The sequence below is a fragment of the Hydra viridissima genome, unplaced genomic scaffold (genome assembly GCF_058129835.1).
Source record: "Hydra viridissima isolate aposymbiotic clone 2 unplaced genomic scaffold, HvirCarnegie_v1 scaffold_10, whole genome shotgun sequence".
NCBI classification, from domain to species: Eukaryota; Metazoa; Cnidaria; class Hydrozoa; order Anthoathecata; family Hydridae; genus Hydra; species Hydra viridissima.
In genome coordinates this window covers 8,183,764-8,395,000 of record NW_028324309.1, presented here as the reverse complement: position 1 = coordinate 8,395,000, position 211,237 = coordinate 8,183,764, and the positions used below count along the sequence as shown (strand labels likewise).

The 211,237-nt window shown below is 28.4% G+C and overlaps 19 protein-coding genes and 3 pseudogenes across 34 annotated transcripts; 10 read left to right on the top strand and 12 right to left on the bottom strand.

Annotated features, from left to right (window-relative positions):
- Nucleotides 1-652: 652 nt before the first annotated feature.
- On the top strand, nt 653-3,767 carry LOC149882991 (uncharacterized). The gene is made up of 3 exons (XM_090099527.1): nt 653-2,171; nt 2,243-2,380; nt 3,525-3,767. Exons 1-3 carry the CDS (start codon nt 1,131-1,133, stop codon nt 3,687-3,689), a joined length of 1,344 nt encoding a protein of 447 aa, XP_089955653.1. The 5' UTR covers nt 653-1,130; the 3' UTR covers nt 3,690-3,767.
- A 241-nt stretch (nt 3,768-4,008) lies between these two features.
- LOC149882990 (uncharacterized) lies at nt 4,009-5,747 on the bottom strand (annotated as a pseudogene).
- Nucleotides 5,748-9,288: 3,541 nt separating this feature from the next.
- On the top strand, nt 9,289-10,127 carry LOC149882989 (GTP-binding protein drn-1-like). The gene has a single exon (XM_090099540.1). The coding sequence runs from the start codon at nt 9,374-9,376 to the stop codon at nt 10,013-10,015; it is 642 nt and encodes a 213-aa protein (XP_089955666.1). The 5' UTR covers nt 9,289-9,373; the 3' UTR covers nt 10,016-10,127.
- Nucleotides 10,128-20,682: 10,555 nt separating this feature from the next.
- Nucleotides 20,683-21,675, bottom strand: LOC149882988 (GTP-binding protein Rheb-like). Its single transcript, XM_090099539.1, has one exon. It carries the CDS (start codon nt 21,543-21,545, stop codon nt 20,895-20,897), a length of 651 nt encoding a protein of 216 aa, XP_089955665.1. The 5' UTR covers nt 21,546-21,675; the 3' UTR covers nt 20,683-20,894.
- A 1,684-nt stretch (nt 21,676-23,359) lies between these two features.
- On the bottom strand, nt 23,360-40,892 carry LOC149882985 (uncharacterized). Of its 5 annotated transcripts, XM_090099512.1 has the most exons (23): nt 40,434-40,892; nt 40,066-40,133; nt 37,557-37,634; nt 37,403-37,462; nt 36,745-36,812; nt 36,582-36,655; nt 36,248-36,356; nt 35,629-35,653; nt 35,509-35,557; nt 34,486-34,544; nt 34,159-34,243; nt 33,974-34,033; nt 33,812-33,868; nt 33,212-33,254; nt 33,019-33,131; nt 32,875-32,920; nt 32,269-32,545; nt 31,912-32,005; nt 31,769-31,822; nt 31,578-31,665; nt 27,744-27,853; nt 24,705-27,590; nt 23,360-24,612 (listed from the first exon to the last, which is right to left on the bottom strand). In XM_090099512.1, exons 1-23 carry the CDS (start codon nt 40,659-40,661, stop codon nt 23,881-23,883), a joined length of 5,463 nt encoding a protein of 1,820 aa, XP_089955638.1. In that variant the 5' UTR covers nt 40,662-40,892; the 3' UTR covers nt 23,360-23,880. The 5 variants fall into 5 exon arrangements, 4 of the variants coding, with proteins under 4 accessions (XP_089955638.1, XP_089955639.1, XP_089955640.1 ...); XM_090099513.1 differs by lacking the exons at nt 40,066-40,133; nt 40,434-40,892 and adding an exon at nt 38,019-38,141; XR_016456147.1 differs by lacking the exons at nt 23,360-24,612; nt 24,705-27,590; nt 27,744-27,853; nt 31,578-31,665 and having other exon boundaries at nt 31,774-31,822; nt 31,912-32,000.
- Nucleotides 28,335-30,658, top strand: LOC149882987 (uncharacterized). Its single transcript, XM_090099541.1, has one exon. The coding sequence runs from the start codon at nt 28,795-28,797 to the stop codon at nt 29,104-29,106; it is 312 nt and encodes a 103-aa protein (XP_089955667.1). The 5' UTR covers nt 28,335-28,794; the 3' UTR covers nt 29,107-30,658.
- LOC149882986 (uncharacterized) lies at nt 29,512-30,658 on the top strand (annotated as a pseudogene).
- Nucleotides 40,893-44,338: 3,446 nt separating the features above from the next.
- LOC145182090 (uncharacterized) lies at nt 44,339-135,938 on the top strand. 2 transcript variants are annotated; one of them, XM_090099516.1, is made up of 9 exons: nt 44,339-44,357; nt 125,883-126,028; nt 126,257-126,467; nt 128,821-128,943; nt 129,069-129,317; nt 129,413-129,496; nt 129,572-129,755; nt 132,790-134,678; nt 135,155-135,938. In XM_090099516.1, the coding sequence occupies exons 2-9, from the start codon at nt 125,921-125,923 to the stop codon at nt 135,886-135,888; spliced, it is 3,582 nt and encodes a 1,193-aa protein (XP_089955642.1). In that variant the 5' UTR covers nt 44,339-44,357; nt 125,883-125,920; the 3' UTR covers nt 135,889-135,938. The 2 variants fall into 2 exon arrangements, with proteins under 2 accessions (XP_089955642.1, XP_089955643.1); XM_090099517.1 differs by lacking the exons at nt 44,339-44,357; nt 125,883-126,028; nt 126,257-126,467 and adding an exon at nt 127,967-128,078.
- On the top strand, nt 45,248-55,534 carry LOC145182092 (uncharacterized). The gene is made up of 22 exons (XM_090099518.1): nt 45,248-45,684; nt 46,588-46,753; nt 47,802-47,962; nt 48,679-48,799; nt 48,885-48,907; nt 49,334-49,485; nt 49,828-49,936; nt 50,014-50,277; nt 50,485-50,562; nt 50,771-50,881; nt 51,376-51,534; nt 51,694-51,864; nt 51,972-52,141; nt 52,416-52,656; nt 52,782-52,871; nt 52,959-53,069; nt 53,222-53,333; nt 53,658-53,742; nt 53,984-54,090; nt 54,331-54,560; nt 54,772-54,916; nt 55,017-55,534. Exons 1-22 carry the CDS (start codon nt 45,586-45,588, stop codon nt 55,127-55,129), a joined length of 3,018 nt encoding a protein of 1,005 aa, XP_089955644.1. The 5' UTR covers nt 45,248-45,585; the 3' UTR covers nt 55,130-55,534.
- Nucleotides 64,402-75,454, bottom strand: LOC145182095 (conserved oligomeric Golgi complex subunit 7-like). Of its 4 annotated transcripts, none has more exons than XM_090099524.1 (23): nt 75,318-75,454; nt 75,099-75,182; nt 74,750-74,794; nt 74,466-74,521; nt 74,243-74,327; nt 73,853-73,942; nt 73,436-73,504; nt 72,694-72,729; nt 72,320-72,440; nt 71,206-71,288; nt 70,862-70,966; nt 70,510-70,720; nt 70,215-70,342; nt 69,720-69,794; nt 67,051-67,116; nt 66,637-66,766; nt 66,357-66,524; nt 65,490-65,620; nt 65,322-65,402; nt 65,123-65,237; nt 64,898-65,023; nt 64,715-64,805; nt 64,402-64,490 (listed from the first exon to the last, which is right to left on the bottom strand). In XM_090099524.1, the coding sequence occupies exons 1-23, from the start codon at nt 75,318-75,320 to the stop codon at nt 64,412-64,414; spliced, it is 2,178 nt and encodes a 725-aa protein (XP_089955650.1). In that variant the 5' UTR covers nt 75,321-75,454; the 3' UTR covers nt 64,402-64,411. The 4 variants fall into 4 exon arrangements, with proteins under 4 accessions (XP_089955650.1, XP_089955649.1, XP_089955652.1 ...); XM_090099523.1 differs by having other exon boundaries at nt 75,296-75,376; XM_090099526.1 differs by having other exon boundaries at nt 75,113-75,182; nt 75,296-75,376.
- LOC145182091 (uncharacterized) lies at nt 75,561-88,425 on the bottom strand. Its single transcript, XM_090099519.1, has 11 exons — nt 87,776-88,425; nt 82,528-82,682; nt 82,350-82,433; nt 81,533-81,595; nt 81,308-81,366; nt 80,870-81,033; nt 78,320-78,427; nt 77,947-78,166; nt 76,231-77,830; nt 76,006-76,125; nt 75,561-75,918 (listed from the first exon to the last, which is right to left on the bottom strand). Exons 1-11 carry the CDS (start codon nt 87,876-87,878, stop codon nt 75,820-75,822), a joined length of 2,775 nt encoding a protein of 924 aa, XP_089955645.1. The 5' UTR covers nt 87,879-88,425; the 3' UTR covers nt 75,561-75,819.
- Nucleotides 93,003-96,532, bottom strand: LOC145182099 (P2X receptor E-like). 2 transcript variants are annotated; one of them, XR_016456152.1, is made up of 6 exons: nt 96,322-96,532; nt 95,916-96,166; nt 95,668-95,808; nt 93,771-93,879; nt 93,473-93,630; nt 93,003-93,284 (listed from the first exon to the last, which is right to left on the bottom strand). XR_016456152.1 is itself a non-coding variant. In XM_090099538.1 (6 exons), the coding sequence occupies exons 1-6, from the start codon at nt 96,457-96,459 to the stop codon at nt 93,079-93,081; spliced, it is 1,080 nt and encodes a 359-aa protein (XP_089955664.1). In that variant the 5' UTR covers nt 96,460-96,532; the 3' UTR covers nt 93,003-93,078. The 2 variants fall into 2 exon arrangements, 1 of the variants encoding a protein (XP_089955664.1); XM_090099538.1 differs by having other exon boundaries at nt 93,771-93,956.
- On the bottom strand, nt 100,873-104,516 carry LOC149882984 (putative MFS-type transporter C09D4.1). The gene is made up of 3 exons (XM_090099536.1): nt 104,434-104,516; nt 102,057-103,493; nt 100,873-101,677 (listed from the first exon to the last, which is right to left on the bottom strand). The coding sequence occupies exons 1-2, from the start codon at nt 104,462-104,464 to the stop codon at nt 102,085-102,087; spliced, it is 1,440 nt and encodes a 479-aa protein (XP_089955662.1). The 5' UTR covers nt 104,465-104,516; the 3' UTR covers nt 100,873-101,677; nt 102,057-102,084.
- On the top strand, nt 105,784-125,148 carry LOC145182096 (hexosaminidase D-like). 4 transcript variants are annotated; one of them, XM_090099529.1, is made up of 18 exons: nt 105,784-106,091; nt 109,839-109,936; nt 112,408-112,443; nt 115,132-115,216; nt 115,342-115,356; nt 115,742-115,796; nt 119,288-119,397; nt 119,757-119,844; nt 120,156-120,234; nt 120,332-120,417; nt 120,491-120,665; nt 121,878-121,946; nt 122,226-122,285; nt 122,537-122,663; nt 122,851-123,021; nt 123,202-123,300; nt 124,535-124,621; nt 124,773-125,147. In XM_090099529.1, the coding sequence occupies exons 1-18, from the start codon at nt 106,045-106,047 to the stop codon at nt 124,966-124,968; spliced, it is 1,683 nt and encodes a 560-aa protein (XP_089955655.1). In that variant the 5' UTR covers nt 105,784-106,044; the 3' UTR covers nt 124,969-125,147. The 4 variants fall into 4 exon arrangements, with proteins under 4 accessions (XP_089955655.1, XP_089955654.1, XP_089955658.1 ...); XM_090099528.1 differs by lacking the exon at nt 115,342-115,356 and having other exon boundaries at nt 115,724-115,796; nt 124,773-125,148; XM_090099532.1 differs by lacking the exons at nt 105,784-106,091; nt 109,839-109,936; nt 112,408-112,443 and adding an exon at nt 112,792-112,908 and having other exon boundaries at nt 124,773-125,146.
- Nucleotides 135,939-140,304: 4,366 nt separating the features above from the next.
- Nucleotides 140,305-144,145, bottom strand: LOC145181939 (protein ILRUN-like). 2 transcript variants are annotated; one of them, XM_090100755.1, is made up of 6 exons: nt 143,316-144,145; nt 142,972-143,021; nt 141,847-141,990; nt 141,461-141,658; nt 140,670-140,839; nt 140,305-140,550 (listed from the first exon to the last, which is right to left on the bottom strand). In XM_090100755.1, exons 1-6 carry the CDS (start codon nt 143,462-143,464, stop codon nt 140,431-140,433), a joined length of 831 nt encoding a protein of 276 aa, XP_089956881.1. In that variant the 5' UTR covers nt 143,465-144,145; the 3' UTR covers nt 140,305-140,430. The 2 variants fall into 2 exon arrangements, with proteins under 2 accessions (XP_089956881.1, XP_089956882.1); XM_090100756.1 differs by lacking the exon at nt 143,316-144,145 and adding an exon at nt 143,183-143,250.
- Nucleotides 144,146-145,307: 1,162 nt separating this feature from the next.
- Nucleotides 145,308-148,435, bottom strand: LOC145182850 (uncharacterized; annotated as a pseudogene). The gene is made up of 3 exons (XR_016456484.1): nt 147,388-148,435; nt 146,961-147,214; nt 145,308-146,872 (listed from the first exon to the last, which is right to left on the bottom strand). The product of XR_016456484.1 is annotated as an uncharacterized LOC145182850 (transcript).
- Nucleotides 148,436-150,861: 2,426 nt separating this feature from the next.
- LOC149882983 (uncharacterized) lies at nt 150,862-153,037 on the top strand. 2 transcript variants are annotated; one of them, XM_090065694.1, is made up of 3 exons: nt 150,862-150,970; nt 151,095-151,175; nt 151,777-153,037. In XM_090065694.1, exons 2-3 carry the CDS (start codon nt 151,153-151,155, stop codon nt 152,930-152,932), a joined length of 1,179 nt encoding a protein of 392 aa, XP_089921820.1. In that variant the 5' UTR covers nt 150,862-150,970; nt 151,095-151,152; the 3' UTR covers nt 152,933-153,037. The 2 variants fall into 2 exon arrangements, with proteins under 2 accessions (XP_089921820.1, XP_089921819.1); XM_090065693.1 differs by having other exon boundaries at nt 150,875-151,175; nt 151,777-153,036.
- Nucleotides 153,038-153,548: 511 nt separating this feature from the next.
- LOC149882982 (uncharacterized) lies at nt 153,549-154,159 on the top strand. The gene is made up of 2 exons (XM_090100986.1): nt 153,549-153,578; nt 153,683-154,159. The coding sequence occupies exons 1-2, from the start codon at nt 153,549-153,551 to the stop codon at nt 154,157-154,159; spliced, it is 507 nt and encodes a 168-aa protein (XP_089957112.1).
- A 9,285-nt stretch (nt 154,160-163,444) lies between these two features.
- On the bottom strand, nt 163,445-164,662 carry LOC145181936 (thioredoxin 1-like). Its single transcript, XM_090065364.1, has 2 exons — nt 164,398-164,662; nt 163,445-163,763 (listed from the first exon to the last, which is right to left on the bottom strand). Exons 1-2 carry the CDS (start codon nt 164,518-164,520, stop codon nt 163,566-163,568), a joined length of 321 nt encoding a protein of 106 aa, XP_089921490.1. The 5' UTR covers nt 164,521-164,662; the 3' UTR covers nt 163,445-163,565.
- Nucleotides 164,663-169,471: 4,809 nt separating this feature from the next.
- Nucleotides 169,472-171,232, bottom strand: LOC149882981 (uncharacterized). Its single transcript, XM_090065470.1, has one exon. It carries the CDS (start codon nt 171,005-171,007, stop codon nt 169,751-169,753), a length of 1,257 nt encoding a protein of 418 aa, XP_089921596.1. The 5' UTR covers nt 171,008-171,232; the 3' UTR covers nt 169,472-169,750.
- Nucleotides 171,233-179,174: 7,942 nt separating this feature from the next.
- Nucleotides 179,175-209,064, bottom strand: LOC145181777 (uncharacterized). The gene is made up of 26 exons (XM_090099390.1): nt 208,471-209,064; nt 208,064-208,257; nt 207,728-207,941; nt 204,408-204,665; nt 203,995-204,188; nt 200,857-202,377; nt 194,257-196,021; nt 193,928-194,082; nt 193,778-193,827; nt 193,508-193,652; nt 192,409-192,756; nt 192,020-192,131; nt 190,195-190,306; nt 190,028-190,088; nt 187,111-187,167; nt 186,947-187,000; nt 186,681-186,773; nt 186,462-186,563; nt 185,710-186,352; nt 182,714-182,775; nt 182,440-182,476; nt 180,814-180,872; nt 180,627-180,701; nt 179,597-180,041; nt 179,441-179,481; nt 179,175-179,354 (listed from the first exon to the last, which is right to left on the bottom strand). The coding sequence occupies exons 1-26, from the start codon at nt 208,532-208,534 to the stop codon at nt 179,322-179,324; spliced, it is 6,894 nt and encodes a 2,297-aa protein (XP_089955516.1). The 5' UTR covers nt 208,535-209,064; the 3' UTR covers nt 179,175-179,321.
- On the top strand, nt 197,153-199,601 carry LOC149882980 (uncharacterized). The gene is made up of 2 exons (XM_090099955.1): nt 197,153-197,749; nt 198,268-199,601. Exons 1-2 carry the CDS (start codon nt 197,272-197,274, stop codon nt 199,599-199,601), a joined length of 1,812 nt encoding a protein of 603 aa, XP_089956081.1. The 5' UTR covers nt 197,153-197,271.
- Nucleotides 209,065-211,237: the final 2,173 nt, after the last annotated feature.

Sequence of the window (211,237 nt, the reverse complement as noted above, 5' to 3'; positions counted from 1 at the left end):
TTTCTCTCGAAAAAATTTTCTTCCAATTTATCGTCTTTGACAAAGTATTCTTCTACTTTCTTTTACTTTCTTTTTCAATTGAGATAATTTGCATAGGTGGTACTCTATAGGTAGAATTTTTAGTCTTAAATCATGAAGTTATTAAAGTAAAAAAAAAAACAAAGAACATTTCTTCGGAAGCAAAAAATTCCCGTTTTGTCAGAATGTTTAGTTTGCCCATGTTTTCACACTCTTTGACTTAATGAGTAAACTACTTATTAATATAAAATAATTTCTATTTTGCCTCTCCCCTTCCCTAGCTTAAAACCTTTTCAAAAATCAAAAAATTTGTGCCAACTATGCCTGCCGGATTGTAGCAATATTCAAATTGAAAAATATATGCAATATTTTCTAAATATATATTCAATCTTTTTCAAATATATTCAATCTTTTTCAAATATATATTCAATCTTTTTCAAATATGTTCAATCTTTTTCAAATATATATTCAATCTTTTTCAAATATATTCAATCTTTTTCAAATATATTCAATCTTTTTCAAATATATTCAATCTTTTTCAAATATATTCAATCTTTTTCAAATATATATTCAATATTCCAGGGGAGAACGCGGCCAATCGGCTTTTGGTTGAACAAAACATTGTCAACATTTAAAAATACTTTAATAATATTATTAGAAAAAGCGTGTAGTTATAAAAAGCACTTATACTTATACCGATATGGATAGTTATAGCAAAGTTGCATCTTTGTTAGAGGAAGCTTCTACTCTTCTTCGCACAAATCAAAGCACAAATATCAGCAGGCCACAATCGGAACTCACAATAACCTCCACATTACAAAGAGCTAGAGGAATGCTCAATGAAAGTGGTTCATCGGGTATTTTTAGGCGCCTTAATAGAAACGATAGATTAAGGTCGTCAGCACCATACAGTAGCAATATAGGCAACCACATAGGCAGTCAAAATAAATCAAAGAAAATGACAAAAACATTAGAATTTGCACTAATTTCATCTACAGAAAATGATGAAGAACAATTCCTAAAATGGGATTCTGTAATTGCAAATGGAATTTTGATTATCAATGAATTCGATAGTGAACAAATAATAAGAGAGAAAATAAAGGAGTCGTTGCATGAAAAATTTCCTTTGCTGGGTTCAGATGAATTCGATTTTGTTAAAGTATCACGAAAAAAAAATATCAAAATTAAATAAATGCTCAAATATTGATTACTCATATGATGTTGTAAAAAAACTAGCTGGACAAGGGCTTTTATATTTACAGCTAAAAGAACGATGCAATGATCATCAAATGATCATTCCAACGGAAGTTATTGAAATTCCATCAGCTTCATTTGTATCAAAAAGTTCACAACTAACAGATCAAGAAGATGTTAATGAAGTTGATATACAGGAAATAAAAGAACTTACATCAGCTTCATTTGTAGCAAAAGGTTCAGTTGATAAAAATATATATATTGAAATTGATTTTGAAAACCAAAAAATTAAGGAAATTAAAGAAAATAATCTTCAGGATCCAATAGAAATTTTAAGGTTTCTTCAAAAAACAATGATCAAGGGCAGAGTTCAAGATATAGAAAACATTGATGAAAACACGGATAAAGATTCTGAGACAAACTTTATTTGTATCGATCGACAAAATATTTTAATGTCAACATTTGCTGAATTAGAATCCGTTGAAAATTTTTTAATTACATTTGAAGTTGACTTTATGGGAGAACTAGCTAAGGATTATGGTGGTCCAAGGAGAGAGTGGATACAAGAATGCAATAGAATGATTAAAGAGAGATTATTTGATAGTGGTTTGAGAGAGCTCTTTGCTGAGGAATATTACTTTGTAGGTTTGTTAATTGGTATTGCACTCTTTCAAGGAGGGCAGCTACCAACATATTTACCAGACAGCATCATTATTAAGATCACCGAAAATACAGCAGATATTTGTATATCTAATATACAAAAAGGTTTAAACAAGTTTAATTTGATAAGGTTTTTCAAAGAGTTTCCACAATTACTTGAATTATTAAGACCTTCAAAAGTACAATTCACAGCAAAAATGCTTTTAAAGTTATTGAAGCCAAAATTTTCATCAGAAGGGTCGACAGCTTTAGTTAAAGAAAAAGAGATTTATTCTATGTTTGTGAAATATGTCAGAGAGGTTAGTTTTTTTTAAATGTAAAACAGTGATCACTGTGATGTTTTAGATGTTACATATAATATATTATTTAGGTTGCCAGTGGTAGAAGAGAGTGTGTTTCATTGGCAAATATTCTTTCTTTCGTCACTGGAGCTTCAGAAGAGCCTCTACTTGGGTTTGCATTGCAACCGTCTGTTGAATTTATTCCTACTATTGAAGCTGATGAAAAAGTAAAAGATCTATTATATTTAATAAAATAGTAGTATTTAACTGAAAGATTTTGCTCATACTCAAAATAAATATCGGAATAATTTATTTCATTCAAATTTAGTTTGTTATCGGAAACTAAATTATAATTTGAAAGATGTATATTATTAAAATATTATTTTTATAGTCTGTCAAGTCATGTTATCCAGCTACTGGTAATATGTAATCTAGTACAACCTGATTTATGTTAACATCAGGAAGGGCATTTAATTGTAAAAATGTTGCTTTAACTTTTCTATAATGGTTTTTAAGTGTCACTATGAAGTGGTTTGGATGGTTCTTCATAGTTTATGGTTTTTAGATTTCTTCATAATACAAAACTTGCAAAATTAAAAAACGTAAAAAAGGGCAACTTTGGCCCTGCATGTTTCTGCATGACTTTGTTTCACAATATATATTTTGTTTTAAAATGTTTATATTCTCTACCATAACAGTGTTCCCACAGTCCTGCAATGTCCGGGACTAGTATCCTAGAAAGTCCTGGGATTTTTCTTTTTTTTTCTCAAAAATCCTGGAAAAGCCCTGGAATTTTTAAAGTGTAGGGGAAGTTCGTGTACCTAGGGCCACGTATTTTCAATGTCAAAGTTTAATGCTCCGCACTTGTCTAAAAATTGTAAAACTGATATGATCAAATGTATATACCAATTACTTTCTATTGATATAAGTATATTGACTTAAATAAAAAAGTTCCGCCATATAGAGGGGTTTGAAAAAAATTGGCCATAGGTACAGTGAGCTTTTTTTTAATTGTATCCAATTTAATTGTAGACCAATTGTGGCCAATTTTTAATTGGCCACCAGCTATTGTACCTAGGATAATTTAGGTGCAAAGTGGGACAAAACCACCCCAGTTTACTTTAATTAGTGTGATTTCTATAATAAGCTAAAAACATAAACAAGAATAATTTGCAAGATCTTGAAATTTTTTTAATAAATATGCAAAAATGTGTGTAAAAAAACTCCATGCTTGGATTTATGATGTAATTTTTCAAAAAATATTTGAAGGTTATTTTCATAAAAAATTGTTTTTTTAAATAAAAATAATAAAACTAGACATTCTTAAGTGTTGCAAGTTATAATAATATTTTTATTTTTGTTCATTTATAGGATCAGAAGACAGATGAAGCATATATGTATATACCAACTGCACATACTTGCTCTAATTGTTTAGTTTTGCCGCGTGGCTCGCTGTTATGCAAGCTTCCAGCTAATAACGACCTTTTTGATGTTTATGACATGGCATTTACTAATAACTTTTTTGGAACAATATGATTTTGCAATATGTTTGATGATATTTTTACATGTTCATATATGAAGTCTTACCAAGTAATATATAATATTTGAGAGAAACGCTAATCTTTTTTTTTCCAAGTCTCTGGTTTACCCTCTAAAAATATTAAGAGACCGTCTAGAACGAATGCAAAAATTTAAAAAGTAACCCTATTATGGATAATTTCCATTTAGTAGCAAATGAATATATTGCTTGATTTGAATATAGGCTCAAAACGAATTACATGGAAGTAAAAAAATATAGTACTCTCGAGTCCTTAATAAACAACCCCCCCCCCCCCCCCCATTTCCACTGTGCCGTTTATTCCCACCCCACTTGTATTCTGGACTCGAGAGTATAGATACAAAGGATTCTATTCAGTAGAAACTATTCTGTACACATTAACAAGCAGCTAATACAAAATAAAATAGAACAAGAAGTTAAATTCATCTGAAATTATAAATAAGATTCAAATTTTTCCACCACAAGTGCTAAGGCTTCTATGTAAATGTCGATTGCCATTTCAGTGGATTCTTTAGACATATCTATTGAATTTCTGACGAATGCTTCAATATCAATTCTATTCGGAATACTAACTGAGTTAACAACAAAATTGTTTAAATCGTGAGATAAAGGGCCGTCAACATCTACTCCATAGATATTAAAATCATTTATATCATTTTCAGTTTCATCTCTTGACATAGGATTGTCAATATTTATCATTCCCATAGTCCATATTTGATTGGGAGTCCAATTTTCTTCTGTAGATAAACGATGGTCGTTGTACATAAGTTTAAACTCTTTCAAGGAAAGATTTATTCTTTCTAAAAAAACTATATGCAGTGTGAACATGTGAATTGGATTTTCAATATCTAAAATGCCGCTCTGTTCCATAGCATAAAAAGTGTAATAAAAAGGTAACACGACGCATCGAAACACATCTCTCCATAACCTCTCTATTCTTTGATTTCTTGTGGAAGATCCAGCTAAAAAACTCCCTCTGCCATGACCTCTTCTTGCAATCATTTTATCACATATAAGAACATTTTCTACCCCAAAGTCTACTCTTATTCTTGAAGGCGTTGAAAACTCGCTTGTCGCATTTAAAAAAAGATTTAACACCGTTTCTGCTAAATTATTTGTATTGGCTTCCAAAAACATTACTTTCCTTGATTTACCATCAATGCACCCATGTATTACGAATTTCCAACGAATTAGAGAGTGATGTCCATCTATATGCCATAAAGAATTTGGTCATGGTACATAATAAGATCGCCTTCTAACCAATGCTCCCCATCGCAATGCAGTATTCCTATGATCCACTCTGTTTAAACTAGAGCGGATTCTTCTTCTTTGTATATGGTAACCTTTTGATCTAAAATAACCAGATAATAATGGTTCCCCTGTTGCTACACCGTGACGAGATATGTATTCAGCTATAATTCTGTCTATTTCGTGGTCATTGATGTTGCTAAAACGACCTGTTTTGTTTAAATTAAGTTCATTTACTCTGCGATGAACTGTCCAACGTGAAACACCTAAAACCTTCGATGCAACATTCCAAGAAAAACCTAAACACTTAAATTCTTTTAGAACATTTTTTGGAATTTCGTACTTTGGCCTTCCAGGGGTTTTACTATATAACACATTAATATTGATACTGCAGTATTTTGAAGATTTTTCATGATAATAAAGGGAAAGCATTTTCCGAATCTCCAAAAATATATATAATATACTTTCTATTCTTTCTTTGTTGTTTAAATCACCAATAAACTCTTCATTAAAACTGTTCAATACTGGAATAAGTTGATCGATTAAATCAATATGCTGTAATAATAACGGCAAATAATCACCACAAGTGGTTTTTCCAATAAAAGATTCAACTTCATCTAGAAAAAATATTAAATTTTTATATAGATCTGCACCCATGTCTTTTTCAATGATTTCGGTCGCCATTGTTTTTGTTTGTGTTTAATTTTTTTGTTTGCCATTAATTGTAGTTATTATCCTTCTATTTACGCGCGTAAATTGCTTTATCCCAGGAATATTGAATATATTTGAAAAAGATTGAATATATTTGAAAAAGATTGAATATATTTGAAAAAGATTGAATATATTTGAAAAAGATTGAATATATTTGAAAAAGATTGAATATATTTGAAAAAGATTGAATATATTTGAAAAAGATTGAATATATATTTGAAAAAGATTGAACATATTTGAAAAAGATTGAATATATATTTGAAAAAGATTGAATATATATTTAGAAAATATTGCATATATTTTTCAATTTGAATATTGCTACAATCCGGCAGGCATAGCCAACTTAGAGGTTTTTTCATAATTTAGTTTGTAAGTGGTCCGCACAAGTTTTTTCCTTGCCACAAGTAGAGAGAAAAATCCTTCTTAGAAATAAAACGAAACTCAGCAGGACCATTAAAAAACTGATCTTCTATATACTTTCCACAATTGCAAGGGTAATGCAAACCAGCATAGTCTGATAGAGTAATAGTTCCACTGATATTAAGACAATAATAAACACTTATAAGACAATTAAGACAATAATAAACACCGATATTAAGACAATAATAAACAATAAATACGTTAGATGGGGAGGGTCAACACAATGAGGTGGGTAAAAACACGTTCAATGCTAAAAAAAAGCGGAGTTGAGAATAAAGTAAAAATTAAAAGTTACAATCTTTTAAAGTCGCAATCTGTAAAAAGACTCAGCAAGACAACCGACGGATTCCACTTTTGATCAATCCCAAAATTGGCATCTCCAACGAAATTGCATCTTCTCTTTGATGAGAGTTTTATTCATCTTTAATAGGATTATCTTCCTCATAAAAAATTTATCAAGGCATTTAACTACATAAAACCCATTAAGATAATCTCTTTTTACAAAAAAAACATTAAAAATACTTTTTTATTACAATTAACTCGGAAAATTTAATGTTGCTAAGCAATGTAAACTTTGTTTTTAAAACTTCAAATTTTTTACAACGGTAGAAAATAAACGAAAATGTGCTATGAAAAGAAACTTTACAAAAGTTATGTACTCAAAAGAAACTGTTTTATCAAAGTTTTGACGATTTAAAGGAAATGAACATCATGCTATATTATGGAAAACGCGTCCTTCGTTGCTATCCACATTGCCAAATAAATTCATGTTATCAAGATCTAATGAATAATGATAATTATTAAGAAGATAAGATCACTCGACCATGAGGCATTTTATTTAAATTTATGGTGTAGTAAAGAAGGGGTGTAATCTAAGTGTAGAAATAAAAGTAAGTGTAGTAATCCTGAATCTTAATGAAGACATCTTTTTTGTTTATCTTCATATGGTTTCTCGTTGATTTAACTGCTTTTTCGTTGATTCGACCGCTCACCACATTTGCTCTGATTTACAACTTGAATTTATTTTCATTTTTAATTTAGATATACCGTATAGGCGCCGATTTCGTAATACTAATGTAATATTTATCTAAGGTGTATAGTGAAAAATATTGATTTATCAAAGAACAGGATGCGAACGCAAAAGGGGGCTTTTACAAATATCATTTTAACAAATTTTGGGACAACAAAGAATTTTTTTTTAAGATGTTCGTGATAAAGCTCATTGAAGAAAATCAGTTCAAATTTTGAACTGAAAAAATGTTAAAAAATTTTGTTTCTTTCTTGAAACTTTACGGGAAAAAATCCTAAGCTCTTTATAAAAATAATAATATCATTATCAAAAATAAGTTCTCTTGATTTAACATTAAGTATAAGAACAATTCAAGTTAAAGTTCCAGAGCAAATCATTAATCCTCAGCTTTATAAGATGTGCATTTATAAAGAGGCTACGTTTGTGCGTTTCAAAAAAGAACGGTATCATACCTAATAAACTGATAGCAAAAACAAATAAACAAATGACATAACTTTATTATTATTAAAATTTCAACTTTATAAATGTTGAAGATGCGTTGCGCTGTTCGCAACTTTACACAAAGACCAAGATGTCTAAAGTACACTATACCAAAACAATTTCTAAAAGGTGGTTTCTAAAGCTAATAGTTCTTGGTTTGTTTATTCGATTTAATCTTTCTGATTTGGTAATTATATTTATTTAGAAGCAAGTAAATCTCTTTTATTATGTTTACTAACTCTATAAAGTTGGATAAAAATAACAAGGTTGTTAACTGTTAACTTCGTCCTAATAAGTTCAGAAGCTTTTAAAATGAAAAGCTTTATTCAAAAACATTGTTGTGAAAGACAAAAATCAATGGAGTTTAATACAGTGACACCTTCTTCTTCTGTTACTTCTTTTTTTACTTTTTATGGAAAGTTTCGTTTCCGCATTCAACAGGGCAAATGAGCAAGAAAAAAAGCAAATGTTGCATTAATAAACATAATTTTGAGTGCACTGCCCAGAAAAAATCGTCATAGAACATTTTTTCTGGGCAGTGCACTCAAAATTATCTGTGCATTTCTAATTGTCAAATTTCCTAGTATAAACTTTAAAAAATAATTTAATTTATATTGTTTTAGAGTTGTAAGCTTTTTTTGAGTAATTTAAAGAAGAACACTTAAGGAGGTTTACAACTTGATAAATTTTTTTCAAATTATTAACTGTAACTGTAGTTTGCATATTAAAATCTGGTTAACATTACAATTTCTATTAAACTCCCGTATAAATGTGATTATAACCTAATTTCCATTTTAATCTTACTTTTGATTCTTGTTTTAATATACAATATCTTTTCCTCTTTTTATTAAATCCTTACCCCCTAACTTGCTGCCTAAGAACTTTCTTCACGCTACCACGTTTCTTTTAAATAAAATTTATAACCGCTTTTTACTAGATTAGCTTTTGTTTTTACTCCCACGACGGAAATCCCCACAAAATTCAATTTGGGATTTAAAAATTGTTATTGCAAAAAAAAAAAAAAAAAAAAAAACGTCAAATAAATTTACGTGGAATATTTTTTCCGAATTTTATTTACCCCAATAAAAAAGAGTTTTTCAAAATTAATCTCAGTTACTCATTGTTTAATCTCGGAAGCTTCATTGATCTCTAAGTTAATGTCTTTCATGTTAATCTTCAGGTGTAAGAGTGTGTTACGCTATCAATATCCATAAGCACTATCAGATAACACCAGATATCTGATAGTGCTTATGGATAGTACTCATGATTGACAAGCACCGTTTATGTAATGATACAAAAGCAAGAAAATTTCCGCAGTTGTTTCTTTACTTAACTCACAAACTTTTTATTTAAGACTTCAGAAAGATTTTGTACTTTATAGGATTCTACCACAACATTTTATAGGATTCTACCACAACGTTTTATAGGATTCTACCACAACGTTTTGCGTTTTTCATTGAATACTTACAGATATGAAGTTGTTCCGTACAACCTTAAGCTAACACCGGTAAAACACGTGTCATTTAAGCAACCGACATTTCTCGTAAGTATTTATCAACATCCCTATGCAGTTGATTTCTCAAAGGAATACGTCAAAACCACAATAATTTTAGTAAAGAAAACGCACCCAATATTTTAAACGGAAAACGGAAATATGTTCAATATAAAAATGATTACTATTCAAATATTAGGGAACAAAAAAAAGGTATTTAAGTCATTACCAGCTCAGAATTCAGTAGCTGTCTTTGTTTACTTTAGTCAGGTAATAATAATATGTCTACTTGTAAAAAAATGTTCAGTTTTGTGAGGAAAGTATTAAAACGAATTAAGAAACCGAAAGTTTACTCGTGTTGCACAAAGATCGCTATTCTTGGTACGAGTGGAGTAGGGAAGTCAACCATCACTCGCTCATTTTCGGTACCTAACGATTATAAAGAAAAAAGAAATTCTTATACTCCGACTCCGTCGGATATTTACCAACGCACGTTATCATTGAAGTCTAAAGATGGAACGTTGTGCAATCATCAACTTTTTTTATTAGACACTTCTGGTGCTCTGCGGGCAGACTTTCCAGATATTTACAGAAAAACCATAGAAACCTGTGAAGCTTTTGTGCTAGTTTTTTCAATGGACAATAAAGACAGTCTTAAAGAACTTAATGATATTTTAAGAGACATAGACATTATAAAAAAGACACAATACACCCCTATTTTAGTGGTAGCTAACAAAAAAGATAGAACTTCAAAGCAAGAAGCCACAATGAACGAACAGATAGCAAACATAAATCGTGGTTGCTGCTTTTTAAAAACGTCATCAGATGGCTACGTTGATTGCTTCGTAAAACTTCTTACTTTAATTGAAAAAAGAAAGGGAATAAATAGACCGGCATGCGGTGTGCACCTTGCTTCTTTTTGAAAAAGAAAAGTCCTTAGTCTAACATTACTACAGTGATTAATTTATCTGCGTTTTTGTTAAAAAAAAAAAGATATATGTATATATTTTAAATGGAAATATTTTAAAAAAATAAATAGATTTGGAAAAAAAAAATTAATCAAAATGAGTTTAAAAAGTAAACTTCGTGAGATGTTTAAGAGCTCTTTCTTCGAAAGAACTCTTAAACATCTCACGAAGTTTACTTTTTAAAAGCTCGTTTTTCATCACAAGTGAGAAAATATTGGTGCTGTTATTATTAAAAAAAAGTTATTTGACTTTAAAAATTTTTACTTTTTATTCAATAAAAACTTAAGTAAATTTAAACTTGGTTTAACAAGAAATTTCAGCTAATAAATTTAAACATCCTTCAATCCCCTTCCTGGACCACAGTAATGAATATATTAAACTTGATCTGATTTTACGCTCTTTTTTGATATCAGAACATCCTTGCTAATGTAAATACGGATGTTTGAAGTAACAGTTATGGATCTTTAAATGAGGCTATTATATCCAGAACTTATCTTTTAACGAAAAAGAAGAATTTCAGTTTTACTGAATAAAGAACTATGAATGGAAAAGCTTTTTTATCCAAGTATCATATACCCTTAAAAGTTCCATATTCATCAGTGTAGCCTGAGGATGTTTGTTGGCAATTATATTTCTAATTAAATAAACCTAATAACTAACACACTTCAATAAGGATAAAATAATTATTCATTTGGTAACGTATCATCTAAAAATGAAAAGATTCGAATTTTCTTTGGCAAAATGTTTGTAACAGGAGAATCATTTCGTTAAACTGTATATTAGAACTACTTGTTAAAACTATTTGTGAAAGCCATTTATTAGAGTCATCTATTCTTTGAAAGACTTGACTTCTTTTTAAAAGAAGATTAAAGCAGTATTCATCTTAATATTAATGTTTTTGTCAGCTCAAAATGTTATAATCAGGATGAATTGGACAGTGAATGATTCAAAATAATCGTAACAAATTTATTGTTACAAGTTAAAAACGAGAAAAGAGTGATTTTTATTGAATCAAATAATTGCTGAATACAAAAAATGTTACACAGCAGTTGAAAGGAAACATATAATGGTTAAAATACTAAAGTGTAAAATTACTTTTGAATTATTAAAATCAATTTAGAAAATAGGTTTTCCAAATTTTATCAATGAAATTCGATGTTCAAACAATAGCTTTGATTATTTATGGATTACTTATTCAATTAACTTGAACAAACATTTATTTGAAATCACTTTTGCACGTTCACTCCCTATCATTCACTTTACTTAAACGCTGCACACGATACTTTAAAGGCTATATGACTTTTAATCATCCTCGTTTCTTCCTCTTTTTCTTCCTTTTCACTGTTGTTAACGTCAACTTTGTATCGTTGTCGCTATGACATTTTTAACAAAAATGCGACCATTATTGCCCTTATTAACATGCCTTACTCAACTAATTATCTTTTTAGCCGTTTTTAAATAATCAAAAATTATCTGATGAATGTTTTGTAAAATTTATAATGAAATCGTTCATTAAAACAGTTATAAACTTTAATTAAAGAATTAATAAAAAATTTTTCATCTCTTTGCTAGCGTTGCGAGTAGGATCACTTAAAAAACACTTAAAATTCTGTTCTTGTTGGTTCGTCATAACAGCAATAAACTAATAAACAGAAAAACACAAGGATTCTAAAATAATCTGCACAATAAAGACAAAGTAAAGTTTACCCAAACTGGTATTTCACACCGCGACGATTGGTTTATGCTTACCTCACCATAGAATCTTGCAATTATTTACAAGTGTGGTATAAAAAAAAGTTTTTAAGGCTTTATAAGCTTTTGTTAGGGTTCTCATTACACAACTACCCAATTAGCAAAAATGTATTTTAAAGCTTTCTTAAGTATTTCATTTTTGACTAAATTTTATAAAAATATCTGAAAAGTATCTCAAAACCACTGCGAACATATTTTTTCATAACTTTTTTTATTCTGAAAATAGTTTCTTTCATTTTCAAAATGATAGGATTTTAGTATGCTGTTTCTTTTGAATGATTGAAGAAAAATCTTGCACAAATAATTTGTTTTTAGGCACATTAAATGCTATGGAACCACATCCTTTGTTACTTCAAAACCACATTACATCAGCTTGATACAGTTCAAAATTGAGTTAATTTTTTTTTGTTTTCTCTCTTTAAACCTCGTTTTGATTGAAAGTCTTTTAGTTTTACCTACCGATGGTAAACAAGACTACTATTCACTTCTAGAAGCATTTGCCAACAGAAGTTGTGTTAAATTTATGAAATTTGGCATTTTTCTGTCATTATGACATTTGTGGCAATTTGGAATTAGTAAAAAATAAAAGTAAATGACAAAAAACTTGATTTTTGAAGAGTAATAACATTTTCAAAAAATTTGCTCTTGAGTTATTTTTTCACATTTTTAGAGTAAACATGATTTTTTTGTCTTATTACCAAGTCCCCTCACGATAGGTTAAGCATCAAAGGAGAAAGTATGAAAGTTAGAAAGTATGAAAGGAGAAATTCTTTTATCAATTTATTACAACAAAACTCACTCTTCTTATTTTGTGTTACACTTTATTTGACGTGATTTATCATCATGAGAGGATTTGTTTAAATTTGTTTAAAATGTTTTTCAAAAAAAAGTTCTTTTTCAACCATTTTAATCTAAAAAATTAAAAAATGATCTGAGTATTAGTTTCAAGTGCCGAAGAAGTATAAGAAGTAAAAATACCGCCACATAAAAAAGAAAATGGTAAGTGAACCAAAAACTCAAATGTAACTACTTCAAACGGAAGAAGTCTCGACTTCTGATTCTGTTTAATTTCAACTTAATGTGACAATCTTATGTTGATATTGAGTAATTATATAAAGAAAAAGAAACAAAAAAGTTTTGAAAAATAATTTCACATTTCAATAATAAAAAAAAAAAGATTCAAAACATCGCACAGTGGGATGTATCTTAAAAAACCTCGCTGAAAGTCGAAAAAACAGTGGAATTACATAAAAATTTATGTGTAAATTTTTTTAAATCACTGCATCCGATATTAGAGATGCAATATTCAAAATAAAAATCCAAAATGGCGAAATTTTTTAAAACAAATCAGCGAAAATGCAGTTATACATAAATTTTTTGAGACGTTTAGTTTCAATGCGACATTTAAATTAACCAAGTTAATATGGGAAACCTCAAATTGTCTAGAAATTATTAATAGGCTCTCTGTTGAGAGATACAAGTTAAATCTCTAACAATATTTGCAGCATTGGGTGCTCCTGAAGTCCGATGACTCATCTGAATTGAAAGTGCTAACTCAGATGAGCTGAATATGGAACGCATTTGCTCAGTTTTCGGCGTTTTGTTTGTTCACTTCCTTGATCAAAATTTAAAATGGGTTGACTCATTGCACTCGAACTTTTTTCTTTCTTCTTTTTGTGCTTAAACAATCTGAAAAACTTTGATTAAAACAGATAATAAAAATTTGAAAACTTCAACAGAGAGAAACTTAAAGTATCTTTCTGCAATGTTGAAGCTTTCAACCACGAATCACAAGTTTTCAAAAATCTTATTTTTGTTGGGTTATTCTCTTCCCATTTTAATATTATTTTTGCCATGATTTTTTTCATTTATTTCTTAGCATTTTCTTACGCACAAGTATCATTGCAAAACTTAAAGCTGGTCATCTTAATCTGAAGATAATTCGTTTGTCAAACTTTTTAAACGTGTAAATAACCTTAGAATGTAAAGATATTGAACTGAAAAAGTCATTAGCACGTTAGACTTTCTCACAACAATAGCTCAACAATATATAGCAAGTAAACAATACTTAGTTATAAAAATGTAATCTTTTTTTAAAAAAAGTGTATTACCATAAAATTTTATGCAGCTCTACTGATTCTTTTGAAAAAAGGCTGCCATTTTGGATGTGCTATTAAATACTTGTTGTTTTATTGTATTGTATGAAACATGTTTTCTAAAAAGATCTTATAAAATTATATAAAACTTTGGTTTTGTCAAAAAATGTTCTTTTTTTTAAATGAAAAAATCTGCCATTTTGGGTCCAAAAAATCTTGTATTAGAATAAAGGCTTTATAATTATATGGTGTGTGTGTAGTTTTTTAATGGTTCAGTAGAATAGACTTTTTTGAAAAATATCCAAAAAGTGGAAAATATCCAAAAAGATCTTGTGGATTCACAACTTTCTCGTTGCTTGAGAATTACACTTAAAGAAAAAATTCATTCTATTATGTGCATTTTCCACACTTCCTTTCACATAAAATTCAAACGAGAAATAAACTATTATAAAAAAATTTTTTGAATTTCTTGAAGAGTACTGTGCTTATTTTTCTTTAATGATTAAAGGTTTGTAAACAATATAAAATTCTTGAGCGCATAGTTTCGTTGTTTATAACAAAAAACACGTTTTCATTAACAGATGTTCGACTGCGTGGATATACTTATACTTAGAAAATTTATGAACTTAAGAAATTAAATCTCTTAAGAAATAAAATGCACAAGGCCTTTGTTTACATTACAACAAAATAAAAAGTTCAGAATCACGATTTTTAATTTTTGTTGAAATTAACAAGTGCAAAGAAGAAGGCCAGGAGGTTCATTCCAGAAATCTTGCTCGATTTGAATTGGTGAGAGCACTTACTGCCACAAGCGTTGAATAAATTAAATATACAATACTAAGGGAGTGTTTGCAGATAAATGACGAATCTCGCTACTATCGTCATCTCAATTCCAAATCTTCTCGGCCTAATGGCTAAGATCAAGTGTAGTCACTTGGATTGGTTGCGAGCTGGCTAGGCCGGTGTACTTGTATTAAACTGATACTTTTCTTTTTTTTCCGCCCGTTCCTCAAAGGGGAGGCAAACTCAGGGTCGACGTGCCTCTGAGTCTTCCCTGGAGAGGTTCGGGCAAGTCCGCAAGGCATCGGCCGGAAGACTATAACTGTAACTGAACCAAATACCAACCAGTATATCATTAGAATATTTAACTTCCTCAACAGTCATGGCTTTAGCCATGTGATTTGGAAAAATCTCATTTATGACTGTGTTGAGATTTTAGTTACAGAAGTAGATCATTTCATAATAATCCATTAATAACAAAACCAAACTTAAAAAAAAAGTTTCTTTTCAGGCTTTCTAATAGTTGCTCGAACCAAATAACAGATTAATTTGTTAGTCACCTTTTCATGATAAGCATGCAACCAAATAGAATTTGCAGCCAATTTTAATCAACACCAAAATGTATATTTATACAGTTATAGAATTTTTTAAAAAAAATCAAATCTATCAGCTTGAGTACGTAATAGTTTTTAAAACAAATCAAAGTTATCAGCTTGAGTACCTGAATATAAGCGTTTGGATATAATTTAATTAATAAAAGAGTTTATGATAAAAGTTTATAAAGAATGTGAGAGATTTTCAATTTTTAAAACGCTTGATAAAAAAATTATGAGAGTAATTATAAGCATAATTATTGGCATAGTTATGGGCATAATTACGGGCATAAATATGAACATAGCTATGCAGAGTCATCATTATAGCTGTGAGCATACTTATGAGCTAACTTACGAGCATAATTACCAAAACAAACAATAAATCAAAGTGCAATCTAAAATTTGCTTTTTCCTATAAGCTGAGTTGTTAAAGCCTATTTTATTTTTATGAGTTACTTATTTTAAATAAATTAATTATATTTATACTTTTTTAAAAACATTTCTTTAGTATTAGCTAAACATCTTTTGTATTTATGAACGGTACTAAATTTATAAGTAGAAAGTTTGTAATTTAATGAAGCAAGTATCCGATTTCAAAACGCGACATTTTTAAAAAAATCTTTTAAAAAAAGGCTTTTTTAATGTTCACCTGATTAAATTTGAACGCTTTTTATTGAATGTATTCCATTGTTTGATGAATGTCTTCCATGATTTGAATGAATGTCTTCCATGATTTGAATGAATGTCTTCCATGATTTGATTAAAAGAAACTTAGTTGAATAGCAATGGTCCAGAATTCTTATAAAAATTCTAATAAAATTTGATTTTTGATTGTCTTTTTCTTTTCGTTCTTGTGGATCATTTTTAAATTGGCTTTTCTTGACGCTTTTTTCCTATTCTTTTCGAAATTCACTTCATGTGCGCATTTGTGAGTATTTCCTAAAACCATCTCAATTTCTGATTCTTTTATCTAAAAAACCTTTTCAAAAAACAATCGAATCAATTTTTTAAAATTAAAGATTAAATTTTATTTTTAAATAAGAAAGCAGCAGGAAGAATGATTATTAAACCGTAACTTGGTTGTGATTTATGCAAAATCCTGTGTCTATTAGGCGATTAAAACTAAAACTCAACGCGAGAAATAAATAATTTGCATCTTCTATTTGATGTTGATTCTTTGAGTTTTGAAATGACATTATAGTAGTTTAAGCTATTATTACAATAACAAGTTAGATTATTTGAATTTCAAATCAAAAGGTAAATAAAATACTTGTTGAACAAATAAAGACTTTATTTATCATTTTATATTTTACCTCATTATTATCTTACATTTTACCTCATTATTTTATGTTTTAACAGATGGTAAACCAACGATGAACTGTGATACAACTGTATTGAATGAACTGCGAATGAACTGTTAATGAACTGTAATAAAAATGATACAGCCGAGATTGACAGCAATTACTTCCCTGAACGTCTTCATAGTGAAAGGTTAGCATGGATTCACATTATAAAAAAACTTTTCTTAAATTAAGATAATTGCAAGACGTTTCCTACAGCATAAGAACCTGGCAGCAAAACAAGTTAAATTAACTTTAATTGATTGTAAAATAATTGACTTAAATTTTTTCAGAACATTTACAATTGTATAAAATGAATATAGGTCCTGTTGCAATTTTTGTAACAAAATTACTTGAGTATCAATAAAGCATTAAAATTCACCATCGGTTTCCGTTATTCTTAATAAGAAAAAAAAAAAACTAGACAGTTTTTATTTGTTTCAGTTATAAGAAGCGATACTTTTAGGTAGCATTTTGTTAACAGCCATTAGTTAATATCAGATTTTTTTTTATTGATAACTAATTGTAGATAGTGTTTTAGATCACAAACCTCGGAAGCATGTTTTTTAATAAAATTTACCAAAATGAATGTTCTGCTTTTTTGAATTAACATATTTAGTTATCTATTTTTTCTTGTTTTTTCATTTAATAATTATGTCACATTCAAAAAAAAAAATTATTTTGTCAGCACAAATAGCTGAAATGATTTTATTATCTGATATAAATCACTTTTCTTCAATATTGTCTCTAATTATCAGAACGCCCATTACTTGTCTAAACCGAATGGTGGTTAAGTATGACCGATTATTTTCAATCGCGTGGAAAACAATCTTTTTTTTTAAACTACCGTTGTAATAAGGACCATTAATGAGTAAATCAAGGGTTTGTATTCCCACATCCTGTTACATCAATCCACATCCTGTACATCAATCAACTTCAGAATTATCCTACATTATTGAACAATATTATTTAAAATTGTTCAATTACATTAATAAAAAATTTACAATCAAAATATGACTATTGCGAGTGCTTCGCATAGTACGCTTTTAATTCTATTGACTGTTCCGCCTGGCTTCAACGAATATTTCAAAGTTGTTATGATTTTTGTCATTATGGAGTACAATTAAACTCCCGATTATTTTTTAGAAAAATATTCTTTTTATAACCAATTTGACCTTGAAGAAAAGTAAAAATTTGATAGTTGAAATTAACAAATTTGGCGAGGAAAATATAATGTTTAATAGTGCTAATAATTGTTAAAGTCAAAATGCTAAACCTCTGTGCTATATTTGATGTTCAAATGGATCTAATCGTGATATAAGTAATTTTTTCAATTAGAGAAAGAAAGAATAATGGGAAAAATGGATTTATGCAATAAACAGAGATTTTTCTGAAACAATCCATAGATGCAGCTGTACATCACTCAACTGTACATTCTTTGTTAATGTTTAATCTAAAACATAAAGAGGTTTAAAAAATAAGAAATAATACAAAAAAGGCTTTCATTTTTAACCTGGAACACATATTCCTACAATATATATATATATATATATATATATATATATATATATATATATATATATATATATATATATATATATATATATATATATATATATTGACATTCAATTTGCGTCTTCTTGTTAAATAGCCTCAAGACAGGCACACACAGGTATGTTAAGGTTGTTATATTTAATATATATTAAGACTATTTAACAAAAAGACGCAAAACAAATGTCAATTTATTTAATAACAAAAAGAGGAATGAAACAAAAAAAGTTTGTGAGGAAAAATCAACAAAACGGTGAAAATTCTTAATAATCCCAGCAAACATTTAGTCTAAAAAAGACGTCTTAAATACGTCTAAAAGACGTATTAGACGTTTTTTATACATCTAAAAGACGTCTTTTTTAGACTCGATGTTTGCTGGGATGTGTTCTAAATTTATAAAAGTATTTTTTTTTATTAAAGAACCTTTTTATATTTAATGGATCGATAAATATATTTTATCTAAAAAATTTTCAAGTCTTTAAAAAGCAAGATACTATTTTTATATAAAACATTAAATTTTTGAATGGTTTCTTAAATTGAAACAATCAAACAAATAATAATTATTGAAGATTTTTTTTGAAGGTCACTAAAATGCATTATTTTGGTATCGTTGTAAGTATTTTTACATATTAGCTCATGGATATTCGAATTATCAAATGCTGCTAGAAGATATTTACTTAAAAATCAATTAAAATTTTCTCCTGCTGGCTGTATAGTTTACTGCAAGTATAGTTTACAGCTAGCAAGAGTGCTAGCTGTATGTTTTCAATGAGTTTGCTTTAAAATCAACAAGCACTCGTGAAAATTTCAATGGTTATAAATGTTACATGTTAGAAGCAAAAAGTATATTTTATCATAGTTATCCAAGAAGTTATCAATCATAGTTTTGCCTTATTTAAGGATCTTTATGAAAACTTATATTGCTTTTAGTAGTACAAACTGATATTCAATTTATGGAGTTGATGTTATCAACAGAAAATATGCTAGCCGTTAATTTAGCATTGAATTTATCCTAATGTTAGTTAGGAATTTAGCGTTAAGCAAACAAGATGTCATCGAATCAATCAATAAAAGAGTAGTTAACATTGCAGATAAAGTTGTTCGCTACCGGTTTCTTTTAGAAAATTCATCAAGTAACTTCAATTATATTACTGGCCATGTTCTTAAAGCTGTATAAGTGTACGAACGCTCTCCCACATATATACATTCACGCTCCTAAATGAAATTGCATATACAATTCTTTACATACGGTAAATTAATTTCTTTATTTTTAATACCTCAAAGTCACTAAAACAAGAAGTCAGAGCAAGTCCGAAAAAATCAGAATAAAAAATACTAGAGTAATTCTACTATAAGAAATGATGTTTATCTTGTGAAAAAAAAAAAATATCGGAGCATAAAATGGTATTAATTACCAAGATCAGTATTAAGTTCTCTAACAAAATCAATATAACATTAATATGATAGTCAATATATAACAAAATCAATATGATAAACGTTGCTTTTATTTTTTTACTAAAATACTGATATTAGTTGTATGTATATGTACTATTTTTTTGGAGTTTTTTTTTTTGTTTGAGGCTGAAATATTCATCATATAATACAAATCAAATCGCAAACTCTTCAACTTAAAAGGATAAACTTTAAAACCCGTGTTTCGTATTAGAGACTATTCTGCCTGGTCATATTCTTGTTTATTAGTTTTTTTGACTTATCTCAAAACGTTAGCAGTATGTAGTTCATTAGAAAATACCTTATGTCAAGCAAAATAGTACACATGGGATGGTTTACACAGGATGGTATACAGGTGATGGTATACACGAGGTGGTTTACATCAAATGATTACTGAAATATTAAAGCCTAACTTTATACAATAAAGTATAAAAACTTATGAAAAACTTTTTTACTTTTAAAATAATATTGCTTCTTGATAGTAAAAAATGATTGAACAATTTTTTGAAGATTATCAACCTATTTTCATAATTTTTGTAAATAACTGCAAATTAACAAATAATTCATCTTTTATCAGCCCCATACATATCAACCTAATCATTATATTCATGATTGTAGTCATATACACGTGTTTATGTGTGTTATCTTGCATCAAACTCAATCATATTTTGGCATCGCGGAGGAGATTTAGTGATTCCTATTGAATGAGACAAAATTAGTGGTCTTTAAATCAGTCTTAAAAACTAATAAGATTCTTGAAATCTTATTTAAACTTAATGAGAAAAGCTCCTCAACTTTTAAAAAATATTTAGAGTAGTGTAGTTGTAAAAATCAACACATCATCTTTTCTGGCCAACTGACCGTTTTTCATATGAAGTGGACTCAAAAAAATCTGCTTTTCTATTTGAGAAAAATGCATGTCATTGTTTCTATCTGCTCATAAATATTTATAAATTTATAATTTTAAAAGGTAGTACAATTTTATTTGCGGAACGATCGAATTGTAAACAAACGAGCAGTGCAAAACCAAATAGTGTTAAACCTAGTAACGTTCTACTGGGTGAACAACCCTAACCCAACAGTGTTAGAACAGAACAACCCTACTGCATCAAGAGTTAATAACTTAAATAACCATGAGATTTTCCATCGTTTTTGAAATGTGTCCAAGAAAGAAATTCTTGCTGATAATTCGTTATGCTGATGATTTGTCTCGCTGATAAATCATTCTGCTGATAAATTTAAATTTATCATTTTCTCAATCTTCGCAATTTTATTGAACAAAATAAACTCCATAGTGAGTTCTCTCGATTCCTTTTCTTTTTTCAATGATAGTGAGCAGATTTACGAAACAATCAAAATACTCTTCAGTGTACATTTTTTTGAAACAACACCCTCGGTTTACGGCCGCAATATGTCTGTTCATGTATCGAGGTGAACTTGGTGTTTCTAAGTCTTTTTTATTTGCTACTACTAAAATTGGAGTGACAAACGTTTTTTTTATTACATCTATATCTTTTAATATATCTTTCAATACAATCAGACTTTCAATATCGTCCAACGAAAACACTAAAACAAAAGCTTCACAGGATTCAACAGTCTTTCTGTAAGTGTCAGGAAAATCTGAACGTAGCTCTCCAGATGTGTCCAGTAAATAGATGCTATGATTGCACAAAGTGCCGTCCTTTGATTTAAGTGTCAGGCTCCTTTTATACAATTCGCATAATGTCGATCTGTAAGATACTCCATTATGGTTATGCATGGCAAACGAGCGAGCAATTGTGGTTTTTCCTACTCTACTTGCGCCTAATATAGCAATTTTTGTAGAACATGAGTACACTTTTTCCTGTTTTTTCTTCAAAAATATTGACAACTTTTTTGTTGAAGTAACCACAAGGTTAATCATTCTACTTTTTTTCCTCATTTATGAAATAATCTCTAAATGAAATGTGTTTAAATACACGATAATTTCGTCCTCGACCTTGAAGATTGCAACTAAAGAATTTTATGACCGGAAATGTTAGGCGATTTAAAACGCAAGCTCTTTATTGTTAAAGTACGCAGATAACCAAACCGAAATTCTGTGAAAATAAGACACTTATTATTGATTATCATCAACAGAAACATCAGCAATCACAATAACATCAACAACGATTACAGCGACAATAGCATCAAAAAAAACCCGTTAAAATAATGAAAACAACCAAAAGGCAGCAGGAAATCTTTTTAGTGCTTCAAACTCGAGAGAAACTCAAAGTCTTTTTTCAATTAAAATTAGATTTTTTTAAACAGTTACCAGGTAAAGTTTTTTATTTGAGAAAATTAAAGGGATTAAAATAATGATATCATCTAATCATTTTATCAAAATTTTATCATTTTATCATTACATTACATATTTTTTTGAAAAAGAAAACGGCAAGCAACTTTATATTTTAACAAAACGAACAATGTATTTTAAAACTTACAATTTTAGCAACAATTTATATTCAGAAACTTTAGCTTGAACTGAATACCAAATTGCATTAAAAAAAAAAGATTACTTTCGTACACATAGGATAAAAAAATGTTTTCTTTGTAATTAAATGTTTATCTAAAAATTTTTCTCCCTAAGTTTCTCGTAAGCGCTTTAAAGGTTTCTGATTAAAAAATGGTAACCAACCAAAATCTTCAAGTAAAAAGAAAACTGCTTTTGGTAAAAGCAGTTTGTTTTAATGTGCTTCACCTGATCTGATCCATTGCAATTTTTTTTACTGTGAAATATCCAAAAGAAAGACTCATTTCAAAAAATCCACTAAAAAAGCTTAACATTTTCTCTTGAACATTTCTATGGAAACGAGAAAGACGACTGAAATGGAGATCATAAATCGTATGGAGATGTTATATTTAGATTATTTTCTGCACAGATTACTATACACACTCGATTTACTTGCTAATCAACAATTATTTATGACAGATGTTAAATGGCATTTGACTAGTTTTCAGATTTATTGATGGATAGTTTTCAAATTTATTGATGAAACTCGGTACGTTTTATCATTGCATTCCGCATATATATCATTACATGTAATGTACAATTGGTTCGAAAACACAGCTCTCGACTGAGCGATCGACGTTTTAGACGATTCCAAACTCAATCTCTCCTCAAGATTTTACTTGAAGCACACAAAGTACAGTTGTATTAAATGTATACTAAATGCCTGAACTATTTTGTAATTTTGTATTCATTTGAAGGATAACAGCACGCAAAACCAACTTAATTTTTCTTACCCTTCTGTTCATTAATTTCCCAAAATGATCAACACGCTTATAAAATGTTATGCCGAGTTATGTATTTTTAGTTAATACCATTTATTAGGTTTACTTGAAAAACTAATTTTGTTTTATGTTTTGAATAAAATAGAACAAATTATATCGCGTGCAGTCAGTACTTTCCTCTGGGTATATCAACAAAGCTCTTTAGAAAAAAACCGTTAAAACTTTGCTGATGGTTGAAAAAAATCAGCGTTTCTCAACCGTTTTCTTGTTTTGTATTACTTTAGTTTTTGTATTACTTTTTTGTACTACTTTAGAATAATTAAATGTTCATTTTGATTCGTTTGTTCTTTCGTTTGTTCTTTTGGTGCTTTCTTCTACGTGAACAAATAAATTTAACCATTTTCTAATTGAAACGGCGAAATTCTAAGCCCTGGTTTTAAAACTGGCGAAATTCTGAACCCTGGTTTAAAAAACAAAGTTATAGGTAAATAACTTTATAAATTCAAAAAAAAAATTACAAAATTAAACTATCAAAGAACAAAAATTATAAGACAAAAAAAAAAAAAAAAAGATAAGATAAACAACTGTTCTACATTTTGTATTTCTAAATATAAATTTCTCATAAAAAGCAAAATACCTACCATATCTTACATTGAAAGATGCTTTGCACTTATATGCATGCATATGTTAAATTGGTTTAAAACAAGATTGGTTGCTTTGCACTTAAATGTATATAAATGTAAAATTGGTTTAAAACCAGAAAAATTAAAATTTAAACAATATCATAAAGTAAAACGGGGAACTTTTAAGTTTTTTTAAACTCAGATGCAAGTAAAAGAAGTAAAAAGTGTAAAAACATGAACTCATCGAACTCATCGCATCAAACTCATTGCAGCTAACTCGAAGTTAGGACGCTTTTCAACAAAGTACTTTCATTTTTTTTGAAATTTTTTTTCTTGAGACATTGATATTCTTTCTGGTTCGGATGTGCTTTAATACTTTTGTTAATGTTCTTTTGGTTGATCTGCGTTTACAGCAAGCTGATTCATTTCTTCGTCACTGCTTAACTCGCTAGTTGGAGGAGTTGTCAGCCCTATTGAAACAAATTCTGCAAACTTCACTTTTTTAGAGATACTTCTTTTGTTATACTTTTGTAAGATTGATTTGATTTCTTTGCGAGATGAAGATATTGATTGGCTTCTTTCTCGAGGTCGAGTGTCGTAAGAAAAATGAATTTTTGAATTTGTTTTTGAGTGCAATGGCAAAGAATTTGATCTAATTAACCTAAACACGTCGTCTTTAATAGAGTTTTCTTTTTTGTGGCTGTTGTGCTTTTCTGTTTCTTTATTTTGCAAGTAAGAAGTTGGATGTTTAGGTATTTTATTTTTTTCTCTATTAATTGCTGATAATTGAGCTTGGAGCGTTGCATTCAATTTCTCTATAAAAAGATTGTTTTTTGACACTTTTACGTCTTTACTTAAGGTAAATGCAATTTGGTTATTTGATTCAAAAATTGTGGAACTATTGTTTTTTATTAAACTTGAATCATCATTATTAGTAGATTGTGTGCTATTTTCAAGATTTTGCTTTGATCGTGTTATGGTGTCGAATTTTGGCGGATTTAACTGCTGAAAAGGTTTGTTGATGAATCCAGAGCGCTGGCTATCTGAAACTGCATTGGAGAAAAGTTGCGTTTTAATCTGTTCCATCGAATGCCCGTTATGTGTGTTAAAGTCCTTAAAAATAGATAATACCCATTTAACTTGTATACATATTTTGCAAATCATTTTTAGTATGCACTTATAAAATAGAACTTAATAAAAATTACCTTTTCGTTACTTTTCAACGATAAAATTTGCCCTAAAAACAATGAATCTTTTTTCGTGTAGGGTTTAAAATCGCTTTTTATGCCGAGATCTTTTTTGATAAAATTTTTTTTCTCATCATCAATAAACAGTGGTTCTTTGATGTCTAAAAGGTTTTCTTTACGAAAGTTTTTGTTAATTTCTACAACGGAGAAAGTTTTTGTGAACGTGTCATTTTTAGAATCAGTCTCGTTTATGAAAGAAAGAATATCGGCTTTATTACTTAAAAACGATTTACTGATTTTATCGTTAACAGCCGAAGAATTATTCTGGTATCCTTTAAATCCCTCTAGAGATAATGCAGACACACGTATCATATCCGCTGAAAAAACCTTTTTTTGAAGTGGTTTAAAATTTTCTTCCTTTTTATTGTTTGTTTTCTGGGACGAATACTTTGAGCTTGAAAATAAGTCTTTAGTTTTAGGAAGTGTAGGTGGAACCAACAACGGGTGGTTAGGTGGTAGAGTTTCTTTAGCCCTATTCACTTCATTATCGCGAATAACAGTTAACTGGTAACGATCTTCGTAAGGCTTTGACGACGTTTTCTTTTTTGATATTTCTTTTTCTTGTCGAAAACTTTCATTTATTTGGTCTATCGAAAATTTTGAACTTCCGTTTGTATAATCGTTATTCATTATCAACTTGAAAGATTCATCGTGTTTAGAAAATCTTGGTGAGTATTTGGTTAATGATGAGAAGTTTAACTCTTGTGATTTTTTGTAATTTGTTTTCTGCAAGGTGTCACGTATTTTAGCCGTAAATTGAGTCTCTAAACTAGCAAGACTACTCGGTGGTTCAACAAACGTGATGATTCGGCGTTTTTTCAAATATTCGTCGTTCAAAAAATCTTCCTTTCGTGCAAAGTTGTTTTCCTTTTGAAAAATAGTACTTTTTTTCAAGTGAGGTGAATAAGACTGGTTAGTTGGAGTAAAAACATTAACGTTGGACGAAGGCGAAACAAAATCTATTGATGATGTTGAATATGAACTAACTTTTGTACCTGGCGGAAGTAATAAAGGAGAAGTAAATATGTTATTAGAAGCTTGACTCTTTTTTTTTTCCGTTGTTTTGAATGTTGCATTATTTGAGTGAGAAGTTTGCAAAGACGATGCTGCTGTTGGAAATTCCTCCTTGATAATTTGTGGTGACGTATTTTTATCTCTTAGATCGAGTTCGAGCAAATTTTGACCTGAAGATCGAAACAAAATATTTTTTGTCTTCAAGCTTTTTGCTTGTATTATATTTTTTTCTGATTTGTCGACATTGTTTTCATTGCCTGTATCCTGTTTAAGTGTGGTAATATTTTGATGTAACTCTTTAATTCCCGAAGTTTCTGTTTCTTTTAAAATCTTTTGATGATTCTCTAAAAGTGCATTTTCAAACAAAACATTTGAATTGTTTTTTCGTACATTTTTTATTTCGTCCTCTTCATTTTTCTTGTATGAGAATATAGTATTTTTTAACAAAAAATGTTTATTTACTTCGCTACTTGGGTTTTCAGTTTGTATTCCGATTTCCACATACTCTTTGTGCATGATGCTTGAAAAGATCTTTTTGTCTTTGGGCTGTTTTATTTGTAGCATCGATTGTAAATCACCTTTGGTTATTTGTGGGGAAAACTTCTCCAATGAACTTTTCTGTTTAGCTAATTCAAAAAAAGGTGATTCAATTTTTTTAATGGTAGGGTATGTACTTTGGGGAGAATAAGGCGAGTTTCCCATAATGTTCGAAATTTTCGCGCCAGATGAGTCTTTTATTTCTTTAGAATTCTCTAAATCAGTTGAAGTTTTTTGAATCATCGGAGAAACAATACCAATAGAGTTTTCTGAGAAATCTACTCTTTTTAAAACTGGAGAGTTTTTGCTGCCATTTTTCAAAGGAGAAAATTTACTATCAGGGGAATATCTTTGGTTTGCAATGACGTCTTTCTTATTTGCAGCAGATTTTTTTTTCTCGTCAGACTTTAGTGTTTTAAAAGGAGAAGTTTCACTTACAGGAAGGTACGTGGGAGGTGAGAGGAGTTCCATTTTTTTGATTGGATAAAAATCGCCTTCTGATGAAAAACCATTTTTGGTTTGAGATACCTTTTGATCTGACGTATCAGCATTTTTAGTAGGAGAAATTTTGCTATCAGAAGAATGCATTTCCTGGATTGGAAAGATTTGGCTTTCTGGAGAAGTCCTTGTTTTGTTTTTAAAGATTTTACTTTCTTGAGAAATGCTTTTTTTAATTGGATCTTCGCTTTCAAAAGAATGATTTTTTTGGGTTGGAAAGATTTGTCTTTCTGGAGAAACTACTCTTTCATTTAAAGAAACTTTACCATCTGGAGAAACCACTCTTTTATTCAAAGAAGAGGTTTTACTTACTGAAGCATCAGCATTTATAAAAGGAAAAGCTTCGCTTTCAGAAGAATGATTTTTTTGGGTTGGAAAGATTTTTCTTTCTGGCGAAACTGCTCTTTTGTTTGAAAAAGAAATTTTACTTTCTGTACCATCAGCATTTGTAAAAGGAAAAACTTCGCTTTCAGAAGAACCACCGAAGCTGTTGGTTGCGGTCTCTTTTTTTTTTTGCATCTGTTTTAATTTGCTGTTTGATAGGACTTTATCATCCAGCTGACTAGCCATTTTTTCCTTTTTAATTTTATGAATTTTAGGAATGATATAATCCATAGACAACTCACTATATGATGAGATCTCTAAAGAGGAATCTTCAGAAGATAAAACTTGTTCCGTTGGATTCGAAGAGTATAAAAAACTGGCGTCTCGAAAAGGCTCAGAACTGTCCTTTTTACTTGGCAGTTTGGGAGGCTCACGGCCAGGAGGGCAAGCAACAATGAATTCAATGTATTTCTAAAACATATAGAAGTTTACATATATGAAATATACGTTATGTAACACATATATTATCTTAAAACAGAGCAAAATGTAAACAAATTTTAGTTACTAAAAAAAAAAGAAAGTACTAGCATGCTTAGGCAAATTAAAATGATCCACAAAACTTACCGACCACCTTTTCAAAATACCAGATAATATCCCATTTGCTTCTTTAACTGTTTTGCCAATTAAATCATCTCCTTCTGCATTCAACAACCAATCTCCCGGTTGAATAAAACCTTAAAAGAACACCTTTTTACTAACGGAATAGATTACGATTATACTAACGGAAGATATTACGCCATTTAACTGGCAGCAAGACACTGGTGAAAAATGAATAAAAGAAAACGTTGTCAGTAAAACATCATTTACTGTAGAAACATATAGCAACTTATGACTACTGTTTTTAATGCACGGCGATCTTTCGTATATAGATTTTCCTAATATCCGTGGATCTGGAAATTACCAAATAGTGAAACAACTCCATGTAACCTATTTAAAATGTTTTATACAATGCGAATTCACCTAACCTTGTAAACAAAAACTTGTGCGTTATACAGTAAGAACGTTGTTCTTTTGTTTTCAAAAAAAAAAATGTTGTTTTGACGAAACCATGCAAATAAAATGCACTTTTAAGATTATCGACGTTCGGGGGCAGATTACCGACGTTCGGGGGCATTTAAAAATACACACTAAGGAACGAAGGAATTTTGATTTTTTTTTACAATTAGGAAAAATAGGACCTGTTTTATTAAGAAAAGTAGAAAGAGAAAGGTTTGTTATTTTTGTTATGTAGAATTTACTATTTAAAAAATCAGTCTTTTTTTAGAACTTTTAACCGAATGCGTCACGAGATTCCAGGTCTGCAAAATTATTTAACTTTAAAGAAATAATTGCGTGTTTGTATTTTGTTCAAATAAATAACAAAATAATTTCTTTCTGTATTTTGTTTCGTTTTATAAAACTTGGTGTTTCTACTGTTTCTTTCTTTAATCTGAATTAAATTTCTGATATCGCCAGAAAATGATCAGACTAAAATCGCAAACAAAGTTTACAAAAATGAAATTATTTTCTATAATTTCAAAGTAAGTGAAGAGAAAATAAGGTTATGGTTCTTCAAGCTGTAATAGTATAACTGGAATTAATTAACTAATGGTAATTAATAGTTCTTCTTGTTTAGATGAAAAAGTTATTATGGGATAGTGTAGTGAATATTGGAGTATCTGTTGAAGAATTTTTTTCAGGGTCTTATAAATGCAATAAAGGCTACAGTGCACTCCGGAAAATTATAACTGAAAGTGATCAGTTTGATTGTTTTTGCAATGTTTTAGAGTCAGGAAATGGTCAGCCAATGTTTGAATGCATTTTAAAAAATGGTGAAGATAAAATTGGTATGCTTTGTGAATCCGAAGATTGCAAGTTATGGATTAAAAAACTTCCAAATGCAAACTTGGTGTTAACAGATTATAAGCGAATTTGTGCTCAGCACTAGCCTAAAGATGCAGAATTAAAAAAGTCAAAGGTAGTAGTTTTGTTCCAGTGCATCCTCCATCAGTCTTTAAAGGTATACCAGTGTCTTGTATTCCAATACCGTCTAGAAAACGAGATGTCACTAGGTTAATGTGCTCTGAAAGAAATAGTTTACCTGATGAGTTCGAAAACTTTTAAAAAATGGAAGCTATTTAATTTAATTCAATTGTAAAAAATTTGAAGTCAATGATAAATAACTGTGAAGAAAAATTTTATTTTGTTGAAAAAGAAAAAAATACATTTTTAATATCATATGAACATTGTGGACCAGTAAGTTTTCAATATATATATAACTTTAGAAGATTCTGGAGATATTTATTTTCTTTTTTAAACAAAGGAATTATTAAATATTATTCTCAACTGGAGAATGCTGTTAGTTATGTTATTAATAATGAAACAGATTCTAAGCGAGCAAGTTATATTACGCATCAAGTCACCAAAACCAATTGAACGACAAAATTATGGATTAGTTCTCAAAGTTTTTTGTGATGAAACAGTTGCAGCATTACGTGTAAAAATTCCTTAAGCTAAAGATACTGCACTTTTTATTGAAACAGTTGTCAAGTGATAGCTTATTGTCAACAGTAAAGCAAAAGGCCTATATATTAGATTAAATGATATTCAAAGAAAGCCTATTACTTCAGTCAATGATTAGCAAATAGATTTCTTAGAGAACTATATTTCTTATTTTGCTGAAAATTTGAAATGCATAAATTCAAAATTAAGAGAGAAAAAGTTAATAATGGATACTGTGAGTGCTTTGCAAAAAACTTCTAGAAGATTAGCAAGTTGTGCCAAGTATTTATTGAATATCTTATGTATTGCTAGGACAAATGCAATCAGATGCACTAGAAAAACAGTTTAGGAAATATCAACAAGTGTCAGGTGGCACATATCTGATAACTGTGCAAAATGTTATTCAAAAATTTAGAATCGACAAAACTTGTAATTTGATAGACGAGCAAGCAGATTTTACAATTTTCTTCCTGCTCACCACCACTGTGATAACTGTGAACTTGATGTGTAGTTTGATATGTCAATATATGAAAATTGTAGTTTGATATGTCAATATGTGAGGTTCAGTTGCCAAATGAATGCAAACAAGGGCTTTTATATATTGCAGGTTTTATTGCTTACAAACTTCTGGAATTACATTCAATTTTAGAAGAAATAGACACCTTTGTTATGTTTCAAGAATATGGAACTTTGATTAGTTCTTTGAACAGGGAAAGACTAAGAGAACCTTCTGACAAATTAGTCTACTTTGTTATTTATTGTTTTTTTATATTTGAAGTGACACTTGTGAATAAAGTTTCACCATTGCTGTGCAAGAGAGGATTAATTGACATTTTTATTAACTGCAATAGTAAATTTCAATTGCTTGTTCGAAGTGTTAAAAAAGTTTGCTGCATTTTAGCAAACATTTTTTTAAACAATTATTGTAAAAAACACACTGAAGATTTTGGGAAGGAATATTTAATAAAACAAGCAAATCTTTCAACTTCAAAATAAAATACTTTGAGATAAAAAAAGTCAAAATAATTTTAATAAAATAAAGTTAACATATTTGTTTGTTTTTATCAAAAAATTTATTATTTGTATTACAAGTGTTAAACAGCTAAAATATATATAACATATATATATATATATATATATATATATATATATATATATATATATATATATATATATAACATATAGTTATAAAAATTATTTAGTCATTTTTAGCTAAACTCTTTAAATTTTTATTGTAATTAACTTATTTATAAATGTAAAAAAAAATTCTACAATATTTGCTTCCGAAATTTAATCAAAATGTTTTGTCCTAATAAAGCTCTTTATTTGTTTCTAAAGTTTGTTTACAAAAGCAAGGATAAAAAGTAATTTTAACCGTAAAAAAGTCGGCCTTCGCTAATTTTACGGAAAATGAGCTGTTGTGGCCTGTTTGAGAAGGCCTTGAAAGTACGGAATGAAAAATCTTATAAAAATAAGACCGAATGATAAAACACGGACGATCTCGAAAAATTTACTTATAAGTCAAATAGAAGATCGCCGTGATGGTATCTTGTTGCTTTTCCAGACCCCAAGTATTTAAAAATGAAAAACAAACTTTAAATAACTATTTGTTTTAACAATTGAAAATGAAAAATGAAGATGTTGCAAATTAAGTTCCCTGTTTTATGTAAAAAAATTTTTAAAACATTTAGCTTTTTTAAAAAAAAACTAATTTATTAGTTGATTATCTAATAATCTGCTTTTTCGTTAACCACTTAAGTTTTGGTTTATCTGAATTTTTATCAGGAGAAAACAAAGCTATTTAAATGGAGATTATTAATATATCATTAATGTATAAACAATACATAATAGCTATAAGGTTTTGATAAAGATTATTTTGTAAATTAATAGAAAAACATTAACTAAAAAATTTATTACCGTGGGTTCCTACTGCGCCGTTAGGATCCACAGATTTTACAATAATCAAGTTTCCTCTCTGAATTAGTTCCATAGACATGGGACTTCCCTAGTAATAAGTTTGTTCTATTTGTTATTTTAACTTAAAATTTATCTAATCTTAATTTATTTGCTTTTGAGTTGTCAGATAGCAATGAGAATTAACTATTTACCTTAGGAATGGACACATAGTGCACCTCTCTACCTTTTAAGAACTTTTTTGAATACTAAAATGTAAGAGAGATTTAAAGAAAATAAATGCACTTTTTTCAGTTTACAGAAAAATTGTAAATGCATAAAATAATAAGAAACTTACATCAAAGTTACTTGAGTCAGGTAAAACAACTTCATCTTCCTCGTTCTCCTCCTCGCTTTCAAATTTCTCAACCTCAATTATTTCAACGTCTACACTGAATAGTTTATAAGTAATTATTATAAATGATAATTAGGCTACCAAAAGAATAAAAGAACACGTTGTCAGTGAAACATCATTTCCTGTAGAAACATATAGCAACTTATGGCTACTGTTTTTAATGGTATCTTGTTACTTTTCCAGACCCCAAATATTTAAAAATGAAAAACAAACTTTAAATAATTATTTGTTTTAACAATTACAAATTGAAAAATGAAGATGTTGAGAAATAAAAAATCATCTTTTTAATATAAAAATTACCTTTCAGAAAAAAGTGCTCGTTTGCCAGTCTTCTGGCTGATGTTAACACCATCATTAGAACGAAGAATTGATTTGGAATTAAGTTCGTCTTTTTCTATTGTCTTATTTTTTTTCATATAACTTTTTTTATTTTCTGTATCTTCAACGTCATCAATAATGGGTATTGCATCTTGATCAATTGTTTGGCTGACTTTAATAGGGGATGCATCTTGTTGAGGCTGGCTGATTGTGTATGCTTTATCGTGTTTTTCCTTTTCTTTGAATTCCTTCTGACTATCTGTGTAATTTTTTAACCATACACACATAAACTTATATATAGTAAATAAATTTATTACATATATGTCAGTCTGTGTGTCTGTCAGTCTGTGTGTCTGTCAGTCTGTGTGTCAGTCTGTGTGTCAGTCAGTCAGTCAGTCAGTCAGTCTGTCTCATCGGAATTTACGCATTTACGCAATTTCCGATGGCGGGATGCTCTATTATCAGATAGCTGATACAATTCTGCGGATTTAATTGCGCATTTTAGGAAAGACATTTCGCAAATTCTGTAATCTCAGAGATAGTGCGTGTGCGGGCGTGTACCTAATTTACATTATAATTGAATCATACCTTTCATTTTTTTTCGGCGTTGATTTACGTTTTCATCTTCGACAACCTTTCAGAAAAATACCAACATAATGTTACACATCAGTTTGCCATTTTTAAATAATTCTATATCTAATTCTATAATTGATCTCTTCGGCGAGCTCTTACTTTAAAAGAAGATGTTTCTGCTCGCGGACGGCTTATCGTATAAGCTGTTTCAGTTTCATTTGTTGTACCTTTGGATTCATTTATATTTTCCTCGTCTGCTTTTATTTCTGGTACTAAAATGAATCAAATACTATTATTATGTTATACAAAAAAGTTCGTGACCAAAATATTTGGGTGTAAAACCAAACGTTACCTTTTTTTCTTCTTCGGAGCTGAATAAGGTGTTCTTCCACCACCTAAAAGTTAACAATATAGGTTTCATAAACGTCCTAGTATATCTCGCTGACGTTTTTACCAACACTATTAACGTGTGTGCAAGGATTACACCGAACTGCTGATTGAATAAAAAAAAACTAATACAAAGCTTAAATTTTGTTTTTGTTCGTGTGGCACGAATGCCCTAAAAACTTTTACTTTATATCTTATATTTATACTCTATCGTGCCATCAATCGCACATCGTTCATTGAGCTGAAGCCTAAAGTACTTCATCCTTATTTTAATTATAAATATTATTTTAATCATAAATCAAAACCTTAAGACAGAATTATCGGTTTACTTCATGTGTTAACAGTGAAAAATTCATTACTATTAAATTTTTATAATAAATTTCATCTTTCATATTTCTCTTATTTCATCTTCCACTAAAATCAATCCATATTTTCGCTCCAGCTTCCTTTCCTCCTTTCCCTCCTTTCCCTCTTTCGCTCTTTTTTCTTAGAAAACTTCTCTGATGATTTTATCAAACTTTTTCCAAACCATTTTTTTTGTACAAAAACTTTTTCAAATAATTACCTTGTCATAGGTTAAGATCATAATTATGTCTCTAGTAGATTGAAATAACTTTAACGCCTGGAAAAAAGAAAACTGTGATATTAAATCAAAAATTATTCAAAAAATTAAATAACTATCACTCTAAGAAATGCTCCCAAAACATATTTAATAAACAACTGTTACCTCTTGGTGGCTTATATCAACAAAGTTCTTTCCATTCACATTAAGTACTCTGTCACCGATCTTAAAAAAAAAATAAAAACAAGAGTCTCTTTTATAACTAAAACAAAACACCATTTCTGAGATGATATACTTCATGATGTTAAATATTTATTATTTTATTTTAACAAAGTTCATAAAAAACTTACTTTGAGTCCAACTCTTTGTGCCAACGACTTTTGAATGACAGAGGTGACAAACACGCCCTCTTGACCAATAATACCCGTCCGTATGCTAGAATTATTTTTAAGGTTTTAGCTAATTTGATCAATTTTACTCGAACTGAGTTTAAAGAAGTATAAAAACAATGAAAGAACTTTGAAATTGCTAAAAATTTATGAACTGAAGTTAATGGAGTTTAGATTTAACGTTTGGGACTTTTGGTGTGAAAGACTTTTACGGAGAATAGGAAAAATGTTAAATGTGACAGAAATCATTAATTCTTTTTTTGTCTTTTTATAGAAATGAAAGCTTACTTGCAACCTAACCCTTGGGATCCAACAACAATTGAAACAATACGATCTCTACTGTAATCCTAAAAATAGTTATTTATAAAAAAGGTACTACTTACTATAACGTATATATACACATTATTATTATCATTATTATTATTATTATTATTGTTATTATTATTATTATTATTATTATTATTATTATTATTATTATTATTATTATTATTATTATTATTATTATTATTATTATTATTATTGTTATTATTATTATTATTATTTTTATTACTATTATTACTATTATTATTATTATTATTATTATTATTGTTATTATTATTATTATTATTATTATTATTATTATTATTATTATTATTATTATTATTATTATTATTATTATTATTATTTTTATTATTATTATTGTTATTATTATTATTATTATTATTATTATTATTATTATTATTATTATTGTTATTATTATTATTATTATTATTATTATTATTATTATTATTATTATTATTATTATTATTATTATTATTATTATTATTATTATTATCATTATTACCATTATTATTATTATTATCATTATTATCATTATTATTATTATTATTATTATTATTATTATTATTATTATTATTATTATTATTATTATTATTATTATTATTATTATTATTATTATTATTATTATTATTATCATTATCATTATTATTATTATTATTATTATTATTATTATTATTATTATTATTATTATTATTATTATTATTATTATTATTATTATTATTATTATTATTATTATTATTATTATTATTATTATTATTATTATTATTATTATTATTATTATTATTATTTTATATTATTATTACTATTATTGTTATTACTATTATTATTATTATTATTATCTTTTTCTAAACCCTAAATATCGTATTTTTTGAAATGCAAAATTTCTTTACCAAAGTTATTTTAATGATTTGTTTTCATTAAAAAAATCAACGAATAATGAGAACGCTTAGCTTTTTATTTCAATTATACAGTAATAATGAGTTGTTCACTTACTTCGTTCTCGTGATTTTCATTTACTGATTTCCATTCTATTCTTCCTTCACTATAATATAGAAAATCAATGAAATGAAATTTATTCAAATCCTTAAAATAAAAAACAAAAATAGTTCTTACGTTTTTACAGGAAATACACCAACGCCTAAAATAAAATAAAATTAGATTTTAAACTATTAAAAGTATATGTATGTATACATTTGTATAAATGTTATATTTTATCATGTTGTATTATTTCAACTGTATTATTTATTAACTGTAATATATTATATTACACTATACTATAATGTATATATCATATTATACTATGATATATGTTATATGTATCATAATATAATACCAAAATATAATATCATATAATATATAAAATGAATCATGATATAATAGTGCTTTGCGGTATTCTGCAGAAATAAAACTTAAATATTGTATAGCTACGGTGTAATGTTATTTATATGTAATTGAACCTAATATAATATATTATATTGTTTAATTATATATATAATATTTTGCTCAACTAGATAATATAACATTGCAGCATTAAGTTTTAATGCTGCACAATGCCAGTATTATATATTGCCAGTATTATATATTATATAATATATTATATAATATATTATTTATATATATTATATAATGCCAGTATTATATATTGCCAGTATTATTTATTATGATAAATTTTATTTGGTAATATTACAAGTATTAACAATATTAAAACGATTTACTTTTTAAACTCCCTTACTTTTTACGAGAAGAGTGACAGAATCCTTGCTCTTAAAAATTGAAAGCAGTTCGTCATGAATAGTTTCTTGAAGTGGAAGATTATTAACGCGACATATTTCATCACCAGGCTATTTAAAAATTATTTGTGCGTTAATTATAAATGCATGCAATGTATTCTGCTTATTCAAACTCTTTGTACGTAAACAAGCGTCATCAAGTAAAAAAGTATCGTCAAGTAAAGAAGCACCGTTCTAAACTCCTTTTGCTTCAGCCCAAGAAAAGTGTTTTTTAAGAAAAGCTCAACGAAAACAATGAATACAAAAAAATGGTTTAAAAAAAAATCATAGCTATACTTTTAAACCAGCAACGTCAGCAGGTGAATTGCGTTTAACTGAGGTTACATAGAACCCAACACCGTATTCTTTACCTGAAGTGAGACACAATTTTTTTTATTGCTTTAAGGAAAAAGTGAAAGTTAAATCTGATGTTCGTAAAAAAAAAAAAAAAATTCCTCACCTCCGCGAATTGCAAACCCCATTGATTGCTCGCCGCCTTTTTTAATTTGAATAACACGTTCGCCATTCCTCAAATGAATTAAAAAAAAGAGATATTTAAATACTATATTAATATATACATACATATATATATATATATATATATATATATATATATATATATATATATATATATATATATATATATATATATATATATATATATATATATATATATATATATATATATATATATGTATATATATATATAATGTATTTAAATATCTCTGGTAAAAATCTATGCAATATCTAAGATATTGCATGGACAAGGAAGTTCTATGTTAGGACCTCGTATTAAAGTTGTTACATCAATCCACTTTGATAGTCTTTGGTTTATTAGAGACCTTACCACCCGGTATATGTGCCTATGAATACACTTCATAGGTTCATCGATCTTATGATCTTGGATCTTCCTCATCCCCTCATCAACAAAAGAATTTGGAGTTGCATAATATTTTGCAAGATTACTTGGCCAAGATTACGAGTTAATATTTTTTTATAAAATAAAATTTCTTATAAAGTATATTCTTAAACGGTGCAAAATAAAATTGTTTTTAAAAAAACCTGTTTTTTAAAAGTTGTATAACTTTAAAAAAAAAAAAAAAAGATTAAGCACTTACGAGTTTTGATTGTTTGTTTGATCGTCATAAATCTCCCAGTGTTGCTCAAGGACTATGTTTCTAAATAGTTTTTTATATAGGAGACAAGTGATTCACTGATTAAGTTTATCAGATAAGTACATGAAATATATTTAAAAAATTAATGATGACCTACCTTATGACTTTATAAAAATCGGTATTTGGTTGTATTAAATTTTGCAGCTGCCGAAGAAAGATTTTGATGTTCGATGTTCTTTTCAAAAGAATAACAAAAAAAAAAAGAAATGAATTGAAGAAAAATCGTGTAGTAATATTAAATATAAATTCCTTATCTTAGTATATAAAAAAATACTAAATTTTACGTTAGATGCGTTCCAAATAGAAAGAGTTGCAAAATCTAAATCACCAATTTCAGAGTCTTTTAGGCTGAGGTAAATATTTGAAAAATTAATTCAAAAATTCAAGCGAACATTTTTATATATAATTTATAATTTATGTAGTCAAAATTTTTTTTTAAAGCTTTATATAAACTTTATATAGCTATAACATAAATATGATATAAAAAATAGTTATAGCATAAATATACGAAATCATTAACAACTTAAACAAATAGCTTTAATTAAAGGAGAAATTATACATCGGTTTTTATTCCGTTTTTTATTGGTTTTAGCCGATACCCATTCTCGATTAAGATATATATCTTGATGTACTAAGTGTAGACTAACCAACTGCAATTCTGATAAAGATGAAGATTTGAGCTGCTGAAGATTTGAGAGCTTTCAAAAAAGCTGAAGTAAGAAAAAGAATTTGAAATAAAAAGGGAAAAGATCAATATCATCAAACTAAATACGAGTATTTTTAAAAAAGAAAAAGAATCTGCAAAAAGATCATGAAGTTTGTTATGAAAGAGAAAAAGAAAAAAAGTTTTTTAAAATTGAGATCAGTAAAAAGCCATATTTTAAAAGAAAATGGAAAAAATTTATTTCATGAAAAAAACTTTAATGATGAGTAATTTTTTTGTTATGTTTGTGCTGGAACCTTTTCTAAAAGTAAATATGAGGAAATCTGGGTAAATGTTAAATTTGGGCTCTTGAGTCCTGCTTTAGAAACGCATTATTTTACATTTGATTCAACTGTAATGATAGTAACTGCTAGTGTTATTTTTACTATTCATATGCTATACAACAATTATATATTATTCAACAATTATATATCATACAACAACTATATATCATACAACAATTATATATCTTACAACACTGAAGTCAATAATTCTAAAAGTTTTGTTTTGTTTTTCCTTTTTTTTTTTTATCTACTCTTTTATTCTAAATATTATACTGACTTAAGAGCAAAATAATTGTTGAATAAAATTATCAACAGTTTTCGTAAAAAAAGATTGCAATTAAAAAAGATTTTTTTTTGTACAATGTGCCAAAAAACTCGAAGGGTAAAGGTTTTTTTTAAATATAATGTCTGATATTTGAACATGCTTGCTAAATTCATATTCTTTTGAACTACAGTTTGATTTTTTTTAAAAAGTTCATTTAGAAGCGCACGGAGCTCAAAAGCTAAAATTGCAGCCAACTACCATCGGGCTCCCAAGTCTTCTTTGACTTTATTACAAGCCTCGAAAACACCGATGTTTAAAGCATTCAGTAATTCGAACTTAACAGTATATTTCGAAGTAATAGGTTTAAACAATTGTTCAAAACAAAACCCTCCCAATGAAAACTAAACCTAGTTAAGCATTAAAAAATTTCGGAAAAAAAACAAAATTTTAAGAAATAGTTAAACATCAAACACCGATGCATAGTATTTAAAATAAGTATTTAAAATGTAATTTAATAATAAAGCTTCATTTGTCTTCATCTTTTTTAGGCTTTAGGTTGAAATATCATAGGAGTATAGCCAGAACTGCTTCTTCTTAAATACGCATTTTTGCTTCGGACTTATCTTATTCAATAAGAAATGCAACGCAAAAGATTTTTATTTTTAAACTCAATAGAAATGAAAGTTGAATTCTAAAGTTTCAATTTTTTGAACTTCTACTTTCAAACATTAAACATTAAACAATTTCAGAGCTTTTAAACTCACGTTATAACACATATTTACCACTTATTATAAAATAGGCAAAGGAAATCGAAAAGATTGCAAATAAAAAATCTTTCAGGTTTCAAATTCTATATTTAAATATCAAAAATGTTGTCTTCGCCGATCGAATAAAATGTGGTGAAGAATGACAACATTTTTTTTCAACAGCTGTTTTTTTTTTTTTGTTTGTTTTTTGCTAGAATTAATACACTAATAAGCACTGTTGATTGAAGAAGCTGATTTAAAAAAGTATTAAAACTTTAAATTCGGCAGTTTACTTTTCTTTAATTCATCTTTTTAAAAAAAAAAAAAACCCTAACTGCACTTAACAAGTTTCTATTAAACTAATTAAATATAGAGAATAATCATCATCAGAGTAATATATTTTATTAAACTTATTTTCCTTTGAATAGTTTTTTTTAATCTTTCCCTGCGATAGTTTACCTATTTACTAAAACCATATATAATTATGGACTGTTTAATTTCATTTAAAAAAGTATTTTGGTAATGTCACTCTTTATGTGAATTTATTTATATACTTCATAATATTTTGTAGATTCTTTGTAATTTTAATAAGTTAAAAAAAACTTTACTTTGCATAAGCTCTTATGGCTTCCAAGAGAAGTCTTCTTTGTTCTAAAGTGTCAAGATGTTCGCAAATCTATTAAGTAAAACGTAACACGTTTTAGAGAAAACAAACTCCTAGCAAAACGTAATAAAGTAAAATAAAATGTAGTAAAGTATGTAAATTTAAAAAAAGTATAATAAAATATAATTAAGTAAATTAGTATATAATGAATATCATAAAATGTAATGAAATACTCGTTAATTTCACTGAGCAAGCAATCTCTATTTCAGGTTAAGGCTGTTTTTATTATTTTTCAGTTGCTTATTTTTTTTTTTTTGTTTGTTTGTTTTTGTTTTTATTGTTCTTTCTGGATATAGTAATAAATTTGTTAACCTTGTGATGAAACTCTTTCGCAGATGAATGCAGTGGTAAACTAAATCCATCACCGATAAGTCTTGTTTCGCTTGTTACGCTATCAGCGTTAAAATCTTCGTTGTTGCTATTTATCGTTTCACTCAGAGATGCCCTGCGTTTGTCAAGGATTTTAAGCGGAAAGGCTTTAAGATCTTCTTTTTCTTTTCGAATACCAAATGCCAAAGAAAGTTTTTTCCAAATCTCCATCTACAAAATATTAGCAAATTGTTGAAGATTTAAATGATATTACTGCGCACTTTTCGATATTTATATATTTCGAATATTGTAGCCGATTGCCTTCAATGGATTTTGTTAATAATTTACGTTTATTCAAATCCGCGTTACACGATTTCAATCAAATTTAATAACTCACACAAATTCTTAAAGCGAGGTTGCATTTATATTTGGCAAAATATGCTTCGAAACATTTCACAAAATTATTCCGCAAAAAATGCTTGGAAATGTTGTTTCCCAGTGGGCATCGACGTCATTCTCACGTCGGTTCGATGTTAGTTTTAGGTTAGCGACGTCGCCAACGTAAATTCAACATCGCACCAATGTGAGAATGACGTCAAAAAATAAAATCGAGTTGCGATGTTAAATCAACGTCAAAACGACGTAAAACATCGCGATGACATCGCGATAACATCGAATATTAACGTCGATCCAACTTTCCATTTCCAACATTAATGCGATGTCACACTCGACGTCGCCAAAACATTAAACCAACATCGCCGTGACTATGGGTTAATAATTTCTTAAAATGCAAGTGTTTTTGAGTGTTTTTACAATCTGGTTCAGTTTTATTTGAAGCTAATTTTTATCATTTCAATAATTGAAGATAATCTTTTAGGACTTGCCAACAGATGTATGTATGTATGTATGTACCCAGTGGGCACGGCGATGTTGGTTTAACGTTTAGGCGACGTCGAGTGCGACATCGCATTAACGTTGGAAATCGAAAGTTGGATCGACGTTAATATTCGATGTTATCGCGATGTCATCGCGATGTAATCACGATGTCATCGCGATGTTTTACGTCGTTTTGACGTTGATTTAACATCGCAACTCGATGTTAATTTTCGACGTCATTCTCACGTTGGTGCGATGTTGAATTTACGTTGGCGACGTCGCTAACCTAAAACTAACATCGAACCGACGTAAGATTGACGTCGATGCCCACTGGGTATGTATGTATGTATGTATGTATGTATGTATGTATGTATGTATGTATGTATGTATGTATGTATGTATGTATGTATGTATGTATGTATGTATGTATGTATGTATGTATGTATGTATGTATGTATGTATGTATGTATGTATGTATGTATGTATGTATGTATGTATGTATGTATGTATGTATGTATGTATGTATGTATGTATGTATGTATGTATGTATGTATGTATGTATGTATGTATGTATGTATGTATGTATGTATGTATGTATGTATGTATGTATGTATGTATGTATGTATGTATGTATGTATGTATGTATGTATGTATGTATGTATGTATGTATGTATGTATGTATGTATGTATGTATGTATGTATGTATGTATGTAAGCCTTCTTCAAGACGTCTTAAATAAGACATTTTAAAGACGCTTTAAATAAGACAGTTTAAAGACATCTAAAGACAACTATAAGGCGTTTTAAATATTACGACTTACAGTGTTTCATTTTATACCATTTAAGACATCTTTGAGACCAATTTCAAGACGTCTTTAAGATGACTTGTTGTTGGGTGGGTTTATAGTAATATTTTTAAAGTTTACTGACAGTTACAGGTCAGCTACATAAAATGAGATTTGAAATATTTATTTATAATAATTGATTATATATAAATATATTACATCATAAATACAAATATTATATTAAGATTATTGTTTTATCATTGAGTTGTTTAAAGTGACCTTTTTGTGACTTGTGATAAAATTTGCAGCTTTGAACTTTGGTTTATCATGTAATGATAAATATATTCCTAGAAAAAACCTCTGAGTTGTATCAACTCACAATGGTTGGTTTATAGTTCATGCATCGTTTGTACATTTCTGTTATCTAGCTACAAAATCAAGAATATAAAATCGTTAATTATGTAGAGACCATTGCTGCTTACTGAATATGTTTGTAATAATTTTAAAACACAGCATTGGGTAATTAAGAAAAGGTACATAGAATATACAAAAAAAAAAAAAAAAAAAAAGCACTTTGTAAATTTCTGTTCAACTAACTACTTTAAAATCCAGCGCCTATGTGAACAATATTAGGTTTTTTTTCTTATGTGAACAATATTAGGTTTTTTTAATACAGTTATTCCAATATCATTTAAATCCCTGGATCTGCTTTTCTTTTTTTAAAAACAAATAAAATTATGGATTGCATAGTTTCTGACCGCTGCATACAAATCAATTTTTAGAGTTTAGGATCCCGAATATAATTTTTTTTCAATGAGTCAATAAAACATGATAATTTTACTTGAAGTTACGTGGTTTACTTAATTGCAAAATGTTAACATTGTGCAATCAGCCAATCGTAATACAATTGATATATCACTTAGATATATTACTATAAAGTTGTCTTTGGAAAAGGCTGAAGCAACAAAATTAATTTATTGCTAATTTTTGCACATGTTCAACATTTTGTTCAACATTTTAATTTTACAATATTATAATTGGTGTAAATTTTTTTTCATTATTTAACATTATAATTGGTGTAAAGATTTTAATTTAAATGCGTTCATTTAAAAAGAAGAGCAATTTTACATGATGATGCATTGATTTTAACTATCTTTTTAATCATTATTTACATGCACAAGTAAGTTCATTACAGATACTACGTTTAAAACTATTCAAAATGAAAAAACTTTCTGGCAGGATTTTGCGGCTAAAAAAAAAATGATTTTTTAAAATAATGGTGCTTTGATCCAAAATACAGATTTATTAAATATCTTATTGAATTATTTCATTTAAATTATTCAGATGTTTTTTTTATATATTCTTGAGCTCTTTAGTTCCCATTCGATTGCGAACAACAGATAATCGTAAGATATTGTAATGGCAAAATCTACACTAATTCTGTGCGATATTGTAGACCCATTACAATGCGATTTATTAAAGAAACTGTTGCCATAATCAAATATAAATCAAACATTTGCTTCGATAGAGAATCATTATATTGCAATTTTGTGTAAAAATCAATGATCAAAGTTCTTATACTCGGCAAGAATTGAAAACGTTTGTTATTACCAATGCATGGAGAAGATGCACAAGAAAGTTGCTAAAATTATGTGAGATATTACAGAGAGTACCATAAAATTATGTGAGATATTACAGAGAGTACCATAAAATTATGTGAGATATTACAGAGAGTACCATAAAATTATGTGAGATATTACAGAGAGTACCATAAAATTATGTGAGATATTACAGAGAGTACCATAAAAATTATGTGAGATATTACAGAGAGTACCATAAAAATGACCTGGAAACAAAAAAATGAAAATCTTATGAAAATGTTGCCCATACCTTCAAATCCTGTAGGTTAAGAATCAGCTCATTTCCTATAAGACAGAAGTATTCATTGCCAACTGAAGCCCTTATTCTCTTATAGGAGCCAGATATAATATCAGATGACAAAGAAGAATAGTGTATAAAAGTGTTTAAAAAGATAATTTTGGTACATAGAACATGATGTTTAATATTTAACATTAGACGAATATTTCAAATCTCCGATTCACGTAGTTAAGAATTTCGTCCCTCTAAGTATCCAAAACTGACCATAATAAGCCGCTAATTTGGTGGACCAAATTTATAAAAATTTCGGCTTTAATCTTTTTTTACATAAAACAATAGAAAGTTACCCAATCAGTTTGAGATAATTAATATTAAGTCACTGTGTATTACTCTTTTTTATTTAAAAATGTAATTTTTTAAAAGTGCCTTACTGAGATAACTAATCTAATTAATTCCGATAATCGTTTCGGCAGACACAAATCAGCTCAAGCATACATACTGCTTGTTTATTTATGCGTTTCTATGTATTCCATTTAAATCGAAAAAAAAATTATTTTAAAAAAGTTTTAAGTTAAATATTGCGTGTGGATCTTTACAAATATCTGTAACCAATATTCTTGCTGTGAAACATCCTTTATCTTAGGCTGAAAATAGTTTATGAGGAAATGTATAATTTTTGCATAAATTTCGAAGAATCTTTTTTATACGTTTGCATAATTTTTTGTAGCGAAAACCCACTCAATACGAGATGAATATTTTATCTAGTGATCTTCACTCTCCTAAAATAATTTTTTCTAAATCTATGAAATTTTTTTTTTAGTTAATTTATATTGCATTCTGAACAGCACATAGTTTTTTTATTTTTTTAACAAAGAAATAAACCCTAGTGCAAATATTTGTCTTTTATTAAAATAGCTTCAAAGTACTTTGTATTTTACTTTATTCGTTTTACTTTTTTTTGGAAAAACACGTTTACTCACATTCAAATTAATGTTAAAAAAAGTTGTTTTGTTTTTTTCTTTTAGAATTTTTTTTTTTAAACTAGAATTTTTTTAGACTAGAACTTTTTTTTTTTTTTGCCTCTGGTTTGTAATATTTTTTTCTTTACCTCTGGTTGCTAATTCTTTTTTCTTCACCTGTGTTGCTAATTTTAAATAAAATTAAACATAGATTTTTTTAATGAAAAAGCATCTTTTTAATCATTAATCAATATTTTAAATATTCATTCATGGAGTATAGAATTTAGTTGCTCATAGATATGATAGGCATAATAAACATTCAAATTTAAATATGTATAATTCTCTGTAAAACTATCTTTAGTTAAGAAACTAGAAATATTACTCTAGTTAAACAACTACAAATATTAAACATTGAATTTAACGTAAAGCATTATTAACCATATACTTTTATTGAAGTATATTTAATAAAAGATTGTTAAAAATTACTTATTTGATGTGTTAAGTCTTTCTCTATTACTTATATTAGTTTTTCTGTTATGTAACAACTTTTAAAAGAGTATTTTATTATAATAAAATAGACTACTATATAAACTAAACTTTTTTTTTTAGCTATAGACCAAAATTAAAAAAGTTTATTGAATGTATTATTTATGAAAAAATGAAATGCAATTTGCGAAATTTGGAAAATGGCAAACTTTTTTCCTTAAACCCTTTCCGAACAAAAATTGGAAAGGATGGTTGTGATTTGAACTTTAAGGTTAGTATAAGAGTGTGTATGTATGTATGTATGTATGTATGTATGTATGTATGTATGTATGTATGTATGTATGTATGTATGTATGTATGTATGTATGTATGTATGTATGTATGTATGCATGCATGCATGAACTGTAACTCATTTAAGTAAAGGAGATTTTTAAAAATAAAGCATAATAACTACTTAAGAAAATCTTCTTTTGTAAACTCTAGTGGATATTTTAGTGCCCTTGTGCACAATATCTGTTAGAGCAAAAGAAAGACAGGAAGGCTAAAAAGAGATTGAAGTTATTGGTGATGTGAAGAAAATTTGATGAAGGATGTGGTATTTTGATGATTCAATGTTAGCAGCCTGTTATCATGCAAAATCTATTTGATCTTGTTTTGGAAGTATGATTCATTCTGATTAATTGGTATGGCATTAACGAAAATAATATCAAGATAAAGTTTATGTGTCCTCATGGATAATTAAAGATATTTTAACCATGAGACTTGACAGAAAAATTTTTCCTGCAGCAAACTAGAGTATTTAATCACAATAAATTTGATTTTGTTGTTTGTTTTTTACTGTACCAAAGGTGTTATACAATATTGTTTAAGTTTTTTGAGAAAAAGATCATCTAATTCATTTTAAGTTCTCTAAATCATTAAAAATCATTAAATATTTTTTATCCTTTATCAAAAAAATCAAAAAAAATTTGAAACTAAAGGTTACATTTTTAAAAAGATAAGAAGCTTTCAGTTGGAAAAATTCATGTTCTTTTAAAAAATTTTTTTTTCAATTCTTATGCAATTTGATAATATTTTTGCATATGAGTAATATGTTGCTTTTATAATTACAATATTACATTTTAAAATGGAATATTGTTGTTCAGTGATGTAATTATATCTTGTAAAAATCTAGAGCTTTGCAGTTGAAAATGAGCATGCTGCAATTCAATATGATTGTCATCTCCAATGCTATTTTATTGAAGATCTTAATACATCTTTTGGAACATATGTAAATGACTGCCGTGTACAAAATGCTGCTGTTCGGTTAGCACATGGGGATATTATTAGATTAGGACATGGTAAAAACTTTTATTTTTTGATATAAGTTTCAAATGTTTAACTTGTGTTGTAGATAACTCAAGCATATTATCATTATAAGCTTTTATTGTTTCAAAAAACAACATTAGCAGTCATTATTCAGTTCAAATTTAAATTAATTGGTCTGATATGAGTTACAACTAACCAAGTTAGCATTATGGATTGGTTCTTCTTTATTCCTTATTGGCTAACTTTATTCCTTATTGGCTAACTTTATTCCTTATTGGCTAACTTTAAGAAAGTTGCAGAACATAGTATTTACTATGTTCAGCATTACTTCTAGTATTTGTAGAAAAAACTTGTAAATTTTAAATAAAAAAAATTTCTGTGCTGCAAAAAATAAATTAGACTTAAAAAAGTGTTTAAGCTTATAGTTACTGTATGTTAAGTAAACTCAAGTGTTTAGTTTTTCTTTCAATTTATTTATATCTATTTCATACATTAATATTCTGCTCAAATTGGTAAATTTTTTGCACAAAAGTCTGTTAAGAATTTTATATAAGTATTGCAATTTTATCCTACGATAACTGAAATGAAAAACTTGTTTATCCCAATCAAAATATCAGTAATTCTAGTTAAATTTCATAAATAAAATATTTCATGTTTTTCTCAGTTAATTCTCAGTGTATTTCTTTAATTGTGTCAAAAGAGCAAATAGTACTTCAAAGAAAAGTAAAATAGTATGGGAAGATTTTGAGAAAGAAAGAAAAAGGAATATATATAGTTTTTCAAAGTGCACAAACCTCCCAAAAGATCAACTTCCATCAACTTCTATCTAAAGGCAGATCATCTCGCTCTCTTGGCTGAGTTCAAGGAAAAGTAGCTTGATAAATATTCTGCTTATTTGTGTTTCCTTGGTTTTAAAGGAAAATATTGAAATTTATTTTTAAAAAATTACTAGCAAAAAATTATCAGCACTGGTAGATTATTTTTTTCACAGTCTAACAAATGCCAATTCTTAATTTTCACTGGTTTATTGAATTACTATAAAAAAAATTTTATATATTAAATATTTTTTTTGTAAATTAGGAGGTCCACGGTTTGAAGTTTGTTATGAATTATCACCTAATACATGGGATGACACTTTAAATTGTTCATCATCTCTCAATCAAACACCTCGCACAGTATCTTTTTCTCATAGTAATAGTTATTATGGATATTCAAATGGTGCTACAAATTCATCACATTATGTAAGCTGTTCCTTTTCTATTTGTTTAAATTTTCTATTTTAACTTTACTCTCCTTGTTAGAAAGATATATATATATATATATATATATATATATATATATATATATATATATAACAAGTTGGAACTGAATTTCAACAACTTTAAAAGGAACCAATGAGGTTATTTTAGACCTTTTAAAGTAAAAAAAAACTTCACTCCATTTGGTTTCCTCAAATGATTTATTATCTACAAAAAATAACAAAAAAGCGAAGTTTAGTACAATGTAATGTCGTCTCTCCATAAAGTTTTCTTCTTGCTTTTGAACAATCTGTCAAATAAACTTATTTAACTACCAAAGACATCAATCTGTTTTGTATCTCACAATAAGAGATAATAATAACAATATAAATTTAGTAATAATTACCAGTTTAATAATTTTATGTATTAAAAAAAAAACAAAAAATAGAGTTGTTAAAAAGCACAACATTACAAAAATGCAAAGAAAAAAATCGTAATTATTTAAAATTTTGCAAAACATAACCATAGCTTAAGTTATGCTATAATTGTTTATGGTGTAATTAAATACATGGTAACTAAATAAAGTTTTTGAAAAAAAGAAAGGGAATTTCATAAAAAATGTTCAAAACTAGTATAAACGTAAATTTTGTTAAAAATTCTTCTAAAAATTAGATTTATAATGCTGTTTGAAATTAAATTTACTCTTTTACTTTTATCAGAATCCTAAACCACCTTCACATACCAGACCAAAAACAGCTCATCCTTCAAGCCTAAATTTCAAGTCAAATCCAAGATCATATTCAACACACATTTTTAGCAAAGATGATTGTTTAAACGATGGTAAATTGGTAACATAATTTTAAAAAAAAAACTTTTTTTTTTCTTTTAAATTCAAATTTATTTATATTTTGTAAACTTTATTTAGATAAGATTGCAGTTGCTGAGATGGTAAGTTTTTTTATTAAAAGATGAAAATATTTTTATAATATCCTTAGAAATGTTTCTTTAAAGTACAATTTATTTCTGCTTGGCCTAAGTTTTATGAACTTACAATTATAATTGCTATGATATTTTTACAAAATCGAGAGATCAAAATCATAACTATTCTAATAACACATTTTTCTATAAAAATCCAATTATGATAACAATTATAGTACAGTGATATGATACGATTACAATTATAGTACAATGATGATCCCAATACAGCCTAAGGGAATGAAGTAAAACCTCAAAGGGATTTTTTAAGGCTCTCCAACTAATTTTCAATTTGTTAATTTGGTCCACTTATTAGCTGAATATGATGTATGTTAAAAGCAAACTATAAACCTACAGGTGGACTAAAGCTCATAATAAACTTTTTTTGGTATACTTTAGAATGACCAATTGGACTCATTAAATAATGATTTGCATGATCAATTATCTTATAAAATTGATAATATGCAAAATGAAAATATGATTGATGCACTTAGAAATGAAGTGACTGCAATTCGCAGAGAAAAACTTGGTATTAAGTATAAAGGTGATCGGTAGGTAGATATTATAATTCTTTTGCTTTAGATTTAAGTTCTTTTGCTGTAGTTTGCATCAGATTTCTTTAATACACTTTTTATACTATTATTGCTATTACACTATTTTATTATACTATGTATTTTTATATTTTATATTAGATATTTTGTATTATACTATTATTATGAATTACTACTCACATTTCTGATTATGTCAGCAGTAATATTTTATCTTCTTTGAATCTTAATTTTAATATTCCTAAAATCTAGTCATGCCTTATGTATAACGTTTAGTGGCAAGCTGTGTTTGAAAATCATAAAACCTTAAAACTTTAATATTTTATTGTTTTTGTTTTTTACCAGTTTTAATCTTCTTCACAATGATCATCTCCAAAGAATGGCATCATTGCAAGCTCAAATTGCTCAACGGGATCATCGTAATAAAATGCTTCATAAAGAAATTGAAAAACTGGTGAGTTTTTGAGATCATTTTGTTTGCTTATTGGTTATATTTTTGTATTCTAACTTCAAGGTTTTTACTTCTTTCAGAAATCTATTCATTGTGAAAAGTCAACCATTCAATTTGAAGAAATGAAAAACAGATTAAGTTGTCATGAAGATAGGATTGCAGAGCTTGAAAATGATTTAAATTGCAGCATCCAAGAAAAAAGACAGTTAAATGATGTTTTAAGTTCCCTAAAAAAAGAAATTGCTTCAAAAGATTTAATGTTGCAAAAGGTAAAAGCTAAAGCAGACAAACATCTCAATGAAGTGAAAAACAAAGATCAAGAAATAAAATCTCTTTCATTAAAGGTATAACTTCTTTAATACTGTGAGGCATTACTTTAAATTATTTCCTTTTCCTATATTTTTCTGTTACTAGTTTAGAATTAGTTATATTTTTATTTTTATATTTACTATAGATTGAACTTTTTTTTAATTGTTTACTATCAATTGTTCAATATTTTTTTTTTTTTTGCCTTGTTTTAATTTTTACATTTTTAAAAATTGTTTGTTTAGGTTCATCATCATGGGAAGTTAAAAGAAATAGACAATGAAATGAAGAAAAAAGATGAAGAGATATCTATGCTTAAACATGTAATTTTGTTTACCTAAAAGTATTTTATTTCATTTCCATTGTTTTTATCATCCTCTACTGCAGAATTTATAATGTTTAGGATTAGAACATCTACTAAAATTAAAAAGATAATAATTAAAAGATCTATTAATAACTATCATTCTCTAATGTTATTATTCAATTATTTTTTATAATGAATATATATATAAATTTTATTTTTTCCCTTAGAAAGTAAGCTTGCTTAACCAAACACTAAAAGATAAAGAATTTTCCATAAAGAGTTATCAGCAAAGTTTATTAGAAGCAAATGATAATGTGAGACAACTGGAAAATTTTAATGTAAGTTACTATTTTTAAATTTTTTATAAAAAATTCAGATTTAGTTTTTTATTAAAATATATTCAATTTGTAAGTGTTTTTTTTTTTTTTTTTTTTTATGTAAATATTGTTATTAAGAATAATATTTTGATTGCTGTTTCTCTGTTTATTGTATATCTTTGCTGTGCTTATTGGTAATTGCTTATTGGTACAGTGAAAAGAGTAAAGCAGTAATTGAAAATATTATTGCTCTTTTCAGATATTATTGCTTTTAAAGCCAAGTTTTATTCCTTGCTTTGATAGAAAAAGCTGTTAATGTTGGTTGCTTATAATAATGGCTCATTTGTGAAATTCAATCATTTTACCCACAGAACTTTTATCAAGCTTTAAATATAAATATTTTTTCTTTTAAATTATGATTTTTAGTTGTATATATTTATTTACTAAAATAAAATTACAGTTTTTTTTTTTTTTTTGAATTTTTAATTGACTTTTTTGCATTTGACTGATAACAGAGTGATGGTATCATTCAAAAAGTTGGTAAATTGGCAATTGCAGATGGTAAATCGTTCTATTCATTTTCCAATGTAGATGACATTTGTAATTTTATCAGTGATATCCAACATGATAGAGATAAATATAAAACTCAGTTAAAAAACATCTCTCAAGAAAAGGTTTTTATTTTCTTTAAAACTTTCGTTTTTAGAAATATTTTAAACTCATCTAAATTTTTAGCAAGCAATTGTTTGTTTTATGTTATTGTCTGTGAAATAGATTTATGTTTGTTTTTTAGAAATTCTTATGTTTTTCAGCAAGCAGTTTTTTAATTCTAGTTAAACATGGAAAAATACTTTGCAAATCCTGAACAAGTGGAAATTTTAAAAGGTTCATTATCTCATATTGAACGGAGGCTTGTTGAAAATGGTAGACTTTGCAAAAATTTGATAAAAGAGCACGATCGCCTAAAAGACATTGATGTGCCTGATCAGTTGAAATGGATTAAGGTTTGATTTGATTTTTTAATCAACATTACTTATACATTAAGTTGATACCATCTTTCATAATTTTAATTCTTTTAGATTTATGTTTTTTGTTTCTTTTTACTCCTCAGGATCTCTTTATGTCTTTACTCTCACAAGAGTATTTATGGGAGCAAGATATTGAAAACTCATTGCAAAATATTAGTAATGAAAGTTCAAATGTGGATCCATTATTACATATTAAAAACCTTAAACTTAAGATGGTGGATCAGAAGAATAAAATAATTGAGCTTGAAGAACGGTATTATAATATTTCCCAAAATTTATTTATCAGTTTGATAGCCCATTAGATCAAATTTTTAAATAAGTAATTTATTTACTTAATTATTTCTTAAAAATTTTTATGATGCTGCAAAGAAAACTTTTTTTAAAAATAACTTTTTTGCGTTTTTTTTTTCTTTCTTTTTTTTAATTATTTAATTAATTAAAAAATTTTTTTTTTTTAAATATCAGTATTTATAATTGCACAAATTACTAGTAGGATTGTTCCGAGTCTTTATTGCTTTTTCTTATAGCTTAAATGATACGGAGGCAAATACTTCAGATTTGTATATTGAAATTAAAAAGAAACTAAAAGAAAAATACAAGAAAAACATAGAAAAAGCATTGAAAGATTTAAAGGAAAGTGAAGAAAGAAAATTTGAAACTGAGCGTAGAAGATTAAAGCAACAAGAAGCTGAGCATGTCTCTGAAGCTTTGGCAGCACAAAGAGATTCTTATGACAGAAGAAATGGGGATATGGCATTGCTATCAAAAGTATGTTTAAATCTTTTAAATTGTTAAATTGTTTAAGTTATCTATAGACAAGTTTATGAGTTTTAGTTTTAAATTAGCTAAACTTGTTATTTCTTTGTTGAGTGACTATAATTTTCTTTTTCTAGAAGATAAATCAGCTTAAAGAGAAGCACCGTTTAGCTCGGGAAGAATTTGTTAATCTTCAAAATGAGCTTCTTAAGTCAAAGAAAAATGAAGTATGCAAAATGATTTTAGAAATTTTAAACTAATTTTTTCTAAATTTTTTAAAATTATTTATTTTAAATTTATGAAGTCTTTTTCAGGAAACTCTACTCCAATCATTAAAAGATTCAGAAGCATCAATGAGCCAAATAAAAGAAGCCACAAAAGAAAAGTATTTTCATAAATATGAAGCACAATTAGTAAAATTAAAAGTAACTTCCTTTTTTTTATTGTTCTTCTTTTTTTATTGTTCTCCTTTTTTTTATTGTTCTTCTTTTTTTATTATGTTTTTTATTATAGCAATATTTTATCCTTAATAACTAACCTTTTATGATTCACTGATTTATAAAAAATAATAATTTAGTCTGAGATAAAAGAATATACATTAACGATTCAGCAACTTGAAGATAAAATTGTTGTTTTAAATAAAGAAAAAAACAATTTAGAGTTTGAAGTCATGAAATATTCAAAAAAAGGTAACTTTTTTTTTAGGAATTTGAAAGTGTTGATTATAAAATTTAAAAAAATTTTGTTTATATATAAAATTAAGATACTTCAGTTTATTGATCAAATTTAAAAAGTGGTTTATTGAAGAATTAAACATATCTTTATTACAACATAAAAGATATGATTCTAAAATAAATATTTTGTTTTTATGAATTTTTGCTTAATACATATAATTACATATAATGTAATACATTCAACATAATATATACAATGTAATCCTTACAATGCAGTGTGTAAAAGTTATCTTGTAAAACATAATAATCATAATAATCTTGTGGATCATATTATTTCAGAGAAGAAATACAAACAAGATGGTCGGAATAGTGCAATTTTTCAACAAGAGATTCAAGAGTTGACCAATCAAAATAAAGAGCTCATGTAGATTAAAATTATATTTATTTTATATATTGTAAAGAAATTTTTTTTAAAGAAAACTGATTTCTATTCTAAGTAAGATCCAATTTCACTCCTTTGCAAGAAAATTTACCATTTTTACTAAATGTAGGGAATTATTTTTACCTGGCAAGTTGTTGTAAAATAACAATTTTCTTAACTAAAAAATAAAACAACTTGGTAATTTGTCTTCTATTAATCACTCACTTCTCTTTAATGACTTTAGGCAAAAGTTGTTGAACTCAGAAAAAGAATGCAAGGAACAAAAGGAGCTGGCAAAAACACTGACAAAAGATTTAAATGGTGTTTCTTCTCGACTTTTAGATATAAAAGGTGTGATAATAATGCAAAAATTAATCTTCTTTTCTCTTTTATCTGCCTACTATGACTACTAATCATTTTAATATATGCAGTGAGATTTTAATTTTTTTGTATGGCAGCACAAACGGTTAATGCAGAAGTTTTTGTACTTTTTTTTTTTTTTTCTTTCTACTTTTGAAGTTATCAAAAACTCAAAAATAATATCTTTAAAAAAATATTTCTATGCTTATATTTGTAAATATTTAAATGTAGGTGAATTCTCCAAAGAACAAAGAGATACAATTGAAAATCTTCAAAATGAAATTTTAAAGCAAAGTAGACAGCTTGATGAACAAAGCAAACAACTTTTAGAACTTTCAGCTGTGGCTGAGTTGCAGAAGAAGAAATTAATTGAACAAGATACACAAATTGTAAAGCAAAACAATATGCTTGCGCTTCAAGCTGGACACCTGCGGGAAAAGAATAAACCACCTGTTTCTTCAGTCAGCATAATACTAGCTGTTTTATCATTTTTATTGTTTATATTTTGATGTTAATTTTAAAAGTATTTGTAAAGGCTATGATTTAATATTTATGATAATGAATTAGATTTTTTTAAATAGATTATATATTGCTAACAAAATTTACATAAATAGCTTTGTATACAGAAATTTTTGATGCATTTTTGGTTCATTCCTCTTTTCGATTTCTTAGGTGATGGATGGATTAAGCTCGCAGAAAATGCATATTGCTGAACGATGTCTCGCTGATAACCATGACCAAGTCATTGAGCAACAAAAAAATGCGATTGCTGATTTACGAAAATCACTCAAATCTCACGAGTATTTACAATTAAGATGTAAATCAATTTTGTTTAAATTTCTTATCGTTAAAATATCATTTTAATATTCTTTAATAAACGTTGATTTTTTTTTATGTAATCTTTATGTTTTCTTTAGCGGAACCTGAGTCTTTAATATCAAAAATTCGTTCAACTAATTTGAAAAAGGCTCAACCTCAACAACACATTACTGCGCACATTAACACTCATATTGATGCAAACGTGTATTAATTTTTTAAAAAGTTTGCAATTTTCATCTTTTTAATTTTACTGCACAGTGAGCAATAGGCTTTGATGATAACAAAGATTATTATGAAGCATTTTTGATTTAATTTGAAACATTTTCAGGAAATTTGCTAAATTGAGAAATTAAAAATTGCCATTTTTTCCCTCTTTTTGATGGAAGCTATAAAAACCTCGTCGAAGTTTTAATGTCCCTGAGTAATTTCAATGTCCCTGTGTTGTTTTTTTATAAGAATAAAATGCATATAACATTTTTTAAAAAAAACAACATGTAAATGAAAAATTGTATGTATTTGTCACCAACTTAAATGTGTAACGCAAAATATTATTTATGTTTTACTTATATTTTTTTAATGTAAATTAATTGTGAAATGGAATAATTGCAAATTAAAACTTTGATATTATTTAATGTATAAATAAAGATTAGGTATAAAAAATAGATGTTAATGTGAACATAGTGCAAAGATGTAAAAACTGATAAGACAAATCTAAAGGGCGGGAATAATTGAAAAATAGAAAATAGATTAAAAAAGCTGTCAGATTTTAATGCTATCAGATTAATAAAACTTAAAGTTTAATACTAAAAAGCTATCAAATGATCTTTTGATCAAGCGATCATAAATAGGAAAATCGTTTCCAACTTCGTTCTTATCTAATACTTTTTATTTAGTACTTTACAAATTCACATATTGAATAAAGTCATGTGGCTGAAAAAAAAAAATTTGATTCTTATGTTATTCACGTGAGAAAAAATGACTTTCGTAAAAATGATAACTAGAAGCAGGATCACTTGTCAACATCTTTATTTTTTTCTTATGTAAAAATGATTTTAAAAAAAGCAACTTTTTAAAATTTGTTATAACAAATATTGGAAATGTATGAAATAAACATTTTAGCTCGATTTTTTAAATTGCGTAATAGTTTCCAAAAAAATTGGTTTTTTAAGTAATACTAGAAAACAAGTTTTCAACACACACACACTCACAAAAAAGTTATATTTGCTAATAGTATTCATTCAAAAGTCTGTCAGCATATTCTTTAGTTCTTCGTTTACTTTGCACTCTGGTCGAAATATAAACTGCAAGTGCAATCACAAATCCAACCAAAAGAACGCTTGTTGCTAAAGTAAATGCTACTCCTGGTAAAAAGGAGCGGACTTTTATATAAATCAGTTCTTGCAAAGTGGCAAATGACATCGAGGTAATAATGCTACTAATAACCCCAATATCTAGTATTAAATTAGTAGATGAAGCGCAAAAATTTGTCCTTATAAAAGATAATATAGTTGGCAAAGCTATCCCCCCGAATATGTTAGAAATTAAAGCGATAAATACGCCGACTTTAGACCTCATAACTGATAGGATGAAATAATAAACAATGTAATTAATTGCAGATAAAGTTATTAAAGTACCATGACTTAAACCTTTTATTTGGAGGAAATATCTCATAAACAAAAATCCCATGTCTTTAGTTGCAGCCTGGATAGCGATGCAGTAGCCATATTGCGTTATGCTGAACATGAATGGGCGTTGTAGTAATAAGTAAGACCCGCTCAACGCGATATCACCGACAAGGGCAACTGTAAATACCGCAGTCAAAATTAAAACTACAACATTTTTTTTGTAAGAAGTGCTTGAGAAAAGCAGAGGGGCTTCGTTGAGAATTGAACTTTTCCTCGAGAAGACACTGTTTTCTTGTAAACTTCGAGCTAAGAACTCATCTTCAGAGTAACACGAATCTTTTTCTTCATCTTCATTCGCCTCAAGTTCACCTGTAAAATTGCACTCAAATGGATATGGTTTCATAATGGTAGCATAGAGAAAAAAAACTATCGATGTTATAAATTGAATCATAAAAATCAATGAGTTTTTTAAATCCATCAGCGAGGCAATTAGTAAACCAGCAATCGCTATGGCAGCAAAAAAGACTGAAATATGAGGGTTGTACAAAACGTAGTTATTCTTTCTCAGGCCTTTGGTTTGTTCATCGTTTTCCGTGAGTTGATAATACAATAATAAAACTCCTTGGAAGTTGCAATGAATAGCTGGTACAAAAATAGCAGCTAGAATTGTATATTGAACTTTCGATGTATCTTTAATTTCAAGAGCAAATGTGAAAAGTATAGATTGGCTTAATATACAGAGAGGTGGGATAATTAGGGCGAATTTTAGGCAGCTGCGAAGTATTGGTTTCCATACCACGAAGTAGGATACTAAAGATATGCATCCAGAAATAGTTGTCGCAATTATCGTGAAACTTATTGACTTATTTAGAACTAATGTGACTTCAGAAATAGTTTCTTTTGACTGTAAATCATAAATGCAACTTGTACTTGTGTTTTGAGTAAATATTTCTGAACAGAATTTCTCTGTGATAAACAGCGGCCATACAACCAAACTAATCGTCGTTAACAAAAAGTACAACGTAAAATATGGAACAAGTAACCAATCACTTAAGGTTGAACTTTCATTATTTTTCTCAAGTTTTCTTTTGATAAAAAATTTCGATAATTTAAGCACGACCATATTCAAGTAAATTTTATGTAACTATCTACACGACATAATTTCAAAACATTTATTTTTTTAAGTTTATCCTCAGTTTAAATTTAAGTTTAATTTGGATTGATTTGCATTATTTCAAAATTATGTTGCGACTATTAAGTTGTCAGGAAATGAAATAAAATACTCAATGGCAGAGAACTTAAATCTTTTTATGACAATGATGTAATTAAATTGAACAATACTGTTTAAAATCTCCGCAATGTTATCCTAAAATCTATTATTTGATCAACTAAATTTAATATTTTTTTATCTTTGAAACTCACTGTGATTGTGATAGTAATCTTATCGGATTCAAGCCAAATTACATTCATAAATACATACATACATACATACATACATACATACATACATACATACATACATACATACATACATACATACATCCATACATACATACATACATACATACATACATACATACATACATACATACATACATACATACATACATACATACATACATACATACATACATACATACATACATACATACATACATACATACATACATACATACATACATACATACATACATACATACATACATACATACATACATACATACATACATACATACATACATACATACATACATACATACATACATACATACATACATACATACATACATACATACATACATACATACATACATACATACATACATACATACATACATACATACATACATACATACATACATACATACATACATACATACATACATACATACATACATACATACATACATACATACATACATACATACATACATACATACATACATACATACATACATACATACATACATACATACATACATACATACATACATACATACATACATACATACATACATACATACATACATACATATATATATATATATAAATATAAATGGTGCATTGGTAGATTCTTTATATTTTATATTTGTATTTGTTAGCAACTATCAATATTTATTAAAAAGTTAAAGCATTTTCAGGTTTTAGTAAATAATAAGGAATTCCTTCAATAAGGAATTTTTATGTTTTTATGTTTATTTACATTTATTTATGTTTGATTTTAATGTTGATATTTAATATTATGTAGTAAAACACCATTAATTTTTAGTAAACTTTTAACGTGGAGCTTTTAACTAAAACCTCTTCATTGAAAGCTTTAAAAATAATATAAGCTGTTCTATTTCCTTAGCTTCTTCTAATTTAATATAATAATATATAATATAATATAACAATATGATTATAAATTACAGTTAATTCATGAGCTTGTTTAAGCATATGCGAGTTCGTCAAATTTAGTGAATTCGAGTTTTAAAATTATGTTCAAGTTTTCCGATATAAGTTTGTCAAACAGTAAAAATTTCTAAATAATTCGAGTTCAAGTCTGTCAATTTTTACTTTTATTCAAATATTTGGATCGAGTTTCACAATTTGTTAAATTTGTAAACTTCAAAGTTTATTAATAATAGCTATTTGAGAATATAAATCAATCCAATACTGACAAATTAAAGATTGATAAAGTCAATATTTTCTCGGACATTTAAAAGTTTTTTTCTAGAACATCAATAAGTTTTTTCAATATTTGGCTTACATGAAGATTTGTTCATTTTCAATACTTGCTTACATGAAGATTTGTTCATTTTCATGTTGCTGTGCCGTCTGACCCGCAGAAAACTTTTTCTGATGCTAATGATGAGGCTAGAATGCAAAGAACTTTCCGTGCAAATTTTAAATGCCTTTCAAGTACTGTAAACTTAAGGCGTTTTAGAACAAGTTTTTCAAGCACTGTAGACTTAAAAGGACTTGGAACAGGCTTGTCAAGAATTTTTGCAGCTTTCAAATAAAGTATTGACTTCATAGAATAGAATTGTTTTTCCATTTGGTTTTACATGGCGAAACAATTTTTCTGTAGTTTAATTTTAGAAAATCTCATGTCTCATTGATTATGTTTTCCGAGCGAGTGTGAGCATGAGCAGCCAATAACTCATTATTTTTTCACTTTGCATCTTTCACAATTTTCGTTTCATAAGAACTTTTTGTAATAATTAGGCGAAGCGCGTGATCAGCACAAAGTGGCTATGACTTGGTTTAACTTCGCACTGATTTGAACTCTGAATTGTGAGTATCATTAAAAAGTTTAAGGTCCATTAAGAAATCTTTAAGTAGAAAATTATCAATGATAAAATGTGTTATGGGAGACCTTATGGGAGACCTCATTGTTCCTGCACGCCCACCTATCAATTGTGAATGTTATACTACCAAGTCTTTAGAATGACTTTTTTTATCTCTTGTTGAACGGCATCTTGAACCATGTCATACAACTAAAGTAGTTTCTGCCTGGAATATGATGCACTTGAAGGTTGTTCAAAATGTTCATTCATAATGTTCATTCATAGGGTAAATTCGTAAGGTACATTCATAGGGTACATTCATAGGGTACATTCATAGGGTACATTCATAGGGTACATTCATAGGGTACATTTATAAGGTACATTCATATGATGTACTTGAAGGTTTTTCATAAGCCTACGAGATACTCTCCCTTGTTTTAAGCTGTTATAAAGGAAGATGAAATCCTCGCAGATTCCTGACATTCCAAAATCAAAAAGGATTTGCTTTGGATCACTAAACTCATTAGGAGTCGACTTTAGAAATTGGTTCTTGATTCTTAAAAATATGACAATATGTTTAACTGACATTAGTTAAACAAATTCTTAAATTGTTTCTTTTTGAGTCGTTGTGGTGTTAACACGATGTTAACAAATTGTAAACATCGCGTTAATAACATAACGATTCAAGGAGTTAATTATGTAATGATTAATTTAAAAAATAAAAAGCAGCTTTGTTTAAAAACAAATTATATAATCATAGTTCAAATAATTAAAACTTATTTTTGTTTGTCAAAAAAAGTTAAAGCTTTAACAAAAGATAAAGCTAGAATAAAATAAAATTCTTAAGTGAGAAATGGAACAAGATATTGTAAATATTATTTGTAATATTCATTTAACACGGGAAGAAACAAAGATGGCTCTTTATAGAAATGAAAAAGAATTTTGAATATGTTATCGATTGCAGTTAGCGTTTCTCAAATTTCGTGTCAACTAGGGTGTTCTAGAAAATTGGTTCAAAACTGTCGTAAACATATTGAAAAATATAATACCACTGGTAATAAAATTCGAAAGCCACCACCAAGACTTCAACCAAGATTGATTGCCAAATTGTTAGGATGTCTAAAAGAAATCTTTTAACTTCTCATGAAAGAAAAGCCAATATTGAAGAACAATATTACATAGTTATGGCAGTCTCAACCATTCGCCGTTGTTTACAAGAAGTCGGCCTTTGAGGCTGTGTAGCAAAGAAAAAAACCCCCGTTTCAAAACCAAATCGATTAAAGTTTGCAAAAATGTTGCAAAATAAAAACCTTTCTTTTCGGAAAAATTTTTTATGGACTGATGAATCCAATTTTAATGGCTTCCAGTCTGATAAAAAAGTATATGTTAGGCGTCCTATGAAGCAAGAAAATAATTGTATACTCTAAAGACGGTGAAGCACGGTGGGGGTAATATTAAACTTTGAAGAGCTATGTCCTGTCATGATGACAGTCCGCTGGAAATTTGGATCAATACAAATAGAAAGATAAATTACAAAACGTAATGGAGCCGTATGCTGATGATAGCATAACTGTTACTTGGATTTTAATACACGACAACTATCCAAAGCATCTGTAAAATCTGTAAAGCTTGGCTTAAGGAAAATAATATTAACGTTCTAGAATGGTCCACCCAAAAGTCCCGATCTGAATCCGATCGAGAACTTATGGTACGAAATTAGGGTGGCTTTATGAGATAAATCTCTAACTTTATGAGTTTTTGGAGGAAATTCAAAAAGTCTGAGTGATGCCTCAACTGTCAAACGATGTCAATGGTTTGTTAACAGTATGCAAGATGTGCAAGTAGTGCAGTTACAAAGAATAAGGACTACTCAAAAAAATATAAATGATAGTTTTAATGATTTGATATAGACTTTTAAACAACACAATTTTTTTGTTTGATGTGCTATTTTTATGGTCACAACTTTTCGTTGTATATTGTAAATATTTCAATAACTACAGTTACACTTCACTTAAAAATGATTCTTTTTCTTATGATTTATAGCAAATAAATGGAAATTAATTTTTTTCCCCGTAATAAAGAAATTATATAAACTGTAAAGAAAACGTTAGGTGTGCTATTTCTGTGATTACCACTCTAATAATGAAACATTTGCTATTTCTGTGATCACCACTCTAATAATGAAACAGATCGATTCAAAACGAAGCTTTTTTTTTCAAACAACTCTGGGGTTTACAATAATTTGTTTCAAAAAAAACTGTTGTAAACTCCAAAACTGTTTACTGAAAAGCTTCTTAGTGATCACCATTACATTTCCGTTAAATTTCAGAATAAAAAAGAATAGAGCCCATTCAACATAATGAAAGATTGAAAATCGAAGCTAAAGCCAATGAATTTCTTTTGAAAATCATAATCCTGCAAAGTTAAACAACGGGTTTTATGGAAAGGTTATGTTTTTACAATAATCTTCTGATAAGTTAAGGTGGTACCAGGGTAAAGGTAACTTTTTCACAAAAAATTGAAGACTTTTAATAGAATTTAGCTCTTTTCTATTAGTGAACAAAAAAAAAAATAAAACAGTACCAAAAAAAAAAAAAATTTAGTGAGACGTCATTATGCGCATAACTAGTGTTATTTACCCCCCCCCCCCCCCAAAAAAAAAAAAAAGCCCATCCTTTCATCTAATATAACTAACTCAAAAAGTGTCAAAACTGTTTGAAAACTTGAACATGAATTCTTTAATGTATTTAGAATGTTGTCTATGAAACGGAATTTTTAAAGACATTTTTAATTTTACCAGGTTGACATTTGAACTTTAAGATATAAAAATTAAGGGAAGTTTGGGACCAAAACATGATAAAAATGAGTTTTAAAAATAAAAATAAAAAAATTTTGCTTCATAGACAACATTCCTAATATGTTCATCTTTAAACCTGCACAATTTCAGCCCATCATCTATTTTCTATGAAAAGTTATTTTTTCTGAAAAATTGTGATTTAGCGAGAAAAAAAAAGTTGCAGAAAAGCTATAACAAGTTTTAAAACTGGGCATCGACCAATGGTGTTTATTAAAGATACAAATAATTCGCTGTTAATAATAAAGTTACATTCGAATGCAGTGTGATGAGATAAAGAATCGTCTTTCGATTCCAAAGAAATTTCTAACTTTTCTGCAGAAGCCGATTTATTTACGTTTTTTGTAATATTCGATGCTGTATTACCATTATTTCTTGTAACTTTTCCTCTAAAAACCTTTCTTTTTTTTTACCTTTAGAGGACTTATACCTACTCGCAGAACCCATTTATAAATAAAAACACTAAAAAATTTTTATTGTAACTCAATTTAAACTGAAGGAAGACTAACAAAAAGTTGACTACCGTCCTTCAGGAGCATTATTTTGAGAACAATTTTAGTGGTTTCAACGTACAGCTTATAGCTTAAAATAATATTTAAGGAGAATTCAAACGTCTTGAGCATTGTTTAACAAAAATTTGAAGTTAATTGCTTTTTTGGTTCAGGAGATATTAGAGAAAAAGCGTTGCTAAGGTCGTTGCTATGAAGCAAGAACCAAACTGCTTTTTAAAAAAAAGGCAAATTTGATTAAAATTAAGATTTTTGACTTTTTGCAAAACGCATACTGAAATAGGTAGATTTAAGAATTCAAAACATTAATTTTGGTATTTTTCAAAATTTTATCAAAAATAACCGTTTTTTACCCTGGTACCACCCTAAATTGAAGCAATAAGGTGTTAGTAAAAATGCTCATCTAAGCCATTAAATCAGCTTGATGGTTAAATAGATTTAACTGCTTTTTCGCTGTTTTTGAGGGGTTGTACGGCGCCTTGTAACTTAAAGATGTTTTGGCATTCAACAAGAGAGCTAAAAAAGTTGCGAGCAGTAGTTTTTCTTTTAAAAAAAATTTAACGAGCTAAATTTGATTTTTAAAACGACATTTACTAAAATAGAATCAGCAATCTTTTTGATCTTAAATATTAATAAGGTACACCTAGTTTGTGCACCTAAGCGTAATACCCACAAGCACGAGAGTTTAACATAAAATGAACATTTGAAAAATATCAACCTTGAGTTCAAGTTTCAAGATCGATTGGAATCGCGATGGCAAGTGTAATCTACTAAGTTATAAGGATACAGAAAGTGCTTAATTGGTATTATCTTTTGTAGATTTACGAAATTTTATTCATTTTTTATTTTATTTTTAGATTATTTGTTCTAAACTTCGAACAGAATTTTTTCGTATAGCAACTTATTTCCCAATTAATAGCAAATTTTAAAATATACAAAAAATAAAAAAAATAAAGGCCGTTGCTACTTGAAGCGCAATGCGCTCTATGCAGCCATATGCTACTCGAAGCGCAACACTTTGTACGCATGCGCTAAATTTTTTTTTTTTTTTAAATCTTGTTGATGTTAACCCTATCCCTATCCCTATCCCTAACCCTAACCGCCTATATGACCAGTTTTATTGTGAAATATAAATCGCACTGTTATAATAAAATAATTGCGCATGCGTGTACAATACGAAGACACTTCGTAAAATAAAACCCTATAACAAGAAAAGATGGAAGTTATCACACAATTTTAACGTATTTTTCGCAGAGTTGATATATACTTCACTAATAACTCATCTACTCCCGTTTCCGTTGCAACTTCATCGAAGCTAAAATAAAACATGGACTACAAACAAACTTACAAGCAGATTTTTAAATAAGTAGTAAAAATGAAAATTTAATTATTTTTTCAAAGTCTTACCCAATCAAAAAATAAAATTTTCATAAAATTTATCCAAATCGATTTGATAGAATTAACGAACTTTTCAAAACAAAACATGTTTCTTGAACAAAACCATATATTTATGATAACCATATTAGATGAAGTACAAACCTTGCTGGTTCAACAGCTATAAGCTTGTGAATATTGAGAAGTTTTTCGTTCACGTCTACCTCCAAAGCACCAAGTATTTTTACAAAATAATCTTAAATATGAAAAATGTAATTTTATACACACAAACAAAATTAAAACAAACTTTTATGAGTACGGAAGTAATAAATTAACAGACATTGATACCTATGTCAGCAAGCAGCTGTCGTGTGGAAAAACTTGTTAGTTGAGGTATTTTGATAATGGCATCAACATAGCTTGCACTAGCACTTTGCGCTAAGCTCTCTAACCAATAGTGATCAAGATGAGCTCCTGTTAAATTTTTTTTACATATTTTGTATTTCACAGCTTAAACAGTTGTTTACTTATAATAGTTGTTCTTGTTATTTTCTTTTCATAAACTTCTCTTACCTTCGTTTTCTTGAAAAGGCAATTTTCCTATTTTTAAAGAGGTTATCAGAGAAGTGTTTTGTTCATTGAAATAACCTTCCAGCTGTTGGGGGAGTGTTAAAAGTGCATCACCAATCTAAATTGCTCAAAAAAAATTCAACTGCAAAACTTTATGATAATCACAATAATTTATTATAAAAAACGATGGAGATGAGCTTACATGAGTAATATAACTCTGAGGAGATAAACTGAATTTCGGTAAATCACCTCCCACTGCTTCTTTTTCCTCTGTTCTCCAAACCTTAAAAAGTTTAAATATAATTTTATTTGAGATAGAGACAGATAACAATAAGACAGGCAGGTAACAACGACAAGCTTAAAAACAAACCTCCATAGAAGAAACGTTATCAAGCAGAGATTTAAACTGGTAGAAAATAAGATCATATGCCAGTGTATGTGCTCGTTTGTTTAAACGCAAAACTTGTAAGCATGATGCTGATAAAATGGCTTCTTTTCCACCTTTAAGCAAAAGTTTTTTAATTAGTAAAGAAATAGGCTATCTCAGGAAATTTTTAAAAAATTACGCAATAAACGCGTTTTATGCGTATTGTAAAGGGTGTGGAAAAAGTTCGTTTTCTTTCAGTAAGATGTATTTTTAGTATTTTTCTAGTATTTTTTAATAAGATGTATTTTTAGTATTTTTCTAATATTTTTTAAACATTTTGCTTGAAATCAAAGTGTAATTTGTTTGTTTTAACAGAGTAAATTTGCTGTTTATACTTTTGTACGGGAATTTTTCCAGTACCCTGTATAAAAAATGAAATAAATACAAAAGTTATACTTAAAAAATGTAAAATATGAGAAAAAGTTCCTTAACTTTAGGTTTATAAAACTTGAAAATCATTGAAAAATCAATTTTAACAATAATTACCTAATCTTATTTTCTCCATACATTCTTTATTCATAATTTAATTAAGTTTTTCCCGTTTCCTATATAAGTAATTTGCCGAAATAACTTAGCATACAAACAACTACTCATAAACTAAAATTGTTCTAAGTAGAATGTACAAAACACATAATTTACATTGTTTTTTGTTTTTGTTTTTTTTTGCTTTAAGATATTCGTTCGTAAGTTAAATCAATATAAAGCTTCTTTACAAATAAATCAATGAATGTAATTTTTGTTAAACTCTGCTAAAAATAAAAAAATATATTGAAACAAAATGTTTTTAAGATTGCATTTGTCAACCCTTACGTGTCAGAGTTTGCTCATTCAATTCCATTATATAATCCCATTCAGCTGGTCTTGCTTTTATTAAATAGTTGCCACTCGATGAACCTCTTTGCGTTAAATCCGACAAGTATTTTTTAATCTCTTCACACAAACTACCTCTAAAATCCTCAATTCTTATCATTAGCATTCCTGAAAACAAAAACATCCAACAGACCTTACGAATTTATGATGGCAGAGCTTAAGATTTAATCTTTTCAATAAATTATAAATTTGCAAAGGAAAACTTAGAAAACGCGCTTACCACATATTTCAATAATTTTAAATGAACTTTGAAAACTCGACCAAATACGTTCCGCTGGCAGACCAAAAGCAAGCTGATTAAATTTAGTAAGAGTGCTATCGATTAGATCAAAATAAGCAGAGAAAAAGACCTGCGCAAAAAAAATTTTACTTGATTGCAATTTTATCTTAATTTCCACTATCTATGCAAATCTTTGTTGTAATTCACAAATAAAAATTAACAAAAAGAAAATTTAATGTAAAAAAGTATTGGAAGTAAAAAGAAAAGATTAATAAGATTGAAAATTATTGTGTCATCATGAAACATGAAACTTACTTTAATTAAAATAAAGAAAAAGTTTTCCAATACTTCAAACCATTATATAAACACTTTTAAACTTTTTTTGCATTTGACTAAATTTAAAAATAACCTTACTTGCAATGCTTCATGCAAACCACATACTCCATAACCATATGTAAATTGCCAACATGCTTCATTTGCCTAAAAAAAAGATTGCTGATAAGTAAAGTAAGTAAATGTTATATTATTATATGGAATTAGAGAGATAAGTATCAGAACAAAACATTTTATTGTCAAAAATAAACTTTGGTGAGTTACTTAAAAAGAAAATACGTCTGGATGAAAAGTTATATCATTATTCTGAAAGCAAACTTTGTTCAAAATTTAATGATTCCTAAAGGGGTGTTAAAATCTCATTGACAGATAATTATCCAAACATAAACAACATTTTCAGAGTGATAATTAAAAAAGATTTTTAAGCAATAATTCAAGATATTTTATTATCAAATAATAGTTAACCGCTAATAGTTAATACTTTTCAAGCTATTTCATTTATCATTGATCTCATCAAGAATGGGAGTAACTAAGAAATGGTTGCAAGCTCAGTGCAACTTAGTTATTTAAGACTTGTTCAATCGAGGTAAAACCTTCAAATTGATAAAGGAAGCAACTGCAATAGCATTAGGAACCAACAGTGGCTTGATTAAAAAGTACAAAAGGTTTGGATAAGTGAAGAACCACTCAAGATGAAGAGCTAAGCGCAAAACGACACCCAGAATTAACGACAAATTGTAAAGATGGAAAACAGGAAGGAAAGGAAAACCAATTTTATCAAAGAACTTGGAATTAAAATGAGCTAATTTACTGTTTGAAATTGATTGAGAGCGGATTTAAAGCAAGAGTTCCACACAAGAAACCATTCCTTTCATTGAGGGCAAAGACTTGCATTTGCTAAGAAATATGCAAATACGCTGTTATCATTCTCAAAGAAAGCTTCATGGACTGATAAGTCTTTAATCTTGTGAAGTCTGATGCAGCTAAAAAACCATAGAGAGAAGGCAAAGCATTCAAACTCAGTTGTATTTGAGGAGTGAAATTTGGGTGAGGCAATTTTTTGGAGTGGAGATCAATGACTTGGAATAGAACAGGAAAGCTGGAGTTTATTGAAGTAATAATGGGACTCTTAGGTTTATGCCAACATTCTTGATAAAAGATTGTTGCGAATACAAAAATGTTTTATCTTTCAACAAGACAATGACTCCAAGCATACACTACCATTCATAAATATTTAAATGACACTACTCTTTAATGTTTTCAATGTTTTACTAACAAATAAGGAGGAAAAATTAAAAAAAAATATATACTCTATTAGTACTAAATAAAATTACATTAAAAATAAATAAATTAGTTAATTTAATTTATAACTTGCTCTCATATATGTAGCCACCTTTAGCTGTAACCACTTTATATATTCATAGCAATCTGAAAAATAAATTTTCCAAATTTTGAAAGTCTATTTTATACCAATCAAATTTAAGTTTTTCCCACACACCTTTTTCACTCCTGGGCATTTTTTGACATTGCTGCCTAATTCATCCAATAAAAAATCAATAGGAGGAAGATCAGGTGATTGGGGAGGCCATATCATTTTTTAAATTATTTTATCATTTTCTAATTCACTTGAAAAATGATTGCTTCTCTAGTTATCTGACTTCCTGAAGGAATGGCATGATTTTTTAAAATGATTAAATACAGTTATTTTGTCATTATTCTGTCTATTCTAATAATATCACCAGTATGATTACCACCAAAACAACCCCATACCATGACTTTACCTCCATCATGTTTTACAGTTAGCATCACACACCTTTTCATCATCAATTCATTACTTTTGTTCAAACAAATACTCTTCTCTTCGAATCAAAACTTTGACTTGCCATCACCGATAAATTTTTAATATTGCTTTGCCCACTGTAATCTTTTTTTCTGAAAAAGTGGTTTCTTTGCAGCTTTCTTTCTACTACCAAGCCCTCCATCAATTGCCTTTTCACTGCTTCACAGATATTGGATCTTCTCAGGAACTATTCATATTATTTGTAATTTCTGGGACAGTTAATAGCCTATTTCTTTTACTAGTGGTAGCAATTCTACTGTTTTCAGTAGCAGAGGTAATTCACTGACATCTTGATTGTTTCTGATTGAACAAACTTCCAGTTTCTTCCTTCTTTTTTTATAATATTGTTTTTATAATATTGTTTTTATAATATTGTATTGTTGAAGTAAAAATGTTTAATTTTTTTGTAATTTGTCCTATTGATTATTTTTCTTGCCACAGTCTAAATATTGCTGATCATGTTTCTACAGATAATTTGCATTCTTGCCATTTTTTATTTAAAAATATCAACGAAATAATAAAATTACGATTTTTTTCATACTTCACTCTGGCAAAACTATATAAAAACTTAACGTTTTGAAATGTAATACAAAGAAATAGTTAAATGTTTATGCTTCTTAGCGCCTATAAACTTAAACATGAACATTGCTCTTAAAAACTATAGAAGTTACAGTTCATTTAGAGATTATATTTTAGGTAAAGAAACAACTTGCTTCAGAACAATCAAAGAAGTTTTCATTAAAAACTTAATTTTTTCTGAAATAACTAGGCAAACTTTTTGTTTTATAAATTTTTTGTGTAGATACTGACCTCTTTAACTGTATATGAAACTATATTTTATATACATTAGGCTACATTAGTATATTACAATATATAAACTATTTTTTTATCTTATAATATCATAGCTTACTTCCAGTGCACATTTGAAAACTAGATTAAAAGAGTCAGAAATCACTTCGGGAATGTCAGATAAATCTTTGACATTCTAAAAAATAACAGAAATAAAAACTTTAAAAAAAATTTAGAGATTAGTACAATTGCAGAAAATTATCTGAAGGTAAAATTTAACAAATAAAAATAATTTGTTTAATCATTTTCAAAACAGCTTACAAATGAAGTTTGTTTAACATATTAGGATGTATTAAATTGATTGTACTTTTTGTGATGACATGAACTTAATATGTTAAGTTCCTATCATTGTAAGAAGTGCAATCAATTTAATACTAACAATAACTTTATGAAACAACTTTGAGTTAAACTCAAATAATACACCTAAAACTTACTGATAGAACAACTTTTAAGTTTATTTTGCCAATTCATTTGTAACAAGTGTAAAATATACCAATGCAACATGTTAAAAATCAATAAGTTAAAAAAGAAAAATTAAATAAAATCATATATTTACCATTTTAAGTTGATCAATGAATTTCATAAGATAATCTTGTTGCAGACTAGAATACCGAAGCAAAAAGTGGGAGAATGGGGCATTCACTAACTCAATAACTGATAGTACACTGACATCTTCAACTGAAGCTAAGTATAAAAAAAGACTTTAATCTTGGAATATGTGAAGCTTAAAGTAAAATTGCATTTGTCTACTGTTATTTGCCACTAGACTAAGAAAAATTGTCACTTCATACAAAAATAGTGTAAACTCTAAGAGCATAGAGTGGTGATAACTGAAAGAAAATGTGACTTACTTTGAACAGATGAAACAGCTGCTTTCAGATTATTTTCAAATCTTGTTGTAATCATTTTGATTTCAAGAAGAAACTGCAATGGGTTGAGAGCTTCCTTAACACTTTCATGAACACAAAAATCAAGTGATGGTTGCAAATTATTTAAGGACTGAATTAACAGTGAACTTAATATGTGAATAGGATGTGGAAAGACTTTTGAACACCAGTTGATCTGCCAATCAAAAAGTTTATTAGGGTTTTAATTGCAAATATATAAAAGCTTTATTTCATAAAGGTTATCAATAGTTACTATTCAAGTCATATAACACTTATGATTAAACAAATATCTTTTTTTTAGAGTATTTAAATAGACCTCTTGATGCCACAAAGATAATAAATGTTCATAAAACTTAGACAACCAAGATGCCATGGATTTCTTCTCTTCTCTTAATGATGTCCATGTATTTAAAATTGATGTCTAAAGAAAATAGTTTTAACAACAATGTATTAATTCATGTTATTCACATTTATACATTACACAGTAAAACAATTTTTTTTTCAAATTTCAGTTCATACAAATGTTTTTGTATCAATAAAAAAGATTTTTGAAACAATGAGAATTTTTATTACAAATAATTTTCCGAATTAGCTTTTATACAACATTTTCAAAAACTTGCCTTATAAAAGCTGTTATAGTAGGTCTGTAAAAAAACTTACCTTATAACAGTTGTTATAGTAGGTCTGTAAATAAGAAAGTCGATTAAGTTGTTCAAAAATTCCAACATAATATTTTGCATCATCTATTAAAAAACAAAATTTTAATAACAATAATGCAATTAATATTTAATATATTTAACCCCCTGGATTATAAAGATTGCTAGATTATTTGGAAAAAATCTTTATTTTAGGCTATGTATGTTTTTGTACTACTTTTTCAAGAGGTAAAAATTTAAAAAATTTTTGCTTCTTAATAAAGCAGTGCAAAAAGATACTTAGTCTTAAGTAATTTGTGTAGATGCTATTTAAAAATAATACTAGTAAAAAAATCTTAAGTAATTTGTGTAGATACTATTCAAAAATGGTAAAAAAAATCTTTAGAAAAGAAGTTAAAAAAACTCTTTTTTAGTTTTTACCTCTCAACAAACCAATGCCAAAATTTCCTTAATTAACCAAAAATTCTTTTTAATTCAAAGGTTTTTAAACATTAAAAACAAATTCCCCATAAAAAAAAGATTCTAAATGCATAATTTCATTACTTTTGGATAAATATACCTACAGATTTTATCACTTTAATTTTTTTAGTTACCATGTAAACCAGCCTTAAACTGAGATATTTAAAATTTGATTATCTTGAGAAGCACTTTGAAATAGGAGTCTAAATTTCTCCAGGATAATTTTTTCATTTTCACTTCTTCAACCAAATTTAAACAAAATTATGGAATTACTATGTGTGCCCAAGCAAAAGCTACTTTAATATTTTCTGTAGTCAGATGATCATATGTTGAAATGAATTTGCACCTATTATTTATGGAAATCAAAGAAACCCATTTACTAAATAATTCACTGTTTTGACACAGAAGCTTCTGCCTATTAAAAAAAGATTAAACGAATTTCTATCTAAAAAACATAAAAAAGGAAATTATATTTGAATAAATATAAGGTCAACTTACAATAAGTCTTAAAGTAAGTCTTAAAGTAAGTCTTAAAGTAAGTCTTAAGTATGTTAGATTACTTTACTAATATTTCAATAAAAATGCTATTTCTGCATTTCATTTAAAATGAAAATTTTTTAAAACATGTTCTAAATTAAAAAACAAAAATTCTTTTTTACCTATATTGTGATTGTTAAAAGTGTGTACAAGTTTAGGACTGAGCATTGCCTCAAGTTTATTTTTATGAGATTCCAACACTTCAACATAATCAGAAAAATCAGGAGAATCTTGTAAATGTTGCTGAAGAATAACATAATTTTAAAATTAATAACTTTCCAAACTAAAAAAAACAACATAATTTTAAAATTAATAACTTTCCAAATTAAAAAAAATAACATAATTTTAAAATTAATTTCCAAACTAAAAAAAAAGAATGAAACTTGCACTCTGTAAAAATGTAAAAGTTTTTTGCAAATTGTTAAATAGACATTTTTTTAGCTCATTAATTGCTATCAACACTAAAAAAACTTTTGTGCTGAAAGTAGAAACATACCAAACTTTTTTGCATACTGATTAACCTTTGTGCAACCTATAAAACATTTTAAGGTATATACAGTGTTTTTTAAATATTTATGTTTTTCTGGTTTTAGTTTATCTTTACTATATTGTTAAATACCATAAAATTCATCCAAAAAACATCTTGTACAAAAACATACAAGATGTAGGTTGGTAGGACCTGTGCAAAACTACTCCATTAAAGTTAAAGAAGCCTCTCTCAGCACTTTGAATCTTTTTTGCTTATGTAGAAATAGACTTTTCAAAGCTTTTGTTTAAGCTTCTCATTAGTTCAAACAAGATTTCTGATTCAATTCTCAGAAATTTTTAATCTTCTTGCTATTTCTCTGTTGCTAACCTTTACACTTATCATTTGCCACTTAGATTGCTTACTGATTGCCACTTACTGCTTTTCAAATCAATTCCTTGTACTTTCTAAACTCCTCAAAATTGCTAAAACTTCCTTAAATGCAAATAAACCCCCTCTGCATTGACATTTTTAAAAATAAGAAACTAAGGTGAATTGATTAAAAAGATATCTTTTGATAAAACCATACATTTTTAAATGCACTTAATCAAATTATAAAAATCATTCAAATCACATATTATTTGTAGAGAAACATTTTTTTCTGTCAAGTTAAAAAAAAAAAAAATTTATCATATACATTTTTATAAGTAATTAAAACAAAAAAAATATAATTTAAAAAGAGAATCTCACACAATATAAATCAATAAAAAACCTGTTCTACATCTCCAACAAGTGCAGCCTCTGTGACTTTTAGAGATGACTTAGACCAATTATCTGCTTCCTAAAATATGTAATAGATATGTAAATGATAGTATAAAAAAATAAAACATTGTTGTTACTGCATCAATGTTGCACCATGAAAAGGATTTATATCTTAAGTTTAACAAGATCTGACTTTATCTTTTTTAAAATATTTCAACTTCTCAAAAATCTTCAAAAACAAGAGAGAAATAAATATTATTCTGTTAAAAAGCATTCTATTTTTTATTTTTAGGTGTATGCGTTTTAGGTACTGGTTAACGCAACACAACATAGAATAAATATACAACATATAAATTATCCTTTTAGTTTAAATGATAAAATAAAGTACAGAGAGGAAAAGAGAAGAGCTAAAGAACTGCAAAGATACCTGAAGAGCTAGTGAAGTAGATTGCATTCGACCTTTGATACCATCAATCAACATCAACTCTTTCATGGATTGAGATGTATTTTCTTCTATCTAATTTTATGTTAAAAATTAAAATCAAAACACGCACAAACATAAAGAAACAAATTGAGCAAACAAAAAATGGAAACAAATATTTAAAGCTTTTTACAATTTTAAAAAGCAAGAACCTTTTTCTGAAAATCTAAAAATCTTTAAGTTAAATTATTATGGTAGTGTAGCAAAAAAAATTTCCAGTGTAAAAATATTTCTAAAATCTTTTTTTTTTAAATTAAAAAAGACATTAAAATTGCTAAGCAAAACTAAATATTACTTATCAAAAACTATGTAACTTATAAATATTTATAAACATACAAGTCTAATATCATCCTTTAAAATATTCATTTGGTTTTTTAAAATCATTGCTTCTGTCTTTACACTTTCCACTTCCCGAAGTACTCTAACATAAAATAAAATTTTCTAGAATAAAGTAAACAATATTCTTAAACTCTGTTCCTGTTGAAGACATTTGATAATGCATACCTTCTTACTCAAAATATTTTGAGATTAAATTACACAGATAAAAAATACAGATTACCGTGGAATGTTATTTAAGGCCACTTGGCTTGTCTCTTCCAAAGATTTATTGACTTCCTATAAGGAATAAATCATATTTTATCTTTATTGGAGTTTCTAAAACATTTAGGGAATGAGAAAAAACCTATTCTATAAAATGAAAAAATATTTGCTATTAATGTCAGAACAACTAACATTAAATTTGGTATTGTGTAAATTAAAAAATAAAATTGTTATTCTGCAAACTAAAAATACAAATGAAAATTTCCAAACTATTAAAGCTGAATTATAGTTTTATATTTTTACCTGAATACATAACTGAAGTTTCATTACAAGACTTGAAACTTGGTTCTAATAAAAAAATGATAAAATTCAACCATAAAAAATTCAAATTCTTTGTGTCCTTGCTTAAAAAGAAAAATGGTTAAATAGCAATGTCCTCCAGTCAGCTTAACAACCTTCAGATCAGATAATACTAATGAATACAAATTGAGGTTAGATAGTTGCAAACAAAAAAAATAGTTGCAGATAAATATTTTAGAAAGCTTTGATACATTAGAAAACAAAATTGAGAATCTGTTAATGAGTGTAAAAATCACATTTTTGCTGGTTTGAATTGTACATAACATTATTTTTTTTTCCATTAAAAACATACATCTATCAGGGCACCTTTATTTTGCAGAGCACTATTTATCCAATCTTTCACATCGAAATTCTCATCAGAAAACTTTGAAAAATCCTAAAAATTTGTTAGATAAAAAATTTGAACAAATTGAAAACTTCAAAACAAAAATCAAAAAAGTATTTCCATGAAACAAAACCATAAAATTTGTAGCTAAATTAAAACAATACCATAAATTTATGTTTTACATACCATTCCATTGAATATAGGATTGAAGATTAATCAATAATTTGTTTTTTAACCTAAATTCAATCAAGTTCTTAAACCTCTACTCACCATCTTTTAAAACAATCATCATCTATTATTTTAAAAGTCATTTTATATATCAATTATTTCAAAATATCAAATATTTCACTTCTTTTTAAATATAAATATTTAAGTATTTATATAAAACTTTAACAAACCAAACGCTATATAAGACTTTAATAAACTAAATGTATTAAGTCGAGCACTATTTCAATTTTTAAAACAAAAATATTTAACAAAAAAGTAACCGAAACAAATAAATAAAAAGATCTGGTGAAGAAAATTGTTTCATAATAAAGTGCTGATCTTGCAATAAATGCTCTTAAACTTGATGAGTATTTTGGATAATTACACTTTTTCGGGGTGAATCTTGTAGCTACAAAGTTGACAAACCAAACTTCAAATATAATTCAAAATTAGAAAAATATCTTTGATAATAAGTTGAGTATCAGGTATTAACTACAGTATCCTTAATTGCTGTCAAATAACTTGCTACAAGCTTGTCAACCATGCCATCTTGTTTGTAATAGTCAATGTTAGATTGAATCTGGAAAAAAAATTAAATTGATAAGCACATTAAAACAGTAATACTATTTGAAAAAAACTAGTAAAAAACTTTGATTGAGAATGCAACCTTTTTCACACATTGTTTTACAATTCCTTTCCATTGATCTTTTGTTAATATTCCGCTTTTGTAGTCATACTTAAGCAGTGCTTTTATCTTATCTAAGTAAACCTTTTCAATAGGATGGACCTAAATAAAGTTTACAAGCTTTAACAAGTTTAATATTAAAGAAACAGAAACAATTTATAAAAACTCTTTTTTAATGAATTTCAGTTTTATGGTTTTTTTACTTACTTTTTGATCAATTAAATGAGTTGGAGCAATTTTTTGTTTCTTCACATCTATCACAGCATTAATGTTGAAAGCTCTTTCAACAGTTGAGTTTGTTTCGAGATTTGATCTTGGATAGACAACAGCAATTGGAATGCCACTATTACTTTGTAACCTGTCACCAGTTACAGGTGGTTTTATAACATATTTCAAGCTATATAACTCATTAAAGTCTCTAAAATATTTATGAGAATCTTCAGGTGCTGGAACTATTCTTTTTTCATCAGAATTGGCTGACAACTTAAGTTTAACTTCAGAACTCAAGAAATTCAATTGGTTCATTGAATTTTTAGAGCAATTAGTATCATAACTTGCAAAATTTTTCTTAAATTTTTGTACAGAAGGGATAATTTTGTTCATATTATGGTTAGTATCATGGTCAACAGATTGGCAGACGGTTTCTAACAAGTCAGATATTGGTGCTTTAGTCTCTTCTAAAAACGAGATGCTAGCATCTCCAAACAGTTCTTCAAACAGTGTTTCTTTCTTATTAATATAAAGATTTTCATTAATGTTGTTGCTACTCAGACTTTCCTTTAGTTTTTCTTGTTGCATTTTATTTTTATATTCAGTAAATGACACTTTTACTGGCAACTTATTGACTTGAATACCTTCTTTACTGCCATTTTTACTGTATACTTTCTCTTGAAGCTTTCTTTGCATATTTACATTTGACCACATGTTAATACCTTGGTGAAAATTTTTATTTCCTAAAAATGTCACATTACTATCTTTTGGATTTTTCTCCAAAAGCAAATTTTCAACTGCATTGAATGACTTAGTTTCAGAGTTTTGTTTGACATCATCTCCTTTCTGACTTTTCCTACTACCTCGCATTAGTGAGAGGCATCTTTCTTTGGAATCATTGACAATCTGTAAACGATTTCTAGTTAGTGTACTTTTGTACTTCCCTTGATTATACAACTCAATTTTTTTTTGAAGACTAAGCACTGACTTATTTTCAATTGGCTTTCTGGATTCATTTGGTATACTTGCATTTGAGGTAGGTTTTGATGGATTTGTAAAATTTGAGTTCTCTTTTAAGCTTAGTTGTATATTTTCTATACTATTTTTTTTCGGGATTTTAAATCCTGATATTGAACATAATGAAGCCATTGATTTAAACTCTTTTTTTTTACTTTTTTCTCTCATCTCAGCTAGTTGCTTTTTTATCTTTCTATTTAAATCAACATCTTCTTGTAACTTTAACCATTGCCCATTTAAAATTTCTCTCTGCGGTTGAACTTGTTTGATAATACAGTCTGAAAATTCTTTCTCTTTATAACTGCTACTGCATGCAATTGTTTTTTTAGGACTTGGTAAATTTTCTTCATCAAATTTATTGTTTTCATTTTTAATAAAATCCTCATCATCACTGTCATCAAGAAATCGTATTTTTTTTTTCTTTATTGGTACTGGCTTATAAGTAACTTTGGTTATCTTTTTTAGCTGCTTTTTTTCTTTTAAAGAACCATCTCGTTCAACAACAACTTTTTTGGGATCTAACGTAACAAATCCCCCCAAAATACTGCCAACAACATCTGTTGTATTACTAACAGTATGCCTAAGCAAAATTAACATTACTATATTTATTATTTTAAATAGACTTATGGTATGAAAGATAAACTTTGACGCATAATGTTGAATTCTTTTAAACCTAAATTATATTTAGCTTTTTACCTAACAGGGCTTGGTTTATGTTCTTCATCAGAAACTTCATACAACTCATTAAGATCATATGGATTTCCGTATATTGAAAGGATAGCATTATTCTCTTTATTTTCTTTTTTCAGCCTATCATCCTTATCCTTGTCCTTAACTTTTTTTTTGTTAAATTCTTTATTCATTTTTTTTGCAGACTTCCTCAATCTTTTTCTTTTATTTCTCCTATCTTTGATAACTAAAACAAATTAGGGAATGATAAAGAAATCACTAGTCATCAAAACTTAGATTAAAACCAATTTGCTTATATTAACAAATAATAGAGAATCAGAAATGCATTTAAAGCATTTAAAAGTATTAAACAATACACAAGCATTGGTCTGTGACCTGCCTATTCTAGTTGTTGAATGTTCTTGACTCCTACTTTGCCTTCTCTCATTTTTAACTCTTGCAACTGTTCGTACCCTACTTTCAGAAGAATCTTTAGAGAAATCACTCTCTAAAAATTATTTAATGAAATGATTTAACAAAGATATTTTAAAAATAATTTAACACTATAAAAGTATTTTATAAAGAAAGAAAAAGAAAAGCAAAGAAAGAAAAATAATAAAAGTTCGGTTGAGTTTAGTTTTTATTTGAATGCTTTATAAATAAAGTGTTCCATATTATTCACATAAACAATAATTTTAGTTTCCATAAAGTTAACAAGTAAACTAAACTTCATGAAGCTAAATGTTAAAACAAGCATTAACTAAACAAAACTTTAAAAACATTGTTTTCATTAAATGATATCTATATTACCAAAAACGAAATTTGGAAAGTGATGTTTAAGAAGCTTACAAAAATTCTTATGAGATAAAAATTTTTTTACCTTTCAAACATGAAATGAAGAAAAACCTCAACTTGAACTTCCGAAGAAACCCTTTGAAGGAATTTATATATACTTATTTCTTATTCAAAAAATGTAAAAGTTGAAATCAAACTATTTTGTCTGAGAAAGAGAATTTAGTTAGAAAATTTCCTTTACTTAGCACAAAATGTTGAAATGATAGCATACCAATTTTCACATTTTTATAGAATAAGTAAATTTTTTCTACATTAGTTTGTTCTAAATGAAATCTAAGATAACTCAATCAATTTAATTGTGTTTTATGAATTTTCATTATTTACTCTAATTCTGGGAAAGAGCTATATATTGCACAAGTTAGAGCACAAAATAAATGTCATTTTTCAGGAAAAGGTTTTTTGTTTTTTAAGTTGTTGTGAAAATTGTAAACCATCTTTTACTCTCTTTTTTTGAAAAAACTTCTACTAAAACTCATGATAATTTTTTTTCACTGCCTGTTTCCATTTTTCAACTTTGAAAAAGAAACAATAAATGAATTGTTTCCTTTTCAAAGTTGAAAAATTGTACCCTCTTTTCTCGACAATATTTGGAAAGGGCATACCACATATTTGCAACAAGCCTACCTTCCAATAAAACATGAGACAGCAAGTCTCTACTGACATAAAGGTCAGATAACATATTGCTTCCTCTTCCTCAAGGAACTTTTAGGATTGCATAGTCCAGTAGCAGATCATTCTCACTTAGTCCTGGTAAAAAAATTAAAATCTTTCTTTTCTCTCTTTATTTAAATGCATAATTATGTGAGTTGATAACTTTGGTCTTCAGACTTTTATCATAAATCTCAATGTAAAAGGTATTAGTTATTGAGACTGACCAATCCTCTCAAGAAAGCAAAAAAATTCTTGACAATGCAATTAGCAAAGAACAACAGTGTCAAATGTCAGCTAGTTGCTATGGTGAAATGTCCCTGAAAACTACGAAAACATCAAACACACTTCTCACACTTATCCACCCAGACAATAATGGATTAATTGTCTCTGTGAAAATGAAGTTTGTTAACATCCTGTGGGGCCTGCAGTTCCATGCTAGCACCTATTTTTACATATTATGCAACATCGATTCAAAAACCTATCTAAGAAACTTTTGCATATTTCCAAAAGTGCTTTACAGCATTTAAGAGTGCAGGTGAAGGTTTGAAAAAGACTAAGCTATTCATAAATTTATTCATAAGCCTCTGCTATCAGTTCCTGACTCAACACTTATTTTGGATGTGATCACCCTAATCGAGCATCATATTATGTTTCATTACATCCAAAATTTTGTTGCTTTTTGAAAAGAGCCATTAGTTCACTAAAGTAAGCAAGCTGCAGAGTATTTACATCATTGCTTTAGTTTGGTTTAAAAGACCTACTAACTACCTAAAATATGGAAAGAAATTGGAATCACGATTAATGGATTTCAACAGCAAGCATTTGTAGAATACTGAATAAAAATCTATTTTGACTTTTCTTTTTTAAAAGAAAATCACAGTTAGATTTATGCTACCCTTCCTTCAATCAGAACATTTTTTTCCTAATTTGTGATACTTATTTAAATTTATGATTTGTTTGTCCTTTTATGCCTTTTTTAGAAATAGATGCTTTATTATTTTGTGCTGTAACCAATGAAACATTTTCCTCTTTCTTAGAAAAAAATTAGAATTTCATGAAAAAACACTTAAATTCAATTAGTTTTTTAGATTTCATTTGGGTTAATGGATTAATATAGAAAATTTTACTAAAATGGAAATATTTGTATGTTGTCATTTCAATAATTTGTGCCCCAAGAGAGTTTTTTCAGAAAGTCAAGTTTAGGTTTTTCTTTATTTTCACCTGTGTTCAATTAACCAAGAACAGTTTTAAAAATTTTATACTCTGGAAAAGTATAAAATTTAACTGTTCAAAAAAATTGTTCTCTGTCCAGAAAATTAATTAATTATGATAACGTGACACACTAAATGGCTTTCAATGAAAGTTAATAATAAAACATCAATATTAAGCATATATTTAATATTAAATATAGGCTATTAATTTAAATGAAATATTAAAAATATACTTGTACTATGGTCTTCAAATATTTTCATTAACAGTTCTTCATCCCCAATAAACTCTGAAAATGAACTCACTTTAACCAACTGATTGTTTGGTTGGCATTCAGGGCAGTACCACTCATCATATGGAACTGATAACAATGGTGGTACTAAGCAATTCAAATGATAACTTTAAAAAAAAAAAAATAAAAATCAATTTAAAAAAAAAATTAACAAATTTAATTAGCTTCATAAAATAATTAATAGCAAAAAAGATGACAGCATAAGCAACAAGTTTACTTATGCTGTTATTGTATTTTTGTTTTTTTTGTTTTTTGTTTTTTTTTTAAAAAAAAAACATTTTTTGCTTAATTTTGAATTGTCTTTGTTATTAAACAAATTTTCTAATGAAAAATTATTTTCACAAATAGCATATAGAAAAATTTTAGCCAAACATGAGTTACCCATTATCACAATCATCACACAGTAACAAGCTATCTTCCCTATCACAAGAACCACAAACCTAATAAAAGATTTAAAGAAATATTTAAAGATTGTTGGAGCAGTGATGATAATGATGACCATTATCTGATGATAAATTGATGATAATCTGATAATAATGAAATATTCCACTGCTGGAAATAAAACTAGAAAAGCAAAACAAACACCAGAGAAAAAATTTGATTTACCTCACAATAAGTTGGTGGATCTTCAAACTCATCTTCTTTACTTTCTTTATCTTCAATATAAAGCTTGAAATAAATTTATCTATATGTATATATTGAATCTAAGAACTCTATCATATGTGTGTGTGTGTTTGTGTGTGTTGTGTGTGTGTGTGTGTGTGTGTGTGTGTGTGTGTGTGTGTGTGTGTGTGTGTGTGTGTGTGTGTGTGTGTGTGTGTGTGTCAAAAAACATCACATGCACATATATGAACTCAAAATATATATGGAACATATATGGTATATGGAGCACGGTATATGGTATATTTAGTATAAAAATTTAATTTATTTTTATAAAAATTTAATATATTAGTCTATAATTCATTAAAAAAACCAAAACACTTAGCATAAAATAGGGAATACACCATTATACCCCACATATCCTACCCCCATTATATCCCACATTTCCTACACCATTAAACCCCATTGGTGGATAAAACAGTTTCACATCTAGGAAAAGTTTACACATTTCAAAATTCAAACATTTTAACAATACCCTGCTCTATATTAGTAAAATTCAAGGTGGCAGCATCTTGTCTCATGATAATTCAAAATTTATCACTATCTCTTTGTTTCAATACTCATAACAAGGTTTATTTACTACAAAAAAAATATCCCCCAGTACCCAATTTGCACCAGTTTCCCTTATATACCTATGTACTTAAAGTTATATGATTATTACATGTTAAAAAGTTGCATGATTATTACATGAACCTTAAAAAATATGTAGTAATTAGATTGTGAAAATTAATCTTTTTAATTAAAATAAAAAAACAGATTGTACCTCTTCAATAAGTGGTCCATCTTTGATGTTATAAACAGACACAAAATTGAACTTAGTTCTGTCCACTGGGCAGTTGTTGATTTTCTAAGAAAGTTAATCAGTTTATAATTATTACTTTTATCATAGACATGTGACAAAAATAATAATTACAAACACGATCTTTGTTTATAAATAGTACCTTGGCCCACTCTTGTAAACACTCCAAACAAAAGATGTGATTACAAGTTTTTGGAATACCAACCATCTGGTTAGTAAACTCAGTCAAACAGATGGGACATAATCCCTCATCTTCCTCCAACTCTTCACTATTGTTATCATCAGTGTCACTTGCACCTAAAAGCAATATGTCAAATATAACATACCCTTGATCCTTTTCTCTGTAAGTAATAGATTAAGCCTAAACTATTATTTAAATAACTTTTTCTAAAATTAATTGGACTTTTCTTTAAAAAGAATTAAAATCTTTTTGAAAATTGCTCAAATCCTTGATTAATTATAATTAAGTGCAAAAATTTTTGTTTTGATAATAATTGTAATCAGGGACAATACCAAAAACCATTTAGTATCATTTCCAAGATATTTTTAAACAATTTAACTGATTTAAATTATACACAAGTTTCAAAAATTTTACTTTAAGGCTTATGAATTCTTTAGTGAAAAAAAAATGAAAAATTTAAACTAAGTTAGGTAAGAGATCATTTCTTTGCTTTCTGATATATAGGGTGGGCCAAAAGTAACTTTACCATTTAATAATGAAATAATTTAACACTTTTTTAATTTTTAAGATTTTATTATTTTGTTTTTAAGATTACAATATACACATCTTTAGGCTTTTTAGGCTTAAACATGAAAGATATAACCTTTCAACTTACCAATAGTTCAGTGCTAATTAAAAAACATTTACTGTTCAAAAATACCCATAAAAAGTCATCAGGGGCTGTCAAATCAGGGAAACATGACTGCCAATGAAATTCCAAGTTTTGGGAAATTACTCTTTCTTCAAAAAATTACTGATTTTATTCTGCACTAACCCATGACTTTGAGAGGTTGCAGCTCTCGCTGATGGATGACTCTGGGATTTTCAGCTCCACTAAATGTGAATTATATCTACTCATAAAACCATTTAAATGAAAATTGGTTTTGTCTCCCATCATCAGTTTGTTAACATTTTGTATTTGATGATTCATCAGTTTTTTTTTCCTGTAGTAAATGGATCTTGCATAGAAACATCTAAAGACCTCTTTGTATGCACCTTAAAGTATCACAGATAATTCCAAGCTCTTGAGAATACATTTGAATGAATGTCACTTGCTCTTCACCAATCCTCAGTCATACTCATCATTTTCCTGTGAAAAAGCTGAATGTGGTTTTCATGCCCATGGAGGATCCTGGATGTAACATTTCTGTTGAAAATGCTGAATGATGGCTAATACTGCTGGTTTTAATGGATTTTTTTTTTTTGTTAAAGAACCATATGTATGCTCTCTTAGTAAGATTTACATGTTGTTTTGTCCTTAATTTACTCATAAATTTTTACATATACATACATGCATGCATGCATACATACATACATACATACATACATACATGCATGCATGCATGCATGCATGCATTCATCCATCCATACATACATACATACATACATACATACATACATACATACATACATACATACATACATACATACATACATACATACATACATACATACATACATACATACATACATACATACATTCATACAATAAAGCAACTATTATACTTTTCTTTGTGTAGCACAATCGGACAATCACTTTGTTCTTACGATTTAAGGCAGAGCAGTTTGATTCATCACTAACAACAATTCTTAATTTATAATTAATCATTTTTAAAATTGTTTTACAAGATTTAATTCATTTTAAATGGTCTGTTGGTTTTAATAATGGGTTTCTGGCAGCAACATAGCATCACAGTTTACGCTCTATTAATCTTCTATTAACTGTTTGTCTTGATACTGATTTTTAAGTGCCAGGTTTACTTCTTGTGCAATCTGTTTCACTGAGTATTTAGGATTTTTTCTGGCAATTCTACAAATAGAATTATTACCAGTGATACTTGTCATTCTTGGTCGTCTAGAACGCTTTTTGTAAGTAGTACTACCACAGGGTTGCCACTATAATTTCAAAAGTTTTTCCTTGAGTTTTCCCTGAGTATTCCCTGAGTAAAAAATATTTTCCCTGAGTTTAGCTTTTTATATTACCTACATTTTCCCTGAGTTTTCTCTGAGTTTTCCATATTATTTCCGGAATCCCTGGCATTTAGACAAGGAAAACCTGGAAAACCCTATATATATATATATATATATATATATATATATATATATATATATATATATATATATATATATATATATATAAAAATAAATAATTTAAATAGATTCTAAATGTACTAAATACAATGAAACAATGCAAATATTTTTTATCAATTCTAAAATTGAACACAAAAAACAGTTTTAGTAAGAAACTATATCAATAAGTTTCTTCTTTGCATTTAATAGTTCTAAAACTGAATCTAACTCCATTGATTCTTTTTCTGTTTTGTCACATTTTCTTTTTAAAGCAGTTGCTTTTTTAAGCATTGTTAAATCATTATTTTTGTCAGCATCTTCAACAGATTGAATAAAATCTTTGTTTAATGTACAACGTGCTGTTACAAGTAAATTCTTTTTTTTTTTTCTACTTCTTCAATTTCTTCTAATAAGATTGCTCTTTGGTGGTTTGATTCACTCTTTCCTTGAATTAATTTTCTCTGCTAAACTCATTTGGTACTGTTGTCTGGCTGACTTAACTGATAACATTAATGTATTTGTGATATTTATAGTGTCAGCTTGAACTTTTTGAGAACTCATATGATCTCTTATAATGCCATGCGAAACTATTGAGTCTGACTGAATATTTTCGTTTAGAATTGATTTGTTTATGCTGAAACCCCTTTCTACAAAAGCTTGACCATGACTTACAGTTAAAATCATTTTGATAATATAAGAAAGTTCCTTATGTTTGGCTATATCCAGTTGATGAAAAAAAAAGGTATCTAAACGAGTGTTTTTTTTATCAAAATTAGGAAATTTCTCTATATTTATTTTAATGTCATTTCTTAAAAGTATAGAATACTGAAGCATGGCTTTATCACTTTGTGTTGCAGATATAATCTTTAAACTAACAAGATAATGTAACAACCTTTTTAGTTTATTTTGATTAAACTCGATTGATGATGCTTTGAGTTCGATTGGTTCAAAACAACTTGCATTTGCTATGATTGCAGAGTCTAGCGGGATGCGTTTCAACAGATTTTCCATAGTTTTTGTTTTCTTCATTAAGAGTGATTTTATCTTTTTTTAAAAGTTCTTTTATTGAAACTTCAACAGCAAAACCTATAATAACATCTTTCCTGTGTAGCAAATAATCTTTTTTATAGAGATCTAATTTTTTTAAATCACTACCGTTTTTGCAACTTTGAATTACTGATGGTTTGATGAATAAAGTTAAAATATATGTTATCAATTCCCTAAGATCATTATACATGTATGGAATCACTGGTTGATTGGTATGATAGAGTGTCAAGTAGGTTTTGAACAAGCCGGCAACATAACTGAAAAATTGTAATTTTGAAACAGTCAATAAGTCATTTGACGCTTTTTGAATATTAAAAAAACTTTTTGAGGAAGGCTGTTCGGATTTTGATAATTTTTCCCAAAATTTAATTAATTTTACAATGTTGTCCCATATTTCAATTAAACCATCTGAAACAACTTGGTCTTCAATCCATCTAGTTGAACAGAAACTTAATGGATAGCGATTTGACCCAGTGACACTGCTATAGTCATCTCTTCTAGCAGGAGTATCATGCAATATTTGATATGCTTCCTTAAGAATACTTTTTAAATTCCATGATGTAGACTCAGAACTGATCTTAAAAGCTCCGTGTATTGAATGCAAACTACAACTCCCAATGTCAATTAAAGAATTTAATTCACACTCATTTCGGTATATAGAAAGTTCTTTAAAAAACTTCCAATTTGTATTAGGCCCATCCATAGATACTTGGATCATTTTTGATGAGTCCAGACATTCTATTTCTTTATTAAAACCTTTTAGTATATGACCTGCAGAAGAGTGTCCAAGAAAAACTGAATTCAAATATCGCACATTAACCTGGTTTTCTAGAGTATTCCAAAATCTAACAATAATATCCATTTGACAGTTTTATGTAACTTTGTTTAAACTTTCATCAAACGAGACAACATAACATGGTGAACTTTTGATGGGTTCAAGAAGTAATGATTTAAAATATGGTGCTAACCCAAAATTAATCATATACCCTATTTTTGCTCTTCCTAATGTTAGTCCTTTTGCAACTTTACTATCTGGAAACATACTAGTAAATAATTGGCTCATATTAGCAGACGCATTGTTTGACAATCCATACATAACAGTTGCAAGTGCCCATTTAATTTCAGATCTTGTTTCTTCATTAGTAGCAACAACAAGTTCTAAAGTTCTTTGATCTACTGCCAGGGGTACTGTTGGTGTAATAGTAGAATTTTTTACAACAGGTTTGAAAAAGTGACTTCTGGATTTAGCTAAAACATTAACTTGGTGCTTTTTACCTTCATTATGACTTTTCACTGCCTGAACTCCCATATTTGACAAGTTAAAGGTTTTGCAGCAACTTGAAGCAGCTTTGCAACCACAATGCTGAAACTTGGGGGAAATGATCCTTCAACACTTCATAATGTGACATTAAAGGATTTTGTGACCTTGTGATTGCTGCTCTTCTTTAATGCTCCTCTGCTTTCCAAAAATTTTCTTATGACTGATGCCTCCATCTGGCAACAAACTCCATTCTTTCAGAAAGCAAAAGCAGTGGTCTCTTCCTTAAAATTTGTGAATGACTGTGCCAAGCAGGGAATTACACTGGCGTCATCATTCAACTCATCTCTCACCAAATCAGAGAAGGAAAAGCAGTACTTACTCCAAATTGTTGAACCGCATTACATAGAGTTTCCAGATGCAAAAAAATTAACTGTGCTGAAGAGATAGCAATTTCAAGACCTTCAGGACTCTAAAAGTTTAGACTAAAAAACTTTTAAAGTGCATTTTTGATAGGCATACTTAGAACTACTCTGCAATACAGTCAGGTTAATGTGCCATGTAACTAATACTATTTTACTGTTTAATTTCTACAGTGTAATATAATTGTTCTTTGTATCTAAAAAACAGCACTTTACAGTATTTATAAATTGCTAGGTTCGATTATACTATCATAACATACAATGTACCTATTATAATACATGTTTTATATTTATACATCAATTTTTAGTGTTTCGCAAGATAAAACTATTACAAGAAAAGCTTATGCTTATGTTTTAAGTTAAATATTCTTACCATAAGAATCCTCTTCATCAGAGAAAACAAGAAGTTTTCTTTTTTGTAAAGACCTTCTTGCTAATGAATCTTCATCAATAACTCTTCCACTATCATTATACATTTTTTGTCAAAACAAGTTTTATAAGATATATATGTACTTGTATAAGTGAAGCCAAAAGAAAACCATATTGATTGTATACATTTTCATATACAAATATATTTTTTACTATCAAAATAAAAAAGAAAATTTCGAATTTGTGATAGCAAACAATAATATCACATACACAGCATATTTGATAATTTAAAAAGCAAACTTAGAATTTAAAGTAGTCACTAGACGCATTTTTGAAATTTATTCATTTCTTTTTATATTGATTTCATTTTTCCAAATGGAAAAGGTCTTATTTTAGTTGTATTTTAATATCGATGTAGCTCGAAAATTTTTCAGATTTCAAAAGAGCAAAATTAAAAAAGGAACTTTTTTATTATACTGTGAAGAGAATTAACGATAAATTAGGAGACATTTAATTTAACTATGTAATAATAAATATTCAGTTTGCTATAGAGGCCCAAAATCTTACTGTTTTAGTGCTAAGAAATGAAAATTGAAAGTCGAGTTAGGTGCTATACGACCATGTATATTATTCACGTTTTCAAAACATGTAAATTACCGACAGACGAAAGAAATTTATTTGAACTCATAAAGACATGATCTTATCTCTAGATATGCTTCCTTCTCTCATCTCCTTTGGTGGAAAAATCAATAAAAGTAGATTTTAATTTTAATCTAAAATAATTCTGAGATAAATTGTAAAATACCTCAACGTATTTTTATAGTTGCAGAAAAACCATAATTTACTGTGTAATAACAAGTCCCCCCCCTCCTTCTACTTACATACGAAAAAATTGTTCTTTCAGTATATTTTAGTCATGCCTTAAACAGCTCTTCATAAATATTCGATTGTAGACATTACTTTGAAGGCAACTGTAATTGTGGGTTTTTTTTTTTTTTTTTTTTACGGTTTTGCTGTGCTCTCTATACGCAAAATTGATTTTTTTTAAAAAGTAGATAATGTAAATAACATCTTAGAAAAAAGGTATCATTAGGTTACGTAAAATCCTCATTTCAACGGTTTGGACGAAACTAATTATGTCGCTTCTAAGAAATATGTGTTATGATATCTTCTTTTTTAGCATCGTTGCATCTTTTTTCGCTTCAATTAAAGAAATGATCTAAAATCATTTATTTTAGTTTCTTAATAGATTTTTTCCTAACATCTCAAAAATAAAGGAACAGAGGTCTGTTTCTCACAAACCCCACAGTAAATATGATTTCATCTAAACTGAAGCTATGCCCAGTAATTTTTTACACTAAAACTATTTACAAAAAAAATTTTTAGTTTTAAGTAGCATTATTAAATAATCAAACATATTTTTAGAATTTGACTTTTATATAAATAAGAAATTTTTAAATATATAACTTAGCAAGTTATTTCAAAATGGAATAAACTCAAATTTAATCTGAGCTTCGTGTGCCACTTTTTGTTGCTGCTGAGTAGTAATCCTGGAAATCCTGGTGACAAATGGTTTGTGTTACCTCCATAACTACGTTGAATAGAACTTCCGTTAGGACTTATATCAAAGTAGTCTATTTGCGCTTCCATTAGCTAAAAGAGACGAGTTAATTTGAAAAGTTCTATGAAAGAATGTCAAGGATGATAAAGTCCTGTAAATCAACGGATTGCTTTTTGATTAAACCAGTTAATCACGATAACTGAGAGTTTTAAAAATTGTTTTTTAAAAGGTATTTAAAATAATAATTAAATTATTGAAAACATCGCTTTTTTAAAACTCTTGTTTTCAAACCTGCCCGGTTCGAAATTCCAAGCTTACAAATAATAGGATGTGATGGAATTTTACAATTTGATCGATTTCTTTTTAATGCCCGTTACCATTTATTGTACATTTATTGTACTGTTACGTTACCGTCACTCCACAACGATAAAATGTGAAAAAACATAAGTAAAATTATTTTCAGCCCCCCCCCACCCCCCAATTTGTTTTTAAAAGAGAATCCAAGACAACTTTGTAATTATTAACCTGGTAACCTGGTTCAGTTCCTGGGCTGCAAAACATTTTTGGTAAATACGGGAAATACATTTGTTATCAACTTAGAACTCATTTAATGAGAAATTAACCACGACATGATAGATTTAGGATCTATCATGTCGTGGTTAATTTATCATTAAATGACTCGACGAAATCATCAATATAACTATATGTATTGCTTTAAACAAATTTTGAACACTAAACCTAACTTCGAAAAAAACCGTCTGATACCTTGAAACTTGGTAGAAAAACAACTATTTAGCTTGTAAATGGCTTACAAAAAAAAAAGAGCCATATTTTTTTACAGAGGCTATTAAAGAGAATATTTTGAAATAAAAAACTAGGCAACCATTACGGGATGTCATAACAATTTTCTGCTTTTATTAAGTTATTAAAAAAACCGATGCATTCAAAACAGGTGAAAACATAAAAAAAAACGTATAAGAAATGGACGTAAAAGAGATGGATGTGCAACTCATTGTTTTAGATCAAAGATGCCGTAGAAATCAGCGAGCCATGTGAGTTTCCGACAAACTCTAAATATTTACCCGTCAACAAAAAAAAACTACTAAAATGGCTGCCCTCAGTTTTAAAACAGAAACTCTGATCACGTGTATTGGTTCAAACTTTTATACAATTTGTTTTATAAGACTGTTCAGGATAAAGTAACTACTTCACGCGTTGACAAATTATTAAACAAATTACACCAAGGAAATTAGTTGTCGGCACGAACAAATTTTATCATTTTTTCAAGACGAACAAATTTTATCATTGTTTATAAATTTTTTGAACTTTTTTCGTGTAAATAAAGCCTGTTAAATGATAAAATTGACCTGTAAGGATAATTTTAAAATGACTAAAAAAAGTATAGCGAAATATAAAAAAGCTTAAATAATTTTTTTTTGTCAAGATCTGGTTTCATTCAATTCCTTGGTCCTTCATTCACCAGCCTTAGTTTTGTGTATTTTTTCAGATACATCGCCATTTTTTGCCTCGACTACTCTATAAGCTCCATAATATATACTCCACTATGCATTATTTTTTTATTAGGTGTATTTTCTAATGGCCTTTTTTATAATTCATTTGATAATGCAAAACCTTTTAAAAAGTTATTTAAATTTATAATTATCTTGCAAAATGCAGCCAGATATTTCATGTTCTCGTTTTTCATATTTCACATATTAATAATCTGTCATAAAAGACATGCAATAACCCATTTGTTTTTGTCAAAGAAAAATAAGTTTATAGATAGCTGGTAAATCATGTTATGTTAAAATTAAATAGTTATTCTTGCGGTTTGCCATAAATTGGCTTTGCTAAATTTTTTAAAACTGTGACAAATTATTTTTTTTTTATTGTATTTACATTCATTTTATGTATTAGATATTTATCCTTAACTGTATATATTTCTGTTGTTTAACATAAAAATAGAAAATTCTATAATATTCATAAACTAGAAGTCTATAGCAATATATTAGATGGAGAAGTTCCCTGGACATAAAACCATTGTGCTTTAGGTAGCTACAAAACTAGTTGATATTTTGTATTATTTATTATATCTCTAGTTATACATGTACTAAAGTAGTTAAGTAAATGATCTCAATTTCTATATTATCATCAGCGTTATTTCTAAAAATATTAAGAATGTCTAGCTATATAAAATTAAGCTTAAAACCTGATTCTATTGCTGTTATCTTGAATAACTAAAAGAAAATTGATGTAACTGGTTAGACGAGACAAAAATTTTCGACGAATCCGACAGGCTTAAATATAATTTAATTTCTATTGTTTAAAACAAAAGATTTGTAACAATACGCAACGAGCATGGTTCGCAAAAACAATATCGTTGCACGTCCATCTCTTACACGTTCATGGTCCACCGAACACAAGAATGTTGAGAAGGCTGATGTAAACATTGCGCAAAAGAAAAGCGATTGTTGATATTAAGATCTTGTTGAAGAGCCCACCATTTACTATGCTTGCCACATATTTTCAAATATAGATTCACCTCTGCAGTCTGCTGACAAGCTTGAGAAGTGTTTGCCAAATGTTTTAGTAAGATTCTCAACTTTAATCTTTCCAAAAAAGACGCGTGGACAATAACGAGGTTTTGTACGAGTTCACCGAATTCACATAGAGAAAAAATATACCAAAGCTTAAACAATAAAAATATTAAGTAAGAGAAAAACAACAAAAAAGAAATATTAAAACACCAGCTATATATTGAAAGCAGAATTAAAACAACAACTCGATATTAAAAGAGGTTTATACAGAAGTTTTGAAGTCTAAAAAATTATGCCGAGATGATCACCAAATATCGCTTGTCAAGGAAAAAAGTAGGATACGCGAAGATCACAGATGATTAAGCAGAGACTGCCCATCAACAACCATATTATTCAAAACCGCCTATGTGATCAATTCCAAAGGTTACAGGACTTTGGAATTGATCACATGGGCGGTACATTATATGAAATATTATTTTACATATAAGTAAGCAGCTTATATACCTTTGGAATGAAAAATGAGTCTGTGATTCAGTTTTTTCTTCCTCATGTAAACTTTGGAATTGATCACATGGATGGTTTTGCCTGCGCAACAACGAGAAGCTGAAAAAATGTTTAACGACAAGCAAAATGGGTTTATAAGGTAAGTTTTCGTTATAAAAACAAGCGAGACAAAACTTTATTGCCATGGGAATGGAATTTAACTTAAGAGTAAAACGCATGAATAACCAGCGAATCATCAACCAACACGGTGTAAATCAAAATGTTTTTACATCTGAAAAAGATAAGAGAACGGTTGATGAAATTTGCAAAAGAGATACTCTGTTAAAAAAAAAAAAAAAGCTGACAAGATAATTCAATACTAAGACAAAAAAGTACAGTTAAGTGAAATAATATCTGAACTGATCTTGTTGTAAGTAAGCATCATAGACAAACCACGAACCAATCAGAGTAAAAATGGATACAGTTATATAGATGTACACATTAAAAACAAGTTCCTTGATAATTAGCAAGGAAGACGAGAGTTTTAAAAAAAAGGAAAACCTTTTTTCAAGGTCATAATATTTTTCAGTAATACAGTCTGAGTTAAAAAATATTACACGGGTTTCAAAAAAAAAAAAAAAAAACAGAAATACGATGGTAAATATTGTAATTGATTTCGACAGGGTTTATTCTAAATTTATTTTTAAAGTTTTATTATTAAGTATACTATTGATTTTTTTTCTCAGTTGAATTCTCCTTTTGTTCTTTGACCTTATTTTGAAGTTCAGGCGAAGAATCAAAAACATATTGCCGGTATACACTTTTATCAGGCACCACATAAAGAGCTGCAATATCAATGATGGTTGCAGCAAGCGTTAGAAGACCCATTAATGAAACTAATTGCAATATTAAATTTGACATTGAGTAGTCTCCTAAAATATTTTAAAATACAAAGAATTTTAAAAACAAAAATATTTTATTGTAATTATTAAATATTATAAATGTATATAATAGATAAGTATAATAGTTATTATAATCATAAATGTGTATATTAAGTTTTTTTTTTTTTTTCGTATTTATTATTTTTGTTTTAAAATAATTATTGATGCAAACTGAATACCTATTTTTCCAACTTGAAAAAATTCCAAACGAACACCATATCTTTTAATGACAACTCTTTTGCAGATAGTACCATTAGGTAAAGCAATAGGTAACTCTTGTTTCACTCGATAATCAGAGTAAGTATTATGTTCTACATTGTATGAGTACTCCATGGCACTAAAACCAAAATTCTTCTATAAAATGAAAACTTTAACAAAATTGCAAGTAAAGGTATTAAATAAGTTCTTTTTAGTTTCATTTTGCTTCAAATGTAAACAATCAATTATATATAATTTAAAAACAATTAATATCAATACCCCCTTCCAAACCATCCTTTAGCATTTCTGTAATCAATAGTGACACGCAGTACAACACCATTTTGACGAAATGTTCTGCCTTGTGAGCTTAATGCATCTGAAATGCGATCTAATGACAAACCAGCTGCCTTTAGGAAATCTTTTAAATAGAGCTTATCTACACTTGACGAATTTTTTGAGTTCAGACTAAATATTCAGGTAAAAATACAGAATACAATACTGACTCTAAAACCTTACCCAACAAATATTGTTAGGCACATAGGGAGTTGATTCAAATTCAAACTTGAAAAACAAACAAAACTTTAGTACTTTATAAAAAATAAGCCAGGAGAGCTTAACAAATCATCAAGCTTTAAGTGTCTGAAGTTAAGATAATTAACTTTGTTTAAAAAATCAAAGCATGATTTCTTTGCATAACCTCTAAGTTTTGTTCACATTTATAGAAAATACTAATATATTAACATGAGACATTTTAATATTAGGCTTTTAATCATGAATTTAATTTTTAAATACATTGTAACCTCAAAGTGTCTCAAATGCAGCAGACATTTGGGTAAAGGAATAAAGAAATGGCTTTGTACTTAAATTAAATTCTAAAATTTATTTTAATACATCACAAAGTAGCAATACAAATTTTCTAAATTTAATCTCATTATCTTACATTGTTAAAAACATGCTTAAATCTTTACTTACCAATACCAAGATGCAATATGCATTCAATATTAAACAATAAAAAAAAAAATAAAGATAAATCCTTTCTTTTAGGATGTTTTTGACAGGAGAAGTTTTAGTTAATTAGTTTTTGAAAATGTTGAATTAAATACAAATTTAAAAGTTTTTTTAAATTAAAAACGGACACAACCATTTCTATATTTTATATAGCAGGATTTGTGCCATTTTTACTTTAAACAACTTATAGAATAAATAAGATACAAGCATTTAACACAGTTTTGTCCCAATTGCATGAAATTTAAAGTGAAAGTTTTAAAATTTCATGCAATTAGTTAAATATTTCAAAATAAAGCAAGCAGCAGTTATGATAGCCAAAATTTTTACAATGCTACATAAAAATTACCTTCTGTTAATAGCAATAGCTGTTTTATATTAAGAATTTCATTTTTAACACTTTCATAGCTGACTATTTGTATTACAATTGTTTCTTTTACATATAAAAATGGGAGAAAATTAAACCCTGTTTAATATGACTTTTCCATGGACTGACCCTAACATTTTTTTGAATTGCTGAACGCTTAATGAAATGATGATGCTGATCAAGCATTAAAATGTATGTATGTATGTATGTATGTATGTATGTATGTATGTATGTATGTATGTATGTATGTATGTACGTATGTATGTATGTATGTATGTATGTATGTATGTATGTATGTATGTATGTATGTATGTATGTATGTATGTATGTATGTATGTATGTATGTATGTGTATGTATGTATGCATGTGTATATGTGTGTGTATGTGTGTGTGTGTGTAAATTTGTCAAACACTTTTATCAAACAAAATTATTTGGCTATTACTTTGAAATACTTTTAGTTTATTGACACAATTATACAGTGATAAGCAAGCATATGCAAGTTTATCCAGTATTGTAGTACTTAATTAAACCAAATTGGGTCAGAAATTTTGTAAGATCAGACTATATCTTTTCAACAGCAAAAGTAAGACATACTGAATTACATATGATATAGTTATATGTTATATAAATATATGTGTAAAAAGTAGGTTACAGATGAAAGTTATTCACATTGTAATATAGTTATCTACTTTTTTTACATGGAAAGTAATTTTTGAAACTAAACTATTTCTTTACTCATGTTGAGCCCAATTTTATACCATATATACAATAAATTTGTAATATCTTAAAAAAAACTGACATACTTTTTCATTGGATGCCCATCTGGTCCTAATAATACACCAGTCATCATTCTATGGGATGCAGAAATAGATGCTCCAGATGATATTGAGTGCTCAATTTTCACCAAAGCTTCCTCAGGATATAATGGATAATAACTACTGTAGCTGAAAATAGATTTATTTTTTCTTTATTAACAAAATGGTAATTTCCATTGATTTTCTATTTAGATATGTATTTATCTAAACAAGATAACATCTTAAGTTTCATTTACTTAACTGCAGAATATTCAGTGTGAGAATTGAAATCAATTTCCTCAATTGCACTGCTATAGCATTTTTTTTCTTGCACAATTTCTTTTATAAATGTAGCAAGAGTTACAGCTTTAGATTCAACTGGCCAATTAAGTGTTAGCCCATCAACTCGCTTACATAAACTACCATCACAATAAGTCGGGTGAACTGAATCTTTAATTGGAGGAGTGCTGACAAGAAGTCTGATACTACCTTTTGGTGAATCATCAAACTGGAATATATATATATATATATATATATATATATATATATATATATATATATATATATATATATATATATATATATATATATATATATATATATATATATATATATATATATATGCGTCAAAATCAACAAGTATGTACATGTTGTTTCACCTACTTTTAAATATGCTTTGTTTACAATTATCTGAACAAGTGTATAAAGTACTACAGTAAGAGCTAAGGTATAATAAGCAAAACCAAGTCTTTTGTCTTTAATAATTATATACTTGTAAGTAATATAGTGAAAGAGCGACATTCCGTCAAGCCGCCGAGCTACTTGGAGCTACACCAAGCTACACTGCGAAGATAGAAACGATGGAAAGTAAATTGAACAAGAGCTGTTCAAAAAATTTCGTTCGCAGGATCAGCAAAATTTAAATCCTTAATCAAGTAAAGTTGAATAATACCATCCGAAATTTTTTAAAATAAAAAATTTCGAAATTTTTGGCAAATTCAATTTATTGAAAAGTCTGTCATGAAAGCTAAGGTAAATATCGAGTAAAAACGAATAAAATCTTTTCATTTACTCACAATTAATCGAAAAAAATCACTTCGTTTATTGAGATTCACTTTTTCAAATCATCAGAAAAATGTAAATCTGTAAATCTGTTTTTTTTACTGTACATTGTACATCATTGTATTATCATTTAAAATAAATAATTAAAACTAATGTTTTAGTCATTTGTGTACATAAATGAATTTCTATAAGTGATAAAATGGCGTTAATGGATATATTTATATAAACATATAAACTGATAGATAATGATAAAGATGGTATTTGCTAATTTTTGTTTATTACAAACGTTTTCAAGAAAGTGGAGAAAGATAATGTGTTATACATACATTCATTAATGTAGTCTCATATATTCTAGCGCGGATCCAGGTGGAGTAATTGCCTATTCCCCTCCTTTTAACCAATCTCTGAATCCGGTGTGGTATGAAATTTTTACTCACTCGTTTTTTTACTCCCAATTTTTACTGTCATCATGAGATCTTTCTCCCCAATAACAACAAAATTAACCAAAATTACACAAAAATATTTCATACTCGTGAACAAAATACAGAAGTAAAAGAACTAGATTTTTAACTGTTAGTTACAATATCAAAATATGTTTCAGCTGCATTGTTTAGAAACATATATTTAACTTATTGAACTTTACACTGCATGCATAGGTCATCCACTTTGTTTTCACTCCTATTTACATTATACTTGGATATCTACTCCCATAAATAAAGCACATCCAATTATCTCCGCGTCAGTCGCTCACGTCTCATCTTCAAGCATTTTAGTTTTACAAGCATGCATCTTAATTGACGTATTTAAATAGTCAGTCAATTGGGTATTTCGTTGCACATGACGCAATACACACGCAACCACTTTTAAGTACCCTCTTAAAGTAATAAAAACAAAACCACACCTATCCAAAAATGGTCCCAACCTCATTTTTGAGGACCCAAAAAACGACCAATGGGACATTAATCTGCAAGGTCTCAGATATCACCAGATGTAAAAATTAAAATCTAATCTCTATAGCCAAAGGAGAAAAACACATTTAAAGGTTATAGCATTTTGCGCTACTCATCGCACTTGGAGCCCCGTCGTAAATCTATTTTGGTTTTTTTTTTAATTTTGGGTTATGGAGTTTTTAAAAAATATCAAAAACTCTTCACATATATGTGTTGGCTATAACCTGACAAAAAATCAGCTCTTTAGCACTTGTGGTTTGTGTACAGAGACCTAAAGCATAGGGTATGGCACTAAAAGCCTCTTTAAAAAGAGACAACGGATGCTTTACGTTTTTATTCTAACCTTATTATCGACTATGGAAGTTTCAAAATTTAATAGAATGAAGCCTTGGCATTTATCTTTTAGGCAAAAAAAATAGAAGCTAGATATCTTTTATCTGTGCAAAGATATAGCTCTCTAAGTAGGAATCTCACCTTTGAAAAAATGACCAAAATATAGCAGCTTTTTGTGGTTTTTATGGTTTTTAAAGATTCAAAGTTACATCAAATAACTAATTTAGTAACAACATCATGTCACTAGTGGATATGGGGTTCTATGGTTGTTAGACTTCACATTTGTGTGTACTTTGTCTGCAAAAAGAGTGCTTTTTTTGTCCAAGTTTGTATAAAATATGGGGAAGAAAACACATAGTTAGAGGCATTTTTTCCAATTATTCTGAATTTAAAACACATAAAAACCTCTTTATATTTTAGTTGTTAAATCCACAGGTTTGCTTTGTTGTTTTTGTTTAAAATGATTGAACAAATATTGGATATAATAAAAACTTTTTTTCATATTGTAAAAATTACTTTAGAATTGTAAATTCAAAATTAATTGGTAATTTATAAAATAATTTCAAAGTTAATGCTAGAATCAAGTTTTTTTTATTTAAATCAAATATGTATAACCTTGTTGTGCTTTTTTTCTTGTATTGAAGTATCTCCTAAAATCTTTGATTGCTTTGGCCAAGTTTTTTTCGACTATTTAAAAATGTGAAAACAAATGTTTCTTATTTCCGGGAAAAGCCACAACATCAAAGTAATTACATTTAAGCAGTCAACAGTCTAAACAACTAAAAAGATTTTTTATCAACACAAGCTTGTAATGAATATTTTTTTCAAAGATCAGTTTTTTAAGCACTGAAATGCCATATAAAAGAAAAACTTATCAAGATTGTCGGCAATCTGTATGCTTCTTTTGTTTTTCAAAATGTGACAGGCATATTTTTATGATTTCAACAAGGAAAGAATACTAGGTATTTTTTCTGGAAATTCGATTGATTTTAAGGATGATAGAGTTCCATTGGGGATATGCAATTCTTGCAGAGCATAGGTACAAAAGCATGGCAAAGGAGATAGAAACTTGCCTCTTCCCAAGCTACATGACTTTAACAAAGTGATTATTAGACCACAGACCAGAGGATTTGATTCTTGTAATTGTTTAATTTGCCAGGTTGGCCAATTAAAAGGACATTCTACAAAGCTCACTTTTTCAACCAATCAAGATTTGAAAAAATCATCAAGTAGCTTTGATAAACTATGCTCGAACTGTCTCAGTGCAGTCAAAAGAGGAATAACAAATAATTGTTCACAAGCCACCAAGTTTGAAAACTTAAAGAAAATGGTAGCAACTCATTCCAGAACTGCTGAAAAAATTGCGTCCTCTGTAATAACTGAAAAGGTATCTTCTCCACAGGGCACTATTAGGTTGAGCAGAGAAAGAGGTAGAGCTTTAACAATCACTCCAGGTCCCTCCAGAGCTCAGTGCATATCAAGAACTTCTCTAACTACTTTGGACATGGTTCAAGTTCAAATCAATACTGGTCTTTCAAATAAAAAGATGCAAGAACTGGCTGTAACATTAAACAAGACTACAAATTCAAAAATTGTTGAAACAAAATTTAGGGAAAATTTTACAATGGCTGATCAAAAAGTTGAAAGTTTATTCAAAGATTCCAAAATCTCACTTACAAGGCCATCAACAAAAACTGATTATTTGGCAAAGGTTGTTCACTGCAAGAGTTTAGGGGATTTTTATAACACAATTCTCAGAGTTAGAGCGATCACTTCACCACCTCTCATCAAACTAGGTATTGATGGTGGAGGATCTTTCCTCAAGTTCAGCTTGAGTGTTATCACCAATGGTGGATGTCAAAATGTCAAAACAAGTTCAGCCTCAAATGACAAAAGCTTACTGGCTGTAGAACATGGGAAAGAAACAAGTGCCAAGCGTCAGCTACTTGTTGCTATTGCTGAAAATGTTTCAGAAACTTATGAAAATGTCAAAAAAATTTTAAGTTTATTTGGGAAAATTGATGTGCCTTTCTTTATTGCATGTGACACGAAGTTAGCCAATATCATATGTGGCATTCAGTCTCACTCAAGCAAACACCCTTGCTGTTGGTGTGATGTTAAATCTGGTGACCTCAAAGAACAGGGAGCTCCAAGAAACTTCAAATCCATTAGGATGCAATACAAAGCATTCATTGAGAAAGAGAATGGAATAATGTGTGCAAAGGATTTTCATAATGTTGTTCATAACCCATTGTTTGACCAAGAAGATGTCAAACAAGTTATTGAGTTTATTCCCCCAATGGAACTTCACCTTCTCCTTGGAATTGTAAATCATCTTTACAAATCAATGCTAAAGATATGGCCTAAAGGCAAAGATTGGCCATTATTTCTCAAATTGAAATTACAACCTTATGATGGTGGAGAGTTTGTTGGGAATGATTGTCATAAGCTTTTGATGAATACGGATGTTTTGCAAAGAATTATTGAAAGAGAAAAGGCAGACCATATGCTTGGTTTTGTGAAAACATTTCAACATTTTAAGAAAGTTGTTAGCTCCTGTTTTGGAAGGACATTAAATACTGAATATATTCAACATATCAAAGACTTTAAGAGCTCATACCTTCAACTCCCAGTTTCAGACACTCCAAAACCCCATGCAGTGTTCTACCATGTTCCTGAATTTATTACTCTAAAGGATACAGCATTGGGCATTTTTAGTGAGCAATCAACAGAAGCCTTACATTCAATCTTCAGTGCTCAGTGGCCTAGGTACAAAAGAAACCCTGATCACCCTGGTTATGAAGGCCAGTTACTGAAATGTGTTATTGACGATAACAACAACCATCTTTGAATCAGATTTTTTAAAGAATTTCTTTTTTTTTTAAACAGTTAAACAGTGATTTATAGAATTTCGTTCTTGTCTAAAATTTTTGTTTATATTATACACTGTATCAATTTATTTATATTTTTTCAAAGGTGAGATTCCTACTTAGAGAGCTATATCTTTGCACAGATAAAAGATATCTAGCTTCTATTTTTTTTGCCTAAAAGATAAATGCCAAGGCTTCATTCTATTAAATTTTGAAACTTCCATAGTCGATAATAAGGTTAGAATAAAAACGTAAAGCATCCGTTGTCTCTTTTTAAAGAGGCTTTTAGTGCCATACCCTATGCTTTAGGTCTCTGTACACAAACCACAAGTGCTAAAGAGCTGATTTTTTGTCAGGTTATAGCCAACACATATATGTGAAGAGTTTTTGATATTTTTTAAAAACTCCATAACCCAAAATTGAAAAAAAAACCAAAATAGATTTACGACGGGGCTCCAAGTGCGATGAGTAGCGCAAAATGCTATAAACTTTAAATGTTTTTTTCTCCTTTGGCTATAGAGATTAGATTTTAATTTTTACATCTGGTGATATCTGAGACCTTGCAGATTAATGTCCCATTGGTCGTTTTTTAGGTCCTCAAAAATGAGGTTGGGACCATTTTTGGATAGGTGTGAAACTATTTGTAAACAAGGTAGGCTCAATAGCTCTATGTAACTTAACAGTAACACAGTAATATGCGTTTAGTTCACAAATAAATTTGTTAAATGGTTTACGATATAGTGGCTTCACATCACTTTTTTTTCGTTTATATCAAACTTCGAGATCGATGCGCGGGCTGTTACACTAAAAAAAAAAAAAATAATATTCAACAGGTTTGTAATTGAACCAATAAGACGGCATATTTTCACTATAACAACTGGATTTGAGAAAAAGAAAATTTTCGACCCACCCTAATATATATATTCTTGTGTTTTTATACTAGGACGATGTATGTGGTAAAAATGCCCGCAAGTTAATAAATATGCCCAAACTTCTTAAAGTCATATTAAAAGATATTGGGCCATGGAAATAAATTGTAAAAACCTTTTCCTAGTTGAAAGAAATGCAAAAACTGCAGAGTAAAAAGACAACTATCTTTGAAAAATAAGTAATTTGTATATTAAATTGATTCTTATTATTCCGTACAACAGTCATCCTATTGCTAACTACAAAAAAAGTTTACCATTGTTTTAACAGAATCGTCATATACTTTATTTGCAGAATTGTTTCGGTATGAACAGTTTTTCAGATAAAATTAAACTTTCTGCTGAGAATCTCTTTAAATCAGTTTTCGAAGCCCAAGTAAGCAATGTGGCTAAAAGATAGAGTCCTGCTATGATGTAAGAGACTGTTTCTACCAATCCAGTTCGAATAAAATACCCAAAAACTAGACCAAAAATTAAACCGTAAACATGTGCAAGAATAAGAATGAACGCACTTGAAGACTCTTCTGGAACTGGGTAAGTCATTTCTGCTGATTGTTCAAGTCCAATTGTGATGTATGGATAAGCAACAATACCAAATAATGAAAAGATTGCAAAGGCTCCAAAGAAACTATCTGTTTTTTTTAATGTTGTAATGAATACCAACCACATAATCATGGAACTGCAATTGATAAAAACTGCTATACACCGATGTTTTTTTAATTTATCCAGTATTACACCAAAAATCAAGCAACCAAAGATTCCACAGATGATATTAGGAACGCCCATCCAACCAATATATTCAGCGAAATTTCTTTTGTATTTATTCATAAAAGAGTTCAACAAGAGGGATATTGCTCCAATTAGTCCGAAATAAATCGAATAGGATTGTGACATAGCTAAAAAATATTTATCGGTCAGAAGCGTTAAAAGATATTGCAAAAATGTTTTGTTTTTCACAAATTTGCATAAAAATTGTGTTTGCGATGAAGGCTCGTTTTTAAAGAAAATTAATGCAAGTAAGAAGGTGAAAATAACGAATATAAATCGTGACAAAAAAAATGTTTGAAATGGCTTATGAAGATTGTCAAGATTTTTTGAAGTAGGGATCATTAGAGTATTTTGCAAAAATCCAAACGCTACTCCAATCATTGTCATAAAATATCCGATTGCAGTAGCTTTTCCGCGTTCGTTATTGTTAAACCATTGGGATGATAAGCGGGTAGGCAACTGCAAAATGGCACTGTTCCCAACTGCTGCAAATATTTGTCCAATTATGAGAAAACAAAATCCGTTTCGCCCATAACCAACCAAATGAAATGCAGTAACCACCACATTCAGAGCGCCGGCCGCCAAGAGAACAGGTCTTATTCCCATCTTAAAAACTGCGTAGGATCCAGGCATAGCAGCAAATATGTAAACAATAGGGAAAATGTTGTTCAATAGTTGAATGCTGAGTTCAGTTGTTTTATAATAATTTCCGGAGATTATACTCTTTGGGCTGATTCCTATAAATAATAACCCTGTTACCATAGTATTAAGAGAAAATATAAAAAGCATGATCCATCGTTGGTAGCCAGTATGCTCTTCTTTTAATGGTAGTAGTGATTCCATTTCTCCCAATTTTGATAGAATTGCTGGCTCTTCAGATTTGTTTATTTTTTGGCTTGATGACATAATTACTCTTAAATTGGAACCTAAATGTAACAATGTTACCATTTAATTGCATTAATAAACATAAGAAATACATTAGTAACACGTTGGGAACCGATCACCACAAGACAAGGTATTAATAAAACTTTACGACGACGTTACACTAATATGGTGACTTTACAGATAAAAGAGTTTTTTACATAAATTTGATATAGTGCTTTCACCTCTAAGTAATTATTAAGCAAATGTTCATTTTTTGGTCAAAAAGATGAGTTGATCAATGTAAAAAAAATGATACTAAAGAAAATGACATTTGAAAATGCTGCACCGCCGCTCATGGTGCACACTCTCCCCAAATTAACTGTTTTTTAGTCGTTTTATTATTTTTAGTACATAAATGTGTGCTTTTTATAAAAACAAAATCTACTTTTGATAAAAATATAATCTTATATATAGTCACTAAAAATTCGTGTTTTTTTTTTTTTTTTGTTTTTTAATTTTACTTTTCAAAATAAATTTAAGTTTTCGTAACTCATCTTATTTCGATAATCAATTTTTATCTCTTAATGATGATAACAGCTCTTTGACGTAATCACGCTTACAATTCTATACGTAGTGACGCCATCTTTATGTAACGAAGCTCAAGAAAACTTTTGTTAATTTGTGTATTATTTTTCATAAATTATTAATGAACTTTTTTTTATAACGAAGAAACAATAGCTTTAACTTACTTATACTTGCCAGTATTTTAAGTAACACAAAAAACTAGTTTTCCATTCTTTACAGAATAATATAAAACAAGTTCGCTCATTACGCAATAATAACATTAATATGAAACAAACTTTATATACCTAAATTTCTTAAAATAAGAACAGTTTATAACTTATATAAATTATATCTATATTTTCTACTAATAACAAATAAGATCTCTTTAACATTTCGATTTTTTATTAGTTTAAATTGCAGTTGAAAAGAAAACATTACTTTTGAAACGTTCCAGTTGAATAGAATGCATTTAATAAAAACATGAAGATAAACCAATATTCTCATAGTTCATTAAAAATAACTATTTATTGCTTTCAAAAGGTCCGTTTAAAGGATTAAAGTAAATACGTAACATTACATACAATGGCACATCAAATCAGGTTTAAGAAAAGTTTTCTTTTTATTTAACAAAGTATACAAAGCTTTTTATTCAAAAACATGATGAGATACGATGAAAGAGTTCAATAAATAAGTGACTTTGATTTATCATGGCCATGTTTTTCGGAGTTCTTATGATTGATATCACCATTATGATTCCAAAACAATGTTCTCCAGTTATGAATAAATACAACCAGGTCAAGTACTTACAAATTTCCAAACCGTAGCGAAATAGTATTCCATCTAAACTAAAAATATTCAATAAAGGAATTTTAACGTAATTTGGAAGAGGTTTCTCAAATGGCCATCTGGAGAACAAACTTGTGTCAAAAGATGTTTTATTTTTTCATTTTTTGTGAACACGGAATGTTGCATTCACACTTAAGTTTTTTTCATCAAGTAACTGAAATTTATTTAATAGCACAAAAAACTCTTCTAAACAAAAATCTCTCCCTTAGATCCAATATGAAAGAATTTAAAACAATTGAATATATTCTAAATGATGATTCAAATTGTTCACGTTGCCTAAAGCTCATAACTTTTTAAAACAGCTTAGAAAAATAGTATTAACAATAAAAATACAAGTAGAGCTATGACACTTTTTAGCAACTTAATAAAACACCCTGGTGTAAAAATACAAACCTAGAATCGCTTTAGAACAGAAAATACTTTATACACGTAAGCATTAGATTGTTGTTAAACACTTGAATAAAAAAATAAAATATAAAGAAGTAATGGTAAAACTATACAACATGTATTTTTAAGCACAATTTATATATTTCAATTTTGTAAGAAGTGAAGTAAAAGATAGAAATTAATTTTAATCAATAATTCCTCTTATTAAAGCATATTGCTTCTAAGCAGCAGTGGTTTTAGAGACCAGATGCTGGTTGGAGCATTTACATAGCATCTAAATCACAAATAAAAAAAGGCTGAAGGTGTTTATAACAATTATTTTTTGTGCAAATACCCTGGGATTTTTTTTGCAAAGAATAAATACTCTTCTTGCCTTTTCTGCAATGTGGTTTATTGGTGAAGCAGATTGGGATTTAGGATCCTCAAATTAACAAAAATTACCTGTAAAAGTGAATAAGATGATAAAAAAAAATTTTCATTTCGACTATAATTGTTATTTTTAGGAATGAAATTCCTGGTTGCCCCTCTTGTCGTGTCTCGAACTCCGTAAATTCATTTTTTTATCGACGGCGATCTTAACTTTTGTTTCGACGGTTCGATGGTTATCGAACTAAATATCCGAAATCTATTAAACCAAATTATGACTGAGCTGCTATTAAAAAGAAAATATTTAAAAATATTTTTGTCTCCGCTAATTAATAAAAAAAAAAAAAAAACTGAATGTCAAAACCAATATGTATATACATGCATTTAATTTACATATCAGTTTTAAAAAAATTTAATATTGAAAGGCAGATATTCTAACACCATAAAACAATGTATATGTGCAGGAAATTGTTAAAAATCTTGATGCTATTCCTTTGGTAAGTACACAGATAGATTCATATGTATGTATGTATGTATGTATGTATGTATGTATGTATGTATGTATGTATGTATGTATGTATGTATGTATGTATGTATGTATGTATGTATGTATGTATGTATGTATGTATGTATGTATGTATGTATGTATGTATGTATGTATGTATGTATGTATGTATGTATGTATGTATGTATGTATGTATGTATGTATGTATGTATGTATGTATGTATGTATGTTAATTTTTTACTAGTTTTGGAGTTCTCTCAAGAGTCTAAGTTTATTGATTTTGCTTAAACATGGTAATTTATTGATGGTAATACCAAAAAAAAGTTAAAATCAATACTGATCACATAAAGATATCTCTTGTTCTAATTGTTATACAATTTATTCAAACAATAAACATAACCTTATTTAACAACTTACAGTGGAGAAAATAGAATTAGCCTCACCATGTGCTGATCCAATATTTTGTAAATCTATAAGCAAGTTTATGCGGTGCATCTTTTGTATCCACACACATAAAATTATTGTTACAAACAACAACTTTTTAGATTATAATATAGCATAATTAAATTGTGGTACATTTGATAAAACCATAAAATTTATAATACTTGATATTTTCGGTAACAAATAGAATTAGCCTCATCAATAATTATTTTCAGTTTACTTGTATATTTTGATCTGGTGATGTGCATTTGTGACTTAGCTTTTTATTATTAGTTGTAAGTTAAACAAAGACTGTGAAATCAGTGCTCATAAAGTTTTTTACATTTAGTTTTTGATACCTTAATTTGAAATGGGATGTGGTAAGCGTTTAACAAATGAAGAATCAGTAGTAATCAAAGCATAAAAAGATACAGGCTTATCTAATCAGGAAATTGCAAAGAAAATTAAAAGATCGTCAAAAGTGGTTAATAATTACTTCAAGATTGGTGTTGTTTATGGAGCTGATAAGGGAAGTAGTGTCAAACGTAAAATTGATAATCATACTAAACGAATTATTGTACGTCTTGCTGGTGCTCAGCACATGACTGCATCTCAAATTCATGCTGATTTACAATTACCTGTATCTGTTCAACATGTGAGACAAATCTTACATGAAGATCCAAACACAATTTGGAAAAGTGTAAACCAAAACCAAAACTTACTGCTCGTCATAAAGAAGTTAGATTACAATTTGCAAAAGAACACGCCTTGGTAAGAAGAGTTGGATCAAGTTCTCTTTAGTGATGAAAAAAAGTTCAATCTAGATGGTCCTGATGGCTATAAATATTACTGGCATGATCTTTGAAAAGAGAAAGAAACTTGGATGAGTCATAACATTGGTGGTGGAAATGTTATGGTTTGGGGGGTTTTTTCCTTTGCTGGAAAACTTCCACTGGCATGGATTTCAACAAAAATGAATTCACAGGACTACATTGACTTATTAGAAATAAGATTGCTTGAACATGGTGAGGAATTGATGGGTGAAAATTTCACTTTCCAACAAGATAATGCTACTATCCATAATTCAAAGCTTACAAAAGCTTGGTTTAGGGAAAAAAATATTCACGTAATGGAATGGCCCGCACGTAGTCCAGATACTTACCCAATTGAAAATCTATAGGGAATACTTTCTAAAAAGGTTTATGAAAATGGTAAGCAATTTGAATACACCTTGGAGCTGAAAACTCGTATCAGTGAAGCTTGGAATGAAATATCTGTAGAAACTATCCAAAATCTTGTGACTAGTATGTTAAGTTGCATATTTGAAGCCATTAAAAATTCAGGAAGCAATACTAAATATTAAACTTGGATGAGTCATAACATTGGTGGTGGAAATGTTATGGTTTGGGGGGTTTTTTCCTTTGCTGGAAAACTTCCACTGGCATGGATTTCAACAAAAATGAATTCACAGGACTACATTGACTTATTAGAAATAAGATTGCTTGAACATGGTGAGGAATTGATGGGTGAAAATTTCACTTTCCAACAAGATAATGCTACTATCCATAATTCAAAGCTTACAAAAGCTTGGTTTAGGGAAAAAAATATTCACGTAATGGAATGGCCCGCACGTAGTCCAGATACTTACCCAATTGAAAATCTATAGGGAATACTTTCTAAAAAGGTTTATGAAAATGGTAAGCAATTTGAATACACCTTGGAGCTGAAAACTCGTATCAGTGAAGCTTGGAATGAAATATCTGTAGAAACTATCCAAAATCTTGTGACTAGTATGTTAAGTTGCATATTTGAAGCCATTAAAAATTCAGGAAGCAATACTAAATATTAAATGAGCGTAAAAACATAATATTTTCTTTATTTTTTGTATATAACGTTAATGAGGCTAATTCAATTTTCTCCACAAATTGAATACTTTTAATTTTTTTTTCCATTTGGAATTAATTAAACATACCAATTTACAAACTTTTTAGTTGTAGAAGAAGATGATAAAAAATAAAGTAGGTTTATTAATTGCTTCACTGTGATTTTTGTTAAATTAGAACAAAAAATAAAGGTGAGGCTAATTCTATTTTCTCCACTGTATATGCAGGAACAGCAATAAAACTTTGAAATTTAAAGAATTTGTCAGAAGCAACCATATCTTATTTACTTTAAAGAAGCTCTTTTAAAAACTTAGCTGTGGATATTAGTATGATTTTTTTCTGTCAGTATGAATAAGAATAATGCAACAGTTGTCTGAACTCAAATACTTTTACTCAAGTTTATCTTTAATAAAATCTTTAATTCCCAATATATTTTGTTTATGAAATTGTAATCAAAGGACTTATTTATAATACTGGTTTTAAATTCATGAAAGCAATTGTGTCAGAAAATATTTCAATTATTACAAGATCCCATTTCAAGGCTTTCAGATGATTATAGATTGCATTTGCTGCATGGCCAGGTCCTGATTCCAATATTGGATCAATATAGAGCTTTGAATTGCTATCAAAACTCAATGGTATTAAAACAGGCAATTAATCTAATTCAGAGACTTCTTCAGTGCTGAAGATTGTTTTTTGCAAGTATTACTTGTTTTGTTGAGTTCAGTAGGCAGAATCATGGTGGATTTATGAATGCTTAGGCTTGTTCTGTTCAACAGTTTTAAAAAAGGAAAAGAGATTCTAAGCTTCATCTTCTTGATGATCATTTTCTGTTTTTGGTAACATCGAAGAAAAATTTAATCAGTTCTAACTCTGGTACTTTTTTAATATACTGCATTTGATGTTTTACAGATCTCATTTCTAGAGTAGCAACAGATCCACAGATCCAATTTTTTCATTTCTTGAGTCTTATAGCTTTAAAAATTGTCTATCTTCTCATTTATCAATAAAATGTTATTGTTTGCATGATGTCAAGTACATTACTGAAAACAAAATTTATCATGGTTATTTCTAATATCTTTTTTAAAAATTTATTTGCTGTAATACCATTTAAATGAAATCATTTGTTAATATCTTTTTTTAAAAAAATCTATTTGTTTTAAAACTTCTTGTCATCTGATATTAGCAATGCAGTGTTTGAAATATATATAGTTTTTAAATTCCAAGATTTTCTGGGATGATTGTGTATCTATATATTCCTTTTTTTTTTTGTTATTGTTGTTAGTATTATTCAATCTGTTTTGTGTAACTTTCTTCAAATAAATTTTTTATAAATTTTTTATTTATTGGGAATATATTAATAGGATGTATAATATTTTCTTTTTTCATATTTATATGTAAAAGCTTTGTTTATTTTTATTTTTGAATAATTATAGCATTCTTCTATTGATACTTGCTTGGGTTGAGCTGCCCATCAAAAAAGAGTATCATCGTAACAATCTATTATTGCAGAAAGATCTTGACAATGCAAATAGTAATTTTTTAATTTGCTTTAAAATTTACTTTACAGTTATGTGTTAATAATTGTAGTTGTCATGATCATTAAATTGTATTTAACATGGTTATAATTACTAGGCATCAGCATTTGGTCTTTCTGTTGTCAGTAAGAACCAGTAGTAATCATGTTCTAAAACAATCTTTAAAGATAAAATGAAATTTCTGAAGTTTATTTGAATATATAGATTTAAAACAGCTTTTAGTGTGATGAATTTATATTCATGTATAAATTTGTTATTTGAAACTTGTAATAAAAATAAGTTTAACATTTTTAATCAAATAGCAGTTCTGTGCAATTTTTTGAAGGATTGATATGAAATAACATTAAACATGCAATGTATTGGTTTATTTTTTTGCAATCTTATAGCTTTGTTTAATTATATACATTATTTTAAATTTGATTTATTTTAAATAACTAATATTGATGTTTACACAATATTTGTTACTATTTGTTAAAAACTAAAATACCAAGTGCTGAGGCTTAATAAATACTGCTGTAAGAATTTTGTTTCAATATTGATTAACATGATTTATAATTATGGTTTAATCTATTTAACTGTTAATTGCTATGCTTATGATTATTGGTGATTGCTGTGACAAATGCTGTGGTGATTAAAGTAGTGAAAATCGCCATAGCAGCAATAAATGATGTTTTAAGAGATTAATTGTGTCAGAGATTACAAACCAGCATAATCATTCATTGTTCAATTAACAATTTCATTGTCATGAGGGGGATTCAATTAGTACTACAATTTTCATGATGTCCCACTTTTCAGCAACCAAAAATGTCATGGTGAGTATTAACAATTAACAATTTCATTGTCATGAGGGGGATTCAATTAGTACTACAATTTTCATGATGTCCTACTTTTCAGCAACCAAAAATGTCATGGTGAGTATACTGGTTGCAAAGCTGAAACTGCTGAATCCGAAATGATGATCTACGGGTATAAAAGAGTGCCCCTGGAAAGACTCTTTCGGTGGTATGGGTGGAAGCAAGCTTGTTAATAACCTCCTCGTGGTTGCAACCGGGCAATCGAGGCAGGCGGCCTCTAGCAAATATTAACGAGCGAAACCCCAGGGGGGTAGGGGACGGGCGGATGAACAATCCCTTTGTGCCAATAGACACCCCCAGTCTGTGCCAATAAATTAGTGTCTGTCCAAGCATGATCCCTTACTTCCTAAATATGAGGCAGAACGGATGTAATGATGAAGTAACATAAAAACGCTATTCCTATATTATGAATAGACGGTTTTGGTATTGCCTTAAAGCAAAATGGGTATTTAAACTAAGCCGCATGGTGCCTTACTCACCACAGCTCATACAAATGGTGTCTTTCAAATATAGGCTTGACAAGTCTATGAGAGTCACTGAGCATGGTACTACTGAGCATCCTACTAAAATCCTTATTGCAACCAAAACTATTGGGCCTCTAAATTTGCCAAAGTGTTTTTCTTTTATTTCTAACTGGTCGATCTCTTTTTACAAGGGGTGTAGTAAAGATTGCTATTACTTTTTCACATACATAAAAAATCTTTGTGCTGTAGTATTTTCCTATCAGCATCTGAATGTAATTAAAAAACATATTACCTTTCTTTAATTTAAGTATGAATTAAGATACTAAAAACAAAAGTATTCATAATTATCTTTGAATTCATAAAAATCATTAAATCTAAAATAAAAGATAAACTTTAATTTACAAGCTTATTTCTTATTAAAGGAGTGATGCAAAAAAAAAAGGCTTGAAAATTGTTTTAGATAATTGCTTGACTAAACCTACATATTAAACAGTAACCACTTTAAGAGCAACGAAAGGTTATTTTTTGTTTCATATATAACACAAATCTATTTTCAGTTTAATACCAAAAACAACAGCTTCAATTTTTATGTGTTTTTAATTCTGATTTTGTTTTTGGACAAAGAAAATTTTTGTAAAAATTGATAAAAATCATTTTCTTGATGTGTGTTTTTAAAGTCATTACTGTGAATATTACATTACAGAGCATTTTTCTTCCAAAATGATTATTTACTGAGTAAACAGTTAAATTCTCTTTAGTTTCATGATTCATTCCTTCTTAAGTTATGTAATTATTAGTGTATTTTGATAGAAAACCTGCCCATGGGATACCATAAGGTGAAGATTGGGATAAGATAAGGAGAAGATTGTGCTATTTACAGGTACTATGATGAAGAAAATGTGAACTAACATTATAAAAATAGTATTTGCCTCAAACTTCGGAGATAAAATGTCATACTTGGAAAAAGAGAGCATTAATGCTAATTTATTTCACTGATAATTTCTGTAATTGAGAATTATGGTCATCTTAGAAATGATAATTTTTTTGTATGAAACAAGTATTTATTGTCTCATTAATAAGATAATTTTACATAATAAAATCCCATTGTTATAAATTTTATGTGAAATTAAATTTTTTAATTCATTTCAGTTCAGCTTATTGAATGTAAATTTCAAAAGTTTACAGGTTAGTAATTACTTTTATCTCAATTTTTTAAAAAATGTTTTTAAAATTTTTTAGTTTGTCTAGTTGTGCGATTTTTTTAATATCAATTTTTGCAATTCATTTTTTTTTTCTTACACTTTTATTGATGCTTATGATAATATCTACCTTAAACATTGGCATCTTCATTATTTATCTTTAAACAGCATTTATTATTTGAAAAGTTAACATCTTTTTGAGTAAAAAAATGTTTTTGAGTAAAAAAGTGAAATTTTTCAAAATTAAAATCCATTAATTTTTTTTTAAAAAAGTGCACTATAGTTAAAAAATTTTATTAATAGATTTCAGGAAGAAATTGATGGATTAATCAAAACTATCAAGTTTAAAATTGAATTTTTTATTAAATTTAAAGTTGAGTAAACTTGATAAAATTAAGTTAAAAAAGATCTTCCAGCTAATCAGAAGTTGTATTTGCAGGAGTCTTACAAGGTTTGGATTGAGTTTTGTTTCAGTTTTGTTTAAGCTTTGCTTGTTGTTGTTTTAGAGTCAATAATGTCTTTAGAGTCAATAATGTCTTTCAGATGTCTAGAGTAATGTCTAGAGTCTTTTTGTGTTAAAAAAGTTTTAAAGATATTTCTCATATTACCTTCAACTTCCAGTCTTTGGAGAGCTATTATACTTTTCCTTCTCAATAACGGCCTCCAACATTTTCAGTACCAAGTGTTTATCAAGTTGAGTGTTAGTCGAATGGTATCCTGTTCTTTAAACATTAAAGTTGTTTTAGATATAAATGCTTAATCTTAGTCAGTTTATCATCACAGTTTGTAAATTAGGGACCCTAATGTGAATGAAACATTCATGTGAATGAAACATTCCGTAAAAAACTTTTTGAGGGTAAATTGATTCTTTTTGATAAGCAAATGGTAATAGGAGTCCATAACAAGTAATTTTGAAATCCTGCATTAAAATCTAAAGGGCTTATTTTGTCTCATAGCTTTTTAACACTAGAATAATGAAATGTATTGTAAATCTGACTATTTCAACTGACTCATTCCTAGAAATATTATGGTAAAAAAAGATTTGCTTAAAAAGCATAAAAAAATTTGTTACATGAATTTTTATGAAAATTGACCTATTAAACTAGTTATGTGGTTTCTTATTTTTGAAAAGAATACCAAAAACATTTTTTTGCTGGAAAAAGGCAATAGCATTGAAATTAAAACAAAATTTACAATTTTAATCAAAGAGTTTTACCACAAAAAAAAGTCAGCTTTTACCAAAAACTATTATGAGTGCAGAAAGTGTGTTTGTGTAATCCGCATGAAAAAAGATTACCAGGAACTGAGAGATCATTACTTGTGATCATTAAAGTGAACTTCAAGGGTGAAAGATTCCCTTTGGCTATCTGTATTTCCTATAGGTTTCAAGTTGGAAGGCTGAATGAAGATAAAACAACAATTTTACCCAAACTCTACAACTTTGCTGTAATTTCAATCAAGCCTGTAACTTGTTCATCATCAGTTTGTGATTGTTTGATTTGCTCTATTGCAAAACTCAAAGGGAAAGAAAAGCATCCACTTTGAAAAGTAACAGCTCCAACACTTAAAGCACCATAACTGCTAGCTCAAGCTTCTGTAAAATGTTGTACAAAATGCTTGTCAATCCATGGTTATGGATTTTTATACTATTTTACTCCTGAAATACTTGTGTTTCCCAACCACAACCTTGTGCTTGAGCTATCCTCTAATGGAATTCCATTTACTACTTGAAGTACCAATCACTTGTGTAAGAACCTCTGTGATCAAAGGCTAATTGCCAAAGAATGACCAACAGCACTACACATTCCAAATCAGCACTATCAAGGTGGTTATTTCAACTGCATGAAGCTTCTGAGAGGTATAAGCAAGTTGTAAGAGCTCTCTGAAGAAGAAAACTTTGTGCAAGCTAAGTTTCATTCACACTCTCAAACTGTTTAAACAATTTGGACTCTGAATTTGAAGCTAAGATTTGGAGGTTCAAGCAAAGTTATGTCAGACTTTTAGTTTCAGACATACCTTAGGTTCATGCAGTGTTTCATCACTTCTCTCAATTCATCAAAACAAAGAAAACAGGCTTGGGGGCTCTTCAGTGAACAAGCTACAGAAGCTCTTCATTCCAAGATATTTTAAAGTCTTTATGCAGTTAGAAGCTAAAGAAGAGCATTATTTCTATACAAGAAGTCAAAGCTATGCAATATACAATCAATTTTTTTAGAAAATAAAAAAAATTTTTTTTTTCTTTTTTAAACAAATTAAGAATAAACTAAGAAAAAACAATACGCTTTATTTGTAATTTCCTATAATTTTTATCTTATAAAATTTTTGCAAGAGACACAGTTTAGGTGTTAAAAATAATTTTTACTTTTGTGAGAAAAATAAGGGAAAAATTTATGGTGGAATAAATCATGAGATTTCATAAATGCTTTCAAGTATTCCAACTAACATGTACAATCATCCTCAAAAAGATTTTTATCAGATGTGTCATTTTAAGATCTGTAATGTTAAATTAGCTCATATGATACAGTTACCTGTATATTGTTTTTTGTATTCATTAAAAGTGTGTATTTTGTTTATTTTTTGCATGAACTAACTTAAGCGTTTGGAATCCAAAGTAACATTTTGTTGCATATTATGAGTAACTTTTTCTCTTTCTTTCTTTTCTTTTATTTTCCAGGAGTTGCAAATGAGGTTAAAGTAAACAATATTGAGAAATCTTCAAATGATAAAGTTCTTCAAATGATAAAGTCAAAGCAAAAAAAGTATTTCTTCTTCTTCTTTTTCTCTTAAAGAAAAGTTAAAACATTTATATCTTTTAAGCTTCAACAATTCTAAATGGATTTTTAAGAAGAAAAAAACTAGTCTAAACATTTTTTTTTTTTTTTAGATTTACTTTAAACCGGTAAGTTGAAGAATGAATTATTTTTGATATTATTTAGTTCTTTTGGAGAAAATTTTTTTTTTCTGTTAAGGATCCAAAAGGTTTAAAAAAATAAATATTAATGTCTAATTATCTATTAAGAAAAAGGTCACTTGTCAAGAAAAAAAAAATGAAACTAATAGATTTTAATTTTAAACTGCTGAAGCTCAGTTCATTTTATATTTTAAATTACGAGTATGTTTTTTCTGTAATGTGTTGATATCTCAAATATCAAATATGGATATTGTATATTAGAAAGAGTTTGACACTACTTCTTTTCTAAGCAGAAAATACTAGTTAGTTTTTGTCATTAAGAAATGAAAGTTATTTGGCTAAAAAACTTGATTAGAATTTATTTTCTTTTTAGAATTGTCCATTTAGATTTAAAGGGTGCACCTCCAAAGTACTCATACCTTATAAAAGTAAGATCTTCTAAAATGATGTTTTTTGAAATTGTATATAAGCTTATATAAGCTGATTAACGGAATTGAAAATTTTCTGATTCTTGTGACAAAACTTCTTTTTATCTAAAACTATTAGTATTTAATAAACCAGTAGTTTTTAGGGGGTGCAAATTTCTCCTGGAGCAACAGGAAGTTTTAAAGAAAGAGAAAAAAATTTAAAAGTTTTCCATGTATTCTCTAAATTTCTTTGGATTAAAATCCAAATAAATACAGAAAATGCATGGAATACTTTTAAAGTTATAAAAAAAATAATGCTTTAGCAATTAAAGTATTTATATCTTAATTGAATTTTTAAAGTTTTTTTTGTGTCAAAATTTAGAACTGGTTTGACAAATTAACAATAGATGCATGATTTTTTTTAAAAAAAACTAATGGACTTAAATGTCAGTCTGAAATTGTATGAAAAATTTCAGATGAACTAATTGCTCTTTTAGCCACTAGATGGAAAAAATGTCAAAAGGCCATGTTTTTTATTTTTTGACTAACTTTAAACAAATTAAATTCTTTATGCAGGCTTGAGTTATTGCAATTAATTTCAATTATATTTTTCTTTTGATAAACTTTACTAATCATTCAGCCATAGATTCAGATGACTCATCTGTAGTAGTATCAACATCTGTTGCTACTTTGTCATCATTCGAAAAAAGCCTACTGTATATTTTTTGGTTAAATTTATTGCTGCTACCTCAGTTGGCAGGAAGTAAATCATCATCCAACTCATTTTGGGAGGAACTTGGATTATCTAAAAATCTTAATAAGCCAACATGATATTTTTGAAATAAATTTGTATTCATAAATCCTTCAGCTGTGTTTTGAATATTCATCTAAACTTACACTGGATTTGAATTTTTTTTTTTTTTTAACATTTTTTCCTTCTAAATATTTTTCATGACATTTGATATAAAATTTTTAGAAGGAAAATTTGTTTATTCTATTAGGTTTAACTAAATTGAAAAACTTTAATGATTAATGGTTAGATTGATAAAATTTCACCAGGGAAAAATTATTTTTTAAGTTTATTTAAATCAGGGAAAAATTTGATGAAAATCCAATATTGTCCTAAATTAATATTATGCATTTGCATAATATTCAAAAAAGTTAAAAAAAGGATTCAAGCAACTTTGCAGAAAAAACTGAAATTTCAAAAACAGCGGAGAAAATAGAATTAGCCTCACCATGTGCTGATCCAATATTTTGTAAATCTGTAAACAAGTTTGTGCGGTACAACTTTTGTATCCACACACATATAATTAGTGTTACAAACAACAACTTTTTAGATTATAATATAGCATAATTAAATTGCGGTACATTTGATAAAACCATAAAATGTATAATACTTGATATTTGCGGTAGCAAATAGAATTAGCCTCATCAATAATTATTTTCAGTTTACTTGTATATTTTAATCTGGTGATACGCATTTGTGAGTTAGTTTTTTATTATTATTTGTAAGTTAAACAAAGACTGTGAAATCAGTGCTCATAAAGTTTTTAACATTTGGTTTTTGATACCTTAATTTGAAATGGGACGTGGTAAGGGTTTAACGAATGAAGAATTAGCAGTAATCAAAGCATACAAAGATACAGGCTTATCTAATCGGGAAATTGGAAAGAAAATTAAAAGATCTCCAAAAGTGGTTAGCAATTACTTCAAGATTGGCGTTAATTATGGAGCTTATAAGGGAAGTGGTGGCCAACGTAAAATTGATAATCGTACTAAACGAGTTATTGTACGTTGTGCTGCTGCTCAGCACATGACTGCATCTCAAATTCGTGCTGATTTACAATTACCTGTATCTGTTCAACGTGTGAGACAAATCTTACATGAAGATCCAAACACAGTTTGGAAAAAGCGTAAACCAAAACCAAAACTTACTGCTCGTCATAAAAAAGTTAGATTACAATTTGCGAAAGAACACATGTCTTGGCAAAAAGAGTGGCATCAAGTTCTCTTTAGTGATGAAAAAAAGTTCAATCTAGATGGTCCTGATGGCTATCAATATTACTGGTACGATCTTCGAAAAGAGAAAGAAACTCTGATGAGTCGTAACTTTGGGGGTGGAAATGTTATGGTTTGGGGGGTTTTTTCCTTTGCTGGAAAACTTCCACTGGCATGGATTTCAACAAAAATTCACAGGACTACATTGACTTATTAGAAATAAGTTTACTTGAACATGGTGAGGAATTGATGGGTGAAACTTTCACTTTCCAACAAGATAATGCTACTATCCATAATTCAAAGCTTACAAAAGCTTGGTTTAGAGAAAAAAATATTCACATAATGGAATGGCCCGCACGTAGTCCAGATCTTAACCCAATTGAAAATCTTTGGGGAATACTTTTTAGAAAGGTTTATGAAAATGGTAAGCAATTTGAATGCACCTTGGAGCTGAAAACTCGTATCAGAGAAGCTTGGAATGAAATATCTATAGAAACTATCCAAAATCTTGTGACTAGTATGTCAAACTGCATATTTAAAGTCATTAAAAATTCAGGAAGCAATACTAAATACTAAATGAGCATAAAAACAAAATATTTTCTTTATTTTTTGTATATAACGTTAATGAGGCTAATTCAATTTTCTCCACAAATTGAATACTTTTAATTTTTTTTTCCATTTGGAATTAATTAAACATACCAATTTATAAACTTTTTAGTTGTAGTAGAAGTAATAAGAAATAAAGTAGATTTCATAATTGTTTACCTGCAATTTTTATTAAATTAGAACAAAAAATAAAGGTGAGGCTTATTCTATTTTCTCCGCTGTATTTTGCAGGAAAATTGAAAAACTTTTCCCTGGATCCCAGACTCTTTCCTAGGATACGAGGAATTTCTGATTTAAATTTTCCTGGTATTTTCTTGAGTACAAAATATGTTGAAACACCCCCTAGTAGTTTTTCATATGATGCCAATGCATAGTTACTATATCAAAATGTTGAAAGTGAAACAGAAAAAAGCATTAATTTCAGATATGGCTAACTTTTAATGCATTTTTATCCATTAATTCATTTAAATGATATAATTTCTGAAATATTGTTTAATAGTTTTTTTATAGTTCTGGAAATTGCTTTAATTTAACTTATGAAAATTTTATGATTATTGCAGTAGTGCATTTTGGTATCCTGCAGATTCAAATAGTTTTGACAAACACAAAAATGTTTCATAAAAACCTCAACTTGTGCAATAATTAAAACTAGGAGATCTTTATCTTGTTTCTTCAGTTTGTAAGAATTTTGGAGATGATGAGACAAGTTTCATCACTATCAAGTTTAAATTTTGACTTATTAATTCCCATTAAAACTTATTTCATCCAATGTGTTTAATTTTTTTTTATCATCATGGTAAACTCAGCATTCAAGCTAACATAAGTGGGCAATTTTTATATCTTTTTTTAAAAAATACTACAGGCTATGGATAAAATCTTACTCTTTTATAATTACAAATTTTCAGCTTCTACCTTTGCTGAAATCTCTTGGAGCTTCAGGTTTGTTGATTGAATATGAAGACATGTTTCCATATAGTGGATTTTTGCATGAAATAGCATCCTCATATGCCTACAGGTATGCCTATAGCTGTTCTTTGTGCTTGGCAAATGTCAAACTCAGTCAAGATCAGTTAGTTTTACTGATTGTTAGAGCATAATACTCAATTATCAATATGAATATACTTTGGAAAATAATTGTAAATGTTTAATTTAATATTTTGAAATATTTGTTTTAAAACTTTCTTCTATATAAATTTTTTATTTTATTATAAGTTTATATTTCAGTTTTTGTCAGTAATTATTATTATTATTATTTATTTCTATTATTATTATTATTTATTACTATTATTATTGTTATTATTATTATTATTATTATTATTATTATTTTTATTATTATTATTATTAATTATAACATACAATTACGTTTGTCAATAGCAAGAATGAGATACGAGAACTTATGGGTGTGGCTAAAAATTTGCACTTAGAGGTGATTCCACTTGTTCAAACATTTGGACATTTAGAGGTTATTATGTTTTATTTTTTCAATTTTTCTTATACAAATAAAAATCAAATCTGTGTAATGAGATTGGTGTAAAAGCAGCTTTGCTTTCTTTTAAATTGATTAACTATGAAGAAACAATTATTTTTCAATCTTCATGTAAGGCTTAGAATTATTTATTAAATGTTAAAAAAAACAAACAATTTATATAAAAAATGCTTTCATAAGTTATTTTGAAATATACCTGAAAATTTAAAACTGATAACTTCAAAAGGAATATTAATAAAAGTGTTTAAAGTGGTGAAAATGAACTCAAAATTTTTTTTTTTTTTTAGTTTGTCCTTAAACATAAAAAGTTTCAATATTTACGAGAAACTCCTGAGTATGCAAATCTTCCATGTCCACTTCATAATGGTATGAATTATGATCTATTTTTAAATGTTACAAAGTAATAAATTAATTACTTTTAGAAAAACTGTTACAAAGTAATAAAATAATTAATTACTTTTAGAAACATTAGACACTATCTTTAAGATGGTTGATCAAGTGCTATTTATGCATCCAGACATTACAATGATACACTTAGGAGGTGATGAGGTAAAATCGTTTCATTGCAATTAGGATTATCTTGATGATCATTTCTCTACTCATAGTTTTTTTTTTTTTTAAGGTTTTCAACATAAAAGATTGTGATAGATGCAGAGCAAGTGGAATGCAGAAAGAACACATTTATCTGCATCATATGGTTCCTATTTTCAAACATATTCTCAAAAATTCAAAACATCATGTCAAGCCAATAATATGGGATGATATGATAAGAAATTGGCCTTTAATTGAGATACAAAGTGCGTAATTTTATGAAATGTTTGAAGGTCTAGTTATTATATTAAGCAAATATTCAGAATAATTGTAATTCTTAACATCATAATTTATAATTTATACAAATATATTGTTTTCTTAATAATTTTATTGTTTAAATAACATAAGCTGCTTATGCAAACAAAAACTAGACTCTTTGTACGGAGTATGTTGCATTTACAAGTATTTTAAATCATTAGTACAATTAGTAATACAAGATTGAGATTACCCATACCATAAGAATTTTTAGTTCTCTGATAACCATATCATTTCAGCCTTGTCTGATTAGTGGAAATAAATACCAATTGAAACATATTTATGCACTGCTCTTTTAGGATGTGTTCTGCAAAATCAATAAAATTCTTTACTTGAGGTTTTCAACTGTTTTTTTTTTTTTGTTGTTGTTTTTTTGTTTTTTATATGTAAATGTAAGTGTTCAACCATCTTTTCAACTTATTGTAATATACGCAGTTTGTCTAACCGCAGTGTGACCTGCAATTTGTATCTCAATGTTTTTATAATATAAATTTAATACTTTCTTTATTACTACAGCAGCTAAATGATTTTTTTAAATGAATGACATGTTCATTTTTCATATGAAATAAAAAAAATTTCACATAAAAAACGAGTATATTTCATGAAAATTGAATATATTTCATTTCTTTAATAACTTAAACAGCTGTAAGCATCTAAAAATTAGGTTTAGAGACTAATTACTAGTAATAAATAAAAGTACAGAAAGTAGATGTCAGTTTTTTTTTTGTTGAAGAGCCATATTTAGAAAACAGATTTCAAATTACATTTTTTAAAATATGTTTTAATCACTAATAATTTTGAAGATAGTTCTACAAAGTTAAAATTTGTTCCAGAAGTGACAAGTTTTGATGTCTTCTATGATATTATTACCAAGACAAACATCAATTTTTATTCTTTCATAGTTTGCTTATTCTAGTCAGTAAATGTTTTAAATTTCTTTTTCTTTTTTATATATATTAAATATGCTTTTTTGTTTACTTTTTCTATTTTTTTTTTTAAGAATTTAAGAAAGTGTTGAAAAGTTAAACTGAGAAATTTTTATCTGAAAATTATTTTAAAATTTTAATTTTCCAATACCAAATAAATTAAATAAAGGTTTTTTATTTTTTTTATTATTAATTAGAATTTTATTATTATAATTAGAATTTTATTATTATTGTTAGAATTATCAAGTCTCACAGACATTATGGTTTGGGGGTATGGCCCTAATTTAGATAGTCATTTTCCAAAAGGTTTGATGTTTGCTATAATAATGTTTTCTGTGTTTTCTTTGTTAATTTATAAATCATATTAAATAATGCATGGTTCATACTTTATTCTTATTTTTACTTTTTCATATTTATTTTTGTTAATTTTTTATACATGCTTTATTATCATTTTGTTTGTCAAAAAACGAAAAATGAAGTTAAAAAAAATGTAAAAATGTAATAATTAAAATTTGTTTGGAAAATGAAAAGTATTGAGGATTTGGTTAAGAGTATGATGTAAAAATTTTAGGTTATTTTCTTTAGATATGTGGGATAAATACTTACAGGCTTTTGACTCACTCTGGGTTTCTAGCTCGTTTAAAGGTTATCCATAGTTATCTCTACAACTACTTTTTCATTACTGTCACAACACAAGTTAAAGCTTGTTTTTTTGTCTTTTAATGAACTGTGAAGTATTTTTTGTAACAAACAAAAACAAAATAGTTTTAATTTTGCAACAAAAAAAAAAAACAAAAAAAAAAATAGTTCCTTTTTTTTTCTTATGATTTTTTTAGAAAGCCATTGGTTTATTTTATGGCCCATATTGAAATGGTAACTTTTTTCCTCATCTCTAGGTGCATTAGCTGCTAACAATAACATACCACCTATACCGATGCATGTAAAAAATCATGAATCATGGCTAAAAATTGCAGACAATTTTAAAAATAACATCTCTGGGATTGTGTTAACAGGATGGGCAAGGTTGTTTTTGATCTTAAATTCCATTTTCAGTTATACAAATAGTTATGTATGCTAGTTTTTTTAAAATGATATTAAGTGCCTTGGTATTTCATTGTATTTAAAGATATAACAGATAACTAATATAAAAAACTTTTAAAAAAATATTTTGAATGGATTTTCATTGAAAATTTCATGAATTTATTTTAAGATATGATCATTTTGCTACTTTGTGTGAACTTCTTCCTGCAGCTCTACCCTCACTTGGTCTTACACTATCAGTGCTTAAGGAAGGTGTGTTGAAGCCACGTTCAAAAGAATTTGTTGAATCTCTGCTTTCCTTTTCAAAGGAGATTATTACAGAAAAAGACCCATTTGGAAGGTAAAACTTTAAAATATATTGGGTAAATGTATGCATGTTAATACAACTGTGAAGTTTGATAAACTATTAACTTGTGTGTGTGTGTGTGTGTGTGTGTGTGTGTGTGTGTGTGTGTGTGTGTGTGTGTGTGTGTGTGTGTGTGTGTGTTACATATGTGCCTAAGCTTGTTTTTTGATTTAGTTGGGATGTAACAGTTCCAGGTTTTGCTGGTGGAGAAATTTATGCTTTAGTGGCAGAACTAGAAAATTATATATCCTGGGTTACAGATAACAAAAGAAGGTAGGTTTATGAAATTCTCACCATTTTAGAAAATTTTGTATCAATTTGGGCTGTCTAAAAATTCAAATATTGAAGTGAATTTATACAACTGATTTGATAAATCAATAACATATAACTTTTGTAAATAGATAGGGCTCACTTTTGTTAAATCCATATCAATTTTGTTAGTAATGAAATGTTGTTATGAAAACCTTTTTTTCTTTCATTATTCTAAAGAAAAGATTAGATGATAGCATAATATATTTTTCAAAGTTAAGAGAAGCATAATAAATATCAAAGATTAGAAGTGAATAATGCATTTATCAAAGAATACAAGAGCATATAATACTTACTAAATGTCAGAAAAGCATAATTTATTCATTAAACAAAAGAAGTGTATAATGAATTTATCAAAACCTAGAAAAGCATGATTCACCATATATGCCTATGTATAAGTGAAGGCTTTAAGCCATTTAGCATGAGTCAAATAATTTTTTTTGTTTTGTTTACATCTGCTAACATAATGACTGAAGATTTTTTATTAAATTATTGAATTAAACCTTCCATACTTAAAATCAAAACTAAAAGGGAATATTTTCATATAATTTAATTACATATTTTAAATAAAAATATATTTCTTTGGTAAAATACATTCAGTCATTTTAATTATTTTTTCAAAAGAGATTTAAACAAATTTGTAGTTTAGTGTCAAAAAATATTTCAATGAAAAAGAATTTTTTTGATGTCAAAGAAAATCTATTACCCATCCATATAATATTCTCCAAAAAGATTTTAATTTAAGCAGAAAAATAAATGTTTGCTACTTAAATTAAAAATATGACCTTATCATTTTAAAAGTATATAGTTTTAAAAGTATATATTTTTTGTAAACAGTAGATTAAGAGTAAGTACAAAAAAGCTAAATGAGCCACTTTAAAAATTAACTTGCTAAACTGAAACTTAATTAGGATCTCATTTTAAAGTATATTTTACCAAAGAAATAATATTGTACTTAATCTAAGTAAATAATTTTAAGATAACTTTTTTTATTAGCTTTAACTTTAAAAATTTTACTTAAAAAGATAAATCTTCTTCAAAATCATCTTGTATAAGTCCACTCAATGTATAAGTTGACACTGTTAACGTCAATGTTAATTTTTTAACCCTTACTAAGCTGCCTTAATTAAGTTTCAACTTACACACTTATATATACTTTAACTATAAAAATGTTACAATTGTATTTTAAAAATTATAGACTGGATAGTTGGGCTAATGAGCGACAAATACGTGAAGGCATGGTCAGTTCATTTCATGTGAATGCAGTAGCTGATTCTTTAAATCAGTGAGTTTTTGACTTTGAAAGAAAATTATGTAGAAGAATAATTTACTTTTTACAAAATCTGATTAAATATATATTTATTAGTATTCTTACTTATATATGAATTTATAAAATTATGTCTAGTTTGTTTCTTTGATTTACTGTTTTGATTTAGGTTGATTCCATCACTTGAAAGCTTCCGCAAAAAATGCTACACAGTTATGGAACCATACTTTTATGAGCATTCAGTTGAAGAATGGGTCAAAGATAAAGTTGAACCATATATAAAACTTAGTGATTCTCTTAACCAATCGTTGGAGCATGTCAAAATGATATTAAAAAAAAGAGAGAATTTAAAAATTTCTAATTGAAATTCAATAGTAGAAATTCAACTTCAATCATTAATGTTTTTATGAACTCATATTTATTTAAAAATAAAAAAAATTTTTGTTTTAATTTTTTATATAAAGATTTTTTATGCTGTATTTTTTATTATTTTTTTTAAATCTATTTTTGTTCTAGGTAGTTACAATATTTCTTAAATAGCTTTACAGTAACTTGCAGCATTTTGCAGCATTTAAACCTCAAGCATGAAGTATTAATGCATGCATTTATATCTTTGTTCTGAATTTTTTGATTACTTGCCAAGTTCTTAAGAACATTTTTCTTCTTCTTTTGTTTAATGGATTTTGCTGGATTTAATGTTTAGTTTACTTGAAGATTTTATCCTGTAGTCAATATTTTACTTAAATACAAAAAAAAAAACTTTAGTAAATGCACTTAAAAAAATCAAGTTTATAATATTATAATGATTATCTAGCAAAGAGGCTGGGAGCAATCACTACTGAATTGTGGACTTTTTACTCTTTCTTAATATGCAAACCTCTTATGCAAAGATGAAATGAAAACTTATCTTTATGATGATCAAATCTTTAAGTTAATTATCATTAAATCTGGCAAAATGTCATCAAGTTTAAAAAGAACTTCTTTGCGAGTTGAAAAAGAAAAATTTATAAATGGTCATAAATGTATGGAACAAAGATATTCTGAAAAATATTCTATATTTTTGCCAAACTTATAGTTTTTATAGAAAGTTCTATAACTTTTGGGTTGATTTCTAGAAAATGCTCTAAAAGAGTTTGTTTATTTTTATGTATAATTCTTGATCATTCTTGATTATTCTTGATCTTTCTTTGCTTGTAAAAGTTTATCATAATTTTAACCAATTAAAAACATTTACCTCAATTCTCTTTTCCCCTTATCATTTTAATCACTTTTGTTTTTTAGTTTTAAAATGCTGACTTTAAAATTAAGAATCCTAATATGTCAATGCTGAAGGAAAGTGATGATTTATTAAGCAAATCAGATGAACCGTATAATTCTGCTTTCCTTGGTGCTGATCTTGAACTTGATGGATCAAGAAGGCGAGAGGTACATTTATATAATTTATTCTTTTATAATTTTAACAAAGTTAATAATCATAACGAAAAAAAAAAGTTAATCAAATATTTTTTCAGTTAATTATTACATAATAATTATTGTTTTAGTTTTTATTATGTAATAGAATTCTGTGTTGCTATGACTTCTTAAGCAGCCTGTATCTTAACAATCAGGTTGTGCTGACTCTTTTTCTCTGACTAAATTTATTTTTAATTTTAGATCAGCCTGTATCGTAACAATCAGATTGTGCTGACAGTTGAACATGGTGTTACTCTTGGTTTGTTAAAATTAATTTATTCTTCTGATGGAAAGTTTTGTGGCACTTTACAAGGTGTCAAAAGCAGATCATCTGACCAAGGCGAAGTAGCTTCAGTCATCTTATCTGATGAGCGTGTTCTTGACAGAGATGAATATGAAATAATTGTTCAAGGTTATTTGAGTTTGCTTTTCATGTTAAGAGTTGTTTAAATAATATTTCTTTTTAACAAATTTACATATATTTTTAAAATAAATTTTTTTATCTACAATAATTTTCTTTATTTTATCAGGGGTAATTCCATGTAAAAGTAGGACAGTTATTCAACCCACCCCCTCAGATTCCCATTAAATTTTATCCTGTGGTACCTATCAATGAAACATGAAAAAATGCAAAATTTGAGCTCCTAATTACAAATGGTTCAAAAGTTATGATGTTTTGAAATTTAGCCTAGAATGCAATATTTTTTGTTCACATCCATCATGATGGATTTTAAGCATCATCTGTTTTTGATTAATTCAAATTCTAGTGGAAGTAAACAGCTGAAAATCAGTACCTAACAGTTTTTGAGGGTACTGAATCCAAATATGTAGAGAAAATAACACGATAATGCACTATAAGATGCTTTAGATAGTTTGATTGTGACTTTGGGATAAATGAATGAGAAGTAATTTTATCAAGCTTTTCACACAGAAGTTCTATGATTTCACTTAATGGAAGCTTCATTGTTAGTAGGTCAGTTCTATCAACTGTTTGAAATCTACTGCTGACTGTTCATTTTCATCACTTTCATCACTTTTGTATTGCTCTTCTGGATTATCATCTAGTATCAGGTACTGTTGTAAGAAATGTTGGGCAGCTTGTATGCCAGGACAGCTGTTGTATTGGTGAATCATGCAAACTTTAGATTCTCTGCTGCAGACAATCATTTCAATGATTTCATGATAGGACTTTTGAAGGCCTCAATATCAGTTTCACATTTTGGTGTATTGTACACACACACACACACACACACACACACACACACACACACACACACACACACACACACACACACACACACACACACGCACACACACACACACACACACAGAATGTATATCTTTTGGACCAGCAAAGATGCAGCATTTAGGGCAAAGACTGCAAAATTTGGAAAATCCAATTTTGTGGTCTGGATACATTATCTTATATGCTGCAAGAATTCCTTCAGGTTACACAAAATCAATTTTTTAGATATGCTTATTTTTTCCAATTAGTAGTCTTTCTGACCAAGCATTTGCCTTGAATACTCATCATCACAGTAAAAAAGTTTTACAGTTTCTAAAATAATCTGGCTGGTTCGATGTCATTTAACCACATCAGGGTATGCTATGATACCTTTTTGCTCATGTAACTATGTTGTCAAATGACATTCACTTTTTAGTTGACTGGTAGCAATGTTGATTTTGATGAGGGAAAAATATCTGGTGAGTTATCTTGTGGCATTGCAAAACAGTTTATCTGCATATCAACTTTAATTTATTTTCACTTTGATCTCACTCTCTAAAAAACTGAATGATTTTAACTGTGCAACACTCCATTCAGGTTGCTAAATAGTAGAAATTTAATAATTTAGCAACTCAGTATTCACCTGTTGTTTAATAGACATTCAAATAGCACTGCAAAAATTAAAATTCTCATTGAGATTCAATTTTACTTGTTGTTACTGCATTAGTCAGCAGAATACCGTCAGGGCTTAGTTTTTAGACAATTGAAAGATGAGTTGAAGTAACAGTTAAGCTTTAAGTATGATAATATTTAATGTTTTTGATGTCCTCAATTCTAAATTTTTTTCTATAAATCATTAAAACTAGGTAATTTTATATACATCCTTGTATCCCTTGCAATAGTATTAATCCTTTTTGTATTATTATTGCTAGTGTAACTTTCAGTGTTAGTACGACAAAAGGATTGCAGTGACAAGAGTCTAAGTTTAGGAATTTCAATTCACCAATAGTAACAATATTCTGTGAATGTCTGTCACCAGTTAGTGCTAGGCCATGCACTGTTCCTTATTAGTTTTGTTTTTTAATATATTTTTTGATTAACAGTTCTTCTTTTCTGAAAAAATTAGGCAGTCAAACTCGTCTATTTTTTCTAGTCTACTATTTTGTGATTCAGGAAGCTATTAGTGAAGAAGAATAAGAAGACCATTGTTACTGATGCTCATGCAATCTCACCATTTTTTAATGCAGTTAGATAAATGCAAAGTTTAAAGATGAATATTTAATGTATCTTAACCATTTTTTAAATTCAACTTTCAATTATGTTTCTTTTTCCCATTTAAGCACATAACTGTTTCAAGTATAAAATTCTGGATATTTATAAAGTAATTGGACATTTATCATTATTTACAAAGTAATTCTGAATACTAATTGCAATTTATAAAGTAATTCTATGTTAACATAGATTTTTGTAAATAATCTGAAAATTTGTTCATTTTTCATCACTTTGTTTTTAAAGTTTTTTAAAAAATTTTCTGTTTTAGAAAACTCTAGGCATTTTTTGAATGCAAATGCCTCGTTATCATCACTCCAAACCACTTTTGTATCTGTCCCTCAAAACAACACTTCCTTTGTCTCTAACAGCAGCAATAATGATAAGAAAATTGGTAGGTGTTACAATGATGCCTAAGTTATCTTAGAAATACACTAAAAGATCTGAGATCTTGATCTGTGCGGTGGTAGCTTGAATCAGACTTATCATATTGATACAAGTATTTTTTTTCATTTTCAGGCCAGTTTGTATGTGAGTATTGTCATCTGCCATTTGTATCAAAAGCAAAATTTCTGCGACACCGTCGAATTCATACAGAAATTAACCCATATGTATGTGCTCATTGCAATCAATCATTCTCTCATCACTTGGAATTGAGAAAGCACCGTGAAGAAATGCATATGACAAATAAGTCTTTTAAATGTAACTACTGTCCTAAGTCTTTTGCTACTAGAGCTGAACTCAGAGGACACTTATGGCGGCATACAGGTAAATGAAAGTTTTTATTTTTATTAATTTTTTTAATGCCAATATTGGTAATTATTTCTCTCATTCTTTATCAGTGTTGCTTTTAATATTTTCAGGTGAAAAGAACCATAAATGTCGAATATGTGGAAAAAGCTTTGCCACTAAAGGAAATCTAAAGCTTCATATTGATAAACACATAGGTTTGATATTTGTAAAGTGTGTTTAGTTGCAACAGCCACAAAATGAACCCAAATTAAAAGTATTCTTATTTGTAGGTATTCATAAGCATAAATGTCCATTTTGTGCCCAACGTTTTACTTCGCATTCTTCATTGGAATCTCATATGGCAAAGCATACTGGTATGAAAGCTTACAAATGTCGGTTTTGTACAAAAAGCTATGCTCAAGCAGGTCAGTTAACAGCCCATGAAAGATTGCACACTGGTGAAAAACCATTTTTGTAAGTCATGTTATTCAAACAATATAGTAGCTAGGCCAGTTTTCTACATAGCAGTAAAATGTCTGGTGCAGTTCACTTGTAAGCACTTCTTTTTTTTATTTTTACAACAAAAAAAAAAGCAAAAGAAAAAAACAGGGAAAGGGATTAGGAAAAATAATTTGAAAAATATGTCATGAGATGTAATGTAAAGTGCTACTTTCATACATAAACTTTATTTATGGAAATATATTTACATATATTCATAAACCATGTATCAGATATCATACTAAAACATACATTTATATTTTTGGGACAAATTCCAAAAAAATTTAAAATTTCTTCTTCAATGGTACGGATTATTATAAAAAAGTAGGAAGAAACCAGAAGTGAGATGGATCAGAAATTATAAGGACGTCAACAAATTACCTTTGGTACTAAAGATAGATGAATTGCTAGCACTAGTAAAAGAAATAGGTTATTAACTGCCTCAGAAATTACAAATTGTATGAACAGTTTCCAAGAAGAACAAATATCTGTGACAACAGTGAAGAGGCAGTTAATGGAAGCAGGACTTGGTGTCATACTAAAACACACAATTATATTTCAAAAAGTTATTGAACACAATCAAATAAATCAATTAAAAAACAAAAAATCAAAGTTGGTGCAAAAAAACACAGTTGAAAATATGGATACCTAGTATTAAAATAGTATCAAATCATTTTGAGGGGTAGTTTTGAAACCCTTAATTAAAGTCTGTGAGATTTTTTCCAGTTTGAAGTTTTTCACAATTGACTGCAACTTACATTTGAGAAAACTCTCAAATTCACTCAAAAAGGTGTTAAATCCAAAAATTAGTTTTCAAATTGGAAACCTAAATGACAGTGCTATCAAAATAGTGCTACAAATTTGACACTATTTCAATTTAGCCTTATACATGCTTCTCACCTCTGAACTGTGAATCTACAGAAATGCCAAAGTTAAAGGAAAGGAAAAATATCTACTATCAATTCCTTAAAAATGAAGAACACCCAAACCACTACAGCAGGTATCCCAGATTGTAGAAAATTCTTATTTTGTTTTTCAGTTACTATATTTTAGGAACTAGACATTAAAATTTAAGAAGGTTAACAGAAGAATATTCAGTGGTGATATTTTAAAAAACATTCAAAGAGGTGACCTTTTAAAAAACCTTGCAATCATGCAAATCTTTTGGATAGTGGTTTTAATTCCTTCAAGCTCACATAGCTCAATAGCTTTTTCATTAAGTGGAAATTCTTCCCAATCATAAACTTCTTCAGTGTCCTCTTCTATATTGTCACTACAAAAAATCTTTATCTTTTTCTAGATCATTTGCTCTTCTTAAAGTAAATCAACTACTGTTAAGTGAGTTACATAAGAAAGACATAGTTGATGAGTTGAGACAAATTTGTGTTTTTTTTCATTACATTGGCTCCATCTGTAACTATTCCAAAAATGTAATTATTAAGTTTTAACCCAAAATCTTCAAGCATCGTTTCAATCAGTTTAAGAACATCTTCAGCTTTCATTGAGCCAACAATCCCCTTATCATTCTAAGGCACTGAACTGAATTGTCTGAAAAGTATAAATTTATGCGCATATGTTTGATTTCTGATTAAAGTTTTTCATTCATTCATCCAGCGTCAATGAAAATCTATCATTCTCCATCATTTTTGACAAATCATAAGCCATCTTTTTTAAAATGCATTTCCCATATTTCAAAAACATTCATAGCTTAACTTTTGACTTTTTACCTTGAACTTGAATTTTTAAGACTTTTTGCCTTGAACTTGAATTTTTAAGACCTTGAGCAGCCCATTATTTTTGAACAAGTTTTTTCAGCCCAACACTTTTTGACAGTTATAAATGGGAATAAGATCAACAGAAACCATTTGACCTAAAGCAAGATCAGAAGAATTTTTCTTGGAAAAACTGGCAACAATTGAAAGCTCACATATTCTTGGATTAGGAGTTGAATTGGACAAAAAATTACTTGATTTTACTTAATATAAATTTACTGAAGTACTTGAGCTGTATAAACAATTACTTAAGTACTTAAGCTACTTGACACAGCCCTAGTTGTCATTTCATAATTTGGGAACAATTTGGATCAAGGTTTTGAAGAAAAGATTTCTGTCACACCAAAGTTACATGCAGTATTTTATCACGACCTCAGTTCATCAAGATGAACTTAGGCCTGTTTAATGAACAAGTAACCGAAGCTATTTTTTCAAATTTCAAGTCGCACAATGTGGAAATATGCCACATTGAAGAGATCTTTCACACCTAGACTGTTCAAAGCAACTTCTTAAGTGTCCTGTCAATCACAATAAAAAAAGGTCTCAACAAAAAGGTCTCAACAAATATGAAAAGCAAATTTATTAAATCACAAATTTATGTTTGAGTAATCTTGAAAAAGAAAAAATAGTTTTTTTTTGTGGGTATTTAGATGATGTTTTTGGGTATTTAGATTTCTTACAGTGCTTTTTAGAGTCCTTTTGTAACAATAAAATGTATAAAGAAATAATAATGTATAAAGAAACCGTTTTGTTTTTTTTTTTAAAAAAAAAATTCATAAAATAACAAATATTGTGTATGTGTTTTTTGTTAAACTTTTTTTAGAAAAAAAACTTTTTAAACTTTTTATAAGAATAAGATTTCTCATAGACAAAAAAAGTGAAAAATAGTGAAAAACTTCAAACTGAAATAAATCTCACGGATATTGAGGTTTTTAAAATTACTAATAACTCCTACTGGGATTCACCCCTTACAAGGATTTTTTTAGGATATTTTTTAGTATTAGGTATCTATATTTTCAAACTGTAAATAATAAACATCAAAGCTAGTCTTTTTCTAGTTTTTATAATATTTTTTCTATCAAGAAAGAAAGAAAAAAAAAACGTCCTAATCTGATATTTTTTACTTTTTAGTGTTTTGAAAAAGGCTTAGCAAACTTAATGTGCCTTTTTTGTTTTTGAAACCATTGTATATGGCTTTACATAAAAGTTGTTTCTTTGTTGCTTTTCTTCAAATTTAGATGTCAGGTTTGTGCTAAAGGCTTCAGATTAAATTCAACTCGGTTAGCCCATGAGAAAAGACATACGGGTGTACGTCCTCACATTTGTGAAACCTGTGGTCGCTCATATGCAATGCCTGAGCATTTACGACGTCATTTAAAAACGCACGAAAATAGATCAGATCGACTAGTCGCCTGTCCCATATGTAAAAAAAAAATATTTGCAGGACGTAATATTCGAAAACACTTAATACGACATCGTGAATTAAACTTATCGGAATTGCAAGCAAAAGCAATTGCGTCTTCTCTTAAACCAGATCGTACTGCTACTAAATCGAACGATGAAATAAAGTTACCAAATTGTTCAATTTTTTCTAGTAAGACTTCGGTGAGACCACCTATAAGATGCCTGGAGTGTAATGAAGAAGTTAAGTCTATTCGTAAACTTATTGAACATCTTTCGGACGTGCATTATCATCGTGAATTAAAACCCTTAGAAAGAAAAGAAATACGGCTACGTCACGGGTTGCAAAAGTTAAACTTTTGCAAGTTTTGTTCATCTTATTTTGTTGATTACCGGTTACTTCGTTCCCATATTCTAGCCGAGCATTCTGAACATACTGAAGAAGTCGGGATTTTAAAAAATTCACGAAGAAATACGAGTGCAGCATATAAATGTCCAAGTTGTTCTTCCTATTTCCACCTTCGTTCAACTTTAGATGAGCATATTATAAAGGATCATTTAACAACAGTGATTGAAGCTGATTCCGCTGCAGGTTCCTTGCTTCAGTTTCAATGCTGGTATTGCTCAGCTGTTTTCGAAACTCCTGAGGATGTTGTTTCTCATATGACTAGTGAACATGATAGTCTGGAAAGCCTTAGTAAGCGTGTTGAGATGTCAGAAACAGGCGAAAATACAGTCACCTCCTCTGGACTTTGGACATGTCAACATTGCCCGGTAAGTTTCAAATTAGAAACAGAATACAATTCTCATTTGATCCTGCATCGATCATCGCGCTCGCCTATCTCGTCGCAAGGCAATTTAAAGTTACCCAGTGATTGCCCTTTAGCTGAATATACTTCTGATTCTCTCAGCCCAGTATCCGATCCAAGTATAGATGTAGACATGGATGGAAAACTTTCTGCAGAATGCGTTGTACAGAAGTATTTAAAATCCGACGGTGATGCGTCAAACCATGACATAAATAGTATTGAGCAGGATGCTCTTTTAGAAAATCTCGGTGAAACTTCATCAAACATAAAAACTCATATTTTTAACGATCCTCAATTTATTCAAGAAGATCAAATAGTTGTTAACTCTAGCAAGTCGATGACATCTTCTACTTCTGATGTTAAGAATGCTTGTTTATTTTCTGATAATGACCCTTTATACGAATTTTCAAATGTAGAAACGAAAGTAAAAAAAGTAAAAAAATGCAAAAAGAAGTCTTCAAAGCATTCTCAAAACATTAAATCGGAATACTGTCGAATCTGTTTTCAATCTTTTAAACTGTCAGAAATTCAATCGCACACGAAAAAGTGTCATGGCGATCAAGTTGTTCCTTTTAGATGCTGGTTTTGTGTATTAACGTTTAATAGTGCTGAGGAAGTCGTTGTCCATATGACGAATCAGCATGATAACCTGGATAATTTAAGTAGAAGAGTTGAGTTAGCTGATATTAAGACCTTGAGTTCTGAAAAAATCAATAATGATTTAAAATCTTTTTCTCATCTAAATCAGTATGACATGAAATGTTCGTTTTGCCAAAAGACGTTTTTTAACAAAGAATCTTATGATACCCATGTTGCGACACACGATGCTCCCATTAAAGATAAGCTTATGAAGTTTGGTGCTGAGTTCTTGAACAGATCTCGTGATCACTTTACTTCCGACCAATCGAATGATCAAGGTAATTAGAATGAAATTATAACGCATCTTCATTATTCATTTTTTATAAGTTTATGTCGTTGTTAAGATAATTAATGTTTTTGATATTATGACACTGTTTACTTCTTGCAACTGAATAATTTTAACCAAATATTTGATTTACATAAAATAGTTAAATCATGACATTAAAAACTGATAAATTGAAGGGTTTAGAATTAGAAAGAGCTTATCAACAATTTTAAAAACTTCAACAGAGCAAAAAGAACCTTTTGTTAGGCAATAATTTTTCCACTTGATAATTATTTAAATACATTACCATTATAATTTTGATGAAAAACAACCCTCGGAAACTTCCAAGTCTATGAATATTAGAAGTGAATTTGGAACCAAAATAAAGGGATTGAAGCTCATTTTCTCGTTTTCGCTCGAAACTCTTCTTTTAATTTTTAACCTATCAATTATTTAATTGAATACTGTAGTTTTTTAAAATCATCTTAGGCATTGATATCACAGTATCTCGAGCAACCGCATCTCTTCCACCTACACCTACACTTCTAAACGAATTTAATAGCGCACCGGAAATTTCAGAGAAGAGTTTTCCTGTAAACTTACCGAGTAGTTCTAAGAAAAATAAAGATGAAACTAAAAAGACATCTGAACCAAATAGTAACTTAGTCCAATACAGAAATGGGCTCAACATTGGTGTGAATATGTGTACACATTGCTCTCGAGTTTTCTGCGGGAAAAAAGCTCTAGACGTACACACTATGAAGATGCACGGTAAAGAATACTTACAACGCCATCTAACTGCGCCAAACGCTTTTCCTTTTTCTTGCTGGTTTTGCGCCGCTGCGTTTTCGACACCTGAAATGGTAGTGGAGCACATGACTAATACCCACGAAGATTTAGATAAGTTAAGTAAGCGTGTCGAAGACCAGGAAATGCCTATGCTTTTTAGTACAAGTCTTCCCCAGACAGAAAAAAGAAAACAGCCTACAAAAAAGAAACTCACTGCAATAACGTCTCAGAAAAATATCTTGTCTATTTCTTCTGTTGGCGACAATGCAGTATTGCAAAATGTTTTATCTCAGTCTACAGATGTTTCGTCTATGATATCTACAGACAATATACACCAGCCACCTCCTGGATACAAGATATCATATGCGCTAGCCTATGTACCAGTTTTCGTGCCTGATAATGACGATGATATCAAGAGCAAAGGAGATCAGTAATTTATAATTGATGTAGCTGATTGTGCTTTGATAAATGTCTCCTAGTCAAATGTTATGCTATTTGATATCAAAATTCATGTTATTTATGATATCAAATTTAACGAGAATGACCCTTTTTTTCCTTTTATTTCTACAACTATTAAGGATTATATCGATGAGTGTTGATGTTTTATGATTGAAGGGATTATTGAGTATTGAGATAAGCGAGTTTTGAGAAAGTGCCGGGCATAAGTTTTAAACCACTATGCATACTTGAAAATGTTTATTACAAAACACTTCATAAACTGCCGTGCAAATTTGAATTCATATGATTAAAATTACATATTTTGATCATTATAAATTTGTTTGATCTTTCTAAAAAAAAAAAACCCATAAAATAGTAATATTTTGAAAATCCACTTCGAGATTTTAGCACACGATTTATTCTTTTTGGGATACTATTAAAAAAATTTCCTTATGAATGTGCTAAGAATTTTTGAACCAACATCTTGCAAAATTTCAAATAGTTGACGTAAATTGTTTCCTATCAAGATATCTCCACATGCTCTAATCCGGTCTTTAGGAAGGCCATGTCATCGTGGTCAAATCTTGCTAATCTGAAGGATTAACTTAACACTTTATCACTCGAGCTTTGTGTTTTAGGTCGTTATCTTGATTAAAAAGAAGAACCCAAAAAAAATGACGCCCAGATGAAATGGCTCACTAGCGCACTATATTCAAATTACCGGTTTGCATTTAAGTTTCCTTCAATTTTTACCAACTAAACAAAAATGACCCTAGACATTATGTGAGGTTAGAATTTTCTTTGTTCTAACTTCCGTTTTATAATATTTAATGATTACTTTTAAAATACGCTTTTTTTTTTTTTTTTTTTCTGAATAATTTGTTTAAAGATAAATCATTTAAACCCTAAGTTATTATTTCTTAAAAATTTAGGTAATTTTTACTTTTAGAAAAAAGTCAAAAACTTTCTCTAAACTTTTAAAATTGGAAATAGAATAAAATAATTCTAACCTCGCGGTTAACTGAATCACTCTCATGCTTTACAGTTGAATACAAACAGATTCGTGTTTGCTTTCCGTACAAACTGTTTTTGTGACAAATTTAAAATTTTGACTCATCTATCCACAAAATCTTAGATTCCACTGATTAAGGGCCTGTTTATATGGAAAGCGGGCTGGCTCGTTTGCCGAGATATCGGCGTCATCAATATTTTACCTTAATTTTATTTTGCGTTTATATGAATAAACGAGCCAGCCCGTTTGCCGAGATCTCGGCAAAAAACAGTGAGATCTCCCTATCTATAAGAGATGATCTCGGACCTATAAGAGATGGACGTGCAACCTATTGTTTTACATCAAAGAGGCCACAGAAATCAGCGAGCCATGTGAGTTTCCGACAAACTCTAAATATTCACCCGTCAACAAAAAAAAACTACTAAAATGGCTGCCCTCAGTTTTAAAACAGAAACTCTGATCACGTGTATTGGTTCAAACTTTTATACAATTTGTTTTATAAGACTGTTCAGGATAAAGTAACTACTTCACGCGTTGACAAATTACTAAACAAATTACACCAACGTATAGGAAATTAGTTGTCGGTACGAACAGATTTTCATCATTTTTCCAAGATAAACATTTGTAAATTTGGGAACTTTTTTCGTGTAAACAAAGTTTCGTCAATAATAAAATAGATCTGTAAGGATAATTTTAAAATGACTAAAAAAAGTATAGCGAAATATAAAAAAGCTTAAATAAAATTTTTTGTCAAGGTCTGGTTTCATTCAATTCCTTGGTCCTTCATTCACCAGGCTTAGCTTTGTGTATTTTTTGAGTATTTTTTCCGACATATTGCAATTTTTTCCTCGACTACTCTATAAGCTCCATAATATATATTCCACTATGCATTATTTTTTAGCAGAAGTATTTTCTAATGGGATTTTTTATAATTCATTTGATAATGCAAAATCTTTTAAAAAGTTATTTAAATTTATAATTATCTTGCAAAATGCAGCCAGATATTTCATGTTTTCGTTTTTCATATTTCATATATTAATCATCTGTCATAAAAGGCACATATAAACCTATTTGTTTTTGTCAAAGAAAAATTAGTTTATATATAGCCGGTAAATCATGTTGTTAAAATTAAGGCCGTTGCTACTTGAAGCGCAATGCGCTCTATGCAGCCATTTGCTACTCGGAGCGCAATACTTTGTACGCATGCGCTAAATTTTTTTTTTTTTTAAAATCTTCTTGATGTTAACCCTATCCCCATCCGTATCCCTATCCCTATCCCTATCCCTAACCTTTACCCTAACCTTAACCGCCTATCTAACCAGCTTTATTGTGAAATATAAATCGCAGTTATAATAAAATATTTGCGCATGCGTGTACAATATTGCGCTCTGAGTAGCTTATGGCTATGTAGAGCGCATTGCGCTCTACGAAGACATTTCGTAAAATTAAATAGTTATTCTTGCGGTTTGCCATAAATTGGCTTTGCTAAATTCTTTAAAACTGTGACAAATTATTTTTTTTTTATTGTATTTACATTCTTTTTATGTATTAGTTATTTATCCTTAACTGTATATATTTCTGTTGTTTAACATAAAAATAGAAAATTCTATAATATTCATAAACTAGAAGTCTATAGCAATATATTAGATGGAGAAGTTCCCTGGACATAAAACCATTGTGCTTTAGGTAGCTACAAAACTAGTTGATATTTTGTATTATTTATTATATCTCTAGTTATACATGTACTAAAGTAGTTAAGTAAATGATCTCAATTTCTATATTATCATTAGCGTTATTTCTTAAAATATTAAGAATTAAGCTTAAAATCTGGTTCTATTGCTGTTATCTTGAATAACTAAAAGGAAGTTGGTGTGACTGGTTAGACGAGACCAAATATTTTCGACGAATCCGACAGACTTTAACCCTTTCCTGACGCTTGACCCGCACCACGGTGCAAAAAATCTGTTTCTAAATGACGTGTGAACCGCCCGGCGGTTCATCAATAATTATAAATTTTCCTGAAAATCTATATGGGCTTGAGAAAACATTAAATATATATTTGAAATAGGAATAATTTCTTAAGTTGATACTTCAAACCGTTTGTCATTTGCATTTATAGATCGATCAAAAATTAATTTTGAAAAATGGCTAAAAAACGAACAAGTTTTTACGCCCAATTCTATAGATGTTCTTAACTCAGTCGCGAAAGGGTTAATATAATTTAATTTCTATTGTTTAAAACAAAAAATTTGTAAATTTGTAACAATGTGCAACGAGCAAGGTTCGCAAAAAAAAAAAACAATAGGATGCACGTCCATCTCTTATAGGTCCATGGTTCTACGGCATACTTCCTCTTATGCTAATTTCTTTTTTCGTATAAGTAGTTTTCTAACTGCTACACGCTTTCTTAGACCAAATTTGGCTTGACTTAGATGAACTGTTGAAGAAAAGACAAAAGTTCCTGTAGCACAAATGAAGATCTTTACTCAATTCAGTTGAAGCTTTTGTTCAACTTCTTAAAGATTGATCTCCTAAATTTTTTTCATCTTGTTTTTTCTACTTCTAGATCTTTTTTTATCCTCTACAGATTCTACTTTTAGTAAAACAAAGTATTTCATGCTTGGTTAATATAAAGCCTCAACAAACTGAATAAAGATACAAAAACAAAATTTTAGAGCGAAACTTATGGAAAATTAAACTTCAAAATTATGACAATAAAAGTAGACTCTTTTGATACAAAGAACCAATAAGAACTAAACTAATAGCAAATTACTTCACAAGAACAAACGAAACTTGCATAGATCGCTTTTCTGCAATAGTGCGGAATGGATAAGAATTTTGCTCTGATACAACAACTGTGTCCAAACCCATGTTTCCGATTTGCCCGTCTTGTAATAAAGTTTTTTAGAGCATCAAGTGTTGATAGATGTGATTATGATGATCTTATTTGGCAAATTCAGATTTAAAATCAGTAAATAACTAGCAAGCATGAGTATACATTATTTATTTGGTGAATAGACAAGCCAATTTTTAGATTTTTTATGCTAACATTTTCAAAACTTCACTTTGACAAAATATGACTTTGGTTTTCTTAAAACTTTCAACAAATCAATAGTTAAGAATTTTAGGCTTTTAAAAAATAAAACCTTTTTTATATGTGAGAACCAAAACTTAATGCTTAAAGATTAAACTAAATAATTTTCTATGGGTTGTTGGTATAATAAAATAGAAAAAGTGTCAATATCTTAATTTTTCCAACTCCTTAAAATGAACTGGGTTGATCCACACAAAATTGGTGTCGCAGGCCTAATGCTATTTACAAAACTTTTGAAAGAAAAATCTGTTAGATCAACAGACAAGAGAATTTAAGTTGTGATTTAAAGTACAAACCAAAAAACTATTTGAGACAGCTTCTGTATTTAAAAAAAAAACAGCACTATTTCATATTTACAAAGAAAAAATCGTGACATTTCAAAAAATGCTTAAATAAATATATATATATTTTTTCAACAAAAATAGGAAACTTCTATATATTTTCGTAATCTATTAATTCTATAGTTTCATGGTCACTAATTGCAACAGTTTGCAAACTGTCTAACAGACATACTTCGTGAGATACTGAAATACCATCATCAGGAGAACTCACCTGAAGAAATTGTAAGTTGCATAACAGAAAGTAGTTGTATAAATTAGTAAGTATATCTGGAATTAGAACAGTAGAACAAAATATTAAACAATTGGGTCATAGAAGTAAAAAGTACTTACCATAAAGGTCTCTCTGGTTGTAGAATGCACAAAAGAATTTGTTTCTAGTTGGCCATTGCAAACAGTTAGAGTAGAATTGCAAGGATCCTCTTGTCCCAATGCAGACATCTGATTAGTTAGTAAATTAATACTAGGATTCTCTTCCACATTTATAGATACCATAAGTGGAACTAAATTATAATAAAATATCTTTTTCCTAATACTTTCAGAAAGAAAAATAAAATAAAAGATTCTTATACGAATTCCATATTAACTAGATTTAAAAACTTAGGGTGGCCAAGTCTTACAATTGCACAAAAATCATTAGACTGGAAAATCTAAATAAAGTTATGTCATGACTAAGTATCAGATAATCAGCAGCCATTTAAAATTAAAAGTATTTGATACTGGAGAAAATTCCACTTGATATATCAGTTATACTAAAGATTCATGGGATTTTATGTTGTGTTTCTGAGTTTTGTTAGTCTAAAAGAAAAGGACTATTCTAAGCAAGCCAATGAGTCTATACATTACAACTTTTTACAGATGAAGTTAAGATATGTAATTCTTACTAATCAAGATAAATTTTAAGAATAGCTCCTGTAAGCTGTCATAAGGTATGATAACATGCATGTTAATTAGAAAAAAAAAAAAGTCTTTCATTAAAAATGTAAAACTACAAAACAAAAACAACACTAAAAAATAATTTTAAAGCATTTGGATTTTCACTTTTTCTATAACTTGTGTTTTGTTCACTGTTTTTTAATAAAAGCAATACAAAAAAGTTTTAAAATCAAAACGTAATTTTATACCTCCACAATAAGTTCCTTGAAGTGTAATCATACGCCATATTGATTCATATAACCCCAATTGTGAAGGAGCAGTCATCAAAATGCTAATTTCTGTTACCTCTTCAGGATTAATAGCTGGTATAGAGTACTGATCAGCATGTTCAAAATTTGGACCATTAACATGCTTTACTTTTAAATTTGGGGGCCATTTTTCTTCCCCTAAGAAAATTTTTTTAAATTAACAAGAAAATTATTTTATATTTGTACTTTCATTTCATTCTAATTTCTCTGAGCTATTTCTTTTAGTCAAATTTGATCATATGATTAGAACTTATTTTATTTATGGTCTTTTAAATTTGAGTTTATATTTGTTGAGAAACCTTTTTTGATTTAAGTTATGCCAATACCTTTATTTTGGATTTTCCATCTTTTTAAAAATGTCTGATTGGGCACAAGACTGCTATCACCAGTTTGAAAGGTTTCATCAAGAATAACAAATGAAGGTAATGATTGAGTACTGAACACATCATAATAAGCACATAAAGCAGTCTAAATGATTTTAAATATAGAAAAAAATCTTTATGTTGAATTTATTTAAATCTTTTAATCAAATTTTATTAAAACTGTGTGACATAAAATAAATTAAGTTATCAACAAACAAAAAAATTCAGAAACATTTTTTTAAAAGAAATTTGAACAAATGACTTAATTGAGGCAAATATTTGAAAAAAATTGTGCCCTAGCTCTTGTTCTAATTCGAATTAAAATACACATGGTTTTTCAGGTTGAAAATGACACTAGGAGAGTTTTTTCCAGTTTTAAATGAAAAATAGCAGAAATTATACTATGAATCAATAGAACAGCTGAAACTTGGTTAATTAAACTAGAATTCCAACTTGAGCACAAATAAACAGAAATAACACAAAAACCAAGTTTATAATCTTTAATGTCACTAATTTTTTCTTTTTTATATAAACATTTATTTAAATATTTACATCATTAATTGAATAAATATCTTTCATCAATATCATATCCAGGTAAACTAATATCATGAAAACATCAACAAGATCTTTCATCAAAATTACTCATCATAATTTTTATATGTATGTATGTATGTATGTATGTATGTATGTATGTATGTATGTATGTATGTATGTATGTATGTATGTATGTATGTATTTATGTATGTATGTATGTATGTATGTATGTATGTATGTATGTATGTATGTATGTATGTATGTATGTATGTATGTATGTATGTATGTATGTATGTATGTATGTATGTATGTATGTATGTATGTATGTATGTATGTATCTATCTATGTATGTATATATGTATGTATGTATGTATGTATGTATGTATGTATGTATGTATGTATGTATGTATGTATGTATGTATGTATGTATGTATGTATGTATGTATGTATGTATGTATGTATGTATGTATGTATGTATGTATGTATGTATGTATGTATGTATGTATACACATAGATTAATACAAATAATAAGTAAAAAAGAAATTTCACTTCCCTTACTAATATGATAGAATCTAAAACAGTTTAAGGCTGATACCTGTAGATTCCTGTAGGAAAAGATAGAAGTAATGATATATAGGTATGCATGTAAGTATAAATACAATTGATGTCATTATTTTGAATATCTTTAAAAGACATCATTAAGCTTAACATCATATAATTCTGAAAAGCATATACAAACAAATAAAAAGAAATTTGTAACTTTTACCTAAAATCAAAAGTGGTAATTGACCTTAGTGCGGACTTTACAGTTACATACATATTTTAAAGATATACAATTCATCATACAAACTGTATATAGAGTTTTTAATTTAGCAAAGAACGTAAAATAAAGTAGTTACCAGTTTCCCATCTCTAAATAAAAGGAGCAGCATGATGGACTCATTTGATTACCCACAATATTTTGGAACTGCTTAAGAAGATCTTCATGATCACAAGTACCCAAAACATTTAGTTTGTTTACCAAATCAAAATCAACATCCACTTCCATGGTTAATTTGTGCAGTTCAAGTCCATGATAGTAATTTTAAAAAACAATCTTTTATTTAGCACAAAACATAATATACAGCATATGTAAAAATATATGACCCATATATACTTAACTAAAGTCTGAAGGTCAAGCATGAAATACTTTGTTTTACTAAATTATGTATGTATGTATGTATGTATGTATGTATGCATGTATGTATGTATGTATGTATGTATGTATGTATGTATGTATGTATGTATGTATGTATGTATGTATGTATGTATGTATGTATGTATGTATGTATGTATGTATGTATGTATGTATGTATGTATGTATGTATGTATGTATGTATGTATGTATGTATGTATGTATGTATGTATAACAGTTACCAATGTCTAATTTAAAAGGGTGAATTCTCAAGTATCTCTCAATTTTAAAGAACTTGTTTTTACTATCATTCTCGTTTACATTCTCATCGTAAATTTTGTTCTTGCTTTAGATCTAGATATCTAACATGTAATTAATAACTGTATATACCAAGATAGTTACAACATTATCTTTGTATGCAATGATCTTGAAATGTATGCATTTCTGGTGAACATCGCATGTTTATATTGCTGTTTAAAATTCAGATCCGTTAAGTAAATAGATTCGCCTGAAAAATCTAACTTGTTTTCGGTTTATTTAACTTTACCACCTTTAAGGCAAATTCATCTTCGAGTCGGATAGTATTAGACCCGATAAAAATAGTGACAGCTCAGCAGTTTTCTAATAAATTTTATTAACTTCTTTAAAAAGTTTTTATAATTACATACTAGAAAATTCTTACTTTTTTTTTTTTTTAAGTGTGAACAATAGGGTGCTAACATTTTTAAGAACCAAAAAACCAAGTAAAATTGGATGCAATGTGTTTGAAAGCCTGAAAATATGACTATAGGTATTACCAAAGTTTTGGATGAATACAACTTATGGAATGCAATAAAGATGATCATTGCTGATACAACCAATATTGGGGAGATATCAAGTTGCAACAAATGTTCTTAGGGAAGTCTATTACCAAACTTTATAAGTTGTCAGCATCACATTCTGGACATAATTTTCCATCTGATAATGGACGGCTTGGTGGTATTAGAGTGTCTTCAAAAATTTAATATCTGTTTGTGTCTCAACTGGTGAAAAAGTATGAAGAACATATGTTAAAACATTTGCAAGTTCTTTTTTTGTATTTTATTAATAATGCATACATATTGCAAAATATATATATACAGTTGTATATGTAAAAATTTAAAAAATCTTTATTTTTTAGGCAACAGTCCATCCAATTAAGTTATATGAGTATTAGGGTACAGCGAGAATTTTTTTTTCTTCTAAAAGCTTAAGAAAAGGTGTATTCTTATGTAAAATCAAATTTTAAATAGGGTTTCCTTAAAAAAATCTTTGATCGGAAAAAGTTTTGATACCCAAATTTTCACTTTTAGAAATTGCAAAATTTAGTAAAATCTTATTTGTCACATTTGTCCTTTATTATGCTTTACATGTCCTTCTTTTTCATTGCGATGAAATATTAAATGCAAATAATGTTTCTAGACCAATTGCAAGCTTTTTTGATACTTGTTTCAAAGTCATTATCTTGCATGAATCCTACCAGCAATGCAGATTCTGGACATTTCAGGGGAGAGGGTCTTCAATTTTCAATGAGGTTTCAATGATTAACAAATTTGCTTATAACAGTTGTTTTTTTTGTTTCATTAGAAACAAAGGTGGTGTCAGTGATGCGGTTTCCCCAAAAAACAGGAGGTCTATCCCATCTTAATCAAATAATAATTTGATAACACTACTATAACACTATTAAAAAAACAATAAATAAAACAACATATCTTTCAAATCTATTGACATTGAAAATTTATTAAAATTTCTTTCTTTGTTTTAAAAACAGGTAGCAACTCTCTATGTTGAGCTCTAGCTCTAATATATCCATCTCTTGCATCTGGTCCAACTACTGACATGGATGCTACTGTCACTTGTTTTACAGCACACTCGGTACTTTGAGTATGAATTTTAGCAGAAGGAGTTATTAGAGGTGTCAATCTTAGCAATACCAACTTATCTTTAGTGAGCGAACAAGTAAAAACCAGTTCTTGTACTACACCATTTTCCCATTTGACTAGCTCTTGAAGAGTAGTTGCTTCAAAGTTCAGTTTAGGTATTTTTCTTGGTCTGATTCGCATGTCTCCAAGGATATTATTACCCCTTTGTTCCAAAATTCGGTCAACTGCAAAGTTGCGGTCTTCTGCATTATTACTAGATAATAAAGAGATTAATAAACTTTCATGGTTCGCATACCAAGCGCCTAACTGGATGTAGGGAGTCACAATTTCTCTTACTATAACAGGTTGATTTCTAAGAATTCTCAATTGAGTCAGAATGTGATTGGAAGCATCTTCAAGTCTGTCTTTAACTTTAATGTCAAAAAAAAGTTTAAAGTAAAATTGTAAACAAAATAATACAAGTAACTCAAGATTTTTCAAATTCTGATCAGTTAAGTCATGTTTCCTTGTCCACATAAAGACTATTCTCATGCCAGTAGTGAGCCATCTGGCATGACTTAAGGGGCCACATTGAATTTCTCTAAGATTAGGTGGCAATACACCGATCTTAACTGCTTTACATAACTTGTAGGTTTGTTTTTGATCTGTTGACATATTTTTTAGTATTGTTTCTGGAATGTCAACAAAGCTCTCTCCCTCTGGAAGAGCTTTAAATTAAGGATTGTACTCCATTTTATTAAAATCAGCAAGACATTTTCCCACAGGACCTACAAAGCCAGTACTACATGATGTTAGTCCATCAATTCCTTCTATTAGGTGACGCAAAAATAACTCATTTGAATGAAGCATGCATATGGCCCAGTGGCATTTGTGACCTAACATCTTTTCAAGATGTGTTATAGCACCACCTTTCCAGCCAGTGTTAATTGAAGTACTATCAGCTCCAAGTACTAAACATGATTCAGTAAGATTATATTGTTGCAGCAAATTATAAACACCTTCAGCAATCTTTTTAGCTGGCTTATCTGAATGAGTATGTGCATTTGGAGTAAAATGACCAAGATATCGACCACCAGGTTCTATAGTCACAGTAATGTGTTGCTCTTTGATAATAATAGGATGTAGTTGTCCATTTGAATCATTTATCATCGCTCTTGTTGAATCTTTTCTTCCATCAAAGTAAATGCCAATATTATCTGCTTTTGGAAGATTAAAATTGTCATTATTCTTTGCTACTACCATGATTTTTTTTCTTGCTCTCGTCAACTTAGAAGGATCACAAGCAAGGTAAGAGTATTCAGGGGTGAGAAATCCTGCTTCAACTAAATCTTGCAGATAACTTGTAGCAATTGCTGCAGTTGCGGCAGGTGAAATCCCAAACCTATAAAATAAAACTAGTTTATATTTATTTTTATTAATTCATTATCCGAACTTTTGCTGCTCAACAAAATAATAATCTATATGATTACCTTATACTAGCCATTGCTGTGTTTTTTATTGACATAGTGTTTTTTCTTGACTTCTTTTCTAAAAATCGTGTTACAAGGAAAGCATAGACACCTAATTTATCCTTTAGAAGCCTTTCAACCAACAATTTAATTTCATTGTCTTGTTTTAAAGTAAAGTTAACATTAACTGGATTATAGTTGTCATTGAGTGAAATATCAGGAGAAATACTTTTTTGATATTCTTCATATAATTCTATATCTTGTTTTTCTGTGACCTAAAACCAAACTTTTACAAATATTATTTTTGTTTTATGTGTGTGTGTGTGTGTGTGTGTGTGTGTGTGTGTGTGTGTGTGTGTGTGTGTGTGTGTGTGTGTGTGTGTGTGTGTGTATATATAATTTGCTATATAAACAAAGAAAATATTTACTATTATGAAATTATATTTACCTCAAAGGATGCTTGATCATCTTGTAGTTTTTTCATTCTTTTCTCATAAGCTTTTTCGTCACTGATTTTTCTCTTATATTTTTTTCTAAGTTTCGTTGTCTCAATTTTATCAGCATGTCCCATTTGCATGTCAGACTTTTCACCTGTCTTATTTCTTTGACTGTATAACCACCTGAGCTCCATAGTTGGAATTTTTTTAGAAAAAATACAGGTGCAATTTATATGTGCTTTACTTTTACAATTTTGGGGGGAAGAACACCCAGACATATCATGTTCACACAGAAGAATCTTATGAGGACATGTTATGAGGTCCATTAGCTTATCTAACTTCAATATAAGTTCTTCTTTTACTTTTGCCTTAGTTCTTCCCCATGCAACGTTTTCTACTTTCTCCCAAAGGGTTTTAATTCTATAATAAAGTGATTTCTCACCAATAATAACTGGCTGTTGAAACTTAACATTTGCTTTTCTCCATTGAGCAAGAACAAATGGAATCAGATCGCTAGCAAGATCTTTGTTAGAATATTTATTATGGTGTAGATTGCATGTCATGCTTTTTTGTTCTTTTAGTAAAATCCCTTTTTGAATAACTGCTCTGTTTGTAGGCAGCTCACTAGGAATAAAATCTTTTCCAGGTCCAATAAAATCTGAAATTGCAGTGGTGGATGATCTAGTCTTAACTTTTGACATTTATGAATATCTCAATTAAATAACTAATAATGAATAAAATAGTAACAAACTTCGATCTTGTATAAAGCTTTTATACAGCGGAGAGCCAAGTAAAAATATCTTTTAAAATTAATTCGGCGCTGCGCTTATTAGGAGAGTTTATTACATAAAAACGGATTTTGTTTACTTTATAATAATTTAAGTTTTTTTCATTTTAATAATCTGTAAATATGAAAATTTGGGTATCAAGACGTTTTCTTATCAAAAAGTGGTCCATAACAAACCTACCTTGAAATTTAATTTTACATAGGAATACACCTTTTCTTAAGCTTGAAATTTATTTTTTTCAAAAACATATAAATCTCACTGTACCCTAATGAGTATGTGGTTGTAAAAAACCCTAATGTGCAAATAGCTGTTAAGGGGAACTAATATTTGAGAACAATTTTTAATCTCCCATTTCACCACTTTTTATAGTAAAATGCTTGCTGAGCTGACACTTTGTTTGGGGCTGATATTTTTGGGGTTATAGTGTAAAAATATTTGGAGGTTAAAATAACTCTAATAACATATATTTGAAAGATTTTTTTACATTAGTCAAATTTTTTCTTCAATCAACTTTCTTTTGAATAAAAAAAGGTGTGTTGAAAAAAAAAAGAAAATTTTTAATCACAATTATAAAATGTTTTAATATTGAAAAGATTCATATACAGTTGAACACCAAGCTAAAAGTCATTCTTTTTCCAAAATTAACATAAAGAAATCCTGATATATTTATTTTTCTTTTGTTTGAGTTTTATTGTTAAAATTTTGTATCTGCAGATAAGATAGATACTTTCTAAGGTTCTTTTTCCCCTGTAGATGCAAACCTTTCAGCCCTCTAGTAGTTGCTATTTACCTTGTAATATAAAAATCTAACTTTTTCAACCCTTTTCAATCCGTAATTAGTACCATATCATGCAACTTTCAAAGTAGACAAAATCCTACCTAAATGACTTCAGTATAGATATAGTTCCTTCGAATAAAGAGCTGAGGCGAATAACGTTGCCACTTTAGGGTTTTAAATGCAACTTGCAACAATTTCATTCACATTCAACTTGCTTATCAGTTAGCAATATGCACTCACGTTACATCTACATTTAAATGGAGTGAAAAAAAATTTTTTTTTAGAAATTCGATTATTCTCACTGATTTCTATATCAGTTATACGAAAAATAAAAAATGATACCAAGATAAACAAAATTGGACGAGAATTATGTACAGCTTAATACTTTGCTAATATTATGATAATTCTATACTAATATTTTGCTAATTATGTTTTAGTAAATAGAATGTTTAGATCTAAAACAGAATATCCATTCTTTTATGCTTCAAAAAACTCCAACTTCTGACAGGCAAAATAAAAAAAAAACAACTTTCAGCCTATAAGGACAAACAGGCCAAACTGTTTGATGTATCTGCTTGCCAATGCAAAGATCTAAAGAAATGCTGCGATGCCAAAGTAAATATGGTACCAGCTATGGAGCACACTTTCCAGGAAGCTCAAAGGAGAGAACGTAAAATGGCTATTGGATTAATAAAAAAAGAACCTATAGTAAAACTGCAGAATATCCGAGAATTAGGTGTTTGGCGTATACAGAGAGAAAAAAGAAGTATGAAAGCTAAGTGAACAAGTTCAATGGCTGTTGAGTGGCTGTTCAAAGTTTCTACTCTTAATTTTATGGCAAAGAAAAAACGTGGGAGTTGATAGATTGGAGTAATATGCCAATATTTAACACCAAAGCACATTATAACACAAATTAGAAGAATTTGTGCTCAATCTACGTAAATATCATATAGTAAATGCACCTGTTCAGTTCTAAAGCTCTTTTAAGGTAACCTGTTAATAGATTGATAATAATACATCCAAAAGAAAGGATGCTACAAATCATTATTCGGAATAAAAAATCTCAAATATTGAAAGTTCTGAAAATTTATGTCTAATCTGGACAAAAATCGCTGCAGTGGTAATTCTTGCTTAAATTCGCTCATCTTGGTCTCATTTTTTTTAGTTTTCCTATAATTAATATAGAAACCAGAGAGAGTAATTGAATTTCGAAAAAAGTTATTTTCACTCTTCCCTAATCTATATTACCTATTCTTTTATGCCTGTTTCGTTGGCAGGCATGTAACTTTATTGAAATAAACAGATTAAAATATCCTTTAGTTCTTCGCATTTTATTTTTGTAACAAGTTTTTTCAACAAGAAACCACAGGACAAGAATTTCTGAGGTAAATATACCAGCATATTGATTAAACATGTTCTCACAATATATGTTGCATGTTTGCACCCAATGCAATCAACGCAAAAAATTCAACAGTGCGAACCTCTGCATTTCAGCGCTGTGAATTCACAAAAAAAAAAAGTTATAAAAAATCGAAGCATTAAAATTTTATTAAGGTGTTTAATTTCTTTAAGCTTTTTCTCTGGAATCATTAGCTCTAGTGCTGTTGTGTTATTGCATTATTAGAGAATAAACAGCACAAAAACTGTTAAGAAAAGCAGAAAATTTCCATTTAATTAATAAATCTGATTTTTTTTTTCAATCAGTAATTTCCTTTAAAATTCCCAGATATAGAAACATGCCAATTCTTCTAAAAGTTCACGAAAGGTTATTAGCGTTGAAGAGTTTGTTATGAATTGATTGCTGCATAAATTCGATATTGTTTATTAAAAAACGTAGTTTATTTTTGAATCAAAAAAAACATTGGGTGATTTCAACATTTGTAAATAAATAATAAGTTAAATGCATCTAATACCTGAATTTTCTTTGAAGCATTTTCCAACACTTTCATTGCTGTTGTTGCGTTCTTTTAAATAAAGTTTTTCAGCGAAAAGATTTTTAAATAGTGTGATTTGAAAAGTTTTGTTCTTGTAAGATTTTAAATTTTCAGTTTTAAAAAGTGATGGCTAAAAAATTTTCTTGATTTAAATTCTTTAAGTATTTATCTTTACGTTGAAATTTGCTCAAACAAAAGTTATTGCTTCGTTAAAGCAGACGTCAATGAAGAAAGTATTTGGTGAGAAGAAATTATTTGGTGAGAAGAAAGTATGAAATGTCTTTTAAAAAATTAGCAAGGTAGTTCTAGTTCTTTTTTCATAAAATCTTTTTGAAATCCTATTAAGAGTACTTTAATAGCAAAAGGGCTTGCTAAACTTTGCGGGTGCGCGCATCACTTGTTGGTATTCCTTGATTGTACTTTACTGTTGGCATGTTTTAATATGCCAATATTAAAGTACATATTTGTGTCTATCATATTTGCATGCCTTCAAGAGAACTTCAAGCGTTCTTAAACGTTGCTTCGATAGCGGACCGGATGCCATTTAAATGGCATAATTTATGTTTTAGATTAAGTTTCAATTGCGTAAATATATTTTTGCGTATGCGCGCGTTTGTATAAAAAACGCCTTATTATTTCTTAATATATGCACCAGCTTCCTAAAAACAGAGGAATTTTCATCTTTGAACGGTGTTTTCCGACAAACGAGTTTATTTAAAGAGCTTTCTTACTTTTGCAACTCAAATCAACCTTTAAACTTAAGCGTTAGTTCCAAAGCACAAGGACTTGTTTGCGAGAGAGCGTACAAGGTGTACAATAAATGTGAAGACTTTCGGAAAAAAGTTTGTGGACTCCAATAACCAGAACAATGAAAAAACTTTTTTCTTAAATTTATTTTAGGGTAAAGACCGGAAAGATGACTTTAAGTAGTGAAATATGTTTTAAGAGACTTGGAAAGGAGGCTTTTCCTCAGACGAAACTCATTACTGAAAGAGAAAAATTATTGAAAGATTTTGAAAAGCAACGCAAAGAGATGATTGAAAAATTTGATAAAGATGTAGCAGAAGTTGTTAATAACTATGAAAGGCGGATAAAATATCTCAAAAAATTAATAGAAGAATACGAAATTAATTCAACCGAATTGAAAAACTCCTTAAAATTTAGAATTGAAGAAAACCTAACTTTAAGAAGCCAAGTTTCAGACTTACAGAAATCACTCTCAATTCAAAGTAATATAAAAAAGTCTTGGAGCAAATATGGAGCTGACGAGGAACTGCCAAAAAAGTATTTTAAAGTCAAATATGATGAAGGTATAGAGGAATGTGATTCAATTGATATTGAAAAAAACTTTTCTACGGATGATAAAATTATTTTAACTGTAAATGGAGTGTTAGATACAGATTTGCATAAAAACTGCAGAAAAGAATTTTTTAAACTTTCGACCCAACTTCGGCGTCAGAAAAAAAAATTTGATATGCAAATTTTAAACGAGAGGGAATTTATGCAAAGTATGTTAGAAAACGAGAAAATGCAGTTTGAAAAAGTTGCATTTAAACAACTTAATAAAAAAATAGAAAAAGAACTGAAAAGAACAGAGATGTTGTGTACAGAAAAAAAGCATCTTCAAAATACCATATCCGAAATTATGATAAACTCAGCAATGTCATGCTTCGAAAATGAAACCTGTGATTGTAACGTTAATCACTGCTCGGAAACCTCAAAAAAAAATCCTGAGCATTTTTGTATTAAACACGAGTTCTGCGTTACTTCTTGTAAACTAATATGTAAACTGTTAAAGAGACATAAAGACTTGCTCACTCAAACTTATCAAGTAAAAATAGATCATAAAAAAAACAAATTTAAATCACAATTGCAGACCTTAGATAAAGAGTTACAGATACTGCGATACGAAAATGAATATTTAAAGAAAAATTTTTGTAAAGATTATTTAGATGAGTTTGTTGATTTATATAACGAAGTTAAAGAAAAACTCATCGTCGTCAAAGAATATTTAAAAGAGGACCTTTTTATTGAAAATAATGAAAGTCTATCATGAAATAAAATATGTAAAATCTTTTTAAAAAATTTCATTTTAAGAAGGAACCACATATATTTTCTATTATCAGGCTTGTTTTAACAAACACATTTATATTGTTAACAAAAAATATAAAAGTTTATAGTAATATATGTATATGATATGTAACAATATATAATAATACGTAATAATATAAAATAGTTTATTATAAATTACTGTAATTTGTAATAACTTATAACAACTTATAATAAACTTATACAATTTATAATAAACTTATACAATTTCTATAGTATAAAAAATAGCAGGTATTTCTTTTCAATCACTTGGTCCAGTTTACTTACAGACATAAAAACTGAACTCAAAGTTATCAGAGGAGAATCCTTATGAAAATGCAAAAAGGTTAAAGCGGTAAATAATTTCAAAATAAAATTTTAAATTTCTAACCCTGACGTTGTAAAAGTTTAGCAGTTGATATTTATAAAAAAGTTATTGATAATTTAGATTTATATATAAGTTTTTTCGGAAGATTTTGCCTAGGGCGCTTTTTCGTTTTTGTCAACGGCTTCAAATACCTAGTTACCGTGTAGTATGAGATTTTTACTCCCACTTTTTTTTTACTCCCCAGTAAAAATCTGATATGAAATTTTTACCGCGGAGTAAAAAACGTGTATGAGATTTTTACTCTCTTTATGAGATTTTTACTCTCAAATTTAATTTTAGCGAAATTACAAATAAACAAGACATGCACGCCAGATTTGCTGATATATTTAGTTATTTAAAATATCAAACGTATCCAAAATTGGTATTACCAAAAATATATTTACTGCAGATATTAATCTACTTTCATGTCCAAAACAACTACACAGTACCAGAGGCGATGGTCATTGCTTTTTTAGGGCAATATCTTATATCATTACAGGCAGTGAAAGCAGTTATGAAATTATAAGAGAAAAAGTTGTAAGACATATGTGTACCCATATTAATGATAAAATGGCTTCATATATGAATCAATCGGTCATAAAATATCTAAATGAAAGTGGTATGAGTGATAATGCAACATGGGCAACTGATGCAGAAATAATTGGGTGTGCCTCATTCATGGGTATTGATATAAAAGTATATGGCAAATATGGTGAGGAATTAAAATGGCTGACTTACTCATGTAGTTTAACACTTACTCAGCTTAGTGAACATGCTATATTCCTTGACAATTCAACTGCAAATCACTTTAATGTTGTACTGTTTTAAAAAAAATTTTTTTGCAGAAAAATAGTTGTAAATCATCTTCTTCATAACTTTAAGATATATGATTTGTATAAATATTTTTGATTTACTTATTTCTATATAACTGTTATTTACTATTAAAGGTTTGCTGACTGCAAAATACATATATATATATATATATATATATATATATATATATATATATATATATATATATATATATATATATATATATATATATATATAGATATATATATAGATATATATATAGATATATATAGATACTTAATCCGTTTTAATTAAAATAGTAAAACAATTTTTACTTCCATTATGATTTTAATTCCTTATATTGAAATGTAGGAAATAAATTATTTTTAAAAAGTTGTTTGCTACTATATGTAACTTAAAATTTTAGTTAACAATAAAATTATTATTAAAAGTTTAACTTTTAATAGCGCTATATAAACATAACGGTAAAAACATCTAAAGGGAGTAAAAATCTCTTAAAGAGAGTAAAAATCTCATACACGTTTTTTACTCCGCGGTAAAAATTTCATATCAGATTTTTACTGGGGAGTAAAAAAAAAGTGGGAGTAAAAATCTCATACTACAACGGCTCTATAGCAGAACACTGATTAGTTCTGTAAAAAAAAATTGTGTTTTAATTGACCGTTATATTTCAGTCAAAATAAACGGGAAAAAAAAGTAAATATAAAAAAACGTTTCAAACGAATAAACAAGGATTAAGTTGACAACATTGAGGAAAAAGAATCCAATACTCAAATTTTAAAAGAATCCAATACTCAAATTTGATTACAAATTTTTTACGCGCTTGTTTTTTTTTCTTTCATGCGCTGGACTATTCAATTTATATTGTAAGGAGTCGACTAAAGTAAAATTGATCTTTATCACATGATCATACCATTCATCTTTACAGATTGGTAATAATCAATGTTCTTTCTCCTCTATTTTTGATCTCTAGTTGTACATTTAATATAAAAAAGTACAGCTCCAATATGCAAGCAGCTTCAATAAAATCAAAAAAGCAATGCAATCGCCATGTGCAGTTGTTACACTTCCAGATTTTTTTTAAGAAATTGTGGATCCAATGGTGAGGAAGCTTTTTGTTGTTTTCTGCATGGTTCCTAATGACGTAGTCGTATCAATTTTAGTTAAGGAATGAGAGGCTCAAGGTAGGAGGGTTAGCGGAAGGAAAACGGAGGTTGGAGTTTAGGTTAAAGATTTTGCTAATTGTTTGGTTAGAGAAGGGCAGGGGTTAACGGTAAGAGTTTCTGTTCCTCGATTCTAACTGTAACGTTTCTCAATATGATAAATTACACATTTCCAGAACCAAGGCGTAAGGAAATCCATATCATTTGTAATTGTCTTAATTAAGGTAATTATTAACTCCTCTTCTGCTTTTCTGAAGCGAAGTTCTCTTTCTTCTTTTTTATCAAAAACGGGATCACTTCCATTGGCGCTTCCGTTTCCGCTGGCTTTTTCTGTAACCAATTTTCTTCTCTCTCTCTTAAGTACTTTTTTGAGCTTTTATAGTTTTCTATAACTTTCTTACTAATTGTTTGTTACTTATTTTTATATCAACATTTCTTTTATTTACTTGACGGTATGAATGCGTCTGGGTTTGTTTCTAAATTTTTCTACCTCACAGTATATATCAGAGGTGGACACTTCCGATAAAAGTTCCGATACTTCGATAAAAATTCCGCTAGTATCTGACTCAGAAAAAAATTTCGGATTATCGGACTAATATATGTAACGGACTTAGACTATCGGATCGGCCATATTAGATATCTGATATTCCAATAACTAACGGACTAAGCAGTAGTGGACTATCGGACCGTCCGAATTTTGTATTTCCGTCTTCTTGGTTTTTTATATATGAAATAAATAATTTTTTTTTTGAACAAGTGCAGATTCAAATTCATGATCGCGCATATCTCCATATTTTTTTTTTAAGTGTTGCTCTTCGCCTACCCGACCGGGGACACGTCATTCTCTACTTTAACTGCTGCATTAAGTCAAAGTGTCCGTCAGCTCTGTTAGATTCTTATCTCAACAGCTCTGTAAGATTTCGGATAAGATCGTTATCCTCTTTATCCTTAGAGTCCCAAAACACATTGAGCTCAGTTGCCTAAGTTACAAGTTGCGCTACAATGAAGCTCTATGATAGCTGTAAAATCTACTACAGTAAATTCGAAAAACAAAATACTTCCTCTCAAAAAACTGTAGCAACCGCAACTTGTTATTTACCCCCAGTTCCAGTTTTGCGACTAAGCAATATTTAAGTATTAATAAATCATTAATTACTTAAAAAACAATCATTGATGGGTTTTATACCTTTTAAAAAAATTTCTGTAAACAATTACAGCTAAATATCATGCCAAGTTAAAATGGACAAGTATTTAACATTTACGTCAAGTCGGACATCTAGCGCTATAAGCCACAGTGATATGTCAAGCCGGCCTAATAGTGAAATGAGCCAGAAGAGTGATAAAGAGAGATAATTATGCTGGATACCTCCAGCCAGGGAGATGGCCAGTCTTCCTATGATAGCACTAAAAAGCCTCGAACTCCGAGCCAGAGAGACAGCCAGCTTGCCACAGGCAACATAGTCAACCTGTGCAAGTTGCCTGTGGCAAGCTGGTAAAGAAAATCAAAAAAAGCATTTAAAATTTTTTTAAGATATCGGAGTATCAGAATATCGATTATCGGACGGGCTATATAGGAAAACTACCGGACTATCGATAGCGGATTAGGAACTCAAACTATCGGACTATCAGATATCGGATTCAAAAAAAGTAGCGGTTGCCCAGCACTGGTATTTACACAGTTAATTTTTTGCACCTTATGTAAAAAAACAACATGTTTCATTGGAAAAAATATGCAAAGAATGTCATTCTCACCAGTTCATGATGTATCATATTATTTCTGGTGCAAATGGAAAAAGCTATTTAATTTTGAATCGTCAGTTAAAATTTATATATTCATTAATACTTGCAATCATATCAAAGAAAAAAGTTTTTTTTCTAAAAGTATGTTTAAATAGTTTTGCAGATAGCTTTGAACTTGGTATATCATTTTGGGTATAGTGAAATAATCAACAAAAGTATCTACAAAACTTCAGCAGTCCACTAGAAACTGCTTTCAAAATGCAGATATATTGCTTTTCTTGATGAAACTTCGGGTAATCATAAAAGAATATAGATTATCTAATTTTAAAATTTTAAAAAAATAACTATTTTTATTTTTTGTTTTGTTTTTTACAAAAAAATAATAACCAACATCAATCAAGTTTTAACAATCTTAAGGAATTTATTATTAAAAAATTTCTTGTTAATTTTTTATAAAATTATTATTTAAACTTTGTTGTATATAAAAATAGTAAATATTTTACTCAGAAATGTAAAAAGACTCATCACACCATTATTAAATGAAGATGCTCAAGATGTTTGCTCTCATTCTGTTAAATATTCAACAGCCAAATGTGCAGCATTAATTTTAAATGTAAACAAAAATAAGTGTAAATAATATTTATAAACAAAATAAAATTGATGAAAATAAAAAGCTGAAAAAGAAAATGAAAAACCAAAGAAATATTCTTGATAATACAAGTAAAAACAGGAGCCAAATAGAATCAAAATATGCAGTAAGTTTTTAGTTCTGCTTCTGCAAATGTTTAAAATAAAACAGTAAAAGTTGGCTAGATTTACATAACCAGATATTGCGCAGGATTTAATGCTAATCAGAACTGCAGTAAAAATGTTATTTTAATTACTTGCTTTGTTTATGTGAACATTTTTTGAGGTTTCAGAAAACATTTTAAGTTATATGCGCTATGATAAAAGTAAGTGTCTTGAAACAGGGTTTCCAAAATGTATGGAAAACCTGGAAGGCTATACATTTTTCATAAAAATCTGGGAAAGTTATCTTTTTGTGAACATAAAGTTTATTAAACTAAAACGTCACAAACACTCTGAACAATGTCACTTTTCTCACGTCATATAATTAACAGAGGATAAGATGGGAATGTGATGGAAACTCTGATCAAAACACTTAAAAACAAATATTTACAAACTCTAATGCTAGTTATGAGTTTCTATTTGTATTTTCAATTATTCTTACTCCAAAAATAATAAAAAGTGATTAAATGGACCTAGTTGGTAAAGAAGAAGAAATCTAGTATGCAACAACTTTCAGAAGAAATCTAGCAAAAATTTAAAAACCATATGAGAAATATTGTAAATAAATTAAAAACCTGGTTTTGAGAATACGAATGTGGGAATACAGCTCGCAGGTTATTATGAAGCCCAAGTTAAGTGGTGAGATTACAGCTTGCAGGTTATTATGAAGCCCAAGTGATGAGATTACGAATGTGGGAACACAGCTCGCAGGTTATTATGAAATATAAATTATAAAGACTGGTTATGAAAATTCGAATGTGGGAAGCTCGCAGGTGAAGCCCAAGTGGTGAGATTACAGGATTGGGCATTAATTTCAATAAAAATTTTAGAATTTTGTTAAGAACGCTGCCCTTCTTCGTTTATGATATTAACTTAATTGAGTTTGAAAAACTTTATTCTGAAACCTAAACTCTTTATCTAAGTATATATTTGTGATATTATATGTTTGTTACTGCGCACGAAATTCTTCTATGTCCTTGGGAAATCATCAAAACATGCATTTTTCTAAATAGAAAACTTAGGTTGATTCTTAACAGGCCCGCATAATAGGTTTTCGTCGATTCTACGAGCACCGTACCAGAAAAAAATCAAGTAGTTCTAAAAATGAAGGCTTGCTTACTTTTGGCAATATCCGATCCCGTCATCAACTCGTACAAAAAGTACCAAATAAGAGAAATTGGATATTACCGTTATATGTTCTCAATTTAATTGTCACGCGTATAAAACCTCCAAATCAGGTTGCAAGTAAAATTCTTTGCGACAGTGAAGACTACTTAGGATCCAATTCTTCAGATTGTGAGTGTGACAACTAGTCATTTCGTCGCGTTGGTTTGACAAGGTTCCAAATGTTCCGCAAGAGGTTTTGAGTAAATCAATGTTAAAAATTGTCATGTTCATACCATCAAAAATTATTAAAATCCATCGATAATATTTTTTACTCATGATAACATAAGCATTTGCTATAAGTATTACTTTTTTTTATTTAAAAATGTTTCACTCTTCATAGAAAAACTAATGCCCCCAAAATGAAGTTAGAACTTTGTCATAGTGAAATAATTATATTCTCACTATGACAAGGTTCCAACTGCTGTTTAACGGTAGTTAGAAACATGTTAGTTACTTTGAAATTTTGTGACTGAAGCAGTTAGTTACTTTAAATTTTGTAACTGAAACAATAATATGATAAAAAGCTAATTTTTATGAATTAGATTATTGTTTCAGTCACAAAACAAGGTTACAACATTTTTTTTTTTTTTTTTTTTTGTACTACATTTTTTGGTACATTTTAAAACCATTACATTAAGTACAACCCTAAAAAGTTGTACATATTTATTATATAGGTGAAGAACAACTCGTTAGTAATCTCCTCGAGATGCATAAACGAAAATACTGCTTTAATATCTTTTTTTTTTAAGTCTGCAAGTTCCTTTGTACAACTTTGAATCTTTGGTTTTACATTCAAAAAGTTGATGGACTTGTTGCTGCATTGTTTATGTTAGGTTTTTCATTGAACTTGACATTCGCACAGTTCATAGGTCCATTGCGATCATGGCTAGATTTAAAATGTATAATGTGAGATGTTTAAGTAAATATCAGAACAGCAACGTTAGAAAAAGAAACTGACTTGTAATTAAACAGCTCTGCTGTTTCTGAACAATCCTTGAAGTCATGTGGCTTTATTTGAATGATACGACAAGGACTTTGTCTGTTAACTCAAATCCTTAAAGTCATGTGGTTTCATTTGAATGATACGACAAGGATTTTTTTTCTGTTAACTTGTTTCAACATCCTTATCAATCCAATTGGACTATAAAAATCAGTTTTCCTCATGAGCTTTTTAATTTCGCAATGGGCATGATCCACCTCTTGGACGCATGAATGACCTGAAGGGAATATTTCATAGTGATTGAGTTAATGTTAGGATTGTCTCTTAAAAAATGTAATACAGCATTTTATAATATACTATTCCGATTTTGAGGAACGCAGGAGTTAGACCAAGCAATTAAGTCACTTACGTCGTTATCCTCTGCCACATTACTCAAAATTTTGCAAAAGGCACTGGCAAGATCATTACCGCTTCTTCCCACCATTGATTCAGTCCATAACGCACAGTATACTTTTTGGTTGTTAAAAAATAAGCTGTCAAATTATACACACTTAGCTTTCTCAGATAAAAAAGGAAACTAAGTTTTGCATGCGGAGTCAATATAACATTTTGAAGGTCAAAAAGTAAAACCGGAACATTTTTATCTTTTTTTTCTTTAGCACGTATAGAGTAAAATCGGGTCAAACCGATCATACTATTTTTTCGATCACTGATCGAAAAATTTAAATAAAACCGGAACTGATAGGAATATTTAAAAAATAAAAACACCAGAAGAAAGAGAATCATCTCCTCTATTCAAATGTATCAAAATAAAATCCAAGTCTATTTTCAGTCATTTTATTTTTATAAAAATTTAAAATAGAGTCGTAAAAATTTGCTTTTTTCTTTTATTTGCTACCCTTATAATTCGGGAACCATAATTCGTTTAAAAATAATTTTACCTCAATCTTGTAGAAAATTTAATTTTAATACCGATTACATAATTTTTTTTCGTTTTATAATTAAAAATTAGACAAAAAAGTAAGAAAAATTAATATTCAATTTTTTCTGGTAAAACCGATCATTCACATATTTACTTTAAATTCCTTTTTTAAGTAGAATGTGAATTTTTTAAATTAGGTACTTAGGTGAATTTATTAAACGTATTTTATATTGATCGGTTTTAACAGACTTTCTGCCAAAAGCGATCTTTTTTTTTCTTCTTGTTTTCATATTTTCAAATACAATTAAAAAAAAAAAAATTAATAAATGTGCTTGTTGGTTTTTTTTTTTTCTTATTTAAAAAAAATAGTTTAAAATTTTTAAAAAATAATAAAGTTACTTGATTTTTATTGATCGGTGATCGGTTTGACCCGCTTTTACTCTCTCTCTCTCTTTTTTTAAAAAAACTTGATGTCTTTCAAAGCCTTCTCTTAATTTTTCAGACGTAGGATCAGTGTTTTTAAGCAACTTTAAACTTCTCACAAAGATCGCATCTATCCTTTTTAAGAATGTAAAAACCAAGATTGAATTCGGAGAAAATATTTTTTTTACTGGCTCAACATTTTCGTTTATACATTTAATTATATAATTAGATTTTTTTTACTGGCTCAACATTTTCGTTTATACATTTCTCTTTGTAAAGATTATACATTTTTGAAATATCAAGGTGTGACTCGAGGTATTCTCTATTGGTACTTACTCGACAATGTGACTCAACTGTTGGAAAAGTTGAAAAGCTGAGTTGGTGTACGTTTTGGTGCACTGTGCGGTATACGTTTGCCTTTCAATATTTCACCTCTTAGATCTTGTGCAGGAGTATTTGTTTTAACATCTTTGGTGTTGTGAGCTGTGTAAACTTTTGGTGTTGTGAGCTGTGTAGCTTTTGGGAAAATGACAGTGTAGTTAGGTAAAATGTTTTGCAAACACGGACTTTTTCTCTTTTACATGAAAAAAATAACTAGAGGCGTAATTCCTTTTTGAAAAAATTTGTTTTTCAGCGTGGTCATCAGTTTTTATTTGCATTTCACTACAATTTTATTCTTCGCGGTTTCTCTTTTAACTACGCAGCCTGGTTTTTATTATTGCTACAAAAACCTTTTATTAAAAGTTGTTTTAATTTTAATATTACTGATAATTTTGATTTAACAAGTTAAAATAAGTTACTTAGTAAGATCAGCGTTCCAAAGTGCACATATATCAACTAATCGTTGTAATAAGTAAAGAAAAATGAAGAAGTATTGACTTGCTTTTTGAGGTGGCACTGCAAAATATAGTTAGATCAACTTACCGTAAGGGAATGGCGTGGCGAATTGTGCTTATATTGCGATAAGTTTGTAAATTTATTAATGCAAAAACATCATTACTTTAAAATAAAAAGATAATTTTAGCTCATAAATCTCCTTTTATTTTGAATTATAATATTATTTCTATGCTGATCGAAACCAGTATTTTGCTTCGCAATGTGACGGGTGTGAATTTGAGTAACGTTATAAAAAATATTTTTTTTAAATTTTCAAATAATAGCTTTAATGGTATTTTATCCTACATCGGTGTCAAATTATAACACTTTTTGTTGATTTTCAGACCTATTTTTTATATGATTTTTGATGGGTATAAAATTCTCTATCATTATAATTAGTTAATAAAAACCAGCAAGAGATTATGAAGCTATTGTTAGTTAGAACCTTGTCAAACTAAATATTAGTTAAATAAAGTTGCAGATAGAACTTTGGCACTTTAGCAGTTTGCTTGTTTTGCGCTATATCGCTGTAAATTTCAGTTTATTTTGTTCATCATGATTTAAATAGTCTAATAAAATGATTAAGTCAACTTTGGCAAAAATGTCAGTTAGAACCTTGTCAAGCCAACACGACGATTTGACGTTAACTGTTGAACATATGACATTAGCTGATTTTTAATGATCAGCTTTTTCGATATTCCGCAACTCTTCTTATCAAACCGACAGCTAAATCCGCAAAAATACAGATTTTTGCGGATTTAGCTATCAGGTTGATGGATGATTTGCATAAGAATGTGAAAACAGACTCACATTTATTTCAACTACATCTTTTTTGCTTAGGGTTATTCTTAATACAGTTAGTGCAACTTTTTTTACGTTGATCTTTAAGTATCATAAATTTTATAATGCGAATTATTTCTCATGATGCACTTTTCTTTTAAACCAAATAGGTCATTGATTGGAAAAAGAAAAAGAAACAAAGGAAAAGAAAAACCCAAAATGTTCTTGACCTACCCTTGATACAATATCGAGAGTAGGTCAAGAGCATTTTGGGTTTTTCAACAGATGAGCCCAAGTAATATAAAACACAAGGGAAAAAAAGTAGTTGAGCACCAATTAAAATGAAAAGAAAAATAACCGACGGTGGTTATTTAAATCCAGAAGTAACCACTCTACAGAATGGATATCAAAAGGATAAGAGAATGTGATTTAAGATTTGAGAGTAATAAATCCTCTATTTTCTCAATTTCAAGTGCAACAAGCTTTAAAACTCAAAACCATTAAACAACTGATTGTTTATTTATAACAATTTTACTTTGTTAAAAGTTGTTTATTCCAAATATAAAAAAAACTTGCAATAAAATGAAAAAATTGTTCTTTGGTTGTTAAAGTAAATTTAGTTTAGTCATTCGATAAACGTTCAATAATACCAGTAAGTTTACTTTCATCAGCTCCTACTAAATCTTCATCAAATTTTTGTCCATCCTTAAAAAACTTGAAGGTTGGCATTGCAGAGATTCTCTGATCTTCTGCTGTTTCACTGTTTTGATCTACATCTACTTTAATAAATTTTATTGACGTGTAATTAGCTGCCAATGCCTAAAAATTATACATAAAAATTTCAAATTTGATTTTTTATAAATGAAAATTTTGAATTTAATAACATGATAAAAAGTTCACACACGATAGTTTAATTTACCATCATCGCTTTTATTTTTCTGCATAATACAGCTAGCTTGCTACCATTTAAATTACCTAAAATATTTTAGTCAACTTTTTTATTACCTAAAATACTTTAGGTTTTTGATTTAAGATTGTGGTTTTTAGCTTTGGAATAATATTTTACAAAAATAACAGAACAGAGTTATTGCTACTACTTGCTGTATTTATTTTCTCACATTTTGTAATTTGAAATTTAAAATAGTAAAAATACCCTATGCTTTGAGGGGTTTTTTTTACAGGAAACTATTTTACATGTGTACAAATATTTGAATCTAAAAAGAATTCAACTTAGAATACTTGGAAAATTTTGAACATAGACTTAAAAAGCTATTTTATTGTTTTGTTTTTTTAATTAAATTTTTAAAATATTTTCAACTTGAATAAAAAGCTAATTCTAAGACTATCTAAGCTACCAATCTATATTACAAGCTCTATTTATATACATCTTTGTTTGTGTGCATGTGTGTTTTTATATATATATACATATTTATGTTGTTTATATACAAGTTACCTCAAACTTTGGACCTATAAATTGACAGGGACCACACCAAGTTGCAGTAAAATCAACAGCAACACGTTTATGAGATTGAATTATTTCATCAAATTCTGCCTTTGTTGTCACTGAATAAACCATTTTGTATTATCAAACCTTAATATGAAGTAGAACACTTGAAGAAGAAACCCTTGAGTTTCAGTTCGCTCTTAATAAAGAGTTGATATTGGAAGGAGTCACTAGTTCCGCATTCATTGATTTCCCTGTTCACTTTTACCTTCATAAAAAGCATCAAAAATTAAAACAGCTACCAAAAAGATAAAAGTGATCTCACAAACGATGTTTATCAATTCAACTCTTACAAAGGGGGTATTAAATATCAATTAAATATTATTTCTAAATCGAGATTCGGTAGTATTTACAAAAACAAAAAATTTTTATTTGTTATATCAGCAAGTATTTTAATTTCATGATTTGAAATTTCACATGATTTAGATAAAATTGTACAGCAATGGTATCAACATCTCACACAACATCATGTTGATTAACATGATTGCGTCATTTTGATTCTATGCCGTTACACATTACCTAAAATTAGCTCGGCTTTTCTCAGTTATTTCATATTTCTAAAAAAGGGGGAAACGTAACAATTAATCAACAAAAAAAATTAACTTCACAAAAACTGTTGTAATGTAAATGTTTCTCAGAGAATATTTTAAGTGAAATCACAATAGATATAGTAAATACATGGAATGAAGTTAAAAGTAGATGCCAAAATGAAAAAGTAAAAACGAAGTTATACCAAATAAACAAATATCCTAAATTTTACTTAGAACCTTTAAAAATATAGAAAATTTTGTTTATGCATTTACTTGAATAATTAATACTTTTCCTATTTAAAGATAGAAAATCAATTTCTGGCAGTAAGATTTCCAGATGCCATCATAGCGCCATTTAGTTACAAAAACACGTCTGTACACAAGCATATATTGGATTTCTTCAGAGTTCATATAATTCTTTACGTCTAATTTATAGTAAAACAATTGAAGATCACACTGGAAAAACGATCAAGCTACATTTTTATTGTTTTGGGTAAATTAGATTTTAAACTTCAAAACACCATAGCTCATACCATAGTTCACTTTTTTGTTAAACTAAATATCTGTGTAATTTGATCGGTTTTCTAGTTATATAGTCAATTATTATATAGTTAAACTGCAGTCAAATATAGCAGGGGCAAAAACCCAAAAAAAGCAAAAAGTAGCTTGATCGTTTTTCCAGTGTGGTCTTCAATTGTTAAAAGTGAAAATATTAATCTGCAACTTCAGTACTCAAAGTTTGAAATTTGATTTTAGGAATTTTTTTCTCATGAAAACAATATAATTTAGTAAAATGAATTCAAAACTTCATCGGTGTTTTAGAAAAATTCCGCTGTGCATATTATCAATAAACAGGTTTGCTTTCGCCTCGATCTTCAAACATCTTTTGTGGACGCATAGCTGCTCCACTTTTGCATGCTACATTCGCACTAGTTGTATGGAAAGAATCATTTTAATGCAAATCCAAAAATTTTGTAAAACATGTGGATGCTATTAGAAATGTTTTTCTCTTTTAAAACTAAAAAGCTGCCAACTTTTTTAAAATCACTACCTGCCACTTATTTTTGTAAAAATGTTTTCATCAAAGTGAATGCGATCAGATTTCTAAAGGGAAGTTTTAGTTTTTATATGCTAGATTGACTACGAGTTAAAAAATTAGTTCCGACAAGTTGTTTAGAAACGGCATTAGATTTGTGAGTGAATAAATTCAAACTGGTAACAAAGTTGTGCGCAAATTCTTTTGATTTTTTAAGTCTGTTATCCCAATAAGCTTGAATTAAATTTGTTCAACTGAGGATGCTGTTTACGGACTTTAAGAGAAATTCTTCAACTCATAAGTTTGATCCGGCCTTATGTAGAAGTAGAGAGAAATTCAAGATATTGTTAAATTTTCACCTCTTATGGCTATCAATAAATTGAATTTTGAATCTAAAGGCGAAACAAGAGAACTGATAGACAAGATCAAAAAATATATAAAACGTGTTGAAAAGGGTGTGCCAAGGAACGTGTCTATTGGCCTTTGAAAAAATGGCGCCATATCTTGTGGTCTGATGAAAGCAAAATTGTCCTCTTTGGTTCTGCTGGTAGTCCTAACTTATCAATATGTCAGAAGTCTGCAAAATAACTTACAAACCTATAAATCATAAAGCTGCGAACAGCTTACAACTCGCAATATACATTTCAGACTCTGAAGCACGGTGGAGCAAAAATCAATATTTTGGGCTGTTTCTTGTACTAAGGAATACTAAGTGCCTTTTACTCGTACTACGGAGTACTAAATGACTGAATAGTCATTTGGTACTCCGTACATTGTTTTGCATAAATATGCAAAACAATGACCCCAAACAAATGAGTAAAACTGCAGAAAATTGACGTAAACACAGCTGTATATCAGTCATTTGAAAAAAATCGAATTTTAAAATGATTTTTATATTTAGACATAAGAAGTTTAAAGGTTCCAGAAAAGAATTACCATTTTTCCCATATTTTATTTTATATAATACAGTGTAACACTATTGGTTGGATCAATTTTAATAAATACCTCAGCGCTTTAATAAATACTAAGGGTCTGCGTATCGTTATTATTTTGAACCGATAACGATATAAAATGATAACGATATCAAACGATATAAGTTTGTCTATGAAACGATAATATCGGTTTAGTTATCGTTTGAAACGATATCCAAACGATAACTTATCGTTTGAAACGATATTATCGGCTTTTTTTTATCGGTTTATCGGAATACATAAAAATAACGAGAATACCGATATTTATCGGTATAATAACGATATCTTTTACAATATTCCAATTTTTTTTTTTTTAAATGCCAAATTTTAGTTCAAATATATAATAAATTTTCAAGTCGAGTCAAGATGTCGTTTTGCCTATCTTTACCGGTTTTACAAGTTAATCCTTCCCAATCGTATATATTATTTAGATGTCTAACTTCACAAAAGTTCTGTAAAGAAAAAGTGAAGCAACACTGTTCTCTAAATTGACCCCCAGGTTGAAACTCTCCCCACTCCTGATTTTTTTACATTTAATCAATCATATGCATTAGTAAACACAATATATGTTGTCAAAAAAATCTGAACTAAGTGCTAATTATCTATACTTCCGAAATTAAAACGCATAATTTTTGGCTTTTTTTCTTCCAAAGTTTTAATTAATTCAGTATTTATTGTAGTCAAAATAACCCATTAATATTTATTTATTTCATTTACAAAAAAACCATAATATAAATACATTTGTATCACAAATGATATTTAAGTTAATGCCTGTTTAAATTAAAATTTACCACAGCAGATTTTAGCTCTCCATAACTTTTTGTCCTATGTTTCTTTTATAGTTCATCCAAGTCTTTTCATTGCTACCTAAGCTAATATTATTGCAATCTACAAAGGTGAGAATTTTTGTGAAGTTAGACATCTAGATAATATATACGATTGGGAAGGATTAACTTGTAAAACCGGTAAAGATAGGCAAAATGACATCTTGACTCGACTTGAAAATTTATTATATATTTGAACTAAAATTTGGCATTTTAAAAAAAAAAAATTGGAATATTGTAAAAAATATCATTATTATACCGATAAATATAGGTATTCTCGTTATTTTTATGTATTCCGATAAACCGATAAAAAAAAAGCCGATAATATCGTTTCAAACGATAAGTTATCGTTTGGTTATCGTTTCAAACGATAACTAAACCGATATTATCGTTTCATAGACAAACTCATATCGTTTGATATCGTTATCATTTTATATCGTTATCGGTTCAAAATATCGGTTCATACCGATATACCGATAGCGATACGCAGACCCTTAATAAATACCTCAGCGCTTTGATAAATACCTCAGCGCTTTCATTTGTACAACATGTGGTAGTGGTTATTTTTTTTAGTGTTAAAAGCTTTCATTTTTCTACGGAATTCTTTAAGTTCTATTTTTTTTTTTGTTTCATTGTTATTTTAAAGGCATAATGTTTTTAGACTTTCCATTGTTTACGCGAATGTTCTTGGATTGATATTGAAAGATTGTCATCAAAAACGCAGAGTTTTTTAAGAAAAAATACTGTTTCGAGAATAGTAATTACACGATAGCAATTACATGAATAATGATTACATAATATTAACAGATTGTCATTAAAAATCCAGATACATAGTTTATTAAGGAAAAATACTGTTTCAAGACTAAAACCAAGTTTAAGTGAATTTTCTTGACCGCGTTCTTTTTCTCATAGTAAATTATGTTTTTGCTAGTTATTTGACTCAAGGAATGTGAGCCTGCGGCTTCGTCTGATTTTATTGTTTTTTATCACAAAAGTGTGAATGATAATTTCAAGTCTAAATTTTTGTAGATTAAATAGACTACTTTCGGCTTTGCAAATAGAAATAAGCGCAGTCTAAACATTATCACGCAATATTGTTGAGATTAGTTGTTTTTATGATTTTAAGATAAAGAAAAGCTACTAATCTTAACAAGTTTCATATTAAGATTATTTTAAGGTAAAGAAAAACAACTTATCTTAACTATATTCTTGTTATGATTATTGTTTAAATGCACCAAAAAGTGAACTATCTTAAATTTATTCAGTATTTCTGCAAAGTCAAAGGACAATTGTTGTTGTTGTTGATAATTTAAGTTTTAAAATTTAATCTATTTTATTATATTTTTATATAACTCAATTTTTTATATTAATTTAAATTATTACGCAATTTTACAAAACTGTAATGCCTGATATTCATGTATATAATTCATTAAAGTGTAAAGAATTAGGTGCAGTTCGTTATTTCACTACTTATGCTTAGGTGATCACGTACAGTTTACAGAATAATTAAGTAGAACATCTAACTTTGTTGAGTTTCATAAGAAAGTTTGTACTGCTTTTGTATAAATATAAATATTTGTTGTATCATTTATGTTTTTTAAAGTTTGCACTGGAAACATAACGTAAATGTTTTTGCTTTAAATAATTTAATTTGATAAATAATTTTTATATACAAAGTTTATTTATACAGTAAAATAAATAAATACAAAGTCCCCATTAAAAATGGCGCAATATTAACATTTTCTATTTACAAAAAAATAAATAATTATAAATGAGCCATTATAGTTAATAATAAAGCCTAATATAACAAAAAAAAAAAAAAAAAAAAAGCATCGTAAAAACTTTTGTACAATAAGATAAATAGATAACGCAGCAGGAAAACCAATGTTAACAAAATGGATTAACATAAGTTCAATTAAAAAAATTCAGACACAGCTTTAACTATACTGATATTCGTACACTGTCCATTCGTTCGTTTATAACATCAGATGTATCTCCGGGAGAAAGCTCTTCGTTCGATGGACTTTCGTTGTCTAAGTCGCAAGGTGAGCCATCGCCGTGGACTTTCACGTGTTTTCTTAAACTGCTGGGATGTGTATAGCTTTTTGTGCAAGTTCCGACTCGGCATGTGTACGGTTTATCAGAAGTATGGACGTGAGAATGTTTCTTACGGTCTGAAGAGTTTGCAAATCGACGACCGCACCCAGAAAATTCGCATACAAATGGTCGTTCACCAGTATGGGTACGCTTGTGTATTTTTAAATTTTCCGAACGTGCAAATAATTTCCCACAGCCAGGAAAAGGGCATGGAAATGGTTTTTCTCCAGTATGTACGCGTAAATGGTTAACAAGTTTGTATTTAGCTTTAAAAGGTAACCCGTTTCGAGGGCAGTTTTGCCATTGACAAACATATAGTCCATTACCAGTGTCTGCAGTTTGAACGTGCTCTTCGCTCAAATGATTCACAATATCGTGCATACTTGAAAATTGACGTCCACAAGGTTTCATTTTTGAAAAACCGTGGTGCTCGATCCACATGCATGACATAATATAAGTAGACCCAGGATGTCGCATATACTGGTAAATCATACCTGGTGGGGTGGGCTGGTGAAGCAGTGATTGATCAATATATGGGCTATGAAAAGGTCCTGGCGATATGGCCCCATACCTACTTCGACTGCATAAGTCCGATTCTAACCCACTGTAAGAAGAGTGGTTTGATAAAAAGTTAGAAGTTGAATATCCTCTTGCAGATGGTGGTGGTGGTACAAAAGATGGGTAATAAGCATGAGGTGAAGAACTAGAAGTTAAATCGCTACTTGCTAAGGTATGGTGCACTGGGTTGGTTAGTTGAGACCCTTGGCCTAAATAATGTGTGTAACGATAAGAATGAGGAGAATAGCGGGCAGAATTTGATCCAACACTACACGTGGGTATATTGATTGAATCATAGTAAGAGATGCTTCCATTGTTTGCTGCACCTTGTAAGTGAACATGGGACTCCGGCTTTGCTGATAGATGCGCTGCTGGTGGAATATAGTCTGAATGTGACAAGTAGTTTCCAGCCGCTGCTGCTGCTCCACAACTTGAATGAAGCGCCGAGTTGTGATATGCAGCAGATAGAACAGGGTTGTATGGAGTAGTCTGCGTGTTTGGGCGTAATACTCTGTAATCATATGCATCACTCATGTTGATCATATAATGTCCAACAAATCAATCGACCTGATGTTTTTTTAATGAAATATTGTATCCCCAGGTAAGCAGATACGACGGGTCTTGTTTTCTCTTCTTTGAATTGAGCTTTGTTGCACTGTGCTAAAATAATGATACTTTTTTATCAGCTAAGTTAAATCAGCGCGTTTCTCTCTCTAAGTCGCTTTTGCGAACTATTCACGAGCCTTTTATGCCCACGGCGTCATTCAGAAAGCTGTGCAGAAGTTCATACAACCTTAAATCCATCTCAGCATGTCCTAAATAGTTTAGCCTACGGTTGATTAAGAACAACTTATATACTCCTTGTTGCATAATTTACAATGTTCAATTTAATAAATTATTTAAGTTTAAATGACCATTAATTTAAAGGAGATTTTTTTCAAACTTTGGAAGTGATATTTATTTTATTTTAATTCATTTTCAAACTTTGAAAAAAAGAATTAAACTTTGCAAAAAAATATTTATTAGAAAAAATCTTTTTTAAAAGCGGTTTTTTCTTTTTTTCTTTTCTTTTTTTTTTTTTTTAATGCTAAGATTTGGGAAAAGAGAAAAAAAAATTACGTTTTATAAAATTAAATAGAAATTTAAATAACTGAATTGCAATTATAAATAGTCAACTTTTATTTAGCATAAATTTTCTTATGTTAGTACCGAACTTATGTCTGAATAAGATGAAAACATTTGAGTATAAAAGTTAAGCGCTCAAAACACGCGGCGCGCCCAGATTTTTCAAAGCAAGATTTTCACAGCGCACGTGGAGAATGTAGGTCCTGCGGGGAATTCCTTGAAGAGTTCAGTGAGCTATGGCATGGGGGGTCTATGCCAACCACCAATAACATCATTTAGAGTGATAAGAAATAATTGTGCGAAAAATAACTTCAGAACAAAGGCAAGCACGTTCTAGCAGCTTATGCTCTAAGAAGTTTATTGAATAACCATACACTGCTGTGCTCAAGAAACAGTTATGGTCGAAAGTAATCTTATTGTATCGATAAATAAGATCACTTAATTGATTTAGCACGTTGTGTTTTTAGGGTTTTACCACTATCTTGATGGGATCAGATCTTCAAATAAAGGAGAAGAAACCGCGAATCTCTCATTTGTTGCCTTTTATACACATAAATTTCCTGAACGAAAAATTTTAACCGAGTGGTTTATAAAATAAAAAACATACCTTGTCTTTAAATATTTTTTATGCATCGCTAAAAGAAGAAGAAAAAAAAAATCTCTAAATGAAGAAAAAAAATTTTCTTATTAGACACAGTTTAGCGTTTTAATACAGAAAATTTAGGAAGATGCTTTCAGAAATGAATAAAACGGTTATGGCAATTTAATTTCGTCTTTTCATTTCGTTTCTTTTCATTTTAATTTCATTAATTTCGTAAAAATAGTAAACTTTTATTTCATTTTTGACAAATATATTCTTATCATATATATATATATATATATATATATATATATATATATATATATATATATATATATATATATATATATATAATTTATTTATAGTTTTATTTATATAGCTTCGTCTGACGGTTGTTGTAGATACGACGGAAAGTTTTTCTGTAAAGCTCGCATTCTTGGTAAAAAAAAATTACTGTCGTTTTCTTCGTCAATTAATATTTTCTTCACGACTTTGCCATATTTCAATTCTTTGGTTCAATATTCGAATCAAATTTCATTCTATGGATTTCGAGAAGAAAAAAAATACTTATAATAAAATAAAGGAAAAAGTATTGAGGTAATTATTGCAGGATTTTTTTTTGCGATATCAATCGGTAACGAAGGATTAATTAGTTTACGCGCGAATTTACTACACTTAACTTCCGCAAAACAGAAGAGCAACACAAAGAACTTGAGGCATTAAGTTTAATTAGTTTTCGCGCTCAGTAAAACAACTTACGCGCACTTTACTCACTTTTCCATCAAGCGCTAAACGAGTTGTTTTTTTGTCAACTAATTGCTTTTCGCGTAAAATATTTTCTCAAAACTTATTGTTCTCAAAATAATGCTTCAAATATTGCACATTAAATGCAGCTTTCTTAGGCTGCTAATTTTGTATTTTTAGCTACTGTTGTTGAAAACATCCGCTTTTTTTAAAATGTGCCAAATTGAGTTTCCACTTAAGTAAGGGGTAAAACAATTTGTTTCCTGCTTTTTCTATTAGACAAGAAAGAAAGAAAAAAACAGTTTGACACATAAAACAGTAAACAAATTTATTCAATGAAAGATGTGTTGTCATATTATAAATTGCAAAAAATGTATATAGAATTATAATGACAAAAGAAAAAATTAGAAAGAGTTATATTATCAATGCAAATATTGCTTGGGGAAGTACAAACAATGTTTGCAGTGTAAAATCAATCCGTCCTTACACGTTTTTAAAGATTTTATTACCTTAAAAACAAAAAATAAGTATACAATACGAAATGATAACTCACTCTTTGAACCCTTTTGTCGAACTAAATTTAATCAGTTCTGTATTAGCTTATCGTGCACCCAATCTCTGGAACAAAACTGTTTTACCAAATTTTGATTTATCAATTACTTTCCCAGTCTTTAAAAAGAAATTAGAAAAATTCATTCTATTTAATGACAATATTATGAAATATTTTTAAAAATAAGAAATTTGTATATACACGCTCTTTTGTTTTTTGTATTTTGTCATTTTTATTTGTCTATATTTTATTAATGGCTTAAGTTATATTCTATTATAACTTTTTATGGTTCTGGCGACAAGATCATTCAATCTTCTATCAGATATCAAGTTTTTATTTAAATTAGTCTATATATCACGGATTTTATTGCATTACGAAAGCATATGTCGGATTTTGTTGTATTACGAGAATATATGTCATGGATTTTGTTGTATTACGAGAGCATATATCATGGACTTTATTGTATTATGACTAATTAAATGTAAAACTGAAAAAAAAAAAAAAAAAACCCTGATTTTTGAAAATTTTTTTTCTAAGTTAAAATTAGTTTTTCATTTTCACTATAAAAGTGAAACTTCGTTGAGACTCCAGAAATTCTTAAATAGTAACTTTATTTGCTGTTAATGAGAGTTGTTGCTATTTCTGGTTTACTTAAGGTCTCTTTTTGTTTACGATTCATTTCCAGGTCTCCTGGTACCTTATTTGTATTCATATTAATAATTGCAAAAAAACCTGCCTAGTTATCAAACATATTTTACATTTCATCAAAAATGTCTTACATTTAAAAGTAAGTAGGGTCACATTTAAATTTTTAATCAAAAGTGTCAGTAACCAGATCAAGTTTTAAAATAGGCTATAAGCAAACCAGACCAGAAATTTTCAAGAATCAGTTTAACCACTTTTTTAAAAATAATATGAACCTTATTCTTCGAAAACTCCTACTTTTCTCATTTAAATATCATAAGAGTATTTGCTTACCACACATAACCTTCAATCTCTAAACATTAGTGTTTATGGGGACAATTAAGCATCAACATAACCGTGATATCAATTCTCGGCTATTTAACAATCCTGGCAAGACAGTGTTTATATTTGATATTGCAAATTTCACAGTTCGAGCTTAGGTTAAAACATCTATGCCTACCTTTTTTCACATTTTAAGTGAAATTTTATATAAAGTTTTTTTACATAAAAATTCACTTAAAATCAGCATAGATGCTTTAACGTTTAAGCTCGAACTATAGACGAGTACCGATTCAGCTTATAACAGAGTTTTTTAACCAGTAGAAACCAAAACCTTGTAACAGCTAAATTATTTAGCTTCAGTTTTGGAAATTATTTATATAAATAATTACATTTAGGCAACTTTAGAAAGAAATGCTCTTTCTGCCAAACTGTTCAAAGACAGATCACCTGAAAAGTAACTAAGAATTGAAACTGTCGTGAACTTTAAGCGAAACCATAGTCTACCAGGTTGTGTGGTGCTAGAAATAAGATAGGGAGGTATTGGTTGTTCAGACAAAGAATCAAAATTTAAAAGAAAGAATTTAAAAGATAATAATAAAAACGGAATTTGATATTTCATAAATTATTGGCTGTAAAATAGTTGAACATTTATAAATACGAAGATCATCATAAAAGTGTTCGACCCATTAGCAATGGTATTCAACTAAGAAATAACAAGAAAGATACTAGAGTTAGCAAAGTGTTATACTAGACTTTGAAAATGTAGAAAAAAACCACTAAAACTTGAATATTCTTCTTCAACTCATAATCTTCAATCAGCTAAGTTTTATCTTCAGCTCTGACCTAAAGATCATCAATACCATTTTTGGTTTAGATGCAAGAACCTTTTAAATTGAAGTTAATGTCACCTAGACTTAGAATGTGGGTTATATTTTAAAAACTGAAACAATGCTTCGAGAGAAAATATTCGTATTGGTTCCGTGATGGAACCATAGATCAGAAACCGCATGACCATGTTTGAAAGCAAACGTAAGAATGTCATTAAGCCTGTTGAATGAAACCACTAACCTAGTCGCACCACTTAAATAAAAAACCCAGTTTGCTATTGCAAAGACTAACCACTGGTGACAAAAATTTGGCACAATCTTTGATAAGCTAAAACTTATTGAATTTTTAGTTATCCAGTCTTAATTTTTTAGTTATTTTGTTTATAAAGTGTTACTTATCTTTTACTGAAAGTTTTGTTTACTTAGATTAATTAATAAAAAAGTTATCCAAAAATGAAGTCGATTACATTAATTGAACAAGTGTACAACTATTGTAATTTGCATCCTAACGCTAAAACGAAGAGCACCGTAGAGTATTTTGTTGCCTCTAATCACCCCGAAAGAACCATTAAACGTTATATGGCAAAGTGGAAGAACAATGAGCCAAAGTCTCGTAAGCCTGGATCAGGCAGAAAACCAAAAATTATGACTGCTGGGAACATCAATCGTCTGAAAGGTCTTTTGAACAACCGGTCTGGAACTTCAACAAGAAAAATTGCAAATAAATTCAAGTGTGATCATTCCTACATTGTAAAAACAATAAAAAACAAAACAAACATTTGTTATTTTAAGAAAAAACAAATCCCTGATCGCACTGAGAAACAGTTAAAGCAGTTGCAACTGAAGTGTGGAAGAATTTGTCGCAAATTCAGAAACCGCGACTTTGTCATTGACGATGAGTCTTATTTTACATTTAAACATGCAAATAAAAATTCGAATGTTGGATTTTACTCAGATGACGCAAAAAATGCACCAAAAAATGTAAAATATAAGCGCAAAAGCAAATTTGAAAAAAAAATTCTTGTGTGGATTACCATATCCCCTCGTGGAATCTCGAAACCATTTATTGCTTCTGCGAGACTGGCAATTAACCAAACAGTGTACAAAAATGATTGCATCATCAAACGATTGATTCATTTTATCAACAAACATCACAGTGATGGTAATTATGTATTCTGGCCTGACTTGGCCTCTTCAAATTATGCTAGAAGTGTGACCAATTACCTCGATGAGAAAAATATCCGTTATGTAACAAAATTTGATAATCCAGAAAGTCCCAGAATTACGACCAATTGAAGAATTCTGGTCAATCCTTAAAGGCTACGTGTATGAAAACAATTGGGAAGCTGAAAGTGAAGATCAGCTGCAAAAAAAAATTCATTCTTGTTTAAAAGAAATTGATAAAAATCTTGTACAAGGCATGGATGAACATATATACAAAAAAGTTGATGCCGTACGTCGTAATGGCGAGAAATCATTATTGCAGTCCCGAAAATAAAAAACTAATATATTGTTTAATAATCTGTACAATATTTTTTGAGCATTAAACTTTTAGTTGTACTATTACTGTCTGTGTTTATTTTGTGCCAAATTTTTGTCGCCAGGGGTTAATGTCCACTATAGAGAGAAGTTAAGAACAACAATTATTAAAGTTCCATGCGCCTGTAAGAAGATAGATATTCAAAAATATATTACCGTAAATGTATCTTTTCTCTTATCAAAAACACAAAAAGAGGAACGTTTCCAACATTTTTTATTTTTAGGTCTACCTCTAAAACCTCTAAATGAGCTTTTTTAGTCAATAGGTGACTAAAAAAATTTTTTTTGAAAATGAAACAAAGTTCTTTTTACTTTTCTAAGTTTAAGTACAAATTCTATTTTAGACTGAAAAAATGTTAAGTAACACTTTATAAAGATTCTTTTACCTAGTTAAAACTTGCTGAAGAATCTCATATCTAACTAATCAAAACTTGCTAAAGAATGAAAAAAGTACCTTTTAATACAGTTATAATACTTTTTAAATTAGTAATATACTTTAAAAATATTTTCTTAAACTAAAATTTTTAATTAAAAAAATTAATTACCACTTTTTTACTGCAAAATTAGAACTTCGACAAGGTTTTGGTTACACTGGTCTGCGTCAAAAATGTTCCTAGGGTTCTCTTAGGTGATTCTCAATGAAATTTTCCTTCTAAATCCGAATCTAGGATTCAAATTTGTCAGTCAGGTCTAGTTTTTAAGAAACAGACTTAGGGCTCTTTACCGCATATAACAGCTGAGTGTCCATTTTATTGCAATTCCCAAGTAACAGTTGTGTATTAATATATCTAAAAACAGTATCTTAAGTATATTTATAAAGTTTTATTTATCATTGTCAATTTTTTTTACAGGCTAATATATGAGATAAATAAAATTTATTTCATAAAAATGAATTGAAAATGTAAAAATAGTCCCGACAGATTCTGCAATGCACCATAACTACCAGCAATGCACTATAACTACGTTAGTAAAGTCCCTTTACAGTGCATAGTTCGGAATAAGGCTTGGCGATCAAGACAAAAGCTTTGCCCCACATATATATGCTGCAAAGCCTGTGTCGTAGCCTTAAGGCGCTGGAATGAGGGCACAGCAAACTGTATGTCATTTGGCGTACCGATGGTATAGAGAGAAGGCAAGGACCATACTACAGATTGCTATTTTTGTATGACCAATCTTCAAGGTAAAATAATTTTTTAAAAGAACAATATTTAACTAATCCAAACATAGTTTTTTTTTTATAGTCTAATGAAGTTTGAATTGTTTATAAAAATTGTGTTGAAATTCAACGAAAAAATTCTTTAAATTGTATAAAAAAGTGGATAAAAATCTGAAAATAAATATGTAAATTATTTCAGGTGTCAATAAGAAAAACAAACACATGGTGGTCTATCCTGATATTCCTTCTGCCATTAAGCCAGTACTATATGGTCCAGGAGTTCCAGTTCCTTCTCCACCTGAGAAAGGCGAACTTGAAGAGGATATGGAAGGTGTAAAAGTGGAAGACACTGACATATCTGTGACATATGAGCCAACGTCTAGCATGACTTTGCCAAGACCACTCACTCAAAGTCAATTAAATAACTTGACCAGAGATCTTGGTCTTTCTAAAGAGAATGCACAACTTCTTGGTTCACATCTTAGTGAGAGCAATCTCCTCTTCAAAGAATCTACCTTCTATTGGTATAGAAACAGAAAAGAAAAGTTTCAAAGGTTCTTTGAAGTTGATTCTTCTAGCTCGTTGGTATACTGCAATAATGTAAAAGGGTTAATAGAGGCACTTGGCATTCCTTACCAACCAAGAGAACCAACCAAGGGGCTCTTAATGGGAAATAAATTTTCTTAGTGGGAAATAGATTTTTTGTTTACAGTATTCGATTACTTCACAAGTTGTTTTTAAGTTTAAAGTTTATAAAGGAGTAAAGTTGAGCCTTTTTTCAGTTCACAATTAATTATTACAATGTATTACATTACTAGGATGAAAAATGAGAGATTTCTTGAAAATTACGTTTTTCTTAAAAAAATCAGGTGTGCAGTGTTTCAATAACCTGACCTGATTGAGCAAAATGAATGTCATATTCGGGTTGAGGAGGCCAATTTCATTAGGAATTACCTAAAAAACCCCCAGGAACAGAAAAATTTTTTTTCAAACGCAGCCCTGTGTTATCAACATATTTTTTTGCTAATATACTTTTTGCTCACATATTTTTTTGCTTATATATTTGAAATGAAGAAATGATTAATAAATTGACATTCTAAAAAAATGAAATATCAAGCAAGGTTTCAGGTGATCTTTATGCTTAGCCTGTCTAATACAATAGAATGAATTATCTAAGATGCCTTTCGGTATCTTTTTCAGTGATTTAAGACAAAAATAATAAATTGTTTCTATAAATAAAATTTAATAATATCTAATAAGAATTTCACATTTTTACAAAATTAAACCAAAAAACCTACAAGAAACGAACACACACACACACAAAAAGGAGTATTTTTTTTACGCACTACTGAAATTGCTACACAATTAGTTTATGATGCCGTCTGTGATGGGTCAAAATACGTCTAAAAAAATTTAAGATGATTTAAAAATAACATCTTAACTTTCTAAAAAAAAATGTCAATTAGAAAAATTAGAATGTAGGAGGAACCTTTATGGGTTGGCTTGTTGATTTATTTGAACTATTGGAACCTAAAACAAAAATAAAAATATCTAATGTTACAAAATATTTCGATTAAAAACAAAAAAAAAAAAATAAAAAAAAAAAAAAAAACTAATAAAGAAAGAAATATAATTTTAAAAAAACCTGGAATTTTGAATGGATCTAGAACTGGGGCCATTGGTGCTGTTGTAGCCATACTATTTCCCATAGCATTTACATAACGAAGACCACGTTTAGCAGATCCTCCTTGAGCACGCATCGAAAATCTACTTGGAGGGCCAATTTTTTTGTCTGAATCGTTTGAAAGAGACGGTTCTTTAACAGAATTGCTTTTATCTGATAAAGTATGATTCTCATGCTGTAATTTGGTTATACTTCGCCGCTTAAAGGTTGAAGATGAAGTTGCATTTGGCAAGTTGTTAGAAGGTTGTATTTTTGGGTCAGAGCTTAAAATAGATGGAGCGGCAGGTGTAATTAAAGCATTAGAAGGTGCACTGTAGCCTGTAGGAGGCGGCGGTATCGTTTTTCGAGTTTCTGCAGGGTCTTCGTTTTTATCAACCCAGCGCTTCAATTTTTCGTCATAATATATCTAAAATTATAAATTTTTAAATTTATTTTTATTATTTAAACAATATAATTATAAATGTATAATTATAAATTATAAATGTATTTATACTCATTTTTATTATGTATACATTATATAACCTGCTTGTAGTCATGATCGTCGTTTATCTTCATGACACAATCAAAAAGATCATTAAACAATCAAAATTAAACAAAACAAACCAACAGTTATTTTGTAAGTTTGTTTGTTACAATTATTTGATATGAACTGATTTCTTGCAATAACCAACCTACATCGTGGTCATGAGCTTGCAATATTCTTCTTTTCCTACAGCCATTGCTTATGCTTGTTTAGTTAAGCTATAGTAGACCTCTACTATATATCACAATTTACAAAACATTTAACCAAAATTCTATATGTCGAATGTCAATAAAATATTTAAAAATTTAAGCAAAGTATTCGTTTTTTACTCAGAACAAATAATCAAAATGCTTATGCAAATTAAGTGTCCACTTTTTTATTTAAGAAAGGGATAATTTATAAAACCTATTGAAACATATCTAATTGAAAATTAATAATTTCATAAAAATATGATACTTTGATACTTACAGAGTTGTCCTTATCATCAGGTAAATGAACTTCTTTAGCAGGTGTAAATTTTGAAATAATGCTTCCAAGCCAACCCTATATATAAAACAGAAATTTAGAAAACGTTTTGAAGTTAGTTAACATAAATACATAAAAATACCAGTAATAATATAATAGCATATCCATAAAAATTATTATAAAATTTGACCTTTTTATTGTTAACAGGTTGTGCAGTTTTCAGTGGTTTCCTTGATAATTCATCATTTGCTTGAACAAAAAAAAAAAAAAAAAAAAAAAAAAAAAAAAATTACAATATATAATTAAACATAACTGCATCCAATTTTTCTAATTTTTAGGGCCTTTGAATTACACTTTGATCTGTTTTACTACCATAAACTTAATATAATTTCACTTTTTAAAAAAGTGATTATATTCATTTGAATAAAAAATGTACTTTAAAGTATATGCTTTTGGCTAAACAATATTTTCCATATGCAGCTGCAAATTTCGTAATTAGCTTGGTGATTCCAAAGTAAATGTTCGATTGTTTTTTTTAAGCATGTAGTTTGTTATTGTTGACACAAAAATCTTAGAAAAAAAATAAAAAAGAAAAACCAAAAAGTGAAAATGAGCAGTAAAAACAAGCCCATTATTGACCTTGCCATGAATGGTACCATGGCCAAAGACATTACCAAGATGATAAACAAGCCTCTGAGTACTATTTACACAGTAATTAAACATTTTCAAATGACTGGTTGTGTTGAGAGGAAGCCTGGCAGTGGTTTGAAAAGGTCAATTCGGACTCCTTAGTTGATCAAACCAACGGTCAAATTTCTCGGAATCCAGTATGATCAATGAGGAAAATAGCTGAAGGGCTATCTTTCAGTCAGCACACCATCAGAAATGTGGTCAAGAATGATCTGAAGGCAAAGTCAAGAGCCAGGATTAAGTAAAACCTAATTCTCCCAAGTGTCAAAGAAAAAAGATTTGAAAGATCAAAGAAACTTCTGAATCTCCTGAAGAAGTGACCATCCTCTTCTCAGATTAGAAATTGTTTACTGTTTTTTCTGTCTCAAACAGCAGAATATAGAATTGTTTTATTAGTGATCAACCAGTTCAGGCAGTACCAGAGCATGTATACATTTACATGTAGTATAGATTTAAAACCAAACATCTGGCTTCAGTTATGCTTGGCCTCATTTCTTCTGATGGCCTCAAAATGCTTCCAGTCTTCATCAAATCTGGTCAGAAAGTTGACACCAATGAATACATTTGAATCCTGGAACCATGAGCCTAGATTGATGCCCACTACTCTTCAGATGATAATGTGTTCCAGCAGGATGGAACACCTCCACATACATCCCAGAAGACCCAGCAGTGGTTTCCAGGAGAACCTGCCAAAACACTGATCAAAAGAGTTATGGCCTTCTGGATCTCCAGATTTGTCATCCCCACAACAATTGTGTCTATTCCCCGAAGGCTGCTATCAAGAAGTGGGACAAGATGCCCAAGGACTATATCCAGACCAACTGTTCCAGGTTCAGGAATTGACTTAAAGCTGTGATTGGTGCTGAGGGAGGACATATTGAATAAAAATGTGGTAAATGTAATTCTTAACACTTTTTATTAAATAAATTTTTTTGTTTGGCTTCAAGTTTTCATTTTACATTAATTTTTGTGAAAAAATGAATTTTTTTTACTAAGTTTGCAGTCACATACAGTAAATATGTAAGACTAAAATTTGTCTTCAGTCAGAACTTGCTAATAGGTCTTAAAACTAAGCTTAAACAATTAGTTAAGAATATAATACACAATATATTTCTGTTTTATCTACCTTTTTTGAGATTATCATTGATACCATCATTATTTTTCTACAAGATAAATAATACCAGAACAAATATATTTAGGCACTTTATACTAAAATATTATTCACTCACCAAAATCACAAGATAGTCCAGTGAGTAATTTTAACACAAATCAAACAACCACTCACTAAAGTTATCTCTGTGAAGATGATACTTATCTTACATTAACTTGCATAAACAAAATTATAAGGTAAAGATCACTACAAGATCTATGAAATAATTTTTAACAGTTTAATAACATACTTTTTTAGAAAATTCTCTAAACAAATCTTCTTCAGGTTCAAGCTCAGGTTCATTTTGAGAGTCTGAATCAAACGACAAAAAAGGATTTGGATCATTTCATGTCAAATCAAACAAAAAAAATTTCTTATAACACCATAACATCTCAGATTTTAATAATTTTTTGGCATGCAAGCTTACATTCATGAAAAAAGATTTCATTCCAAATTTTAGCTTGTCACTTCTTACAGTTTCAAAGATACTCAAAAAAAAAAATAAAATGTGATTTTCTTTTTTGACTTTTTTTTTAGCACCATTAATTTTTAAACAAATTGTGCCACACAATTAGCTTTAACTTATGTAATATTTGTTCGATGAAAATTTGCAATTTTTTTGGGTGTAGAATTCAAAAATGATGACAAAAAGCCATACAAAATCAAAACTTTTTTATAAAAATACAATTTTCAAACAATGTAACAATTTTGTTAAGTATTTTGATACTCTATACAAAAAGAAGTATATCTTGAGATGTTTAAAAGATTGAAGTATTTTTCTATGGTTCTATTGGCAAAAAACTTCAATGTATAATATACATAAAAACTACAAGGATTTTTTTTTTTATTTATTTCTGATTTTTTTGCAAATGTATTATAAAAAAAAGACCCAAAAAATAACTGAAATTGTTTTTTGATAATTAAAAAAGAAAATGTTATATGCATTAAAATATTTTTTAAAGATTTATAGAATTTCAGTATCTCAGGTACAGTTCTAGTATATAAAATTGTGTTTATTTCACTTCAAAGATTAAATACTATTATTTTGTACAAGGCTTATGTTAAAGGATTGTCTGTTAAAGAATTTTTAAATAATTATTTTAAAATTATTTTTTTATAACCTTAAAGAAAAAAAGAAACAACAAAAAAAAATGTCACTGAAATATGAGTTTGCTTAAGCCAAGAATATTCCTTTCAACATAAAGCAAACGACATAGCTGTACTTAAGGGAAGAATCAAACAAAAAAATAATTTAATTTTCAATTGCAATCAGAAGATTCTAAATTCTAAAAATATTAAACCTAGTTCCTAATTTTTGGTCTAATACCTATATATAAATATATCAAAGAAGAATTTAATGTTACTAATTATAAACTGCAGCATGAAAATTGGTGCAGAAAAAGAGGGTTACATCTTTTTCAGGAAAAAAAAAAGGACAGAAAATATCTTAAGAGACAGTAGATAAAACTATTCAACTTTATTGTAACAACGAAAACAGCAGGTAAATGCTTGGAAAAAAAGATTTTGTGAGTATAGATCAAAGATCAATTTAGCATGGATACAGCTTTTTGTAAAATTTTGTGATGCCACACTCCAGAATCAGCAGAATTGATTAATACCTGCCACAATTTTCCCTTACTATGCAGCTCATGTCTTATATTTGCCCAAAATGAAAATAAGTAATGGCAAAATGTAAGACCAGGCCAGAAGTTGGACAGGTCATCTTGCTTTTGGATCATGTATAAGTCACTTTTGATTTCCTTGAAGCTTTTCTTGTAGCAGTTTTTGACCACATTTTTGGTTTAAATGAATTGCTATTAGGATCTTTCATGAAATTTCAGCCTGCATGTCTTATAGTCATATCTTTATTTGATTTCTTGGATTGTTGACTTGAGAACACCAATTTTTTTTGATATACCAAACATACTACTCTAGATTTGCATTAATACCCTTTATCACTTTTTAATCAAGTTTTAAATTTGATGGACTTCTTTATCAGTTTCTCTACTTTCTTTCCAATCCGTAACTTTCACTTCACTATTTGATGATAAAACTGACAGCCTTTCTTTGAACTTCATACTTTTTTGTTAGCAAATTAATTTAAAACAATCTTTGAATTACTTGTAAAGGAGATAAATTTGCTTTAAAACAATAAAATTATCGAAATTGGTTAAGTGGTCTCAAAATATTTCAAAAGTCCTATGGATCATTATCATTCTGGACAGTCTTTAATACAATAATTGGAACTGAAGATGTTTTTGAGAAAATTCACTTGTTTTTAATTTCCAAAATAATGAGATTATTAAAAACTGCATGTTTATGAATGCATGTGTTTTTATGTTGATTTATAACAGTCAATGGATCGGACTAGTTGAGGAGATGTTGAAAATAAAGACTTCCAAGTAAGATTCATGCATTAATGTTATTCCTCAAGGTCATACTATTGACATATATTTTAGAGATGATGCTTTTTGGGTTCCATCAACTAAATTATTGTTAACGATTAATATTCCAGTAACTTTCACAGGGAGAACATACAACATTAGAACCAAATGATTGAAGACAGTTTGACAACTCTAAATCAGAGAACTAAATTTTTATCAAACTGTTTAAAATTGTTAGTTATTCTTACATTTTAGTTTTAGTATCTTTAATCTTTTTTTTAATTTTCATGGTTAGTTTTTGTAATTTATTATATTTTTTGGATTTATTTTTCAATTCAAATCTATTTTTCAATTCAAATTTATTTTTAATGCAAATAAATCAGATTTTAAAAAAAAAACCCTTGTAGTTTTTTCATCTTACATTTTTTAAGCACCTCAAGATATACTTCTTTTTGTAACGAAAATTTAAAAAAAAAACTGTTAAATCATTTTGAAATTGAATTTCCATATAAAAGCTTTGATTTTGAGGTATTTTAATTCATTTTTGAATTTCTCATCCTAAAAAAAGTTAGTTACAAATTTTCATCACTATTGAAAAAATATTACATAAGTTAAAGCTAATTGTGTGAAGCAATTTGCTTAAAAAAAGAATGGTGCTGAAATAAAGGGATTGGGATAGAGTATCGATATCTCCTGAAAAGAATTTAAACTCTAAATTTTGGAAAGAAGCTTTTTTTCATGAATGTAGCTTTTGTACCAAAATCATTAAAATCTGAGATGGTATGTTAAGCATTAGTTGAATTGATCTGGAATAAACCATTCCAAATAACTTAAAAAAAATAGCTGGTAAAAAGCATTTTACCTTGAATATGGGGTTGTGTTTCATAGTTGTAACTTGCTTGTATATCTTCCGTAGGTAAATGGCTACTTGGGGAGAAATCTTGGTAATTGTAATCTTGATTATATATTAGTTGGTTTTCATTACTACCATTATACCACATAGTATTAGAACTTTGAGGATCATTTTCTGGATAACCATACTGATAACCCTCATTATTACTTATTGATTGCTCAGAAAAGTAGTCCTCTCGACTACTTGACTCCCTCTCATTAAATCCTTCTTCTGAATACACACTTTCTTTCTTACTTTCTGCCTGATATAGGGATTGATTATGCCATGTCTCTTGATTTTCATAGTTATTTTTTTCTTCAATATATAAGTCACTAATATTTTCAACAAGATTAGGTACAACATCAGAGTTTTTATTACAGTCATTTCCATTAAAATAGTCACTATTGTTTATATCAAATTGAACTGCATCTGAAGCTGTAATTTCATAAGTTTTTAATTTTTCCTCTTGAGTATCATCAGAATGGTAACAGATGTTGGAGTTTACTGAATCTGAGTAACTGTGTTGAGTTGAAAAGGATTTACCAGTAGCTTCAGAGGTATTTTTTTTATATTCATTAGAAGATTGGATATTATTACCAGAAGTTGAGGAATGCTAAATATAAAAATATGCAAAAGTATTTATTACTTAAAAATTATATGAATAAATAAATTTTAATTGTAATGAAAGAGAAAAAACAGCATTTTCTTATTTTAATTTTTACTCTAGAGCCTTTGAATGATAACGCATGTAATTGATTAAACCAATCAGGCACTTCTCGTTCTTCATAGTATTTTATGCCCTTCAGAGATGCTAAATCAGCATACTAAAGATAAAATATAATTAAATACTGTAGCATTAAAAAGAGAATAGAAGAGACATTTTAAAAAAATAATTTATTTTTCTTCTAAATAAATAACAACATTAAGCTAATTGTATTTACCTTGATTAAACCATTTATCAAATGCCAAGTAAAGAATTCACTTGTGGGTTCTTTTAAAATTACTTCACTAATTGCTTCAAAATAAGCAAGTGCCTAAATTAAAACAAGTTGAGGTACAATTTCACAATCACTTTTTAAGTACCATAAAAATGTCTCTTACTAATAAGTGCAACACAAAGAATAAATGTTTTAAAAAATTTATTTGCTATACATTATTACTAGACATATGGAACTTCAGATGTTAACTCATACCCTAAGAAACTAACCTCAGTAGAAAATCCATATTCCATTAGCTGAAGGGCATACTCATACTTGTAATTCTTAAAAATAAAACTTTTTAATTTACATTTATTTACATGTTTTGATTACACTTTTATTGAAAACACAAAAAATAAAATTTTTATCTAACAACTTTTAAAAAAACATTTACTTGAAAAGCGGGAATGGTGAAACTTAAATCATTCAATGTAATGGCAAACTGATAAATCTAAAAAAAATATCATGCAAGTCTTTTTACAAGATGTATTAAACTGTAATTTTTAATATTAGAAACAGATATACACTGGTGTGCAAAAGTTTCCAGTCAGTGACATTTCATACTCTAATTTATTTTTAAAAGATTATTTATAATCATTATGAGATGTTACTATGAGATATAGGAAACAGAATATAATACCAAAAGAATACTATTTATGTTTGTAAATGTGTATTTATTAGGGGAGAACCTTACTGAATGGGACGAGTATTGAATAGGACAAACTCAGATTCTTATAGAAGCATAGATGTAAGGATGTTTAAATTCCTGTTACAAAGAGTGATAGAAACAAGAATTCAACTGACCGTCTCATCCATCCTATTGCGCTATGACCGTAATGACATCTAATGTTACTATGTTTTCGAATGTAAAAAATAATTTTTAAAAATGTTTTTGTTTTTCTGATTTTGCAGCAATTTTTACAGTTATGAAAAATAAAATTCCACGCTTAAATAGATAGCGGTCTCTAATACTACAGTGTGTAAAACATTCAAGCTTAAATAATGGTGTTTTTGGTGTGACTAATCATTTTTGAATAAAGTGATGCTCATATTGAATGGGACAAAATACTACTTATTGAATGAATTTAATAAGGTATTATTTACAGCTCAGCAGAGGAATGCTGCAGTCCCTTACTTTTACCCCCATGGGTAATGGGTGTTATTTACATACTTTTATACTGCAATATTTTACTTAAATAAAAATCACTAAATATAATTTTCTAAAATGAGAAAGTTCTACTTTGATTGAAATTTAATTAGAGTTAAAAAGTTAAAAGTTAAAAATATTTTTTGTGCGGTCTTTATGTATGCATCTATATATTTAACTACATTTACAATTAATAAATTAATTTGAAAAATGATTGAATTAAACACGTTCATTTTTAATTATTTTATGTTTGTCCCATTGAATGAGACATACTTAATAAATGGGACAAATGTCATGCTCCAATAAAACTCTCTTTTTACCAATAGCCAAATGCAAATCCAATTTTTTTGTTTTATTATATCATTAAGCAAGAGTCAGTGGTTGTCACACATATTTTAATAAATATATTAAACAGTTTTATCGACATTTAAAAAGAATTTTGCTAAAACTGTCCTATTCATTGAGGTTCTCCCCTAGTTGTTATACTTACAAGTAAAAAACATTTCTGGCTATTTTGTACTACAAGAAAAATGATTAGTCCAAATGTTATATAATAGACTTAAATTTAAATTTTTATATTTTGTAGCCATGCTGTTTGCAGTGATAATGGCTACACAAGAATCTGCCATTAACTCAATTGATTAATACAAACAGGTAAAATTTTATCCAATTCTTTCTTCAATAAAGTGAATAATGCCACTTGATTTGAATATTTGTTTTCAAACTTGACAATCTAACATTTCCCATAAGTTTTCTATTGGGTTCAAGTATAATGATTGAGAAGTAAATGCAACAATTATAGCAATAAATACATTCACAAACTTTTTTTTTTTTTTTTTGCTGTATTACTTTGTTTCCTCTATCTCATACTAAATTCTCATGATTATAAATTATTAGTCTTTTTTTAAAAAGAATTATAAAAAATAAAAGGAAATTTGCACATCACTGTTGGTACATATTTTTAAAAATAAATAACTATATAACTACAGCGGCTTTCAAAAATACAAAGTCAGTTAATTTTTTTGACTGCTATTTAATTATATTTTAACTAACTTTTTAAAATGATAAGTGGTTAAAAAACTTTTTAATTTCTGAGTTAATCAATTATCTTTCTAATTTGATACAAACTCAATACTCAGTAATACAAGGTCACATGTCAGCCATCAAAGGTCAAAAATTGGTTAAAAAAGCTCACAGCTTAAGAAGTCAAAGTAGATCTAAAAATTTCAACAATTTGTGAGGACGGGAAAAGAAAATAATAAACTTATTTTTATAATTTTATTTTGATTTAAACATATTCTCATTGAAGTTATGAAAAGTTTGTAATAAACAAAACACAAGGTGGACATTTGTGCTACCAAATAAAATACAAAACAATCACACAATTGATACAATAATAACTAGGAATACAATTATTTTTACATCAATCAAATGATACAGTGGCTTTCAAGAATATAAGGTCAGTTAATTTTTTTTTACTGCTATTTAACTATTTCTTAAATAATTTTTTAAATGATTGGTAATTAAAAACCTTTTTATATTTCTGAGTTAATTAATCAATTAGCTTTATAATTATATATAACACTTGGTGTTCCTATTTATCCTTTCTGAGTAATTTAATGGTAGTTTAAAGCAACCCTATTAATTTCTTATAAGAAAATCAAAATTATAAGATCAGTTAATTTAAACTTAATAACTCTTTAATTAATTATGAGAATAATGAAAATTTGTACTCGCTTCGATCAATATAAATTACAAATAAGTTTTAAAAAAAAATCAATTTCTAACCCAATATTTATATTAAAACCCAGAGATATTTCAATTAGTGAATTCTTGGCACACCAGAAGCAGAAAAATTGGCAGAAAATCAGTAGCACAAGAAGTTAAATGACAAATAATTGGTTTATCAAAGATAACACAAGAAGTCAACAAGAAAGAGCAAGATTATGTGGTGTTTCACTATGCTGTGTCCAAACAGCATAGTGAAACACCACATAATCTTTTGGTTATACAATGTTTTTTAAATGAAAATTTTTAAAAAATCTCTTCTTTTTTTTTAAAAAAAAAACAGAAATAATTTAAGTAATCACTAAAAATCTAAGTAATCTTAAATTTTTGAAAGCTACTGTATAAAATTAGATAAAAGTATCATATCACCACTAACCTCAGTTAGTTGAATGTTTAAAGGCTGTGCCCAAACACTTGCTGCTTTAGAAGTGTCCAATCTAACAATATTTTTTTAAAAAAATAGCTAATTTCTTTTTACTACAACATAGATCATAGATTTCTAAACTCCTAACCGTAAATGCTACCATCAAATATTTTAGTTACCTGTGTTCTAAACCAATCAAAACAATTTTTGCATCTTTAGATGTGTGAAGGCCAAACGGTACTTTTGCAAGTAAATAACATAGATGAGCAGCACCAACTATTTGCAAATCTCCTTAAACCAGAAAGCATTTTTACAATTAAATTAGAACTTATACAGTCTTGAGCATGTTTTATAACTTTTCTTGGTTTTAAACTTTATACAACAACTTTTCATTTGTCTTGACAAAGGAAAGATTATTGTATAAAGTTTAAAACCACTCTTCAATTATGTATATTCTTCACTCTTCATTTATGTAATTATGAGTATTTGCTGAAATTTTTTGTGGAGGGCTTGATTGCCAAAAACATTTTTCAGAGAATTTATAAATAATGATCTTTATTAAGTATAATGAACCATGAGCAATTTTGAAATTCAGTAACATAATTTTTGAATTCTTAGTTGATAATTTTTCATTTGAAAACATTTTCTGAACATTGCTTTTTGTTGAATGGAATAGCAAATACAGCAAGATTCCAAAACGACTCCAAAATTTAAATTTACTTATTATATTTCACATGCATTTATATATTTCTTTATAGACAAATGTTAGTAATAACAAAGAGAAAACAGAGTTAGAGAATTTTTTTTAGTAATAATATCAAGAATGATAACTAGCTTCCAAGAGGAGTCTATATTGGATGGAAAAAAATATTATTGCAAGTAAAATTATTTTTTAATTCATTTTTGACAAAAAATAAATTATAAATCTTTTATTATTTTGAAGAACAGTTTTCCAATTAACTGTTCTTATTTTAAAAAGAACATGCTCCAAAGCAGAGGGGTATAAAGCCCATCATGTTGGAACCATTTAGTTACTCCAAGATGGAGCTCTCATCTAACAAGGATGTATACAAATAAACATTTTTTAAAATAAATGGTCTGTACTCCTAGGATCAACTTTAAGCTACCATTCTATTGGTAGCTTAAGGTTAATCTGCTATATATGATTTTATTTTTATCTTTAGTGCAATAGGCACTAAACATACATCTTTACCAATAGTTTACCTGTATTTCTTTAATGTCTTTATTTGCTCTTGAAAAGATAGTTTATTATTTTAAAAAATGTTTATTTGTATACATCCTTGTTAGATGAGAGCTCCATCTTGGAGTAACTAAATGGTTCCAACATGATGGGCTTTATACCCCTCTGCTTTGGAGCATGTTCTTTTTAAAATAAGAACAGTTAATTGGAAAACTGTTCTTCAAAATAATAAAAGATTTATAATTTATTTTTTGTCAAAAATGAATTAAAAAATAATTTTACTTGCAATAATATTTTTTTCCATCCAATATAGACTCCTCTTGGAAGCTAGTTATCATTCTTGATATTATTACTAAAAAAAATTCTCTAACTCTGTTTTCTCTTTGTTATTACTAACATTTGTCTATAAAGAAATATATAAATGCATGTAAAATACAATATTCAGGTGCAGTTTCAAAATAAACTATAAAAACCAAACTCTCTCCATGCCACATTTAATCAGTTATAAATAAATAATCAAAATAAGTATCTAAGGCTGTCTACCACATTTTCAATCAGCAATCTGAGGAAATAAAATAAATTTCAAAGTGTTACTTTAAATTATAATACATTCAGAAAACAAGAAAAAAACAAATTACCCTACACTATTTTTTCCAAAAAGTCACAAAAGCTTTAGATTTTATTCTTTCCGGAAATACATTTCATATTTAAAAAACTGCTTAAAGTTTCTTATAAAATTAACATATGCTTCAAACAGTTGTGACAAATGATAACTTATTATATAAAGTTGCAAATCCACTTACTTAGTCCATCTCCAAATGCAATTAATCTCTCTCTATCTTTTTGTTTATCACCTGACGTATTTGAAGCAAGTATGCATAAATTTTGAATCCAAGTACCAGGTGCTGCTTGTTTCTTTAATAAAAATGAAACTTAATTTTAGATAAAAATTCTTTATAAAATGTAAATAAAATGATTCAAAGCGTAGCTTTAAAAGCTTAATAACTTGGTGTTTAAAATTTTAATTGTATATCTTACAAACATTTCTATTCATTTATATGTTTTTTTTTTTTTTGGCTAGAAAGTGAAAGGTTGTTATCTAATAAACTGAAAATTACAACAATAATGGATAATACACAACAACCACAAATCCATACCCAAATTAAATAACACTAAAACTAAAGAAAAATACCTTAAAATACTCAACATCTCGGCCACTTATGTATGAATACAAGGTTTTTAAAGGATCGCTTTGCTTTAAGCTATCCATGAATCTTGACTGAACATGGTGTAAATATCGTCCACCTAAAGATGTTGCCAGCATAAAGGCATGACCCCACATTTCATACTTGATTGAATGCTCCAGGCCATCCCTAATTTGACCAGTGCTCATATAGTGATGATACTCTTCTAATGTTTTATCACTTACAACTTTAGGACTATGACTGAGCATAGAAAGAGATCTTGATTTAACTCCATCAACCTCTGTATTTGGTAACAACGCACACAGCATATCAGCAATATCTGATCCATCATAGGTCTAAAATAAATAACAAAAAATTTTCCTTGGTGAATGAAATACTAAACAGTTCAAGTAGGCCATTTGTTTTTTTTTTACAACAGAATAAAGATTTGAAGACCTAAAAATGTCAAACATAACTTAATGAGATATTTGTAGTAGGATATATATTTAGTTTTTTTTTCAAATTTAATTAGTTTTTATTATAAATAATAAATATATACAATAAAAACTAAATGAATTTAAAAAATAAAGTACTTTTTTAAAACCACTTATTAACAGATTTTCTTGCAAATTAATAGATTTATTTTTTCTTTAGTAAGACAAGAATTTTAAAAAGAGTTTCAAAATAAAGAAAAAGACTGTTTATGATACATTGAACTTTTACATTTCTATTCAACAAAATCTATAAAAATGATCATAAATCTTTAGTTCTATTAAAATTCTAAATATCATATGGTTTAAATATTTTTGAGCTTTGGATTTTGCTGAATATCTGCTAAAACTGCATGTTGCATTTTTCAGTCTGCATCTTTTCTTATTAGGCTGTGTGATACCAAAGTTGGTAAAATCTTGCAGGAATGCAAAATTCTATATTTTACATGAATCTTCAGCTGATTATCAGCAAAATTAAACAACTTTTGAATTGCTTGACTAATTAGACAGAAGGTCTCACAGTTAAAAATTCAAGAAAATCAGGGAAGTTTCCAATAGGACCATATAGCGGCAATAACACTTATAAAGAACTATAAATCAAAAAAGTTTAACTTACACCATTTTGTTTAACAAGCAAACCCACAAACTCCCACAAAGCCACTTGAGCAACTAACTCATTTGTATTTTGATAAATAGAGGGAAGAATTTCTTGAATTGTACTTTGTACAAGTCGAAGTATATATTTTTTATTAGTATCACCACTAAAACAAATTTGAGTACATAAATGTCATAGTAACATGAGACAACAGGAATCCTACCAATTGGTAATCTAATAAGAGTTAATCTAAAAAAAACTAACTTAAGATGACAAAGATATTACACTTACCGTAGTAGTGGCCCTGGAAATCGCTTATGAATTGGAATTGGAATAATACTCTAAACAAGACAAATAAATTTCAGGCAAATAATTTTTTTATAACATTTTTGAAAAAAAAAACAACAGAAAATTTAACTTTGAAATCTTTAGAAAAATTACCTCAATTGCATAATTTTGTATACAAGCCACCTCACCATCAAGAGGTTGCTTGGGAGCAACAATACATAATTTTCCATCATTGGGAGTAAAACGCACTCGTAAATGTACTGCTGTGAAACTTAATGGTGTTGACCTAATAAGCTTAATTTCAGGTTCTAGATAAGAAACAAATAGTTTTGTTTTTTATATGCAAAAAAATATTTTCAAGAATACTTTTGCCCCTCAATATATTCTAAGAAGAAAAAAAAAGGAGGAGTCACTTTTGGTCATATTTTTCATTGTGCAGAAAAAGATTAGCATGAAAAGACAGATTAATTTTGAACCAGTACCTTTGACTTCTTGTTGCTGAAAAGAGACATCACTTGAAAAATCAGGTAATTCATCTAATGCCTGGTCTGAGTTTCTTGAGCTTCGCCTTTCAATTACAGAAGTAGGTCTACTTTCATAAACAGAGCTTGCAGCACTGGATCCATATGAATATTGATCATAATACCCTGGCCAATTATAACCTTGAGAATAATCATAATGAGGGTAAGGTGGAAATTGGGCTGTGAGCTGCTGATTGTAATAATTATAATAGGCAGCTTGTTGCTGATAATAATCTAAGTACTGCTGTTGTTCATAGTGCTGTTGCATTTGAATTTGTTCCAGAGTATTATGAGGCCAAGCATTAGGGTATAGTCCACCATAATGGCTGTATTGACTAAAAGGGGGATAACCTTCATGAGAATAAACCATAGGTTGCTGTACTGTGTATTGATTAAATGGAGTGGAATAGCTTGGATTGGGAGCAGGTATTTGCTGATTAGCAATAACATTTGTTCGATCATTTATAGCAGGTGGTATAGTAGGAGCCTGATTAATTAAAGGCATACCTGTTGAATAACTGTTAAAATTACTATTTGCATGATAAACTGGTCCCTGAGTACTATTCTGACTAAATGGATATGCTTGATTTTGAGGTAAGTTGAACTGAGTATCATTAATTTGGTTATTTACAGGTCTTTCCATCTGGTTAGTGTTGTTGGGTTGGTTAACAGCTTGAGCACTACTTAGATTTGACAATTGCTTAGACTTCTCTTGAATGTGATGTAAAACCTCACTTTGATGTGATGTAAAAGTTTGATTCCCAACTATATTTTTTTGGCTTAACTGATTCTGAGTGATTCCTTGTACACTAGAGTTACTTTGATCTTGAGCTATATAACTTGGTTGGGCTATTGAGTATTGAGAACTAATAAGATTTGAAGACTTTATCTGGTTTTTTGTTAAGTCAGCAGGTTGGCTTACTAGAATAGTATTATCAGTGTGGTTAACAGGAAAAGATTTATTTTGATTTGCAGGTTGTGATGCTTCTTTTAAGGTAGAGTGATGAACTGGTATTAAGTTTGAATTCTTTAAACCATATTCTTGTGTTGGAGGTTGGTCATTTAAATGAGACAATGGAGAATAAAAAATATCTTTATAACCTTGAAGCGAACTTACTTTGTCATGCACAGAAATAGAAGGTTGCTGCTCTTGCTGAGATGATTGAAGTGGCATATCAAAACCTAATGTTTGTTGAGTGATAGGATTTGGGTAACTCAATTTCTTTTTTGCAGCTTCTGTATTTAAAACTTGACTTTTAGGGAATCCCTGAACACTAAGTTGACTAATTATACTTGGAGTTTCATGATAAGATGAAATAGGTGATTCTCCAGTCTGATAGTGCTCAGCTTGATTTCTTTCATGAATTTGCTTCTGCTGAGACTGAGCTACCTCAGAAGAATTTTGAATTAGAAGTAAAGGAACTGTTTGATAAGTTATGGATTTCATAGGTTCTTGGTATTGTGATGCACCTTCCTTTGCCTCATAACCATTATCAAAACTATTTTCATATGCTAGATTACAATTAGGTGAAGGTTTTTGCAATTCTCTCTGCTCAGTGGTAAATTCACTCTTGTGAAGAGACTGAGAAGCTAGAAAAGAACTTTCTGAGGTACTTGCTTTCTGAAAGATTGCATTCAAATTTTCATTTAACAGTGCAGAGTTGTTAACATCTTTATTGAAAGTATTTGCTGAAACTTTTTCCACTTTTTCCAAACTTAAATATTCCTTTAAAAATATAAATAGATAAATTACTAAAAAACAAATTTTACAAGCAATAACTATTTTTATGAATGTAAGAGAGATATTTGATGAATGAGTGATCTAGTTTTATGACTTGATTATAGAAATGTTGTTTTATTAAGAAATGATAAATAAACACTTCTAAACATATATATCTCTTAAGATACACACAGACAACTTTCTTTTCAAACAAAAATGTATTTGCTTTTAATTACATAAAATAAAAGGCTTTTTAAAAAAAACTAAGTGGCCAAGTAAATTAAAAAGATTTTATATAAGCATTGTTTTTCTTTTTATATCTATTTTATAATAGGTTGCAAATTATACAGGTGGAGCAGAAATTAGCAGACTTGGTTTCAGCTATTGACTAAAAAAAACTCTGAAATTTGTTTTTAACTGTTTAATGATTATTAATCAGCTTAGTTTTAAAACTTTAAGTTAAAAGTGTGCAACTGAAGCTATAAGAATTTCTTAAACAATTATATACAAGTAAAGTTATAAGAATTTCTTTTAAGTTTATCTAAAAGTAAAGTTATAAGAATTACAAAAACTAAAATTAAAAAAATACAACAACAAAAATTGATGGTAATGAAAAAGCTTCAATGGTCAAGTGAATAAAAAAGTTGATGAAAAGTTAAAGAAGCTAAAAAATCATGTTGATAAAAACTCACCATGCCCATTTGGTATTTTAAAAAAACGATCAGATACTCTAAAAACTAAAATAGGTTAGTGTTGTGACTAATTTTAGTTTTTAGAGAATCTGCCAACTTTTGGCAGGAAGACTGAAAACTTTAAAATTAGACCCAATAAGCTTCTGAATAGAAAAAAAGGCTTGAAAAAACAATAGCAGTGATCAATTTCTAACACAAACTTTGTATATATACACATATTATTTTGACTATATATATATATATATATATATATATATATATATATATATATATATATATATATATATATATATATATATATATATATATGAAGAGTCCAGGGGAAGAAACGGCATAGTCACATTTTTGGTTTTTCTTAGTTATTGCCCCTGCCCTATGCATAGACTTGTATAGTTTGTATTTAACTAGATTTCAAGCGAAAAAAGTGTAAATGTCCATATGATAATTAAAAAAGAAAAAACCCTATGCAAAGGAAAAAGCGGCATGGTCCAATGTTTACAGGGGAAAAAACGGCAGTGTCACTAATGTCATGCGATATTTTTAGTCACATGATCACACCGTCCAATGAGGGGTCGATCTTGTGTAAACAACATTTTAAAGATGGCGGATTGCAAAGAGCACTGTGAATTAACAAATAGGCCCAAGAAAAGGAAAATTACAGGGAGAATAAACAAAATACTAAAAAAACAAAAACTTTCGTCTCATACAACAGGACCTGACTGCAAATGTACACGATATAAATGTTTTGAAGTTGTAACAGTAGATGAAAGAGCTCGTTTATTGGACTCTTTCAATGTATTATCGAGCAAAGAATACCAAGACTCTTTTCTGGCTGGCCTTATTACAGTCTGTAATGTAACAAGAAGGAGATCACGGAAAAATAAAATTATCTTAAAAGATTTAAATGATAACAGCTACAAGTACAAAGTATTTAAGAATATTGATGATGAGTTTACCCAGGTGTGCTTCAAAGCTTTTCTTTCCATCTTCGGCATCAAGAAAGGCAGGGTCGAGACAATAAAACGGAGTTTATCAACTACAGGTAGGCCTAGCATAGAGACTATACTATATAGAATAAGGTCTAGTGTTTTTACATATAATTTAATTAACAAAAGCTATCCTTACATTATGTTTCATATTGTGCAAACATTATTAGGCCTCTACTTTCGATTAGACTAGTCTAGTGCTCTACTATAGGCTATAGGCCTACTAGACTAAAAGACTTTAGGCCTATCTAATGCTTAAAATTTTGATTAATTTTAAAATTATAAAAATAATTAGAAAGGCTTTGGCTTTGATTTTAGTCTAAATAAAAGGGACTAGTCTCTATTATAATCATATTAACAATAATATTATTGTTAACATAATATTTCCCTAAGCCTAAGCTTTTAGTGTAGATTTAAATAAAAGGGACTAATCGTTATGAAATGGTAAATAAATTGAAACAGTTTCTCAATTATTTATCAAGCATGTTATTTTAAGATTTTAATCTTTAATTTAGTTTTTGATGAACAGAAATAATTTAACATATTTTATTGTTTTTCATCTTTTCATCTTTAGGTGAGCCACCAAAGGACAGAAGAGGTCAACATACAAATAGACCTCATAAGCTGACAGATGAAATGGTTCAGAAGATAAGAGATCACATTTCATCTTATAGGGGTAGGCAGTCTCACTACTCGCAAGATAAAACAAGACGCCTATATTTATCTGAGGATTTAAACATTAACAAAATGTTTAACATGTTTCAAATTATCTATCCAGATAGCAAGATTTCTTACGAGACATACAGGACAATATTTAACAATGATTTTAACATTGCTTTTGAATATCCTCGTACAGACACTTGTTCAAAGTGTGATGAGCTTAAAATGAGAATAGATCTCATTGCTAAAGATAATTTAATGAACTCTGATTTGCAAGCAAAGCTTAAAGAGTTGGAAGCTGAAAGGGACTTGCATCAAAGAAAAGCAGAAACATTTTATCGAAGAAAAAGAGAATCTAGGATAAAAGCAATTAATGATTCAACATTTGAAGCAATAGCATTTGACTATCAAAGAAATTTAAATGTCCCTAATAACTCAACCAATGATTTTTATTACAGAAGAAAACTTTCATTTCTTTCTTTTAACATCCATGTACTATTGAGCAAAAATGTGTTTATCTATGGCTATGATGAAACTGTAGCCAAAAAGGGGGCAGAGGAGGTGACATCTATGTTATATGATTATTTTATTCATCACCTAGGTCAAGATGTCAGGGAATTAGAGCTATTTTGTGATTCTTGTGCAGGCCAAAATAAAAATTATACAGTCTTTAGGTTTCTGGATTATCTAGTTCAGCATAAAAAAAGATTTGACTCAATAAAGATTTTCTTTCCTGAAAGAGGGCATTCTTACATGGAGTGTGATAAAGATATGGGTCTCATTAACACCAAATCACAGGTCAATATACCTTCTGATTGGATTGATATTTTAAAAGCTTCATGCAAGAATCCAGCTCCTTTCAATGTTTTGGAGCTCAGGCAGGACATGGTGAAAAATATGACAAAATTTTTAAAACCTTTCTATAAGGCTGGATGTCCTGTTCCAACTAGATGTCTTAGAGAAGTGTTTTTTTCCAAAAATGATCCAGGAACAATGAATCACAGAGACTCTTGGAATGGTGCCTTTTTAAAAAGCACCATTACTTCAAATATGAGAGGCAAAAAAAAAAAAACTTTATGTGAACCTTTAAACTTATACTCTGAGAAACTGTGCATACCAATGGCTAAATTTAAAGATCTGCAGGTTCTTAAAAAGTTCACAAATAGACCTGACTACTTTGACTGCTTACCACATGATAACAATAAAAATGAAGTTAATGGACAAGAGGAGTTTGACTATTTTGACTAAATAAAAATTGTTATTAAACAGTTCTGTTGAAATAAAATAACATTATTTTATCTTCCTTATAAATGATTGTTATTTTGTATAGTCCTTGTTTATAGAATGTTAATTTGTGTGTATGAATGAATGTGAGTTTCTTAGTTCAAATTGAGTAATATAATACTTTTTTTAAATGACCTTTTAATTTTTATGACCTAAAAGTAAAAGTCTATTTTGTAAGAAGGGTTCAGTTTTATGTGGCCACCTTATATAATAAAATACAATGACCATTTATCTTTACTTTTCTTCATCTGATGTCAGGCAGACATTAACTTATTTTGAGTGTACATTATTTTAAAAAGAAAAAAATCATGATTTTTAGAAATGAGTAAACACAGGATTTCTTGGATTTTTATCCATGAGCAATTATTGGATTCAGCTACCAAAAAAAAGATATTATTATTCCTAAGAATTACAAAGATGATTTTAGTATTGTGCACTGCATTTAAACAGTCAGAACCGTTATTGTATAGACATTTTGAAGATTAAATTTGAAATAAAAATGCTTTAAGGAACTCTTAGATATTCTAAAATAAAAAGACATATGTTAAATTTATGTTCATTATAAGTTTTTAGATAGTTGGTGCCTAAAATTTAAATAAAAAACAAAGATGAAACTTGCATAGTAAATTACAGTGGAAAAAACGGCAATGTCCAAATGGACCCAACTCCAGGTATGAAGCGACAAAATTTTTAATATTTAAGCCAGAACCATTTTAACTTCATAATTGCTTAAAGAAATGGACATTTTTGAGAATTGGTGAAAAAAAATTAAGTGTTTGATTAAAAGTAATGTTGTTAATGGTTTTAAACCGAATATCTCAAAACTACAAAAATGTGACTATGCCATTTTTTCCCCTGGACTCTTCATATATATATATATATATATATATATATATATATATATATATATATATATATATATATATATATATATATATATATATATATATATATATATATATATATATATATATATATATATATATATATATATATTGCTTGGAAAAGTAATTAAAATTTTTAAACAAAATTCAACAAAAAAACAAATTGAAAATAAAAACTTTATCTAATAGTTAAAACATTTTCTTCTTGAAGACCTCTCACACAAAATAACAATTACTACTATCAATAAGAAACATTTACAAAATATTTTAATAAAATATGAGAGATTTAGGTGCATATAGAAAAACCAAAATAATGTACAATCAGTAATACTTACATATTCTTTGGATTCACCAGTACTACCTCTTGACAAGTTTAAATCAGCATTATTCAAGTTGCTACTTCCTAAAATATTGCTTAAAAAAGATGCATTTTGATTTACACCTTCAGGTTCATAGCTGCTATTTTGTTTTATGACATCCACATTTTTATCCAAAGAAACACTATTTTGATCAACTGATTGCCTAGGAAAGACATCTACATCTGATGAATATGTCTTTAAATTTGCTGCATCGAAATAACTTGAAGAGTTTTCAGCAGTCACTGAACTTAGTGAGTATTGACCATGTTCTGCATTATGCAATATTTCTGATACTTTTTTCTTTAAGAAATGCTGCTTATTAATGGTATTTTCGTCCTCTAAAAAATTCAATTTTTCAACATGTGATTCTGAGAGTTGATATGGAGAAACTATTGAACTGTTGGGTAGAATCTCAGTCTCCGATGTTAGATCTACCATATCAAAACTGTTTATATTAATTGAACCAGAAGAGGCACCATTAATCTTTTCATACAAACAAGATCCAATAGAAACATTTTGAACCATCTCTAATGGAGAACTATTATTTGAATTTAGTGAGGATGGAGCAGGATATTTTGATGCATCAATTAATTGATATGGACTTATTCTAGATGCATTGTCTGATGATAGTTGAGGTAGCTCATCATAACAACTAGGATTACCTGAAGTTGTTGTCTTGTTATCATCATCAGAAAACAGAGGATTATTTAAGGAATAAGCTTCTTCTTCTTTGCTTGTAATAACAAAATAGTTCTGCACATCATTTACAGGAGTATGCTCAAAAGTTCCATATGAATCGATGTCATTGGCTCCTCTATGTTCAATTGTACTAACAGAATGTTGTGTAAGTAATTTGAATTCTGAAGGTGGTCCTTTATTATGATCATGTACAGAGTAGTCAAGTTCCCTCCAATTATTACTTGTATTGTCAAAATGTTGGGTAATTGAATTGAAATCTGAAGATGTTACACTATGATGATCTGGCACAAATAAATCATTATCTTCAGACTGCTTAAACCGATCACTACTTTTAGATTCAATTGTAGAAAGAGTTGGATCATGATTAGGTGTTTTAAAGAGAATTTGAGTTTGTGTTTTAATTTGAGATTCCTCCCTTCTCAAATGTTCAACTTGATGTTTGTCATATGGCTCAGGTTTACTACATTTAGACTCATTCTGAAAGAAATTTATATCCTCAAAAGATTGTGAAACTATTGAAACATTAGGCTGGTTATTGTAAAAACTATCACTATGGTTATGTTGCTCTACATAATCATGAAACTGTTGAGATGTTTCCTGGTGGTCATTAATGAATTCTAGCTGTGTTTTTATATAATTGTGCTGTAAGCTAGTTTTCCACAATGAAGAGTCTTGCAAGGTAGTTATGTTTTCAGAAGAACTCTCAGATGGAGGTTCATTATAATAACTAGATTTACTTGCAGCCAAAACACTTGAATTAGGTAAAGCAGAAGATGAAAAACTGTTTTCTTGTTGTTCCTAAATAAAATCAGAACTGATTTTTAAAGATTTGTGTAAAACAACAAGCACAAACTTTGAGAAAAGTTATTTGGTACATTTGATGTTGTCACAAGTAATTATGCCTAGGATCAATTAAAACTTAAATACTTGTGTTCTGATGCTGCACTCAAAAAAATTTAGAAGCATTTTGTCAGATTTAATGTAAACTTACTTGATAATTAAACGTTAATGTCTCAACTTTTAATGCTACACGAAAACCTAACAATAAATGTTTAAGCACTTTCTAATGTGGCATTTAAACCAAATACCTCTTTGGAGGCTGCCTCTGGCCCCCAAATAATGGTAGCCACTTAACTGGAGACAGATTTTTTGCTTACTGTCACCAGAAGACAAAAAGCAAAATGTTTGTTTATAAAAAGTGAAATGCAGATATTAAAAATTTCACATCAGAATTGCGCTTTACATGATTAACTGCCAAATTATGATCTAAAAAAGTTATGACTTTGTCACAGTGATTTATTTTAATAATAATTTTTAAACATTTAATGTGAATATAAAAATTAAAATTTTTATATTCACATTAAATGTTCAAAATTGGAAATATCACTTTAATGCCAAAGGTTTTTTTTTTTGCCATTTTGACAAAAACTATAAAGTAAAATTGTCAGTTTTTGATGGAATCAGAGTTTGCTATCTTAAGCAGGACACTCATCCCTGATGCTAAAATTTCCATTATTTGACTAATGTTAAAAATCCTTGAAAAATGCATATCCTTTAATATTCATTAACAATTTAAGAAAATTTATGTTGAAAGGCTTGAGTTGATTTTTTAAAAAAGAAAAAAATAAATGTAAAATCAATTTTTTTGTGATGGAATAAAAAAAGAAAAATGTGCTTTATTCAAACCTTATAAATTACTATAGACGTATTTTTACTTGTTTTAAATTCCATTATGATAAAATCTTATTGGTATTAAACCTTTAAAAAAAGCATCTTTTATTGAAAAGCATCTCTAGAGAATTCAAGTAATAATTTAAACTATATATATTTTTTAAACTATTTTTTTAATACTTTTTCTGAATTTGGAAATTAATAAAATAATATTTGGAAATGAAATTTTCAATATTTCCACTAATTCATTTTTTATACTGCTTTTGAATTTAAGAACAAACTTTTAGAATGCTTTTTCTTTAATTAAAAATTTTGCACCGTTCGCTTCTCCTGGTTGTAGAAGGTAAGATTTTTGCTACCAGATTGAAAGCTCCAAATTTTTTCTGGTGGCAACTGCCAGTAGTTTTTACTTCATCCAAAAAAAATTTTGACACCACTAGAGGTGGAAGCCATTTTTAAAACAGATTGAAGTTAAAATTTAAAATAAATCAGGATTTTTGTTTTTTAACATTTCAAAACTTTCTAGAAAATCATCACTAAACTAAAAACAATTAAAAATAACAATTACTAAAAGACATCAAAAATACAAAAAAATATGAATTATAAAATAAAGAAAACAAGATTTTACTATAAAAGAATAACTCTTGTCCTTATTGGGGTTGAAACATGGTATTCGTTTTAACCATATATTTTTATAAATAATAGTAAATAAAGTAAAAAGTTTAAAAAAACAGAGAAGCATACCCTTTGATTTAATTCAAAAAAATCATTAGATGAGTTTGAATCTAATCCTTCATCTTGCAAATAAACATCTGTTGAAACATCTGAGCACAAAGAAGTACCTTGGGATGATATTTCATTAATAAGTCCTTCAAAGTTGTTACTATTATCATCTTGATTTTTTATTCGCATTCTTGCTTTTCGAGCACGATCACGAACTAAGCAGATAAAAACAAAACTATAAGACTATAATATATAAAATAAGCATAAAAGCACTCTTTTAATAACTTAAACTGTTTTAAAACCTTTGAAAAAAAACCAACAAAAAGTAAAAAAGATTAAGTTTCAAGCTAAAAGCTCTAATAAGAGATATAAAAATTGATATGCAAATAGTATAGTATACTTTTGTACAACTGAAGTGAAACTTTAAACCTTACCTTCTTTCCTTTCCTCTTTTGTTAATGGTTTCTTAATTAAGGTTATGCTCCCTTTGTTATCGTTCTCAAAGCATTTTATAAGCTCACCCAGATTTTTTTCATTTTCTTTTAGCTTATTATTTTGTTCAGGGTTAACTTTCATACTTTTTGTTTTTCCCATATATCCTTCACATTTGGGTGTGTTTTCATTATAAATAGTTTCAAGCTTATTTTCATATTGCTCTTGCTTAAATGAATTGACTTCATTATTTGAATAATCTGAAAAGTTTGTAGAAAGAAAACAAACAAAAAATTAGTAAAAATGTCTCTTTTAAACACTGTACCTTATGATTACAGAAAGTTAATAAAACTTTCTCTAAATGACACAAATTTTACGAAAAGAACACTTAATTTATTCTTTTAACAAATAAAATAACAGAAATATTTTAAAAAGAACACTTCATTCATTCATTCAACAAATAAAATAAGGAAGAAAAATTTATTTTTCTCTTTTCCTTAGAATATGTTGACCTGATGTAAAGCTTGAAAAACCCCAAATTTTCGTATAGATTTGCATATATTCTGTGATTTATTCAAACTAATTAAAGGAAATTTGATTTTTATTGTAGCTTAAACAATTTTTGTATAATGTCTGAAACTTAAAAACAAATTTGTATGTTAAGTGTTAATAAGTGTTATATAATAATATTTAATTAAACAAATAGCCATTATTTTTGCATCATATAACAAATCATATTTTAAGCACATTAGTGGTATTTTTTGTCTTTCTTTTTTTTTGAATGATTTACTTGACTATTTTGGAAGAGAAAAAAAATTATATTATTACATAGATTATTATTAATATATTATTAACAATATCATTTTTTAAAAAATTTAAACTCCCATATGATTTAACATATTATTGGGTTGTTCCATATGAAATCACCTAGTTTTTCAAAAGTACCCCAGGGTACCACCTCCAATTTACTTCAAACTTTGACACCCACAGCTTTTGTGGAAAAAACACAATCCTGAAAATTTCAGATTGATTCACCAAACCTTTCAAAAGTTATAATTGAATCAATATAGATAGAAATTGGCCAAATTTGAGTATCTGGAGCTTACAGAAGATTTTTTTGATTTTTGACAGATTATTACTTTTTAAATAAAATAGATGATCACCTGAAATTTTTTATGGTAAGTTTTTCACCCAAATTTTCTATTTTTGCAGGTGTATCAATAAAGTAAAATACTTCAGTGATGGTGCTGTGTCACAGTACAAAAATTACAAATGTTTGTTAAACTTAATGTATCATCTTGAAGATCACAATATAAATGCTGAGCATCACTTCTTTGCTACATCCCATGGCAAAAGTCCATGTGATGGAATAGGAGGAACTATAAAAAGAGAAGCAGCAAAAGCAAGTCATGAAACTTATTTTAATCTAAAGAAATGATATGAAGAGAAACTTTCAACCTGGTAAATACATTGCATGTTTTTACAATGATGAATGGTATATAGGGCTTGTGCTTGAGATTTGTAATGAAAACCAAGATGTTAATGTAAAATTTATGCATATAACCAAATTAAATTTAAAATGGACTAATGATGCATGATCAAGTCAGCGTTGGGTTCCATTTGACAAAGTAATATGCCAAATAAATGCTCCAGCCATTAAGGGTAGAAGAGCTCGTAACTACAAACTTGCTAATAATGATTATGACAGTATCATGAGTAATGTAAACCAGAGATAAAGAAATTACTGTACTTGCATTTCATGTGCATATATACTTCTACTTTTAGCATTTTTGATTTTGATTTTGATTTTTTAAAAAGTAATATAACTTGAGCTATTAGGTATCCTTTTAAACTAAAAAAGCATTGCACTCAAAATGCTAAAAATTGTCATAAAATAGAGCATAGGTTTTGAATCTTTTTTGGTGATTGTCTATATATAGAACCTTGCCATTAAAAAGTTTCATAACTTATTTTAACTGTCTACGCTACTTTCTATGCCTACGAAGGTAATGTAATTTATTGTAATTTTTTAAAAAAGTGATATTTTAACAGGCTGCTGTAAGTGTTAAAATAACTTTTAACACAATTTTAATTTTTTCTGCATATGGTAAATACACAAAAGTAACAACAAATTGGCACAGCTTGTCTCTTGGTATTGAACTGTAGCACATTAAAGTTTCTTAAATTTTGTCTAATATTGTGTTAATTAGCAACTTTGAGGTTCAAAAACTTAAAAATTGTTTAAAATCAGTCAAAAATACCTTCAAAATTGGACTATTTGGGTGAAAAACTATTAACATACAAAATTTAGGATGATCACCTTTTTTATTTACAAAGTTATGCTCTGTCAAAAATCAAAAAAATCTACTATAAGCTCCAGATACTCAAATTTTTTTGATTTTTGTCAATATTAAATCAATCATAACTTTGGAAAGGTTCGGCCAATCAAACTGAAATTTTGAGGTTTGTGTTTTTTTCATAAATACTGTGGGTGGTGAAAATTTGAAGCAAATTTGAGGTGGTACCCTGGGGACCATTAGGTGATTTGATATGGAATGACCCTATTGTATATATTATACCCTATTAAGTTGCTAGTGTAAGAACTAGACAGCAATATCCAAAATCATTGTCCAACCTCTGAAAATAAAATTTGGAACCTTCCACAAGATGCCTGGAAAAACTAACAATGACTGTACATGAAAAAAAGTTAATGAAAATGCCAATTTGTGTGAGGCAGTTGTTAAAGAAACAGAGGTTTGCTTGATGAAAACATTTTTTTGTACAAATGGAAATAGAGTTTTAATACTAATGTATTTATTATATTATGTGAAGTTTACTCACAAAATATCTTTGAAAATTCAAATTATCTTATGCAAAAATATAAGGAAATGTTTTACTTTTAAGCCATTCTAAATTTTTGATCAGTAGTGTAAATAGTTTAAAATTTTGATTTATAAACTAGTATTTATCGTAACATGAAGCAAATTTCATTTTATCATAAATACCAGTGTATTGTATGTATAGATTAACTTAACTAACTATAACTATTAAAACCAACTATATTGATGAAATCTGTCTCAATATTGTTGCAGGAGCATTACTTCAATAACATTTAGCCAAAAAAACACAACATTCACTATCTTTAAATAGAAAGATCACCTAACTCTGAGACTGACTTTCACATTAGATAAATATTGGATGTTTAAATATAGAAATACTCTAAACTATTTTTAAATTGTTAAAAAACAGAAATTATCAATAAAATTGACCAAATAATTTGTTTTAAATTATCTATTTAAAAATATTTAACAAAACAACTAACTTGTATGAGACTGGAAAGTGAGTGATTCATTTAAATGTGTTAGTTCTTGAGCATTCCTATCTGAAAATAGATTGCTTGTGATAGGTGCAGCTGAAGCAATTAAACTAGGCTCAAAAAAGTCAGATGAACTTTTTAAGGAATTTTCACCAAACAACAAATTGGTTGTTTGATAAGATCTGCGTTTCCCCCCTCGGCTTGTTCGGTAAGGATTTGACTAAAAATAAAAACAATTAGAATAATTGAGAGATATTTTAAATTAGTTCTTAACTTAAAATGTCCTTTTTTAATTTTCAAAGTTTAAAAAAAATTTTTTTAAAAGCAACTGAAAACTGTCACATTTTGTTCCAGAGTCAAGGTACCAAAATTTGATGGTGGTGGAGTTGAGACTTGCTGTGGGGGAAATGAAAACAAGTTTGACTGGTCAGCTGATACAGATTTATTAAAAGAATCTGATTTGCTAATGGAATTAAAATTAGAAGGAGAATTTCGACCAAATCCAGAGTAAAATAAGTTTGAAGATGAAGCAGTATCTAAAGATTATAAAATAGAAACTGAAATAAACAAAAAAATATTTATTAAGATAACAAAACAAAGAAATTAAAAAAGCTAAAAATGATTGTGATATTTTTTCATCAAAAAGGAGGAGATAATTGTAAAATAGCCCTCGTATGCCATTTTCTACACTTAAAATTTATAATAACACTAGTTATTACAATAGCTATTTTGAACATTACAATTGTTACCTTGTTTGTTTTGCTGATTGTGACGGAATACGTTACTCAATTGTGATTGAGAAGTTTGATACATGTTTCAGCATGAAAACATTGGATAATTTTTGATAAAATCATGTAACCACACAGGAAAGATGTGGGAATGTGACTAATTTTAAAAACCAATTTAATAAGCAGACAGAAGGAATTTCTAAATCGTGTAAGTAAATCGGTAATGGTCAAATAGAGACGCAATTAGTTGCAGAAATCGATACTTCATTTAAAAATTATTATACTTCGATAATTCTTAAATTGTGCTACTCATTTAAAAAAACCAATAGTTGTTCTTTAATCTAATTATTGAAACTTCTCTAATGTTGTTGTTTTCTTTCGAAGCCCACAGCTAGCAGCTACCATTTTTAACTTTAAAAACGTAAAGTCAACTATTTGCGATCCATGGTGTTTAAAAAGTCTTTAAATCTCATTTTCTGAGAAAATATAATAATGTAGTAAATGATCTACATTAGTGTTAAATAGCTTTTGTTTTTTTAAACTTATTTTGTTTTATATTTATTTATGTATACTGGCATAATTAACTTTAAAACGAGTATACTCTCTTTAAAGTTTAAAATATCTTCCCCCGGATATCAATTCTTAAACAAAGCCACGCGTCGCTTTTTGGACTGAAACGATTCATTACAGGCGAAGTTATTTGCGAAAGTTATCAACGTCAAAAATGAAACTTGATGTACTCTGTTTTAAGACTTTTTTAAAAAAATACATAAATAGTTAATTCTTGTTATCCTTTTTACAATTTCTCTAAATTTTCAAAATGTTATTCATATCTTCTTAATTTTTTTTTTTTTTTAATCCTAATGTTTATTCTTAATTTTTAGAAGCAATATATTCACGATTGTTTAACAGTATCTATTAACATTTTCCGGATTTTTCTTTTTTCGCAAAAAGTCTGTAACAATAAATTTACCAAATAAACATACACAGTGGCGTACCTAGGGTAAATAGCGCCTGGGGCAAACACCGATCTCGCGCCCCTCTTCCCCCACATAAAGTGCTTAATTACAATTTTTTAATAGATGATGACACAAACTTTATTTTATATAATATATTTATTTTATATGATATATTATTTCTTAATTTATTTTATATAATTCTCGCTTATTGTATCGCAACCAAGCCTCTTTTGCGCCCCTTTCAGGCTGGCGCCCATGGCACGTGCCCTACCTGCCCTACCCTAGATACGCCACTGAACATACACAACCCAATAGTTTGATTAACATACTCGGACTCACGAAAAATATGATATCAATTTTATTAGAAATGCTTTTACTTTAGGATGTTCAAAAATCTTTTGTGGTGCATATTCAAATATTTTATTTTCGTGCTAATCCTATTAAAAATTGAATTATCAAACTGTTTTCAAATTGATATTAAGATAAAATGAATTTTTGTATTATATTGACTGAACAATAGAAAACGTTTAAAAATAAGTATCATTGTTTCTGCCTTTTTAAACTTTTCAAGAGGAGTTTCTCATAATTCAAATTAATAAAAACCTAAATATCTGCGTAATCCACGAGCCAAGGAACTAGTGGGGCTAGTGATCATTTGAGTAAAAAGGGAAAAATTTTTAGCTTTAAATTTTTTTGAAAACTTTTGTTTTTTATATATATATATATATATATATGTATATATATATATATATATATATGTATATATATATATATATATATATATATATACATATATATATATATATATATATATATATATATATATATATATATATATATATATATATATATATATATATATATATATATATATATATATATATATATATATATATATATATATATATATATATACACACACTGTCCTCCAAAACATTAGCAACTAAATAAAAAAATGCATTTTTTCTACTTTGAATACTAATTACAGCAATTTTATTTTTTTAAGTACGCTTTAAATACAAAAAATGCTTAATATTACATGTAAGAAAAAAGATTTGTACATAATAACACTACTTGAAAATGATTAAGCTTGTTTTTTTGTTTTTATTGGTATTTTAACGCAAAAACGTGGTCCTCCAAAACATTAGCAACTTTTTATAATTACTCACAAAAACTCACGGAAAATCAGCAGGACAAGTGTGGAAATAATGCCCAAGGGAATTCTAGAGTTGTAATTATTAGTACTTAACCAATGAGAATTAGCTAATTGTTAATTTTTGTCCAGAGATGAATATGGAGTGTTGTAATTATTACAATATAAATTTAAGATCGCAAATATATGCTGCATTGGATTATAATGGCAGGAAACAAGTAATTTAGCTTTTCGAGAACGTATTGTAAAAGATTACAAGAAAGGAGACAAACATAAGGAAATCGCAACGAAATACTCGATTAACAAGTCAATTGTATGTCGAATAATCAAACGATTTAATAAAGGTAGTCCTTTAGAAACAGAACATAAGGGCGGAAGACCACTCAAAACATGTCGTTTCACCGATCGAAAAATTATTCGTCATGTTAAAAAAAATCATTTTGACAGCGCTAATGATGCTATTAAAAAACTGAAGCTTTCCGTGTCTCAAAATACAGTTTGTAGACGGTTAGAACTTTCAGGACTTTTGAGCTTTAGAACAGAAAAAAAACCTTTCATTTTTCAGAAGAATAGAAAAGCTAGAATTGAGTTTGCAAATTCTCATAGAGACTGGACTATAAATGATTGGAATAGAGTACTCTGGAGCGATGAATCAAAGTACAATTTGAAAGGTCCT

Coding starts and splice junctions, on each gene's coding strand:
- LOC149882991 (XM_090099527.1), top strand. CDS start 1,131: ATGAAAAATTTCCTTTGCTGGGTTCAGATGAATTCGATTTTGTTAAAG. Junction 2,172..2,242: donor TTGTGAAATATGTCAGAGAG/GTTAGTTTTTTT, acceptor TATATTATTTAG/GTTGCCAGTGGTAGAAGAGA. Junction 2,381..3,524: donor CTATTGAAGCTGATGAAAAA/GTAAAAGATCTA, acceptor GTTCATTTATAG/GATCAGAAGACAGATGAAGC.
- LOC149882989 (XM_090099540.1), top strand. CDS start 9,374: ATGTCTACTTGTAAAAAAATGTTCAGTTTTGTGAGGAAAGTATTAAAA.
- LOC149882988 (XM_090099539.1), bottom strand. CDS start 21,545: ATGAGGAAAAAAAGTAGAATGATTAACCTTGTGGTTACTTCAACAAAA.
- LOC149882987 (XM_090099541.1), top strand. CDS start 28,795: ATGAAAAAGTTATTATGGGATAGTGTAGTGAATATTGGAGTATCTGTT.
- LOC149882985 (XM_090099512.1), bottom strand. CDS start 40,661: ATGGAGATTTGGAAAAAACTTTCTTTGGCATTTGGTATTCGAAAAGAA. Junction 36,813..37,402: donor CAAACAAACAATCAAAACTC/GTAAGTGCTTAA, acceptor AATTCATTTGAG/GAATGGCGAACGTGTTATTC. Junction 34,545..35,508: donor ATGAAAATCACGAGAACGAA/GTAAGTGAACAA, acceptor AACTATTTTTAG/GATTACAGTAGAGATCGTAT.
- LOC145182092 (XM_090099518.1), top strand. CDS start 45,586: ATGAAATGCAATTTGCGAAATTTGGAAAATGGCAAACTTTTTTCCTTA. Junction 47,963..48,678: donor CTACAAATTCATCACATTAT/GTAAGCTGTTCC, acceptor TACTTTTATCAG/AATCCTAAACCACCTTCACA. Junction 54,091..54,330: donor TCGACTTTTAGATATAAAAG/GTGTGATAATAA, acceptor ATTTAAATGTAG/GTGAATTCTCCAAAGAACAA.
- LOC145182095 (XM_090099523.1), bottom strand. CDS start 75,325: ATGGAATGGTATGTAAAACATAAATTTATG. Junction 70,343..70,509: donor AGCTGTTTCATCTGTTCAAA/GTAAGTCACATT, acceptor TTTTATACTTAG/CTTCAGTTGAAGATGTCAGT. Junction 64,491..64,714: donor ATAGCTGTTGAACCAGCAAG/GTTTGTACTTCA, acceptor GTTTTATTTTAG/CTTCGATGAAGTTGCAACGG.
- LOC145182091 (XM_090099519.1), bottom strand. CDS start 87,878: ATGTATAATGATAGTGGAAGAGTTATTGATGAAGATTCATTAGCAAGA. Junction 82,683..87,775: donor TGATGAAGAGGATTCTTATG/GTAAGAATATTT, acceptor TATTGCTTTTAG/GTGCAAGTGACACTGATGAT. Junction 81,596..82,349: donor ATGGACCACTTATTGAAGAG/GTACAATCTGTT, acceptor ATTTATTTCAAG/CTTTATATTGAAGATAAAGA.
- LOC145182099 (XM_090099538.1), bottom strand. CDS start 96,459: ATGTCGCTCTTTCACTATATTACTTACAAGTATATAATTATTAAAGAC. Junction 96,167..96,321: donor TAAACAAAGCATATTTAAAA/GTAGGTGAAACA, acceptor TATATATTCCAG/TTTGATGATTCACCAAAAGG. Junction 93,957..95,667: donor GATGGGCATCCAATGAAAAA/GTATGTCAGTTT, acceptor CTGAATATTTAG/TCTGAACTCAAAAAATTCGT.
- LOC149882984 (XM_090099536.1), bottom strand. CDS start 104,464: ATGCATTCTATTCAACTGGAACGTTTCAAAA. Junction 103,494..104,433: donor TCAACTGGAACGTTTCAAAA/GTAATGTTTTCT, acceptor TGTTACATTTAG/GTTCCAATTTAAGAGTAATT.
- LOC145182096 (XM_090099528.1), top strand. CDS start 106,045: ATGTATATGTGCAGGAAATTGTTAAAAATCTTGATGCTATTCCTTTG. Junction 120,235..120,331: donor TCCATGTCCACTTCATAATG/GTATGAATTATG, acceptor AATTACTTTTAG/AAACATTAGACACTATCTTT. Junction 123,022..123,201: donor GAAAAAGACCCATTTGGAAG/GTAAAACTTTAA, acceptor TTTTTGATTTAG/TTGGGATGTAACAGTTCCAG.
- LOC145182090 (XM_090099516.1), top strand. CDS start 125,921: ATGTCAATGCTGAAGGAAAGTGATGATTTATTAAGCAAATCAGATGAA. Junction 128,944..129,068: donor CAATAATGATAAGAAAATTG/GTAGGTGTTACA, acceptor TTTCATTTTCAG/GCCAGTTTGTATGTGAGTAT. Junction 129,756..132,789: donor ACTGGTGAAAAACCATTTTT/GTAAGTCATGTT, acceptor CTTCAAATTTAG/ATGTCAGGTTTGTGCTAAAG.
- LOC145181939 (XM_090100755.1), bottom strand. CDS start 143,464: ATGGAAGTGGATGTTGATTTTGATTTGGTAAACAAACTAAATGTTTTG. Junction 140,840..141,460: donor TCAAGGAACTTATTGTGGAG/GTATAAAATTAC, acceptor ATTATAATTTAG/TTCCACTTATGGTATCTATA. Junction 140,551..140,669: donor CAACCAGAGAGACCTTTATG/GTAAGTACTTTT, acceptor CAATTTCTTCAG/GTGAGTTCTCCTGATGATGG.
- LOC149882983 (XM_090065694.1), top strand. CDS start 151,153: ATGTCTTTTAAAAAATTAGCAAG. Junction 151,176..151,776: donor TCTTTTAAAAAATTAGCAAG/GTAGTTCTAGTT, acceptor AATTTATTTTAG/GGTAAAGACCGGAAAGATGA.
- LOC149882982 (XM_090100986.1), top strand. CDS start 153,549: ATGAAATTTTTACCGCGGAGTAAAAAACGT. Junction 153,579..153,682: donor TACCGCGGAGTAAAAAACGT/GTATGAGATTTT, acceptor TGATATATTTAG/TTATTTAAAATATCAAACGT.
- LOC145181936 (XM_090065364.1), bottom strand. CDS start 164,520: ATGGTTTATTCAGTGACAACAAAGGCAGAATTTGATGAAATAATTCAA. Junction 163,764..164,397: donor TTATAGGTCCAAAGTTTGAG/GTAACTTGTATA, acceptor TATAATTTTTAG/GCATTGGCAGCTAATTACAC.
- LOC149882981 (XM_090065470.1), bottom strand. CDS start 171,007: ATGATCAACATGAGTGATGCATATGATTACAGAGTATTACGCCCAAAC.
- LOC149882980 (XM_090099955.1), top strand. CDS start 197,272: ATGAGGGGTCGATCTTGTGTAAACAACATTTTAAAGATGGCGGATTGC. Junction 197,750..198,267: donor ACGGAGTTTATCAACTACAG/GTAGGCCTAGCA, acceptor TTTCATCTTTAG/GTGAGCCACCAAAGGACAGA.
- LOC145181777 (XM_090099390.1), bottom strand. CDS start 208,534: ATGTATCAAACTTCTCAATCACAATTGAGTAACGTATTCCGTCACAAT. Junction 190,307..192,019: donor TGCATTTGGAGATGGACTAA/GTAAGTGGATTT, acceptor TTCTGGTTTAAG/GAGATTTGCAAATAGTTGGT. Junction 180,702..180,813: donor AACCTGTTAACAATAAAAAG/GTCAAATTTTAT, acceptor TTTTATATATAG/GGTTGGCTTGGAAGCATTAT.